At 48.2% G+C, this 246332-nt stretch overlaps 82 protein-coding genes and 2 non-coding genes across 84 annotated transcripts; 50 read left to right on the top strand and 34 right to left on the bottom strand.

Moving 5' to 3' along the window:
* Window positions 1–1133: 1133 nt before the first annotated feature.
* On the bottom strand, window positions 1134–2290 carry DFJ58DRAFT_724236 (uncharacterized protein; the record flags this gene model as incomplete). Its single annotated transcript, XM_041385092.1, has 2 exons — window positions 1134–1646; window positions 1856–2290. 2 exons carry the CDS (start codon window positions 2288–2290, stop codon window positions 1134–1136), a joined length of 948 nt encoding a protein of 315 aa, XP_041247587.1.
* A 2417-nt stretch (window positions 2291–4707) lies between these two features.
* Window positions 4708–4932, top strand: DFJ58DRAFT_634050 (uncharacterized protein; the record flags this gene model as incomplete). Its single annotated transcript, XM_041381248.1, has 1 exon — window positions 4708–4932. A coding segment is annotated over one exon (225 nt), but the record flags the coding sequence as incomplete, so codon positions are not given.
* An 8587-nt stretch (window positions 4933–13519) lies between these two features.
* DFJ58DRAFT_863494 (uncharacterized protein) lies at window positions 13520–14761 on the bottom strand (the record flags this gene model as incomplete). The annotated part of the gene is made up of 3 exons (XM_041394101.1): window positions 14209–14761; window positions 13847–14145; window positions 13520–13804 (listed from the first exon to the last, which is right to left on the bottom strand). Exons 1-3 carry the CDS (start codon window positions 14507–14509, stop codon window positions 13520–13522), a joined length of 885 nt encoding a protein of 294 aa, XP_041247585.1. The 5' UTR covers window positions 14510–14761.
* Window positions 14762–15175: 414 nt separating this feature from the next.
* DFJ58DRAFT_770498 (uncharacterized protein) lies at window positions 15176–16282 on the top strand. The gene is made up of 4 exons (XM_041389090.1): window positions 15176–15219; window positions 15277–15704; window positions 15821–15898; window positions 15949–16282. The coding sequence occupies exons 1-4, from the start codon at window positions 15195–15197 to the stop codon at window positions 16273–16275; spliced, it is 858 nt and encodes a 285-aa protein (XP_041247584.1). The 5' UTR covers window positions 15176–15194; the 3' UTR covers window positions 16276–16282.
* Window positions 16283–16642: 360 nt separating this feature from the next.
* On the top strand, window positions 16643–18158 carry DFJ58DRAFT_679739 (NAD(P)-binding protein). Its single transcript, XM_041383186.1, has 6 exons — window positions 16643–16764; window positions 16832–17042; window positions 17093–17537; window positions 17584–17591; window positions 17641–17699; window positions 17750–18158. Exons 2-6 carry the CDS (start codon window positions 17012–17014, stop codon window positions 18089–18091), a joined length of 885 nt encoding a protein of 294 aa, XP_041247583.1. The 5' UTR covers window positions 16643–16764; window positions 16832–17011; the 3' UTR covers window positions 18092–18158.
* A 445-nt stretch (window positions 18159–18603) lies between these two features.
* Window positions 18604–19711, top strand: DFJ58DRAFT_770489 (uncharacterized protein; the record flags this gene model as incomplete). The annotated part of the gene is made up of 5 exons (XM_041389089.1): window positions 18604–18645; window positions 18866–19072; window positions 19125–19133; window positions 19250–19327; window positions 19378–19711. Coding segments are annotated over 4 exons (621 nt in total), but the record flags the coding sequence as incomplete, so codon positions are not given.
* On the bottom strand, window positions 19608–21664 carry DFJ58DRAFT_770487 (uncharacterized protein). Its single transcript, XM_041389088.1, is given in 9 exon segments — window positions 19608–20105; window positions 20140–20562; window positions 20582–20644; window positions 20731–20828; window positions 20884–21037; window positions 21095–21203; window positions 21257–21278; window positions 21363–21411; window positions 21461–21664. 9 exon segments carry the CDS (start codon window positions 21509–21511, stop codon window positions 19818–19820), a joined length of 1257 nt encoding a protein of 418 aa, XP_041247581.1. The 5' UTR covers window positions 21512–21664; the 3' UTR covers window positions 19608–19817.
* Window positions 21665–21724: 60 nt separating this feature from the next.
* Window positions 21725–22181, top strand: DFJ58DRAFT_770484 (uncharacterized protein). The gene is made up of 3 exons (XM_041389087.1): window positions 21725–21776; window positions 21837–21863; window positions 21917–22181. The coding sequence occupies exons 2-3, from the start codon at window positions 21848–21850 to the stop codon at window positions 22105–22107; spliced, it is 207 nt and encodes a 68-aa protein (XP_041247580.1). The 5' UTR covers window positions 21725–21776; window positions 21837–21847; the 3' UTR covers window positions 22108–22181.
* Window positions 22182–22222: 41 nt separating this feature from the next.
* Window positions 22223–23731, top strand: DFJ58DRAFT_153171 (uncharacterized protein). Its single transcript, XM_041378911.1, has 2 exons — window positions 22223–23582; window positions 23639–23731. Exon 1 carries the CDS (start codon window positions 22341–22343, stop codon window positions 23250–23252), a length of 912 nt encoding a protein of 303 aa, XP_041247579.1. The 5' UTR covers window positions 22223–22340; the 3' UTR covers window positions 23253–23582; window positions 23639–23731.
* On the top strand, window positions 23732–25359 carry DFJ58DRAFT_153184 (uncharacterized protein). Its single transcript, XM_041378912.1, has 2 exons — window positions 23732–24900; window positions 24980–25359. The coding sequence occupies exon 1, from the start codon at window positions 24154–24156 to the stop codon at window positions 24883–24885; it is 732 nt and encodes a 243-aa protein (XP_041247578.1). The 5' UTR covers window positions 23732–24153; the 3' UTR covers window positions 24886–24900; window positions 24980–25359.
* A 363-nt stretch (window positions 25360–25722) lies between these two features.
* On the top strand, window positions 25723–26310 carry DFJ58DRAFT_655132 (uncharacterized protein; the record flags this gene model as incomplete). Its single annotated transcript, XM_041381834.1, has 2 exons — window positions 25723–25830; window positions 25882–26310. Coding segments are annotated over 2 exons (537 nt in total), but the record flags the coding sequence as incomplete, so codon positions are not given.
* Window positions 26311–29087: 2777 nt separating this feature from the next.
* Window positions 29088–31013, bottom strand: DFJ58DRAFT_770477 (uncharacterized protein). The gene is made up of 8 exons (XM_041389086.1): window positions 30454–31013; window positions 30320–30389; window positions 30126–30264; window positions 30031–30075; window positions 29925–29982; window positions 29831–29876; window positions 29460–29773; window positions 29088–29409 (listed from the first exon to the last, which is right to left on the bottom strand). Exons 1-8 carry the CDS (start codon window positions 30571–30573, stop codon window positions 29281–29283), a joined length of 921 nt encoding a protein of 306 aa, XP_041247576.1. The 5' UTR covers window positions 30574–31013; the 3' UTR covers window positions 29088–29280.
* A 5382-nt stretch (window positions 31014–36395) lies between these two features.
* Window positions 36396–37826, bottom strand: DFJ58DRAFT_770461 (uncharacterized protein; the record flags this gene model as incomplete). The annotated part of the gene is made up of 8 exons (XM_041389085.1): window positions 36396–36672; window positions 36729–36794; window positions 36820–36970; window positions 37067–37068; window positions 37142–37246; window positions 37298–37360; window positions 37395–37533; window positions 37682–37826. 8 exons carry the CDS (start codon window positions 37824–37826, stop codon window positions 36543–36545), a joined length of 801 nt encoding a protein of 266 aa, XP_041247575.1. The 3' UTR covers window positions 36396–36542.
* A 534-nt stretch (window positions 37827–38360) lies between these two features.
* DFJ58DRAFT_770457 (Golgi transport complex subunit 5-domain-containing protein) lies at window positions 38361–41763 on the top strand. Its single transcript, XM_041389084.1, has 15 exons — window positions 38361–38384; window positions 38470–38643; window positions 38697–38809; window positions 38861–39135; window positions 39189–39397; window positions 39451–39610; window positions 39661–39803; window positions 39859–39927; window positions 39989–40070; window positions 40124–40244; window positions 40294–40397; window positions 40433–40557; window positions 40838–41064; window positions 41118–41318; window positions 41370–41763. The coding sequence occupies exons 2-15, from the start codon at window positions 38470–38472 to the stop codon at window positions 41638–41640; spliced, it is 2274 nt and encodes a 757-aa protein (XP_041247574.1). The 5' UTR covers window positions 38361–38384; the 3' UTR covers window positions 41641–41763.
* A 1925-nt stretch (window positions 41764–43688) lies between these two features.
* On the top strand, window positions 43689–43925 carry DFJ58DRAFT_654962 (uncharacterized protein; the record flags this gene model as incomplete). The annotated part of the gene is made up of 1 exon (XM_041381827.1): window positions 43689–43925. A coding segment is annotated over one exon (237 nt), but the record flags the coding sequence as incomplete, so codon positions are not given.
* Window positions 43926–44311: 386 nt separating this feature from the next.
* On the top strand, window positions 44312–45301 carry DFJ58DRAFT_724217 (uncharacterized protein; the record flags this gene model as incomplete). Its single annotated transcript, XM_041385091.1, has 4 exons — window positions 44312–44370; window positions 44427–44629; window positions 44687–44837; window positions 44890–45301. 4 exons carry the CDS (start codon window positions 44312–44314, stop codon window positions 45299–45301), a joined length of 825 nt encoding a protein of 274 aa, XP_041247572.1.
* A 1093-nt stretch (window positions 45302–46394) lies between these two features.
* DFJ58DRAFT_743184 (uncharacterized protein) lies at window positions 46395–47443 on the top strand (the record flags this gene model as incomplete). Its single annotated transcript, XM_041387245.1, has 4 exons — window positions 46395–46515; window positions 46572–46774; window positions 46832–46982; window positions 47032–47443. Exons 1-4 carry the CDS (start codon window positions 46457–46459, stop codon window positions 47441–47443), a joined length of 825 nt encoding a protein of 274 aa, XP_041247571.1. The 5' UTR covers window positions 46395–46456.
* A 981-nt stretch (window positions 47444–48424) lies between these two features.
* On the bottom strand, window positions 48425–51185 carry DFJ58DRAFT_863465 (uncharacterized protein; the record flags this gene model as incomplete). Its single annotated transcript, XM_041394100.1, has 15 exons — window positions 48425–48696; window positions 48744–48790; window positions 48845–48991; window positions 49042–49203; window positions 49256–49272; window positions 49330–49402; window positions 49477–49600; window positions 49651–49898; window positions 49952–49988; window positions 50039–50372; window positions 50420–50557; window positions 50607–50839; window positions 50892–50936; window positions 50986–51095; window positions 51144–51185. Coding segments are annotated over 15 exons (1821 nt in total), but the record flags the coding sequence as incomplete, so codon positions are not given.
* Window positions 51186–52652: 1467 nt separating this feature from the next.
* Window positions 52653–53452, bottom strand: DFJ58DRAFT_770438 (F1 complex, delta/epsilon subunit of ATPase). The gene is made up of 4 exons (XM_041389083.1): window positions 53304–53452; window positions 53093–53246; window positions 52952–53040; window positions 52653–52900 (listed from the first exon to the last, which is right to left on the bottom strand). Exons 1-4 carry the CDS (start codon window positions 53424–53426, stop codon window positions 52772–52774), a joined length of 495 nt encoding a protein of 164 aa, XP_041247569.1. The 5' UTR covers window positions 53427–53452; the 3' UTR covers window positions 52653–52771.
* Window positions 53453–54464: 1012 nt separating this feature from the next.
* Window positions 54465–57230, bottom strand: DFJ58DRAFT_770429 (glutamate-cysteine ligase-domain-containing protein; the record flags this gene model as incomplete). Its single annotated transcript, XM_041389082.1, has 14 exons — window positions 57055–57230; window positions 56870–56997; window positions 56701–56820; window positions 56462–56638; window positions 56262–56401; window positions 56053–56207; window positions 55883–55999; window positions 55688–55832; window positions 55524–55636; window positions 55278–55475; window positions 54954–55226; window positions 54781–54901; window positions 54608–54728; window positions 54465–54552 (listed from the first exon to the last, which is right to left on the bottom strand). Exons 1-14 carry the CDS (start codon window positions 57202–57204, stop codon window positions 54465–54467), a joined length of 2046 nt encoding a protein of 681 aa, XP_041247568.1. The 5' UTR covers window positions 57205–57230.
* Window positions 57231–57538: 308 nt separating this feature from the next.
* Window positions 57539–59537, bottom strand: DFJ58DRAFT_152787 (APG6-domain-containing protein). Its single transcript, XM_041378910.1, has 6 exons — window positions 59403–59537; window positions 58560–59350; window positions 58303–58510; window positions 58168–58256; window positions 57905–58117; window positions 57539–57850 (listed from the first exon to the last, which is right to left on the bottom strand). The coding sequence occupies exons 1-6, from the start codon at window positions 59439–59441 to the stop codon at window positions 57712–57714; spliced, it is 1479 nt and encodes a 492-aa protein (XP_041247567.1). The 5' UTR covers window positions 59442–59537; the 3' UTR covers window positions 57539–57711.
* Window positions 59538–59708: 171 nt separating this feature from the next.
* DFJ58DRAFT_838474 (uncharacterized protein) lies at window positions 59709–62219 on the top strand (the record flags this gene model as incomplete). The annotated part of the gene is made up of 4 exons (XM_041392458.1): window positions 59709–59752; window positions 59863–59986; window positions 60187–60219; window positions 60270–62219. 4 exons carry the CDS (start codon window positions 59709–59711, stop codon window positions 62217–62219), a joined length of 2151 nt encoding a protein of 716 aa, XP_041247566.1.
* Window positions 62220–62398: 179 nt separating this feature from the next.
* DFJ58DRAFT_152678 (IMS-domain-containing protein) lies at window positions 62399–65637 on the top strand. The gene is made up of 16 exons (XM_041378909.1): window positions 62399–62662; window positions 62716–62785; window positions 62838–62925; window positions 62983–63011; window positions 63063–63182; window positions 63234–63303; window positions 63358–63505; window positions 63561–63678; window positions 63734–63745; window positions 63803–63817; window positions 63867–64001; window positions 64048–64199; window positions 64249–64388; window positions 64445–64506; window positions 64561–64674; window positions 64735–65637. Exons 1-16 carry the CDS (start codon window positions 62577–62579, stop codon window positions 65257–65259), a joined length of 1884 nt encoding a protein of 627 aa, XP_041247565.1. The 5' UTR covers window positions 62399–62576; the 3' UTR covers window positions 65260–65637.
* A 2572-nt stretch (window positions 65638–68209) lies between these two features.
* DFJ58DRAFT_838472 (uncharacterized protein) lies at window positions 68210–70454 on the top strand (the record flags this gene model as incomplete). The annotated part of the gene is made up of 7 exons (XM_041392457.1): window positions 68210–68265; window positions 68306–68586; window positions 68645–68780; window positions 68846–69635; window positions 69657–69683; window positions 69738–70229; window positions 70284–70454. The coding sequence occupies 7 exons, from the start codon at window positions 68210–68212 to the stop codon at window positions 70452–70454; spliced, it is 1953 nt and encodes a 650-aa protein (XP_041247564.1).
* A 187-nt stretch (window positions 70455–70641) lies between these two features.
* DFJ58DRAFT_770410 (uncharacterized protein) lies at window positions 70642–71852 on the bottom strand. The gene is made up of 6 exons (XM_041389081.1): window positions 71700–71852; window positions 71483–71637; window positions 71316–71424; window positions 71233–71262; window positions 71108–71182; window positions 70642–71050 (listed from the first exon to the last, which is right to left on the bottom strand). Exons 1-6 carry the CDS (start codon window positions 71826–71828, stop codon window positions 70751–70753), a joined length of 798 nt encoding a protein of 265 aa, XP_041247563.1. The 5' UTR covers window positions 71829–71852; the 3' UTR covers window positions 70642–70750.
* Window positions 71853–72184: 332 nt separating this feature from the next.
* On the top strand, window positions 72185–75225 carry DFJ58DRAFT_152570 (uncharacterized protein). Its single transcript, XM_041378908.1, has 8 exons — window positions 72185–72631; window positions 72679–72818; window positions 72869–73039; window positions 73090–73114; window positions 73173–73787; window positions 73846–74212; window positions 74269–74389; window positions 74441–75225. Exons 1-8 carry the CDS (start codon window positions 72201–72203, stop codon window positions 75094–75096), a joined length of 2526 nt encoding a protein of 841 aa, XP_041247562.1. The 5' UTR covers window positions 72185–72200; the 3' UTR covers window positions 75097–75225.
* Window positions 75226–78266: 3041 nt separating this feature from the next.
* Window positions 78267–79230, top strand: DFJ58DRAFT_152538 (ribonuclease E inhibitor RraA/Dimethylmenaquinone methyltransferase). The gene is made up of 3 exons (XM_041378907.1): window positions 78267–78298; window positions 78421–78701; window positions 78763–79230. The coding sequence occupies exons 2-3, from the start codon at window positions 78434–78436 to the stop codon at window positions 79188–79190; spliced, it is 696 nt and encodes a 231-aa protein (XP_041247561.1). The 5' UTR covers window positions 78267–78298; window positions 78421–78433; the 3' UTR covers window positions 79191–79230.
* DFJ58DRAFT_152528 (uncharacterized protein) lies at window positions 79115–83272 on the bottom strand. The gene is made up of 8 exons (XM_041378906.1): window positions 82945–83272; window positions 82617–82880; window positions 82361–82563; window positions 82212–82312; window positions 81035–82158; window positions 79611–80980; window positions 79512–79553; window positions 79115–79459 (listed from the first exon to the last, which is right to left on the bottom strand). The coding sequence occupies exons 1-8, from the start codon at window positions 83199–83201 to the stop codon at window positions 79368–79370; spliced, it is 3453 nt and encodes a 1150-aa protein (XP_041247560.1). The 5' UTR covers window positions 83202–83272; the 3' UTR covers window positions 79115–79367.
* A 57-nt stretch (window positions 83273–83329) lies between these two features.
* Window positions 83330–85646, top strand: DFJ58DRAFT_743171 (uncharacterized protein; the record flags this gene model as incomplete). The annotated part of the gene is made up of 6 exons (XM_041387244.1): window positions 83330–83444; window positions 83495–83556; window positions 83606–83696; window positions 83748–85278; window positions 85331–85413; window positions 85470–85646. Exons 1-6 carry the CDS (start codon window positions 83391–83393, stop codon window positions 85644–85646), a joined length of 1998 nt encoding a protein of 665 aa, XP_041247559.1. The 5' UTR covers window positions 83330–83390.
* A 247-nt stretch (window positions 85647–85893) lies between these two features.
* Window positions 85894–87971, bottom strand: DFJ58DRAFT_699002 (rab-GTPase-TBC domain-containing protein; the record flags this gene model as incomplete). The annotated part of the gene is made up of 9 exons (XM_041383542.1): window positions 87389–87971; window positions 87165–87341; window positions 87041–87111; window positions 86798–86992; window positions 86630–86744; window positions 86397–86579; window positions 86222–86349; window positions 86074–86169; window positions 85894–86025 (listed from the first exon to the last, which is right to left on the bottom strand). The coding sequence occupies exons 1-9, from the start codon at window positions 87930–87932 to the stop codon at window positions 85894–85896; spliced, it is 1641 nt and encodes a 546-aa protein (XP_041247558.1). The 5' UTR covers window positions 87933–87971.
* Window positions 87972–88034: 63 nt separating this feature from the next.
* DFJ58DRAFT_770394 (uncharacterized protein) lies at window positions 88035–89448 on the top strand. The gene is made up of 5 exons (XM_041389080.1): window positions 88035–88180; window positions 88251–88475; window positions 88527–88584; window positions 88631–88901; window positions 88948–89448. The coding sequence occupies exons 1-5, from the start codon at window positions 88089–88091 to the stop codon at window positions 89010–89012; spliced, it is 711 nt and encodes a 236-aa protein (XP_041247557.1). The 5' UTR covers window positions 88035–88088; the 3' UTR covers window positions 89013–89448.
* DFJ58DRAFT_714645 (uncharacterized protein) lies at window positions 89186–92544 on the bottom strand (the record flags this gene model as incomplete). Its single annotated transcript, XM_041384046.1, has 11 exons — window positions 89186–89301; window positions 89422–89509; window positions 89565–90172; window positions 90207–90431; window positions 90487–91027; window positions 91085–91315; window positions 91377–91627; window positions 91681–91892; window positions 91951–92104; window positions 92153–92242; window positions 92301–92544. The coding sequence occupies 11 exons, from the start codon at window positions 92542–92544 to the stop codon at window positions 89186–89188; spliced, it is 2760 nt and encodes a 919-aa protein (XP_041247556.1).
* Window positions 92545–93365: 821 nt separating this feature from the next.
* Window positions 93366–94510, top strand: DFJ58DRAFT_679708 (uncharacterized protein). The gene is made up of 4 exons (XM_041383185.1): window positions 93366–93765; window positions 93817–93907; window positions 93961–94162; window positions 94213–94510. The coding sequence occupies exons 1-4, from the start codon at window positions 93708–93710 to the stop codon at window positions 94327–94329; spliced, it is 468 nt and encodes a 155-aa protein (XP_041247555.1). The 5' UTR covers window positions 93366–93707; the 3' UTR covers window positions 94330–94510.
* A 2383-nt stretch (window positions 94511–96893) lies between these two features.
* Window positions 96894–98382, top strand: DFJ58DRAFT_770379 (ATP adenylyltransferase). The gene is made up of 6 exons (XM_041389079.1): window positions 96894–97106; window positions 97167–97352; window positions 97402–97450; window positions 97507–97614; window positions 97675–97788; window positions 97846–98382. The coding sequence occupies exons 1-6, from the start codon at window positions 96975–96977 to the stop codon at window positions 98286–98288; spliced, it is 1032 nt and encodes a 343-aa protein (XP_041247554.1). The 5' UTR covers window positions 96894–96974; the 3' UTR covers window positions 98289–98382.
* Window positions 98338–99959, bottom strand: DFJ58DRAFT_152364 (uncharacterized protein). The gene is made up of 4 exons (XM_041378904.1): window positions 99490–99959; window positions 99277–99432; window positions 98510–99229; window positions 98338–98437 (listed from the first exon to the last, which is right to left on the bottom strand). Exons 1-4 carry the CDS (start codon window positions 99742–99744, stop codon window positions 98387–98389), a joined length of 1182 nt encoding a protein of 393 aa, XP_041247553.1. The 5' UTR covers window positions 99745–99959; the 3' UTR covers window positions 98338–98386.
* A 1112-nt stretch (window positions 99960–101071) lies between these two features.
* Window positions 101072–103148, top strand: DFJ58DRAFT_152405 (uncharacterized protein). The gene is made up of 7 exons (XM_041378905.1): window positions 101072–101293; window positions 101339–101427; window positions 101482–101585; window positions 101641–102374; window positions 102422–102624; window positions 102676–102909; window positions 102970–103148. Exons 1-7 carry the CDS (start codon window positions 101195–101197, stop codon window positions 103019–103021), a joined length of 1515 nt encoding a protein of 504 aa, XP_041247552.1. The 5' UTR covers window positions 101072–101194; the 3' UTR covers window positions 103022–103148.
* A 2516-nt stretch (window positions 103149–105664) lies between these two features.
* On the top strand, window positions 105665–108568 carry DFJ58DRAFT_743164 (uncharacterized protein; the record flags this gene model as incomplete). The annotated part of the gene is made up of 11 exons (XM_041387243.1): window positions 105665–106038; window positions 106098–106240; window positions 106357–106500; window positions 106553–106629; window positions 106680–106759; window positions 106809–106972; window positions 107018–107106; window positions 107161–107264; window positions 107318–108024; window positions 108072–108274; window positions 108325–108568. The coding sequence occupies exons 1-11, from the start codon at window positions 105906–105908 to the stop codon at window positions 108566–108568; spliced, it is 2088 nt and encodes a 695-aa protein (XP_041247551.1). The 5' UTR covers window positions 105665–105905.
* A 447-nt stretch (window positions 108569–109015) lies between these two features.
* On the bottom strand, window positions 109016–110738 carry DFJ58DRAFT_770352 (uncharacterized protein). Its single transcript, XM_041389078.1, has 10 exons — window positions 110693–110738; window positions 110424–110640; window positions 110361–110367; window positions 110254–110310; window positions 110019–110202; window positions 109944–109967; window positions 109838–109891; window positions 109759–109783; window positions 109382–109698; window positions 109016–109333 (listed from the first exon to the last, which is right to left on the bottom strand). The coding sequence occupies exons 2-10, from the start codon at window positions 110488–110490 to the stop codon at window positions 109115–109117; spliced, it is 954 nt and encodes a 317-aa protein (XP_041247550.1). The 5' UTR covers window positions 110491–110640; window positions 110693–110738; the 3' UTR covers window positions 109016–109114.
* A 94-nt stretch (window positions 110739–110832) lies between these two features.
* On the top strand, window positions 110833–111558 carry DFJ58DRAFT_152178 (uncharacterized protein). The gene is made up of 3 exons (XM_041378903.1): window positions 110833–111110; window positions 111169–111486; window positions 111541–111558. Exons 1-2 carry the CDS (start codon window positions 111028–111030, stop codon window positions 111392–111394), a joined length of 309 nt encoding a protein of 102 aa, XP_041247549.1. The 5' UTR covers window positions 110833–111027; the 3' UTR covers window positions 111395–111486; window positions 111541–111558.
* A 1674-nt stretch (window positions 111559–113232) lies between these two features.
* Window positions 113233–116354, bottom strand: DFJ58DRAFT_770333 (dihydroxy-acid and 6-phosphogluconate dehydratase). Its single transcript, XM_041389077.1, has 22 exons — window positions 116226–116354; window positions 116088–116166; window positions 116008–116032; window positions 115908–115951; window positions 115830–115857; window positions 115755–115777; window positions 115624–115703; window positions 115552–115577; window positions 115487–115499; window positions 115395–115434; window positions 115334–115342; window positions 115071–115275; window positions 114927–115020; window positions 114800–114879; window positions 114504–114747; window positions 114161–114455; window positions 114076–114098; window positions 113917–114019; window positions 113859–113865; window positions 113709–113804; window positions 113445–113653; window positions 113233–113392 (listed from the first exon to the last, which is right to left on the bottom strand). The coding sequence occupies exons 1-22, from the start codon at window positions 116240–116242 to the stop codon at window positions 113363–113365; spliced, it is 1770 nt and encodes a 589-aa protein (XP_041247548.1). The 5' UTR covers window positions 116243–116354; the 3' UTR covers window positions 113233–113362.
* Window positions 116355–118027: 1673 nt separating this feature from the next.
* Window positions 118028–120822, bottom strand: DFJ58DRAFT_770330 (uncharacterized protein; the record flags this gene model as incomplete). Its single annotated transcript, XM_041389076.1, has 12 exons — window positions 118028–118192; window positions 118244–118374; window positions 118427–118562; window positions 118615–118923; window positions 118981–119255; window positions 119303–119532; window positions 119587–119899; window positions 119952–120110; window positions 120136–120280; window positions 120331–120360; window positions 120413–120502; window positions 120781–120822. 12 exons carry the CDS (start codon window positions 120820–120822, stop codon window positions 118109–118111), a joined length of 1944 nt encoding a protein of 647 aa, XP_041247547.1. The 3' UTR covers window positions 118028–118108.
* Window positions 120707–122637, top strand: DFJ58DRAFT_770327 (uncharacterized protein). Its single transcript, XM_041389075.1, has 5 exons — window positions 120707–120796; window positions 120859–120924; window positions 120977–121632; window positions 121704–122226; window positions 122285–122637. Exons 3-5 carry the CDS (start codon window positions 120993–120995, stop codon window positions 122361–122363), a joined length of 1242 nt encoding a protein of 413 aa, XP_041247546.1. The 5' UTR covers window positions 120707–120796; window positions 120859–120924; window positions 120977–120992; the 3' UTR covers window positions 122364–122637.
* Window positions 122638–122819: 182 nt separating this feature from the next.
* On the bottom strand, window positions 122820–131348 carry DFJ58DRAFT_698979 (uncharacterized protein). Its single transcript, XM_041383541.1, has 26 exons — window positions 130758–131348; window positions 130479–130592; window positions 130381–130430; window positions 130168–130332; window positions 129601–130119; window positions 128697–129548; window positions 128628–128646; window positions 127459–128577; window positions 127357–127408; window positions 127270–127298; window positions 127079–127220; window positions 126886–127027; window positions 126658–126840; window positions 126343–126547; window positions 126246–126290; window positions 126095–126196; window positions 126018–126036; window positions 125760–125966; window positions 125649–125707; window positions 125427–125599; window positions 124963–125373; window positions 124868–124907; window positions 124742–124811; window positions 123268–124692; window positions 123163–123218; window positions 122820–123111 (listed from the first exon to the last, which is right to left on the bottom strand). Exons 1-26 carry the CDS (start codon window positions 131028–131030, stop codon window positions 122947–122949), a joined length of 6636 nt encoding a protein of 2211 aa, XP_041247545.1. The 5' UTR covers window positions 131031–131348; the 3' UTR covers window positions 122820–122946.
* A 573-nt stretch (window positions 131349–131921) lies between these two features.
* On the top strand, window positions 131922–132965 carry DFJ58DRAFT_770321 (uncharacterized protein). Its single transcript, XM_041389074.1, has 2 exons — window positions 131922–132731; window positions 132783–132965. Exon 1 carries the CDS (start codon window positions 132366–132368, stop codon window positions 132588–132590), a length of 225 nt encoding a protein of 74 aa, XP_041247544.1. The 5' UTR covers window positions 131922–132365; the 3' UTR covers window positions 132591–132731; window positions 132783–132965.
* Window positions 132966–133077: 112 nt separating this feature from the next.
* Window positions 133078–134886, bottom strand: DFJ58DRAFT_770315 (Gtr1/RagA G protein conserved region-domain-containing protein). The gene is made up of 8 exons (XM_041389073.1): window positions 134771–134886; window positions 134623–134724; window positions 134459–134567; window positions 134281–134407; window positions 134037–134230; window positions 133842–133984; window positions 133160–133792; window positions 133078–133109 (listed from the first exon to the last, which is right to left on the bottom strand). The coding sequence occupies exons 1-7, from the start codon at window positions 134845–134847 to the stop codon at window positions 133420–133422; spliced, it is 1125 nt and encodes a 374-aa protein (XP_041247543.1). The 5' UTR covers window positions 134848–134886; the 3' UTR covers window positions 133078–133109; window positions 133160–133419.
* Window positions 134887–136788: 1902 nt separating this feature from the next.
* Window positions 136789–138860, top strand: DFJ58DRAFT_654966 (cytochrome P450; the record flags this gene model as incomplete). Its single annotated transcript, XM_041381828.1, has 11 exons — window positions 136789–136990; window positions 137043–137172; window positions 137225–137269; window positions 137317–137460; window positions 137511–137662; window positions 137716–137831; window positions 137882–138001; window positions 138114–138303; window positions 138353–138413; window positions 138534–138662; window positions 138713–138860. The coding sequence occupies 11 exons, from the start codon at window positions 136789–136791 to the stop codon at window positions 138858–138860; spliced, it is 1437 nt and encodes a 478-aa protein (XP_041247542.1).
* Window positions 138861–139783: 923 nt separating this feature from the next.
* Window positions 139784–141614, bottom strand: DFJ58DRAFT_770290 (quinon protein alcohol dehydrogenase-like superfamily). Its single transcript, XM_041389072.1, has 6 exons — window positions 141052–141614; window positions 140905–141000; window positions 140783–140851; window positions 140544–140716; window positions 140254–140512; window positions 139784–140176 (listed from the first exon to the last, which is right to left on the bottom strand). Exons 1-6 carry the CDS (start codon window positions 141538–141540, stop codon window positions 139811–139813), a joined length of 1452 nt encoding a protein of 483 aa, XP_041247541.1. The 5' UTR covers window positions 141541–141614; the 3' UTR covers window positions 139784–139810.
* An 897-nt stretch (window positions 141615–142511) lies between these two features.
* Window positions 142512–143270, top strand: DFJ58DRAFT_607984 (uncharacterized protein; the record flags this gene model as incomplete). The annotated part of the gene is made up of 1 exon (XM_041380837.1): window positions 142512–143270. A coding segment is annotated over one exon (759 nt), but the record flags the coding sequence as incomplete, so codon positions are not given.
* Window positions 143271–144048: 778 nt separating this feature from the next.
* Window positions 144049–144135, bottom strand: DFJ58DRAFT_t51. Its single transcript has one exon. It is a non-coding gene; the product is annotated as a tRNA-Asp (tRNA).
* Window positions 144136–145529: 1394 nt separating this feature from the next.
* Window positions 145530–146636, top strand: DFJ58DRAFT_698968 (proteasome assembly chaperone 2; the record flags this gene model as incomplete). The annotated part of the gene is made up of 5 exons (XM_041383540.1): window positions 145530–145698; window positions 145757–145913; window positions 145964–146022; window positions 146080–146195; window positions 146255–146636. The coding sequence occupies exons 1-5, from the start codon at window positions 145642–145644 to the stop codon at window positions 146634–146636; spliced, it is 771 nt and encodes a 256-aa protein (XP_041247539.1). The 5' UTR covers window positions 145530–145641.
* A 101-nt stretch (window positions 146637–146737) lies between these two features.
* On the bottom strand, window positions 146738–150854 carry DFJ58DRAFT_724182 (armadillo-type protein; the record flags this gene model as incomplete). Its single annotated transcript, XM_041385090.1, has 9 exons — window positions 146738–146851; window positions 146902–147254; window positions 147303–147938; window positions 147987–148103; window positions 148154–148493; window positions 148528–149019; window positions 149071–149305; window positions 149358–150097; window positions 150150–150854. 9 exons carry the CDS (start codon window positions 150852–150854, stop codon window positions 146738–146740), a joined length of 3732 nt encoding a protein of 1243 aa, XP_041247538.1.
* A 44-nt stretch (window positions 150855–150898) lies between these two features.
* DFJ58DRAFT_770279 (uncharacterized protein) lies at window positions 150899–153239 on the top strand. The gene is made up of 10 exons (XM_041389071.1): window positions 150899–151096; window positions 151153–151239; window positions 151292–151333; window positions 151389–151416; window positions 151471–151632; window positions 151690–151774; window positions 151825–151912; window positions 151966–152032; window positions 152086–152403; window positions 152453–153239. Exons 1-10 carry the CDS (start codon window positions 151053–151055, stop codon window positions 153131–153133), a joined length of 1602 nt encoding a protein of 533 aa, XP_041247537.1. The 5' UTR covers window positions 150899–151052; the 3' UTR covers window positions 153134–153239.
* DFJ58DRAFT_770272 (uncharacterized protein) lies at window positions 153207–154330 on the bottom strand. The gene is made up of 5 exons (XM_041389070.1): window positions 154200–154330; window positions 154119–154147; window positions 153723–154060; window positions 153588–153671; window positions 153207–153535 (listed from the first exon to the last, which is right to left on the bottom strand). Exons 1-5 carry the CDS (start codon window positions 154254–154256, stop codon window positions 153342–153344), a joined length of 702 nt encoding a protein of 233 aa, XP_041247536.1. The 5' UTR covers window positions 154257–154330; the 3' UTR covers window positions 153207–153341.
* A 1400-nt stretch (window positions 154331–155730) lies between these two features.
* On the top strand, window positions 155731–155812 carry DFJ58DRAFT_t54. The gene has a single exon. It is a non-coding gene; the product is annotated as a tRNA-His (tRNA).
* Window positions 155813–157210: 1398 nt separating this feature from the next.
* DFJ58DRAFT_838447 (uncharacterized protein) lies at window positions 157211–157880 on the top strand (the record flags this gene model as incomplete). The annotated part of the gene is made up of 5 exons (XM_041392456.1): window positions 157211–157323; window positions 157383–157496; window positions 157558–157579; window positions 157653–157689; window positions 157744–157880. The coding sequence occupies 5 exons, from the start codon at window positions 157211–157213 to the stop codon at window positions 157878–157880; spliced, it is 423 nt and encodes a 140-aa protein (XP_041247535.1).
* Window positions 157881–159984: 2104 nt separating this feature from the next.
* On the bottom strand, window positions 159985–162450 carry DFJ58DRAFT_654940 (plasma-membrane choline transporter-domain-containing protein; the record flags this gene model as incomplete). The annotated part of the gene is made up of 18 exons (XM_041381826.1): window positions 159985–160035; window positions 160084–160144; window positions 160198–160240; window positions 160298–160378; window positions 160431–160496; window positions 160545–160583; window positions 160643–160705; window positions 160759–160854; window positions 160911–161058; window positions 161109–161146; window positions 161201–161335; window positions 161385–161413; window positions 161465–161491; window positions 161549–161726; window positions 161775–161812; window positions 161865–161996; window positions 162051–162166; window positions 162214–162450. The coding sequence occupies 18 exons, from the start codon at window positions 162448–162450 to the stop codon at window positions 159985–159987; spliced, it is 1578 nt and encodes a 525-aa protein (XP_041247534.1).
* Window positions 162451–163938: 1488 nt separating this feature from the next.
* Window positions 163939–167334, top strand: DFJ58DRAFT_770229 (uncharacterized protein). The gene is made up of 3 exons (XM_041389069.1): window positions 163939–164360; window positions 164501–165013; window positions 165063–167334. Exons 1-3 carry the CDS (start codon window positions 164222–164224, stop codon window positions 167147–167149), a joined length of 2739 nt encoding a protein of 912 aa, XP_041247533.1. The 5' UTR covers window positions 163939–164221; the 3' UTR covers window positions 167150–167334.
* DFJ58DRAFT_679667 (uncharacterized protein) lies at window positions 167329–169527 on the bottom strand. The gene is made up of 4 exons (XM_041383184.1): window positions 169390–169527; window positions 168976–169337; window positions 168575–168916; window positions 167329–168523 (listed from the first exon to the last, which is right to left on the bottom strand). Exons 1-4 carry the CDS (start codon window positions 169493–169495, stop codon window positions 167672–167674), a joined length of 1662 nt encoding a protein of 553 aa, XP_041247532.1. The 5' UTR covers window positions 169496–169527; the 3' UTR covers window positions 167329–167671.
* A 53-nt stretch (window positions 169528–169580) lies between these two features.
* Window positions 169581–172213, top strand: DFJ58DRAFT_770224 (Rec8 like protein-domain-containing protein). Its single transcript, XM_041389068.1, has 6 exons — window positions 169581–169679; window positions 169732–169852; window positions 169911–170050; window positions 170099–170214; window positions 170272–170765; window positions 170819–172213. The coding sequence occupies exons 1-6, from the start codon at window positions 169677–169679 to the stop codon at window positions 171961–171963; spliced, it is 2019 nt and encodes a 672-aa protein (XP_041247531.1). The 5' UTR covers window positions 169581–169676; the 3' UTR covers window positions 171964–172213.
* A 230-nt stretch (window positions 172214–172443) lies between these two features.
* DFJ58DRAFT_743145 (uncharacterized protein) lies at window positions 172444–175407 on the top strand. Its single transcript, XM_041387242.1, has 6 exons — window positions 172444–172722; window positions 172775–172993; window positions 173052–173659; window positions 173713–173943; window positions 173997–174629; window positions 174680–175407. The coding sequence occupies exons 1-6, from the start codon at window positions 172580–172582 to the stop codon at window positions 175294–175296; spliced, it is 2451 nt and encodes an 816-aa protein (XP_041247530.1). The 5' UTR covers window positions 172444–172579; the 3' UTR covers window positions 175297–175407.
* A 3482-nt stretch (window positions 175408–178889) lies between these two features.
* Window positions 178890–179489, bottom strand: DFJ58DRAFT_770211 (uncharacterized protein). The gene is made up of 3 exons (XM_041389067.1): window positions 179304–179489; window positions 179045–179234; window positions 178890–178995 (listed from the first exon to the last, which is right to left on the bottom strand). Exons 1-3 carry the CDS (start codon window positions 179324–179326, stop codon window positions 178954–178956), a joined length of 255 nt encoding a protein of 84 aa, XP_041247529.1. The 5' UTR covers window positions 179327–179489; the 3' UTR covers window positions 178890–178953.
* A 963-nt stretch (window positions 179490–180452) lies between these two features.
* DFJ58DRAFT_743144 (uncharacterized protein) lies at window positions 180453–184718 on the bottom strand (the record flags this gene model as incomplete). Its single annotated transcript, XM_041387241.1, has 3 exons — window positions 180453–181746; window positions 181794–182687; window positions 182735–184718. 3 exons carry the CDS (start codon window positions 184716–184718, stop codon window positions 180572–180574), a joined length of 4053 nt encoding a protein of 1350 aa, XP_041247528.1. The 3' UTR covers window positions 180453–180571.
* A 73-nt stretch (window positions 184719–184791) lies between these two features.
* DFJ58DRAFT_743143 (uncharacterized protein) lies at window positions 184792–186107 on the bottom strand (the record flags this gene model as incomplete). The annotated part of the gene is made up of 6 exons (XM_041387240.1): window positions 184792–184875; window positions 184927–184998; window positions 185051–185155; window positions 185206–185421; window positions 185479–186055; window positions 186091–186107. 6 exons carry the CDS (start codon window positions 186105–186107, stop codon window positions 184792–184794), a joined length of 1071 nt encoding a protein of 356 aa, XP_041247527.1.
* A 2200-nt stretch (window positions 186108–188307) lies between these two features.
* DFJ58DRAFT_863341 (glycoside hydrolase family 16 protein) lies at window positions 188308–190168 on the top strand. The gene is made up of 5 exons (XM_041394099.1): window positions 188308–188854; window positions 188902–189208; window positions 189261–189573; window positions 189631–189703; window positions 189759–190168. The coding sequence occupies exons 1-5, from the start codon at window positions 188638–188640 to the stop codon at window positions 189845–189847; spliced, it is 999 nt and encodes a 332-aa protein (XP_041247526.1). The 5' UTR covers window positions 188308–188637; the 3' UTR covers window positions 189848–190168.
* Window positions 190169–190230: 62 nt separating this feature from the next.
* Window positions 190231–192452, top strand: DFJ58DRAFT_770200 (uncharacterized protein). The gene is made up of 3 exons (XM_041389066.1): window positions 190231–191008; window positions 191040–191432; window positions 191488–192452. The coding sequence occupies exons 1-3, from the start codon at window positions 190289–190291 to the stop codon at window positions 192262–192264; spliced, it is 1890 nt and encodes a 629-aa protein (XP_041247525.1). The 5' UTR covers window positions 190231–190288; the 3' UTR covers window positions 192265–192452.
* A 941-nt stretch (window positions 192453–193393) lies between these two features.
* DFJ58DRAFT_151441 (uncharacterized protein) lies at window positions 193394–194081 on the top strand. The gene has a single exon (XM_041378902.1). It carries the CDS (start codon window positions 193636–193638, stop codon window positions 194005–194007), a length of 372 nt encoding a protein of 123 aa, XP_041247524.1. The 5' UTR covers window positions 193394–193635; the 3' UTR covers window positions 194008–194081.
* A 78-nt stretch (window positions 194082–194159) lies between these two features.
* DFJ58DRAFT_770194 (uncharacterized protein) lies at window positions 194160–195762 on the top strand. Its single transcript, XM_041389065.1, has 6 exons — window positions 194160–194369; window positions 194419–194841; window positions 194897–194997; window positions 195059–195159; window positions 195221–195267; window positions 195326–195762. The coding sequence occupies exons 1-6, from the start codon at window positions 194235–194237 to the stop codon at window positions 195677–195679; spliced, it is 1161 nt and encodes a 386-aa protein (XP_041247523.1). The 5' UTR covers window positions 194160–194234; the 3' UTR covers window positions 195680–195762.
* A 784-nt stretch (window positions 195763–196546) lies between these two features.
* DFJ58DRAFT_770189 (Alpha/Beta hydrolase protein) lies at window positions 196547–199803 on the top strand. Its single transcript, XM_041389064.1, has 11 exons — window positions 196547–196614; window positions 196666–196762; window positions 196814–196900; window positions 196961–196983; window positions 197036–197191; window positions 197250–197321; window positions 197374–197647; window positions 197699–197819; window positions 197868–198257; window positions 198292–198628; window positions 198683–199803. Exons 1-11 carry the CDS (start codon window positions 196564–196566, stop codon window positions 199640–199642), a joined length of 2568 nt encoding a protein of 855 aa, XP_041247522.1. The 5' UTR covers window positions 196547–196563; the 3' UTR covers window positions 199643–199803.
* DFJ58DRAFT_770180 (uncharacterized protein) lies at window positions 199804–201595 on the top strand. The gene is made up of 6 exons (XM_041389063.1): window positions 199804–199872; window positions 199922–200700; window positions 200752–200839; window positions 200991–201035; window positions 201061–201151; window positions 201209–201595. Exons 2-6 carry the CDS (start codon window positions 200139–200141, stop codon window positions 201245–201247), a joined length of 825 nt encoding a protein of 274 aa, XP_041247521.1. The 5' UTR covers window positions 199804–199872; window positions 199922–200138; the 3' UTR covers window positions 201248–201595.
* A 63-nt stretch (window positions 201596–201658) lies between these two features.
* DFJ58DRAFT_770165 (uncharacterized protein) lies at window positions 201659–204541 on the top strand. The gene is made up of 12 exons (XM_041389062.1): window positions 201659–201814; window positions 201871–201909; window positions 201960–202011; window positions 202055–202273; window positions 202324–202431; window positions 202485–203185; window positions 203246–203662; window positions 203744–203797; window positions 203853–203968; window positions 204033–204066; window positions 204128–204320; window positions 204382–204541. The coding sequence occupies exons 1-12, from the start codon at window positions 201716–201718 to the stop codon at window positions 204411–204413; spliced, it is 2064 nt and encodes a 687-aa protein (XP_041247520.1). The 5' UTR covers window positions 201659–201715; the 3' UTR covers window positions 204414–204541.
* On the bottom strand, window positions 204299–205002 carry DFJ58DRAFT_770163 (uncharacterized protein). Its single transcript, XM_041389061.1, has 2 exons — window positions 204582–205002; window positions 204299–204527 (listed from the first exon to the last, which is right to left on the bottom strand). Exons 1-2 carry the CDS (start codon window positions 204847–204849, stop codon window positions 204517–204519), a joined length of 279 nt encoding a protein of 92 aa, XP_041247519.1. The 5' UTR covers window positions 204850–205002; the 3' UTR covers window positions 204299–204516.
* On the top strand, window positions 205003–206102 carry DFJ58DRAFT_770162 (prenylated rab acceptor PRA1). The gene is made up of 5 exons (XM_041389060.1): window positions 205003–205199; window positions 205261–205350; window positions 205408–205481; window positions 205537–205607; window positions 205662–206102. Exons 1-5 carry the CDS (start codon window positions 205155–205157, stop codon window positions 205862–205864), a joined length of 483 nt encoding a protein of 160 aa, XP_041247518.1. The 5' UTR covers window positions 205003–205154; the 3' UTR covers window positions 205865–206102.
* On the bottom strand, window positions 206103–208626 carry DFJ58DRAFT_770153 (uncharacterized protein; the record flags this gene model as incomplete). Its single annotated transcript, XM_041389059.1, has 11 exons — window positions 206103–206299; window positions 206351–206531; window positions 206586–206732; window positions 206785–206917; window positions 207022–207092; window positions 207141–207739; window positions 207795–207863; window positions 207922–208020; window positions 208084–208193; window positions 208214–208373; window positions 208617–208626. The coding sequence occupies 11 exons, from the start codon at window positions 208624–208626 to the stop codon at window positions 206277–206279; spliced, it is 1602 nt and encodes a 533-aa protein (XP_041247517.1). The 3' UTR covers window positions 206103–206276.
* Window positions 208627–208656: 30 nt separating this feature from the next.
* On the top strand, window positions 208657–209871 carry DFJ58DRAFT_151116 (S-adenosyl-L-methionine-dependent methyltransferase). The gene is made up of 2 exons (XM_041378901.1): window positions 208657–208923; window positions 208979–209871. Exons 1-2 carry the CDS (start codon window positions 208743–208745, stop codon window positions 209683–209685), a joined length of 888 nt encoding a protein of 295 aa, XP_041247516.1. The 5' UTR covers window positions 208657–208742; the 3' UTR covers window positions 209686–209871.
* A 1917-nt stretch (window positions 209872–211788) lies between these two features.
* DFJ58DRAFT_150997 (galactose-binding domain-like protein) lies at window positions 211789–214531 on the top strand. The gene is made up of 11 exons (XM_041378900.1): window positions 211789–212095; window positions 212153–212238; window positions 212294–212382; window positions 212441–212508; window positions 212570–212646; window positions 212701–212817; window positions 212871–213024; window positions 213077–213152; window positions 213210–214051; window positions 214102–214127; window positions 214184–214531. The coding sequence occupies exons 1-11, from the start codon at window positions 212038–212040 to the stop codon at window positions 214295–214297; spliced, it is 1707 nt and encodes a 568-aa protein (XP_041247515.1). The 5' UTR covers window positions 211789–212037; the 3' UTR covers window positions 214298–214531.
* On the bottom strand, window positions 214255–217443 carry DFJ58DRAFT_150993 (P-loop containing nucleoside triphosphate hydrolase protein). The gene is made up of 12 exons (XM_041378899.1): window positions 217081–217443; window positions 216825–216987; window positions 216685–216773; window positions 216558–216634; window positions 216350–216505; window positions 215776–216298; window positions 215625–215723; window positions 215426–215569; window positions 215076–215375; window positions 214803–215022; window positions 214582–214751; window positions 214255–214531 (listed from the first exon to the last, which is right to left on the bottom strand). Exons 1-12 carry the CDS (start codon window positions 217393–217395, stop codon window positions 214451–214453), a joined length of 2337 nt encoding a protein of 778 aa, XP_041247514.1. The 5' UTR covers window positions 217396–217443; the 3' UTR covers window positions 214255–214450.
* A 118-nt stretch (window positions 217444–217561) lies between these two features.
* On the top strand, window positions 217562–220705 carry DFJ58DRAFT_838431 (BRE1 E3 ubiquitin ligase-domain-containing protein; the record flags this gene model as incomplete). Its single annotated transcript, XM_041392455.1, has 15 exons — window positions 217562–217714; window positions 217771–217914; window positions 217971–218037; window positions 218089–218252; window positions 218300–218533; window positions 218585–218731; window positions 218757–218957; window positions 219008–219187; window positions 219240–219385; window positions 219437–219809; window positions 219864–220013; window positions 220068–220199; window positions 220250–220438; window positions 220459–220557; window positions 220616–220705. The coding sequence occupies 15 exons, from the start codon at window positions 217562–217564 to the stop codon at window positions 220703–220705; spliced, it is 2469 nt and encodes an 822-aa protein (XP_041247513.1).
* Window positions 220706–221080: 375 nt separating this feature from the next.
* Window positions 221081–222584, bottom strand: DFJ58DRAFT_679630 (ribosomal protein S9/S16-domain-containing protein). Its single transcript, XM_041383183.1, has 3 exons — window positions 221630–222584; window positions 221506–221576; window positions 221081–221452 (listed from the first exon to the last, which is right to left on the bottom strand). The coding sequence occupies exons 1-3, from the start codon at window positions 222564–222566 to the stop codon at window positions 221432–221434; spliced, it is 1029 nt and encodes a 342-aa protein (XP_041247512.1). The 5' UTR covers window positions 222567–222584; the 3' UTR covers window positions 221081–221431.
* A 6261-nt stretch (window positions 222585–228845) lies between these two features.
* DFJ58DRAFT_724156 (ribonuclease H-like domain-containing protein) lies at window positions 228846–231420 on the top strand (the record flags this gene model as incomplete). The annotated part of the gene is made up of 7 exons (XM_041385089.1): window positions 228846–229520; window positions 229588–229735; window positions 229796–229803; window positions 229858–230213; window positions 230273–230705; window positions 230767–230884; window positions 231008–231420. The coding sequence occupies 7 exons, from the start codon at window positions 228846–228848 to the stop codon at window positions 231418–231420; spliced, it is 2151 nt and encodes a 716-aa protein (XP_041247511.1).
* A 1420-nt stretch (window positions 231421–232840) lies between these two features.
* DFJ58DRAFT_150772 (uncharacterized protein) lies at window positions 232841–234082 on the top strand. The gene is made up of 3 exons (XM_041378897.1): window positions 232841–233396; window positions 233454–233809; window positions 233858–234082. The coding sequence occupies exons 1-3, from the start codon at window positions 233187–233189 to the stop codon at window positions 233913–233915; spliced, it is 624 nt and encodes a 207-aa protein (XP_041247510.1). The 5' UTR covers window positions 232841–233186; the 3' UTR covers window positions 233916–234082.
* Window positions 234076–235130, top strand: DFJ58DRAFT_150785 (uncharacterized protein). Its single transcript, XM_041378898.1, has 2 exons — window positions 234076–234293; window positions 234346–235130. Exons 1-2 carry the CDS (start codon window positions 234235–234237, stop codon window positions 235034–235036), a joined length of 750 nt encoding a protein of 249 aa, XP_041247509.1. The 5' UTR covers window positions 234076–234234; the 3' UTR covers window positions 235037–235130.
* Window positions 235131–239290: 4160 nt separating this feature from the next.
* DFJ58DRAFT_770116 (uncharacterized protein) lies at window positions 239291–239610 on the top strand. Its single transcript, XM_041389058.1, has one exon. It carries the CDS (start codon window positions 239388–239390, stop codon window positions 239601–239603), a length of 216 nt encoding a protein of 71 aa, XP_041247508.1. The 5' UTR covers window positions 239291–239387; the 3' UTR covers window positions 239604–239610.
* A 548-nt stretch (window positions 239611–240158) lies between these two features.
* Window positions 240159–241339, bottom strand: DFJ58DRAFT_630961 (uncharacterized protein; the record flags this gene model as incomplete). Its single annotated transcript, XM_041381204.1, has 4 exons — window positions 240159–240407; window positions 240446–240586; window positions 240658–240915; window positions 240968–241339. Coding segments are annotated over 4 exons (1020 nt in total), but the record flags the coding sequence as incomplete, so codon positions are not given.
* An 818-nt stretch (window positions 241340–242157) lies between these two features.
* Window positions 242158–245296, bottom strand: DFJ58DRAFT_863274 (uncharacterized protein; the record flags this gene model as incomplete). The annotated part of the gene is made up of 12 exons (XM_041394098.1): window positions 242158–242683; window positions 242733–243068; window positions 243124–243299; window positions 243349–243550; window positions 243601–243697; window positions 243750–243910; window positions 243963–244170; window positions 244219–244415; window positions 244473–244655; window positions 244712–244744; window positions 244808–244930; window positions 244991–245296. Coding segments are annotated over 12 exons (2472 nt in total), but the record flags the coding sequence as incomplete, so codon positions are not given.
* Between the last annotated feature and the right edge of the window lie 1036 nt (window positions 245297–246332).

Below are 246332 nucleotides of genomic sequence, written 5' to 3'. Positions count from 1 at the left end.
GTCTCAGTATATATCTTTTACACCTGTGCACTGCTTGCACTACCTTCCCGCGCTCCGCGCACTTTCGCACTTCGCTTTCCCGCGCGCGCTTTCTCGCGCTTTCACACCGCCATTCACCAGGGTTGTTCAGCATCATTCCGTGGATCCTTGCTTTCCTTGCTTCCCCTTTAGGGTCGAAACGTTCTTGCATTCTGCGAGTATAGCAGCTAGGCAGAGCTGAGACTCACTTATACTGGCTGAGCACTTTTCTTATATGTGCCTGCCAGGTTGTGATACCCACAGCGAGTCTCTACATCGCGTTCTCCTGTTGTTTTCTGGACTTGCTTCCATATCTGGTGTAGTCTCTGTTGTTCTCGTTGTTTCGGGCTCGCGATGTTCGGTTTCCATTGTCCCATGGGTGTGTATGATGAGTGCCTCATAAGTCTTGTCATGTCGTTACGAGCTTCTTGTTGCTTAACGTCTTGGGTCAGGCCGATTCCATGTTCTGCTTGTTGTAGTGCTCGAGGGTGTGCTACTTGGTTGTAAATGGTTATCGATTGGGAGCTGTTGAATATCTTGATTGAATCTGACTTGTAGTCGTGCTCTGCTTTGAATGATTGTAGTAGGGGTTTTCTGAATAGAAATGCCCATCCGCCTCCACTATTGAAGACTTCGAAGTTTCCCTTTGCTCGTACTCCGTCGATCTCTATTGTCCCTGACCACTTTCGCATCCGCGTTAACAATGCTCCCATTTGCCATTCTCAGCTTCCTTTCCGATGGTCCCCAGTTGGTGAGATAGTGTTTGACTTTGTTGAATATTGACGTGCACATGGCCACTACCATGGCACCATCGTCAAACAGTGCTCGCACCCTAACTGCTTCTCCTTTTGGTCCTTCGAGTGTGATTTGATGGATGAATGGTACTGCCTCCTTCGCTTCCAGTTGTTCCTTAGTTATTTCGGTGTGTCCCACTGAGTACAAGTCAACGATGTCGATTGCGTCAAATGGTGTTGGTACACAGGTAACTATTGGGGTAGCTGGGAACTCGGGGCATATAGATGGGTCTACATCCTTGCGTGTTGCCTCCTTACACGCGAGGACCGTTTCTGTAGTGTGAGTCTTTGCATTATCCCAGGTCAGCGTAGTATTGTTCCTTACGCTGACCCTTCCGCTTTTCCCTCATCTTGTTCCTTGAGTTCTTCGATCCATGCAGCATTGTATTGTGGGGTGTGATTGACGACGAGTGAGATTGGCGTGGTTAAGTTGCGGTTGAATGCTCCTAACACTTTGCTTGTGATTGCTCTCCACGCTGCTTCCTTGCATGATAACCTTTCTGCATGGTCTCCTGGTAGGGGACAGTTGCGTCCGTTGTGTCCGTGAGTTCTGCAACCGAAGCATTCTCCTGAGCTGATGGCTGCTGTACCTGGTTTGAGTGGATATCCCATCTCGTGTGTGACACGTTTACTCTCGCCCCACTTCGCGTTCCATTGTGCTAATTGGTTCGCGTATGCTGCTTTGCCGCTTGGGCTGTCTGGCTGCTGGGGTATAGCGTTGACAAATTGTCTAACAATTGTCTTTACGTCTTCCGTAATGATGAACTGCTGCTGGGATGTGGCTGGTTGGCGAACTACATGTGTTCTGTGGGTTTTGGCTGGTGGGTGTTGTTGCTACTCGTGAGTATGAGCTGTTGCTCAGAGATGCTGTTGGGCTAAGCGTCAACTTATTAAGTTGGCTTTGGAGAGCAGTGATTGGGTTCTGTTGTGGTGTTTGCAGTTGGACTCTGGCTAAGTCTGCAGTGTAGCGCCTTGAGCTCCTGGGTTTGTTTGAGTTGTTGTTCCTGTTTTTCTGCGAGCCTGCTCCCTTTCAGCTCCGTTACTGCCTTCATAAAGTCAGCCCACGCTTTATACTCTTCGTCCTTGAGTAGATCCTTCACTACGTCTGGCAGCTTGCTGCGGACTTGCCAGATCATTGATGTACCTTGGTCTATGCCTGCATTGGTAGCGAGCTGTAGTGCCTTTACAGCCCAGGCGATGTGAGTCCAGCATTCTCTGTCATAGAGCATCGTCTTCTTTCCTACATCTCCCTCTCGTAGCGCATGGTCTAATAACTCTCTCTCATACTCTGCTTTCGTCTTCTCCGCAATCATAACTGGTGGCCAGTGTTTTTCAAATGCTGTTACAAACGTGGACCATGTGGCTTTGTCTATGGAGGTAAGGGCCTTGAACCATCTTTCCACTTGAGAACCAGTTCCTATGTAATCTCCGAATGTGTCTAGCTTGTCTCCGCTAACTGTTACTGCTGGTTGGTGCATTGCCCAGTTGATGGACTTTAAGAAGTCGGCTGGTGTCCTGCATGATTTGGGAATCATGCATGGACATGACTACTAGGTATCCCCCTAAAAAGACAAAGTCTGTTAGCTTAGTCCTCAGACTAGTCAACCCATACCTTGGTATCAAACCTTGGTCCAATAGTTTCAGTTTTCCCTCAGTGATTCATGAATCCACCATGTTTTGAAGAAAAGTCATATGTGAGATGGGAATCACATAATGACCTAGTTGATATGAGAAGCAAAATGAAGGTTAAGGTATTGCCTTTCCTTTGGCTTATTCACTTTGGCTAGAGAAATCCATAGAGAAAAGTTCAAAGCCTAACAAAAACCTATCTAAAAGCCCGCATATTGTGTACTATTATTTGTTCCATTATTTCTGAGTTGTTTTCTCTAGTGTTTCTTTACTTTACTTTTCTATTAGGATGCTCTGACTAATCAGATGCTTCATAAAATTGTACCTACAGGGTATGATGTCATAATGATGTCATAGGACTTCACCTACACTCCTGCAGGTATTTTGTTGAAAGATATGATATCATAGTGATGTCATAATGATGTCATGTTCCATGGAATTTGCTAGAACATTCCAATGACTCATAATGACTCAGAGTGACTCAGAATGATGTCATTATCCCACCATGAATATTCTGGAATGTTCTTTTGCAGCTGCTAGAACATTCTGCTCCAGTTTTTGGAATATTCTTCTCACATTCTGAAGTCATTACATCACCTTTTTACTTACATAATATTCCCACACAAAATGTATATAAGGAGAGCCCATTCTCCCCCAAAAAAATAGATCTCCCACTTGTTGCATTCAAGAACTCCCACTTGAGCAAATTGAACTCTCACCTAAGAAGCTTCAGTCTGAACAAATTGCTGCTTACAAAGCCCATTTCCTTTGTAAGAACTGTCCAGACAAGTGCAGGGAAAGTGTTTCCCTTGAGATTACGTAAGTTTCTCGCGATAGAAACCCAGTTTTGTGAGACCAGTGTTCTCACCATGTAGTGTTTACTGACCAACACGAGCTTTGGTCACCGTTGTTATTTGTGAGACCAGCGTTCTCACCAGGTATTTGTATACTGACCAACACGAGCTTTGGTCATTGTTGTTATTTGTCATTGTTTTTTTTTTCTATTTGTCATTTGATTGTTATTTGTGAGACCAGTGTTCTCACCAGGTATTTGTATATTGACCAACACGAGCTTTGGTCAACGTAGTCACATTTGAGACCAGCTTCTCAACAGTTATTCATATCTTCAGGAAACCAGTTCAAGTGTCTAGACGGTATATCCTAGACAATCCCATAGTTTCAATCAGAGATAATAAAGCTCCAGCTAAGTTAATCTAACCTGATTGGTTTAGCGAGCCTCCCAAGAACTCACATGTTATCTACCACGAAAGAAGAAAAGTCGTAGACCGTGTTAATCGAGGACTGGCAAGAAGTCTTATCCAGTGTAATTGTGGTGTCATTACATTCTTACATGTATTTATATAAGACCCTTGGTTATTAAGACACTGGATTTTCTGATGCACGACCATCACCATGGAAGATCTGTGGGGTCTCTGTGGGCATGATAGCTCTGATTTGTGCCAGTTCGAAGAATTCGGCTAGTTCATAGTCAGGTATTGCAGAAGCTGCTGTGAGTGGTTCTGTCTTTGTGCGACATCGTGCTGGTTGGAATTTGATTGGTGGTAGGTAGAGGTCTAACTCTGGGACGTCTAGTTCCGGGAATGGGAAGTGTTCGTCTTGTTCTTCACTTTCTGCAAGGCTACTAAGTGATGAGGTGCTAGAGCGGTTTGGTGTGTTATGCGAAGACGGTTCTGGTGTGTCGAGTGGGGAGGAAGTGGTGGATGTTCCTTCTGACCAGATTGACCAGTTCGTCTTTAAATGGACGTTAGTTACTGCTTGCCCTGTTTTTGTTCTGGGTCTGAGGCTGTTAGTATTCGACATTCAGTGTTTCACGTAAAAAGATAGGAAGGACACAGCTCTTTTTTGTAATATGTGCAGGCCTTTTAAGACGTGGTGCGACGTAATAGGCTGCGGGTTTTTTGTAATTGGTTTGTCATTCTGAATCGAGGGTTTTCTAAGTTCTGTTTGGGTAGCTAACCAAGACTGCGAGCTGAAACTATAAGCAAAGGCTAAGTGCTGAATGCAAAGTTGAATTGGATCGAATTCGCTCTGTTCACCACGATGGAGTAGTGCTGGGTGTCTCGACCGTGACTCTAGTGTATAGTGTGGTCTATGTACTCGTATGCTGTGCTATATGCTTCGTTCTGGCTGACTAAGCCTTCGGAATCGCCCCTTGGGGAACCTTCTGCTCCTTCCTGACCCTATGACCCCCTACTCCACCGACGAGACCAGCCTCTATGCTGTTCCCTCTGAGATTGCTACGTTTGCATGCGTTGCCCTGACTTGGGACCTGTGGCATGCCCGGCTGGGGCACATTGGTGGTAAAGCTGTTAAGCAAGCTCCACTCATTGCCACTGGTGTCCAGGTCAACAAAGATGCACCTCTACGACACTGTGAACCTTGCATCATTGCAAAACACCCAAGGAAGCCTTTTCACCCTTCTGAAGAACCATGCGCAGCTCACCCACTTGACATCATCCACTCTGACCTATGTGGACCTTTCCCTATCATCACTCCTCACAGCAAGCTCCATTTTGTCATTTTTCTGGACAACCATTCACACCTCCTGAACCTTCAACTGCTTGCTACAAAGGACCAAGCTCTTGAGGCCTGGTGTACTGTGAAGAATCACTGGGAAAACCATCTTGAGCGCAAAGTGAAGATATTTAGGTCAGACAACAGAGGTGAATTTGTCAATGCGGCATTCAGCAGAGCTCTCCAGGATGCTGGAATTGAGCATCAGCTATCTGTGCCCTATGCCCATCAACAGAATGGGAAGGCCAAGCAGGCCATGCATACCATCAAAGGCCGTTTGTTCACCTTGCTAGAAACGGCTCAACTCCCGGCCAATCTTTGGGGCGAGGCAGCACTCACCATTTGCTACCTGTGGAACAGGAGCGAATCACAGGCATTGCCGTCTGGTACAACCCCCTATGAAATCATCAATGGGAAGCAACCAGATCTCTCACATCTCCGAGTCTTCAGCTCGCACTGCTTTGCACAGATACCCATTGAACTTCAGTCCAAACTGGGGCCACACTCTCGCGAAGCCATTTTCATGGGATATCCAGAAGGCACTAAGGGTTATTGCCTATGCGACAGGCACACTGGTGCATTTTTTGTGGCCCAAGATGTCATCTTTGACGAGAACCTACCCTCCATCACATTCTCTGATTCTGAAGACTCCAATGACAAGGAAACCACACCTCCCCCTACTCCTTCCATTACTGCACCTTCTGTTACTCTCCCTGTGTCTCTCCCTCCGTCTGCTGCCCGTCCTGCACCTTCCATCCAACAGGCCATCCCTTGTAGGTCTACTCGCACACGCGTTCCAACAGAGGGTGGGAAGGCATATGTGGAGGATGTCACAATTGCAAAGGCACAACTTTTGGAGCTGCAGGAGGCACGAGCAGAGTGCGTCACTCTGCCTGTACTCACTAAAGGGGTGTCTGAGGCCATCAACTCACCCATAGAATGACACCATGGAGAGTTTGGAAGAGATCAAGCCCAATGTTGATGTTCCAGAGGCATTTGCCAACCTGGTAATCGAGGAGCATGCCCACATTGCAATTTGGAGTGACCGCAAATGAGACCCATCCAGTGTTGACTACGACATGAGAGTACCCCCAGCTACTTACGCAGAGGCTGTACTGTGCCCCAATCGTGATGAATGGCTGCTGGCGATGCATTGAGAACTGGGCATCATGGAGGAAATGAAAGTCTTCACCTTGATGACCCTTCCTGCTGGTCACAAAGCCATTGGAAATCGGTGGGTTCTTGAATTCAAAGAGGACAATAAAGGAGGTCCTGTCCACAATGCCCGCTTGGTAGCTCAAGGCTTCTCCCAAATTCCTGGAATCGACTATGGAGCGACTTTTGCACCTGTTCTCAAGACTGCTTCTCTTCACATCATCACCGCTATTGCCTGCAAGAATAATTGGGACCTTGACACCTTCGATGTGACACATGTGTTTCTTTGGGGGGTGCTGAAGGAAGAGATCTATATGCGACAACCAATGGGCTTCGAAGAGGGTGATTGGAGGGTTATGGTGTGGAAGATGTAGCACACAATTTACGGGGTGTGGAAGATGTTGCACACAATTTATGGCCTTAAACAGTCTGTGATGGAATGGTATGAGGAGGTGAAAGCTATAATGGAGGAGTTAGGCTTCACGCGCTGTGGTGTGGACTATGTGGTTTTCATTTTTGACCGTCTCAATAATGCTGGAAACCGTATGTTCTGCATCATTGGGTGGCACATTGACAACAGCTTAGGCACCTCAAATTCCTCTCATTTTCTTGCGCATGTCAAAGCCAAGATCAACACACGCTTTGGAATCAAAGACCTGAGCCCAGTCGAGAAGTTTCTTGGCATCCCAGTTTGAGTGTGATCGTGCCTCACGTCGTCTATGGATGCACCAAGCAGAGTACATTACTTACCTGCTGGAAGAATATGGCCTACTTGAATGCAATCCCGTTCTTCTCCCTCTCAATGCCAATCATCCCTTTGGACGTCCCTCTGACACTCATCCCATCATCCCAAATCTTACCACCAACTATCACAAGCTTGTCAGCGAGCTTCTTTACCTTGCCATTTGCACCAGGCCCGACATCTCCTACACCGTCAACTCACTTGCACAGCATAATGCCAATCCCACGCTGTCTCATTTTGCAGCGGCCAAGCATCTCTTGCACTATCTTGCTGGTACCATCAATCTTCGACTGCATTATGGCAGCGAGTGTGTCAATGAAGCATTACATGGGTATTGTGATGCTGACTGGGCTAGTTCTCCAGAGGACCGCTGTCATGAATGGTATGTGATCCATACCATGACATATACACAACAGCAGTGACAGGGAAGGTAGAAGACACCTGACTGATTCCCATCACCAAGTTACCTTATCATTTTTCATTCATTTCTTAGCTAGTATTTTCACTTTCAAACTTCACTCCTATTTTTTCTATGTATTTCTATTTTGTTCCATGAGATTCTATCTCTTTCTATTTTTATAGGCACATTTAGCCACCAGACTTTTCCTCAAGCCACCAAACATGTTAGTAATCATGTCATGTGACTGGGAAATACTCTGATTTGTAAGGATTCAACTTGACTCATCATGTTTGGTCATGATTCGTCATGCTTTGTAAAACTTGCAACTGTATTTGTAATCCACTTTGTCATAAGGCTGATTCAGCACACCTAAGGACTTGGTTTGTAAGCACATTCTTACCAATCCATGTGATGACTCATGCTTTTCATTTTTCATTCTTTGTAATACTACACTTCATTTTGTATGTACATTAGTAAACAAGCTGACTCAATACAAGTTTGTAAGCACATTCTTACCAATCTATGTGATGAATCATGCTTAGTAAGATGGCCTCCCAAAAGGTATATAAGGAGCCCATTTTCACCCATGCAATTTAAGCTTCCCACTTTAACTCTTTTCTCAAACCATGTGAGAACCAGTAAGATCTAAGTGCAGGCCATTCAGCAGCCTTGAAGTTAAGAATAAGAAACATATATTCAAGTTATATACTACCTTACAGGGGTTGACTATATAACAAAGTACAGCTACCTAGCTAAAGTTCATCAGCACTACTTTCCTCTCTCTTTTTCAGGAAAAGAGACACGAATCACAAGACACACTTCACGAATCCACAGGCACACACTTGCCAAAACACATACAAACTCCACACTCAGAATTTCGAGACTACGAGGTTTAAACTAACCAAGGAACAGGAAGGAGAATATTGAAAGACATTCCTCCCAAGAACTCAGCACATTATCTACCATGAAAACTAGAAAAGTCGTAGACCGTGTACTTAAGGACTGGCAAGAAGTCTTATCCTGTATAGTTGTGTTGTCACTATATACGCATCGTATATAAGACCCTTAAGTAACAAGACACCGTATGTCCATATCTGGATATGCCTGGTTCTATGCAGGTGGCATAATTGCGCACGTCTCGAAGAAACAGGCCACTGTTGCATTGTTGTCCACCGAGGCTGAATACATGGCCATCATGCATGTTATTCAAGAGGGCCTTTGGCTGAAATCGTTATTCATTGCCCTTCATATCTCATCTCCCTTGCCTCTAGTCATTCACATGGACAACACTGGCGCTATAGCATTGTCCAAAGAAGCACGAAACCACATATGTTCGAAGCATATCGATGTATGGTATCATTTCATTCACAGTCACATCGCATAGGGCACGTTTGTCCTCACTTGGCTCCCCTCCCACAGTAATACCGCCGACATCTTTACAAAGGCACTCACACGGCCGTTGTTCTTGAAGCACCTCACAGGCCTGCACCTGGTGTCTCAGTGAGGGGGTGTATTGGTGTATTGGTAGTTCTACTACCCATCTTGTCACTTCTTGCTTCTCTTGCTTCCTGGTACTATACAGTGATTCACCTTCAACACTCAGCCACATGCTTACATAACAACCCCGTATGGTATTAGTAGTGATGCACCTGTGTTTGTTTTCCCTCAGCGTTTGTTCTACTCTTGCTGAGGTATGTTATTATCTTGTAGTTCATTTACACTCGTACTTACAGAGCATTAGTCTGACTTGCTCTAGGTACTGCAATATAGTGTTTGTTCTACTCTCACTGAGTCTGACTTGCTCTAGCCTTTATTCAGCACCAGACGTCACTACCTAATATAGTAGGGAATATTGAGCTCAAAAATCCCCCAAGTCAGTGCCGATGTGCTGATATTATTGCTGGTATAGGGTGTGGTATGTAGGTGTTACTAACAAGTAACAGGAATAGGTACCTCATCTAATTACTAATTAGTAATATTAATCAGTCTACACTTAGGATAGGTCTCATGTTTGTAGGCAAGCGGAGTCCCCCAGTTCCATACTTGGAGGACTCGGTCACATTTTATTGCAATCAGAGAGTCACAGAATACAATAGTGAGAGCTGTGAATAATCGGGGACTCAGGAAAGAGATAGAAGAAACTAATATGAGAGATGGAGGCTCGAGAGATTGAAGACCAGAGATGGAGACTCGAACAGAATGCTAAAGGGCTATTTTTCCTTTTTCTTTTCTTTTTTCTTTTTTTTGGGATTGGTAGTCTTTATCTTGTTTTTTTTTAATGGTGTGGAGATTAATTTGTGAGTCCGAGAGTGTGTGATACAAGTACATTTGCATGAATCGAGTGACATATGCCAACAAGTTGAATGAGAGACCGAAGGAAAACATGATGTGATGCTAAGATGGCGCGTGTGCTGTGCTGTGCATGAGTGCATGTAGCAAGAAAGGATGTTGATGAATATACTTGTTAAATTCGTCAGAAGACCAACGCCCTGTGGCGCGAATGAGATCCAAAGACATCCCCGCTGTTGTGAGAGCAGTGGCACCACCTGCCCTCATGGAATGTCCTGAAAACTCTGCCCCACAGAAATGATGGAGATGTCGAAGGAACCAGCAGTGTGTGGGAACACAGCCTGTACTAGTCACCCAAAGGGCTGGGTAATGTAGGAATTGAGCATCACAAATGCTGATGTATTTCTGCATATGCTGCCATGGGTCAATATGAGATGCTGGATCAGCAATTAGCAGGATGGTAGATCCGGTTCCGAGACTGTTGTTCTTTTGGTGAGGCAGGAGATAAGACACTGTGGTTGTGTTAAAGGTCAATGTGTGTTGAAGGGAGACTTTCCTGTAAGATTGGAGTTTTGTAGCATCAGGCCACATGAGCTCACCTAAGCGCTGTAGGCTTGTAAAGCTGGTGATGAGCATAGCGAGGAAGAGAGAGTCGTCATAGTGTGGGTGTGCACCAATTTCATGCATAATTTGTACAAGGTCATCCTGGCACAGCGGCAACTTCCTCCAAACTGGCTTTGATAGATGATGCTTGCACCCTTTCAAGGTGCAAGTGATGAGTGGTGAACGGCGTGCTGCACACACATTCGGAAACATGAATTCAAGTCGATTTGCGATTCCTGGGAGGTAGTTATTGATGGAGCGAGGTTCTATATGGTGTGATAGCCAGACAACATAGTATGATAAGGTGTCCTCCGTGGGGTTGACTGTATGATGGTGCAATTGGCAGAAGGAAATATAAGAATTCAGATGCAAGTTGTAAGCAGAGGACATGGATGGTTCAATAGCAAATCCGAGTGCGATAGAGCATTCATGAAAGAGCCGCTCTTCAGACCAGGCCTCCCGAGTGGGTTGCCTGGACTGTTGGGAAAGTGGGATCATTTTTGCTACCCCCAGCACATCCTGAGGGGGCTCAAAGTCATAAATCTGCGCATTGGGTGCAAATTGCAAGGCACGCTCGTTGTTAAAATGAGATAGTGCATCAGCCACAATGTTATCACAGCCACTCACGTGCTCCACACGTAGGTCAACATGATGCTCAAGCAGAACATTCACAGCCGAGACCAAGATGGAGTTATAAGGAGGATGGGCTCAAAGAGAGTTAAACATTGCCACCGTGTTTGTGTTGTCGGTGTAAATCAACATTTTGTCAGGCACCTCGGGCATATTCTGTATCGCATGAATCACTGAACAGACTGCCAAGGCTTCCGCAAAAAAGATTGTGTCTTTAGGCCTGTTCTCGGGAAGGTAACATTGGCATGCAAAGTCTTCATCAGGGAACCAAAGGCCTAAACCAATGCCTGAAGCATCGGTATATGCAACCACGACATCCTCGGAGCTGGGATTAAAGTCAAGTGACTTGTAGAACAAAAGCCCAGGAGAACATTCTATATGATCTGCCAACCAATGTAACTCATGGATTATGGTGTTGTTGACATGGAGACTGTTAAGAATGTGCTCAAAGGTATCATATCCAAAGGGCTTGGCCTCAGCTTGTACGCTATGCCCCTTACCTGAGTACTGCCCTTGATTTCGGAAGGCTAAAGTACCGTGTTTGGAAGAGCGGACGAGTACTGTAGAGTCAATCCGGATGACTTCCGGATATCGGATGAGTAGCATAAAGGCTAGTCCAGACGAAGTCTGAGACTAGAAGCGGAACAGGGAAAGACTACCCTAAGGTAGAGTCAGAGATAAGTCAAAGGAATCAATCCTAAGACCGGAGGTGAACAAGAGAGAACTCAGGTTTGGACGGAGGCAAGAATGAGCAGAATCTAAGATGATATTCAAACTGAGGTTCTACAGAGTTTGTACACGAGTTTATATACTGCAGGTAGCATAATGGAATGGTCAGTCAGCATGGAACAAAGCTATGTATGAAGCATGTGGAAAGTCTAATGGTAAGTCTAATGGATCAAAGGAAATGAAGTTCAGACATGAATGCACAGGGTAGATCAATAAGCAAAGCGGAAGGGAAGATAGCTGGTGTACTGGAGAAGGTAACACCCAAAAGGAGATAGACGCTGAGTTAAGGTTCTGGGCTCGGGAATGAGTTGTGGACTGGTAAACCGTGTTGTGGACTGGATAGCGAATTAGTGGTCTGGATTGGACTAGTAGACCGGATCTGATCAGCGGACTGGATCTATGGACCAGATATCGGATCGGTGGATCAGATCTGGATCTGATCTAAGATCCGAATGCATGGATATGACAGAGACGTGCAAAAGGCTGTGACTTCTCGCTGATCTTGTCATAGACCGCAGATAGACCGGGCTTAAGCAGGGGGAAGACATTAAAACTCCACTCGCACCATCCAGTGAGCTGTTGGAATTCCCATAGCAACTATCTGTAACCCTTCCTTGTGAATTTGCGCAAATGCACCACCAGCTCATTTTTCTTGTGAGTAGGGAGTGTCGTGGACATTTCATTAGGATCAACATCAAATCCTATGACCGTTAATGGGCTACCAAACAGTTGTTTGGGTTTGTCGTGAGGCAAGCCTATATCGTCCCAAAGTTGTAGCAGGCATGTTTGCTTCACAGGAAAATAACACTGATATGGAGCATAATAGAGTTGCCGTTTTGCAAGCTCGAAGGAGAAGGAATCATCCATGTAAGTTTTGAGTGCATCAACAAGGATCTGATGGATCGTGATCCAAGCCACTAAAGACATGAATGATATCCATACCTTGGGTGATCCTCGTCCACCGAAGTTATTGTTTCGATCAACATGACACTGGCCATTAACAGTCAGAATCTGTTTGGTTTGCCAGAGTGGGTGCATTGGAAGCCTTCAAAAGGCTTGTGAGACATCTGATTTCCACATGACGAGTTCATCATGTGGATGTTCCTTTCAGAACTCAAGAAGCGAGGCCCTGAGGGAATGCAGTCCATCAAGCTTTGTACCTTTGATGGAGTCAGAGTCAATCATAGAGTTGAGGGAAAAATCACCAGCAGTATAGTCGACAACGAGTTGTAACTTGTCAGTGTTGGGCTTCAGCACAGTGTGCACGGGAACACTGTACATTCCCAGCAAAAGTTTTTGTCCAAAACTTCCTGAAACTCAACTGAGTCGTATTTCTTCCTCAAGTTGCTCTTGAATAAAAGTCAATTGTTCATCTGACTTTTTGCAAGTGCGCATAGAATTGTCATTAACAGAGGGATAAGAGTCTCCAGGCACTTCCGCTCAGGGCCAGAACCCTTCGCGTAGTGCTCGGCATACTGAGTTAACAAACAACTGATTAGGGTGATCCGCTAACAGTGCTTCAAAATGGTCAACATTGATGGGTGTGATAATCTTGAACAGGTCTGGTCTGCTGGCCACTGTTCAAGCTGAGTCTGAGTGTAAGAGGGGTTCTGGGGCATTAGGTACCGGTTCAGCATATTCCATAGAACATGCAGTGGGACTGAATGAAACGTCCAATGGTGACCATATAAGGCCACAGTGGTAACGAGGACACTTTAGCTCAGACTCAGACTGATTTGGACTTAGTGTCTTTGATATGCTTCGTTTTAACGTGCTTGCGCCCACAGAAATGTCCATCTTGATCAAAGGAGCAGATGTGTGCATAGCGGCATGAGGATGCACTGCGGGAACACTCCCCACTGTTCCACTTGTGACAGGGGTCGCATTTATTGGATGTGTTGGAATCTCGTGCAGCTACCACTGGGCTTTGAATCTCCATTATCATTCCACTGTCTTCTGTCTGAGTTGAAATGTGTGAAGACAAGGTCTTCAAATTCATGATGGTCGGTGAGCTTCAAGTCTGTGTGAAGTGCCGACTCTGTTCCTGACAGCTTTATCGAAGCATATGACTCTTCTGTGGGCAGAAGGATTGGCTTGTGAGAAGTAGGTGGAAATGTAGGTGAAGTAGCTGTTGAGCTCAGCCTCCCAATGAGGGAATGCAAATTTGATGGCATCTGCTGCTTTGTTCCATGCCGAAAACCAATTGGAGTCTGTGGAAATTTTCTTAGAAGCTGACTCTGATGCTCCATACCTGATCTCAACTTCCCCGAGGGTTTCCATCTGCTTGTCAACCGTTCAAGAAGAGGAGATGATGGTATGGACAACGTCGAGGTTGATATATTTGCCTGCGAAGATTTCAGCCCATCTGGACTCATGGAATTCTGGGCCATATTTGTGGTACATGAGGTATCGTCGAACCTCCTTCTGATCTTGCAACCAGTTGGCAAGAATCTCATTGGTCCTTTCAAGGTTTGCGGAGAGAGGTTTGTACTGTCTGGTTCTAACCGAGTGAGCAATGGAGGAATAGTTGAGCTTGGGACGTTTACGAGCAGGTTCTCCTGGCTCATTACTGCCTTCTCTGCTCCTAATCTCTGTATTAGGGGTCTTCTCAGGTTGAGGTGCTGGTTCAACCGAGCGCTCTCTGCATTCCCTGGATGAGTTGTTTCCAGCTCAAGTGAGTTCACTCTCGATTTGAGCGAGCATGGAAATATATGGTCCTGCGACAGTGATGACCTTTGAGGATGTGTTGAAACACTCTGCGCTGATAATTTCGATGAGTATGATGTTGGCTTCAAGTTTGGTGATCTGAGAGCATCTGTAGTCCTCAATGTAGTCAAAGCATTTCTTCGCCAGACTTTGTTGGGATGCAGCCAGTCCATTAGCGTCAGTCTGGGACATATTCCCTGGCCCTCCTGACCCTGTAATCGATCCAGAAGACTGGGCTTGTGACGATGTACTGGCATTGTTATTGATTTCAGTAGTCATATAGATGAAGGATGATTAATTGTAGATTTATTGTAGTTCAAATTGAGGTGCAGATGTGCATGGAGCAGAAGTGCTCTGTGAGGGCAAGTGAATAGAGACGGAAGAACGACTTTTGTCTGTAACCCCCGTATATACCTAAACAAAGAGGGGCCTCGCATGCGTAAGCCCATGACTCAAGAGCTGAGTCACGAATGATTTGACTGGCGTCGCGAACTGATTCAACTCGGTCAAACAAGTTAAACCACGATTAATATTGGTGTCACTCGGCCGCAGCCTGCGAGGTTAGCGAATCCCGACTAAAAAAGGTAATTGATCGAAGTCACGTGCCATCGCGTGGCCTTTTGGCTGAGCGCCACCGTAAATTTCTCGACATAAGTTGCGAAAGTAAGTTCAAGTTAAATTTGCAAAATGTGCGTATCTGACAAGACTCTAAAAGTGTGTATCTCTACAGTACCGTGACAAATGGAATTCCGTAGCTAGCGCAGGGGCGTTCCTTACATCGTGGTTGACGTCGTGACCGATATCCACTAGAGCTCTATCAGTGATAGCCAGTTTATCCCTTCTTCATAAGGCTCAGTTTTTGTTATCACCGTGAGTATCTACTATGATATCCATCTTCCGCAGATTAATCCCAAGCCCAGAATGGGCCAAAGCTTGGGGATACGCCGTCAGACAATACTCAACAATGACCTCCCCGAAAGTTTGGTTTAGTTAATTTGTTTCTACTGCTAACTAGGAACGAAGCTAACAAATTTCTCTGCATTCAGTCACCGGCGCATCGACTGGTCTAGGGCGAGAGGTTGCTGAATATGCTTTGAGCAAAGGAGACAACGTACTTGCCGCTCTGCGCAAGCCCTCGATGTTGGAAGACCTCACTGCTAGATATCCTTCCTCCCGCCTCGTTACTTTCCTGCTCGACGTAACAGATACACCCTCGATTGCCGCGGCATTCAATGAGGCCATCTCGCACTTTAATCGTATCGACGTCGTGCTGAACAATGCAGGATACTATATAGTATCAGAAGCTGAAGGCATGCCTCACAAGGCAGCACGAGAGATGTTCGATGTGCTGCTCTGGGGTGCAGAAAATGTCATGCGTGAGGCCATACGATGCTTCAGGGACGTGAATCGTCCAGTAGGCGGGCGATTATTAAATGTTTCTTCCCGGACAGCCATTATTCCACAGCCTGGAGCTGTACATTATGCTTCGGCGTGAGTTCGCATATTCTGCACAGTTTACCTTGTAAACTGACATTCGAATGGTAGTAAAGCTGGTAGGCAGGCTCTTAATTTCATTTTGTGGTTTTGAAGTCTAACTGGGCATCGTTAGCTTTGGAGTGTTTGTCAGAAGGGTATATCAGCGAACTTGACCCAGAGTGGAACATCAAAGTAGGTCGCTTGTATTTTCCGGTATTGGAAAGTAATTCATCTCGACAAAGATCACTCTCGTTGAGCCTGGTCTGTTCCGTACATCGGCAATCCAAAACTGTGTGACAGAACCTGTTCACCCTGCTTATGCATCCAATGCATCCCTCCCTACGCGCACGTACCGAGCTCTCTACCCTGATATCGAGCAGACGCATTTTGACGGCGATCCGGCCAAGTTTGCAGAAATGGTCTACAAGTTGTCTCGTTTGGATGAACCCCCAGTGCGCCTCCCTTTGCATAGGGTTGCCTTGGAATCTACAAGACAGAAGGGGGAATTGTTGCTCGAAACTGCCGAGAAGTGGTCCAGTTGGTCGGACGATGTGTACTTTCGTAAATGAACGAAAACCAGATATTGCAGTTAAGTGCCATATGTCGGGATACATTGATTCCAAGTATATATACACTATTGAGAATGTTATAGGATGTAACATATCAGTCTGAAGTGCGTTAGTATCGATATATGCTTTTTTGTCCTGGGTAACCGTAGCCCTTGTTAGGACCACCATAGAAACCACCCACACCGCCCCCCATAGGACTAGACGCGCCGATTGAGGCGCCTCCCATAACTCCTCTTGCGAAACCGCCCATCGTACCTCGTGCCAGACCTCCTACTGCCTTAACATGGTTGGAGGTAGGACCACCCATCGCGTCAGTGTATACAATTACCAGCCTGGCTTATATAACCACGGACAAGTCGAGTGGCGTAGCCACTCGACTTTCAAGATTTCCCACTCTCAAAGGACGTACATCAGACTGGTCACGAGTCTACAAAGACGCGCCGTAAATGGATGGCGCATGTATCTCTTGCTGCTTTGGTGGCTTCTGAGGTGAGCATTATTCCCAGATGACAGCACGGACTCCCGCAGACTCCCGCGCGTTCCTCCATCATACAAGCCCCAGGTCTTTGAATATTCCCACCTCATGATTCCCAGAATTGACATTCCTACGACCCACGGGTCGAGATTAAATTGGTCGCAGTCTAAGTCAAAGCCTTGATAGTGTGTTCAGTAGTAATCAACTTCAGAGAATCACAAGCTGGCCTACTGTTCCTTCTCAAGACGGTTGATTTCCACTATGGCATCTTCAAATTCAAAGGTGTGGTTTGGTAAGCGAGGAATACCTTGATGGCCTAAAAATGCTAATCGTTGTTGCTAGTGACTGGAGCGTCTTCGGGTTTTGGTCGAGCAGTTACCGAAGTCATGCTCCAAAAAGGAGACAATGTTGTTGCGACTCTGCGGAAACCTGCTATGCTAGATGACCTCGCGAATCTGTACTCAAAGAATCGGCTTCTCGTCTTGCCTCTGGACGTCACAGTTCCTTCTGATATCACTACCGCTTTTCTCAAAGCACGTGAGGCCTTTGGCCGCATCGACGTTGTTTTCAACAATGCGGGACTATGCACAATCGGTGAAGCGGAAGGAATGCCTGATGACGACGCAAAGCTCCTGTTCGATACATTGTTTTGGGGTGCCGCAAACGTCACGAAAGAAGCTGTGGCAACGTTTAGAGATTTCAACCAACCCCGTGGGGGGCGTCTCTTGCAAATGTCATCTCGTGCAGTCCTGCGAGTTGCTCCAGGAGTAGCGCACTATGCCGCAGCGTACGTGACACCATTTCGCTCATCGTTTTAACTGACATTTGCATAGTAAAGCAGGTATATATAGTTCACCTATCTTTGATTTCAAATAATTAATCGCAAACAGCTCTTGAATCTCTTTCGGAAGGGTATGCTACTGAATTGGATCAAGCATGGAATATTAAGGTGAGTCCTACGCACGATACTGATCTCAAACTCGAATTCATCATCTACAGATCACTGTTCTTCAACCTGCTCGTTTCCGTACTGCCGCACCCTGGACCAATACTCTCGTGCCAATCCATCCTGCGTACTCTGATCCAAATTTGCCTTCTAGACAGTTACGCAGCATGTATCCAGGAGCTGAGCGTTTTTCAGACGGAGACATCTACAAATTTTCACTGCAGATGTATAGGCTCGTGCAACTAGATGATCCTCCGTTTTATCTCCCGTTGCACAGAACGGCCTTGGAAGCGGCAAAGATCAAAGGCCAGAAGTTGTTACAAGCTGTCGAAGATTACGGTAGTTGGTCAGATGATGTATATCTTGACGAGGAAAATAGTCAGGGGCGAGCATAATTGTGCAAACTTCTTCAATGCGCTAATTTCCGACATGTAGAGTTCGCATGTGCCCTTGAGGGAAGCTCAATTCTAAAATATCGTTATCGTTTGAGTGAGGGTCAGCGCTGCTCGGGTCCATAGTGTTGCCGTCGAAGTGAAGTGACTGAGGTAACTTCACTTCGTTTCGTCCACAACAAAGTCTACCCAAACTGCATCCAATTTCCAATTCAATTTCGGCTTCAGTTTGCTTCACGGCAACACTAGAGCAGACTAGAGCCTCGGGTCCCAGGCGGCCCGGGCCCACGACAACGATATTTTAGAATTGAGCATCCGGGCCTTTGTCCAATTTTACCACCTGAAGTTGATATTCTCATGGTTGACGTCGTGACCGATATCCACTAGAGCTCTATCAGCTCTATCAGTGATAGCCAGTTTATCCCTTCTTCATAAGGCTCAGCTTTTGTGATCACCGTGAGTGTCCACATATCCATGTTCCGCAGATTGATCCCAAGCAGAACTTGGGGATACGCCGTCAGACAATACTCAACAATGACCTCCCCGAAAGTTTGGTTTAGTTAATTTGTTTCTACTGCTAACTAGGAAACGAAGCTAACAAATTTCTCTGCATTCAGTCACCGGCGCATCGACTGGTCTAGGGCGAGAGGTTGCTGAATATGCTTTGAGCAAAGGAGACAACGTACTTGCCGCTCTGCGCAAGCCCTCGATGTTGGAAGACCTCACTGCTAATATCCCTCCTCCCGCCTCGTTACTTTCCTGCTCGATGTAACAGATACACCCTCGATTGCCGCGGCATTCAATGAGGCCATCTCGCACTTTAATCGCATCGACGTCGTGCTGAATAATGCAGGATACTGTGTTGTATCAGAAGCCGAAGGCATGTCTCACAAGGCAGCACGAGAGATGTTCGATGTGCTGCTCTGGGGTGCAGAAAATGTCATGCGTGAAGCCATACGATGCTTCAGGGACGTGAATCGTCCAGTAGGCGGGCGATTATTAAACTGTTTCTTCCCGGACAGCCATTATTCCACAGCCCGGAACTGTACATTATGCTTCGGCGTGAGTTCGCATATTCTGCACAGTTTACCTTGTAGGCTGACATTCGAATGATAGTAAAGCTGGTAAGTAGGCTCTTGATTTCATTTTGTGGTTTTGAAGTTCGACTGGGCCTCATTAGCTTTGGAGTGTTTATCGGAAGGATATATCAGCGAACTTGACCCAGAGTGGAACATCAAAGTAGGTCGCTTGTATTTTCCGGTATTGGAAAGCAATTCATTTCGACAAAGATCACTCTCGTTGAGCCTGGCCTGTTCCGTACATCGGTAATCCAAAACTGTGTGACAGAACCTGTTCACCCTGCTTATGCATCCAATGCATCCCTCCCTACGCGCACGTACCGAGCTCTCTACCCTGGTATCGAGCAGACGCACTTTGACGGCGATCCGGCCAAGTTTGCAGAAATGGTCTATAACTTGTCTCGTTTGGATGAACCCCCGGTGCGCCTCCCTCTGCATAGGGTCGCCTTGGAATCTGCAAGACAGAAGGGGGAATTATTGCTCGAAGCCGCCGAGAAGTGGTCCAGTTGGTCGGACGATGTGTACTTTCGTAAATGAACGAAAACCAGATACGTATTGCGGTTAAGTGCCATGTGTCGGGATACATTGATTCCTAAGTATATATACACTATTGAGAATGTTAAAGGTAACATATCACAGTCTGAAGCGCGTTAGTATCGATATATGCTTTTGTGTCCCGGGTAACCGTAGCCCTTGTTAGGACCACCATAGAAACCACCCACACCGCCCCCCATAGGACTAGACGCACCGATTGAGGCGCCTCCCATAGCTCCTCTTGTGAAACCGCCCACTGCACCTCGTGTCAGTCCTCCTACTGCCATAGCATGGTTGGAGGTAGGACCACCCATCGCGTCAGTGTATGCAATCATACCGGGCTCGGCACTCCGCGCACGCCTGTTATAGTGTGTGCTAGATGACCTGTGGCGTCTTCGGGGCAACTGGATGACAGTCGTCGTGCCTGGATAGGCGGACACCGTTGTGATGTTTGGGGGTGCCGGTGTAAGGCGAAGACGCGCCGTAAATGGGTGGCGCATGTACCGGAGATGCTCCTCCATACACAGAGGACCCAGCACCATAAGCAGGGTAAACACCTCCATGCGTTCCTGTAATTCCCATTCCATTTCCGCCCACCAGGGGGCTCCCACCACCATAAATTGTAGGGTTCGCCCCCATGCCCATGCTAGGTGCAGTGCCCAAGTAAGGCGAGCTCCCAATCCCACCCATAACCGATCTCGCTCTAGGGCTATATGCTCCTGCAGCGCTATGTGGGGCTGACATCGAGAGCCGCCTGTGTCTCCCAGTCTTCTGGCGTAAATATGGTGCATCATAGTCAATGGCATGTGGGTCAATCACGCCAGCCATGCCAGAACCTGTCCATCCCGGGCGTTCCGAATCCTGAATCATATGCGCCAACGTCCATTCCGGTATCGTACCCCATCCCAGCACCTATATCACCTCTGGAGGAACCCGACGAATTCTATGATAGCATTGCATTAGTATTGGTGCGATGAGTCAACAGCCCATAGAATAGCTGTCCAGATGATCAAATATACGAATACTAACTTCGTCGAATATATGCAATGCAGTCGCTGCAGCAGCTTCGCACGCTGGTATATAATAGTCCGTATCAGCCGGGTTTGAGATCATATACATCTTGATGGCTGAATGTCAAATATTGTGAGTCGCGAGGAAGTAAATAGTAGCTAGAGTTGGTACCTTCTGCAATGGCAAGTCCTGTGAATGCTTCTTTCTGGCGCTCAATTTCTGCGCCGAAAGGCTCATAGAGCGCGATATTATGGATCCAGAACCGGTATGCTTCGTAGGCCGAGGCATATCCAATTTCCTGAGGAGACAACGCACTAATCGCACACTAGTGATGCATTTATCTCGTTCAATGTTACCGGACTCGATAGAAAATATGCCTTACAAGACCACCATATCCCCGTCGGTGCCATACACGAGCCTCATTGATACCTACACCCACGGGGGCCACATCTGCATTAAACATTCTGCCATAGACCTGATTGAAGATCGTACTGAGACACAGTGTAAATGACCATGCTATGGAGCGAGATGTGGTTGCTCTTACGGGTCTATATGTGGTGCGTGGGCTCTGAAATAATCATTATCCACCCCCTACGCTCGACCAGTGAGTTCCTACGAAAAAGATATCGGTACACGCCGTAGCTACTTACATGAAGGCTGTGGTTGAAACTGAATCGGGGGAGGACGGCCAAATTGTAACTGTTCTCTCTGGTCGATAGGATCCCCAGTGCTCAGGCAGTCGACTTACTTGGTTGCTTCCCCATCCATTTAGAGTTGACTGGTAATAAGGGTAGGACATTGGTGAAAAGCGCGAAGTGATTGCAAGGCAAGGGGCGTGCAGCTCCGCAGCATACTCGCAGCTATTAAGGTGCATCACGAGTATGACATCATATTGGTGGCCGTGGAGTGTGCACCACAGTACTTGATCTTGTGGAGTACTTGGAGGTTCGACCTCTGATAAAGGTATTAGTAAGCGGAACAGTGAATAACGTAACACTGGTACTGCCTTCGAGTTTATCCACAGCATGTTCTATAGATATCCAGCTTGCAGGGTACTACGATTGGTGAGTGAATGATTTCCATATATAAAGTCTACCAAAAAAAAGGTTTAGTTTCTGACCCAGACGGTGCGCTCATGCTAGTGTCAGTATGTTTCTAACTTAGTTGTCACACATTTGATTGCTGATCTTCATTGGTACATAAGGTCAACGTTACCCCAACCGTGCTGATGAGAATCCACGCGAGCCTGTTAGATCACAATGGGCCAGTCCAGAGACGAAAAGTCGTTTTTGGGCGACGTACATGCATGAAGCAGCTGAGCATGATGGTCAAATTCTCGATAAGTACAAAAGCGACATGGATATCGTTCTAATATTCGTGCGTCTTTTACCTTAGCATCACCTCTTTTCTTATTCATTCACTCGGTCCGCATACCTATTGTTATAGGCTGGTCTTTTTTCCGCTGTTACCACATCCTTCATTGTCAATATGCACAAAACTTAGCTCCCGATCCGACCACAGAGACCAACATGCTTATCAAGAAGCTGATTCACATATTCGACAATTCAACATTTCCGGGCGACTATTTCGACACGTCACCCCTGGACTGGTCCTAGCTCCACCGAAATATGGGTTCAGTCGCTCATATATGCAAGTCTATCCGCGAGCCTTCTAGCAGCACTTGGAGCAATGCTGGGCAAGCAATGGCTCAACCATTTCAAACACTTTGGTCACGGAACGGTTTGATGGTCGTGGAAGGCAACGGCAACGGAAGCTTGATGCTTTATATGCCTGGCATTTCAACGCTGTTCTGGAAGGTCTCCCCGTCCTGTTGCAGTTGTCCTTGCTGTTGTTTGGGGTTGCGCTCGGTGCAAATCTATGGACAGAACAAACACATTGTCGCCTGCATTGTCATTGGCACAACGACATTTGGGGCCGTTTTCTATGCGCTAATTGTTGTTGCCGCATTGATATCTGATGTGTGTCCATTCCAAACACCGGCATCTAATCGACTTCGCAGCATCGGTCAGTGCGTTGTCCGCTTCCACAACCTTCTTCAGAAGGGAAATCAGACCATCTTTTCATCACTCTTGCGCTTCGTCAGCTATATCCCTTATATCACAATAACTTTACTCCACTCATTCGCATCATGCATTTCTCGCCGGCTTTCTTCACAATACGCCATCGAAAATACGGATGCCCCTTGTATCCGATGGTTGCTTGAGACCTCCGATGACCCAAATGTGATTACCACTGCTGCCAGCTGGTTCCTGAGGTCGAGTGGCCACCAGATTTGGATGTATCTTGCGCCTTGCTCAGGCTGCGAGACACTTTCCTGGATTGCTTCGAGAACACACAGTATGGTCAACCGAAACTTTCTGACTTTGGCCGAGATTGTGCGATTGCATGTGGAAAGGCCTTCTTGCATCTCTACATCGAAAGACGGTCATTGGATGCCAGACCCGTCTTTCTGCGTGCCACTCATGATCCAGAATTCGCACTTACCAGCTCCTCTCGTCTGCATGATGCCCATTGGCTAATGTGGACTCGTCAAAATGACCCCGAACTCTCTTTCATCTGCGACCTTATTCTCGAGATAGTACTGGATGTTGGCGTCAGCATACCCATTTCGCTTGGAAACCCGAAAATTCCGAATACCCTTCTGATGTGGATGTCTCATCCCCTACTTCACTGTCTCAGCGCAAACCAGTATGCAAGGTTTTGGAGGCGGCGTGCGTTGGATGTAGTAGAGAGGCTGCTTGTGTCGCCCTTACCTCCGACGAATGTCTTAGCGAACTGCCTTATGGCGGGCAGGTTTGCTTTTGGATCAATCCGTTGATCCAAATCAACTGACCAGCACAAAACAAGGGGTAAGGAAACCTTTTGACGTCATGTGGAGCTTGAAAAGTAACCCATGATTGTACAGGTCATCGATCAAAACACTGCTTGTAATCTGTCCTCGAGAGCATGCAGCAAGCCATCGGTATCGACATCCATCTAGAGCTACGCGACCGGCTCGTCTCTTTATGCCCTGAAACTTCTACAACCTTTGGCGGTTGTTTTAGAAGTTGAGCAGTTTCGCCAGGTGGCGTACGATTTGGGAATGTCCGACTGGGGTGTTCGACTATGCCAAAGCCTTGTCAACATAGTACTTCATCATCCGGAACTCTGTAGACCAGAAGCACGTGAGAAGGCCTGGGTGGCCGCTCGCGATGCGCTGCATTTCAGCGTGATCACTGCTGGGAGTGGTGATAGCGGCCCAACTGATGATCGAATCGCTTGTAAGGAAGAGATTTCTCGTCTCCGCACGACCAGGAACGTTGGTTGCGGCTGGCTCCTCGATTATATCATGCATCATCATTCGATCTCTCATCAGTCAGCGCTCACTGATGCATTCCTCACGATTAGCGAAATGATATCGACGTTGCATGCAGAGAGAAGATGCCGACCTATATTAATGCGATGATTTCTGCAATGGCAACGGACAAGCCTCCACGGCTTCGCAAGGCTGCGTTTTGCGCTGCGTATTCATCAAGGAACTATCTTGCCTCGTTGGACACCGATTCTCTCTCCCCAGATCTCTGCACTCAATTTTCAGCAGCGCTTTCTGGCGTTGTTGCTGACAGTCTATCCTTTGGTCAGGGCGAGGATGGTATCCTTTCTGAACACTCCAGTATGTGCGGCAAGCAAAACCTTCGTTATTTGCACATATTGTTCTCGTGGACTCAAAGTGAACTATGGTCCCGTCACCTCTATGATGGTGGACACCTCGAGGCATGCCTATTCATCGCGAACAACCTTCGTTACTTCGAAATCTACCCTCTCACAGAACATCTTGCCTTATACATCATTGCAATTATGGCACGACTGAAGGGAGAACACAACAACCTCATCCCGAACGATCTTTGTGGCCTTCTTGTACACAAGGCTTGGGCATTCGCCGCCCTTCGTTCTCTTAAACCACTCGAGATCTCGGAGTGCGTCATACATGAAGTTCTCGAACCATTTGCAAAGTTCACAATCCAGCTACTGAAACGTGATGCGGAGCTTGTCGATGTCACCAACGAATTCAAGTCATGTGTAATGCAGACACTGTACCACTTGGAGCAAGGTTCCGCGGACAATGTAGTGATATCGCTGGTCAAGGATGTTGTCTCATTGGTCACTACATGAGCCACCTGTGGCCGAGTGGGTGTTTTAGTGCCTGTTCCCCTTGGCTTAATTGTTGATGGATGTTGTTTACCGGTGTAACTGTATGTAATCTCAGTGCGAGAACAGATAGTATAAGGCAGTTCTATTGCTTCGTACAGCTCCGCTTAGAGCCCCAAAGATAGTCACCCAGGCACATCAGTGGCCAATTGGTAGTGACACATCTTTATTTCAACAAGGACATCCACGAACGTCACGGTTGTTCCTGGTGTCTTCTGTGCAAGAGTTTCCCTCAAATATTTGGGTACACGATGCCTTTTTCGTGTTCAAGATGTTCACCGCAGCTTACTTCTCTAGCATTGGCTGTGGCACAACGACTAGTGACTCAGGCGTGTCATCCTGATTCCTGACTGTTAATGTGCAGTTGATGATATTTGGGGCGCTTTCATCAAGGTCCCACAGTGGCGTCCGCGACCGTTATTCGGGACTGATATGGCACAGCTCATTCATATGAGGATCTTTCCAGTCAGTATTGACCGCCGCCCTTTGTTGTAACTGGTTAACGTTCACACACTGAGCGCTTCTGGTATTTCTATAAGAGCAATGATCCCATAATCCCCATTCCAACCAAGACGGTCAACCTATAGCCTCACTTGCCACCGTGACAAGATGCCGAGTCCAAAATGTGGTATCCAATTACCAGAAAATGGCAATGGCGCAAAGTATGTACCCTCCGAAATAGTTCTGCTTGTCGACTCAATAAAATTCGATCCTTCAGGCCTCCAAAGCTTCCTCAGAACTTGAAATCATTCGTAGAGACTATGCAGTCCCCCCGTCCATCACAGTCCCAGGGCGACGAGAAAGACGCCAAAATCCCGCTTCTGGGCCACCTACACACGGGAAGCTACGGATTATGACGGAGAGTTTCTTGAAAAGTATCAGTCAGACATGGATATCGTCCTCATATTCGTCAGAACCTTTTCTTTGCTCCTCGCTCTGTCATCTGACCTTGAATCACAGGCCGGTCTGTTTTCAGCCGTCAATACGTCGTTTATTGTAAACATGCAGGCGAACCTCAACCCTGATCCAATGGGCACTACGAATGCATTGCTTGGAATGCTGCTCCAGACTGCCAACTCCTCCTTTATCTCACAGTCTGGTCTACCCTACGCGCAGTGGCAGGGACCTAGTGCCACAGTAATCTGGGTCCAGTCGTTGACTTACGCCAGTCTTTGCGCAAGCCTACTTGCCGCCCTTGGAGCCGTGCTAGGGAAGCAATGGTTGAGCAACTTCAAACGCTCTAGCCGTGGTACCGTTGACGATCGGGGCCGACAAAGGCAGATGAAACTCGATGGTCTTCGGACTTGGCATTTCGATGCTGTGTTGCAGTTCTTGCCCTCGCTCTTGCAGATCTCTCTCCTCCTTTTTTGGGGTCGCACTGTCCGCTAGCATGCGGACAATGTCACACACAATTTCTATCATCATCATCACATCCACAATGCTTGGCTTCACATTCTATCTAACGATCATCCTGGCATCACTCATGGCTGCAGATTGCCCTTTCCAGACACCAGGATCAATCACCCTTCGTGCTTTGGGCCGGTCTGTCCTCCGCTACTATCCATCGTTGGAAAAACATCGTCGGAATTTCAGTACAGTCTGTTTAAGTTTCGTGCTTTACATCCCATTCAAGATCATTTACACCCTGAACACTATCTCGCAACAACTTACACCTTCCGTCTCTGCTGTACCGCAAACAGATGCTCCGTGTATCAGGTGGATCATCGAATCATCCAGCGACCCCGATATCGTCACAACTGCGGCGAGCTTTGTTCCTGAGGTGGAATGGCCACCCGAGCTTGACATATCCACTCTTCTTCTGCAACTTTTCGACACATTTCTCGGTTGTTTCGAAAACACACACCACGAGCAACTGATGCTAGTTCCACCTAGACGGGAACGTGCAATCGCTTGCGGAAAGGCGTTCTTGCACCTGTACATAGAGAGAAAGTCTTTCCTGAATTCTGAAGAGACTCCATTCCAGGTCGCTGTCTGCGAAAAGGACATCCGCAAGCTCATATGGGTACATCACAGCGACCAAGAGATAGCATTCATTTGCTATCTTGTTTTCGAGGTGGTCTTGGATGGGGATTCTCCAGCGCGCCTTTCTCAACCCAACATACCGGACGCTTTTCTTTCCTGGATGTCACATCCACTCCTTCATCGCCTCAACGATTCGCGCTACTCGTCCTTCTGGCACGAGCGAGCCCTGGATGCCATCGCAAGAATTCTCGTAAACCCACTTCCTCCAAAAATGTTCTCGCCAATTGCTTTATAGCTGGCAGAATGCTCCTTGGTCAATTTACCGCGCGGGATGCGATTTTGAAGGTCACCAAAAGGTCCGTCCAGTTCTTTTCAAGTCTATGCATGTACTAACAACCCGTGATACAAAGCTCCACCGCTGCACTTGACATCTTGCTAGAGCATATGATGAAACAAGAGTCTCCTGAACAGTCCGCAATCGTGCGGAGACTGCTAGAACCATTAGGTGTGGTCCTTGAATTAGAAGAGTACCGTCAAATCGCACAACAACGCGGTGTCGCGGAGTGGGGACTCGAAGCATGCAAAACCTTGGTTCTGACCAGCAGTCAGAACCAAGATGATCAGGACGCAATTTGGAACGACGCTCGTACCATACTACACTTCACCGTCATCGTGGCCGGTGATGGTCACATCAACCAGAGCGATACAGGATCAGCGTGGCAGCAGGGGCCATCTCGGTTATCGATTCAAGAGCCCGCTAATTGCGGTTGGCTCATCGACTACATCATCCATTATCACAATTCTGATCACATCGCTGTCACTGATGCTATGATGGCACTGAGCCGGTTATTTCATGTCAAGTTCAACTCAGCCAGGGCCCCAGCGCTGGTGGAAGTTATAGTGTCTTCCCTAGCTTCAGAACAGCAGCCCGCCCTTCGACATGCCGCTCTCGGTGCTGCTTATACCTGCAGGAAAATCGTCTTTAGTGACATTTATATGCCGGCCCATCTGTTTCCAGATTTTTCCGCCGCTCTTCATTCCACTCTCACCAACAGCGACTCACCACGGCAACACCTGCTTTGTCTGAAAATCTTGTATTCTTGTGCCAAAAGTGAAGCGTGGAAGGCTCACATATTCGGGCACGAACATCATAGCAGCCATCTTCATATCGCCAACACTTTCCCTTACCCCGGTGCTGATCCTCTGTCATCCGAACACCTTGCGCTCTACATCATTGCAAATCTGCAAGTCATGCAAGAATTATCTGACCATCCACTTGACCTCCCGGACGCCAATTCTTGCCGAATGCTTGTCCAAAAAGCTTGGCATTCTCTGGCTGTTCGACAACCCGGAATCTTAAAGGAGACCATCGAGCACCTTAGTGCCTTTACTAAGGATTGCTTAAACGAAGGCACGATCCTTGGCACCGAGGTTTTGATTTCTTCCATAGGGCAGACTCTCGGTCAATTAAGACAGGGTGGTTCTGACATTCGATTGACAAGTGCGGTGAATGATCTGTTGCTAAATATTACGGGTTCCAATAGTTGACGCTTGTTAGTGGACTGATCCGATATATTTATGTAGCTGTGTAATAGTTTCTTTGTATGTATGTAAGTCACGGGCGGACTGTGAGCTCTGGGAAGGGAAATTGATGCTGTATCATCTACTATGCATGTGGTTTTGTAAGCCACAATGGTGTTTGAATGAGGTGACCGGTGACGGGGAAGCCCTGCGGTTATTAGAAGAGCTGACACAGCTTCACTTGCGTGCGGTATAAAACTTGTCGAGATCGGTAACGACGACCGTGTTGCGCTGCTTTTACGGCGCAGGATTGATAGACTTGGAAAGTCAAGTTAGGTGAAAAGGGCCAAAATCGGTTGGGCGCTGGCAGGCGAAGTTTAACGCCTGTGATAACACCACCTCACACAACTCAGTTGATGCCAACTCGAAGATGCTTATATATGCATCTGATGCGGTGAACATTCTGGGGCCACTGTAACAGATGGTCATAGATACGGTACACGGTGGTCGTGCAGGCGACAAATGGGGTGGGAGGTGCTGTGAATTAGCCTGAGGTATGCACCGTGCATGTGGAGCAGGCTTCATGCAATTCTGCATTTTAATTTTAGAGAAAGACACTCACGAAGCAGCCTTCGTCGCATTTACAGAGTCGTTCTAAGTATCTATTTTGCCCGGTAAAATCCCAGGTCAGGTATCCTCTAGTACATTTCATCTGCATCAGTGGAACCGCTGCATAAGGCTCATTACAAACCCACGTCGTCTGCAGCCGAACTCCCTGCCAATCTGTCGTATGGTATAATGTGTTGTCCAATTCTATGAGGGAGTAGCATCAAAAGATCAACTTTACGGGCTATTTTAGACCTCCGGAACACCATTATACTGCCCAGGACGCGACTGCTGTGAAAAGTTTTGGTTGACCGACGATGTGTTGGTTTGTATGGTAGAGGACAATGGCAGCGGGAAAGTGCTCGGGTCGGCGGGATCCTGCGCAAGATGATGAGTATGATGCGTCACAAACGTTGTGGGAAACATACATAGAAACGCGGAGGCTGCGTCATTTGGGGTTGGCTGAAAGTGGGTAAGGGTGCTCTGCGAGAGCGACGACGCCTGATGAAGAACCATGCTGCAAGACCTGCGATGGCTCCAACTCCAACAATTCCTCCGACAACACCCCCAGCTGTAGCCCCAACGTCCGAGCTCTTGGAAGTAGGCGTTGAAGATCCTGTGCTCGTGGTCGAAGCGGGTAAGCTAGCGGATATCAATATAGTCGAAGTGACGCTAGCCAATGGCGACACGATCACGGTCGAAATAATGGATAGTGACGAGGTCGCTTTGGATTCCGGCAAATCTACAAGAAAGTGAGTGACGCGTTTGTACCACTGAAAAGTTATGCGTGTGAGCTGACCTCCATCCAGCTGCGCTGCGGTGGCATTGAAAATATTACTAGTTACCTTCAAAGAAATTTAGGATATGACAGTCGTGATGTTTCATGTACTTACGACATCCAAGTAAGCCCAATTCGGAACTGCAGTGCCAGTCGGAATGTTCATTGGATATCTGCAAATCAAGTAAAAGAAGTTCAAGAACACAACCTCGCAGACTGACGATTGTGTAAAAGCCGTTGTGCAATAGGTTTTCCAGGAACTCCAGCTGTGAGGGAATAAGTACTTCGTCCGTCGAGCATACTTGATGCAACTTACGTCACAGGAATGAGGCCCTGGCAAACACCACACGCGCTCGTCAGTGAGTAGATTACTGAATTGCATTGGCAAGGGTTTGCTCCACTGAGCGGGGGACCTGAATATTGAGTACCCGCAGGGATAGCAACGATCTCAGCGCCTGCCAAAAATGAGTCATGCAAGATCAAAGCCTGCCGAGAAACGAAAAGCCATACTTCCACCAGCGCAGGGGCTCCCGAGGTAGGCAGTAACTAAGCAAGGGGTCTGGCCAAGACTGTTGTTCATCTGATATCACCCAATCATACCATCAGAACTTGCAAGTTTAAGGTAAAGCAAAGAAATGATGTACCCAGCCAAAGGAGGAGAGGCACGTTATATTTGCCACTATCTGCGCAAATGCACCTTGGGGTGCAGTGGCTGCCACCAAGGCCACTATCGACGGCCATACCTTCAAGTTGAGTAGCGACATGACGGATAAAAGAGAGAAGGAACAAAGCCGGTGCCTAGCAGACCCTGCCAGTTATATACTGTTAGGTAGTCCCTGGTAGCTCTGCATCAAAAAGTTCTCCGTAACAACCACTGTGCAGTCGCCAGTGGAAGCAGCGGGGCTTGACTCGTTGTGCCATCACTGATCAAAGAGCTGGACAACTGCACAGCATGTACATCAGATCCGGGACAATCAACATGTTTGTCTCATAGCCCATGATGCTGCCAAGCAAGAAACACAGCAGGCGCACAAAAAAAATTGTCGCGCGCTCATCAATGTGATTTGTCTTGGGCTACTAGTTGATTTGTTAGTTCTATCATCAGATTCATCACAGCCTTCTATACTTGCCCGTTGGCCTCCGTTGGCTTACCTGAGCTCACATAATTAATCTCCGCGATAATATCTCCGAGTCTCATCTGAAGACGTAATAGTTAGTAGTACAGCATGCACAGCAGCTTCTGCAATCAGACAAGTACCAGTACTCGTCCCAGATAAATATCTCCCAGATGATTCCTAACCGCACCCAGCTAGTACTTTCAATTTGTCCATTCCATCACACATATCATGACCTTCGTGAATGAGTGAGGAACAATGTCGGTTTTTCTCGATCTTGTCCCTCTCTCGGTTTCTGACCTTTTTGACAGTTCTTCCATCGTTTGAAGGAACTTGGGCGAGGCCATCCCAAGTTGCTGTCAACGGTGCTGAATACAATTCCCGAGAACGTCAGCCCCACCCGAAATGTTTGGAAGGGACCCGGGTGGATCTCCTCACTTATATATACGAATTGCTAGACGACCCAGAGAAGAATCGACTTATTTGGCTGCATGGCACGGCAGGCGTCGGAAAGTCTGCCGTTGCGTTTACTGTAGCTGAGAGGATGAGAGGTCTAAAAGTGACAAAGCAGACTAATGTCGAAAAGCGGCTCGGAGGAACATTCTTTTTCGCGCACAAGCACACCAAACGTTGCATGGCTGGATATTTTTTCGTGACTCTTGTCTATCAGCTTGCCACTGATTTTCCCAGCATCCGGAAGGATGTGGATAGAGCTATCCGTGACAATCCCGCTCTATTAAACCCAGACAAGTCTCTCTGCGACCAGATGGAGGCTCTCTTTCTCCAACCTCTCCGAAATCTTCAACTCATATTGCGCGGGTGTCCGCCTTTGACGTTTATCATCGATGCCCTTGATGAATGCACATCCGAACCCGAGCTTACCGATCTTATCCTTGGGGGTGAATTAGGGGTTTGCCAATCAGGCGTCTCCATGATGGTGAATCTGTGAATCTCGCAAAATATCTACACTGGCTAAAATCTCCCCGAAACCATTCCTTATGCGGACCCTTCGATCACGCAGTACGGCTTCGACTTCTTTGCCTTCCTAGTACTTGTCCTTCAACTGCATTCCATCCAGCGATTTTTCCATAGATATTTTAGCGAAGTAGATTGAAATATCCATCACATCTTCGTCACGCTTCGCACTCTCCATCAATCGACAGCTTGATCGTTCTGCGACCCAAGTCTTGTCACAACAAACAAGCTTCAATTCAGATCTTCGTACGTCGTCCCTCCAGATAACTACAGCCCAGATTATTTCTAAACACACCCTCGAACCCAGCCAGTACTTTCAGTTGGTTCATTGCATCTCGCCACATAACACAACTTTCGTCAATGAGTGACGATCAATGTCAGTACTTCCATTTCTTATCTTTCGCATGCTCTCTAACCTCTTTGACAGTTCTTGAAGGAACCTGGACGAAGCTGGCCCAGGTCGCTGTCAAGGGTGCTCAATATAACTCCCGTGAACGTCAGCCCCACCCGAAATGTTTGGATGGGACTCGGGTTGATCTCCTTAAATACATCCACGAATTACTGGACGACCCAAAGAAAAATCAACTCATTTGGCTGCATGGCACTGCTGGTGTCGGAAAGTCTGCCGTCGCGTTTACAGTTGCTGAAAAGATGAGGGGTCTAAAAGTGACAGAAGAGACGACCGTCGAAATGCGGCTAGCGGGAACATTCTTTTTCTCGCGCAAGCACACAACGCTGCACAGCTGGATATTTCTTTGCGACGCTTGCTTACCAGCTTATTACCAATTTTCCAAGTATCCATAAGGATGTGAACAGAGCGATCCGCAAAAATCCTGCCCTACTAGACCCAGACACACCTCTCCGTGACCAGGTGGAGGCTCTCTTTGTCCAACCCCTCCGGAAACTTCGACTCAGATTGCGCGGATGTCCGCCTTTGTCGTTTGTTGTCGATGCGCTTGATGAATGCACGTCTGAACCCGAGCTTACCGATCTTATCCTTTCCCTTGCACGGGCCCTTCGTGAGCCTGACCTACCCGTGACCCACATTCTACTCACGAGTCGCTCGGAATCGCACATCTGCAAAGCCTTTCAGAACAAGGAGGTGCAGCCGTTGTTGTGCGAAATACCCGTCAAAACTTCTGGGGAGGGTGTTTGCTGCTATCATCTCGCTCGATGGCGCCGATGTTGACAAGGACATCTATATTTTCTTGCAGCATTCCTTCGCAGAGCTGGCAAGTCGCCATACCGATTTCCCTCAGCCATCGAAGGATGATCTTGCGAAGCTGGCGAGCCGAGCGGGCAGACGTTTTATCGTGGCGTCCACAATGATGAAGTTCATTATCGACAACGAAGACGATGATCCCCGCGATCGGTTACAGCTGATGCTCAAGCTAACGAGCGAGCTGCTGCCAGGAACGGAGGTGTATAAGTTATACGATTGTATCCTCTCCACATGTGCAAACCCTAAGCGGGCTTACATGCACTTGTCCATCGTCGCCGCCCTCGCAGACCCTCTTTCCATCTCGCAAATCTCGTCACTTCTTGGCCCTGGTTTGGGCCGGGATATACAGACAACGCTGATACAGCTACGGTCTGTCATGGATATCCCTACAGACAGCACTCTCCCCGTGAATATCTATCACTCATCTGTTCGCGACTACGTTTCTGACCCCTCAAACTGTGGCCTCCCTCAAGTATGCGATATCGCATCACCCCACTCCCTACTCGCACATTCGTCTCTCCGCTTGATGACGGAGATTACGGAAAGCACGGCTCTCTTGGATGCACTCTCAGAACTGGGGAAACAGAGCCAAGTTATGCAACCTGAGGAGCACCATCGATTAAAAGCTTCGCTATCCTTCCTTGTTCGTCCACCAGAGCCACTGTCTGTTCTCATCTGTATGCTATGGCTTCGGGGAGATCGTACTTCAGATTTACAATATTGGCTGGAAACGATGGACGGGTGTACCTGGGTGCAGACCACGAATGGGCGGGACTGGCTGCAGACCAAGGGAGGACGAGACTGGGTGCGGGCCCAGGGAGGACGAGAGTGGCTGCGGACCGAGGGAGGACGAGACTGGGTGCAGACCGAGGGAGGACGAGACTGGGTGCAGACCGAGGAAGGACGAGACTGGCTGCAGACAGATGGTGGACGAGACTGGCTGCAGGCCGAGAGGAGGACGAGAGTGGCTGCAGACCTGGAGAGGAGAAAACTGGCTGCATACCGAGAGAGGACGAGAGTGGCTGCAGAGCTGGAGAGGAGAAAACTGGCTGGAGACCTGGGGAGGACAAGACTGGCTGGAGACCGAGGGAGGACGAGACTGGCTGGAGACCTGGGGAGGACGAAGCTGGTTAAAGACCAGGAGAGGACGGAACAGACTGGAGACCTGGAGAGGACGAGAGTTGCTGCAGAGCGCTGAGGAGCAGTTGCTGGAGATCAAAGAAGGACGAGAATGGCTGCATACCGAGGAAGGACGAAAGTGGCTGAAGACCGAGGAAGGACTAAGTGGCTGAAGACCCAGGGAGGGCGGAGAGTGGCTGCATACCTGGGGAGGACGAGAGTGGCTGCAGACTAATCAAGGACGAAAGTGGCTGCAGATCCAGGGAGGACGAGACTGGCTGCAGATAGAGGAAGGACGAGACTGGGTGCAGACCGAGGGTGGACGAGATTGGCTGCAGACCGAGGTTGGACAAGAGTGGCTGCAGACCGAAGGTGCACGAGAGTGGCTGCAGACCTGGAGAGGAGGAAACTGGCTGAAGACCTGGGAAGGACTAGAGTGGCTGGAGACCGAGGGAGGACGAGACTGGCTGCAGTCCTGGAGAGGGCAAAACTGGCTGCAGTCCTGGGGAGGACGAAACTGGCTGCAGACCGGGAGAGGACGAGAGTGGCTGCAGAACTGGGGAGGACGAAACTGGCTCCAGACCGAGGAAGAACGAAACTGGCTCCAGACCCCGGCGGGTGGGCGACACTGGCTTCAGACCGTGGGCAGGCGAAACTGGCTTCAGACCCTGGATGGGCGAAATTGGCTCCAGACGCCTCATGGTCAAGCGTGGCAATCCACTCCTGCGGGGTCTGTATGGGCGACTATGGAAGAATTCTCGAGTACATTGGAAACAATCAGCAACTATATCATTTTCCCAGAATTGGCTTTACTGCCAACCTTCAAAGTAGTCCAGCAGCTCAAAAGCTTACCGGATTTCTTGATGTTTCCAATGTTCCTGGCGTTGATACCCGAGACCATTCACTTCTGTATCACCAGAAGTTCCTGACAGGAAGATCATCCGTGCTATGAATCTCTTTGTAGCTTTCGCAAACGAGGCGCAGGAGCGAAGTCAATTCATCTTCCGACGCTCTCAAGTATGCATCTCAAAACTGGGTTGTTCACCTGTCGCGTGCTCCAAATCTATGGGACGACACTCTCAACCATATATTCCAGGTTTTCTGGAATCGTCATCTCTCTCCTGGCTCGAACGGCAGTGGTTGTTTGAAGGGACTGCGGTCTTGTCTTGATATTTTATCCGAGGGGCAGAAACTTGCAAAGTTTATTGCGTTGCTTCAGGTTTGACGGTTTCTGTTTTGATTTTGTGAAACCTCTTCAATTCTCTCTCGTTTTCAGTTGGAACCTTCAACGCACAGCCTAATGAACGGTTGTCAGCCATCGGTCCCAATTCCCGGCACTCAACAACGGAAGCTTCGGCCGCCCTTGCCCTCCCTGAGGTCCAACACCGCTGTAGGAGGGATAGAGGATGCAGGCGCAGGTTTCTTGGACTTTGAGGAAGGAAAAGCAGAGAACCTGCGTGGAGAGGCGAGACGGTTTGTTGTAGGAAGGGAACCGTGAAGACGGACGATTGAGGGCGCCTGGAGGAGCGAAAACTGCGCAGTTGATTTTATTTGGTCTTGTACTGGTCTCCTCAGTAGATTCTTGTCATCTTTGCCATCACTCTTGTCTCCGTCAGACCCAGCATGGCTCAGCACGTTCACTGTCCAAATCTGCCAGGCGACAAGCGAATTAGTTCCTCCAAAGGTCCTTGATACCATTCTCGATTTACTAGATAATTCCGTCGTCCTCGGCAGACATATCCAACTTGAAGGGTAGTCGCCAAGTGGTGGATAAATCCCTTTTACCAGTCGTCAGACATGCGTGCTGTAGGCGCCACCATGCCGCGGGGTGTTTGAGCAAGAGGTGACCGGTGATGAGGAAGCCCTGCAGTTATAGATGGCATAGCTTCACTTGCGTGCGATATAAACCTGTCGAGATCAGTACCGCGACGACCGTGTTGTGCTGGGGGCCTCTGTAACAAACAGGGTAGGGCTGTGAATTAGCCTGAGCCCTGCGCAATGCATGTGGAGCAGGCCTCGTGCACTTCAGCATCTTAATCTTAGAGCAAGACACTCACGAAGTAAACCTGCGGCCTTTGTCGCATTCATAGAGTTGTTCTAAGTATTTTATTTTTCTCGGTAACATCCTAGGTCAGATATCCTCTAGTACAATTAAATCTGCATCAATGAAACCGCTTACATAAAGCTCATTACCAAACCCACACCGTTTGCAGCCGAACTCCCTGCCAATCTGTCGTATGGTATAATGTGTTGTCCAATTCTATAGGGAATGGCCATCCAGAGATCATCTTTGCGAGCTATTTTAGAACTCCGGAACACCATTATACTGCCCGGGACGCGACCTGCTGTGAAAAGTTTGGTTGAAGGACGATGTGGTGGTTTGTAACGTAGAGAACAATGGCGGCGGGAAAAGTGCTCGGGTCGGCGGGATCCTGCGCAACATGAGTATGGATGCTTCACAAACGTCGTGGGAAACATACATAGAAACGTGGAGGCTGCGTCATTTGGGGTTGGCTGAAAGCGGCTGAGGACGCCTCTGCGAAAACGACGGCGCCTGATGAAGAACCATGCTGCAAGACCTGCGATGGCTCCAAACTCCGACAATTCCTCCGACAACGCCCCCAGCTGTAGCCCCAATGTCCCGAGCTCTTCGAAGTGGGCGTTGAAGACCCTGTACTCGTGGCCGAGGCGGGTGAGCCACGGATAGCGGTGTAGTCGAAGTGTTGTGCGCTAGTGGAATAGCGACGCGGTCGTGCTAATGGATAGTGGGCGAAGGTTGCATTAGATTCCGGTAAATCTACAAGAAAGTGAGTGATGCGTTTGCACCACTGAAAAGTTATGCATGTGAGCTGACCTCCATCCCAGCTGCGCTGCGGTAGCATTGAAAATATTACCGGTTACCTTCCAAGGAATTTAGGGTATGACAGTTGTGATACTTCGTGTACTACGACATCCAAATAAGCCCAATTCGGAACCGCAGTGCCAGTCGGAATGGTCGTTGGATATCTGCAAATCAAGTAAAAGAAGTTCAAGAACATGATAACCTCGCAGACTGACAATTGTGTAAAAGCCGTTGTGCAATAGGTTTTTCCAGGAACTCCAGCTGTGAGGGAATAAGTACTTTCGTCAGTCGAGCATACTCGATGTAACTTACGTCACCAGGAATAGGCCCTGGCAAACACCACACGCGCTCGTCAGTGAGTAGATTACTGAATTGGCATTGGCAAGGGTTTGCTCCATTGAGCGGGGGACCTGAATATTGAGTACCCGCGGGATAGCAACAATCTCATAGCCTGCCAAAAATGAGTCATTCAAGATCAAAGCCTGCCGAGAAAACGAAAAGCCATACTTCCATCACGCGCAGGGGGCTCCCGAGGTAGGCAGTAACTAAGCACGGGTTCTGGCCAAGACTATTGTTCATCTGATATCACCCAATCATACCATCAGAACTTGCAAGTTTAAGGTAAAGCAAAGAAACGATGTACCCAACCAAAGGAGGAGAGGGCACGTTATATTGGCCACTATCTGCGCCAAATGCAACCTTGGAGTGCAGCGGCCTGCTACTAGGGCCACTATCGACGGCCATGCCTTCAAGGTGAGAAGTGACATGACAGATAAAGAGAAGGAACAAAGCCTGTGCTTAGCAGAACCTGGTTATGTATAAGGTAGTCCCTGGTAGCCCTGCATCAAAAAAGTTCTCAAGAAGTGTGACAACCACTGCAGCCGCCAGCGGAAGGAGTGGAGCTTGACTTGTGGAGCGCATCATTGATCAAAGAGCTGGACAACTGTACGGGCATGTACAGCACATCCGAGACAATCGATTGAAATATGCCAGGCGAACGAGCGAATTAGCTCCTCCAAAGGTCCTTAAGGATGCCATTCTAGACAAATTCCGGTCGTCCTCGGCAGACATATCCAACTTGAAGGGCAGTCGTCAAGTGGTGGCATAAATCCCTTTTACCAGTCGTCAGATATGCGTGCTGTCACGGTGGGCGCCACCGATTGAAACTTAAAGATTCTGAGGATGTAATTGATGGGAAGTTTGATCTGCGCTAAGCTTACACGCGTTCTTGCACGTGACATTCGACAATCAAGAAATTCCGGACCAGTGCCGAGCTCGTCTTGATCCATGTCTCGATGACGGGTAAGTACTTTCCTCTTACATCTTGTGTCACTTAACCCTAAATCATTAGACTACTCATTATTCACTATCCCCGACTTTGATGCTAATGACTACGCCAAACGCCATTCTTGCTGGCGAGCCGTATCCACAAGTTCACCAAACGCAGTACGCAAAGCCTCGAACGGGTACAGCTTTAGAATCGGCCAAGGAGGATATATCAGTCGCAATATCCAAGCTGGACTTGAGCATTGAGGACGTGAGCAAGCAAATCAAAAGTCTGGTACAAAGATATATCATCACATTGAGATGCTATTGATGACGCAATGTCTGCAGGTTACCGCCCACCATGAAGAGCTACTCCAGCGAGCAGCGGGCGTCAATAACCTCTCTGGATCACTGACCTCAGTTCGACGTGGCTTGAACGACGTTGATGCCTCCTTGGAGAAGTACGTAGCTAGTTCCTGTCGTTACGTCGTAACTTGACGTGACCTAATCAGACTTCGCCAGAAAATTCGTGTTCCATACCAAACTTTGGAAACGAGCGCCATCAGACTTCAGCGTATTCGTCAAGCCTCAGATGCGTTGCGACGTATTTCACGTTTCGTTGTGCTCTCGCGGCGTCTGGAAACTCAGATGTCCGAGCTTGCTACGTTTGACAAGCCGGGCACTACTGAAAAGAAAAAACCTAACAATTCAGAAGGCTTGTCTGCGGATCAGCAAGATGACAAGGAGCGCACCATTGCTAAGGCAGCATTGACAATTGCAGAGCTAGGTTCGCTTGTACATTACTTCGCAAGTAGCTCCTAATTGTTCATTCGTATCAAGGCGCCTTATTGGATGGACCTGAAGAGACCGAAGATACCCCAGGAAAAGACTCACCAGAAACTGACGATGGGACTGCCCCAGCAATGGATACCCTGGTCCCCCTCCGATCTGTGAAGGCGGCAGCAGCACACATACCATTTATCGAAGAAGCGCAATCCAAGGTCACGCATGAGATGGAATCAATGATCATGACTGGTCTTTCTACTTTGGTTTGTTATTCTGCATTCCAGCGTAAACCATTAACTTAAACTTCAATGTTGAGGATCAATCACTGTTGGCATCCTCGTTACAAACAGCGTACAACTTACGTGCACTCCCGAAGCTCATACAGGGCCTATCAAGAGACCTTTGTGACGCCGTTGAGGAACGAATACGAACTGCATTTGATCTCTCACGTATTTCCAAGGAAGTTATTTCGAAGGGTATGTCGCACAGATATTATTCTTCCTTTACTGATGTTCTTGTTCTTAAGAAAGCGTGCCTTCTTCTCAAGGTCTCTTATATAAGTCGCGTGTGCGAACAGAACCAACGAACATCACGGCACCGCAATGGACAGCTGCGCTTTGGGCCCGCCTTGAGTCTCTTATCGAGGAGATGGCTGCATGCTGTATCAAGGTGGCAACTTAATAAATTGTTCTACATTGTGTCTACTTACTGCCAGTCGTCCTAGGTGTATACCCTCGAGAAGGTCCTGAAATTGAAGAAGGATCCGATAACCCAAAGATCATTCCTTGATGATGTAATGAGGTGCCTTCCTTGCACATCAATGCATCGAATCCATGACTAATAAGTACTTGAAGGTTCTAGAGAACAAACCTAGTTCGACGTTCTGGACTTCGCTGGGACGCTCGCTTGAGAAGTATGCTCGTGACGCTGCCAAAGGTTTGTTTAAGTCATTAGTGCCATGTACATCACCACTGAAGTGTCATGATTAGGATCGACCTTCCTTCAACAGACTCTTAGCTCTGGTTACCCGAGGCTCTTACGTCTTTTCCACGAATTCTTCGCCAAAATTGCAGTACATACCGACACAGTCTACACACAATCCCAGCAATCGTAGGTCTTCCCCTGCTCATCAAATAGAACACCATACATAATTTTTTAGACCAGAAACTGTCCTCGTCCTCCGCGCTCTTTCTACGTTTGAGGCTCTTTACCTCTCTCGTTCGACAACCCGCTTGAATGAAGCCGTTTCCCAGGCTTTCGCTGGTGGCTCTCGCGCACCTCCAGGCGCTAACGAAGAGTTGCAATTGCGCGGGCGGTGATGAATGAGCTTGATTCCGCTAGGTTTGATCCTTTGTTAATGCTTGCGGTGGCGAGAAACGTTGGCGCAGCTCTCGATGGTGCGACGATGAGGGCCGAGGGTCTAGTGAGTATTTTTGGGGCTCTGAATAGGTACCACGTAGCTCATGCGTTGAACCCAGATCTCTTCAGATCGCTCAGTGGTTACGCTTCTTGGGCCGATGGCGACTCCACAACAAATTTTGAACGGCCAGGTTGCGACGTGCCTTTATTATTGCTGGACGAATTTGGAGAAGATAGCTGAAGAACACACCGAGAGCGCTGCTTCGCTTGTAAGACCTGGTGTAAAGGTATTGATTTTCCCAAGTATAGAGAGTACCAAATCTTGAAGTTACTCCACTGCACAGAAATTGCATGTCACTTACGATAGCATTGTTGACCCGCTCCTGACGGCAATACGAAGGGAGCTCGCTTCCATCGTCTCGAAGCTTCATAGGGTTGACCTGCAGAAGGTCATGGACCCGATGGCAGGCATGGCAGGGCCAAGCCTGTACATGAAAGATCTCGCTGATAAACTCAACTACGTGAAGACGCAGATCTTTACTAATTTTTCGAGTGATGTGACGCAGTCCTGGTATGCCCTTCACGCACTCGCTATTGACCTGACGTGCTAAAGAGAACAACCAGGGTACTCTCTATTGTGAAGTACGTCATCCGAATCTTTGTGCTCCATTCCAGTATCGCGAAACCGTTAGGGGAGGGGGGGAAGCTGCAGCTCACAACGGATATGACGGAGCTCGAATTTGCGCTGGGTGCATTCCTTGGGCCTTCAAGCAAGCGTGGTCTTGAAGTAGCTGGGGAAGAGTACAAAATGCTCAGAGCAATGCGGTCTGTTCTATTCCTCACACTAACTGATACCCGCTTACTCGCTTATGATAGACCCCTCCTCTTCCTCGACACAGCTTCACTTGCAAGTCCAACGCACGCCGCGAACCTGCCTCCGCTCGTGGTGCTGCACCATATTCTTGTACGGTCCCCGCTGCCGCTGCCGCATATAATCCATGGATGGCAGGAGGCGGAGTATGTGCGATGGGTGGAAGAGCATAGAAATGAGGATGCGTGGAGTCTGGTTGAGGCTGCGCTGGTTGGGAAGGAGGGAGAGTTTGTAGAACTTGCGAGGAGGGTGCTGAGGCAGGCGAGGGGTGAGTGAGTGAGGCAAAAATTAACATGCTCGCGACAGGGTATTCAGCTCTTGCTCACGGTTATTTATATGTGGACTTTGATAGTGTAGTATCTTTCTACATCGACTCAATGACTGTATTTTTGTTGTCAATTTGGTCCTTGTTTGCGAGTGTTATAAACGCAAGGTCTTGCCAAACAATATTACGCCTAATTTGGTTTTCACCCTGTTTCCAACTCAGCATAGGAAATCGACCTACTGACAGGAATCAAGCGACATACGGATAAGTGGTAACGGATGCCACCACTTCCAGAACCCGCTACGGTGATGATGCTGGACTGCATTACTGATGACGATGTGGGGCGGAAACTCCGTGTTGCAGGACGGTAAGTCCATTGTCTCCTCTTCCTCGTTCTCAATTATTCACGCGTGAAAATGTACTCATATTCACTGTAGGATGCTCACGTACGACCCTTCCACCGCACTTGTGCTTCTCTCATTTTCCTTCCCATGGACTTCTGGTAGACGTTTCTCTCGTAATCGATCCCGATGCGGTGCTTTCTACTGTAAAATGGGGCGGAACACTTGATCCAAATGTGGACTATAACTGGATGCACGAACGTAAAGCATGGGTGTGGGTTATGGGATGGTTGGAAAGGTCTGAGGTGGGTCACGTCAGTGCACATTCCTTTAGCTGATTCGTGAGACGCTACATCGACGTGTTCATGGAAAACGCTGTTGTTGTACATGCTAACATATCATACCAGGACCTCCAAATACCAGAGCCCCCACCCTACACATCACCACCAGTCGTTGACCCGTCGATCGTGCTTAAGGCGCTGAACGTCACTCCTGCACGAGATCTGGATATTGTCGGGCTACGGTCGGCGCTTGCGGGGATAGGAGAGATACCACCTACGACGTATCCAGTGTGAAGGATGTATAGGCGCCATGTCATGTCACCGATGTTGTGACGTGAGTGGTTAATGATATAATGCTCTACTGCAGGCTGATTTTCCTTTTCGCAGCTATATTGGGTCGTCGATTCAGCTGGGCGATTGCAGTGCCTTTTTTGGGCTACGTGTCTGTGCCCGCGCATCTTGCAGGGCATCTGTGCATATTCATTTGGTCAGATGGGCATATACGCACAGGGGAACCGTCCCGATGAAACTTGTGGATTTGTGAGCTGAAATCTACTCTAATATCAACGATTTTACATATTTGAGCTGTTTATTTCACATTGGAGCTTCCGAGATAAATCGGAATTATACTGGAATGATACGTACGGAGGAACAGACTTCTCATTACATGTACTATACTTACAAAGACCTATAGGAAATGAATATGCTATCGTCCTGCCTTGGCACCCAACACTCCATCCCATCAGTGAATTGGTGAGTCCGTGATATCATTGGTAGCCGTGAGAAATATAGGATGATTCCTGCCTATGTACAGTGTTGTTACTAACCCGTTAAATCAGTTATAACCCGGTTATAACCGGTTAAGAGGTTAGTTAAATGGATCTGTGATTTTGGGAGGGTTAGTAGGGTTAATGTACTAGGAGTTAATTGGGTTAATACTAGGAGTTAATTGGGTTAATTGGGGGTCACCAAACTTTAATCGTTATCATCAATCTCTCCGATTCTTTCTGTGCCAGCGTCCTGGGACTGTATTACCTCTCCAAGCCGCTCCGATGGGTAGGGAGAAGTCCTGGCTGTGGGATCATTTTCATCAGGGGACTGCGAAGGTTGACAAAGTGCACTGGCAAGCACGCTGTAAATATTGTGTCAATGTGAAGGCTAAAGATCTCGCAAATGCTGATCAACAGGCTGTCAGAACTTTCACAATTTTGACGCAGGAAGGTGAGTTTTTGTCAATTGATGCCATGTAACATAAATGATTAATGTATACCGTATAACGGACTCAAACAGCATGCGATAATGTCCCTTATATTGCCGGAAAGGTCGAAATCATGGCAAAAGGAATACATATCGGGGTTAGGACAAGTAGTTGAGGTTGAGGATGACATCTCAGGCATTTCGGATTTGGAAAGTAGCAGGCAGTGACAAATTCGTTGCTTCTTCAGTCAGAAGAGAATGTTTCGCATCCGCGACATGTTCAATTGGTCTGTTGAGGTTGGATGGGACGAGTTTTGGTTCCAGGGTGTGAAAAACATGGAGAGTGAGGCTTTATTCTACGAGCTAATGTCACGCCTGCCCGAGGATGAAAAAAGTACTAGTAGGAATGTCCCAGGGGAGTCACCAGGCATGGGAAATAGTCCATCGAGTTCAATCGTTATTGACGACTCAGAGTAGCTAGCACTTTGAAGTAATTAACTGTTTTTAACCCCATTAACCCCAGCTATTTCGCGGTTAATTCAAATCAAGACGCACCAGTTATAACCTATTCAGTTATAACCCGGGTTAATAACAACACTGCCTATGTATACTGCGAGGAATTTGCAACCGGAGTCCTTCCTTGACCCTCGCAGCATCGGTCTGCATTTAATTTCATGAACATGTTCATTTTTTCTTAAGTCCATCTAAACGACAAAGGTCAGACTGGTGTGCTTGTAACGTCATTCCTCGACAATGCCAAATATTCCCATGTCAAAGCGAAGATTGTTGCGATGCTCTACAATATATTGCTTTAAGTTTAAACAACTTTCTGCATCTGTTCACCGGTTCACATCACTGATGTCATGTCGCAAAAAGTCGTTCTAGTAACTGGCTGTTCAAAAGGCGGGATTGGCTTCCATTTGTAAGTCTGCTGTCTTCAACGATCTCCCTTCAAGCTGCTTCAACTTATGATAACAGATGTGAGCGATTTGCGGAGCAGGGATGCACTGTGTATGCCACATCTCGTAGGCTGGAGACAATGGACGGCTTCAAGCATTCAGTAGAAAAGCGTGCCATGGATGTGACCCGCGATGACAATGTGAAACTCGTCGTACAATCCATTCTGGAAGAGCAGGGAAAAATCGACATCGTTGTGAATAATGCTGGTGCTCTAGCCATCGGTTCGTTAAAACCTTTCAAGCTACTGTGAAACGATTGTCATGTTCGTTTTCTTGCAGGGCCATTGCTCGATGTATCTTTAGATCAGGCTAGAAAGGCTTTTGAGACCAACACGTTCTCGGTTTTGCGAGTTGCACAGGCAGTCGCACCCTCCATGGTGGAACGCAAGCAAGGACTTATCGTCAATATTGGGTCAATTGCAGGAAACATGTGAGTACGGTGCTATGATGCCATCTTTCAGCTAACCCCGTCTTCATACTAGCCCTGGCCCATGGGTTGGATTATACTGCGCATCTAAGGCGGCAGTTCACGCGCTCAGTGATACTCTGGCGATGGAATGTAAACCCTTCGGCGTTAAAGTGATGCTAGTAGCACCAGGCGGCATTCGGTCAAATATCAGTACCAACCAGGCGGCCACCCTTGAATTATCCCCCACGTCCATCTACAAACCTTACTTCGATCGGGTGTACGAAAGCGTGCATGCCAGTCAAGCCAAAGGGAGCATGCCTACTGATGAATTTGCGCGGCATGTGGTTGCAAAGGTGCTGAGTCCCAACCCTCCAACTTATATGTCACTTGGGAGCAACTCGCGTATTGTCGCATTCCTCCACTGGCTCCCTCATTGGCTTGTCCTCTGGATCGTTGGATCGAACACGGTGTGGAGGAAGACCTGAACTATCTACGTAGCCACCACCCAACACCTCATGCCATGGACAGGAAGGAATGATGGGGACGACTCAGGTGACTAGTAATGAAGGGACGTTCTGTAGGAAGAACCGATCATGTGACAATTGCTAGTCTGTGCTTTCTCTCTATTTCCCCTATCTTCTTTCTTCCAGCTCGTCCTCTGTATAAGCAGCTTCTCTGATTGTTTTTGTTGGCATGTTTGTTTGTTGTTAATTCGAGACTGGTTTCGTCGAAAATCTCCCCTGGGGATCACAGAGGGCTGATCGAAGCAGTGCTAAAGTTGGGTTGGGAGATGATCGAGGTGAAATTTCACGTCATCACACATGCCCTCCCCTTCATCCTTCGTCAACTGTGCGGGAGGCGCTGCCTGAGTAGCTTTCGGAGGACCGGAACAACCAATTTGAGTTCTAATAGGACGGCTCAATAGGTTTTGCTGTCCTTACTGTTGGTGAGAATTTTTTTTGAAGTAGCTCTACGTGCACCTACGTGACGATTTGGGCACAGGAAGTGAAAATGTCGCGGAGATTGTTGAGGGTCGTCGGCAGGAGACCAATCGCATCGTAAGGCTCGACAAGGACTCGGAGGCGTTGCGTTGAGGTTATGCAATTCACGGAGAAGTAGAGTTGATGACGAGCGAAGTGTGCATATTAGTACGTGCTGTTTAAATCGTAGACCTGAGTAGCGGCAATTGACAACGTTCGCCGCGTTCGTCAATCCTCGAATATATGCCTACCCTATTATCGACTGATAGACGCGTTGGTTCGTGAAGCACGCGATATGGTCGCACACTGCAGGACCTCCCAATACCAGAGCCTCCACGCTACACATCACCACCAGACGTTGACCCGTCGATCGTGCTTATTAATAAGGCGCTGGCCCCGGCTGAACTTCACTCCTGCACGAGATCTGGATGTTGTTGGGCTATGGTCGGCGTTGGCAGAGATACCACCTACGACGTATCCAGCGTGAAGATTGTATAGGCGCCAAGTTATGTCACTGATGTTGTGATGTAAGTGGTTATGTAATAGGGAGGCTCAAAGTATTAGCCGCCTAACTTCGAGTTCTCATTACATGTACTAAATTAGGTGTATCCATAAGCTATAGGAAGCAATCATGCTATCGCCCTGCCTCACCTAACACTCATGTCGCGAAAAGTCGTTCTAGTAACTGGCTGTTCAACAGGCGGGATTGGCTTCCATTTGTAAGTTCGCTGTCTTCAATGATCTCCCTTCAAGCTATTTCAACTTATGATCACAGATGTGAACGTTTTGCGGAGCAAGGATGCACTGTGTATGCCACATCTCGTAGACTGGAGACAATGGACGGCTTCAAGCATTCCGTGGAAAAGCGCGCCATGGATGTGACCAGCGATGAAGATGTCAAACTCGTCGTACAGTCCATTCTGGAAGAGCAGGGAAAAATCGACATCGTTGTGAATAATGCTGGTGCCATAGCCATCGGTTCGTTAAAACCTTTCAAGCCACCCTGAAACAATTATCATGTTCGTTTTCTTGCAGGGCCATTGCTCGATGTATCTTTAGATCAGGCTAGAAAGGCTTTTGAGACCAACACGTTCTCGGTTTTGCGGGTTGCACAGGCAGTCGCACCCTCCATGGTGGAACGCAAGCAAGGGCTTATCGTCAATATTGGGTCAATTGCGGGAAACATGTGAGCACGGTGCTATAATACCATCCTTCAACTGACCCCGTCTTCATAGCTCTACTGCATGGAATGGATTATACTGCGCAGCTAAGGCGGCCGTTCACGCGCTCAGTGATGCTCTGGCCATGGAATGTAAACCATTCGGCGTTAAAGTGATGCTAGTAGCACCAGGCGGCATTCGGTCAAATATCAGTACCAACCAGGCGGCCACCCTTGAATTATCACCCACGTCCATCTACAAGCCTTACTTCGATCGGGTGTACGAACGCATGCATAGCAGTCAAGGCGAAGGGAGCATGCTTACTGATGAATTTGCACGACGTGTGGTTGCAAAGGTGCTGAGTCCCAACCCTCCGACATATATGTCACTTGGGAGCAACTCGGGTCTTTTCGCATTCCTCCACTGGCTCCCTCATTGGCTTGTCCTCTGGATCATTGGATCGAAAATGGTGTGGAGGAAGACTTGAGCTATCTACGTAGCCACCACCTACCATCTCATGCCGTGAACAGGAAGGAATGATGGGCGGTCGCGGATGACTCAGGTGGCCGATAATGAAGGGACATTCTGTAGGAAGAACCGATCATGTAGCAATTGCTTGTACCAGCTTTCTCTCTAGTTCCCCCATCTTCATTCTTCCAGCTCGCCCTCTGTATAAGCAGCTTCTCTGATTGTTTTTGTTGATATGTTCATTTGCTATTGATTCGAGACTGTTTTCGTTACATCAGCTTCTTGCTTCCTTGGGGATTACGGAGGGCTAAAGTCGGGTTGGGAGATGATCGAGGTGAAATTTACGACAATTTCACGTCGTCACGCATACCCTCCCTTCCATCCTCGGTCTACTGTGCGGGAGGCGCTACCTGAGTAGCTTTCGGAGGACCGGAACAACTTCAACCTGGGTTCTAATAGGGTTTGCTGTCAGGTTTCCACTAGGAAGCAGAGCACCTTACTGTTGGTGAAAATGTTTTTTGAAGTAGCTTTATGTGCACCTCCGCGCACGCAAGATGAGCGATTTGGGCACAGCCGACGCGTTGTGAATTAGATTTTGAGCCGGGTCTGGCAGCGTGAGTCTGGAAGGAAGTCCGACCAAAAACACGAGAAACAAACTATATCTAGTGATACTAGGCTTAGAAATCCGCGACATCCTTGGGTCCTCTGTATAGTCCACCTCAGAAGTAACTCCAGCAACTCCGCTACTCACAACAATGCCTGTGAGCGGTGAAGGAAGATCGTACATGATGCAAGCAAGTGGAAATGTCGCGGAGGTTGTTGCTGGTCGGTGAGGGTCATTGGCAGGAGACCAACCGCATCGTAAGGAGGCGTTTGCGTTAAGATTATGCAATCCACGGAGAAGTAGAGTTAATGACGAGCGAAGTGTGTATATTACGTGCTGTTTAGCTTGTTGACCTGAGTAGTAGCGATCGACGACGTTCGCCGCGTTCGTCAATCCTTTGAAGATATATCATATTATCAATTGATATATGCGTTGGCTCGTGAAGCGCACGATATGGTTGTACACTGGATGAAATGCGACTCAGTATATTAAATGGAATTATCGAGAACGACAAAGGAGAGCGGGTAGCAAAGCACTATTGTAGAACGAAAACATAGCATTTCACATCGAGGAAGTAAATTTCGCTTGTTACATGCGGCACTGATCATGCAGTTCCAATGCAACGAGCGGTAGCAGCAATGCGAAAATTCATGGGTATGACAGTGTGCCTGAAACACTTTCAGATACAATCGCTCCCATGTAACTTGGGACTTACTCATAATGCTGTTGGACACCATCGCCTTCCATGATCAGTACGTCTCCCTGACAATTTTCAGGTCTACGTAGTACAATTGCACTTTTGTGAAAACGACTTACGTGTCGGAGGATCAAAGTCAGCACGTTTGACGATGAGTGTTTTGGCTCCTTTGGTGTAGCACGGGCACGAAAATGCATGAATGCCGCAGATCCTAGTGAAAGGGAAGCTACGACAGGACCTAGCCCGTGCTCACTATCACTGTGGAACTAAGACACGTCAATGCAAGACTACGGGGAAATTATGTCCTCAAACTTACAGACATCTTTTGTTTTTCCATATATGCAGCGCTGAGGATCTCGTTAAATGGTATATCTTTGTGAAGAGCGAGGCGAGATCTCTCTTTAATCAAGGCGAGGGCACCACACACGGATGATGGTGCCTTGTCGAAAGGCACGGTATTTCCTGTTCCACCAACATACTGTTTCATCCCTGAGCATTTCGTCATTAAAGTAGATGCAGAATGTAATGACCTGGTAGGGTTCACCCGCTGCATGCCAAAATGCTCAGCACGAGAATCTTTAGCCAACAAAAAATATACACTCACAATTTTGAGAAAAATAATTAGTAAGGAAAGTTCCACGAACTGCAACATAGTTTAAGTGATCACTAGCATAGTTCTAAAATCTTCATTACGCACGTTTTTGCTAGACGGATTTCAGAAAGACCTTGTAATCAAAAGGAAGCTGCTCACAAGCCTGAGTGGGTATCTTCTAAGAAGCAATTCTCCTTCATTGGCTTGCTCCTGATACTGTCGAAATATCTCGTCCGCCCGTTTGTTTGCCAATGGAGTGCCCAATATGAGATGGATCCTTCCTCTGCATGACTTCGTCATCAAGATGATGCAGCGTACTAGTGTGACCCTTACCTCTCATGAGGGAGAATGAAGGTGAGATAGTGTGTGAATCCTCCGCCATCGCCCAATTCGAGTGGCTCTGGTCGACGAGCGATGACCCCTGCAAGCGGCGCATGCAGGTGAGGGAGAAGTGCCAATGAATGACAATGGCGCTGCAAACCTGATTGTTTTCCAACATGTGAGTGTAGATAATCTACTGGTGGTCGCTGGTGCCAAAATTCTTTTGCTGTCCGCAGTCTCCCGGGAACTTTGTGAATCAACTATGGGAAACACCTCAAGGGACGCCGCATAATAGGAGGGGAACGACACGTACACGACAATTAGAACATTCCCAATGTTCCCATTTGAAACTTCAAACTTGCGTGAGGACGGCACTGTATATCTGCGAAGCGACGCTTACCGACTCGAAAGGCGCCCGCACTTTTCGCAGTGCCAGCCCTTGCTAAATGCATACGAAGTAGTGACGGAATCCATCGTTTCAATGAGCTTCGCAGGGCGAAGCTCTGGAAGATTGGTAAATACCATTGCAATTGGACGTAAAAATGTTGTGTCATAATCAAGTTGTTGTTGTTCCAGCTCTCGTCCTCCTAGACTCCAAAAGGAAGTGCAGGAAGGGTTCAGACACATCCATCCCTGTGAATAAACAACAGGGCTCTTCTGAGAACACTTGTTGCATGTTACATCGGCGACGGCATTTGACGGCGACGGATCTTGTCCGGGAGCAGACGGATAATCTGCTCAAGGTTGAGAAATATTGAATGGGAGAATCTCAGTCACCCACCTCTCATCGGATCGGGAAGCATATCCACATCATCGCTCTTGGATGATGTCCACCACGGATCGCCTTGTCCTTCGCACCACTGGAAAGCAAACTTCCAGCGGACAACCCTCCCGCCATTGGATGCGGGTTGATACTCGGCTGCAGCGAGAGCTCAGCAACTCAGAAATGCAAATTGGATGTGTCATACCCCATGCATGAGATATCCAATATAATCCAAGGACGACATACGTACAGCCCGACGCACCAAGATCAAAAGGGAATAGAGCGTACTTCTCATCAGCTAGAAGAACTAAAGGTCGTTTGTCTGTATAGCTCTTTAGTAGAGCACGGACAGATTTGTCTGTGGCTTCTTGATCCTGAGCCTGTTGAAACCGAGCAGGACCAACCCGGTAATCAAGGATGCTCTCAGCTTTACCGCCACTGCATGGCAACAAATCAGACAACTTATGGAAGCGATGTGACATGGACTAACCCATGGGAAATAATCAATCTTCCCCCGCAATGAAAGATATCACGGCTGACCTCATTCAGTTAGCGACATCTTGCCTTTTAATGGAAGAACATACCTTGCGGGTGATCCGCCCAAAAGATAGCCTTTGACAATATCCTTTAAAGAATAAACACCACTCTGGTAGCTTCGAAAGTAGTCGAATGATTCACAGACTTCTTGGCGAGACTACATGCCAGTTAAGAGTACTGAACGTTTGCACAGTGTTATGCATACCTCGGCCCAAATTGGCGGCTTTGCCGTCAAAGGAAGCTTTTGTTGTTCAATTGTTGGCGCACTGACATTCGCCATCTCCTTACAGCTGGACAGCTGGGGTAAAGCATCGTTAGTTGAAGGGGTATCAAATTCGTTCGCAATCTCATCGACATCCGCGACGTCATCTTGATCGTCATCGCGAGCCCAGTCCTCCATATGCACTGAAACTGTCTGGGAGTGCATTAACGAGGCGTTCCTACCAATATCCGTCAGTAGGCGATCGACGCCTTCCTGATCAAGGACTTGTCTCGACGGTTGGGCATAGGTGATATGTTGTCCATGCTTTGGTGGAATATACTTGGACGACACTTTGCGTGGCAAAGGACGAAGAGGCCGTGTAGATGGCGGATGAGCATTCGCAACCATCAATTTGGAAGTTTGCGCCTCTGAATCGTTAAATTGTAGGCTGCCGTCCTCCCGACCGTGGTTTTGGGACAGAATACCATCAGCAAGGACTTGTGTATCTTGTCCTGCATAGATAGTGCTGTCAACATCGCTAAGCGGGCTACTAGCCAATCTTGCACCTGGTAATTGACAGACGGGCGATGAAGGTGCATCATCTGGATCATCCTCCTGACTGGGTGATTGCGAGAAAATCGGCAGAACAGTCGAAGAAATACCGCCCGAACTGTCGCGCATGCGTTCATCATCGGGAGCCTCATTGAACTCAAGCTCCTTAGATGTGTGGGAATGATCTTGTGGTGCCTCGGTGATTGACAAAGGTGTCGGGCTTGAACACTCCTGACCACTGCTGCGGCCGCGACTAGTACGACCCCGACCACGGCGGCCTCGACCATGGTCCTGACCCTGACGCTGACCGCGACCGCGACCACTACCACGGCCGCGGCTGCCATTAACCACACATCCTTGCGTCCTTGTGCTGTGCCCGCCGCGGCCTGATCGTGCGCCTTGTGTGGCGCGACTGTTCAGGAGTTCATGTTTCTTCCGTGTAAGGTACTCCGCTGGGTGGTTCTCTGCTTGTAACAGACGATAAAATTCAAAGAAGATTGCCAGCATTTTTGGATCATTGGCAGAGAGTGGGCCTAGGGTTTCTATCTGGTCACAAAATGCCAGTTGGAGCCACACTTGAGCTGCGGCAAGGGCTCGTGACTGGTATATCCAAGTTGTGAGGTTTAGCATGTTATATTTGTACTGGTGCACACGACATACGTTGCCTCGCATCTCCTGCACAAAGTTATTGATGATGGTTTTACTTTCACCACGAGTCGAAGGTTGGGAATATAGAAAGCAGTAAGATAGCAAAGGTTCATGGTCAAGCAAGGACGCGTCATCCCAGCTAACTGGCAGCTCCATGGGGCACGTCTTGCGCTGCCTTCAATAAGTCCACTGCACCTAGTTTCCGATTTATGCCTCGCAGAAGAGAATCCTTGAAGGGAAAGCGGCACGCATACTCCCCAGGCGCACTCATGCGTTACGCAAGGTTACGGCGTACGCTCTCACTAGAAGGGTCGCGGAGATACCCGGACTTTCAGGCGTGAAGAAGCCGCAACGCAGTGCAACTCAAAGATAAGCACAAGGCTGGAATAAGTAATACTCTAACGATACTGTTGGCGACTGGAATCACGAATTTACTTCGACCCCAAAGCATGCTGCAAGGCCTCATACACATCAGCCTCTATCCGTGCTTCCATTTTATCCTCCTCGGATCCGTTCCCTGCAGCGACCTTCAATGCCTCCTGTAGGTTTGCACGAACAGCCTGAGAAGACAAATTTAAGAACACAGTGACGCGTGTAAGAACGGAACTTACTTCGGAGGAGAATGACTCCAGTGGCGCAGCCTCAACGACGTTAATGGTAAGTTTGTTACCGGGGTGTACATTTGCGAAGCCACCGGACGCTAACGCTGCATTAATATCATTTGTGGAATAATATCAAATTTTTCAACACACCGAACCACTTCTTGGAAGTGTTTCCCGACTCAATGACTTCGATCATACCAGGACGTAGAGCCTCGATGGAGGGAACGTGGTTCGCAAGGATACCCATGTCACCTGTTGCAGCAGCAAGGTTCACCTGGACAACATCTGTAGAGGTGAAGATAGCCTTCGCAATATTCTGTGTTCAATTCCGAGTAAATGGGAGGAGTTACAGCGGACGCACCTGGTGAGGAAGGACCAAGGAAAGGCTAATTTTGTCAGCTACTTCAGCATATCCTCGTCGCTGCTGTGCGAGTGTTGATGGGGCACGTCGGGCGGCAGAGGAGAGCAGACGCAAAGCAGACATGATCAAAGTATTTTGTGGACGTGACCGAAAGATGAAGTGAGGAACGATACGTTCTTTGGTCGGATAAAGCCGCTTCACGGCCACGTGATCTGATGTCACATGATTTCAGTTGGCCTCTGGGCATACCTGTAGTATGTACCTTTGTAAAATTTACTAATGTCTTCTCAATCTATGCTAGTCCTCGCTCAAGAGTATTTTTGTTCACCAAGCCAAGCTACTATCTTTGTTCGTTTTCAATCTGGTTTTATATCACGCCACAACCAAAATATAACTCAATGCCTCCCTGTCACTTCTCTGCTGGCATTCGCGACCTCCAAGGGACAATACCATGATCGGCATGTCCGCTCAAGCCACCGTCGCCGTCCTTAAGGTCATCCCCGTGTTAACAATCTAATGGAACATCCGATCATGCACTGCTGTCTGCATAGCACGCGGAAAATGTGTGCTCGTCTTGTACTCATGCCGCCCAAATTTGAAAGGGTCTGCATATGATCTGAACCCGCGCTCCGTGCTTCCCTTTCTCCCACAAGTACTTCCATTCGGGATTCATGCTGACGATGCCTTCTGCTGTGGTGTAATTCATGACGTCCGTGGAATGAAATTGTAAAATTAGAGCTATCACGCAATTCCAATGGATCATGATGATATCCATCCGCCTGCCCCATTCACCAGATTGTAGATTTTACCTATCGCACAGCTGTCGTACTCTGTCTTGTGACAGATCTTCCCAGCGACACTACACCCCTCCTCCACGGGATGCAGCATGATTTCGCACAAGCGACGAACCAGGAGCCGTAACGATGAAGACAACAAGGAGAAGAACGAGAAAAACAAGGGAGCACATGCCACCAAGGAGACGAAGAGCCCAATTCATGGTGACAAATACTATCCGAGTTTGTGGCTGACAACCATCGGGATGGCAGAGATTTTCTTGCCAGACCTGTATGCACCCTGTTCTACAGAAATGACAGTAACAATAATTTCTAGATCTACAATTGTCAAAAACACATCAAGAGAAACAATGCAGGTCGTCACATGTCAACGACTGTTAGGCTTGGAATGGTAGCCGTTGGCGGGCGTGTAATCCTCTGGTAACAGCTCTGGGACGCGTCGCACCCCACGCTCACTGTCGTAAAAAGATTTGAGAGCCTTACAATATATCCATCATGTAAATCACTTACATCTCATCTACAGCGACCATGAGGTCGTAATTTATTTCCTGGCTCACAACAGAATCACGGTTGTAGCTTGGGTGAGAGCGCACGAAATTACGAATCCAAGTCGCGGGCGTCTGTAAAGAGCCTAAGACTGATGTAAGAACACGTCTGAAAAGAATAAGAAAAGATATCCGTGCCTATTGCGCGTCTGCGAACAAGGTCGAGGTATTTGCTTATTTGCAGCCTGTCTCCCTCATCAACGTCTAAGGTGTCGATGTAAGCCTCGACGACGCCAAGCAAACCGGGGAACTTGGATCCCTGAGACAAGCTGTCAACTTTTGAAGGCCGCAAGCAAAAAATACATAACCACCTTTCCAGTAAAAATCTCTTCCACAGTCATCTCCTCATACTCATCTTCAATCGGTCCATCTTCCACATACGACGGTCGAGGAACAGCGGGGAAACAATTGCGAAGTAGTTTCTCCTTCGCTGGAGCACCTTCCGCAGGTGAAGATGATACAGAGCACGAAGGTGGACTAATGGTAAGAGCGGTATGCCCTGGGGGGAGAACATCCTTCCGGAAATAAAACTTGCCGGAACGAGCTGCATCTCTTCTCTGCGCGCGGGCCATATTCTGGTCAACCTACTACAATATTAGTCAAAATGACATCGACGAGAAATATCCGATTTGAACCTTGGAAATAGGAATATAGAAATTAAGGTTGAATGCTAGGATGGCGCGGGAAAGGAGGACAATGAAGACAGCAAATGCTGCGTTCTCAAAGTCTGTCATTTGCACTTCCATGCTACGAAACTCTACACGCCAGCCGATGGGAGAGTTTGGTGGGGGCGGTTTGAATCTAAGAGTCTGCCAGTTTGTGGATTGGATATTCTGCCAAGACGTTCAGAGCAACGAAAGTAGGACGAAGAGCGATATCACCTCGAAGTGGTCATTGCTAGTAGTGTCATCTTGATTGATGGTTTCAGAAAAAATAACGAGAGGATCTCGAATAAACAAATGCGCTACATGCTTGGCAAGCACCTCATCTAAGCCTAAGTCCAAGGGAGTCAGTCGTAACGAAGTTACAAAGGCTTCGTGCTCACCGTGATTACGAAGACGTTGAAAGATGCCTTCATTATAGGGTACAGGTGCGTCGTTATATTCGGGTTTGTTGGTCCAATCGTCCGCGATATAGAGGTCAACGCTGTCGTAACGGGACTTTGGAATTATATAGTTGTCTTTCGAAGGCTAGGATACTCGTTTCAGAAACCCTAATAAGGAACTGAAATGATACTAACTTTCAAACCGCGCTCTTCTGGTGTGCGATCATCGACGCTGCCAGCAATGACATTCCAACGGCAATCTACATCAGCGAGGTAACCTCTCCATGCGGGACTAGCTGCTGTCAAGGCAAGCTGCAAAACGTCTTGATACACCCAATGATTACCTCGCTAAAGCACCTACGCACCATAATTGGCCCAACGGGGACAAGAGCGTCATACATACGCCTTGCTTCATCTACATTGCAACTCTGGAAAGTGAGTTGTAAACAGCAACATCCCATTCCGAAGCCCATAGCGTCCATGTAAATATGATCGATCAATGCCGCACCGTTCTTCGCCTCTGTTCACCGATAGTTTAAATCCGTTTTAATAAATGGGATAGGGTTGCACTTACCCGGGTCTTCTGGGTATATCGAACGTTGCCATGGTATAGTGGGGTCGACAAATGGTCGAGGTGTTCTTTCGTCAATGAATATGGGAAGGTTGATTGCGACCTTAGAGCCCCGTCTACTACGGATATTGGCTGTTAGGGTACTAAATAATTTGGATAGTAAGTTCTGCGCCCATATACAACCAAGATGGTCAAGCACTGACGGGAAGCGTGCGTGAGGGTTCGTAATCTCCTCCGGTAAAAAGAGGCTGTGGCTAGATTTGGCATCGTCTGGCGAAAAATAAGGTTCAGTGAAGACGCCATGCGTTCCCAGGCGAGGGAAAGATGTGAAGGTGAATGGGATTTCATTTGCTTTCAGGTGCTTTCTTGCGAGTGTACGTCTTGTTAAAGCCAAGGTTCAATATCAGGCAGAATACCCGCAGACATTGAAGGGCGACATTACCTGTAGTGCATGTTTGTCTCGACGGATAGCAAGTCCGGGATAGAGCCTGTGTATGGAGAGCCAGGAGTCGACTCCAGCATGTATCTTCCATACTCTGGGTGGAAAGTCGGAACAGTCATGCTGAGGACAATTCTATTACGGCGCCTCCCCTGAGGATCCAAATACTCACAAGGCGGGTGTATCGTCGTCGGTGAGGTCCCCTACGACCTGACTAAGCTTTGCAAGGATCTCGGTCTGGCGGAGGGAAAGCTTTGCATTTTTTTCCTCGTCGTCAAATGCAACAACCAGGTATTCCACCTTTCATTATATATGCCAGTGTAAGCAGGAAAAACTGGGACTGTCAATCATATTTACCTCGTCTCCCCAGAGCAACTCATCGCCCCATCTGTCCTTGACTCGATCCCAAGTATGGAGAAACTGCGCGATACCATGTTCTCGAACATGGTCTGCATACAGCTTTGCCTCATCCCATGTTAAGGGTGTTCCGAGGTAGAGGAGGCCCATGGCGTATTGTAGGCACAAGCTTGTGCCAAGCTGCTTCAAGCTTGCGTGATATATGGGAGATACACAGGATACACCGGGATGACTCCGGAGTCCAATTACAATTACAAAGATTTGGAATCCGGGATGGTCGCAAGGCTACCTTACCAATTGGATCACATGTACGATAACGATTTGTAAGATAGGGATGAGTTCAAATCGTGTAATCGTTATGGCATATAAGTATCACGCAAGACTCCAAAGCTTGGAAGTTTCAGGTACTACTACCTTGAGCCGGGATGTCCGAATGTCACAACAGCCTGGTTCAAGTTCATCCTCCGATCGTCCTTTTAGGAAAAGGAAAGGCATAGAAGCCAGCGAATAGACGCCCACACCTCACGCGCACGTGTACATTGTCGTGCGAAGCATCGTATTCTGGTCACCGCTCCAAAAAAAGAATAATCACACATCCCCGCCAACTGGACGAGCACGTTCTACAGTTACAGGGAAATGATGTAAAATGGACTCTCTTTAGCCGTTGCCGCCATTGGTTGTCCACTTCAAGACAATCTTCAGCGCAAGCAGAACATGCCTCAGCGCTCGAGTCCATGCCTCTTCCTGACTGAACTGAAGTTTTACAGACGCTTCCCCTATCTTATCTTTGGCAATTCTGCCCTCAAAGGGTCAGCTTGGCGTGGGATTAATATAGAAGGCGCTCACGCACTGATGGGGGAATTCAACCGTAGGATCCTGAGACTTGACGAAATCTATGAGTTGCTTCAAGCACTCTAGGAATGCTACCATAGCAAAATCAAAACGACGGTTATGTAGTAGGCGACCGAGGTGGAGATCCCCTGACCCATACAGTTCGTATGTCGCTTTGTCTCCTACAGTTCTTTCAATACGCGAGAACGAGCCCATTGGGATCAAACGGTAGCTGTAAAAGATCCTCAGTATGTATAAACGGCAATATAAATTCTGACTTGCCTCTCGAATGTGTAGTCAAGCTTCCGCGCAATCGTATATAGCAGCAGAAGGGTCTGACCCCATGCTGCATTAATTTCGGGCCATTCAACCTGCACGTTGTCAGCAATCGGGTCATCATGAGAAAGGCTAACATACTGGGACTCCGGGAACCCGCCCAAGCCGGAGGCCATTGATTGTTCCAAAGACGCCATCATGACCAATGCAAAACGCGTCATTGTAAACATTTGTGCGCTCCAGCTTTTCGAGCGTGGCGTAATCTGCAGCATATGCAGCACGCAGTGACGCTAAACGTGAGGCTTGTTCAGCCAAGACTAGGAGGTGCTCGTTGTGCGATCGCCAAAATCTACAACGGAGATTAATTTGCGATCACAGTAGCCCAATAACCAACTTACTCAGCTTCTTCTTCTTCCAGCGCTTTTTCTTCCGCCTCCAACAACTTGAGCTCCTCATCAAGCTGCTCCCTCTCCCTGTCAGCAAGGCGTAATTGTTCAATGGCAGCCCGTTCGTCGTATTTGAGCCTTTCGATCTTTTTCTCTGCATCCTGTCTACTGAGATCCAAGCTCTCCCGCTCTCTTTCCTTCCGAACCTCCTTTTCGAATGCGATATAACCGTCACGCTCTTTCTTTGTCTCATCAAGCTGCCTTTGAAGTGATGAAAGAAGGATTTGTGTGCATTCCGCGCACAGAGGGTGATCAATGTCAGACCGGGTAGAAAGCACATTAAAAAGTCTCATAGTGGAGCGCAGGTGGTGTGAGATAGGTGTTGGATTCGAATGGTCTGGCTCAGGTTGCTGGTGGGCAGGTAGTGGACTAGTGTTTTTAGCTGTGACGTTCTTTTGGTTACCGAGAGCAGCCTTCTTAGGCATTGCGGCTCCTGGAACTGGAGAAGGTATACTGCGTATCATGCTCTCCTGCAGGAGCACAAATGACTCATTCGGAGCTGGGAAGTTGCGCTGGGGTTGTTTCCCCTGAGCTCGAGTAGAAAGGGGTGGTGAGGCCCTCAAGTTTTCTGAGGGTGTGGCCTGCTGCCATGCTGCTTTGCTTGCGGATGGAGATGGAAGTTGAGCTACTTTCTCAGCTTCCGAGTCTGTCACATAGCGCCCGCGCGAGGCTGGCACAGAAGGCAAAGAGGCTACGATCATGTCATACGCAGAGGGTGCGAGATCTACCAATGATGCGTCAAGCTAGTATTCTCATCAGTCAGGCCTTGCATTTCAATGAACGATAAATTGTCACCTGGAGTGGCTCTTTACACTGTTGGCACACGTAGCTCATCGTGATGATGGATCGGTTCCAAAGCGATTGATCCTATTGGTTTATGGCAGTCCAGGCAAACTCCAGCTGTTAATGAAAACTTGGGAAGCGTAAAGCTTATCAACGACAAGACGTCACTGCGCAAAGGTGTAGCTGAATTGTACGGACTCGTGGACTAATGCATTACATAATTATGTGGTCCATGGCTTTCTGTAGACCAATCGACAATTCGCAGTGCGCACCTGTGCGCACAAACGATCGTGCTTTAATGCTCTCTCCCTTTCCTACATGAATCTCACCTACAAATTTACGCCCTCGAACCAGCTGCGGTAGTCAGTTCAATGAAAAAACGCGTTATGAATGACGAAGAGTTTACGTCAAACACGCGTCTCTCCACCTCATCTTCACAAACATGACAAGATAGACGTTCCTAACGCCGTAGTCATTTTATCTTGCCAGACATTTGTCAGGAGCCGATCCGATCCAGTGGCACTTTCTCCTTCTACTCAGATTGCTCCAGCACATGGAAAAGAACAAATGTTTGTTCTCAGCTAGGCAAGGCTCAGGTATGTTCCGTTTCACACTGATCATATCCGAAGCTGATGCGACTCCGCATGCTACTGTATTTGATGCCCGTCCTTTGGTTTAGCGGTACCTCTGCCGCGTCAATGAACGCGTGTTTTACGCGCTGCCAAAGATACATTAGCGTGGTGTACTTTGAGTAAAAGTACTTAAGCTATCGTTTCCTGCTACATATTGTCTATAGTTCGGCTCCTCTCCGTCGTCAAATCTTCAAGAGGTGAGTGACCCCCTCATTTTAGATGTTACTCACCTCCTAATCGTGCCTAGATGGCTTCTCGTGTATTCGCTTTGTTAATTGGTATCGACGATTACAAATCCGGAAGAATCTGGAACCTCGAGGCGTGCGCCCATGATGCGCAGCGCATGAAACAATGGCTCATGCAAGACCTCCAAGTACCCAAAGAAAACATCGCACTTCTTATCAACCAAGAAGCCACGAAACACCGTATTGAAGATACGTTTATGAGCCATCTTGTTAACAATCCTGCCATTGCAAAAGGCGACGCGTTGATTGTATATTTCGCTGGTCATGGAAGCACCTTGCGCGCACCACCAGACTGGTGCGAGGGCAAGCCTGCTAGCGTCCAGGTCTTGTGTCCTTACGACCATGATTCGAAAGGACCAGAAGGACGTGTAGCAGGCATATCTGACCGCTCACTCTTCGCGATGCTAGCAGAGCTCAGCCTCATCAAGGGTGATAACATCACCCTCATTCTCGACTGCTGTTTTCTGAAGGCACAGCTTGGCTCAAATGCTAGAGACCGCCGCTTCATCCGCTATACGCCCACATCAAAAGCCACACCCGAAGACCTATTCTTGGGCTTGTGGCCAGGCGCCATCGGGCGGAAGTTTAGAGGAGAATTCGGCTTCTTCCAGGATGACTGCCGGAGCCACGTCCTCCTTGCCGCCTGCCGGTCAGGCGAGAAGGCACTGGAATGGAAGGAAGGAGGGAAATTCACCTCAGAGCTTCTGACCGTGAAAGACGCACTTCCTCTTCATCAGATGAAATCTTCTGATTTATCAGAGCACCTTGCAAAAGGCTTAACTCATATCCAGCAGCATCCAGTCTGTGTTGGCCAACGCAAGGACAGAGTTTTCTTGAATGGTGTCCCCTTCGTTGCCGATGCCTCCCTTGTTCCCGTCAACGACGAAAAGGAACGTATTCGTCTGGAAATGGGGGCCATACATGGCGTTGTTGAGGGCACCGAATTCAGCGTTCACGAGCACAATCGCTTTGGCTCTATCAATCCGTCACTCGACAGCTTCCGCGTTTATGAAGTTCACCCTACGTGGTCACTCGCCAGGCGCAAGAGTATGAGCAAACCTGGGGGTCGTGGTTCATGGGCACGCATTACTCGATGGAACAGCCGCACTCCTTTCCGGGTTTACGTCAAGAGAACGTGCTCCTTTCTTCTCAGGCGCCTCTTCGGCTGCAGCAAGAATTCAGAAGCAGAATTGGACGGCATTCCTGTGAAGGAGGGGTTGAATATTGTGCAAGTCGACACTTCTGCTAAGGCGGACATGTCGGTTGGCGTTCACACTCGAGACGTACGGGTCCAAAATCTTGATCACCTCGTTCCTTCCACTGCCCACCCGCTTATACGCATCGAGAAAGATAGGTCCAGATCTGGTGTCATCCTCAGCGAAGCCGCACGCTTCCATATGCACCTCCACCGAACCAATCCCGCCAAGCCGTTCCATGAATCACTAGGCATGGAAATCTTCCGGGTCGACCCTCACACCCAGCGACGGGTTGGCCCAAACATGTTGGTTGATGGAACAGCTGCAATATCGCATAGTGAGGGTGCACGCTACGCCGTAATCCTCCACAATCACTCAGATACAGATCTCTGGCCGTATTTGGCCTATATGGATTCCAACGGAGTTGACATCCAGTTACTCTACCACCCTCGGCCGTCGTACCCTATGCCCCCACTGCGGAAGCGCAGCTATCTTGACATAGGCTGTACGGGCAGTGGTATCCCCCCTCTGAATTTCCCTTTCCCTGATAACCAGCAGCAAGAATCTGCATTCTTGAAGCTCTTCGTCTCTACTTCGTACACCTCGATGGGTTTATTAGAGCAGAGCTCTTCGGCATATAGCCGTCCGTCCACACCCGTCCCGCCTCCTACACCCACAGTGGAATCGAATCAACCACAAAACTGGGACACTGCACTCGCGTGCATCGTCATGAAAAGGGCGAGGGCAAAGAGCTGAGTATGAATCGTAACTGCTTTTGTTGTAGATCACGAGTGGAAAAGTTATCGGAGTGGGCTTCAAGTTGGCATGCACTATTTAGGTCGTTTATTGATTTTTTATGGTGCTACAAACGGGCTATCTATGGTTTCATGTCGTAATAAGTAGCAGGTAGGAAGTTCCCAAGGAACTAGCACTGAGCGCTGCAACAGCCGATTACTTACATGTGATGTTTGTTGAACGCTTCTCAGGAGCTACACAGCCACTGCAGCAAAGTCACGAAGTTCACGATTCGAATATTGAATATTGAACATAGGCGGCATATACCAGAACCACACGGCGAACGCGAGGTTGTCTGTTCCCCTGACTCAACGTGTTATGGAGCCAGAAAAACCACCTGAACCCTCTCAAGACTCCGCTAGTTTACTCAAACGATTGGCTGGTCCCTCCTCCACGAAAGCCGGGTTTGTCACCTCCTATTAATACTTGCACCTTGAACACGTTTGACACCTTGCAGCCTTTCTCATGACCAGACTGCGATCAATCGCATCATTGCCGAGGCTTCCAAGGGCTCCAAGTTCTATGAGGCAAGCCCATCATTCGAGCCACCCACTGCACATCACTCAGAAAGATATATAGAATGAGAAACGCAAAGACAAGGAATTATCGGAACGCATTGCCAAAATCCTGAAGCAACGTGACGAAGCCCTGCGAGGCGTTGATATACGTGCGTCAATCAGTTTGCCTCAAGTCAAAGTTGGATTCGATCATGATACTTTACCAGGTCAAATTGAGAGAAACATCGATCACCTCGTGAGCAGCAATTACAACTCAGGGAGCGCATTAAGACAAGCCAGATTATAGCTTGAAGAACTCGAGTCACGACGCGATTTGAGTCAAACCGTGGTACATGTTGACATGGATGCATTCTACTGCAGCGTCGAGCTACTTGATGACCCATCGCTGCAGGGGAAGCCATTTGCCGTGAGCTTGCAATGTTATATTAGTGCTGTATCGTGAACTACGTTTCCTTAGGTTGGAGGTGGGGTAATCTCCACTGCTTCCTACGAGGCACGTAAATTCGGCGTGCGCTCCGGGATGGCGAGTCCGTCTACGTTTTCTGTATTTCATTGTATCATTCTCACTGCAGTCCTTTTAGCATTCGTCGCCAAGAAGCTTTGCCCCGACCTCATTCTCCTGAAATCTAATTTCGAACGTTATTCAGAAATGTCTGATAAAGTCATGGACATTTTCGAGAGATACGATCCTACTATGCTCGCGGCCGGATGCGATGAAGGGTACTTGAAGTGTGTCATGGTAGCTATATTTGAGCATGTCGGCACTAATCGTCTGTTTACTCAGCATCACGAAATATTGCGAGGAACACATGGTAGATGCGGATACCTGTGTACAAGAGATTCGTGACACTGTCTTCAGGGAGACATCATTGACAGTAAGCGCTGGGATTGCTCCGAACAAGGTGCGCGTTTGTCTTTTCTTTTCTTTTCAACAAAGCCGTAGCTTACGGTTCTCAGATGCTAGCAAAGGTCGTTTAATAAAATTTACTTTGGTTTTGTCCCTGATTGAACTTTTGCGCTGTCTAGATATGCTCAGACAAGGTTCTAAGAACGTCGCAAAATTAAGTGTCAGCGCTGACTTCTGCTACAGAACAAACCGAATGGTCAATACCATCTGCCGTTCGACTGCACTTCTATCAAAGCTTTCATGCACGATCTCTCAATCCGCAAGGTGCCAGGGGTAGGACGTGTCAACGAACGCCTTATTGAGGCTCTAGGCATTAAGGTCAGTGCTCATAATGCTGCATTGAATATGCACTGATTTCGCATAGACATGTGGTGATATCTTCAAGCATAGAGCGACACTGCAATTAATGGACAAGCAGTTTGGCCTGGTATTCCTACTGAGAACGTATCTCGGCATCGCATCCAATGTTGTACAGCCCATTCAACGAGAGGAAAGGAAAAGCATTGGTGCGGAAAGGCAAGTGTCGTGTCGCTCTCGTCAGCATCGTGCTCCAACAACCGCTCAGGACTTTTCACGCATTAAGTAACAAGACGCGGATCCTGGGAAAATTGGAGGAGGTGGCGGGGGAACTTGAAGACGACATGGTCAGAGGGGGCTGGACTGGGAAAACAGTGACGCTCAAGTTTAAGTTGGACACATTCCAAGGTAAGCCATAGTTTGCACAACTTCTGGGCATATCATTTCTTGCTCACGTCTCGCAGTTTTTACACGAGCAAAGTCATTTGACCGTTGGGTCAGTTCGAAGAAGGAAGACCTTTTTACAGTGAGTGAAGGACCAAGAACTCCCATCTACAAGTCTCACGTCGAGGTACACCAGATCGGGAAAGAATTATTACTCCCTGAGCTGCCCCTCACACTCCGACTGATTGGCTTGCGAGTCACCAAGCTGAAAGACCTGCATGCACCAGAGCCGGCGGGAGGCATTAAGCGGGTATGCTTTGTTATATTACATCGTCAACAATGTTAACAGAAAGGTTCTTGACTGTTCTAGTTCTTTGAACCTGCAAATTCGTCGCCAAGAAAGAGACCGAGACTTGCTAACAATGCGGAAGATTGCAACGACGAAGACGACGCTGGAGAAGATCATGAATCAATGCCGGGGTTCCATGAAGAAGAAGAAGACGCAGAAGGGCGAGGTTTCGATGCTCTCGATGATGAGGAGCAGACTGATATCTCTCATGATTTAAACTCTCCACACCATGAACGACGAACACGACCGCCGGTGTCAGCCCCAGGGCCCTCACGGACTAGGCTAAGTGATTCATCGTTCCCGGCAACTACGTCAAAGCCAATGAGCGCCAGACAAGCGGATCGTGTTCGGCATCAGGACTGCCCTATATGCGGGAAGCTGTTGGAGACGGACAACAAAGGGCTGAATGCACATATTGATTTCTGTCTGAGCAGAAATGTCATCATGGAAGCTCAAACTGAGGCACAAAGCAGTACGAAGAAGCCGAAGGATCTCGCGCTTTCTTGGCCAAGTAGTGCGAAGGGGAAACGGAAGCGGAAACGTTAACCCGTTCCGCGTTCGACAGAGTGTTCTCGGTCTCATATATATGTACTAACATGCAGAACAAACGATATTGATCGGCAAAACTGGAGACCTTGCAGTTGTAGTATATCATAATCCGCCGCGTTAGGATGTTTGGCCCGACGTTCTGTGGGGTTTATACTTATAGATGTGAAGGGGCGAGTGCCAAAGAACGGCCGTGTCTTCCTAACTTGAGCTAGGGTTGAGCAGAGCAATGTATGCCTTCAGCCTCACGACTCATACGTGGTTATCAGTTTGAGGTGATCAAAAAAACGACTATATCTTTTGTTTGGTCTACAGGAGACTAATAATACTTACAAGTACCACCAAAGTACCACAATGAAACTTCGAACTGAAAACACATTTTACCGCTCCCTAGAGTATCCGGCGAGTATGAATCACACCGAGCATCTCTTGCTACACAGTACTGCTACTGGTAGTTTGACACATGCAGGCGCTTCTGGAAAGCAATTGAGCTGCTGCATTAAGCGTGGCTGCCGACATCTCTGGGGTGCCGATTGCGCCGGAGGGAATAACACCACTTAGTGCAAGCGTGGATGAGCGCTGAGCAGTAATACAACAAATATTGGTTTCTCCAGACCTACTTCTCTTTCAAATATACTTTAGAACACAGAATCACATATATAAATACCCAAATGAAACATCGAACAAAAACAAATTCTCCCACTCCCTGCAGAGTATCTGGCGAGTGTTGGTCACATCGAGCATCTCCCGCTACACACTACTGCTAGTTGACACATGCACCCGCTCCTGGAAAGCAATTGAAGTCATACTGGTTGCTGCATCGGAGTCGGCCACGAGCTTGGCATGATATTCTCGAACGCTAAGGATCAGGCGCGGTCCTAGTACAAACATCTGCACAGATCGGAAAATTGCAAGAAGCCCAGTATAAATCTGGGTTCTCAAGGAATATGGATTCTATATAAATGATGAATCGTGGTCGCATGCAGAGGTCAGTGTCAAATCGGCATACCGCTGAAATTGTCGAAAAACAAGAACCGAGACCAAGGGACGAAAGACCAGCAACGCTAACACGTCCAGGACGTCAACAGACAAAGGGACCCGCATTCACCTATGAGCTTACCTCGCAAAGTAAACCACGTGAGTTTTCATCAACACCGTGAAGCAGTCACCGATAATAGAGTGTTGTCGCAGTTGACGGAAGTGTTTTACGGCAATCCAGACTGCGAGAAACAGTGCGAGGACCTCCCATACGGTGCCGAGTATCCAAGTTATGAAATCCAGAAGAAAATAATCTCCCTCATAATTATTCATACACTGATAAGTGCCGGAGACAATGACCTCCTCTGGTATTTGTTCGTGAGCCTGATCACTGAATTCTTTGAGCCACATTTGAACATACCCGCTAAAATATCCCACGTTGTTATTACGACGGCCACTCCCATGAAAATGGCGGCAGCAATGAAGATGACAACGAGAGCTATCAGCACCCGTTTGGATCGCTGATACATGGCGTGTAACCGAACGATCATGATCACTTGCATGATGTTTCAGTTAACTCCAGATCACCGAGGTATTCACTCACCGCCCACCATTATAGTTACGACAACAGCAATCAAACTCATCGTGATGTACAGAATAAAGCCTGACAAATTCAGTAATGTTAGTAGTCAGCTTCAGGGGATCAAACACTCGAAACCAACTCACAGCTGTGGCACTTATTTATATTGAATCAGCAAGACGGTAAAGGATCTCACTCACCCCTACATGGGAGTGCAGGTGATTAGACTGGAATAGCACGCATTGTTGCAGAATACTCACACCACCTGTCATTGAGATCGTCGGAACAGACACTGCATGCAGCCGGTCAGAAGAAACAAACATGATGTATGAGGTGACATACACAGCACCGTGAGACTGATTGTGAGACATGGTTGATGAGCACAGCACCAGTAACTTGGTCGACCAAACTTACACAGCATATGAAATTCCAAGGTAGCGCACCTAGGATACCCTCATGTCAGTACGACCTTGCCAACAAACAATTATAAAAAAAGCTACATACACTGAGAAACAAAACGGTTATAAGGGACCAGCGTTGCCTCTGTCGCAAATTAATTATATTTTCAAGTTGTTTTTCTAGTGTGGCACTCTGCGCACCCAGATCAGTTCAACCTATGGACCCAAGATTAGTGAGATTCTTGTTCTGGTCATGATATGAACATACCTCTCGTCCAAAAGTCAGTACTAAAAATATCGTAAGAGTATCTCCGATTTTTCATACTACGTTGCTTACCCCAATCGTACACCACTCCAGCAGAGGCGGCGACTACGAAACCATAGTTCAGGTTAGATCGCGACATGAGCTGACTAGACATCCACGAACCTATAAAATAGCTACCAAGACGATACGAACTGATGAAGGACCACAAACTGATACCATTTAAGATTAGAGTCATGGTATTCGAAGATGGATGTGAGGGAGCTTGCGAACCTGGTAGACAGGCATTCCTGCAAGATATAGCTCCATCCAGCGTCTATACGGCCTAAAGGGATGATATTCGTTGTTGTTTTTAGTTGATTGAAAATGATGAAACTTGACTTTGCACTGGAAGGTGCTGTAGCTGTCACTGAAGTACCGACCCGCTGCTCATAGTTAAACCACCGTGACAAGGTTCAACATATATATATCCTGAATTCTAGATGCGATACAGACAGGTCATGATCGCTGCAGCGGTCGGCAACTTGACAATGTGGTATATCTGAAAGTGAATCTCGTACCAAGTATGTGATAGCGAGAGTGGAGAGAAACAGATGCAGCATTAATTAGTACCACCAGCCCGTTACTGGCAGAAGATTTGCGCGTGCCTACACGAGTCACGTGCACTCGACATCAACGCGGTAGCACGACCCGGGCCTGTAGCACTAGCAGAAGGTCCCACTCAATGCCATCATGTCTAGCCGCTCGCCACCATGTTTGTCGTACAACCCTTTCGCTAAGGAATCTCAGTATTGAGCTCTCTGTCTTGCATGACGCAAAACAATCCAGGTCATTTGTTACTGGCCGGTGGCGGAACGCCAGCAGCTGCACCCGAACATACAGCAGTAACGCTCAAACCTCCAACGATTCTCTAGCGAAGAAGGCATCTTCAAGTAAACACGAGATTTCAGCTCTCTTGCACAGAATCTCAGCATTTTTACCTCGTGCACTACCGGGATCTACCACCGACAGAGGAATACAGTCTTCCCAACTCTGGAGTGAACTCTTGAGCGAGGTCGACGCAGACTTATGTTCCACGTCAGAAGTGCATCCGAGTGCTCGCGTAGTTGGTGAGTGCTCCGTCCGTTTTTTCATGTTCATGTATCCGACGAAGTTACCTCTTTACAGTATGCGGAGCTGACCAGTGGGCCGGCTCTCATGAGCTCATCACAGCCCTCCTCGAAAACCCGTTTACGACTGATGAAGCTTACAGCGACATCCTACGAAACCGGTGGAAAAACCAGTCTGCCTACCTTACAATTGAGTGTGTCCATGTTTTATGTTCGATGTCGATGCAGGATGCTTAACAGATATTCTGAACAGTTATAGATCATCAACCTCCTTCATCAACGGCACCCTTACCATCCCTGCATCTTGGCTCCAACAATACCCCTTCCCCGTCCAACTCACCGAAATCCCATCTCTTTCCTCCGATCCTTCCCTCCCCAAAATACTCCTCAAAGGAGATGTGCTAATCTTCCTCTGCAATCCACTAACAACCCCACTACCCACGCTCATCTCCAACGCCCAATACATTCTTCAAAGACCGAACACAATACTCGTCCTCACCGCTTCTAGCGTATCCGGACATGCGATAGATTACATTTCCAAGGAACTGGCAGCTGCAAATTGCACCCCCGGAAAAATTCTTGCTGTGGACCCTATTCGTGCACTGGAAGCCGTCTCTGCTCTCAAGTCGGATCCTTCATCTCCTACTGCTATTCAGAGATACCAGGACGATTTTATGGGGTCGAGGATATCGCTTCTTGGTGATGTCTTGGCGGGGATGCTTGGGTTGAAGGACTCGAGTCGCACGGTATCGTCGTCATCGTTGTTGTTAGCTATCCGCACTCGGAGTGCTGTGATACAAATGCAGGGCGCGTTATATGCTAGCGCTCGGTCGGTATCCCAAGCACGTGTAGCGATAGACCGCGTCTTTACAGGCGCAAGCGAGCTGCAATCGCAAGTCGAGGAAGTCCGCGCGAGAACAGACAGGGAGGTGCTTGTAGAGTCTGGAATAGATGAAGCTCTGCTTCGCGGCTCGAAAGAGATGAAAGCCTTATTAGAGTCGTTGTCATGGCTGAAGATGATATGGCGCATTGATGAGATAGATTCTTTGGTGAGTTCCGCGCTGGATAAGCACTGGTGTAGGGAACTTGAAAACCAGGTATGCACGCATCGCATAAATGTTTTTTGTTGTTGTTAAACTGATAACCTATAGCTCATCCTGCAAACGGGTCGTCTCGCCTCTACCCAAGCATCCCTGACATCATCCACCTTTTCCCAACTTGCCAAACTCGCGTCTCCATCCTCGTCCCCCGCTTTCCAATCCTCTATCCTCGACAACCACCTCCGTCAATTGACACACTCCCCGACATACGCACTCACCCCAGATGCCCTCACTCGCCCCATCCAAGCACGACGTTCCCAGCTGACAAAACACACCACCACGCGTTTACACCGTGATGGCCAGAACGCAGTGTTGGGCGCGTTTGGTGGTATGTTTGGCGGTGCTGGTGTAGGATGGTGGCTTGCATTTGGAGAGAGCGCTTTGAGCGTTGGCGCTGGTTCTGAAGCAGGTACTGCGCTAGGTGCTGGTGCGCTCGTTGCTGTTGCTAGTATAAGATGGGCGGTGGGGAAATGGGAGCGAGCAAAGAGGAAATGGGTGGAGGATGCTGATAGGGTTGGGGAGGGACTGAAGAGGGATCTGAAGGTGAGTATTGAGAGGGTTTTTTGCGTGGATTGGACTTATGAGCTTGTTTGATAGGTGACTCTGGATCGAGGCATCGAGAAAAATGTCGCAGTTGTTCCTATAGCGGCGTATGAAGGACTGCGAGAGCTTGCCGGGAAACAGCAGGAAGAGATCGATGTTGTTAGGAGCGATCTTATTTCGATGCAAGCTGACGTCGAAGTGCTTGAAACTCCTCGACCTTCATAGTATGTAGCATTGGATAGACTACATCACATCCGTCATAGATGATTTTGATCCAAATAGATGCTATGCTAAATGATGGTGTATGTGATGCCATTAAAATTCCTTTGCATTCATGAACCGTTTGTCTAGGAGCGAGTCAAAGACCTTATTTTGAGACAAGCGGACGTTGAAGCTCTTGCTGGACCTTCATAGGGTGTAACACGATCGCAATTGTCCTCTGAGTTAGATCTATTGAGATGCAAATGCATGCTACGCTACTAAATGATGGTGTACATAATGTCATAAAAATCCCGTAGCGTTCATGAACTCGTTATAATTATCTTTGGAGGGGGGGAGGGGACGTCTTGAGAACTTTGGCGCTGCGGTCGTGGTGTGCCTGCGCCATCCTCTTCGCCGCTGTCATCGCCAATATCAAACAACTCTTCTCTTTCGTCCCAGACGTCATTTAAGCGTGCGACTTTAACAGGCTTTGACTTGGATGAGGCTGAGGGATGAGAGTACAAGGGCAGGAGCTGTGTTCCAGAGCCTCCTTCATTATCTGACACATCGTCTACATCGGAGATATCGTCCGTCTCTAAGGGTCGGTATAGGCGTGCGATCTGAGAAATTGGGGTTCACGTGAGATCGCTACGTAGACGATGTCAGAAGCGGCTCACCTCTCTCCGCGCACGGTAATATTTCTCAATATAATACGCGAGATAGAGTCCGACAGTGGAACCCAGCCAATTTGCCTGTCAAGTATGATTACTGAATGAGAAACGTAAGAGTCAAGAGCACATACCACCACATCACCAGATTGAAATTCCTTGTTCTAGTTCCGCATGGTCTCGTCGTACTCGCTCAGACAAGGAAAGGGGGACGTACTGGAAGCATGGACTGCACAATCTCGCTCACGAACCCTCCAAAGAAGAAACATATGACAGTGGTAAATATCAGCCCTGAATGGCGCCAGAACCAAATTCTACGAGCTTCTCTGCAATTAAACCCAAATATTCAGTAAAGCGTCAGTAAGCCAAAACGTCAAAACTCACTCCTCGACGTCGAATATGAAATAAAATACACCCGTTGCGACACACAAGCAAGTAAAGTGTAGGAACTTATCGTTCAGGGGTAGGGTCCTGGAAAAGTTTGTGAAACCTAAGAAAGCAAGTATTACCATTATCACGCAGGTGAATACGAGGAACCACTGATGAATTTAGTGATCGTGAGTGACTAGGACTTCGTGTGATAGTCCCAAGGAAAGCCTACCGGGCGCAGTCGAATGGGTAAGTTGTATTTTGGAAGTTGGACTCGGTAAGATTTCATTATGGCTTTTGACAGTTTCTTGAGATGCTTGCGCATTGGCCTTGATGGCGAGCTTGGAGAATTTGGTGCCATGGTGGTCGGATGTGCCGAGGGCGGGTGAGCAAGTTAATTAGCCTCCGCAGCCGGGAAGTTATTTCCTCATATATCCGGGGCTTCGCTTGAATAATTATTAAGATCTTTGTTCCGAGGTTACAATATTCTGACTGGCACCAGGCAGACAGATTCCGTCCTGCCTCAGATAGACCTTGCTCCGCAATGCAATGGCGCAGTATTGCCAACAATACTAAGTTCCACATATGGATGTATCATTGATTCTTATCGATCATCATCAGTACTATGCACCATGGTCCCAACATATTGCAAATGAACTAATAGGCGCCTTTCCTTAATTTAAAGTCATGGCGCTGCCTGGGTGCTGTCAGTCTTACGTTTTCCGCTATCCAGATGGATCCCATCACCAGCGGTCTCACTATTCTTCAGGTCATTGAAACTATAGCACAAGCTTCAGCTCTTTTGTTAGGATATGTTGCTTCTGTCCGCAACGCTGACTCGTCCTGTCAGAGTCTGCTCAATCAGTTCAGTTCAATCAGTGGCGTCCTAACCACAGTCACAAAGATCGACTCGAAGAACGATAGCTCTCTTCCACACAATCTCCGCCATGCACTTTCAACATTGATGGCCGAAGACGGACCAGTCGCACATTTACTGGTGGAACTGAAGAACATTCTGCCAAATGAGCAGGCCAGGGAGAGCGGCAAGATGAAGACAATATCCAGATTGACATGGCCGTTCAAGGAAAAGGAAGCAGGCGCAATCGTCGAGAGATTGAAACACTACTGTGGCGAGATTACAAAAATTTTAGCAATCGACACATGGTGAGCTGACTTGCTTGTGATGATCGCTAATATCAATACCATCCAAGGAGCACGCTCAAGGAAGTCAAGCTTGAACTCCAGCAAGTCAGTCGGACACTCCAGGAAGTCGATCTAGGAGTTCAGAAAGGTAATCGAGGAGTCGAGGAATTGACAAAGCATTCTACTGCACAAAAGGTGCGCGAACAAAGTGAGTCGCTGACTGTCAGTTTCCTCCTCAGCCTGTTTAAACATGCAAAGCCGAGGAACGTCGAAAGTTATTTGAATGGATGAATCTTGTGTCTTGTGCTGAAAAGCACGCTACGTCGCGTGGTCAGCGCAACCCAAGGACCGGTCGTTGGATTTTCCAAAACGATCAGTATGTGGCTTGGAACAACTCAGATCGCTCATTCCTATGGTTGACCGGTCAGGGTTAGTTCTATCATTTGCCATTGATTGCATGTGGCTGACACCCGCAACAGCTGGCCACGGAAAGACTATCCTTGTGTAAGTTTAGACTTGTCTGGAGAGCTTTCAGAGCCTACGTTGACTTGTGATATTTCAGCTCAGCCATCGTGGACGAAATTCAGGGTAGCGATAAAGCAGAGCCACAAACGCTCGCCTACTTTTATTGCAATTTTCGAGACGACAGGACGACAAACGCGGCTGTTGTATTGCGGCCCTTGATTGTTCAGCTGCTTCAACAATCTAAGGACGACTGGATCACAAGGATAGGCGGGGAGCAAGAATCAAACACAGAAGGGAACCTTGACTCTCTGCGAAGCCTCTGGCGGCAACAACGTGATGCAAAACCGCATCCCACAGATCTGGGGTTTCTACGTAAGCTTCTTGTTGAAGCGTCTGCGCTAGTTCACCGACCAATCCTCGTGATTGATGCCTTGGACGAATGCAAGGACTACCCCGACCTGGTCAGACACCTTGTAAACCTTGCCGAAGATGCTCGACTACGACTTTTCGTCACTGGTAGAAGCGAGGCAGACATCCAAGAAGCCTTTCATGATCTCCCCACCGTGTCGCTGAAAGACAGCGCAGAACAGATGAAAGCAGATATATGTGCGCACATTACTGAGCAGCTTAAGACTCAGAAGAAATTATCACGCCTATCCGAACCACTTAGAACGATTATTTTAGAGAAATTATTAGAAAAGGCCGAGGGCATGTAAGTAAAGCACTTTGCATTCGTTCTTTGGAAATTCACGTCATATTATCACACGCAGGTTTCGCTGGGTTCAGTGTCAATTGGACGTCATCGTGACGTGCAAAAGACCCGACAGTATTCGGAAAGCCCTCGATGACCTTCCAGCAGGACTATATGAAACGTATGATAGGATCATTCACTCCATCGAAGAAAGAGGAAAAGACGATGGCCCGATTGCCCAGCGTTGCCTGCTTTTTCTGGTCGGCGCATTCACCCCTTTGACGCTTGAACAGCTGAATGAAACGATGATGATCGAAGTTGGGCGGTCGAGTCTCAATGAGGACCTTGGCGTTATGGACACCATGGATATCGTGGTCGCGTGCGGAAGCCTTGTGACCTACAACGAAAAAACTGGCATCGTCGCCCTGTCTCATTATAGTGTCAAAGTATGATACATTAACCTCCTTCGTCCTGCTCATCCGCTGATGCGCTATGTGACCAGGAATACTTGATTAGTCGCCCTAATAAGATCTTCAAATCGATCTCGGACATGCATGCACGGATCTGCAAGATCTTGATTACGTATGTATTATGCGACTTTGTGGATGAGATCTGCGCAGACGGTGCGATACTATCTTTCACGCATATAAGCTCAGAAACCGATGTTTGTATAGATGAACATCCAGCTATGCGACCATATTTTCGGCTACGTTGTGCTGATGTTGCCAATGTCAGCAATGACCATCCATTAATGAGCTATGCAATTCTAGGATACAAGCACCTTGGACATATTTCGGATGAGGATCCTGACGTTATGGATGCCCTGTCACAGCTAAACTCGGAGTTTCTTCGAAACACCAAGAAACATCGCGTGCTTGCAACTGAAAAACTTTGCCCGAAAGAGGATGAACTTAGGTGGTTGAGGGCCGCTGGTACTTCGCCCTCACTTCTATTCGTCCCGCTTGAACACGGAAAGCCGTGGATGGTCGAATCCCTCATTAAGCAGCACCCCCATCTCCTGGACGTGAATATTGCCCCTGGTTGGGGTTCTCCCTTGATTTTCGCTATAGACAAGAGCCCTGACTTCCTCATTGTTCTCAGCAAGTTTGGTGTCGATCTCAACAAGCTTTATTCCATCGGACCCCGCTCATCCGACACATATGTCATTCGTGACGGTTCCTATGCTCCAATTTCGTGGGCAGCTGCGATTGGAATGGATGGCGCTGTGGATTTCTTGCTGTCACAAGAGGTCAATCTACCTAACGACATTCTGCACATGGCCGTTGTGGCGAGGAAGCCGTTACCCGAATTTATCCGCAAATTTCGTTAACGTGGCGCAGATGTCAATTTCACCATCGACGGTTCTACCCCTATCCATACTTTCCTCTTCCAGTCGGTATTTTGGGGCAGAAGGCAATTGCTTCCTGTCCTAAAAGCCCTCGTTGAACCGTCTTGTAATCTTTTCTTGTGGGACTGGACTGCCAGAACAGTACTACAAATCGCTCTTGATGGACAACTGAAAGATATTGTCACGTACCTCCTCGAGAAACACGCAGGGTTGTCAGCGACGGCGACTCTGCTTCCAAACATGTGGAGCTGGGCTGAAAATGAGATGTGGTTTCCCAAGATTCAAGCAGCGGTTCTTGCTGCTGATCAGCCGTACAGGGGAATTAAGGGGAAGGTTACTGATGCTACAATCGTCGAGTTTTCAGTGGCAATTACTGCCGACCGTGACCCTAATCCAATTTGTGCTGTTGTTGTTTCAGCGATAGTCAATGACGAGGTGACAAGTGAGTAACCGCTTTCACCCAGCCATACAATCAACCGATCGGTGAAGTCCTCGAGCACATTCGCGCCGACCTTTCATATTGTAATCAGTCACTTCAAAAGGTCATCCAAGACTCCCAAAAAGACGATTCCACCGGACTTGAGTTCTACTTTTCATGGCGACCTCAGCAGCGTGTCTCTAGTCGCTTGTTCGACTATCATCAAGGAGACAAAGTTACCAGGCTGCTACAGCAGTTAACCGAAGATACAGACTCAACTGGCACCTCCGTTTTTCTTCAGATGTCCAAAGACGAGTGGAACAATAAAGTCTCTAAATATGGAGTCGAGTTCGTACTCGACATCTACAGAGGTCCTTTACCTCAGTCTTGAGGCATGTGATAATTCTTCTCAATCGTCCAGTGTTCTCATATTTACGAGCAGGATACTATACGGTTACTAGTGGTCATCGTCATGAGGATGTATGCTAGCGGAATTATTCATCTATAATGTTGGCGCATTCTTTGGCCTTCTTCAAGGTGATAGACACACGTAACACGCTGGCTTTGCAATCCCCGTCTATAACAAATTAGATCGATGTGCGCAGACACGATAATTAGAAACAGCCCTTCAGAACCTTGCGAACCGAACACCACGAACAGACGTGTTTGAGGCCGGAATGGATTTTTCACCAAAAAGTTGGTCGATGAGGTCCAAACGGCCATGGCACGGAAAACCCACTACTGCCGTAGCGAGAATGCATTACATACCCACGAAGCACCTTGACATTCACTCATGGACGGTTTCGTCGGAGGTTCATCTTAACTGCTCTGAGCTAAGCGGTTACCACAACAGAATCGAAATCTGACTGCGCAGGTTCGAAACCTGTCGACAAGTGATTTTTCCATCTTATCACATCTTGCCATTCGTTCATGGACAGTTCGTCGGAGAATCATCTCAACTTCCTCCTGGCGAAAGTGGCTGGTAACCACAACAGAATCGAAATCTGTTACTCCTCGGCTGTGCGGGTTCGAAACCTGCCGACAGACGACTCTTTTCTATTAGAACACGCCTTGAAGATTCACTCATTGATGAGTTCCTCGGAGGTCCATCTTAACTGGTCTTAGCCAGGTGGTTACTGCAACAGAGTTAAAATCTGTTCCTCTTCAAGTGGGACTTCACAGGTTCGAAACCTACTAGTACCGACGAGCAGGTTGTTTTTACTCCAAAGCACAAGTTTCAGGAACATGAAGAGGATATATGGATTTTTGTTTTCTTGCACAACAACGCCCATATCGTGAGTGCTTCAAGGGACGGCATGATGCAGAAGTGGAACAGTACCGTGACACAGGAGGTGTCGGACAATAACGGAAAGGCGGTTGGAACACCCCCTGCTATGACAGAGATAGGAACACCTTGACATTGACTCATGACTGGTTTCCTCATAGGTCTTTCTCAATACTTCTAACGAAGTAGTTACCACAACAGATTCGAAATTTGTTTCTCTTGGATTGGGAAGGGTCGAAACCTGCCGATTATTGTTTTTTTTCTTTTCGAAACACACCTTGATGACATTCACTCAGAGATGGTTTCGCCGGAGATTAATCTTGACTGGTCTAAGCCAAGTGGTTACCACAACAGAATCGAAATCTGACTGTGCAGGTTCGAAACCTGCCGAGGACAAGGTTTTTTCTATCGGAACACTATCACACCTTGACATTCACTCATGGAGGGTTTTCTCGGAGGTTCATCCCAACTTCGTCCTGACCAAAGTGGTTGCCACAACAGAATCTAAATCTGTCTCTTGGACTGTGCCAGTGTAGGTTCGAAACCTGCCGACGACAAGGTATTTTTCTATCGGAAAATGCCTTGAAAATTCACTCGTGGATGGTTTCCTTGAAGGTCCATCTTAACTGGTCTTAGCCAGGTCACCGTGATACACTAGTACTGACATTTCCTGGACCTGAATGTTATCTTTTTCTTTGTATTTTCCCTTTGTGTGCTTGCAATCTCCTCTACCTCTGTATAGATTCTCTTGGCAGGTCTGGCGGTGGAGGGGTATGATGAGTGGAAGTCTTTACAAGACCTGCACCTGGACCATTCAATGTCGACATTGTGGAAAGTAAGTATGTGTGGACTTCAGCGACGGTGTTGCACAATGCTTTGTTGACATTTGTAGGTTCGACGAATTTCAATTATCTTTGTCGTAAACACGGAGAGGCACAGCTTTGTAAAAAGTTCTGATATCAGCTATGTCGTTGTTGGACTATACATTGTGTGCTGTGATGGAAGGTGACTGTATATTATTTATGTAATGCAAAGTCACATTCCATCACAGTAGCAAGTTCCTTTGACGCTCGTCCAGTGAGAAGCCCGACTTGACATTATCATCTTGCACGGTCTCGCCCAGGAGAAGAGATAGAATATGCCCTGCCACTGTTTTAGGAGCTGCAGTACTTTGCCATGACAAGCTGAACATACGCAGACACAAGAATCGTGCTCGATATCTGCTGGCTTCATAACATGATGGATTATGACGTGTTGACGTTCGCCTGATGTTGGTGAGTAGGAGAAACGAGAGCGACTCAGATCTGTGGATGATGGGAGACTGATGATTTATTGATATTTATTATTGCTTATTATTGCTTATTATTGGCACATATAGTCCGTCCGAGCCAGATCTTCAGATTTCGTCGCATGCCATATGACCTTGCAAGCAAGGTGATTGTTCTCTATCGTCGGTCGTTCCGGTATTATACGGTCCTCCGGTAAGGTCCAGTTTTCACTGGGAAGTTACGGCCTTATATGTACCTATTGAACGGACATGCTAGCGGGCACCCATACCTACTACTTGATTCATGATTGCGAGGACCCGTCTGCTCGCTACTAGTATCAGCCGTGCAATGTCGACGTCAACGCGCTCCTCCACATGCCCACTATCACAGTTCTCTGCTTGTGAGATCTCAGATGCCCTCATAAAGCTCGGATCTCCAAACGGAGGACACATCCCAGACGTTCATATGCTCTCCCCAACCTCCCAAGTCAAGATATGCGCACCAGCATACACCGTCCAAATGGTACTCACATCAGACAAATCAGCTCCAAAGCTCTCCTCCCATTTCGTAGACACCGCAACCCCAGGTTCCGTAGTCGTCGTCGACGCCCCACCTCGTTCAGTTTGTTCCCCTCCCCGTTCTATGTCCGAACTTTCACACTCATGTCTATCGCGCAGAAGCAAAGAATGCAGTTTGGGGTGGTCTGATGACTGCGGGTGCACAAGCTCGGGGAGCTGTCGCCGTCGTTATCTCTGGACGTTGCAGAGACCTTGCTGAACATCGTGCAGCGGATTTCCCGGTCTTTGCGCGTGGTCATTCGACAGTCGGGCAGTCCCCTTTCGTACGACCATCCGGTGTAAACGTTACCCTCACCATTCATCCCAAAGACGCGGGCGACGGCCCAGACGCATTCGCCCCTGTCACAGTGACACCAGGGGACTGGATCGTCGCGGATGAAGACGGTGTCGTTTGCGTGCCACTAGATATGGTAGACAAAGTCGTGGAGCTTGCTAAGAAGGGACAAGACATCGATGCTAAGTGTATGGCTGATATTAAAGCTGGCAAGGGTATCCAGGCATCTTTCAAGGAGCACAGGGGAAAATAGAAACACGATATTTAAACTCGCTGTCGATATGCATCAATATACTGGATGTGCATACATACGTCATTAAATACGTCAAGTAGTCAGACCGGGTTGTGTACTGTACAAGCGTGGTCCTCGACAATCTCGGTCAGTTTTTTTTTTCGTTGAGAGTGTGCATATATGTAATTTCTAGGATAGTCATGCACGAAGACCGGTTTTGAGAGAAAGCGTCGTCTTGAAAGCGTGAAGAACGAAACGAACACCGTGGTGCAGAGCCCACATAAGAGAGACTGCAAGGAAAAATATCAGTCACACGTTTCATAAAAATTGAAGTGCACATACTCAATAAAATAGGAAGCCAGAACAGGACGAGCATCCGGTCGCCTGAAAAGAGGCAACAATCAGACTCTTCGTCATTTAGAATACCGGTACAACACTTACGCCCATGTTGCGCTTTCTGCGCATCATTCACAGGCCTATAACCATATGACTCCACTTCCTGAGCTGGCACAGAAGCTGTAGCATAACCAACGCGCCTGCTTCCTGCAGGACGCGCAGGTGCCTCCGCGTCGAGAGCAGAGGGCTCCTCGACGCGCGACGTACTAGTCACAGGCTCCCCCAGCTGCTCCTCGTGCGTCTCTCGTGGTGTATACATCGGAGGCGCTTCTTCAACAGGCGCCGGACGGAGCGTCGCAGTGGCCATAGCGAGCGTCATCCATTTCTCCAAAGTCGCCTTTAGTTCCTGCGCTGCCCGTGCCGCTAGATGAGCAGCATCCCTCACTTCCCCATCGACTTGATGTTCCTCCCGCTTGTCACCGAGGAACGGCCACCCCGTTATCGGGACGAAGATGGGGAACACCATCGGGATCTGCGGAAGAGCGCCCCAAAGGACAGCAGGCATCCCAGGAAGATGTGGAAGAGGAAGCTGAGGTATGTTTGGTATGATGCCTTGAGGTTGCAGCTGCGCAAGCGTTCGCTGGATCATATCCACAAAAGACGCTGTCTGTTTCTCGTCCCTTGCATTAGGAGGTATCCTGGTATCTGTGTCTTTGCTGGGCAATTCCGGGGTTTGTTCCGCGTGGGATTCAGGGCTTGTTTGTTCCGTTGTATCTTGTGTGCGCCGACGGAAAGTACGTGCCGGTCGGCGTTTGATGATGACGAGTTCTCCCTCGTCACTATCTACGTCACCCCACTGACTCTCACCATCAGCGTCATCTTGGCTTTCTGTTTCGACACTAGGCGAGCGCCACGGGGTGACATCATCAAATAAGCCTTCAGGGGCAATATCCTCTGGGGTTTTCCCAAGTCCGTTCACGATCTCCAAGTCCGCTCCAGCCGCTACCAGCAACTCCAAACAAGGTTTGGATAGAGACAACACAGCAAAATGAAGAGCCGTATAACCATTCCTATCACGTGCGTCCAGATCAATATCGTGTGCGATCAGGAATTTCGTGAGCTCCGCAAAGCCCAAGAACGACGCGAGGTGCAAGAGCGTCTGCCCATCAGATGTAGAGTGCGAAACTGCAGAACTCATGGTGATAGTGGATTGGTTGTCGACGGATACATCTATCATGGAAAGGAACTTGACGATCGTGGTCTCGAAATTTTCTCCTTCGTCCGACCGTACGAAGAGAAGTGGTCGTATTTCGCGATAAGACGAGGATGCAACGATGTGCATCATGTCGTTAGCGTCTGAGGATGTTGGAGAGTCTTCGTTTCCTGCGTTTCCGACGATACGGCGAGCGACGTTCTTTGCGTCTTCGATCTTGCCTGTCATTTTGAGTCCGACGACCTGTAGGGCCAGCTCCATCCTGGAAATGAAATACTTAAGCGAAAAAAGGTAAAATGCTATCGGTGTGACGTACAGGGCTCTGTCTGACTCGTCAGTGTATGTGAACAGAGAAGGGAACGAGGGATCGTTTGTCTTCTCGAAGCCCTCGAACCAAACAGCGACAACACCCGGGGAGGCTCGAGGGGGTAGGACACAGACCAAGGTGTTGTCGCTCCAACGTTGAGTAGAGCTTGCGGGGACGTCTCCAAAGACGCAATTAAGTTGAAGAACATGGTGGAAATTCTCACCAAGGATAGTCACTTCAATACCGCCATGTGTAGGACCAGAAGCGGGTATAAGACGGTGGATCTTAGGGAGAGTGAGTGGGGCAACGAGGGCAGGTGATATAGAGTTGAAGAAAAGGAATGACGTCGGTTGTGGAACAAGTTGTGGGATGGGCGGCGATACAGGAGAAATGAGAGGCGATGATATGGAGCTTGATACTGGCGATATTACTGGATTTGAGACGAATGAATTAGCTTGTGCATCTTCTGGCTGTTGAAACCCATTGACACCAAACATAGCTGCGGAAGGAATGGTGCCATTTTCAATCTGAGATAATGAGCAAGATGGCGTGGGCACTAGAAGGCGAGGGGGTGTAGGAGACCGGGAACTAGGCACTGTTGAAGGCTGAGACGTGAAGCTGGCCTCTCTCACAAATTTCACCAGGCCGTTTCTACTAGTAGCGTCATATGGTTTTGCTCGCTTCTTTGGCTGGCCTTTCACGTTTGTTGCCTTGCGTTTCGAGGGTGCACGCTTGTCCGCCAATTCCCTGCTTGGTGTGATCTGGGACAAGTCGATTTCGGTTTCAGTGAGGAGATTGAACACAGAATTCGACTTGGTCGTCGACTTGTGGTCATCCGTAATCATAATCGGAGGAGTCGTTCCCGAACCGACGATGCGTCCAGTATGATCCATCATCGTGAAATGGATATGAAACCCGACCTTTTCGCGGTGATGTCTGCAGTAGCATGTGATGCGGACGGGAAGCACAACCGACCCTGTTTCGAAGTCAAGGACTTCGGGGCAGTTGAACTGAATGATGCTAGTCGTGTCTTCCTTGTTGCCTCTTGGTCGTTCATTACCGTCCTCTGGGGTATCTGAGCCAGACCTGGCGGGTCTGACACGAGCTGCGATTTTCCTAGCCACGCGCTTTGCCTAAAAGGGAAAACAAAGTTAGCATGGAACTCTGATGATAGAGAGGTACCAACCTCTCGGTTTCTACAGCTTCCGCAGCTTAGCACGCGATTGTGTGGTGATGTAGCGCATGTCACGGTCGTGGTAAGGTGTAACATATCCAAGGGAGAAGGGTCTGATTAATGGTGAGTTTGTGCAAGGGACAGAAAAGTATCATCAGTACCTATCTTCCCTTCCCGACGAGTGCGCTTCTTGGTGAAAGTCCCTGGTGGAAGTTTTAGCCATTTCCACGAACCGACCCTATCGTACAAGTACGGTTCCCCTGACGATGAGCTAGCATGCGCCAAGTCCAACGTGACGCGCACTTGAGTCTCTACACGAGACTTTGTGCCGTGTTCGGGGATATTAGGGGTCAGGATAGGAAGGCTTCACAGATTAAAATATGAAAAACTGGATACTCGAACAAAAGACAGACGCACTTGTAGCAAGATTCTCGTGGAGGAAAAACGACTCGATGCTGAGCGGTAGATGAATCCCTTTTGGGTGAACGCACAGCAGGGGGAGGGATTACAGGTGAACAATGCATCTGCATTTGGGAGGGAACAAGATAGTCGGACTCAGTTAAAGGAGCTTGCGCAGTAGATACACAGCTGTCGCCTGTCGGGTGGATTGCATCCGGTTTCAAACAATCTGGAATGACTTGAGGCAGAATAGGAGAGGATTCTGGTGCAGAACAGGCCGAGCTAAACCAGGGTATATGACACGTCAACGACAGCGATCGGACAAGAGAACCTTTTCAAGACATACTCTTCATAGGCATGCTCATCTATTAGGTCATCAAGTTGGAGCATCCTCTCGTTGTCAGGTTTGTTCATGACACTACGCATAGGCTCATTGTCCCAAACGCCAATTTCGGGAAAGGTCTTCCTTGGACGAATTGAGTTATACCAGGCTGATAGGTTATGGTCATGGTGTAGGGTAACAGGATGATGACCGTCGGAAGATTCAGGTGTTGTTGGTGATGAAGAGCGAGAGTCCATGGCCGTTACGGTTGTCGTTGACATCACTGACGAGCGAAAAGCGGGTTCACGGAGCAGCCGCAGTGAGGTCGATAGAAAGGGATAGCGTATCTTTGAGTTAAGCACTATGACCCCAACAACTCCGACAATCTGTCTGATTACCTAATATTTCACTTTGAACAGTAATAATTAATCTGAAGGGCCTTGGGTCAGTCTGTTCGTGCTTTGTCCACCATGAAGAGAGGCGCAGAGAGACAAATCAGCAAGGACGACGGGGACGACATAGAGGTATGATGACAATTCTTCCCGTTGTCTTGACTGGTCATTGACGCGAGTAGGAAGTCGAAGACCCTGGCAAGGGTTTCCAAAAGGCAGACGAGTCTGTCCTCGTAAAGCGACAGTGAGTGTCCAGGAACTGTAGTGAGCAACGCTTATCATGTAACACCCAGAATACGTAGTTTGCCCAAGCGAACCGTGACTTCAAATAAAGCTTTGTCTTTCGCCGGACTTCCCAGCGCACCTCTTGTATCCGCGGATTCGGTGAGTACTTAGTCAATGCCTCGCAAATCTTTCCAATAAAAGTCCATTCAGGAACCCCCCGCTTCTCCGAAATTTGGTGGTTTCTCAGGATTTGGCTCAGGAGCTGGACCAAGTCCTTTCTCATTCACCCCTCCAGCTGCCACTGCATTCGCGACCTCAAACGTTACGCCTTCTGCGTCTGCTGCTACAAAAGGCTTTGCATCGGTCGTACAAGCCGCTAGTACTACCAATGCATCACCGAGTACTGTCACTGCATCCTCGAGTACTTCAGATGAAGATTACAACGCAGAACTGAATTATTACAAGTCTATTCGTGGTCTTAACGTCTCCTTTTTGTCAGCGATCCAAAAAGCTGTAGACCAGGATCCCTTTATTGACATTGCAGGCCTTCTTGAGAGTTATAAGAATCTGCGGACTACCGTCCAAACAGATCTTGATAACTCGTCCAAAGCCACTAGCCAGAAGGCACCAGCTTCTGGCCCTCCTGTGCTCGAGAAGGCTGCACCTTCAACGACTGGATTTCCAGTACCAAAGGGCTTCTCTGGATTCGGTAGCCTTGCCTCCTCATCATTACCTACTTCATCCACGAATGGAACGGATAAGAGCTTGGCACCCAAAAGTGCCTTCCCCTTCTCTACATCATCTTCCAGCACGAACTCGACTCCAACTTTCAGTATGGGTGCCAAAACGAGTGAAGATACTCCTGCAACGCCGTCTCCCTTTGGCACTTCGGAAGCCCCGAAATCCGCCTTTTCATTCGGGCCTAAATCCGATGATCCCAGCTCGTCAGGTCCGAGTCCATTTTCATTCGCCCCATCAGCCGCACCTGCACCCGGCAAAGACAAAGATGATTCAAAATCCTCCTCATCCGCATTTGGATCTAGTTCAGGCATTCCCAACTTCTTCGCGTCATCCAAGGCAGTATCATCCACGTTCTCCGACTTAAAGCCAACATCAGCATTCGGCACCACAACCTCAATATTTGGTAACAATACTGACTCAAAGACGCCCTCCTTCTTCACCCCAGGGTCCTCAGACCTATTCAATAAAGTATCCGCTAAAACCGATACAGGAAACGAAGAATCCAAAACCGGAAGTACCACCGGTCTGTTTGGTAGCTCCTCCTTCACACCACCTACCAACGCTTTCGCATCTGCCGCCGCCGACAAACCCACCAGTGCTTTCGGCACGTTTGGCGGAGGCTCGCCACCGAAAGGAAACGGATTTACGTTTGGGAAGGCGGGAGGGGGGAGTATTGGCAACCCAGTAGGGTTTGGATTCGGCGTCGCGAAGCCTGCAGATGGGGCTTCTGCGTCTTCATCCGGCGCCCCCACGGAATTCAGTTTTGGTGCTCCACCAACTAAGTCTGTCTCTCCGTCAATGGACACCGCCAGTCGATCAGGGTCTCAACCTGCTGCCGGCGACGAGGGCACGCAAGACGATGCAAAGTTGCTGCCGACTAGCAATCACGATGGTGAAGGCGAGGGTGAAGAAGATGAAGAGACGACGTATACTGTAAAGGCTAAAGTCTTCAAGCTTTTGAAGACTTCTGACAAGTCCGAGTGGAAGGACCTGGGTGTTGGTCAGGGTTTCTTTGTTTTGGGGTCATCCACAATCTTGCTGACTTTTGATAGGTATGTTCCGTTTGAAGAAACATAAGGAGACAGGCGCACGACGCGCACTGATGCGAAACAGTGCCACCGGGAGGATTATCATTGTTAGTCTCTACCATTTTGTATTCAACTCCAGTTGCTTACCTACGCGTGCCGTCAGAACTTCAGGTTGTTTGTGTCATTAACCCCAACACTGATGAAGACGATGATATCCTTTGTCGGACACGATGAAGGTGCTCCGGCATCGTTCCGAATCCGTGTAAAAACGCCTGAGCAAGCTCAGGAACTCAAGAATGCTTTGGATCGCGAGGTAGCAGCTATCAAGGAGTCGAATTGAGGGGTTGGTAATTTCATGTCTCTAATGTTGCTCATGTCTAATTTTACACACTCCCTCGTATACCTCCGTTTCTACATTGCACATTTCCGTATTCTTTGCTCATAGCATCATCTAGCATAGTTGCATTTCTGAGAAGGGCTCTCTCCGAGTTGTTGAAGACTCGGGAAGCTTTACCCTTTGCATCATAGATCGTACTTCAGACCATATCTTACACGTACGCTGCGCCGTTGGAGTATGGATAAGATAGCTATTTAGCATTAAAATGACTTTGAGCGTTGTGCCATATGGAATTGAGCACGAAAGCTTCACTGAGAAGCATCTCAATCTCGTGGTCTCCCCAGTCCTGCGTCGGGAGGGATTGCAGGAACATGATGATACCCTAGCACACGTAAGACACGCAATCCTAAGAAGACAAAGGTGGATGTACCTGGAAGTCCATTTGCCGGAGCTTTTCGCTCCATTTGACGAGGAATGCAGAGCATACATAAAGGTGGAATTGAGAGAATGCATCCGCTCCTTCAGCCTGGGAGCATACGATTAATAAAGGATATCCTACGAAGGTGTGACCAGCTCACCAGGTACGTGTCCCACATGCGGATCGTGTTTTTCACACTGATTTCTCGCATCAGAAGACAGTTCATCCAACGGAAAGCGAACTGCATGAATTCAACATTTTGGGACTCGAGGTGTGCATATAAGGGGGCTGCTCGATCATCAGCAGGCATTGCGTGCAGGTGGAAAGGAACTTACCATCAATACGTGCAACCAGCTCTGCCATGCGCTTGACACTTCGTTGAATGCCAGGTTGTGCTGAGATGTAGTTATCCTGAATGCCGTCTAACAAACGTGACAAGCACCAAAACGAATCTGCCTCGACAGCACTCAGGACAGCTGTCGGGAGCAGAGAGGTATCAAATTCTTCGGGGTCCGAATCTGCAAGTAGTCTTAACGTTACAAGTAGTCATGAAATGATATTTTCATACCAATGTAAGCGGAGAGAAAAACCTGGAAGAATGGGGTAACAAGGTCATTGATGCCTTGAACGTATCCACTTGCTGGGTGTCGTATTGCCCAGACATAGAGAATTCTTTCGAGACTCTACTTGCGGCAGAGATATTAGCATCTGCTGGAATAGCATCGCAATGACTTACACGCTGAGTGGATGCCTGCATCCATAAACGTACACCAGGTCTCGTCCGTGGTACGTCGATCTCGATCTGATGCCATATTTGTTGGTCGAGCCCTTGGCGATCCCGAGCGAACGCTAGTTCGACCAATGATGAGTATTCTCCTCTCTTTCTTGCAAGAGTGGAAGCCCGAAGATTTGATGGCAAGGGGAGGTAACCCTAAGCATCGACATTAGAAGGTAAGGATATACAGGAAATATGACTTACGAGAAGAATTGGCCATACAGCGGCTCTTAGGTCGTTGGGAGTACCCGCCCAAGCTAATTTACGGAGTTCGCCTATTTATGAAACCTCAGGTGCATGATCAGTGAAAGCCTACAAGAGCGCGCACTAATATTGACATCATCTTTGCTAAGACAATCGATGAATTTAATTCGTCGATTTGTGCGAATTGAGCTCTCCCGCAGGAGCTTCTCAGCATCACTCGAACGTGGGGAATGGCCCATTCTATGATTAAATCTTGGTTGGGGTGGTGGTTGAGGAGAACGGAGAAACCTGTAAAATGGATCTAGATGTCTGATTAGATGTGGAAATGAACTTAATAGAAGTCAATACCGTTCATAAGCTCGATAGCATCAGATTTGATAGAGCCTTGGTCTAGTTTAGCTTTAGCGCCAGTGCCAGCAGTCTGCTCCACTTCTGGCTCGAAATCCCCTACGACCATGTCACTGTCGACGTCCGCATCGCCATTTGGATCAATATCTTTGGGTAACTTGGCACCTAAAGCATCCTGTGAAGTGCTAGATTTTCTAACCATTGTCCATCCACCCCTTGGAGGTTGAGCGGTATCGGTATTTGAAGGGTAAGAGCCTGGACTTGGCGCACTGAGATGAGTGTAGGAGAATGAGACATTGGATGAAGAAGAGTTGCTAGAGGCTCTAGGGACTGGTTTTGGTGCTGTTATCGGAGATGACTGGCGTCTATATGATGGAGAAGGAGGGAGCCGCCACGAATTCGAGATTGTGGACTGGCGAGGTGATTCAGAGTCCGATCCACTATCCCAAACATCGTCTTCTCCCCAGTCTGCGTTAGATCTTGCATTGAATGATGATGAGTGCAGGCCAATGTGCGGTCGTGCAGGCGGAGGCTTCGCCGCCATCGTTTAACGGCGAGCCAAGTTATTATCTGCCCATTCGTGGTTAAACAAGTATTACATTTAATGAAATTAGGTAATCAACACATGTCCTAATACTTAAATTCACTACGGTACTTGGCAGCTGCCGCCAGCGCTCTGCTCTTTTCTTCTGCAGCTGCAATGTCTTCAGAAGATAAAGATTTCAAAGGACGGTGTATGTACTGCAATACCGACGTCGGTCGCGACAAGGTCAAGACATGCGGTCGCTGCCGGTAAGTAGAACTCGCGGAGGAGCCGCTCCTCACTGCCTACAATATTATTAGCTAATTCTGGCCTTTGCAGACTGGTACGTTACTGCTCGAAGGAATGTCAGGTCGCGTCGTGGAAAACCCACAAGCTACGATGCAACCCAAATTTACGCGAGAGCCTTGCAAGTGACCCTGCCAGCAATGCCTTAAATACAGCCCTTTCCAAGTGGATCAATAACTGGAGGGACGAATTGCATAACTGGGCGATGTGGGCAATGAATCTTGCAAACAGTCCACCGGACCGACTTGCTACGCATTGGTCAGTTGATCATATGTCACCTCGTACTAGCAGCTAAATGCAGCGTCACAGCTTTGTGATCGAAATTGAGCGTCGATCGAATCCTCCGAGTGCTTCGCAGTTCTTCCGAGTGAGTACTGTCCGACGATATCCTCAGTACGTCTGAAATCCCACAGATGCATGGAGGAGGTGTCGAAACTCGAGCAAGTTTCATTGCACGCCTAGAAGAAATAAACGAGGCCAGCGAGGAGACCGTTTCATGCGTCAATGAGCGCCGAGGCACCGACACCGCTCAAATCATCATCCTCTGCGAGGATTTAATTCGATTCTTATGGTTCTCTCTTCGCGATGGCGGTGCATCCTTGCGGAACCGCGACCCTGCCATGTCCAAGGCACTTGCTGAGAACTGGCAACAAGGCATGATTAGCGCAATCGAAACCGGCCGCCGTGAGTATAAGAGCCTTGTGCCTGACTAGTTCTAATTGTGCTCCAGCCCGAGCATCCAAGGCTCATCTAAATAGAGCCGCAATCAAGGTCATAGGACCACCTCCCATATGAATTGATCATACCCCAAATAGCTGCTCATGAGGGGTGAGATGAACAGTTCATTTCGAATACCACACTCCTACGGACATTCTCATACATTACATCGTGTATCATAAAGGAACATATCGCTATCAGAACAATAGGCAAAGCCTGAAGATGATTTGAGCAAAACGATCAAAAAGCAATTACGCAGCAGCAGCGGCCCGCTTCAGGAAATCTTCCTCATCCCATCCATAGTATTCCTTCAACTTCTTACCGAATTCCTTGATCTTCACAGGATACAGAGTGGGATCCGGGTGAGCTATATAAACGAAGATCAGAAAGGGAGTTAATTGAGCGAGGTTGTACATACGCTTGTGGAATGTGATGGACTGTGTAAGAAGGTCAGCATCATGGTAGAATTCCTGATATACTGAATAACATACCCTATCTCCTTCGTTGGGCGGATCGAATCGCACAGATGACCCGGCGGTACTGGGATCATAAGAAAAGCCCATGTCACGCATAACCTGTGGACGTGCATGAGCATCCCCTCAATCGATACCTATGTCAAAAACGAAGCACCTTGAGGAAGTTCTCCCACTTCATTGCTCCCCGTCTCTCGTCGTCTCCAGCACGAAGCAGCTGATGCATGTATCCAGTCGTCTTCTTACCCAATTTCGAAAACCACGTGTGTTTGTTGTTTACAGTATCCTTGTTTTCCTCTTTATCCTTCGCTTTGTCTTTGCCCTTGGTCAAAAACCCGCGATTGAACATGGATGCATGATCAGGACGAGATTTGATCTTCTCCTTCTGAGAGATCTCCTGCAGGAAAGAATGACCAGAATGAGCGGTAGTCTGTTCTGTCAGCGGCAGTGAAGCAGTCGACATGTTGTTGAGAAGGGTTGTCGCCGAGCTGTTCAAGCTGGCTCTCCTAGCAGGGCTTGCCTTTGAGGGGCTAGAAGGGGGAGACGCGACGCGCGCTGCAGGTGTCACAGGAGACGCGGGGGCATCTTCGGGGAGGACAGGCAGATCTGTGTCAGTCTTCTTCTTCTTGGGCTTCTTTTTCTTCTTCTTCTTGCTAGCAGAAGCAGTGTCGGCATCGGCGTCATCCTCATCGTCGACTTCTTCGACTGTCGTGCGAGTATCTTTAGGCTGTGCAGAAGAGGCTCCTGCATAGGAATAAATCAGGTCTGGATGTACGGGGAAGCATTGACGAACACAAACCAGCAGCATGTGGCGGCTTGGCCCCGAGGGCCCTGGGCACTCGTTTCTTCCGAGGAGTCGGAAGGGGTCGCAGTGGAGGTAGCTCATCCTCTGGAATACCGGACAAATCGATCTTAAGGGCTGGAGCTGGCTTGGGCTTTGGGGCAGCCTTGGTAGCGAAAATGCCCTTGCGAGGTTCACCGCGCTTCTCAGAACTGAGCTTCGCGCTCGATGAGAACATACGTCCTGTATTCCGCAACCATTGTAAGTAGATGGTAACCATAAGAGCTGTTAAATCGACCTCTTAACGAGCCAAGGAGCTTTAAGAACGGATTGCCCTTCCTCTCCTCAGCTATGGCTTCGAACTCGGGCACTTCAGTCTTCGCATCGAAAAATTCGGGAATGGCCATCGCCGTATCCATAGCCTCTCGCAACATATTGCGATATTGCTCCTCTTCATCAGAATCATATTCAGATTCCGTCCCGTACTCATCACTGTCGTCGTCTTCATCGCCAAAGTTCTGGTCAGAGTCTATCATATCGTCGTCGCTTTCGTCAGAGTCGGAGACGGACTGGAGCTCAGGCATGGAGCCATCACTATCGTCATCTCCACGACCGTCGGTGATGGCGAGCATCTTCTTCGATGGTCGCTTGTGTCCACCGCCTTTCTTTCCGCCTTTGCTCTTGACTGGGATCAAATCCAAATTACCCGCATCGTCTGAATCTGAATCATGACCTGCAAAGAGAGGGACATAGAATGCACTCCATTGAGGTGTACGGCGAAGGGCTTCATCAAGCTGCCAAAGAGTATCTATGGACATGTTGGAAACGTTGTTGTAATTCTATAATTTATAATGTCAAGGCAACGGGACTGATGAGAAGATTACTGCAGAACGTACCACGTCGACATGTTTCCACATGTCTTTGAGGACTGTCCGGTCTTCAGTGCGGCTGAGCGGGAAAACGAGGTCCTTGAAACTGGCATAGTTATTCGATGCTTGCTGGGAAAATATTTGCGCATCAAGCCATTGCTCATACTGCTCGGGCATCTTGCGAGGTGTCTGCTTCATTTTTTCACCCTGCGGTCCTAACAAAGGACTATCAAGAAGCTCCTGGAGTTCCAACACGACCTACGGATGCCGATAGTCAGCTAGGGAGACCCCATAGAAGACCTGCAGCTCTACGACATACAGATAATTCGCCGACGGCATCCCACATAGTCTGGGGAAAACGTTTTGCTTCTCTCGGAGACTCATCAACTGCATCGTGCAGGATGTGGTACAGAATCCTCTTCGGATAGGGTTGCTTGGGAAAGCATAGCTCAATGATGATGGAGTCTAGGAATGACTTGCATGCATCCTTGAGACCAGCCCAATCAAAGGCTATCTCGGGTTCACCTGGATCGGTGTTCTCAATCGCCTTGAAGTAACGAGCATAATGGGCTGTCACATAGTTAGAGCGTGTGATGCACAAAATTGACAAGATGTTGCCGTACGCGTAGTGGTGGCAAGCACAGAGAATTTCTTTTGACCAAGATCAACTAAGTTAGAGACCAGATCACAAACGACAAGATAACGAGCTAGTAAACCCTGATCCTTTTGCAGCTGAATGTGAGCCGTTGCGTCATTGAGGCCAGACTTCTCAAGCGCTCGCAAAGAGTCAACGACGATTTTCCATGCTGAAGCGACCATGTACGTATTGTGAATCCTACATAGCCGACATGTGATGATCGAGTCATTTAAAAATGGAGCATTAGACGACGTACCTGATTGCGATGATGGACGCCACATAGGAGGGATCTGATCGTACCTCCCTGCCATTCTTCGTCGTTCCATATGGTGTACGAGCATTCAGTTCCTCGGTGATCTTCCGGTGGAAAGATTCCGGGTCTTGTAAATTAGTGATATCATCCAAATATGCTAGATCACATGAGACGCAAGGTATGGCTTAGGCATGCGATCGCATACCATTGAACTGAGAGTCTGCGATCTTGATGCATTTTGCCAGTTTCAGAGGTGACATTACAGCAGTTCGTGCATGCTCATTGACAAGGTCCTCTGCCATCGTACCTCGAATGAGCCGATTGCGTGCTAATCGACAAGATGGACGACTTGCCTGCAAGCAAATCAAGTTTTTCCCTGCCGCTCATTTTACTTGAAAGCATAACCTCCCCGGTGCCTCTTGCTCCAAATTTACCATTTCGTAAGACCAGGGCTCGAGAAGTAGTGGGTTTGAAACCATTTTCATCTCGTTTGCCTCCATGTTTTGAGGCTTGAACATGGCGTGGCCCTACTGGCACGAGGTCTCTTGAGGTAGAAAGAACAGGTGGCACTTTCGCAGGTTTTTTCTTGGACGCCATGGACGATAGAGGCTAAGGGCGCCCTGCTATATCGTGAGAATCTTTGCTTTGTCTTTGTTGACGGTAGCGTTTGAAGTGGCTCCACTCGCATTACCGGCCCATATACTAGTACAGTAACTGCCAAGTACTAGTATTCAAGCAATCGCCGTCGACAAACCTCCTAATGATGACCCTCGGGGATAGTCTTCTCTTCCTCACGGTTCAAAATACTTGACTCTCACGGATTCATTCAAGGAGCACAGCTAAAGCCTATCGTGACGAACAGATAAGTGATGGTGATGGTGGCGGGCGCCGTGCACCAATAGCACTTTGTTTATATCATTAATCTGTGTTTTTCATGTTTATCTCATGACAACTGGGGCACTCTAGCTCTATAACCGCCTTCAGGTAAGTACCTACCAAGTTGAAGTCATCCTAAAGATAGATTTTCCCTGGATACTGCCTCTGGCCGCTCAACACCGCAACTGCACGTTATCTGATACATGCGCGCGACTGGAAGAACGGAGCTTTGGCGATGTAGTGCAGTGTATCAGGTCGCCGCGTACCGGTTGTCACAGGTGGTGAGATAATTTGTTACGTAGATCATAATATTCTAGGACACAGAGAATTCACGGAGTGATTGACATACCTCAACTGACAGCCGGAATTTTTTATTCGATTCGTTAGGCAAGGACACCTCAATTGTAGTACTTGTTGAGTTTGAGCTCGTTGGTGGTTGATGTTGTCACTTTCGCTTTTATTTAATTAATTTTCGCAATACAATGAATCGCCTCGTCTGAAGAAATGTTGAGTTTCCATTTTTGCTTTATAGACAATGCACGCGGCACGCCCCTTGTAAAAATAGTCAATAGCCGGAGATTGCCTTAGAGACCCATGTGCAGTGGTCACGTAGCAGTGCCAAGTTTCGCCGTTCTCCCGAGTGTATGTGTGTCCTATAAAGTCCTCATCTTTGTATCACTAGCTTCCGAGTTCAAGTCATCTTTCCACCAACTTTCTTTCATTACATTGGTTGAGCTGGTCTCTTCCTTGTGCACTAAAGCACATTTCCATTCGCTTCCTTTCGACACACCAACAATTGTCTTTTGAGCCGACTCCGAGCAGCGCTCGACACACTCACTTCTACGGCTATCCACCCCTTTGTCGACCACCGATCTCTTAAACCAATGGGAAAGCTCATCTGGCACGAATTAAGTCGCTACATCTCCCTCACGGCGAGTGTTTGTACGTCACATCCCTTTATCTGGTGGAAACCATCTTACCTGACGTTAACAGATGCAGTATGGGCTAGTTTCTGGGGTTTCTTCTTTCGCAAGTTCTTCTGGGACTTCATTGGTGGCATCTTGCGCTCTCCCGGTGGTCTGCAGTGAGTGTCGGAAGAATTCGCGTACTAATTTATATTCATGATATCTTGCGTAGACCGTCACCCAAGTTTGCTATATTCATCACCGTTATTGTCAAATTCCCTATTGTGCAGATAGCTACAATGGCCCTCGGGTTTGTCATGGTCGCGCTGGAATATCCCCTTCCCATACTTAAGGGAACTGCCATACAAAGGAGCATCGCTCTTAGAGTGGTGTTACTGATAATGCAAGCAGCCGGAACGGTATTATTCTACCAAGTGAGTTTCCATACGTATTGTATTATCAACTTTCTCATGCAACACAATAGGGTACAAATGCGGCATTGTGGTCATTAATTGCTGCAATGTTCTATATCCGCGCATTAGCATTGAGAGAGAAAATGGAGGCTGCAATAAGAAACAAAGGGCGAGTGGGTGAGGCATAACGTGTGCGTTTATGCATGCAATTCCCAAATTTCTCAAGGTGTATACTGTCAGTCTGTGACTACGGCATACCAGTTTCCCTTTTCGATATCATTTGCTCCCTGTTGTATGTAAATCATGATTGTATCAAGAAATCAAGCATCGGGTTTCAGACGACACATGTCACATGTGAACCTACGTGCACCGCTGGTCGTGAAGATGTTATATATGGTGGGTGGGGTGGAAAAGCATATCTCGATTTGGAAAGCCTTGAGGCTCGGGCGACGGGCAGACAACAGATTGATCGGGATTCGGTCACGTTGGAAGAACTGACGACCGTAGGAGTGTCTTTTGATGAGGCTTCAGCGTTGCTGGGAGGTTACATCATTTTCCTGACTGTCAGACTCACTCTGTCCTTACATAACTTACGTGTATTCTTCTGGCCTCCGGCCCCATTAATGTTTTTGTTTTTTGTTTGGTGGTGAATCCCGACAGTTTTGGTCAGTCTGTCGAGAATCTAGGTGTACACCTTATGTTTCTGAGACGATCCTCGCGGGGCGTGAAGGTGAATTCCTTTTCATGGACAGACTATTACTATTACATAAATAAAGAGTGGGCCTAGTTAAGACCTCCGAAGACGCATGCACCGCAAAAATGTTGTCAGCAGGATTCGAACCAACTCCAAGAGAAACAGATTTTGACTCTGTTGTGTAGGCTAACCACTTGGCTTGTTACGTGACCCTTCCACGAAACCATCCGTGAGTGAATGTCATCAAAAACGTGTCGTTCGGCAAATTTTGAATGCGCAGTCGAAGAGAAACAGATCTAGATTCTGTTGTGGTAACCCTTGGCTGAAACCAGTCAAGATCAACAACCGACGAAACTATTCATGAGTGAATAGGGGGAGTCAGAGTTGGCGATCCACGCTCGATTCAAAAGCCGTTCCACATCGCGATCCATCATCGGTCTGATAGAGAAAAAAAAGCTTGTTGTCGGCTGACGGCAGGTTCAACAGATTTTGATTCTGTTGCGGTAACCACCTGGCTAACATCACAATTAAGATGGACCTCCAAGGAAACCATCCATGAGTGAATTTTCAAGGCATTTTCCGATAGAAAAAATACCTTGTCGTAAGATGGACCTCCAAGGAAACCATCCATGAGTGAATTTTAAAAGTGATTTCCGATAGAATAAACACCTTGTCGTCGGCAGGTTTCGAACCTTCACTGACACAGTCCAAGATTAGATTATGCTGTGGCAACCACTTTGGTCAGGACGAAGTTGAGATGAACCTCCAACGAAACCGTCCATTGTGAATGTCAAGGTGCACAGTGTTCCGATAGAAAAAAACCTTATCGTCGGCAGGTTTCGATTCTGTTGTGGTGACCACTTGGCTCAGACCAGTTGAGATTAATCTCCGACGAACCATCCCTGAGTGAATTCTGTCCAGGCGTGTTCCGAAAAAAAAAACAGTAAGTTGCAGGTTTCGACCCTGCGCAATCCAAGAGAAACAGATTTCGAATCTGTTGTGGTAACCACTTCATTAGAATTATTGAGAAAGACCTATGAGGAAACCAGTCATGAGTCAATGTCAAGGTGTTCCGATCCCTGTCATCGCAGGTTTCAAACCTGGGGTGTTCCAACCGCCTTTCCGTTATTGTCCGACACCTCCTGTGCCACGGTACTGTTCCACTTCTGAATGATGCGTCCCATGAAGCACTCATGATATGGGCGTTGTTGTAAAAATCCATATATCCTCTTCATGTTCCTGAAACTTGTGCTTTGGAGTAAAAACAACCTTCTCGTCGGTAGGTTTCGAACCTGTGAAGTCCAACTTGTGGAGGAACAGATTTTAACTCTGCTGCGGTGACCACCTGGCTAAGACCAGTTAAGATGGACCTCCGAGGAACTCATCAATGAGTGAATCTTCAAGGCGTGTTACAGAAAAAAGTCATCTGTCGGCAGGTTTCGAACCCGCACAGCCGAGGAGCAACAGATCTCGATTCTGTTGTGGTTACCAGCCAGTTTCGCCAGCAGGAAGTTGAGATGATTCTCCGACGAACTGTCCATGAATGAATGTCAAGATGTGACAAGAGGGAAAAATTACTTGTCGACAGGTTTCAAACCTGCACAGTCAGATTTCGATTCTGTTGTGGTAACCGCTTAGCTCAGAGCAGTTAAGATGAACCTCCGACGAAACCATCCATGAGTGAATGTCAAGGTGTGATGAAAGGGGTAGGTAATGCATCGGCGGCCTAGGTCATAGTAACTAGGACACTTCCCGAGTTGATATGAACCTCCGAATTCGAACTGTCCGTGAATGAATGTCATTGAAGTTGCGATAAGGTGTGATGAGAGGGAAAATCAAAAGTTTGTCGGCAGGTTTTGAATCCGCACCACCCAAGAAAGCATATTTCTAATCTGTTCTAGTGCCAGTTGGCTATGACTACTCGAGATAGACCTCATGAAGGATCCATCCATGAGTGAATGTTCAAGGTGTGGTAAAAGGAATTGAAGGATTGTTGAGCAGGTTTTGAACCTACAACATATTTCTATGGAGAATAAGCGAGTCGGCTGGCGCCAGCGCCGTGACCATTACTTTGTACAGTCACGGTATAGTACTACGACTTGCCGATTTGTGCTCACACGCCGGTGACCAAATATTGACATGTGCAGTTCAGTCATGAAGGCCTCTGATATCATATCTGCACTACCCAGTCGGTTTGAAACTGCGCAGTCTTCAGGGGATCTGTTTTTCTTCCCCTCGGAAGTGAGCAAGCATGAGGAGATCGGGATAGAGGTCCGTTTCCGTCTGCTTTCATCAACACAATGATAGTTCATACGAGTGATCGATTCACAGTGGGAGATTCGCCTATGTACAGCACTTCAAAAGAAACCGGTACCTGCTGGGGAAGCGGGAATCGCACCATCTAATCAGATAGACGAGACCTCCAAGAACTCTGATCCATTTGCACCTCCATATGTCCCAAATCTTCACGTTGGTGATCTGCGCGACGAATCATCCGAGGCGGAATATGGTGTACTGGTACGCTCAACTAAGTTCTCCCTCCGAGCATCAGCTCAAGTGCATCCAGCTAAACAAGTACTCGGTCGTCCCCCATCATTTCCTTCTTGTGACCAAAGGTTCCCTACCAGCTATCTAAACTCCATGATCACGCGCTGATGCATATGATCGACAGAATTTATGCCGCAAACTTCACCGTTGATGCCTCATGATCTGGTCCAAACTTATCTGCTGCTCCTTGCAGCCCGGAAAGCACATAAAAATTATTTTGCTTTCTACAATTGTGAGGATCTCTCGTGACATGACGATCCGATGGCAAGGATGTACTGAGCATTCATCAAAGGCGGATCAAACAGTGGAGCCAGTCAAAGTCACAAACATATCCAGTTCATCGAAGTTGAGGATGATGGACCTCCAATCGAAAGATTAGCCAAAGCCGCAAACCTTGAAGTCTCAGGTACTTACTCTATACTGCTACTACTCTACTAGATATCTCACCCTGAGTAATCCTCAGGCAAACCCTTCTCGCTCTCATCCGTGCCATACGCTAACCATGTATATCGGCTTCCGGCTCTGTCGAATGGTGCGTCACCGGAGCAGCTCGAACAAGTATTGTTCCTCCCATTCCTATCCCTCTTGGATCTTGTGATTTCGACCGTACGACATGCCCCGGACTACCCGCCTGGAACACCTTCCTATAATGTGATTCTAACCTTGGAACACATGCACTTGATCCCGCGACGCTGGGAAACCTATACCCTAGGAGAGTCGGGGGCGACGTTGAGCATCAACTCACTTGGGTTTGCTGGCATGCTGATGGTGAAAAGCGAGTCCGAATGCCAGGCATTAGAGCAAGAGAAGATCGGAACGGTACTTAGAGGTGTCGGTGTGGAAAGCGTTCATGACTTGCAAGTTGCTGGCACATCGATGGAAGCAATGGACGAGACAGGTACTTGACAGTAACATCCGAGACTTTATACCTGTACAAGGCAACATTTCGCAAAATTTCTACTGGAAGGATAGCAAGAAATGGATATGTTCAAGACTATCAGGCATCACTGACCAAGAAAACCCTTCACTCTCCACATGGTGTCCAAGGAAGCAAGCTGAGGGGATCCGATTAGCAGCGTCATCTGAGGTTATGGTTCCTTTCATTTGATGACTTCGAGAACACTTACCAGTTGGGCAAAACCTTCCTCTCTGATGACTTGTGCTACGATGGATTCTAGCTCTGCATGGGAGAGCTTGTGAAGGGCCGGTGTGTCATACAGTGATGCAACAAGCTGGGCCCGAGTTGAATTACGACCTTCTGATGATCGACTTTCCGATTGAAGAGATCGTGTGACGCTCGAAGGCAGTGGAGGCGGGGGCATCGTGTTTGAACTACTGCGAGTAGACGAAGACGGCTGGGAAGAATCAGGTAAAGAGCCTTTGGTAGAACTGATGGAGCCAGACGGTGCCTGGCATTGGCTAGACTTTGGGATGGTTATCCGAGGTGTTTCTGGAGGTGTAACGAAGGTACTGTCGTGAGAGGATGCAGCCACGGATGTCGTTTTCGCAGAACTGCTGCTCAGAGCCACAGGTGTGAACCTAACCGGCGTCGATGGTGTGAATACCGGTAAATCGGATTCGGATGATGGATTTTCTGAAAGGAGTGTAGTCGGCGCTGGTCTGTGGGGGGTTCCGCCTATCGATGGCCGATCTTGTGAAACAGTTGGGAGCATAGTACCTCGACGGGAAATGTCGTCAAGAAGGCCTGTCGTAGCTACAGTAGGGATGCGAGTGACCAGAGGCTGCGGCTGTGGATTCAATCGACAAGGACAAACTGGTCGGACAGCATCGATAAACTGAGCTGCGCTCGTTGCAGTGGTGAATGTGATCTGAAAGCGCCGATATACCTAAAAAAAACTTGGTAAAATGTTTGGAGCGAACGGCACATATGTACTGGTTGACAGGTCGAGTCTGCTGTTCTCGGGTGCAGATACCGAATCCCAACAACAGCATCTCGATAGACAGCTTTGAGTGGAAGACCATGGTCGGGTTGCGCAGAATTCGTCTTCGAGTTTGAGATCGACGAGAAGGAGAGTAAATCAAGATCCTCCTTGAGTGTTATGCTTTTTAGTGCGGTTCGTTGCCCCTCAGTAATTAAAGAGCCTACGAGGATAATCTCTCTTTGATCGACGTCCTTGCTATTGGTGCTGCTGTCAAAATTCCATATAATTCGAAGGCGGACAGAGACAAGATTTCCTGCGGAAGATTTCTTCGCGTCCAAGTAGAGGTTAATAACGGGGTGGACGAAATGTTGCCATTCTGGATCTATAGCAGCGTTCTGAGAGGAGGTTGAGCTCGTAGGATATGATCGCGAATATTTTGCTAGCGGATAAGTAACGGTTGTTGTAGTGAATTGAGCCATGGTGTAAAAAGTTCTATCGCGGTTCGATATGCCGCTGGTGCTTTTCAAAGTCCGTGATATAAGCCCTCGATCACGGTAACGCGAGCAACTAGGCAAATACGGCGAACCAATAGATCTCGACAGGAACCACTCAATCGACAGTCCGCCGTGTGCTGTGATCACTTCAATTTAAGCGCTCAAGCATCCACCACCGAGCTTTGAGCGCTTGACTCGGAGCGCTCGAGCACTCGCGATATGGTCAGTCTCCGCCACTCCTGGGCCAATATTACGCTACATGAGTACATTTTGTTTCCCCATCTGATCTAGCGACCTCTCGTCACCTTCGGCATCAATGACTGAACCCTTTAAATCTGAGCCAAGCCGCCAACACATCACGAAGCGCGACTTCTTCAGTTTCGCTTTACGCCGCTCTATACTACGTTCAACTCGTCATGGGCGTCATTAGTACCTACCGTCCTATCCAGCCTCTCGACGATCTTGACATGTGTTGGGATTCCGACGACTTTGCCTCGGACTCCGAATTAACGAACCTAGACACAGACTCGGTGGAAGATAGTAGTAGCCAATGTAGCGAGCACAGCAGCCTGGGCGAGGCACCCAGTGGAGACGGTGCAGGTGACTATGGCAGAGAGACATATAGTAATCACTATTCACCAACTTTTGCTTTGAAGTTCCAGATAGACAACCCGCGACAAAGCGTGCCAGGGCAGACAAAGAAACCGATACGGGAATAGCACCAGCAGCAAAAGGTTCTGGCAGAAGAAAGAAAACTCCTGGTCTCATTGTCACTGTGCCAACCGATATTCTTCTCGAAGTAAGTTCAATGAACATCGCACATGCATCTTATTTGTTCTGACTTCCACTTCCAATCAGATCTTTAGCCTTTTGGAACCGGTAGACCTTTTACATCTGTTCCGCACCAACAAGGCTTTCCGTAAGGTTCTATCATCTAACAATGCAGTCTCGGTCTGGCAAGCTGCTCGTGTCAACCGTGGCGATGTTCCTGACTGCCTACCTGGCATGTCTGAGATGGAATGGGCTAACCTATTATTTGGTGGTTTTCACTGTGAAGTATGTCTGGTGTCCGTTTACATCTTTTGTACTTTCATGACCACGAGCTCAGGAATGTGGCAGGAAGGGAATGTGGCAAATAGACTTTGGTATCAGGCGCAGAGTATGTCCCCTATGCCTCGATGAGAAGTGAGTACTACTTTATCATCATACCCTTATCTAGCCAACAATTCGGCAAGCCTAGTCTGTCTTGGTCGCTGCGTCTCTCAATCCGAATTTTCTCAATACGATCCGATCATGATGGATTTGATCCCATCCAGTGACAGTGGGTGCTGTTTTACTATGATTTATCTGTATCTGATGTTCCTGTGCAGTTGGTACAGATGATCGTATTCATGTCGCTGACTGCGAGTTTTTTTGGTTAGACGACTTACTGAAAATGGCAAAAGAGTTGGAGGTGTACCTCAAACCAGGTGCTGAGCAAGCACTAGAGGACTTCAAGCAATCACGCAAGAAATATGTTAATTACAATATCGACGTAAGATTCCTACAAGTGATTTTACTAAATCTAACAGCCTCGAAGCATATAGCGGTCTGTAGCGCTTGGGCTAATGAGGACGGTAGACGTCAATTGTCGCGTGCCCGTGGGCTCCGTATCCAAAATACAAAGCTGTAAGTAAATTACATCGACTCGTCGTCTAATTATGTCTTGATCTTCTATCCTAGGTTTGAAGCTAGACTGGTCGATCTCGGCCATAATGCTAAAGATGTGGAACGCATGTTCGAGCGTCATCACTATGGCGTGCTAGATAAGGAGCTTACCGATGCACGTCAGTGATATCTATTACATTTGAAAGTATTTGTCCTTACATCGTCGATTTCCAGGCTGGAAGCGTTTGATCCCAAAAGTCGAGCGTAAGCTTGCCGAATTGCAGGAAGAATGGTGCCGCGCGAACCAAAGAAAAGTATCGTCTGCCCGGGAGTTTTGCCTGTTGGCTATGTACCAGGAATACGTGCAGCCCTTGTCACACGCTATCATACCTCCTCCCCAAGATTTCTTGAAGCTCTGTGATGTTGCGGAATTTATCGAAAGCCCACCCACTGGGGACGAAGAAAGCGATATTCAACCTTGTTATGCTTTCGCGGAAAGATTTCCCGAGTTTTGTGCTGAATATGTGCATAAGAGGAAGCTCGAGCTGACACGACTACTTACCCTCTCCAATGATGTACTGCAGGATACTGCGATGCTACAAAACCGAAGGATCGATGCCCCTGCTGATACGTTACTGCGGCTGGCGACCTCCGTTTTCCAATGCACTCGCCTGGGCTCCTTCCCACTGATTACGTGGGACAAGGTGCAGTATCACAGACAGTCTTCTCACAATCAAGACGTGGCCCGAAATTATGCAAGATCGGCGTCGATATCATCTTGCACATTTTCGATCTCCCACCGTGGGGTTGCCGCTGCACGTTCTTTATTGGGCTTAGTCGGTCTCAATGCCCAAACTACGACTGCAACCACAATGGACAATCTCCAGTGTCGCTTTTTCTGCTCCAACTGTCCACCCAAGCCAGAGAACGGAGGATCATACCGGATGGCAATGAACTGGCGTCAGGGCGTTCGTCCTGTGTTTGTGACTTTGACGCTGTGCTTACTATCTTCTAGGTCTTTCATTACGTCGAGTACCAAGGTTCATCGCACAAAGAGCCTCGTTGGGAATTCTTGAGTGACGCACAACTTCAAGTCATGCAAAGTTGGCGTGCGCCCGAATATCCCGGAGCTACTGAGAAAGTGTGGCGTTGTAACAAGTGCGATTTATACTACGGAGATCCAACTACAAGAGTGACCATGATTAAACATATGAAATCGTAAGCCATCGCCTTTTCTGTTTCACTTTACCTTCTTTTGACGCGTAGTAGGCATAGAATCACTACTCCGACCGAAGGAATTGACTTTAGCTATGTCCAAGGCGTCGTCGAGAAACCGCCTCCAGCAACAAAGTTCTTCATTACCCCTCAGATCAATAAGCCCTCAAAGTCAGGCACAACTCAGAAGTCTAAACCTTCTACCGAGTTGGGATATCGCTGTCGACATTGCAATGGCTCAAGTCGGACTTTCATGTTGGACGGTGTCAAGCAGCACATCAAAGTCAAGTAAATAAGCATTTTTTTCAAGTGGTCCAGATGCGCTACTTATTGATTTTTTTTCTTCAGGCACAAGATCGATTCTCCAGGTGAAGGGTCAGACTTTTGTAAGATCAAGTAATTCCATCGCACTTTAATTCTTCGTAGCCTCCTCTTCATCTTTCGCTCTATATATGCGACCTTTAACGCATAACTACAGCGGTTACGTACGCCGTCTGCATCCCTAGCCCTAATGTTTAAGTATATACCGAGCTCGGTCTTTGATCTCAAAGGACGATTCCTTAAGTATGCCATCTGTAATTGATAGGTGGATATCCTGAATCCTCAAATATCTGACCGCTCATCATTGGCTCATCAGTTCTTACAAGTCTAAACTCCGCTCATTATGATCAGGTTGAATGGACCCCTATTCGTGGCTCAACGACAATGGTCAACGTTTTATCCATAGCGTCGCTCCTCTGCATCGCCCATCCAACTAAGTTGGGTCAGAAAGCGCCGGCGAACAAGCAAAACATTGTAAGTGCCTAGTTGTAAGTAACCGTGTCTCATTAATTAACCATCAATCACTTCTGATGCAGTCACAACCAATCGTATGTCTATTTTGATATATCTGATACCGCAGTATTGACAATAACTAGATGCCAGATCATAAAACACAGCACTCCAACGATACTGGCCACCCTGCCATGCGTACGGACCAGACTCGGAGCGTTGCTGCCGTCATCACTGATGACCAGCGCCTCGTTGACAAGCGGGACAAGATCATCCACTCCGTGATACACGAGGAAGTTGGACCGGCTGTCTCTCGCTTACCAGCCGAACTTTTACATGAAATTTTTATGCACACACTCCTACCATTCGATGAATTATTGCCCCCATCAAAGTCACGATCTCCCATGCTGTTGACTAGGATTTGCCGAAGATGGAGGGAAGTTGCTGTGAATTCACCAAGTTTATGGTGCAGACTGTTTAGTGGGTTCATGAGCTCCCACTGCTGGCACAGGCGGCGAGAAACCTTCTGCTACAACACATGGCTCAAGCGATCACGAGGACTTCCACTGTCGTTGGTACTCATGTGTCGCCCAAATCCTTTGACCGACCTTCTTCAGCCTTACACGAATCAAATCTCGTCTCTTCATATCGTTTACTGCGCCGCCACACGTGACCTTTTGTTAAATGGCCTTCCAGCACTTCAGGTGCTTACCATCCATGGGTGGATCAGCAATGAGTCCAGTGAGAGGAGCCTTATCGCACGATCTATCTTGAACCATTCATTCACCCTGCGCAGTCTCGAAATTAATAGACTAGTATCGTTCTCATTCTACTTGGCCGACTTCGACCCCTTCAAGAATTCCAGATGGCCCCACCTCACACATGTTGAGATCAATGTTTGCCAACAAAATATACTCCCCAGATTACTGCAGCAGGCTCCCAACCTCTCCTCAGCCAAAATTTTCATGACTTTAGATTATACCATGCCCTACCCCTTACCTGTAGAGTCATGCACGCACACGAAGCTTCAAATCTTGCACATTAATCGTCCCAGCCCGCTCTTATCAATCACTAACGGGTCCAACCTGCTTAATGTCCTATCACTCCCCAATTTACGCGAGTTTATTGCTGGTTTTGTATGGATGCAGTGGCATCACGAGGAGTTTAAAGCATTTTTAGCACGGTCAAAGTGTCCTCTTGAGTTCGTGAGTTTTGGTAGTGCACAGATAACAGCCTTGGAATTAGATGAGCAGCGAGCGGAATACTGTAGAGCTACGACACTAGGTTCGTCACAGGTCACAGCCCTTGACGAATCGAATCTATTTGGTGTGACCGTCACATGAATTTTGGCGGGACGAAGCTAATTTGTGACATTCGGAAAAAAACATAGGAAAAACATAGGTTGTGCACTAATGGGACCAAAAATCATTATACATCGAATTTGTGATGCGTCTACGCTTTCCACGCCCATAATCAACCGTCGGAACACTGTTCGAGCCACCTTCCACATCTTCAGCGGCAATGCCACCCACATCATAGACTTCGGAGTGGTTTGCACACGAAAGTCCACCATCTGCATTGATATGGCAGTCAGAACGGACCTGTTCACCCCCGGAAGCCATATGGTCAAGAAGTGCATCCATTGGCACGTCACACAATCACGAAGCAGCGGCATGTCAGATGGTTGCAAGCGGCGAAGCACCCGCGGGCGAATCTATTTGGGTGTGGTCACAGGTCACAGGTCATTCGAACCAGTGACACTGAGTGTGACATAATCACACGCTGCACGTGACGAAGCTAGTGTCGTAGCTCTACAGTACATCGCTCTCATTCGAACCTTCTCTTGAACTTCGGTAGCGGATCCGGCTCGTGGCTGCTTTATCATTTGCCTTCGCCGGTAAATCCGTGACTCTACGAAGTAGGGAGGGTTCTGTCAGCCTACTGTATGCAAATGTGCGCATTCCTTTCCTGCTACTGAGCTTCGAACAATTGATCCTGATGCACAGGTCTGCAGGGGTTACTGGTTTTGGCGTCCCTCCAGCTTTTACATACAAACCTCAGACCCCATCACAGTCTATATTCAGAATGTCAGTTAATCTACCCATGAAAACAGTTATAGCTGCGATATGCCGCCTGCGTTTTTCAAAGTCCGTGATATAAGCCCTCGATCATGCGCACAACTAACTAGGCGAGAACTCCAAATTACTATATAAATTCGACAGTCCACCAAGCCCTAGTAACTTTAAGCGTTTAAGCATCTACCACCGAGCTCGCGATCTCCGCCATTCCCGGGCCAATATATGTCACACGAGTATAATATTTTGTTTCCCCGTCTGATTTAGTACTAGTCACCTTCGGCATCAATGCATACTGAACTCTTTAAATTTGAGACAAGTTCATCATAAAGCGCGACTTTTCCAGTTTTGCTTTGCGCCGCTCTATACTACGTTCAGCCCGCATCGTGGGCGTCTCTGGTACCTACTACTGTTTGCAACCCTCTCGACGGTCTTCACATGTGTTGGGATTGCGGCGACTATGCCTCGGACTCCGATTTAACGGACCTGGACACAGACTCAGTGGAAGATAGTAGTAGCCAATGTAGCGAGCATAGCAGCCTGTGCGAGGCGCCCAGTGAAGACAGTGCAGGTGACTATGGTGGAGAGGCATATGATAGTAATCATTGTTCACTAACTTTTGCTTCGAAGTTCCAGATAGACAACCCGCGACAAAGCGTGCCAGGGCAGACAAAGGAACCGATACGGGAACGGCACCCGCAGCAAAAGGTTCTGGCAGAAGAAAGAAAACTCCTGGCCTCATTGTCACTGTGCCAACTGATATCCTTCTCGAGGTAAGTTAATGAGCATTGCACATGCATCTTACTTATTTGATTTGATTTCTGCTTCCAATCAGATTTTTGGCCTCTTGGAACCGGTAGACCTTTAACATCTGTTCCGCACCCACAAGGCTTTCCGTAAGGTTCTGTCATCTAACAATGCAGTCTCAGTCTGGAAAGCTGCTCGCGTCAACCGTGGTGGTGTTCCCGATTGCCTACCTGGCATGTCTGAGGTGGAATGGGCTGACCTATTATTTGGCAGCTCTCACTGTGAAGTGTGTCTGATCTCCATCTACATCTTTTGTACTTTCATGACCGAAAGCTCAGGAATGTGGCAAGAAGGGAATTTGGGAGATAGACTTTGGTATCAGGCGCAGAGTATGTACCCCATGCCTCAATGAGAAGTGAGTACTACTTTGTTATCATGCTCTTATCTGGCCAACGATTCGTCAAGCCTAATCTGTGACCACGCCATTCCACACGAATTTGCTGAATGCGATCCAATTATCATGGATTTGATCCCATCCAGTAGCAGTGCGTGCTGTCTTACCATGGCTTATCGGTATCTGATCTTCCTGCGCAGTTGGCAGAGATGATGATGATCATAACACTGACTGCAAGTATTTTTGGTCAGCAGACGTACTGGAAATGGCAAAACAGCTGGAGGTGTACCTCAAACCAGGTGCCGAACAAGCATTAGAAGACTTCAAGCAATCACGCAAGAAATATGCTGATTCCGATATCGATGTAAGATTCCTACAAGTGGTTTCACCAAATCTAATAGCTTCCAAGCATATAGCCGTCTGTAGCGCTTGGTCGGACGAGGACAGTAGCCGTCAATTGTCGCGTGCCCGTGAGCTTCGTAGCCAAAATACAGAGCTGTAAGTAGATTTAATTGACTCGTCATCTAATCATGTCTTGATCCTCTATCCTAGGTTCCAAGCTAGACTAGTCGATCTCGGCCACGATGCTAAAGATGTGGAGCGCATGTTCGAGCGTCATCACTATGGCGTACTTGATGAAGAGCTTACCGATGCACGTCAGTAATCAGCTACATTTGAAAAGATTCATCCTTACATTGTTGATTTCCAGGCTGGAAGCGTTTGATCCCAAAAGTCGAGCGTAAGCTTGCTGAATTGCAGGAAGAATGGCGCCTCGAGAACCAAAGAGAAGTCTCGTCTGCCCGGAAGTCTTGCCTGATGGATATGTACAAGAAATACGTGCGGCCGTTGCCACAGGCTATCATGCCTCCTCCTCAAGATTTCTTGAAGCTATGCGATGTTTCGGAATTCATCGAAAGCCCACCCACTGGAGACAAAGAAGATATTCAACCTTGTTATGCTTTTGCGGAAAGATTTCCAGAGTTTTGTGCTGAATATATGCATAAAAGGAAGCTCGAGTTGACACGACTACTTGCCCTCTCCACTGATGTCGTGCAAGATACCACGGCACTACGAAGCCAAGGAATCGATGCCCCAGATGATATGTTATTGCAGCTGGCGACTTCCGTTTTCCAATGCACTCACCCGCGCTTCTTCCCGTTGATTACATGGGACAAAGCGCAGTATCACGCTCACCGAAGTTGTGCAACATCGGCGTCGACATCATCTTGCACATTTTTGATCTCTCAGCACGGGGTTGCCGCTGCACGTTCTTTGTTAAGCTTGGTCGGTCTCGATGCCAAAACTACGGCTGCAACTACAATGGACGACCTCCAGTGTCGCTTTTTCTGCTCCAACTGTCCACCGAAGTCAGAGAATGGAGGATCCTTCCGGATGGCGATGAACTGGCGTCAGGGCGTTCGTCCTGTGTTTGTGACTTTGATACTGTACTTACTGTCTTCTAGGTCTTCCATTACGTCAACCAACGAGGTCCATCGCACAAAGAACCTCGTTGGGAGTTCTTGAGTGCCGAACAACTTCGAGTCATGCAAAGTTGGCGTGCGCCTGAATATCCCGGAGCTACTGAGAAAGTGTGGCGTTGTAACAAGTGCGATGTATACCACGAAAATCCAACTACAAAGGTCACCGTGATTAAACATATGCAATCGTAAGCCATCACCTTTTACGTTTCACTTTACCTTTTTTGACGCGTAGTAGGCATAGAATCACTACTACGACTGAAGGGATTGATTTTAGCTATGACCAAGGCGTCGTTGAGAGACCGCCTCCAGCAATGAAGTTCTTCATTACCCCTCCGAGTCAGACCAAGAAGCCCTCAAACTCGGGCACGACTCGGAAGTCTAAACCTTCTACCGAGTTGATATATATCTGCCAACATTGCAGTGGCTCAAACCGGCCCTTCATGCTGGAAGGTGTCAAGCAGCACATCAAAGTCAAGTAAATAAGCATTTTTTCAAATGGTCCAGATCCGCTACTTATTATTATTTTCTTCAGGCACAAGATCAGTTCCCCAAGTGAAGGGCCAGACTTTTGTAAGATCAAGTAATTCCGTCGCGCTTTGATTCTTCGTAGCCTGCTTTTCATCTTTCGTTCTATATATACGACCTTTAACACACAACTCCAGCTGTTACGTACGCCGCCTGCATCCCTAATGTTTAAGTATATACCGAGCTTGGTCTTTGATCCACAGTACTCTCAAAGGACGATTCCTTGAATATGCCAACTTATGCCAATCTGTAATTTCCCAAGTCCTTGAATATCTGACAGTTTATCATTTCCGTATCTCTTATGATATTGTCTTCGGAACGTGTCAATAGGACTCGGAGTTGTTATTGATCATACCGTTCTTTGTGCTGGGCCAGTGACCCCTTAAATAAAGTTCACGGTTCAAACACCGGTGCAACACCGAGCACTGCTAAATCCATGCTTATTGGCATGTCCACCCTTCGTCCCTCACTGGAAAGAAAAACCTATGAGATGATCCTAGCTAATGTTCCTTTTCAGTGTCACTATATGTCGGCAAACTCTGATTCCGCCGGATAGGTCGTGGATCCATGGTGTCGTCATGGCAGGTATGGATCTCCTCGGCAATATTGACCTGGACTGGATGAGCGAAAGTGAGTTCCACAATGTCTTGTGCCTCGTCGCGTTCTCCAAGCCTCATACCAAGGCTAAGAGTGGCGATGAGAAGAAGAGGTGTCAAGGTCTAGCAGGACGTGAGACTATGTAGAAAGAAGAAATATAAAGTGCTGACGGCAAACTGAATACCAACGTAGTCTGCCATGACACCAGCGCGGCTCCCGGAGAGGTGTAGAGCGCATACTACCACGATGCTGCTGGTATAGATTGCACCGCACTGAATGATAGTGTATACGGCAGGTTTGTACGCATTATGGCCAGTCAAACCAAACGTATCTTTTCCCGCGCGCCAAAGACGATAGGCGATCAAAGACGTAAGACAAACAGTGAGAACGATGTTGAACGCGAGATCAGCTTTCAACAAAGCCACGGAATCCCGTGTAAGGACGACACCGAACCGTATGGCCATGGCCCAGGCCCCGATGCCAGTTGCTACGCGGGGAAGCAATGTTAGCACTTAAACTGCCAGCCAACTCAAGTACACAGGCCTACAGAAGTGTGCAATTTCCAGAATTAACTAGCGATCTCGACACTCGTAAAAGGTGCGACAGGTAATGGAAAGATATCTTACCATGGCAATAGCAAGGATCAAGTTATGATCCCAAACCAAATAAAGCCTCCAGATCTGTTGGGAGTGTTAGGTTCAACACCTCCACACGGAGGTAGTTACTACTCACGAGTAGTAAATGCAGAATAACAACCTGAAAGAAGGCATAATAAAGTGCGATTCACGACAGAAATATGATACCCACATTGAAAATATACAGTCCAATCATCGTCATCGACAAGACTGTAACCCTGGCAAAGTACAAGGTACTTCCGTCGGGGACGGATATTACAGCAGGATTTGTGAGGGCCCGCAGAGCATATATAAGGGAAATGATGTTATGCACTGTCGCTATTGAAAAGTGGTAGATGCATGAAAGAGGAATAATCCTGATACAAAGGTGAGTGCCGGCGAATAATTGAACAAGTAATGACACGAACCAATGTGCCCTTTTTTTGCGAAATATGGCGTACATGCATACGCCAAATAGTACGCAGCTATCGATGAAAATGAGCCCGGTGTCAGCCTTTCTCCATTTTCAACTCACTTGACTCCTGTCGAGCGGAATATGATTCAGCATTGAATCTAAAGGCTGCATAAGGATGCATACCATAAATTATAGACTGTAACCATGCTGCGGTTATGAACATGCGGTCCAAGGCAGGAAGCTTTGGCATTTTTGCACAGAACAGATCTACAAGGTGACAGTTTTTGGCAAAGGGTTCCTAGGGGCGATCGATGGGCTTGTACTAGTATATTGGCAAATCCGGATCCTTAACATCAAATATCAAGCTTGTGACTTTAACACAGCTGTGATCATGACCAGTCTGTTGCCAACAAATAAGTATCATATAATCAACCGCGACACAGGACACGAACGAATCGACCGTCATGCGGCATCACTGTACAAAAGCAACGGCCCAAGACCATCCTGCCAAACGTGGCACCGTGAGTCCGTGAACTTACCCGTGGCACTAATGTGCCTGACGTAATGAACTTGCCAAATTTTAAATTAAACAGTCCACCGTGACGGCAGTTTGCGGAGCTCTCAGAGTCTCCGAAACTGCGACAAGACTTGCTCGTGAGTCAAGCACATGTATTCTTCACTTCCCATCCTTCGACCTTGAAGAATCGATCCTACTTAGTACAGATACGAAGACACATCTTGAAGGCTACTTGATCTGTCCTACCGCTGAACAGAAGCCGGAAGAGACATGCACTGGGAGGGACATGGCATTGCAACGAAAATTCGAGCAACTCGCGCAGAGAGCTCCTCTGAAGTTGCTTCCCTTAATGGGTACGTGTCCTTTGACCCTTCGGCTTACATTCAAATGTTCAGCTCACATCGTACTTAGACACAAGGCTCTGACACCAATAATCGCTGGCAGCGTGTGTGGAGGTGTGCTAGGCATCGCATGGATCGTTGGCCTCATCTGGTATTTACTTAAACGCCGGAAATCGAAAAATCGGAATTCTCCCGAAGAGACCAATGAGATGGAACCATACATTATACCCCCAGATCCAGCTATCTTGCAAGGAGGCAAGAAACCCAACGAGCACAGCGCACGCACATCCGTCTAACAATAATGTCATGACCGTCGATATCAGGTCTTGAACCGTATACGCGGTACACCATGACATTTCTAGTCTGCGAATGTCAGAATTATAAAATGGTGAAGAAATTTGTCGTGTTGCTACTCCACCGCGAATTCTGAAATTCTGAATAGACCGAACTACATTAGATGCAGGCTGTGCGGACATCAAGGACACGATCCACGCTTGAATATAGTGGCCCACTGGTTTGAATGGCAAGCAGAAGCTCCGTTCTGCAACCAATTCCTACCCACAGATCAAGATGACGAGGTTGTCGAGAGGGATATATAGGGGGCCTACGGACCCGCGCATTCCTGAGGTCCATATCATACAGATTATCATATACTTAATTCGCATATATGGTGTGCTGCCTCCTCCATTCTCGGCCTCCCACATGGCGACTACTTCCAACTGGGATTCACAATTGAACCCCGTTACTTTCTGGTGCATGCGTGGCGTGTTCGACTTGGATGTGTATACAGGTCCAACGGGCCGATTAGAGATTCAGCCTTCTCCGTTACATGCACACCCTAGCATCCACAAAGCCGCCATCTCCCTTTGGGCCTTGTCGTAGCATGTGCTGGATAGAGTGCCCTCGTTCTGTCCATATATGATACGAACCCGAGTAAAAGCTATTCCGGTGAGATCCTAATGTCGGAGGGGGATGTTTAATGGGCTATATTCACCTGGCTGTTGTCCAGTGACTGTTGTCTGCACTGTTCGTGGTACATCGCAAATGTCATTCGAGATGAAGGTGATCGGAGAAGCGGTACCGGACAAAAAGGTATCACTGGCAACGAACCCGCAAAGTCGGTTTTCGCTAATATGCTCTATTTTGCACTTTTCGTTGCGAAGCCTGCGCTATGTAAGTTACTCGACCTAGCATTAGATCTGAATTCTTGAACAACAATCATAACCTCATTAACATTCATGATATAGACAGAATGCCCGGGCGTTGTTTCGCGGTCAATTCCAAACGTCGACTCTAATAATAATATCTATGTTTCCAAACCAGGTCCGCATTTTTACTGAAATTAAGTACAGGCGTCACAGCATCCTCACACACTCGTGCACGGTGCAGATATGGAACTGATGCGTGCTGTTGTATGTGTTTGGCTGTGTCTTCAGTCTCGCGGGACTGTACCAACCGCGCGGGCTCCAGCCGATTGCATGCGGTCACTTCCAGGTACTGGCCAACCTCGTAGATGAGTGGTCGCCTGTGATGTGATGGGGCCACAAGGAAGACGGAATCCCGTATTGCCATGCTGGCACTGCAGAGCACTCACATGGTCACGAGGATGCTGTATTGATGCCTCAAAACAGGGACGGGCGGTCACAGGCACCCCTGCTGTGAAGATGGCGTATGATTATGCTGGAGTCGGGTGCCATCCTTCCGTCCCGTGAGAAATCCTTGGTCGGAACACTCTTTCATTGTTCCTTCACTCACTTTTCAAACGGAGGTGCTAAATTCATGTCAGGCAATGCATTGTCGACGCGCGCAGCAAGTTATATAATATGTCGTGGAGCGAGACATAGTTTTTATATTGTCCGCTGTGGTGCAGGTGCGATTTGGGACGTTGTCCTGCGGTGCATTTATTCACGGACCACATTCAGGATAATTAATTCTCAGGCTGCCTTCGGCAAATACCTGACCAAGGATGCAATGCGCTTGTAGAGGATATGTCAATCTGTTCAGCTGTTATGGTTATGACTTACAAGGCTATGTATACTTGGACTGTACGTGTCACACGTTCAGTAGTGCGGAGATATTGGGGTAATGACAACATTGTCTCTTCCAAGTCCAGACACCTGATTGTACCAACAGAGAGACCCAAAATCATGTTAAATATTTGACTTCTGTATTTACCGATGACATGTTGATTTAACGCATAATGTTTATTGACCACGTTACTCAATCGTTTCGATACCCTCTCATACACCGTAGTAAGAGAAATCTCAGTCGCAGTAGGCTCCTTCGCTAGCAGGCTATAAAGTATGGTTAGCAAGCGAGGCTGAACCATAAAACTAAACTTCTTACAGCAACATCACGGGCGTATCGGTACAAGATACCTCGGTGTTCCCTGAGGGCATTCTTGCCCGAGACTTCCCATGCTTTTCTGCGGCGTGCTTTCTCTTCTTCGCCGACTTGCCAGTCAATGGTCCTACTCTTTGCATCAATGACAATGGGATCGCCGTCTTCCACAAGAGCAATTGGACCACCGAGGGTCGCCTCAGGGACAACGTGACCTGGTGGGTTGGAAATAAGCTCTAGTCTTCAAGAGAAGTTGCGTAAAAGATGCACCAATGATGAAACCTCTGGATGCTCCAGAGAAACGACCATCCGTGATCAGCGCAGTTGAGTTGCCCAGCCCGGCACCTACAAGAGCGGCGGTGGGACCTGTGCGTAAAGGAATTAGGAGGACTGTAGGGCTTGTTCAAAATGCAACTGTACCCAGCATCTGCAGTTAATTATGAGTATGGAAGAAATGATGTCAAGGATAACATCCAACCTCTGGCATTCCTGGCGCACCCTTCGGTCCTTGATATCTGAATATCATGACCATTCCATGCTTGATGTCCCCGCGCTCGAGCGCAGGATAAAAGTCGTGCACACTTAAAGATGAAGTATATGAAACAAACTAAGCTTAAGGTTTTGCGTTACGCCGTACCTATCAAAGCATTTAGCGACACCCTGAACCACCACGGTGTCCGTTAGCCATGATGTCATGGAATCAACAAATAACCGTGAATCACCTCAAAGCGCAAACCCTCCTTCCCTGTAAGCTTGGCAACAGCGGTTCCAGGAGCCAAGCTACCTTTGAGAATAGTCAAATGACCAGAGGGTTTAATGGGGTTATCCAGCTTCCTGATGATGTCTTGGCTTTCGAAGTCGAGCTCAGGAACATCCACGAGGTTTTCAGCCAGGGTCTTTCCGGTAACAGTCATCTGGCTACCATCGATAAGATCGGTATTCTTAAGAAGATATTTGATGATTGCGGGTATGCCACCAATTTTGTGAACGTCTTCCATATAATACTTTCCAGATGGCCTGACAATACTGTGAGAAAACGCAATCGAATTATGAATTTGAAAGTACTTCAAATCGGCAAGGTATGGAGTCTTGTCCGAGATCATCTGGAAGTCGTCGATGGTTAAGGGAACATCAGCAGCACGAGCTATAGCCAGCAAGTGAAGAACGGCGTTCGTTGAGCCACCGAGGACGTTGACGATAGTGATTGCATTCAAGAAAGATTGTCGGGTGAGAATATCTCTTGGCTTCAAATCAAGCTCCAGAAGACGTTTCATATACTTGGCAACTTTGAAGCATTCCTGTGCCTTCTCTAATACGCAAATTCAAAATGTTACATGCAACAGAAGTGTTTTCTAACTCACCAGGGTACATTGCCGGTGTGCTCGAGGAGTAGGGAAGAGACATGCCCAGGACTTCAAGAGCAGAGCTCATGGTGTTGGCCCTAGGTCATATGAGGAGGTTTCTGCTTAAAAGCGACGAAACACGTACGTATACATACCACCACAGGCACCAGCGCCAGGACATGAATGTCTGACGACATCAAATCGCTCCTCGTCGTTGATGAGGCCAACGGCATAGGCACCTGACTCCAGTTCAAGGCTTAGGAGTATTTGGAGGCGGATAACCACCCACCATAAGACTCGAAGGCGTCTGAAATGTTGACAGTCCCGCCTTTCTCGTACCCCATGGAAGGGCAGTCGACATGGCGCGTCCCAACTTGAATTGTACCACCGTACACAATAATGGTCGGCCTATTGTGTCTAGCGGCGGCCATCAAGACACCAGGCATGTTCTTGTCGCAACCTGGTATTGAGATATTGCCATCGTAATGTTGCGCCTTACATAAATCAAGTAACTTGAGCATCCAGATGTTATTAAAAGATGGAACCTCTCACAAGTGTGACCTGACAAAAAACCGAATCAGCGTGGAATTAAAGCCTCAGCGAGGACATTTACAGCTTCAATGGAGTCCGCAATGAGATCACGACTTGGGAGTCTGGTATGCTATATTAACAGGATATCATGCCAGTGACTTCCATGATACGCACGAGTACCGCATTCCTGAGTAGACACAATCAGACATGCCAAAGGGAATTTATTAAAGATACCTTACCGTCTGTTCCCATTGTAATAGCATCACTACCTAGCTTTAGTACATACTCTTTGAGAAGATGACCAGACACACCTAACACCAATGGTGTTAAAGGTTAAGCCAACTAAACCTTCCTCCGTGCAGCCCTCCTTGACTTTCTTGGACAAATCGAGCTACACAGATATCAATTTACCGGACGCTCGCAAACAGGGAGCAAAACACACAAGATGAGAGTTACATGGGTTACCTGAAGAACGCACTTCAGCACCAATTTCTGCATACAGGACTGATATTATTACCTTCCCACCAGATAGGTGAAATACCGATCTAGTGAATGGTCAAGGCAATGTAAAAACCACAAGTTGTCATGAGGGTACTTGAGGCTTATTCATGTCTTCCTCTGTCATACCAACGGCATATACTATATTACACCTTTGGTTAATCGCACGATAAGTGTCATTCAGGACAAGAACTTACACATAGCCTGGGCACCTCCCCGAGCCTTCAAGCGCAGCGAACGTCAGCGAATGGAAACAAGAGGGGCGAGTAATCAATACCTTGTCTTGTGTCAACTGACAGGATATTTTGTTAAGTTTTCCCGGGGTGGGCACCCCAGTAGGACGCGGGACAGAATGACTGGATGTTGCAAGTGAGATTTATCATACTACCTATATCCCAGTGCATGGTCAACTTACATCTCTACACCAGACATAACTGACGTTGGATGAAGGTGGGTGGATGTTGCTAGAGCCGTCTATCACCACATCTCTTATATTGAAGGCATGCATCGTTATAGTCGGGCCGAATCAGCTTCGACCTTCGAGGTCCTATGACCTAGGAATGACCTGAGCCGAGCAATCAACTACGCCCATGACGGCCCGAAGCTGAGAAGTAGATCTCTTTCCTTGCACGATAATAATAAGTAGACTCATGACCAGTACTCCTGACCACTTCCTTGACAGAGAACGATTCCGACGTACGTCAGTCGTCACTCAACCTGAGTCCCGACTTCCGTGGTATTTATTTAGGCCAGCCTTGGCCATCCCGTGCTAGTGACTTACTAATATACACTGGTCTACTGGTGCGTAGGGCAGACGATAGTACAACGAGAAAGTCCTTGAACGAGTCCGAGTGTTGGTATTAGAAAGTTGAAACAATAGAAACTGAATGCGACAGTCGGCCGTCTGCAGCAAACTTCGAGCGACACTTTAAACACTGATCACGATGCTTGCTGAGGGAGGCTCGCAGTGAGAGACAGAAATTTTTGCAAGACTTTGGCACAGACAGAAGTCTGAAGGGTTGGTTGGTTGAATTGAACGTTGATTGATTGGTTGGTTTGGTTTTGGTTGGTTGGTTGGTTTGGTAGAGACTTAGTAAGCTGTCTGGCACGTGACGGTAACATTAGGATAGGGTTAGAAGCGTAGAGTCTAGAGAGCACTCGCGCATCTTCGATCTTCTCAACGAAAGCTATCGGCTGGCTGGGATGTTGCAGTCAAGCTTTACTGTCAGCTTTATCAAGACCAGAACAACTCTGGCATTTCAATACAACAGTACAAGTCACGTCAGACGGATTCAGATATGTTCATATGTTTATTATGATATACCGACGGCAAGGCAAGTGCACTTGCGCGTGGTGTTTAGTTCTTGACGCAGTTGCAGCTGCCGGACTGGCAGGCGCAGCTGTTGACAGACATTCAGAAACCGTCATTGGAATGTCGCAAGGCAAAACTCACTTGGCGACGCCGCAGCTGGTGCATTGCTCGGTGTTGGTGTTGTACATGATGATGGTGGTTAATGCGGTTAAGCTGCAAGACGGTGTCAGCTCGTCATGGTCAGATCCGAGTCAGACAACTCACCTGGTGTGTGAGGCAGATGATAATATAGCGGATTGCTGGAGGAAAAGTTAGCTAAAGAGGGGCCATTTTATATTGTTAGCCATTAGCGCCGTGGGTCGGAGTGACCAAAATGGACAGATGCAAAAGCGGAAAATCAAAGCATGCATTGTCCCCTTCAATCCCATGTCAACACAGCCCCGCAGGGCCCAGCTAACTTGAAAAGGTCACCGATCAACTTCTGCTCCAAGATAAAAACTTATGACACATGCATGCCACCATCTAGGGTTGTCAATGTCATATGAGCCAACTCAACAAGATCAACTTCTTCTCCAAACCTGATAAGATAAAAGTGCACCGGCCGGAGTCTGCCGCATCAGAATATTCAGAGTCGTGACAGAAGGGCAACGATGACGGAGGCACTGTATAGGCTACTTACTTGACCAACAGTGTGGACCCATCATAATCTCGATCTGTTCAAGGCACTCGGAGACACGCGTGTGAGTGAGCTTGGAGTGAAATAAAAAAGAGAAACATGCGCAGCCCGTGTGGGCTGACACTCAAATAGTGATTACTCCATGTTGATATCTCTGCCAGAGAGACGCAGCGAGATTTGAACGTTTGAACATTGAGCCGATGAACACAGCACCATGTGCCATCGCGGATACAAGGACCAAACAAAACTCCGATTATGGTCTATATGTGGCGTACTGCATCAATTTGTCTATACTGCATTGACCAAATTACTAGAAATCAAATCCTTGTTGGCGAAAGAGATCTAAATTTGAGCGGTTCTCAGGTTTAGCCAACTCCGCAAGATCATTGCGATCCTGGAACAAAGCTCAGCATGCCATCTAGATGATAGAAGCGAACGTAAATACCATGGCAATAAAGGCGCGCCTCAGGGTCAACCACAACTGATCACTAGTTTGACCACCGCCCGTGCTTTCCTGCATACTAAGTGCACTCAGAAAGTGTTCTGCTGCCTCTTTGTGTGCTCCTATGTTAAGACCTATGCGTGAGATCAGCTTAAGAAAGTGTGGGGGATTAATTAGAAAACATACACGCTACCCCAACGTTATAAATAACACGAGTGTAAGTAGGGCGCAAATTCAAAGCTTCCCTGTACGCCCCAAGGGCTTCCTCAGGTTTGTTCCCGTTAGAAAGAGAGGACCCTAATCGGTTCCAGAGTAGGTAATCCTGGGCGTTATTATCAGTGACAATAAGATGATAGCGGCCGGAGCTTTCCTACCCCAGGGCGCTGTGATAAGGCACTCTCAAAACAATCCTTCGCACGTTCGTAGTCTGTTGTTGCATAAAATAGTACACCAAGGGCAATCTGAGTATCAGGGTCAACGATCCCCTGATTATACTGCTGTCGTGCCAGGATAAGGAAGGTCTCTGTGAGTTTCTCATGAGAGTCCCATGTTGAGTGCAACGAGACAGCCCTCCGGGTCTCATCTGAGATCGGAAAGTCAGGAAAACGGGCTTCTAACCATCGCAATAACATAATATAAGCGGCCCGGTCGTAAGACTCATTGGTATATGAGATCGCCAAGGACTGCAGACATTCTGTCATGAGAGGGGGCTGGAAGAAGTTTCCAGATGGAATACGCACCAGCATGCCTACTCCGTTAGCATTAGCAGCTTCTGATAAGCGAACACCTTCGGTCAGTGCACGCAAGCCGAGGTCTTCGCGTTCGTCCATGTTTCTAGTTTCGCCAAGGAGTATCCATGCTTCATATCCGCCCTCACCAAGCTCTCCTTTCTGGATAGCAGCCTCAAGTAGAAGGGCAGCTTCAGATAACGATCCACCCTGCTCCAAAAAAGCCTTTGCCTCACTCAGTGGTGACCGACTAGACGAAGACGGATCAAGGTATTTGTTGTTTGACTCTGTATAGTTGAACAAACGAGGGTGTGATATGTCAAATCGGACTCACCGAACACATATTCGCTCAGGATAGGTATTCCATCATCATTATACTTGGATTCGAGGGCACTCTCATTAAAATTTCCAAATCCGTCATTCCAAGCTCCTTGCATGGCTGTAGAGTAATCCTGGTCGAGCTCCTCGCGATCACGACCCATCAGCTGGTTGAATTGTGCTTCCCATTTGCCGATATCTTCCGTGGGAGGTGGTATATCCGAATTTTGCAGGTGATTCCAGGCGCTACAGAAAACTAAGTAGGCACATGATGATGATAATAATAATAAAATGACGAACTCCTTGAAATTCTCGTTAGTCTTCAGTTCAGAATCTTCAAGTTTGACATTCTCCATGGCCTGCTCCAAAGTAGCCGCATTATCGTCCAATTCAACGATCCTAGAGGTGGATTCTTGTTGATTTTGCAACGAGGCAGCGTACTGAGCAAACGCAGCTTCATAATCAGCTTCGCGGGCTTTGCCTTTGCCTTTGCTCGCGTCTGCACTCGGGGGAGTAGCATTGAATCCCTGGAAGAACGGCTGTCCCATGTTCCCATACAAACCCATGGGTGTTCCATACATCCCATGTGAACCGATGAATTGCTGTCTCTGAGCTGTATGCCTAACGTTGATTCAAAATTCAGAAGTTTACGCAGGGAAACTCACTTTCAGGCATCTGCATCTGTGCAACTGGATGTTGCATGACGGAACTGCTAATGGGTTGTTGCTGAGCACCGCCAAATTCATTTGCCCATGAGCTTTGGGTCACATTATTCTGTATTGGAGGCTGATATCTTTCCCCAGTGGTCCATGCTTCATTGAATTCTGGAAGTCTATTCATTTCTGCCACTGCGAGCAAGTTCTGCAGGATGAAGATACGGAGGTGCAACAAGTGCAGGGCCACCTGATCTTTGCTGTCCTTCGAAGAACTGACGTGCCATCGCGACATCTTGTTCGGCGGCTTGGGCTGGAGCTGATCCTGGAAGGTGCTGGAGCTAATGGATGAAATGAATACATATGACAGCAGAATGTATTAAAAACTGACTCGGGATGATGAAGGACCAGCTACACGATCCTGTTCGCATTATTGTTAGATGAATTACGGGTTTCGGGCACTGTTGACAGACCTGCTGCAAGCTTCTGTCTCCTTCTGTGTGTTTCAGAACTTGCGACAGCGGGTTCAGCGGTACGGCACATTCAGATCCAGAAATCAAACCCTGCAGAGACATGGATCCTCAATCGACTTCAAGAATGTTTTGCGGAAATATGGAAGACAATTGTGGCTTTGATGCTTGTGTTTTGCTTGAGCTGCTACTAATCGCCGCTCTGCTCAGTACTTTAAGCAGTAGCGCTCGCGGCAACTCGGAACACCGAATTCACATGAACTGATAATATATACGTAATTACACCCAACTATATATAAACAACCACCGTGGCGCGGAGTTCAGTTCTCGATATATGGCCTCAAGGCTCTATAGCTACTTCGTAAATGAACATGATGTTTATACGGCGTACGTATCAGAGCTGTCAGAGCCATCGTGGCGCAGAGCTGCTGACTACAAAGTATCAAAAGTCCCGCAGATAAGTCTGCCTTCGCACGTCTACCCACTACAACCCACTTGCCAAATATTACTCGAGGGTGCGTTGTCTTCTATCTAACGAGTGCTTCAGATATTGACGGTAGTCCTCAGTTGACTTTACGGTGACATGTCGTCAATCCCAACCAAACACACCAGTCAACGACCACCTCGACTTGCTTACGAATGTGCAGTAGGCGAACTATTTGGTCGCGCTCCAATCTATGATGCCATCTTCTCTTGCGTCTCGCCCCACACGCTTGTACGCATTGGTCGCAGTTGTCGTATTGCGTACGCTGCATCCAAGGACTTCTCTCATCGTGCCTACAACATACACCGGCATCTTTCTCGCTATCTTTCCGAACCTCTCAATTTTCGCAGCTTACAGGCACGTACCGGGACGCTTATTGCGGGCTCGAACGCACTTCAATTTCTGGATCGGACGTTTTATCCCGAATCTGACATGGACCTTTACGTGCATCCAGGGCACGTGAGAGAAGTGTTGGACTATCTTGTCGAGAGAGAAGGATATAAGTTTAGGCCAGACTCGACTCAGCCTGGAGATTACCGTGAAATCGTGTCTGATGAATGGGATGGTACTCAAATCCGCGACGAGTCACTTGATGATGACGAGCTCTTACTATACTACCAAATCAGAGGAGTTGAATCTGTACTTTCAATCGAGAAACGTAGTCCGGATGGTCTTTTGAAGATCCAACTTATAGCCTGCAAGACGAGCCCATTCGATGCCATCATAAATTTTCATTCCAGTGAGTCCCGAAATATCATAAGATTATTCTGCTGGTTTCTGATTTCGACGGACTCGCACATGTGCATACAGCCTGCGTTATGAATTTCATAGCCTTCGACGCAGCTTATTCTCTGTATCCAGTGGGGACTTTTGAAAAGAGGGAGACTCTTTCAGTTTGGAGGGCAAGACCGCTGCATGACCTTACTGTCGTGATCAAGTACGGCCAACGCGGCTTCGCATGGATTTCCACAGTACCGACCGGCACTTCCCCACAAAATTCCCCCTTCTATCCTTTCACAGACCGCACCGTTGGAGACTGTTATACTTGGAAACTGCCTCTAGATACACGTGGGGTCGCTTTGCGTTCACAAATGAACCCCTCTTCCTCCGTTTTTCAGTGCGACCCTGTTATCTACAATGGATGGGCTTTGGAGCGAGTACAGCACGGAATGGGCACCGTCTACAAGACAATCCAATCGTCGGTTTTCCGGTACAACTACACGACTACCAACTACAAGCTGAACTTCAAGCTTTGGTTGTTTGCAATCGAACAGGGCTTTTTGAGTCGTATACTACTGGAAAGAAATTTGCTGGAGAAAGAGAGCTGGCCGTGGTATGTTGACACTATTATCACTTATGCTTTATGAAGCTTGACTTCGGTTCGTCTGAAGGTTCGACGCTGAGCTTGCCAGCTGCTGGGAAACTTTCAAACATGATTTTTTGTCCTTCATTCGCCGGGACTCTACTTAATACAAGACTTACATCATGTCACCCAACAATTCTGACTTACGATGTTATATTGTTGAAGCTAAGCATCCCGTCGTTTCCTTTTATGCAACAGTCCACTCCTGTAGCTGTTCCACTTCTATAGACTGTTCAACTCGTGTAGACTTTTCATTATGCACCTCATGTCCGACAATAGTACACCGTTTAAAATATTTTCCCGAAAGTTGATATTCTCGTCGGGATCTTCTAGAGTACAGAACGAGACTGTTCCCATTAGGAACAGCGAAATGACGATTTAGAATCATTTCAGTCGATCGTCTGATTTGGTGATTCCCTTGCTTCAACACCCTCATTTGTTGTACGCGAGCCCCTTGGCACGCCTGAACCGATGGACATGATCCAAACTTGTACCATAGTATGTTTCTCAACTCCAGTTGTGAATTTTTTATGCGTCGAAATACGAGCGCAGAAGATAATCTGGCCAGATCATCAATTTCTCTGAGTAAGTGTTGCAGTGCAGAAGTATTTTAAAAGCTATTTAGTTAGTCAATTATAGAATATCGTTTGGCACATATGCATCTGTGACAGTTGAAGTCGTAAGCGCTCTCTAATAAGGATTGGCCCAAGGGGTTCCTGCTATATTTGGGTTGGCTCGCAAAGCAAGCTCGTCGTACTGAGTTGCTCTGGTATTTGTATTGTCGAGGCGGTGGCTCTCTCCCCCTATGGGAGAGCCACACTCCGGACAAACACTGCGCTGCATGGCTCCTCCGCACTGCGGACATGAATTAGCATTGCAATAAACCAAATACTCAAATGGCATCACCTCGGTAATCACAAATGTGTGACCATTTGCACAGTTGTAGAAGTGTCCAGTGCTGCCTGTAATACTGTGAAAAAGATCTGCAGCTTCAGGAACAATAAACCTTACCGAAGTTCAAGGCTCGCACTATTTCCATCTGCTCCTTTAACGAGACTTCCTGATAAAACGTGGATCTACTGACGGCCTCCTTAATGGCCTCCCACTCATCCACGATCGTCTGCGCAGCACGAGAAAAGTTCTCTGCTACCCAGGAAGCCTCTTCCTCTCGGGACGGCGTGACCTTGTTTGCGAAATGCTCTGCGACTACATCCCTCATAAATTGCTGCGCCTCGCGGCCGCGCTGTTTCGCAGCCTCTGCTATCTCTGATCGTTGAGCCTTGATGCTCCCAAGTTTATTGGACATGTATAAGCTAAATCGGAAGTTTTCCAGCTTGACACGCATGTGGAGAAGAGAAGTCTTGGTGACCTGTCGGTGGGATTCAGAGCTCCTTGCGAGCTCAAGAGCCTTGGTCACATCAAGAGAACAACTCCGCAGCATGAACTTGACGTAGTTTGCCCATTGCTGAAAATGAGGCATCGGATAGTCAGCTTCACGCTTGCCCACCTCCTCCAGCCACGTGCGACCCAGAGTAATCAGAGTCAGGCGAATATGCAACGTGGACCAGAAAGCTTCCACGATGAACCGTCTATCAGCTAGCGGACGCGACTGGCCAACTTGCAGTCTCGCAAGCCTCATCGCATTTTCCTGCGGCCGAACAGGCATATGAGCTGGATTGTTGACGAGAGCGGCCATTTCGCGATGGTAGAGGAATGAAAATGCAGACTCCCAGGCATGTAGGTGGGCAGAGCGTGTTTCGGCAACTGCAGTCGCCGCCTTGTAGGCATCGAATAATCCGTGGGTAATCTTACCCCAAGCTCCGGCCACCGCTGAATCGATAATATGGAAGGAAGTGTTGGCAGAGTTGAGGGCGCGTTCTGAGGTGGGGCCTTCCTTCTTCGACTTCAACTCCTCAGAACGAGCCTTTGCCTGCGAAGCGGACTTTGGGGGCTTTGAGGGGCGGATTTTGATGGTAGCTGCGTCACGGATGACCGTAGCCTTCATATCATCTTCAGAAATACCGAGAATGGCAGTTTGGACCTGGTGAAGCGCTCGAGACATACGGGCGGCAACATTGTGCTCCAAGATATCTAAATCAGCTCGCTTGAAGATGCGACCATATCTGGGAGCTGTGATTGGCGAACGACATGTTGGACACGTAGGGGGTTTTCTGAATCCGATGGGGGAAAGCATACGAAGCCACTGTCCAGACTCGTTCTGGAAGTAAAAATCATTCATACTGCAGTGACCATCCAGAGTTTCCACGGTGAACGTGTGCTTGCACGAGGGAATGGTAATCAACATCTCATCCAGGGTTTGCAACTCCGGTGCGACTTCGGATAGTGTGCGCTGCATGATGAAATCAACGACATGGCGTTTCTTGTCATCGGAAGCGCACTGCGGGCAAATTTGAATATCGCAATCTTCCCCGCAGACTTTCCACGACGTGAGCACGAGGTTTCGAGGAAGTGATTTACCACTCACCAGAAGGACACTTGTGTCCACAACGCAGGATTGTGTTGCAGGGTACGTCACATGGCAACCTTGCACAAACCTGAAAATGGAGCATCAGGAAAGCACGAAACAGCTGAAGCTAGACAGAACACTGACAGAGCCACATGGTACAGGACAGGAATGGTGCGGGCAGCTCCTGAAGATGTCGATCAGCGAAAATATGGAATCCAATTTCGGGAGGTTTCACTTACCACGTGCATGACTCTTGACACGGCGCACAAGGCATCGAACACACCAATTTACACCGGGCATGAGAGCAGGCTTGCCTACATGGCTTCTTGCAGGCGATGGTGTGCTTGTGGTCATCGGAACAAGGATCCTGACACAAATGCTCGCAGAAAAGTGGTTTCTCGCAGGGGTGAGCAGCATGCTGTGCCCTTTGTGTATGTTCTCCTTCGGAAGGTGTATTTTTCTGCTGGCATTCATAGCACTTTGCGTTGCATGATCTTCCACAGCAACTCATAATCCCGTTACATGGAGCCTTGCAGAGATAAGTGGCTGGATTAGTCGAACATGCCATGCGAGCGGTATGCTCGCAACAAGGCAGTTTCTTGTCAACCATGAAATCACAGTAGACGTTTTCCAATGCGCTGATCCCGTGGCTAGAAATAAAGCATCCATATCAAGTTTTCGGCTGGAGATGATCATGACACACCATGGAACAGAGGCCTTCAAGTGTCCGCACGGAAGTTCGACATCGGCTTCCGGGAAGAAACAATCGCCACATGGGGAAGCGCATTGCTTGGTGCATGGATGGCCCCTTTTGCAAAGCCTCGTGCATGACTGCATGCACGTTACGGAAGCATGTTTCTGATCATCGCTGTGACACTAAAAGGAATGTTAACCTCATATGTCACACTGAACGGGAGAACGTTACCTTGAATGGACACATGTGACCACAGTTCAAACGGAAGTCGCAGGGTCGCATGCATCCTCCTGAAAACGTGATTCAATACATTGCTGGAGTTCAAGGAGCGATCATACATACCATCAGGCGCGATTTGAGGTAGTTGACCTGGTTTGCAGACATACTCGATAGTCTCCGGATGCTGATGACAAATGATAGGAAGTGCTGGACCAAGGGCTTCGTCCCTTTCCAGTTCCTCGATGATACGCCGCCACATTCGACTCCTGGAGGACAAATTGGTAGCATTCCCAAAAATGAAAAGGCCTTCGCGTGCACGAGACAAGGCCACTAGAGCACGATGTTCAGCGTACCACACCATTATACCACTAAACAGCTTACCATTCGTGCGGTTCTCAGACTGTACATGAAATCAGAATTTAGAGCGCGCCTCGAAGTTGTATCTCTGTTTACTTCACCTTTAGGAAACCGATACTAGGTCTGGTTCCGTGCGTGAACCCAAGCATAGCCATTTCATCGTCCAGGTCGCCGGAATTTCGAACCAATGACAAGATCACAATCTAGGAGAAAACATTCAGAGAATGAAATGAGACTGGTGTAGACACTTACTCTACCCTCTTCGCCTTGATAGTTGTCAACCGTACGCAATCTAACCTAGAAGCTGATTGAGCACACAAAGAGACTGCCTCACAACAGCAATACATACCCTTCTCGTGACTTTTACATGTTCAATAGTGATCCCACAACTCAACTCATTTTCATCATCTCCTTCTTGGTCAGCAAGAGCAGCTTGGTCGCGCTCATCAATCACAATCGCCACCTCGTTAGCGAGGGCATCTCGCAGCTTGGCAAGCTGACCAAGGTAGGCACAAAGAACCACGATATCACCTTCCTCAGAGTAGCAGCCTTGCCTGAATAAACCAGGTCAATCCTCAAACTACGAAGAGCTTTGTGTGCTCAGACCTCAACAGATACAACACCAGTTCAGCGAATCATTGCCACCTGTTATGAATCAGTGAACAGCCAAGTCATCAAAACAATAAAAACCCTTGCCTCGTATAGATTGTACTTGCTGGCAGAGTCTTCTGCACCCTCATTTTCCCTATGGTTGTGATTGACAAAGAACATATTCTTCGCAATGCCGCGGACAGAGGGATATTGGTGGACAAGTTCATGATCTTCAAGACTGGGGTAGAGCGTGTTCCTGATAGAGAGTCAGTATGCGCTTGGTATGTAAGAAGAGACCCACCTAATCAAACTCGAAATTGCAGGCCGCATTCGGCGTTGTACATCAATCCGAGACATAGCAAGTCCGGAGCTCGAAAGACGTTCCATCAGGGACATGTCAAATTTATAGAGATCTCGCCCTCTCTGGCTATCCATGGACAACGCTAGTCGGATGTTAGAGAACGCATATATTATTTTCATCATGAAGCGCTCACAGAAATTGTTGAGTGTCGGCCGGAGTTGTAAGGGGTCACCGATCATAATAAGGTGCTCAATCGAGGGCACCAAACTTCCGAGCACGTGAGCCTCCAGAACCTGTCCAGCTTCCTCAACAAGCAAGACTCGAGGACTCAGACCCTGTAAGAGCTCAGATCAAACGGATATGACGTCAATCTCATTCACTGACCCCCAAGAGCGTGGCCAACTTTGCTGCGCCTAGTGAGGATCACGTTGTAAGTGGAGAAGCATGACTAAATACTGGAAACACACATACCGGTCGTGGTACAACCAATGATATCGATGTTGCGCAGTAAATTTCGACGGACCTAGACAACCATTCGATCCAGCTGATAAATGAAGTAAAACAGCCACGCACCTCTTCTTTGCCTTCGTTACATTCCCGCAGTATACCCTCGTGAACTTCACGAAGGCGCTCAAACTCGCCTTTCTGTGTCTCAGCCAACTCTATGCGCGTATTTTCAACCCAGAAATTATGCAAGATGTGCCGCTCTGCCCTGCTCATGGTCCAAACGTCGTCGACATCATCGAGGAGTTCATTCAAGGGGCGATTAGAAGTAGGAACAACAGGCCATTGCGAGCATCCGATGGCTTCAAGAAATCCTTCAGGGTCCTTGAAGTCTGCCTGACCCAGACCATCGTCGTCAGAAGATTCAGGATCGATATACAGAATGGAGGAATCGGGAGTTTTGGTGGGAGCAACATGGACTTCCTTAGCAGTTTCGGGAGATGGCGACTCGACCTTAACTCTCATCCAAGCGTCCTCGACTGGCAGGTCTTCAGAGAGCGACTCGTCATCATCCTCCTCGGTCGTCATGTATTCATCATCCGATTCGGGCAAAGAATCCTGTTCTAAAAGATTATACTTGTTGCCTGTCGTTTCGTTAGGCGGAGGCGTGGTTTTCCAAGGTGCGTATGAGCCATCATTCAAAGCTCCGATGAATTCCAAATCAGATCCGTCCCTCCAAAATGCATAGAATGACATGTCCTTGACGAAAGTCTTGCCTCGCCGGCCCTGTTGCTGCCATTCACCTGCACCGTCGTCGTCGTCACCACCGAAAAGGGACTTGATGTTCTGAATCCATATTGGTGGAGAAGCCAGGTATTCGGAGTGCTCCGGATGCAAGACTGAGATATACTTAATGACTTCGGTGGAGTTCGATTCCAAGTCATCCTTCAGGACCTTCAACATCAAGTCCCTGATGCTTTCTTGGATCCCCTTGAGTTCCCTGCGCTTGTTGGAGAACGTTCTGTTGAGGCGAGACTCCTCGTTCACCTTTTCCAGTGTCTCGATTGAATATTGTGAAATCCTCTCATCTGCCGAGCGAGAACCCAAACGGACAACCTTTTTGGTGATGTCTGCATCCAGCACAGAGCCAAGCATGTGATCCAGTGCGTGATTCGTGAATGCGATCATCAAGATGGGGCCGACATCATTGGCTCGCAGCACACGGAGCAACTCAACACCGGTATAACTCTAGGATGTGCGAGTCAGAGCGATACAACAGGTTGGGTGAGAGTTATTACCTTTCCTGTCCCTGGAGGACTGAAGATACTGTCAGGCCATCATTCACACTCATTGGGTGCGACACTCACCCTTGAATTAAGGACACCTCTCTCGTCAGTGCATCAACAACTGCATCTGCCTGGCTCGGGTCAAGGCGGCTACTCCGCCGCAGCTCAGCACGCGCATTTTCGATAGATTGATGATCCGTCACTGAGAGCGTCAAGTCCTCCACGTCTGTCTTGTCGGGGAAGAGACATGAAAGATTGAACGCGAAACCAGGCATCGTTGAGTAACGTGGAGGGTCCACTTTGCAAGTATTAAGAAATCCTGGCGGCCGGTGAACTAGATAGCGCGGGAACGGGATTAGCTCGGGTTCGCGTTTCAGAGCTTCGAGAAATGGTCGGATGGCTTCAAACATGACGGAGGATTCGACCAACAACTTGATGTGTTGTCCGGACATCTGAGGGTTCCTGAGCTCCTGCAAAATACGCAACTCCAACTTCGTGTCGAAGAAGACGATGCGAAGCTTTACGCGATCTGGATCGCGCTTCACATACTCAGTGAGATCTCTAAGGGAGCTGGCGACCACCCCAAGGTGCACAGAGATATCATTGCCAGATTGCCACACAAGGGCGATCAAGCCGCCCTGGGAAAGGCGCTTGCCACCCTCCCAGAATGAAGTTCGCATATGGGAGTTGTTGGAGCGCGCGCGGCCCGGGGGCGTGTCGACGACGACGCTTGCAGAGATACCTCTCCAGTCAGGTACGAGCGACTCAAAACCAACGCCAGTGTAGACGTTAAACATGAGACTGTCCTGTGTGTCCGCCTGGCCACGGTACTTTCCTCCCCTGTTCTTTAGAAGCTCTGCGAGCTTGGTCTTCTTACGCGGCTGTGTTTTGAAGTCATCATGGACGAGCTGAACAGCTTGGCGCAAAGGGGCGCTGCACAAAGTTCAGTCAGCGCCTAACTAAGATTATCCAAACAGCAACATACGTCAACTCTTCTCGCAAAAGCCTGAACTGGATGTCGAGCAAGCGTTGCATGCTCTCCATAGGTGCTGGATGAGGAGCACCAAAGAAGTTGACTGGCAGAAACGGGGGAATACGGCTCATGAGTTCCTCATGAGTGGGAGCAACGCGAATGTCATGGATGTCCTCAAAGTCATTATCGTGACGAGGTCCACCTTCACGTACGGCACCCGGACCTTGATACCCGCTATGGAGAGCAGCAAGGATGCCCTCATTGGAGGGGGCGGATTGTTTTTGACGATCAGGACGTTTTTCTTTTCCTTGTTCCCGTTCAACAATGGAAACCAGCTTGTTAATCTTCTCGTTAAGAGTTTGAATGAGCAGCTCTCGTACAGTAGGCTGCAGGCCTCCAAGAAAATTATCGAACGAAGGCGGATTGGCTTGGACACCAGTTTTCCACTCTACAAACCATTTCTGCAAGTTCATGACCAAGGGTGCCAGCCGAGGATATGTCGCAACAGCGTTCTTGAAGCGAACAAGAAACCTAATGCGGATTGCAGCAATAATAATGAAGATAGTGACAGTTCCTTACTCGTGCAGAACACCAGCGATGGATGCAAACGCCTGTGCGTCAACAGGATCTTTTCCCAAAGCTCCCGGGTCACTAAAGGAACGGGAAGCAATGATGCTGTCCATAGACTTCTCGACAGCATCTGCAAAACTTGGAAGGTTCTGTAAAACCGTCATGTACAGTTGACTAGCGGCAGCTCAGTGCGTTGCGTCACGACGAATTGAAGACACATACTTCGCTTGAGTCCTTAAAGTGCTCTGAACAATGAAATCGGAAGACATATACTGCAACAACGTCAATACTAGTACGGGGCGTTTAATATGTCGACGTACTCTAAGCAGGGGGATAAGCCCTCTCTGAAATGAAAGAATTTCGCGACCCATCGTTGCTTTTGAGGAAATATGGGGCCAAGTCACTATGTCGGCGACCCGAAGTCGACCAGTGTTCTGCGAATTTCGGTTGAGTATGCATCACAAGATCCTGAATGAACGTACCGAAGTCAAGGCTTCGAGTAGTAACTGGGATTATCATCGTCAACACAACACTTGGATCGGGTAGTGGCAACATACCTGTCCTTCCTCTTGAGTCTGGGTCTAACAGTTAATCATGACGAGTTGCATGACATGTCTAAAACCCACCCATGAGCCATTTTGAAGATTGGCACTCGATAGTGGTATGAGAAAGGCGTAGATCTCAGGTGCAGTCTTGAATCGAAAGTCATCTCGTAAGAATCTCCTCAAACGGCTTTGGGCCTCTGACGGAGTCAGAGACGTTGTAGCATCCTGAGGGAAATAGCCATCGGTACCACCTCCTACGAATTTTGATAGACCTTTCTCTGTAAGGAATGGGGCGATGAACGCTTGCGCAGCCTGTGTGGGGATCATGAAAGGCTGCGGAGATCGCCTGCTATCCTGACCCTGTGGGAGGGTATGTGCACCAAGGCAGGTGAACTCTCGAAAACATCGTCCTGTCTGCCAAAAGGATCGACACACTCCTCGAGGAGGTGGGCCTGACGGTGATATTTGGCGTTGAGGGCCTTGAGCATTGCGTCGTGAAGGAGATCCATCAGAAGACGCGCCCGGTGATGACGGTCTTCCATCTCCTCCTCGATGCTGTACATTTGGAATGTGTTCAAAAGTACAAGATGTGCCACGGCGGCAGCCGCCTGGCGAGTTATAAAAACTACAACTTGGGCGTCGAGAAGATCCATCAGAAGACGCGCCCGGTGATGACGGTCTTCCATCTCCTCCTCGATTATGTGCATTTGGAATGTGTTCAAACTTACAAGACGTGCCACGGCGGCAACCGCCTGGCGAGTTGTAAAACTACAACTTGGGCGTCGAGACATGTTGGGTTACTAGGAGTAGTACCACAAGTTCAACTAGCTGTGGCGCCTTTTAAATGAAAGGATCATGAGGTGCCTGGGGGACTTACAGATGCAGCCGATGCAATGAACTAATTCAGGAGTACTGATAGAGCTCTTCTGACACGAGGCTTCACAGGATGTGTTCAATTGGTTGATTACCAGCTGATACGCGTCCTTTGAAGCCAATGTCTTGGGAAATCTGTCTCTGGCGCAACTTGGCCTTGTCTTTCTAACCTGAGATGCTAATACAATTATTTGCATGTGATCAGATTGTTGCCATACGCACGTTAGTTGTTCGAACAATAGCACTCCCCTTTTGATAGACGCTACAGTGACTGGGAGTTGGTCAACAAATATTACGAGACAACCCCAAGATTCGGCGGAGTTGTAAATCTTAATTATCCATCAGCGAGAGTCGCAAGTGAGTCGCAGCGGCGTAACCGCGGGCATCTACCTTGCCTTAACGGATGGTCTCAGTCAAGTCACTCGCCTCGTTTGCAGCCTCGAGGAGATGAATGTCAGTTGTGAAGAATGCCTAGCCAAGAGCTATTCCCAAAGAATGTGAAAGTTCAATTAAACATTAAATGGAACGACTTACAAAGTTCATTCGTCTACTAAATTTTGCCTAGGAAGAACTAATCATATCATTGCCTCGATTCTAGATTAAGTTGATTGAGCATGCTGCACATTCATGCATTACGCGTTTCCACACCACGTTGCTTGGGTAGGCTGTAGCTGCAGGGAGAACCTCTTATCTCGGAACTCGCCTTCACGTACGTCGTCTCTGGCATCCATGCCAAATCTAATGATTTTGTTCCACGTTTAGGGCATAATTTTAGGGCCTCTCTCGAATATGACGCAGCATCAGCCTGAGGCAGCACCACTTTCACTCGTCCTATCTACGCTGGTAACGTCATCTCCACTGTTGGTGCCTTCCTCAAGCTCTTCACTATGCACTCTGCGCATTTATGGCTGCGGAGTAGGAGATGCAGCGGACATCGAAGTCAAACCCTCGATCCTGTCGGGGGTTCTGATAAGCACACCCACGAAACATATGAACGCACCTGACGAAATCTGATCGATCTGAATCAATAGGCGTTGCTGGCCACATTGATGTTTCTTAGGGGCGAGGCATCAGGAATCCTAGCATGTGCTGGAAAACGTCTAAACACGTGTTTCTGGTGGTTTGTTCGCACGGTCCTTGGCCATTGTACCTGCTGTGAGTTGTAATGCTCTACGATATGCCGTTTTGTTCAGACTGCAATGTTAGGGAAACGCACGGGCACGGGTAACACCGCTGTTCTATACTGATGGGTTTGGAGGGTGCGGGTGTGGTGTAGGATAGTCGTACCCTTGAGCATATATACCGTGACCGCGGGTTAGCGGTGTTTGGGCACTCGGAACACTGCTATCATATCATATGATTAATTGATTCTCCGTGTTGCCTTTCTCTGAGAGCTTGAGGATCACAACTGAATAGTATACTGATTTTTGTCATGTCTTTCACGCCCCTGTGAATCATTCTAGCAATTTATCGAGCTTACACGCGAGTCACTACAGAGATGCTCGAGTCACTACCATAAAGCCAAGGCAGAAACTCGAGACCAGTAAGTCCACCAAGTCGTCTCTCCATGAAAACCAACTCACCAAGAAGGCATCTGATGCTTCGTCTACCCAGTCACACTCACCATCCAGCTCTATCTCGTCGTCCATCTCTAAGTCGGCCGTCGCAAAGGGTGCTAAGGCTCTGGCCCGGCCCTTGAAGGTCAAGCAGTCATTCGCGTCGGTCTGCTCGATCGAAACCCACAGACACCGTCGATCTCACACGATCCGTCGTCCATGAATCAAGGCCTACCTGAGGCTGCAGGAAATGTTACTTTCAAATGTAGGACGCTGGCCATCAACAACTACGACTCCAAAACCCCGCGCAGCCCAGATTCCCATATCTCCCTAACGCCCTCCCTAAACCACACGACATTCCACTCCACTAAACCTCTGCGCATATCATACACTGTCGTCGGAAGGAGTGCGAGCAATGCGAGGTGCGGCGTGACGAGGTGGTACGTGAGTGTAGTCCCTGGGCGTGAAGGTGAGAGTGACGTCGCTGCTGAGGGATAGAAGTGGGGCTTTGAGGGCGGAACGGGAGATGACGATGAGGAGAGTGGCGGTGTTCCGGCGGGAGTGGTGCTGGAGGTGGGAGTTGATGTCGTGGCTGTGGGTGGGGGCGTTGGTGCTGGTGTCGGGGAAACCCGACTCGTCCGTGGATCGTTAGAGTTGGACCTGATGGGATGGTTTAAGGGTGTGAGGGAAACTTACGATACGTACGTACTTGTAGAGAGGTCCAAAAGAGTTGAGCATGGATAAATAGTCACAACAGAGATTGTGCGTGGCTTGGTCTACTGGTGAGGTATCTGTTGCGACGTGAATTTTACTGGATGTGTCGAATAGGAAAGCCTTTGGGGATGCTGTGTTCTGCGAGCGATGAGAAGTACCCGTAGAGACAAGTGGTAATGAAGGCACATACAGAGCAAAAGACATTTAATAGTTCTTCGAGATATGGCAGGGAATCGATCAGTTTATGAAGCACGCGAGAGAACGCCTCTCGGAGAGAATGGTCATATATAGAGGTGAGATGGAAATTGAGAGGGAATTGCTCAAATTCGGGAGATTCGTCTACGAGGCGGTCCATGACGCGTTCGTGTATCTGGCGGAAGTTTTCTGCGTGCTGTTTCAGTCACGAGCAAAGAATGCATGCGGGACTGGCGTACCGATCTTGTCGTCCTCTTGAAGCCTTTCCGCTTTGTGCACGAATACTTCAAAATGTATGTCGGGGTTGATTTGGCATGTAGCGACTATGAACTCTACAAGCTTTGAGACAGGATGTTGGTAGAGATCCTGTGCATCTGGATGAGGACGGCAATCAGCAGATAAACGCAGCGCACGTACTCGAATGTCTATTACAAAGACTATAGTTGAGAAATCGGCGAGAGATGCGCCGAGTGTGTCGACGGTGACGTTTCCTGGACAGTCCCATATCTCCAACGGGATGACGGTGCTGAGAAACGATGTTCAGTGCTAAGCACGAGTAGAAGTCATGAACGAGTGCACACTCAATGAAATGCTTTGCAACGCGCATGGTAGGCTCGAGGTAAAAAGTCTGTTTGACTGGCAGATCATCGAAGAGGACTTGGAGCATGGAGGTCTTTCCGCTCCTGTGATAAGTTAGGATGGGCAAAAGGATAAAAGGTAGAGATTCGCCTTCTCATTCCCAGAAAGAGTATCTTTGTCCTATGTATGGTTCCATTCGAAATAGCAGCGCTTGAGGAAGAGCTCATTGTAGTACATGCGAACGTACTAATTTAAAGTAAGGTAGCAGTACGTAGATAGATTTGGCAAGAGCCTTTGAATTCAACAAGCACAAACCTTTTCGGCCGATGTTGCGGTCACAATGGCTGCTTGTGTCACGACCCTCTCAATCTACCTGTACTACTATCCGACATGCAGACGCACTCACTAGATGGTGCCAATATGACCGTTTGGACCTATGACATTGTCAACTTTTTTTGGTGGAAAACGCACTCCTGCAGACCCCTGCCCTAAACACGTCTGTTTCTGGTGATTTTGCGGTCCTTGGGACCGTATCGTTGTCTTATCAATCATAACAGTGGAGTTCACCTCTGGCCTGGTGCGCGTGGCGACCGTTGACGGTTAGTACTATTCCTAATAGACGTTCTGAATGGGTGCGATGTCGAGCTTGGCTGTGACTGGCTCGCATTCGTTCATGCGAGATTCGATGGCTCTCAATTCCGACGGCCTTCGGAAATGGATGTCGCTCAGCTTTCTGCTTGCTACAGTTGAATTTTCTAGCCTGAGGTACATGAATTCGACGTTTTTTTTACGGGGGCCACTCTGTGATTTTTGCAGAAAAAATAATTTCTTCTGCGCTTGTTATTACGGACGAAGAAGGTATCCGCGCTGCTCAATGGCGGGCCAGCTGGGATCCTTCATTCCTCTCCTTCTAGTGCGCCATGTTTACAAACCAGTTACCAGACCTCTTAACGGCGTCCCAGCGGTGCTCCGATTAACCCAGGTCAAGATACTACAGGGGTCGATCAAGACAACCAGCAGCAAATACCAGAGACGTACCGTGCTCAATTACACTCCATTCCACATTTGTCCCCAATCCATGGTGTCGGGAATAACCCACCGCAGCATGAATCATGATCTGTTCATAAGCAGGGATTTCCTACACCATCGCCAGATCTCGGTCGCCAAGGGCCTTATATGTATGGTGGTGGGCAACAGCAGATGTTGCTTGGTATGAGTTCTGGTGGCCATGGCGGTTCTCCAGACGAGTATCAGCAACACTATTTGTTTCGTCAGCAAAAAGCAGCACCACAAATGAATCAAGGTCGATACAGCATGGCTCTCACACGGCGTATGGTGAACAATTACAGAATCTTAACTCCATTGTTGCAAAACTCGTCTCCGAGGTAGCAATAGTACTGTCTGCCATAGCGCTTGAGTACTAGTTACGGACTTGGCGAAATTTTCGAAAAACTCACCAAAGACGTTTGATGTTAACTCGAGCGTCGGGTCATGTATGATTGGTCTATGAAGAGGGCGAGTTTGGCTAGAGTTATAGGCGCTAAAACGAACGTTGGTATTTGGTCTGATTGGACGTGTTTACTTCTAACCTGACGGGTCTGTAATTTATTGATCTCACAGGTCTATAACGTTGAAAATTTCGCCAGGTCGAATTTGAGTCTGGAAAAGGTAAAGCTTCATACTTTTTACGTCGGGTTATACCCGGAAAGTCGATCGAGTCAGGGTAGAGTTATTTTCTCGTTTCCGCAGTGATTAATGTTAACGTCCATGATGGCATGTACCGCCTGTCCCACACGCGCTTAGTCGTCCTCACCGCCATACCCCGCGACAGGAAAGCTCGCGCATTTTTGTTGCTGGTCTGTGAGTTCGCCGTGTTGCTCCGCATTCGTAGTTCTACCTCTTATCTCCTCACTAGCTAGTACTGGCACCACTATGACAATCTCCGTTTCATTTTACGGCATTGTTGGCCTTCAAATTTCAAAATGGAAACAGATATCAGCAGCCTGCATCACATCAGAGACTCACGAAATCTCTGATGGCCCATGCGCAGATCCACCATTTGTTTGGCTCAGTTGAGCCTAGTCCGATATATACTTCAAGTTGACCTAGACTTTAATGCATCCTCCTCCCTCGAGTACCTGGCATTGGGCAGCAAGTATTATCTAACGATGCTCAACGATGGTCCTGGAGTTTACTTGGCAATATCAGCCTTGGTAGTAGCTGTGTTAAGCTACTGTCGAAAATATAGGCTCGATCATTCTCGTCCCCCACTACCGCCTGGTCCTACCCCCCTTCCAGTACTGGGAAATATTCTCAGTCTTGATTCCGCTCGGCCCTGGCTGACCTTTAATGCCTGGAGGTCCACACATGGTTGGTGCGTTGTGACGGGTATCTGTTCATGACGACTCATTTTGTTCCTTAGGTGACATTATTTATGCTCGTCTCCTCAGCAAGCCTATCCTGGTTGTTAATTCTGAGGAGGTCGCGAAAGACCTCTTTGAACGGCGTTCCGGCATATATTCAGATAGATCCCAGTCAATTGTTTATGAAGCGTGAGTTGCATCTTGGAGTCTTGGTCCGCATCAATCGCCAAAATGTTGTCAGCTTCGCTTCAGATTTTAACACGGGGTTCATGCCATATGGAAACAGGTATAGATTATTCTATATTATGTTGATGGATGTCTGATAAAAAGCAGGTGGCGCCTTCACCGACGAATCTTTCATCAGGCATTTCATCAAACTGCTGTACCTGCTTATCACGCTGCGCAACTCCGTTCCGCCCACAAAATGTTGTTCAGTTTTCTACAGGACCCTGAAAATTATCCAAACCATTTTCAGATGTCGGTTGCGACAATTTATTTGGTCTCGCGCTGAAGCTGATTTTTACCAGGTTTACTATGACATTCATGTTGTCTATAATATATGACTGTGAAGCGAAAGTTGAGGACGATCATGTCGCTAACGCCATTACAAGGTATGGGGAACTCATAGTCGATGGTTTCGCACCAGCTGCTATGATGTTAATGGAAACATTCCCTTTCCGTATGTTTGCACATGCAGTGATTGCATGTAAAGTAACTCAGTAATTTTTCTAGTTTTGCAGCTACCTAGCTGGTTTCCCGGTGCCACATTTAAGCGAGCATCACTCAAGTGTATACAGGCAGGCCATGATGTGAAGGAGATACCCTTTCAATATGTCAAAGAGAGGATGGTGAAGCACCCCATCAATGGAGGTACATCCAACTAACGAACCACCGACAGTCTGCCAACGACATGGGGCCGTGCTTGGTGGCTGATGCTTTGAACAGGACCAGTGAAGAAGACGACGTCAATATAACTGCAATCAAGGAGACTGCTTCCGTTGCATTCGTAGGTATGCAAGTTGAAAAATTCTTTCTTCTCGATCCCCATTTTTTGTTTTCAGCGGCAACTGATACGGCGAGTTTCTCCTGGTCTTCGTTTGCCAATCATAATCAGTTTGCCCTTGACTCAGACCACTGACACATTACTTGTGTTTTTGCTTGCTATGGTGCTCGACCCTGAGGTACAAGCCAAAGCGCAGGCGGAGATCGATCGAGTTGTTGGCAAAGATAGACTCCCCAATTTCGACGATAGACCAGCGTTGCCTTACCTAGAAGCTGTTTTACGTGAAACGCTCAGGTGGCACCCAGTGGTTCCATTTGGTTTGTCCACAACACATCATTTCTAAATATCCTCTGACAATGTTTACAGGCATCCCACACGCAACAACAACCAGTGACATCTACAATGGTTATTTCATTCCTAAAGGTTTGTATCATGTTGATCTAACGACGGCCGCTGACGACCTTTGCTAGGTGTTGTTGTATTTCCAAACGCATGGAAAGCACTCATTATCCTTATCCTTAATGTATCCAAATAACGATCCTTTTAGGGCAATGACGCACGATGCAACGAAATATCCCAGTCCTGACGAATTCAAACCGGAAAGATTTTTCGAAGACGACGGGTCTCTCAACAGCGATACTATGCGTATAAGCTTCGGCTGGGGTCGCCGGATTTGGTGAGTATCTATTCGCGTTCCTTCGCCCTCCGTTGAAAGCAGCTTGTTAGTGTGGGACGGCATCTCGTGGACGCGTCACTTTGGATCGCGATGGCGAATTTCCTGGCGTTTTTCTCGGCCCACAAGGCTCTTGATGAACACGGCATGGAGATCCCGGTCGTTCCGAAGTTCACCAATGGTTTCACAGTGTTTGAATGATTCCATTTGTCCCAGAAAGTAGTCTGCTGACCTCTTATTTAGTCGTCCGGAGACATTTCCCTGTCGCATTCTCCCGCGATTCCCTGATGTGTCTTTAAAGACACTGATGCGTTCGACTAACTCAGGAGGTCCGTTCTATCCAACACCTGGCATTCTCAAATACTAACATACAGTGGTAGGTGATACTATGCAGCATGATAACGTTCCACTTTGACTTTTTTGTTCATGTAACATGAGATTGCGATCACGTTATCTTGACCGAGCCTATATCGTGATGTCTATTGGATTTGTTGATTGTAACTACAGCCTGTATGCACTTTGAACATGAACGACTGTCTTCCTTCTATTAAGTATGATCTGACTCCTTGTCTACATGACGTAAGGACGGAGCGCTTGATCTCGCGCAGCAAACCAATTCGCGTTAACACCAAAAGTATTAAGTTCAAGGCCTGCTTAGGGAAGATTAATTGTTGTCACTCCTAGATCAGTATTTGAGCACATTAATGCATCGCGCCCGCAGTACACGTTGCATGTGATAGCCTTAATCTCCGTTCTCTGAGGAGAAACTCTTATCTCAGAATTGGCCTTCACGCACGTTGGCATCTGCCTCATTCAGCTCCGCTAAATCTATGCCGCAGCATGACTGGATGCTCCGGCCGTATCTACGGTACCTCTCTCGAACTGGAAACCTTCGATAGAATCACATCACCCTTTTGACTAATTACTGCGTACTTTCAACATCATTCACGTTCCTCGCTCATTCACCGTAACCCTTTGTCCCTTTTCCTAATCATAGCGCCATTTCCTACTTGCCAGACACCTCACAGTATCCAAGTAGTTAGATATCCTGTTCGTTCTTTAGTTTGTGTGAAATCATATGCGATTCTCATCGGAACTCTATTCAGAGAACTAAATGCAATGATTAATAGCTGTATATATACCGGGCATTACTATCGATGGCCATCATCATGTGTAGGAGATACACAGCAAAGAAAAAGTACGAAACGAGCCCGTAATGGAACACGTCGTGACTGTGCATTTGCGACACCTGGCGCGTTAGTACTCGTATCAAGTGCAGTAGGCGTCCGTGTCGTGGACGTCGAAGTGGCAGGAGGCTGAGGATGCGATGACGCCTGGGCTCGGACTTGATCATGCAGTTGCTGCTGCGTTTGGTCCGCCTGTTGAGATGCACAACAGAGAAAAAGCACGAGATGAGTCCATAATGAGAGAGGTGGTGACTGCACGGTTGTTGCAGAAGTTCCAGCAAGCCGGGCGCGGGAACGATCTCGTTCCGGTCGCGGAGCAACATATAATGCCTGCATAGAATCATCAGACTCTAGCAATTGAAGCACAATGAAGAAAGACATTCCTGCTTGTCCCGCATTGCAGCTACTTCGACAACATGAGGACTACGACGAGAGGAAATGGTTTGCCTTGGGCATACTGGTGGTTCGATTTGTTCATTGGTAGCAGGCGGAGAGCGGAAGAGTGAGGATAGGCGGCCGATGTGTATATCCGAACGTGAACCAGAAGGCGTTGTGGGTTGTGGAGGTTCAGTTGCTGGGTCGGTGTTGAGCCAAGAGTGAGGTAAAAGTGAGGACAGACGACCAAGGAGCGCATGGGGACGTGACTCAGAGGGCGTGGGGGGGTTGCTGAAATTCTTTTTCTGCATCATCATCGAACGGAGAACGGTGGATGAGTGAGGACAGGCGAACGATGATCACGCGTAGATGTAACCCTGAAGGTCTTGGTGGTTGCGGAGGTTTAATCGCATCATCACTGTCAGGTAGAAAACGGTGAAGGAACGAGGAAAGGCGGCTGAATGCACTGGAAGAGGAATGAGGTTGGGCGCCATCCTTTGCGGAAGACGAGAGCACGGAGGTCTAGATAAGAGCTAATTAATAGACATGCAAATGACGCACATGAATGTCGGATTGCATGCCGTCGAAAAATGCTGGTGGGAGTTCATCGACACCCCGGGTAGCATCAACCTGGTAAGTTAATGTTATAATAAGTCAGCAATTTCACGAAATACGTCACATACGTCCAAAAATGACCTGTCGTCTATGTCCTGCGAGGGGTGGGGTGTGTGCTCCGTTCCCGGGGCGTCATTGGATGACGCCTCCAGTACGAGTCCATCCTAACAAGGAGATTGTCAACAAGAGTGAGTAGGTAACACGCTGACACCCACATTAGTATCGGATAGTGAGTCTTCAGCTTCTTTGAGGATGTCTTGAATATCACGCACGTACGCGTTGCTGTCCTCGCACCCAGTGACTAGCAGCTTTCCGTCGGCAGAAAAAGCTGCGCACTCCACAAAACTATCATGCTGGATGGGTGGTCCGAGTGAAACGTTCGTGTCGAGATTCCACAAACGTACTGTTCTATCCCATGATGCACTCGCGAGGAGACGGTTATCTGGAGACAATGTGATGAAGCGGATCAAGTGTTTGTGACCACGGAGTGCGGCAATCTGCTGCGAAGTGGCGGTGTCGAATATTATGATCAGGTCATATGACGCAGATATAATTTTCTTTCCATCCGATGTCCATGCCAAGCAGTAAACTGGCCAAGTGTGTGGGACTGTGAATATCAACTTGCCCGTCTTGCTATTCCAGATTTTTACACCAGTGTCGTCGTATCCACCTGTTGCAATTCTTTTCGAGTTGGGCGAGTACATCACGCTCCCCACCCACTGGTGCCGGGTATTGATTATCAGGACAGTTTTGCCGCTCTTGACATGCCACACTCTTGCTGTCCCGTCCGCAGATCCACTCAAAACTCGCTTACCATTTGCATTCCAGCAAACTGACCACACATCCTTAGTGTGCCCTGTCCATTTAGTGATAACCTTTCCCGTCTTAATATCCCACAGCCTTACTTTTCCATCATCGCTTCCGCTAGCGACAGTGTTGCCGTCTGGAGACAATGCTATAGTGTACACTCCTGCATTGTCCCCCTCGTCTCTCCAGTCGTCGCCAATCTGCGCGCTGCTCTTCAGATCCCATAGCCGGAGTGAGCTGTCTAACGAAGATGTGATGATGCGGTGTCCGCCTGGCAGGTGCACGACACACCGTACTCGGCTGGTATGGCCTCGCAGCGTGATCGCTGGTATACTTTGCATCTCAGCGGTGGAGGAATACGTGATCGACGCATCGGAGTCCCCCATTGGCAGAAAGGAATTTGAGATAAGTCTGCCGAGTTGAACTTTGAACTTCGACAAGCTATCCGGTAATGACAAAAGATTGCTGGTGAGGTGACGAGCCGTGTGCATATTTTTGACTGCCTTCGTCGAGAATTCGCAAGAGATCTTTTCGGAAATTGGACGTGGCTGGTAAGTCACAAGCTCTGGTAAGTCAGAAGTCAGCTTTGCCTTGTAGAGGAGCCTTAATATTCATTACTCACAAGAATCACCTGTTGTAAGCTGAGGGTGTGCGTTGGTTCAGAGTCAAGGAAGTCGAGCGCCCACCAGTCCAAGTCGTCTTTAAGGTGCGTACTACATATAGACTGCGTAAGCGCGCGCAGGCTATGCATGTGTACGAAATGCATAACGTCCCAATTGACACCGAGCTCTCGACTCTACTTGACAAAAATCTTACAGTACTTAGTATTTACAGCAGCTCCAGCCAACCTCCTTGTTCCACTATGAATAGACTGGCATCTGATCCAGGTTTAGAACCCTGTCCGGACTTTCCCTCCAACATTTATCAAGCTATCCGCGCTCGATTTGTTAATCAGAACAACGACAACGCTCAAGTTGTCGAAATTTTGCAGGCTGTGTGGGCAGTTACCAACAATACCCGTAAAGTCCAGTGGCAGCGGCAACTTCAGGAAGACCAAGCCGCCGTCACGAAACAGCAGGGCCTCTTCCACGAAGAGATCAAGTGTCAACTCCAAGCCTCGCTTCTCGAGGAAGATCGGAAGCGAAATCCTCTCAAATACATTCCCATTCCCGACCGTCCGCGCCCGTACAATATACACCACGTCCTCATTTCTGATTTTGCCTTCCAAAGGGTCGTTGAAGGCCAGTATGTGGAACTTTACTACTGGACTGGTAGGGGTCTCCGGGCAGATCCACGATTAAATTATCCCACCGCCGCCGACGAAGGGATGGGGCGTTCTGCAAGCCCTGGGAGCTTTACTACAGCGGGTGCCGCTCATGATGCTAGCGTCATTCCCGACCATAGCCTCACCATCATGGAATTCGCTCAGGCTGTCCCTCGCGCACTCGAGTTGTTCCAACAATGTGGTTGGGCAGCCCAGCGTATCCAGATGCTTACAGCTTTCTGGCAAGCGATAATGTGTCATCAGTACTGGAATTCCACCGACCCTCTTGAAGAGCGCGCATTGCTCGTTTACCAGGATAAGCAGCGGCGGGCGTGGCACAAAGCCATTCCCCTCACCGACGGGGCATGGGACATTTCTATTCTAGATCACCAAGAGATTACGATGACTTTTCGCGAGAGCTGGTGGGAAGACCGCCGCCGCCGTGATGATGAATACGACATACAGGTTTGCTTTAATATTTGCTTCGATCATCCTTCGCTGACACATTTTCCTTGACTTTGTGACTGCCCCGCGCACTCTGTGTTTGCGTGGTGTGTACTCCCCTTCTTCAATGTGTGGACCGTGCCTGCAGCGCCTTCAATCTTTGCACTCCAGAGATAAGTCGGATGATCATTCATCCACTCATCATACCCAGCGCCCGAGACGTTCATCCGGGCGTCGTCGCCGAAGGGGCAGAGGTCGTCGACACTCAGCCTCTCCTCCCGCACATAGTAACTCAGCTTCCTGCCAGAACTAGTTGCGTCCTTTCACTTTTAATCTTTCGGAGATCACAGCTCACAGCAGCCCATTCTTTCTAAGGTGCAAAGTCGTGTTTCAGTCTAAACCTCGGCCAGTTTTGCTTGGTGTCCTTTAGACAGGCCATAGACGAATGAAGATAGCTGTTCTCTCTATATAATATTGTGATTTCTTGCTCAAACTTGCATCGATGTCACTCGGTGTTGGATTCAGCGTACTTTCTGTTCCATGTTGCTCGTAGGAGGTTCGTTAACGCTGACATGGTGAATGTGTACGTGATGTGAAAATGAGAGTGAGGTCGATGGGATCAAGAAAGAAAGATGGGTGACTCGGACAAGTCCGACAGAACCATCGTGATAGGCAAGTGAAAAATAAATAAAAATAACTCTCTGGCGGGGAGTCGAACCCCGCTCTCCCGCGGTCGTGTTTCTTACATGACAGGCGGGTGTACTATCCGATATACTACCAAAGAGATATTATGGTTTCTTCTCTTTACTATATGATTAAAGTGAAAGTGTCCTTTTTTTCCTGGATGTTTGACAATCACTCTCAGGCTCTCAAGCGACTGGTTCCAAGCTTCTAATTCAGCCAAGCACGACGGAAACGCTGAAGCGGGACTTGGCTTACCGGAGAAGGAAATTGCTGTTTAAGTCTTCTGCAGGTGCATTTTGTTTTTTCTTCCGCATAGCTGGTGAGGGCCTTTGCAGATTTTATTCCTGTAATCAACCACAACCACAACTTTCCGCGGTCTTCCAACATCTACTCTCACCTTACATCCACAGGCCACTTCATGTTGCCTTGTGCACCTGCTACAGTCTCAGCTTTCCAACAGTGTCACAAAGTGCATTATCACCACATACCGCCACCTTCAAACGCCTCCTGCTGCCTTTCCTGGCCTCTGAGTCCCATATGCATCTATCTTCAGTATCTCTTTCTCCGTTCCTCCCGCTGGCTTCCCTGAGAATAAGTAGCTCCTGTCACCTTCTGCTGTCTCCGCCGCACTCCCGGTGTATGTCCCGTACCTTCTTAGAGGCGAAATTGTGTATGTCTTGTCTTTTTATATATATCTGATTTTAGTTCCATGGCAAAGTCTACTTCGCTCGGTGTATTGACTAGTCTACATGGCTGAAATAGACGACGAGCTCCTCCCCAATACTTCTGACTGGGTATTGATCAAGATGATATCGGTCCTGCACATTTTCTGGAGGGCGTATGTTGACGGTTTGATGCATATTTGTGTTTTCCTTTTTTTATGGTGGGGTTTTTCTCGTTGGGATTAGCGTGTTCAGGCCCTTGGGCCTTTTTCGCTCTGAGAGGTTGTTTTATCCTCGCTGATACACATCCATCTACCTTATATCGAGTTAGCCCATTATATCATGTCTTGCTCTTGGGCAGTTCTGATTTCCCACCAGAGGTTTCTGCACTACAACCACGTAGTACGCCCACCATGGCACACACTATCCTGCACCCCCCTCATACATGATTTGCGGATGCCACTCCATCAAAATTGTTGACAGCAAGTAAGATGCTAAACTTCTACTGGATCATTGCTCATAATGTAAACCGCACCTTCAAAATATCCCACAAAGCGATACACACACCACCGCAGCGGTTGGCATTGGTTCTGTCTGAAACTGAAGCTCATGAGTGACTGATGGCAAGCAGACATAGTCTCTCCTATGCAGACTAGAAGGTAGACAGTCGTCCCTTCTTTATAGGCGGGCCGGGAGTCCCTGCATATGCATGTAGTAAATAGAGAAACGATGAAGGTAATACTACCATCAAGTTTCAACCGGTGCAAATAAGGAAATAAATTCCTGGTTGCGGAGGCGCAGGTAGTACGCGTGGCCGAGTCCAGTTTTGCAAGTCATATGTAGGTCACCAACCGTAATCGCACATAAGAACCAAATCGACGCGTACAAGTACTCAGTACTCAGCTTTTACTATTGAACTTTTTCACTGTGCAACCTCGCAGGCCATGACATTCTATAACCCGACTGCTCATTTCAGTATAAAGGGCAAAGTCCTCGTCGTTGTGCGTATGCCGATATCCGATTCAAGACAGCTCACTGAAGACAAACTCTCCAAGGCAGCCAGTTGTTTCTGTCGCGAACGTTGCACAGCTCGCGGCTGATCTCCTGATCGCTTCACTTTCCTTGCATCGCGTAGGCATATTCGACCCTAGGAGCTTAGTTCCTGTCGTCGGAGCACGTGAAGACGATCTTCCTGGCGTCACAACACCACTCGAGCGTATGTCCTAGTACATGTGTTGCCAGAGTCTGGGCTAACAAATAGGCTAGTTTTTGGCCGCGATGATGTTAATGTCGCAGTCATACAGCAACGTTCTCCCGCATTAAAGGTAGTAAAGCCGTCACTCAGACGTGATTTTCACCGTGCTTATCCTGCATTCTACCAGTCCTCTAAGCAAGATTTTGTCGACTCCTTGTTGGAATTCATCCGTACCTCAGGAGCTTCAGGTGTCCTTTTCATTGGCGGAGTAGATATGTCCAACAGGACTGATCCTCAGATGCTGTTGAGTTGCAATGATTCGATGTCTTAGCTGTGAATTGATGTTCTTCCAATGATTCTAGGACACCTACTTGTCAGATCGTCCCGCCTGGAACACCTGATCTGACTTCTGGTCCATTGGCCGCCCTCACAACTCTGCCAATACCCGTCTACACTTCACCAGTCTCCCAGTTCCTGCATACAGATGCAGAAAGGACAACTATACCTTTCATACCAGGCGGTGGGTTATCTCGTCGAATGCTCTCCTCACTTTCCGACACATGGCAAATCCCGACTGTATGTCTGTTGCAATATGTCATGGAGGGGGACAACAGAGCGGACGCCCAGCTCATGGCAGCTGTGGTATCCAAGGTGTTGCAAGTAGAGGTTCCTAACTGGAAGCAGCCTAGTAGTTGGGGTCATGGTCTTTTCGGTACTCCTCATGATCAAACATTGTACGGTTGACAAGTGTATTCTACAGCCTGGTGCAGATGTTGAAAAAAACAATCAAGCAATGATCCGAGTACAAATCTACACGCGCTTTTTGGTAATCTGCGCTGAACTTATCAACGTTTTCCAGCAATGCCAGTACGGTTTCGGCCTTTTTTCTTCGCGGCTTGAGACAACGACATGTAAGCATACGGATCCACGCCGCCTTTCTTGACGTCACCACCAGCTTTCTGCAATAGAGCATCAGATCATGTGAGCACAAACACAGCAGACCACCAACCTTTGCCTTGAACTCGTGACCCAGTTTTGGCTCTGTGGGTCGCTTGTTTTTCTTCGTAGCAGTGGCAGCACCATCAGCCATCTCAACATCTCCATCTTCGTCCTCATTTTCGCGGCGTCTCTTTTTAGTATCTTTATTGAACTTGATGCGCCCATTGGGACCGCGGGTAAAGCCATCCACTGAGGTCATACTCTCCCGATATGCACTGCCAGCAACGTCTTTGGCAGCCTTCCGAGAGCTGACTTCGATGTCAGACTCCTCGTCCTCGTTGATAACAATCTTTCCAGTGTCAGTGTCAGTTTTGAAGTGACCTGCATCTTGACCCGGCTTGCGGCGTCGGTTGGCTTGGGCGTCTGTAAAGAGGTAAACGATGTGGATGCAAGCACATGATGCACACCTACTGGTCAATCGTGATGCAACACCCTGCAAGAGGTCCATCGGTTCATCATCATCCACTCGTAGACGCACTCCCTGTTCAACTCCCTTCCGTTTCGGTCCCGCAACGGGTCGAGATACCTGCTCATCTTCGTCGCTGTCGTCCAACTCGCTTTCACTGCCATACAAGACGTCCTCAAAGGCATCGCCTGTAGGAACCTTTCCTTTAGTCGCCTGAATAAGGTCATCAGCAATAGTAAATGATAGACACCCAGGAAAACCAGCCTCTTCGTCTTCTTCGTCTTCATCCTCTCGAGCTCTCTTCCTTTTAGCTCTTTCCTTCCTTTTCTTGATGTTCACCAACACCTTCGCGGCCTGATCCTCACCTGCCGCTTGATACACGTCATTCCACCCAAACCTCCTGATCATCCGCTCGAAGATATGGCGGACCTTTGCCTTGAAGTGGTTCTTGTGATCATGAGACCAGGCGAGGAGTGCAGGGACGAGTTCTTTTAGATGTGGTCGTAGCAATTCAGTAGGCAAAGTATGAATCGCAAGCTTGATGTAGCCGAGCGTAGATTTGATGATTTCACGGTTGGCAGAGGAGAGGAAAACGAGAAGAGTCGTGAAGACCTCTGTCTGCATCTGGGTATCGATGGATTCTACCCAAATCGTTAGATAGGTTGCGGTCACGACGTCAACTTACATACCCCTGAACTCAAAAACGAGACGGGAGACGGCGGTTACGGTGGCACTGATCATGTGTGGTGAAGCTCCTGCTAAGCCTCCTGCAACCATGGTCATGTACTCGTTAATGCTTGCTTGTGCTGCAAAGAGTATGTCAATAGCTGAGATTTGCAGTACAACCATGACTCACCTTCGGCGCCATCCTCATCCATTCCATCCACCATGCTCCTCTTCACTACACCACCCTGGCTCATCTTTTGACCCATAGCAACAATGAGCTCGAAAGCTGCTGACCGGGCTTTCTCTGATGGCTCCTTCGTACCCAAGACAGCTTCTGGGATAAGCGAAGGAATGATGTGCAAGGACTCGCTAGGTACCCGAAGTATCAGTAGAGAGAGCAAGATGAACCGATCTTTCTTTGCAGCAGGTGCAAGCCCAACAGAAAGCTCATCCAGACGTTGGAAAGTCTGGAGCGCATCCTCTTCTACTTTGCCCTTCTCCAGAAGCTTCGCTAGAATCTTGTAACCACGCTTTTGTACAGCCGTTATCCTTGTGGCATAGCACCTCCTGCGCGAGGCATGTCGAGAACAGAGCGGCGACGTCTTGCGCGTCAAGGAAGGGAATGAGGAGGATTAGAAGGTCTTGCGTCATTGCAGTGGTATTCCCGTTGTCTGATTGTTGGAGGCTTTGACGGAAAAGGTCGGCGACTTTGCGATAGGCTTTTGCAATGTCTTGCTTCTCTGCGAGTCCAGCCCAAACACCGATGACGTCGCCCACCATGCCACGATTATCCCTGTCCACGCTACCGAAGACGTTGAAGAAGACAGCAAACCAGCTCTCTACTTGTGTCTTGAGGAAAACAAGGTTCTTGGAAGCTTGTTCGGGAGTAATTGCATTATCAGTTGTCGAGGACTCTCCCATGTCTGTGTCGACCTGGGATGCGATAATCTTGTTGGACTCTATCAAAGCCTTCAGGCCCCTTAGTACAGGTGGCCTAAGATCAGGTTGGCCGTAAAGTAGCTGAGAAAGGAGTTGCGAGAATGCCGGTGTAAGGGCCTAAAATGATATTCATCAATATAACAGCCTTCATACGAGCGCCGTACGTACTGTCTTGATGTCAGAAGGTGCGTGGCAATAGCCCGCAAATCCAGTCCATATCTGAGCGACAAGCACACTCCATACTTTCGCCTCTGATTGCCTTCCTTCGCTATCGGCCTTTTGCTGCAAATTGAACATCCGCTCGCTCATGGGCACGAAATATGAGACAAAATGGCCAAGGAGCGATGGGTGGGGTTGGTTGAGCATAGGCAAAAGGAACGCGCGTGGTTCCTTGCCTGCTTGACTACAAATGAATATTCAGCTCCAGTCCTTTTCCCCGTTTCAAAATGACTCACCGGTCCGAGGGCTCTAGATTCAGAGGAATAGCTGCAAGAAACACAGCGGGACCCACTACTCGCATAGCGGTTGAGAGCACAGCATCAGCGGCTTCCTTGTGCTCAAAGCCTTTTTGGACCCGCAGATCGGCGATTTTCGACACTAGAGGCATGAGTAAAGCCTCTGTAGCAGTAGTAGACTTCGCAGGGTCCACACGAACGCCCAAATTTGAGACCAGAGCTGAAATAACCGAGAGCAGCTCCTGCATAGCAGATGCAAAGGCCAGGGAGTCGAGGGCTTTCGTTATTTGCGAGATGATGCTTCGCAGGGGCGATTTGCCAGCTTCGCCGTCCGAAATGGAGTCTTTCACGATAGAAGACGTGATGCACCGTGTCAGTGAAGCCAGAGATTCCGCAACAGCTTTACGAGTTTGTGGGTGCTTCGTCTCAAAGTACGACCACACCGTTTTCCACACTTTGTTAAACTCAGCAGCACAGGCCGATGCGTCCGCAACATGATAAGCAAACATTGCATCTCCTAGAACACGAATCCAAGATGGAGAGATGGAATTATCGGCTTTTGGTGGCGGAGATTCCAGGACGGCATTCAGAACGGCCGGAATTTGTTCAATTGCACTGGCAGTGCCGGTCGTAGTAGATGCAGTAAAAAGATCGGAAAGAATCGAGTATGCAGCCTGGGAGAGGTATGGATTTCCTAATCGTGGAAGGGTCAAGAGCGTAGTGGTGATGGGTGGAATAGCCTTTGCGAATATTTGTGTTAGCATACGGTGATTCAAAGCTAATTTAACATACATCAAGAGGAAGATGCGGAAGTACTGGGCGCAAGAATGCAAGGAGATGAATAGCTGTCTCTGCAGCTGAGGTATCGGACCCTTTTCCAGATGATTTTGATTTTGGTAGGGCGCCAGAGCTTGCTTGCTGAAGCGCAATATGAGCCCATTCAGCCACCCGCTGAGCATAGGGATGCCGAATTAAAGGACTCGGTGGGAAGGAAAGAACGTCTTTCACAATGTCAGCTGCTTTCTTGCGCACTTTTGGTCGCGGATCCAAACATAATTGCAGTATAGATGCAAATGATTGGCGGACTGCAGAAACGTCCAGTTGCGATTTGTCAAGGGCTCTGAACACAGCATTGTACAGAGTCAACTGTGACCTCAGTGGAGGAGCATGTGCCATCAAGGCAGGAAAAAGTGGTGCGGTCAGAGAGAGAAGTGTATTGAGATTGGTCTGGATAACTGGCGGGGGGACGAAGGGAGCCACTAGAGCAAGAAGATACAGTTCTGCGGGTAGTACGTCTCCGTCTCCAAGTGAAGTCTCCTTCTTTTGAATGCTTCCATCGAGAGTTGTGATCAATGCAGCAAAATAAGCGGTAGGTGTCCTGTCCGTATGCTTTTCCTGAAACGTAGATTCTAAAGCCTGAAGTAGGTTTGCTGGTGCTTTCTGGTGGGCAAGATTTGAGGTAGTGTGAGGCCGTATTTTGGCCAATGCCTCCTCCATGACGATCACCTATAGATCACTTGTAAATGACTGTCCTACTACTGACATGCGGCATTGATCAAAATTTTCGATTATGTAATACTCAAGACTACTTTGACTAAACTTTAGTAAGTGCAGGGTAGACCCTTTCCGAGTCTTTCCTCCCATAAACACACGACAGTTCATGTTCACGACCTTCACGACGAGACCCGTATAAATATGCCCAAGGGTTCAACTACGCCCTGGTCTTACATCTTAGTTCGGTGAGGTCAGCGACGTACCAATCTCGACACAATTTGACTCGGAACGGTGGTGTTAGGTTGCTCTTCAAGTTTGTGCTGAAGATATTCTATGGGACCATTGTCGTTGAGAATGCTGAACTTATACCGAAGACCGGGCAACCATGGTCCGTCTCCAGTCAGGTTATTCTCCGTCAGCTAAATGGTTTTGCGACTCAGCATTGTCTGCGCCAACCATCCTAATTCCCTGACGGATGCACTGTGAGAATACATCTACCTTGACCAAGCGTCTTAACTCATGGTCTGTATACGTTAGTCTTTTGGTAACCTCTATGCCGTCCAGAGTAAGCAACCACGACCTTGAACCTGGCATCACTACTTAATTCGTTGCCGTGTAGACGCGTAATATGCTGCGGCTCACAGCAAAATCCACCCAATTCGGCCAACGGACATTTACCAGTTGGCTGATTGAATCCGCAGGCACTGTGCCCATTAAACGGCGCAAAGATCATAATAACAGCGATGTGGATAACAGTCAAGTTATGAATAAGCTAATGGACGTAAGATGCGCCCACTAGTATATATAGGGCATCTGAAAGTTCAATTAAATCTAACAGGCACTCGAACTTGGAGATGCAGTTTGTTTATTTCCGGAGGGGGCAAGTCGCTACCATCCCACTATTGCCCCCCTTAAGACAGGAGGTTTGTCGACTGATTTGTACCTGCTGATGTCTTCTTCACCTATCTTTTAGTGGCGCGTCTTGTTTCGGATGTCCTGAGTCGTAATCGTGATGATCCAGACTTTTCCATATCCATTCTAACGTGCTCAATCACTTACATGTAAGGAACTACCCTCATTTGTCTACCTGGTTACCGACCGAGTGACATTTTAGGCATCGACAACATTTCAGATCAGATGTACTGGTGACATTCAATACCCCGATGACGTTCACTCCCAAGGTGGGTGCATATACATCTGTATAAAGCACTTCATTTAGTTTCCTGTGGTCCAGGACAATCCAGAGCTCCTCGCTCCTGTACAGCAGGAGGAAATTCGGGCTCTGACTACACGGATGCAGCAACAAATTAGTTCCCGGGCGATTGACTCGCCATCTTGGGAATTTGTGAGATCCGCAAAGATGGCGACGCGTATATATGCACCTCTTGGGACACGTATGAGCCTAGGAGATTATGTGCGAATCACTAGAACGTTTGTCGAGGCGTTCAAAGCTTCCGACGACACTCAAAAGGGCAAACGTGCTGCTGAGGATCAGTCTATCGAATTCACCAAGGAGGACATTGAGCTCAACCAACTGCGGCGTGACCTCAAGGTAATACATCTTTTAACGGATGTACCAGTTTCTAAATTACCGTCTAAAGACTTATCAAGACCGGCTTGTTCACTGGGGTATCAAAGACGATCGCATTGCGCGTCCGCTGTCCTTGCGAACGATTACCATGCGGATGGTTATTCGACTGACGTGGTTCATATGTCTCTTCACGATCTCTCTTCCAGGCCTGGTGCTCTGGACCCCCGTATTTATTACCACGTTCATTGCCGTCCGCAATTTCAAGAGAACTGGACCAGTCTGGGACACCTTTGATGAAATCGCGCAATATAAGCTTGTGTATGGGCTTTTTTCAGGTCTATCCGTCTGGGCTGCTTGTATTCTCTTCACGCTTCCTTCCGCCGCAATCACAACAGTTCTCGTCCCTGCTATGATGTGGATGACACTGAGGTGGACGGAAGATGCGGTGTCTGCTTTCCGCGCATTTATGGCACTGGCGAGGCTGCTATGTGTCGGGAAGGAGACGCTGAAGGAGATACGAATGACAAGGCAAGATCTGCATTCGCGATTGATGAACTTCGCTGTGGGGACTTTGGGGTTACCGGATGATCCCGAGAAGTTCTTCGTCGAACGTGGGGGTAAGCAGAAGGGTCGCGTAAGAAGCACCTGGGACAGTGGAGCGAAGTACTTCTCTGTCAGAAGGAGGCGGAAGAGGGACTGGAATGAAACGTTGAGGCTATATGATCAGGTAGATTATCCCGAAGAGGGCTGAAGAGGGGCTATGTTATATCCGCACAACTGATGTTTGGTATTTTAGCTTGCATACATCTTGCTCAGATCAGGCCTTTATGAACAAGTGGGAGGGCGACTTCAATTAACATATTTACAAAATCCGTGCGTGTGTCAAGTGCAAAGGTATCCAAAATATGGTACAAGAAAAACCGAGACCGAGCGTGTGCTTGTAGAGAGGAAGAAGGGAACTATGCATTTGAACCATAACTTTGAACGGGTGTGTATGACCTGTAACGTTGACGATAACCCTCGATGGGTGTATATGATCTATTACCAGCAGCCCACTTATGGCCGCGGTCCGCAGCCACACCGGTTACAATGACGCCAGCCCCAACGATCAACCCTGAAACCCAAGAAACAGCATTTAAGACATAGCCAACACCTTTGAAGAACATATTAGAGCCAACAAGACGAGAAGGCACCATAAAACTGACCAGGCTTGGCGTGCTCAAAGGCCGGGAAACGGTCCTTGCGATACAGCTCGGTAACGAGGATGAACGTCACAAGTTGGAACACGGCTGCGGAATATGATGAATACTCGTGACGTCATGCGCTTCATAGAGACTGACCGTGTAATATGACTAGCCCCGCCACGGCTCTCCAGACCCTTCTCCTCCTCGAGTGCGTGCTCACACCAATGAGCAAAGCGATCAGACCCATTCCTGCAAAACCGATGGCGAGCTCGCTGAAGTATTGAGCAGAAGTCCACAGAGCACAGAACAGGCGGTTTTCGTCGTCGCATTTGTCCTTTACACGGAGCGGAAACTGGCGGCATTCGTACTCGGTGTATTCTAGATGTCCGTCTTTGCCGGGACCAGGAAAGCTAATGGTGGAACGCTCGCATCGTTTCATTAACCCATAGCGAACGGTGACTTGAGCGTTTGGGATTTCATATTTAGCAATAAGCCTTCAAAGATAATAATGTCAGGCGGGCATTTGGTGGTTAAAACGTTCTCTGGGCGAACCAGTCCGGGAGACGTGAAGATAAAATATTCTGGAAACCCCTGGATGAGTGTAGTTCATCAAATGGGACTTGAACAACCTACGATGACAAGGATAATGAGAACAGCGGCAAAGGTCGCTGCGTATGATGTTTTCCTCATTGTAGCAGAGGTTTTGAGGGAGATTGTGAGTGAGCAAAGGAATATTCCTGATGTGGTGACTCCACTGGTGGCAGTTATGTCTTGTAATGGGATTTTATTGTGAATATTATGTAACGACCATTTACGGAGTATGGAGCGATGCGATATCTGCAACCATTCGCGCAAATATCTCAAGGATGCCTGAAGCTCCGACGAGAGAGACAGCCGTGGAAGGAAGTACGCATATATCGCGATCCTCGTTTCCTAGCCGATTTTATGCAGCCTCTTGTCACATCATGATGTTATGTTAACGTTCGTGAGCCGAAATACGGGGTCACGTATTCATAGAATTGATTGGAAATCTACAGTGACGTCGACGGTCGTCTATCATACAGTACACCTTCTTTGTCTTTGCTTCTTCAAGTTCGCACACTAGTGACTAGCTATAAAGTTTGTAGTTTTGCAACTAGGTTCGACCTTACGGTCACCGTCCACCCATCACACTCTTGAGCAGCTTGGGTTTCGCAAAATCTCATACATCAATCTTTGCTCGATGCATCGCGCTTGATTGCAGATTATCAACGTTGCAACTTCGAATTCGGTCTGAGTCGCAGAGGCCCGAACGCCCTGAGCGAGGCACCCGTAACGGTTACTGACAATTTGGTGTTGTGAGCAAAATCTGCCATTCCGCCAACTAGTTGGGCAGAACCCGGGCAGCCTACCCGGTTGACGTCAAATGGGGATCACGGGCGAAGAACTTCTAATAACCTTCCAAGTTCTTCACCATATAAGTATACGACCATACAGTAACCTTTCTCAATGCTACTCATGGCAATTTGTATCACCGTACTGGTAGAGTACCATTTTCAGTTGTATATAACCTTGTACCGGTACGTAGACATTCGTAGAGAGTAATTTGCTATTACACCACGTCTACCGGCGGACCGCCTCAGACGATGATCTCGCAGATCCTAAAGCTATATCACTCAATGAAATCGATGCGGGATTTGCGCTACTGGAACAAGAGAAAAAACTGTGGAAGAACCGTCAGTTGATGGATTGAAGTTTTGGAAGGCAAGACAGTCACGGTGGATCAAGGGATTACCAACATCTGTCGATGACGAGATCATGATAGTAGATCACACCTCGCATGATGATGGACAGTGGCATGTGGATGCCCTGATGCTGGCGGCCTGGTGGCGATACTTACCCTACATTATCATACGCGTAACGCTTTGAAAAATTTGCCAAGTGGCAAAAGTGGCAGAATGATTCGCCACGTCTGCGCACGGTTATGCCGGCACAATTGCCCCCAAATAACCTGAGACTCTGCCCGTGACGCATACGACTCTCCTTGGATTTCCCCTGCTTTACTCTGGCTAGGTTCGGGACGGAGCTAGGAGTCTGAATAAATTTAAATACCCCGAGGACTCCCAAATTGGCGCTTCTTGTCGCTCCCATCCTCTTGATACATCGATGGTGGCCACTGGCCAAGGTCCTTGTCGATTAGTGGTTAAATCATCGCATTGTGGCCACTCCAATCTGCGAAGCCGGAAGTTCGAATCCTCCCTGGGACAGATGTCTTTTTGTTCCAAATCTGACTGCGGCACCAACGTGCAGCAGGCACGTTTATGCTTCTCGCGCCACAAAATACGGATCTGAACAAGATATGAATAACTTCTCACCCCGCATCTTATCATGATGCCTGCAGATGATGACGACATCGATGCTAGCTTATGATTATCATAGTTGACGTGTGAGGCGGTTGCCATGAATATAATGCACTCTCATGTCAGTGGTGCTGTGGAGCGCTGGATCCATCCCCGTTCGGTCCGGGTGTTGAAACCTTAGCGCTTAGCGCTTGCCTAAGTAGCACTGGTCCTAACAAATCATTCATTAGATTTTACTCGTTGCCTTTCATTGCCCGCTCGCATGAGCGCTTGAATTCCACAACTAACGTACACGTTAACCACCAACACAGAAACTACATCAGCACTATCTCAGTGCATCGCACCCAATCAGTTTGAGGGGGGCCTGATAGGAATGAACCCCCAGTATGATATCGCACCCGCGCCATCCTGCGTGAGTTGGACCTAATTAAGAGACAGTAAGAGGTTATTCAACAGCGCAAAATAAAGTGTCGTACCTCTGCTCCGTCATCACCATTGAGCAAGTAGGCTACATCAACAAGCCTGAATTGGCCAGGATGCTGAAGAGAAGAGCCAGGTTACTCCCTGAAGACGCGTGATATATGTCATACTCACATGCACCTGCCGACATCGCGGTACGATATATTCCATTCATAGGGTGTGGTATTGTAAACCACTTTCTCGGACTTTCGCAAGTTGTATTAAACTTCAAAATAAGGGGGAAGTGAAACCGACATCAGCACCGATGTAGTCGGAGTTGGATCAGTCTAAAGTGATCTTGCAGTTCTTCGGCCAGTCGCCTATGCTGGTAGCTTTGATTTCCCACTGCAAAGGCCATGAGAACTGAACGGTAGTGCAACGAGATATCTGTTCAACAACTTACCTCGATGCGTGGCTCAGCCGAATCCTCGTGACGGCCAATTATAAAAACGAAGTCCTGTCTTTTGCTCAGCCTCCATCCCATGGAACCACGAAACTCATGGTAGTGATTTGAAGTGAAAGGCTTTCAAGAAGGATGGGATGCACTCTGTGATGATAATCTGAACCTTTTATGCTGCACTTTGTCCGGGTTCCGGTTGGATTGCAGGCGAGTTAGCTGCCATCCATTCCTGAACCCGAGGAGTATCAGATGATCTGACAGCTTGCATGGAATAATTGCGGAAGTTGAGCGAATAATAGCCTAGGACGATGTGCTTCCATTACACTTGCTTCCGCAGGTGTAGTAAGAATTTATCGAACTTGCCCTAGAATTAGTTAAAAGTTCTAGTCAGGTGCAGGCCATTCCTGATGGAGTCTATCAGGTGAACTGACAACTTGCGTGGAACAATGAATACTTGCGTGAATCGCGCGAATAGCACCGGCGTCAATCCACCAACATCATTCGTGCTCGCTATGCCAGTGAAAGCAAAGACAAGTGAGCGCAAAACTGGGCATTGGCAGTACGACCCACTGGATTCATCCGTCGTAAGAAACTTCGTACACACTGATCATATCATAGTAACCGAAACCTGCCGGTCAGCGGTTTCAGGAAGCTGGGCAGGTCGAAGAAAAGGCTGCTTAGGGGCCTCGTGGTCCTGATCATACCAAAAGTAATGCCTGTTAACATTCCAAAGTAGATCGGCTCTCAACCGAAGACAAGTCCCTGAACACATTATATAATTCTGCTCGGTAAGCATATTTCCCGGTCAATCTTATGTAAGTTGAGCGCTGATCAGAGCCCTCGCGCATACCTATGATTCTTCTGCTGTGTTAAACTGCTGACTGGCAGGTCTCGGTTACGAAGTTTCCTACGACGAATGACTCCAGTGAGTCGTGCTACCGATGTCCAATTTTGTGCTCACCTGTCTTTACCCTCATAGCGAGCACGAATGATATTGGCGATTTGACGGCCGGTGCTATTCGCGCGATCTACGCAAGTATCTATTCTTCCATGCAAGCTGTCAGCTCACCTGATAGGCTCCTCCAGGAATGGCCTGCTCCTGACCAGCACTTCTAAGTAATCCCAGGGCAAGTTCGATAAATTCTTACTACACCTGCGGAAGCAAGTGTAATGGAAGCACATCATCCTAGGGTACTCCACGCTCAACTTCTGCAATTATTCCATGCAAGCTGTCAGATCATCTGATACTCCTTGGGCTTCAGGAATGGATGGCAGCTAACTCGCAAGCACTCTGACCGGAACTCGGATAAAGTGCAGCATAAAAGGTTCAGATTATCATCACAGAGTGCATCCCCATCCTTCTTGAAAGCCTTTCACTTCAAATCACTACCGTGAGTTTCGTGGTTCCATAGATGGAGGCTGAGCAAAAGATAGGACTTCGTTTTTATAATTGGCCGTCACGAGGAGTCGGCTGAGCCACGCATCGCGGTAAGTTCTTGAACAGATATCTCGTTGCACTACCGTTCAGTACTCAGTTCTCATGGCCTTTGCAGTGGGAAATCAAAGCTACCAGCATAGGCGACTGGCCGAAGAACTGCAAGATCACTTTAGACTGATCCAACTCCGACTACATCGGTGCTGATGTCGGTTTCACTTCCCCCTTATTTTGAAGTTTAATACAAACTTTGCGAAAGTCCGAGAAAGTGGTTTACAATACCACACCCTATGAATGGAATATATCGTACCGCGATGTCATCGCAGAGTGCATCCCCATCTTTCTCGAAAGCCTTTGACTTCAAATCACTATCATGAGCTTCGTAGTTCCATGGGATGGAGTATACCGCATCCAGAATGTCGCCTATCCCGAGCAAAAGGTCGGGCTTCGTTTTCATGATTTCATCATCGCTGGCCGTCATGAGGCTGCGGCTGAGCCACGCATCGAGGTAAGTTACTGAGCAGGTAACTCGTTGCACTACCATCCAGTTCTCATGGCCTTTACAGTGGGAAATCAAAGCCACCAGCATAGGCGACTGGCCGAAGAACTGCAAGATCACTATCCGATCCAACTCCGACTATATCGGTGTTGATGTCAGTTTCACTTCCCCCTTATTTTGAAGTTTAATACAAACTTTGCGAAAGTCTGAGAAAGTGGTTTACAATACCACACCCTATGAATGGGATATATCGTACCGCGAGGTTGGCAGGTGGATGTGAATATCACATATATCACGCGTCTACAGGGAGTAACCTGGCTCTTCTCTTCAGCATCCGGGACACTTCGGGCTTGTTGATGTACTTGCCCAATGGTGATGATGGAGCAGAGGTACTGACACTTTATTTCACGCTGTTGAATAACGTCTTACTTTGTCTCTTAATTAGGTCCAACTCACGCAGGATGGCGCGGGTGAGATGTCATACTGGAGGTTTATTCCTATCAGGCCCCCCTCAAACTGATTGGGTGCGATGCACTGAGATAGTGCTGATGTAGTTTCTGTGTTGGTGGCTAATGTGTACGTTAGTTGTGGAATTCAAGCGCTCAGGCGAGCGGGCAATGAAAGGCAACGAGTAAAATCTAGTGAATGATTTGTTGGAACCAGTGGTATTGAGACAGGCCAAGTTTTCAAGTACATTCGACTCGCGACACCATACATCGACGTTTTAACCACGTTAGAATAGGTGGGAGTAAGCCCTCCGCGAAAGGACTATGTCCTACACAGGGTCTTCGACCCCAAAGGACCATAAATTGGGGTTTTTTAAAAAAAGAAAACCCAGTTTTAACCACTGTAATATCCGGACCGAACAAGGATGGATCCAGCGCTCCTGGACAACACCACTGGCACGAGCACATCACAACAGCCTCGCACGTCAACTACGATGATAACAAGCTACCATTAATGTCATCACCTGCAGGCATGACGTGGGATGAGTCTCACCAGCCCCTGGCGGCTGAGTATACATAGATGTTAACCTTCAGGCATCGTCGATCGAAGATACGGCTGGGCAGCGTGATATAATGTCCTACTTTGGTCCAGCAATACGGTGCGAAATCATTCGGTTTGTCTACATCATTATGCAAAGCACTGTAACATGTTTTCATATCGACATACCAGAGCTCTCGTAACATCCCTTTGACATGACCCTTTGCAAAACTTATTTTGAGGCAGCGACCTAAGCCACATCCGACCACATAAAATATCCAGACAACGCCACGTAAAGTGCATCAGACCCTCGGTACCCCTTGAACGACACGAGGATAGGTAAGAGCAATGAGCTGCAAAGCTGGTCAGGCAAAGATGTGCTGCGACTTCGAAGTTCTCACCCCAAATAGGTCGGGTGCGCGTGCAGCTAATACTTGTGGATCTTCTCCCAGACCTACGAAGCTGGGTTTCGAGAAAATCAGCCAGTATCCACATATACTGAGGTCTGCACATACATAGTAGATACACCAGCCTCGATGGCAGTTGACATTGTTACCGCTGCAAGATATTAATCATCAGGTAGAATTAGCGAGGCGACCAAAAAGAAGCACGCACAACACTGTAATCCAATGAGGAATGCGAACAAGACAACCGGCGCTGTGTACTGTCCATCGGCGTTGTATGCAGGGTGTGTCACTGTGCAATAACAATGGTACCAATTCCTCAAGCACATGAATTCAGTACGCACGGCGCAGGTAGAGATACCCGAAGAGTGAGCATAGAAGCCCGATGGCATAAGCTCCCCACATCAAAGCTGCCGAACATCATCAGAAGACGTCGGCATCCCCAATTGGTGACTCACTCATGCCAATCAATGAATCGTTGACAAGCGCATCAATCCCTAAGATATTGAGCATCGTGAGAGTGCTTACGGGAAAAAACAACGACGACGGAGCGTACCACGATCCATGAACATAGTCCAAGTGTCTTTTGCTGCTTTAATGTAAGGCTTTCCATAGAGCGCTAATAACATCAAGTTACTGGTAAGTACAACCGAATTAAATGAGGTAACTCACCAATTTCGATGTAGGCATATCTATTGAAGTAGTTTACCAGTCCTTCGATACATCCAACGAAGAACTCTGCGCAGCAAGCAAGACACGCCTCTACGACTGATTAAAGGCTACTATTTAACATTAAAGTAGAGAAAATTCAGATTGATACTCACAACTCCCTTGCGCATTTGCATTGTTCCTCGCAGCGTTCAAGATAAGGCGGACGACTTCCAGAATAGTGACAATCAAGGATCCAAATGCTATTGACCCAAGAGACAGCGTTGAAGCACGTCCAAAAGCGCTGAGGGTTGGATGCTTTGGCTGAAATCAACGTATAAGCATAACTGAGGGGGCATAGAGCAGAACACTACCATCTGTCCTTGTTCTCGAGGCCCGAAGTAATACCAACCTGTGATGTGCATATAAGATAATGGAATCAATCGAGTCATCCAACTATGCTCACTTCCGTACGCTCCACCAGCAAGAGTGGCTAAGGCGACGTTACCAATGACTTGGGATGTCCAGAGGTACGAGAATACTGCATAGAATATTAGGCCTGCCACAGTGCTCCCGGAACAAGACGTTCCGTTGCCGCAACCTGTGTGGTCGTTCAAACTTGATTAAATTGACTAGTAATGCAAACTTACTTGGATTACCAGGTGTCCATTTCGTGTATCTATAAATGGTTAGAGAAGCTGAAGGTTGCGCAGCAAACTGAAACACTTACATCGCAATCAGTGTATAAGAAAACCACCTGCAATTAATAGTAGTATGTGAAAATACTTCTTCAAGCGTGGCAACGGCAACTTACACACTTAGAGCAGCTTGCGAGATCAAGGCGATGAAGGCAACAACGTAGACGCTCATGTGATGTTTGGAGACATCCATTACTACTTGCAGGAGAAGGGACGCTAGTGGAATGCGAGACCTAAAGCCCAAATAGGCAAAGATCGAGAACAAGGCAATGATGGTGAATATGATGGCACCGGCTGTAGCTTCGTGGTCAAAAGGAGGTGGTCGATGTTCGTATCACTCACAATAGTAACCAGTACTCCAGTAATAAGCGCAAATGGCACTAGAGTGACGATCAGCATAACACTCGATCTAAGGCGTTAGAGCGGGCCTACATGTTAAGTACTACGGACAGCACGAGAGTCATGTGCATCAAGGCCCGTGTAAAGATGCGTGCGAGCATCAGGTAGGCTATAGACAGGACAAGAGCTGCTGCAGTGACGAATAACAGAAGATAGGCAGTATGCCTGACGCGGTCAACATCAATCAAATATACCGACGAATATCTACAATCAACACACCGATTGAGGGTCACCGACGAGCCCACCTGAGAGCCATTGCCTACACCACCCCCAAGCCCGTTATTTGACACATATCCTGAGAGGGCAATTCCTGAAAGCGCGACAAACCCGGCAAACTACCGCAGAGTAAGAAGGAGTGCAGCAAGAAATAACGTAGACTAACCTGCAGAATGAAAAGGATCAGGAAGAAAATGTCGTTGACCCGTTTCTTCGGGTGAAACCGACCGTCTTCGAAGGGAGTTTCTTGGTTTGCAGAAGATTGTGGGTCGTACTGCGGCTGAACAACTGGTTGCGCATATGGCTGAGAGTGTCCAGGCTTCGGCTCCCCGCCAAGAGCGTAGAATGGCGAATTCCCCTGTCCCTGTTGCACTCCCCACTGATCCTTATTCCAATCGGCCATTTTCTGAAACAATGAGAAAGCGAATAAGTTACGAGAGGTAACTTCTTGTACATGCAGACCCCTCGAGGCAAAGGAGGTACCGAATTTGAAAAAAGACTGCGTCGATCATCTCCAAGTTTAGGATCTGACTGGATCGAAACTACTCTTGAAAGGCAAGTGAGGTACGCCAGACGGCAATTGTACTGGTATACGAGATGCATTAGTTGGATCGTGGGGAAGGCTAGGAACATCATACGCAGAACTGCGCAGCAACCTAACAACCCTCTCATAGTTAATTAGAGCTTCCAGTGGAGTATAAGAGAAACGAGGCTCGGATGTCACCGAGCGCTCGCAACAGAGGGTAAAAAATGGTAAAACCAACTAAGTCTGTCGAAGACATCCCCCTTATCACATGCACGAAGCACGCCCCAGTAGGGCAATTGAGCAAAGGCAGATACCCAGTGGGGTAATGGAAACTACTCACTTCCATACGGAGGTACTTGACTGTTTAAGGCTCGGGCCCCAGGAGAAGCTATTGCTACTGGCCTTCTGCTCCAACGTTGTCAAAATAAGCATGCGTTGATGCCTCTCCGCAATACTGCCGACGAGGTTCGAAGTGAATCGATTACTGATGTGATCTCCTGGATCGACTCGTGACGCAACGCAACAGATGACCGGAAATTTCATGCTCTCTGACTAATACCTAAGCAGGTATTATTACTGTGCACGAGCGAATCAAAATTTGGGATACGGCCCCGGGTGCACCATTACAAAAGAGGTCATGGGAAGTTTCTTGATCTTGGTGCAATATTTCCTTCTCAGTAGTAGTGCAGAATGCATAGTAAATATAGCATTGTGTTCTGTGGACTCGTCCATACCTCAATGAGACCAGGAAGTGACATCAATTTGGTCATGAGCTACAACCCTGACACATGCCACACAGCTGGACGAACTGGACGATATTAGGGGGATAGACGTTGTGATGGTTATGTACCAGAGAAATAATGAAAAATCGTGCAGGGTCATCGTGCGTGCGTCACGGTCTCATGTCTGCTGCAGGGTGTATGTGTGAATGAAAAACACAGTGCGACCTTAGTGGAGTCTGGACATACTTAGACCACTACAGAGCAAATTCCTGCGCGTATAAATGGTACGACACGTTGTCCAACTCGTGGCCGGCAGCATGTTTCGTCAAATATGTAAAACCAAGGTAAGTCGAAACGAGGGCAATGTTCTCCACCGTCGGGTAACGTTACTGATACGACTATCGATGGATAACAGCTTAGATCGATTTTTTTTTTAAAAAGGTGCAGAGTTTAGACAACAATTTTCGGTCCCGCTAGCACTGCCCAATTGGCTGTCAATTTTGTCAGGGAAACCATTAGGAAAAACCATTAGGAAGACTGGCAAGCTGTGTGGATGACATGATCGTGGATTAAGATTAATAGCGAATTTAGTTTTGTTGTGAAACTGTGGCACTGATTTACATACGAAAATTCCGACTCCGGTGTTTTGATTGCGGGCGCTGTTCTTCTTCTTAAACTCTCAACGTTTCTCAACGTGATCATCGTTGGCGACGTCTCTATCCCTAAAAACGACGGCGAGCTCATTATTATGAACGTCGAACTCACTAACTGAACTCACTTTTTACAGGTACAGTTCAATTCAACTACGGGGACGTCATTGTCCCTTTGCAACGGTGTCTGCCATTAATCGCACCCACCTTACTCGTAATCCTCATCCCAGCGTGCATAAGCTCGCAAAGTCATCAAGACCATCCACTATCTTGCTAATGAGCCTATCTTTCGGCGGGCTTGGCTTGATCTCCCTATGGACCCCCTTGTATTTCTGGGATGACTCCGCCCGTGTTCGCAGTGAATTCAGGTCTTTCGTCTTTGTTCTTGTATTTGTCGCTGTAGTGCTCATACTTGGTGAGCAATGTGGTTCAAGCTCTTTGATTGCACATATTGACCATTTTATTTCGGTTTCTCCCTCACTCTTGCATATTATCATTGTCCACTGCATTTGATCATCCATTGGATGCATCCTTATTGATCCTACAAACCTCCAGCGTATCTCACAAATCCCTCAGAGACATCATTCCGTGCTTATCTAACTGAACAATCCTTCCGCCAACACCTCAGCCATCTTGATGATACCACAGACGAATCTTCTGATACTGATGCCCAATACTCCTCACGTCCCGTGGACCGTAACACACTGACTGACCGTACGCCCCTTCCGTTTCACTTTGCAAACCGCGCTTCAGTATCTCTACGCACTCCCAAGCACATCTTCCATAGTGTTGGCATTTGTACGATCGCCACTACCCGCGGAGCTGCTGGGGCTCATGGACGTAGTTCAAGCACAACTAGTCCACATGGTAACGGGAATTTGTCGGGTGTTGATCATGATGGATCGGTAGTTTCAGATTCTTGGTTTATTGGAGCATTCGGTCACTGGTGGCGCGGCGGTCTCGTTGATTCGTGGTATCACGATGCCATGATCGGATCAAAGGATGCTGAAGGCTGGAGCTCTGGTATACTTGGCTTTAAGGCTCTCGACAAGCTCAATGAATTCAACAGTATGTTTTTTTCGATCTCAAATCTGTCTTTCCGTCTTAATGTAAAAAGAAGGTCGACCGTTTGCAAAGTCGGTTCCCTGTCCCAGGCTTCCTTCACGTGGCACCCCACCTAGATTGCGTAATCGTGAACGTTTCACGCCGCGCCTTGGATTAACTCCTCGCCGTAACTCGACGCCTCCGCCACTTCCCAAGTCAGCTTCACTTCCCCTGCACACAGATCACCGAACGCTTGAGCACAACCTTCCAGTATCTCAATCGGTTTCCGACCAAACCTGTATTAGCGTCTACGTACCGCCTGTTGCCCAGACCATCTCATGCGGCCCTTCGAGATCTGTATCCATCGATGATTCGCCGATGATTGCAGAAGTCTTGAGGCAGATCACTACCCAGCAAGCTTTCGTGACAGAACTAGATACCCAAATTTGCGAGGCCCAAACAGCGGCCACTGCGTCCCATGATGTGCTGGAGGCTGAATTGGCCGAGCTGCGCATACGTAAACGCGATGAAGATCAACGCAAAGCCGAAGGGAAAACTCGTGCCAAAATGCTTGAGGATGCACGACGCTCTGCTGAAACAGGGAGAAGAGATGCCGAGAGGAAGCTGAAGGCCGCCCGTAGTGTGAAGGAGGGCGCTGTGAGGCGCATTGAGGAACTGGAGAACGAAATTGGCAGGTTAATGGATCAAATTGAGGCAGACCGAGCGACTTTGCTTGAAGAAGCTGAGATCGAGGACGCCAGACTAGTACAGGAATTGGAGCAGGAGCTCGAGGCGAAGAAGAAGGAGGTTCGAGATACTGAAGACGTCGTCACCGCGCTCAGCACACGTGCGAAGGAGCTCGAGGCTAAAATCACAGAGGCTCGCGAGCGACTCGGAGCCGCTAGGGAGCGGACGGAGGTTCTGAAAAATGAGCCACTGTTCGTCCCTATGCAGGTTTTAAGCAGCGGTCATGCCTCCACGCAAGAGCAATACGGTCATACCAACGGTCACGGCAATGCAAATGATTATGACGTGGGTCAAGCAGATGTACCATCCTGGTCTTCAACTTTCAGTCCCTTTGATGAACAGTTAGACATCCATTCTTCACCAGGGTCTTCGGAACGCGCACAGAGCGGTCTTGATTCAGGAGAATTTTCACACTCTCCGAGACCTCCGCGACTGTCGTTGGGATCACTATCAAACTTCAGCCCCAATGCAAGTGAAACGGGTGCTATTTCGCGTCGCTCCAAGGGCTATGCCATCTTTGATAACGATATCGCTTCCCTCGCGCAACCATCACAATCTGGTCAAATTGCTCATGGTCACTTCTCCCCCCATACGAATTTGTCATTCTCTCCCTTTGATGTCCAAACACCGTCTTCAGCATTCATCCCAAGTAGCCTCATTAGCGTGCTAGACTCCCCTTCTGGAGACTGGCGCGGCATTGGAAGAGCCGGAAGCACGCTCAGTGCGTCACCTGTGTCCCTCACTGGACCTTCGCCCACACAGGAAATGGGCGTTGAGTATGATCCTTTCGAAGTTCGCCACCACACTCAAGCCATGTACGACAAAATGAGCACGCCTCACCGCACGAACTCTGATCCCTCCGCCGCACGGGCGCTGGACAACACGCTTGTCAATGATGCCGCTACCATAGGGTTGGATTCCGGACCACGCAGGTGGTTCTCAACGTCTGCCAAGGATAAGCAACGCAAGGGCCTCAATCCTGATGCCAAAGTTTTCAGGCTTTCAAGACGACAAGTTCCGACTACGTCTGAACGCACCAGCGCCCCTCCAACAGCTTGCTATGATGCACTGAACCCGAATGGGCTCATGAACAGCAATTCCTCGACTCCATCTGCCCTCCTTCGCGCCTTTGCTCCTTCTCGAGCGGAACGTGAAGCACTTCAACGTGCGCTTGGTGGTTCAACTAATACGAGCCTCGAGCGTCTGCCGAGCCTCAGCGATGTCGGAAGTATTCCATCTTCTCCGGCGCACACTAATGCTGAGGCGCAGCCGGTGCCAGCGTTTGGGGGGAAGGGGGCTGTGTTACCTGCGTGGCTACAGTCGCTGCCGTTGATTCGGAAGCCCAACTTCAGCCCGTGGGAGGACGAAGAACCTGACTCTGTGAGTGCAGGTGGAGAGCCCAGGAGGAAGTAGACGGTGTGTAGCAAACAGTGTGGGAGGGAATATACGAACCATGGCGTTGAGTCGTCCTGGAATGACGGAGTAGGTGTTCGCAATAGAGAAAAAGGGGTGGGTGGAGTAACTGTATCTGCTTTTCAAGTACCTGTTCGTCTGATATATATATATATATCGCAATGCACGAATCTGTTGAACCGTTTCGTAGTCACCACTGGTCAGGGCGATCAGGAATGGAACCCTCAGTCTCGAGCCTCGACAGCCGAAGGTCCTATTTCTGGGATACAAGGGCGCAATTGTTATCTTGAAATCCGACACGCCGGCTACATGGTACTTGTAGACGTCTCCTATGCAAATCACGAGGTAACGCAGTCGTACAAATGTGGAGTGATCGATATGCGGTCAACGTATTCGGAATCTCGCATACGAGGCCCATAGAAAGGTGCAAACATCAATTCTAAACCCCACATCTTAGGAAGTAAATTATGTAGATATAGCTAAGCTACCTATCGATGATGAATGTAACTTGACGCATAAACACTATGACCTTGGTTGTGACTCTCGTCCTCCAGTATCAATGAACGTCTGCAAGCTATTCGAAACGGTATATCCACACTGCTTCAGCTCGTCCAATGCTAGCGTGTACCGCGAATCACCGGCAGCAATGCAAGTACGAATGATGGCATCGTAAACGCTCCGTGGCGGTACGAACTTCTGCGCTTTCATTTCCTCGAGATAGAAGAACGCGTCTTCATATGTGGCCTGTGTTAGGCACAGGATGATGATTCGCTCGTAGGTCGTTGCATCTGGCTTGATGCCCAACTCCTTCAGTTCCAGGAGCAGTCTATCTCCGAGTTCACGGTGACTGGCAACAATACAGCCAGAAAGAAGGGTGTTGAAGGTGTCAATATCAGGGATGCATTTGTAGTCGGGGAAAGCCTTGTAGGCACCCACGGCACGCTGCAGATCTGAAAGTGATATGGCAGCGCGGATGATGACATTGATGGCGGTCCTGTCGATTGTCTTGCCTTCACTTCGCAGCTTGTCAAGCAGTTCCCAAGCGCCGTCCACCTTGTCAATATCCTGCTTCAGGAAGTCGTATATCGGCCGGGCCGTTATTGCAGTAGGGAAGATGTTGCTACTTCGCATCAAGTCGAGTGTGCCGAAGGCATCTTTTAGTTTTCCGGCCTTACACAGTGCTTCCACGAGGGGTGCAAAGTGGTGCTCTTGCCAGTCAGCGCCCAGAATTCTGAGCACACGAATGACATCTGTTGCTAGGTCAGAGAGTCCGTGACGTCCAGCAGTATGGAGAACATCGAGGCAGAGTCCTTCATTTGGAGTGATATTAAGGTCGCCTACAACATTTTCCCAGCATCGTTGAACACCTTCAGCCTTCCAATCGAATGTCAGGTGGAAACGACACAGAATAGAAATACCACACACGTAAAGAATTTCAGCAGATGATGCTAGACATCTCATCCATGTTTCCAGGCTTAATCTCCGGACGGAGGTTGCTTCGAAATTCTCTGCCAAGTCGACTGCGAGCCGGGGAAAGCCAAGTTCTGCCGCCAATCCTATCACATCTTGAGCGATCGTGAGGTCAAGGACGAGTCCCCGGTTCCCCATCTCATAAACACATTGCAGTGCGAATTCCAGATTTCTTTTCTCCACCGTTGTGTAGCGTTGGATCATTAACTGGAAAGTTTGTTCGTTCGGAGGGATATTTTCTGCATCCATCTTATCGAGGATATCCCACATAGCTGTTGACTGCAGTCGACGTGATGCCTGTGTTCAATAGTGAAACGATAAGGTAAGGTATAGGGGCCAAAGAAACACGAACGCACATGTATGAGATGATGGAAAGTGTTTCGGTCGGGTGCAATCTCCATAGAACTCATATCTTCGACAACAGCCCAAGCCTCTAGTGTCTGACAATCTTCCGCAAGACATGCCAACAAGTTATTGTAAATGATGATATCCGGTTTTACGCCCTCCTTTTTCATTTCTCTGCACATTCTAAGAGCATCTATGGATTTCTTGGAATTGGCAATCCCGGTAGACCTGAACTGGTAGCGCGCTATAGCACTACCACGTGCAGTTCCCTGAAAAGTTTGGTCGGGAATGAAGGACCATGGTTTATTCCGAATTGTAGACGAGCTCGAACGTGGTGCAGACTTTACTGCGACCTGTTGGGTGCTCTGACATCCTGCATGGGGGTTCAAAACCGCGTTTGCCAACGAGTGGTAGAATTGACTCACGGGAAAAGGTCACAGGCAGTACTCCAGTGTACTCGGACTGGGATGACCATGAAGCAGCTTTCCTGGAGACTCTTTTAAGAGAGTTTCGCGATGTGGAAGCTAGCATCTTAGACTTTGGCCAGTCCGCTTCCACAAAAATCTAAAAGGTCAATGAGCCAAACACAGTTCAATAACCTTCCACTTGTGACACAGCCACCGCCTGACCAAGTTGTTCGAAACCGCGACTGGGTGCCTGGTCAACACCTTCTCTATTCATTTCTTGTACATCTTCTAAAGCTTGGATTATCATGGTGCGTATAGTCTACTGCTGCAACTACCTGGCGATGACTCGCTCCGGAAAAGTTTTACTCAGAAGCTATTTTATCGCGCCGTGGGCCACTGGCCAAAGTATGGCTCGCCGCGCATATGGAGAGAAAACTCTCCAAAACACAGACACTACAGACGGATATTGAGCAGGCAGCGGGTGCGTCATTATCTGATATGTTTCTGACGCGTTAAATAACACTTTACGCTCATCCCAGATGCCATCATGGGACAGGAGGTTGAAGTCATGGCACTACGTTTAAGCGGACAGTTATTGCTCGGTGTTGTTCGAATCTACAGTCGTAAAGCGAAATATCTATTGGATGATTGTAACGAGGCGCTGCTCAAAATCAAGATGGTGATGTCTTGTGCTTTTGGTGTCACATAAATGTTGACCTCGTTCCAGGCATTCCGCCCAGGTGTTGTTGATATGACGGAAGATCAACTGGCTGTCAACCGCAATGCCATTACACTTCAAAGCGGCAATCTTGACCTGGACGTTTTGCTTCCAGATATCAATTGGTGAGATTCTCATACATTCTCTCGTCTCTTATCCCCCTGGCTCATGCGCTGAGCCAGGGACATCGATTTTGAGGACCGTATTGCTGAACCTCAAGGTCATCATGTCGCCCGGCAAGCAGATATTACTCTTCAAACCGCCGACGACCTGCAATTTGACCTTGATGATCCTGGCTACGGTTTTGATCTTGGCCCATCAGATGGTATCGGTTCACAGGACTTTGGGGAGCTTGATCTTGGTCTCGACTTTGGAGACGGACCGGTCAGTGTTATCGACGGGAGCGTAGAAGTTGGTCGTGATGCCCCGACTCCACGAAGTGCCAGAGAGTCGTTAGATTCTAGAATGATGGGAAAAGGTGGAGAGGGTGAAGATTTCTTCTCGAACAGAAGTAGAGAACCTTCCGAACATCCGTTTGGCGCCGACATGGATGTGGACATGGGTTTTGGTCCAGACATGGGAGGTATGGACATTGACTTGGGTATCGATTTCGGGGACCGCCCCTTGAGCGATCGTGAAAAGACTCCCGAACAAACCAGGTCTCCTTCTCGAATGTGTACGCCGTGCCTTTATATTTTCCGCTTGACTTTTTTGACGTTCAGTGAACAGCCTCTCCGCTCACCGAGCCTCCGCCAACACCGCCACCTGACCTTCTCCTCACACCAAAGGCAGCTGCACAAGAATTAGCTGACGATACAGTCGCTGCAAAGGCCAAGCGCAAGCCCAAAGAAAAGAAGCAAATCATTGATTCTGTTACTGAGCTCACCGATGGCCCCGGAGCCAGAGCTGGTCGTGGTCTAGGCGCGCCCGTTATCAAGGATGTCAGTGATATTCTTGCAGAGCATCCATCTCTCCCTCGTTCCGCGATTGTCATGCGGCTCATGGAGATCCGCGAGGATCCCCTTGCCTACTTCCTTCCCACCAAAGTTACGCCAGAAGGCACTTTCTTCCTCGCCGGGCCCCCTGGACTGGCACCTGAACTATCCGACTTGTTCATGCGTCCTCTACAGACCGGCCTCCCATCGAAAAAGAGGGGTGCATCTCCTGACAAGGCAGGGAGGAAGAAGCCTAGGGTTGAGGGGAGCATACATGAAGATGAGCAGGTCGAACAGGCTCGGCGGGATGCCAGTATTGCTCCGAGCATCGCACTTGCTAGTGAAGCTCTTGGCGGTCGTGCCAGTATGGCTCCGGACGGTGGCTTTGATTTTGGCGACATGACGGGCGGTTTGGACGAATTTCAGATGGACGTTGGTGGCGAATTCCCGGTGGCACATGACGATTTGGGATTGCAACAAGACAAAGGTGCCGCAACGGAACAAAGTCGATCGTCCACGCCAGCTGTCGACGGTGAAGAAGGTGAAGAGACCTATGCTGATCTGACGTGCCCTATCGCGTCTTTCGATGTGCGGCCCTCGCCCACTCAGGCTCAGGAGGCTGCTGGTGACGGCGAAGGCACAGGATACAGCAAAAATACAGTAAAAGCTCTCGGCATCATTCGCAAGGAGCTGAAACCCGAAGACCGCGAGGATGACGAGGAGCGCGTTATGAGCTTCCGCAGGATGACGGAGAAAGCTTCTCGGCGTGCTGCATCTGCCTTCTTCTTCGAGCTTCTTGTCCTCGGAACACGAGACTGCGTAAAATTGTCGCAGAGCGCCGCCTTTGAGAATATCGAAGTCCGCGCAAAGGACAAATTATGGGAGCGCCAGCGGCACGGGTCTGTCGCTCCATCTATTGCATCTGCCACAGTATTCTAAGTGTATTTATCTTGTTTTCCTTTTGATTTTTCAGATCTTGATTTCACGACTATCTACGATGTGATACTAGGATTTTTCATCAGTTTATTCTATCTCGTTAGCTCGTTACACCAAGCTTTCTATCTTTTGTTCTCTGTAGCTTTCCTGATTTATACTGTATCTTCCTATACATCCTAGATTTGTTTGCCTCGATTTGTATGTTTCCGTGACCTACTCACCAACAAGAAATCAAGAATACAGTCATAAACAAGTCGTAAATGAATTCACTAGAAAAATTTACAATTAGAATTTAGCTAATGTAAATGGTAACGGCGCCGGCGTTCCCCTGACTCGCTTATTCCTGACTGGTCACGAGTCACTGAAATAAGTCAGGGTCACGTGCGCGTGTTGATGGGAACGCGTCGTCGGAGTCGAACTGTAGGTCCACAACTGTCCACAACTGCCAGCATCAATCCATTGATCAGATCATTGATCGATGGTCCACCACATTTGCGCCACATTGGTCGACCGGATATAAAGCAAGTAGGAAGAAGTCGTCTTTCTTGTCATCCTAGTTTTCTCCACCCACCAGTTCTACTGACAACTCTCAGTCAAAGTAACAACAACATCTAACGTCATGTCCCCTACCGGCGAGACTGGCACATCGTCTACTCCGCCACGCGCCAATCTGCCAGCTCATGGTGCTACCACAATAGAATCCACCCCAAACAGCCGTGGAGCTTCCGTCATCAGTGAGAACATCGGCGTACTCGGTGCCAGGTGCGCACATTTCTTGTTTTTATTTAATACCTAACATTCCGTCAAGAGTTAGGAAAGTCCGCCCATGGATTCAGCGGGACATCGAGCAGGTTAAGGAGTGCAAGGTAGATGCCATGCTGCAAGCCCTCCTGCAGCGCGCTTCTTCCGCGCCCGAGACTAAACAACCCGAGCTCCTACAAAAGTGCCTCAATGCAGTTCTGCCGGTTTGCAATGGACAAGCTTCCACCGTGCTCGTAAAATCTTCAGACGTTGAGACAGCTCTCAATGACTAGTAAGTACTTGTTCCAAGTTCGCTGAACAGGCGTTTTCATGCTTATGACGATTACAAGCGTACGTCCGGGAGCGGAAAACAAGTTTTACGGCCCTTTCATAAGAGCCACTAACATCGCGCTCTCTTGTCTTGAAGAGATCAAGGTTGACGGGATGCGTGCTACTGTCCCCGCTGTGGACATGATCTGTCAGCAGAACGATATGCCCATGTACCAAACCCACCAGACCGCGAAATCAACTCGGAAGCCCGATGTCGTCATCCTTCCTTTGAACAGCGCATGCGCTCCCTTCCAGGATGAGAAGTGTGGCAAAAAGGGCGGCAAGAAGGACAAACAGAAAGGCAAACAGAACGACGAACAGAACGACAACGCGATGGATGACGACAATGACGACGAGAAGCGCAAAAAGAAGCGCAAGGCTCACATGGACGCGAATGCAATGGCAAAGCCGCAAAATCTCCCCTGGAAAGATGTTCTGGCTTGCATCGAGTTCAAGAGGAAGACGCCAGGGAGGACGAAAGGGATTAACCCACCGCCCCCTTCGTACACAGTGACAGACTATATCCCTACCAAGCCAGAATTTTTGCCGGTGGACCATCTTAAGGCTGGAGTCCCTGCGCCAGGCCCTTCGCAGACGCCAGCAACACCACCTGCGCCTGACACTGCATGTAAGTGATGATATGTAGGATTCCGAGACCAAACTTAATCGACCAAGCTGCAGTTCTATCTTCTGGTCTTACTGCTGCCAAACCTTCCCAGGGTGGGTCCAGCTCCAAGCGCAAAGCCGCGGACCCTTTGGAATCCGCCGCGAAAAAATCCAAGATGAACCCCGATGATACAGAAGAAGACACGGACGAAGATCTAGATGTGACCGTCCAGACGGGTCTGTACGCCGCCGAAATGTTTGCGTCCAATCTTGGAGTCAATTATTTGCTGAATATTATCGTCATCGGTGCGTTCGTTCGTCTGTCGAGGTTGGTCGCGCTCTTACCGAAGCTTTTTCAGACGATGTAATGTGGATCTGGTATTATGATCGGCAAGGGATCATTCAATGCTCAGGCATCAACTTCATTCAAGATCTCCCGCGGTTCATGGTGCTGTTGTATGCACTCCAACGATTCAAGCTTGAAGATTGGGGGCGAAACAAGGACTTCCTCCCAGTTCAAGTTGAGGGGAAACAGTGCCACGAGTTCAAAATCAAGGATGAAAAACTTGGAGAGGTGGATCTGCTGCTTCACACTAGCCACGACGAAAGAGTGACGCACTACGGACTACAAGGACGCGCCACCAACGTGGTCCCTGTCACTAGCGAAGCGCTCACGAAGACATACGGCAACTCCGAGGATGGGATGGTGGCCAAGATATTTTGGGGAGAGGCACATCGCACTAGCGAACCGGAGATCCTGAAAAGGGTTGAGGAGATCGCTAAGGTGCACAAGACCGTACAAGACCATATTCCTAAGTTGCTTTGGCACCACACGTTCACGAATCCCACGTCCGCAATCCGAGAAGCGCTTGGTGTTCCAGAACCCACCAAGGGCAGTCGCGTACTCTACATCCTCGTATTCCCCAAGCTCCAACCCATCACGAAGGTTCCCGACAAAGAACTTTTCAACGTTTGGTATCAATGTATCCTATGTACGTATTTTCGTCGCATTTACGAGGCTCTTCGTTGACATGGCCTGCAGGCCATCTTACTCTGTGGAAGGAAGGGGTCTATCATCGAGATGTCAGCCCTGGAAACTTGATGTGGTACTGGAAAAACGGGAAGCGCATAGGCGTTTTAAACGACTACGATCTATCCTCGTTGGCGGATGACCCAGGTCCTCGGGGCAACGAACGCACGGGCACGGTGCCTTTCATGGCGCTTGATCTTCTCACCGAAGAGGGTCAACGAGGCGAAGTCAAACACCTATATCGCCATGATCTGGAGTCGTTTATGTGGTGCTTCGCCTGGATATCATTGCGTTACGAGAACGGAGTCCTTCTACCACGGCGATTGCGCCCCTTCGATGAGTGGGCGACTTTAGACGCTGTGGCGTGCGGCGAAAGGAAGTACTTTTTCCAGGGTCATATGAAAGTTCCCGTACGCTCACACATAGACTCATCCCTATGGGCGTTCCTTGTGGGCTGTTTTCTGGTGCTTAAAAAGGATGCCGATAACCGATACTATCTTCGCTTGGAAGAACCGTCCGACTCAGGAGAGGGCCACCAGCCCAATGCCGAGGAATCAGATCCTGATGCTTTTCTATCTAAATTTACACGTTCCAAGAGTTGGCTTGCGCTCAGCAAACCTTCAAAGTGATTTTCTTTACTTATTTTCTTTACTTGTTGCCCTGCATACGGTTTCCTGTGTATCGATCATTGTAACTTTCAGTTGTATACTCACAATACAAGCAGTCGACCGTGCACTTCCCATGGAGTCGTCCTTGAATACTTCACTGGCAGGGACTAAGTACCTCAACCCAGCACAAATGTATCTTGCCACCCTCGGTCATTCATTCGTGTGTTAAATTGGTTCAGTAGGCCATCTCCGTTGACCCCAATGAGACCCCGAGGTTTCTGCCATGGCATGCTACGATAGATCTTAAGATACAGGTGTCCATTATGACTCGCACTACGAGGAGCAACTTCAACGTAGACTCGTGACCAGTCCGTCTATGCACTAGCGAGCTGGAGATCCTTTGCCAAATCACTGCCACCGTGATTAGCGGCAGCCATATAATATGCATTATATTTCATAGCTAATATTTGGCAGATTAGAAATTTGCTCTCTTGGGTAGTGCCTGGTGGTGCGGATTCGAAACCTGCCCGACAAATGAGTTCCCGTCCTATCGCATCTTGATGTTTATCTTTAGAAGCGTCCTGAGCAAAGTGGTTACCGCAACAGAATCGAAATCTTATTACCTTGGACTACGCAGGTTCGAAACCTACCGAATGATAGTTTTTGTTCCATCGGAACACACCTTGGCATTGACTCATGCATGTTTTCCTCAGAGGTCCATCTTAACTAGGCCCAGTCATTGCGAGGCCCTGAACCTCCTTTTTATGTGATACTAGTGTGTCCATGAACTGAATACCTTCACGCCCGGCGAGGGTCGTCTCAGAAACCTAAGATATATCCCCGTCGGGGGTGGGTACGTGCCAACCTAGATTCTCGCCAGACTGACCAAAACTGTCAGGATTCACCATGAAGCCAGAGGCCAGAAGTAGTAAGCTAAGGACAGAGTCTGTCAGTCTAACAGTCAGGGAAGTGATGTAACCTCCCAGCCTCGTTGGATCTTCGTCAATGGACGCTCCTTCGGTCGTTGGCTCTCCCAATGCGACCGAAGATGACTTGAAAGCTAAAGGGGGAAGAAGTGAAAGTGAGCCATCATCATCGTTCGTAGTTGGCGTGTGTATGTCGATGCTGAGGCAGAACAAAAATTTACTTACATACTTTTGATTGCTGCAGCAAGACCCAGGCATTGGGCAGAGATGCCACAGATCTAGAGGTCAACGCGAAACTCTAGAACACCCCATAACGGAAAGCTGAAGCCACCATGCAGGAGTGACCCACCGAGGCATGCATAACAGAAAGAAGGGACTCAGCGAGAACTGAATGACAACTTGACGAGCATCTGATAAATAAGGTGTCAAATGATTATCACAGAAAGGGCCGTAGCCGGTAGAGGTTTTGGGAGATATCTGATGTGTTCGACTGAACTTCGACAAGAGCCCTCCAGATTAGTAACGTTGCCGGTAAATATTCTGTAAATCGTAGCGCCGTGGACGCGCCAGTTCCCGACTCCACTGCCCGCTTCCTATTTCAACCTTGCTGTTGTTGATCACGTTTCACAAATCATTTATCTGTTTAAATTTTCAATCCGTCCACCAGGCTTGCCAACTTTGACTCCATCATGTCAACCAGCCATCAGCATTTTTGCCGATCACATTCAACCGGAAGTTACACTGACGCGAATTTACACAAGACATCGGGCACAGGCTTTGCCAAGAGCGACGCACGTAGTTCAAGGACGTGGATGCAAATCGCAGCGACGAAGTTGGATTTGGTCCGGCGGGCGACAGAAAAACCTGGAATACCTGAGACAAAGGATAGGCCAAAACAGTATCCAGGTGAGATCTGATTGTCTCTTCACTTGAATAGAACCAAGGGGGCCACTGTTCGAACGAACGCGAAAAAGAAACACCTTGGCACGAACCAACGGAGAGTCGACGGATGATGGAACAGTGGCAATGATGGGACACAAGACACTTCAGGAGCTAAACACAGAGTGTCTTAGGAGTAGCAAATATCGCGGGATGATACTGGGGATAATAAAGAGTATCATAATATTCAGGGTAATCACATATATCATGAACAGTGGATAAATAACCTCGTCCATCACACGGGGATGCGCGAAGGTGCCTTGACCAAAAATGTCCTGATGAACGAAAGGTAAGGGGGTGTTCGCAAGGGAGGAGGGGAAAAACTTACATGGAGGTGAAGACTCAGAGTCACAGGACGCAACCAAAATTTGAGCGCGAGCCGATTACGACCAAGCTCGACACCACACCTATTCAGATAGACGGGTCGAAAGGTCTGTCGGGAATTGTACCAACCATCCACGGTAGGAACGCGTGCAGGGCCAAAAGTGCATTCCGAGTCGACAGCCACCCCGTTCAAGTTATGATTGGTGACAGATCGCGGCACATTGCAATTGTGCAGAAAAGACAACGACACGGTGGAATCAGGAGACGCGAATAAGAGTAGGGATAACAGCGAAAGATCCGAGGACTTCGTAGCAATTATAGAAGACGTACTATGTTACATAGTATGTAGTTGAAGACTAACGAAGATGGTGTAGACACAATTATTAGAAACACTTCAGGACCGTGCGAATCAAACACCATGAACTGTTGGTGACAAACAGCCATGACACCACAAAACCCGCTAAGTACTGCTGTAGCGGGAATTGTCCGCCCCATAATCATATTGCGCATGAAGTTCATTCATGTCTCCTCTATTATGATCCCCCTAATATCGTGCTCCGGTCTAGGCTTTGCCCTACATTTTCTCCTCGTGGTTTCAGACTTCTTTGAATTCTCACTGTCAAGAGTAGTCACTGTCGTGGCAGTGTCGTCTTTGATGGCATCTCTTTGTGCATAGGAGTTGATGGCATATAGATGACTTTCGGTCGTACTCACTTTGAGTCTGAGAAGGTATTCTCATATACTCATCCCTCTGTCTTCAGCCGGATCTCCGACACCTGAGGGCACCTCCGAGTCTGCTGCGTCTTGTGAGGCACTATAACAAGACAATCTACGATCCCAATTGTTTCGTTACACTAATCAATGTTACCATGATAGCTTACAGCATGTCGGCCTCTGTTCCGACACTGAGTGCTCGGATTTTTGCTTGTAAGAGGTCAGAAGTTCGCACACAGTCTGATGGGCCACTTGCAATAATCCTGCCCAAGACTAGTTTGCATTTAATTCAATGGACACAAAACATGCCAGTAATAAGCGAATCAGGCGCTGGTGCCGTTACGACGCCCACGATTTAGATTTAGAATGATGTTCTAAACGCTACGGTAAGTCATCGATACATCCACTGTTACACATGGCATCATGATGACTGCGCAAGTATCGTGCATTATTTCTTCAATGGAGACTCCTTTTGGCTGACATGTGTCATGTCCGACTATCCATCCCATGATCATGTGAGACCTTTATCTAACATATATTCTGCAAGCTTGCAACGAGACGAAAAACAAGTGACGCGTTGTACGTACTTCAGTCACAGTTTATGCAGTCAAATGTTCGAGATGTTCCTCTAATTTAAGGTCTTCAATGCTCCAGCAGGGTGAAATTTGTTCACCATGACAGCCGAGCACTCAGAAACAAACTACTTGCATGTCGTGTCGTCAACCACGCTGCAGTGTGCACCAAGGCGAAAACGGAAATACGACTCACTCAGATGCTAGTAGCCCGGTGGCTGGTCACCTTTTACACATAAGAACACCTACCACGTCAGTGAGCCACGGTGTCAGATGAAAACTACTCATACTCACATCAGTGTCGCCAACTATTATAACCTGGCAATAATAGCCAAGGCAGCATTCTCCCATGGTGCAGGACTCGGGACAATCACTGTCACCACGGATAGCCATGGACGCTGTCAACTTGAAAGCAGCAACAACGGCGAGGACGAAGGAAAGACGCATTATTTGTGAGATATGATATGGGACTCCAAAAACAAATCTGAATGGGACGGTAGGAAGTCAGCTTGCATTTATGTCCTGGATAATGTTCTGTGCATAAGCTGTCCACCTGAAATACGATGACATTTGCATTGCCAGCAGACTTCAGGTTTAACTTGCTCTTTCCCCGAAATTATCTTGGCAGAAGAACGTGTAATTCCAAACCGTTGTTGCACACGGCCTACCGTAATTGGTGACGCGGCGATCCTTGGAGCTGGGCTGAGGGCCGATTCTGTGAGCATCACCCTGTTCAAAGCCGAAATCTGTCCCTCTGCCAGCTCCCGAATGTTGGTATTTATACAAAAATTCTGGGTAGGCTTTGATTTTGCTTCGGCCGTTGGCTTTGGCAACCCTATTAGAAGTAAGGACTATCACAAATTGCACCACAGGGATACACTATGCATTCATAGTATTCCTAACTTGTGCTAGCTTGAAGTTTGCTTCGGGCTTCACCAGAACAAGATGCTTAGAAAGAGGACGTCAATGCTTGAGAAAACGTCCAGAGTGCCTCTGCGCCGTCAGCGGATATCATAGTGGTCAAGTGGAACCAGCTGCAGTGGAGGCGAATCGAATCGAGGTGGAAAATTCTGGTAAATCGACACAGTTCGGACTTTGGTTGAGTATGAAAAATTGACGGTCTGATGGGTGAGGCCTAGGCCTAGGTTTGCAGTCCAAAGAGATGGCGAAAAAACGTATTGGTTGAGTATCTACAGGTAGGAGTCTACCAGATTAGAACGTTCGCCGTGGTTGCCGACAATTGCAAAGTCAAGCGGAGTTTAGACCGTCAATTTTTATGAGCGAAGCTGGAGGGCGTCAATTATCTCGCGGAGAACGGCACGAGCCCCACGCATGGCCGGTCAGCCAGTTCGGACTGGAGAATTAACGTGAGAAATTCGCAGTCCTTTGTAGTCCCGCTCGGCAACACTCAGCAGCACTCCGTACAGTGGCGTCGTCCAAAGCTCTCTGCAGCACGCTCCCACAGCTCAAAAAGCCTCGGCAGCTAATCCAACCACATTATCGACCGTTCTACCTACACCGACCATTTCCAGAATTTTCCGTCCACGTCCCGCCACACATTGGAATCTTTGACCAGCCTCGTCCTCCAGACACTCGACCGTCAATTTCGTGGTGATCAGCTCCACTTCGTATGCTTCGACACTATAGAGTCGTGTTTTTGTACTTAACCCTCAGAATTTCTCCCAATCACAACTAGGCTGATATCTGGTTAACATTATGCGAGATTGCATTCTACATTGTGCCGCCCTGCTTTACTTCCCCCATAAGCTCCCTCTTCCTGGTACACTCCGAGGTAGCATTGTTCCGAAACCAACTATGTAATTAAGTAATTTGCCCGCGCATGCCTTCGTCAAGTCCATTAGCAGCCGCCCGTTCCTCGTTCTCAGTCTGTCGCAGCTGCCTTTCGCTGTCAAGCTCCCCACGAACGCGCACAAGCTCTTCCTCCAGTTCATGAACCCTTCGTTCGCACTCTTCATACATGCGAGCGCGCTCGGCGGCAAATTCAGCACGTTCCTGCTCCTCGGATGAAAAAGACTCCCTTTCGCGAGGAGAGTGCTCGCGCTCAAGTGGAACTGTCTCCAAAATGTCATCGGCATGGTCTTGGCAATAAATTGCCTCTGCGTAAATTGATTCGATGATGGAATCATTATCCACTGATCCAGGAGGAGGGGGGTCCGGTAGAGAAGGTACACTGCGCGCGCTCTCTTCTAGTAAATGAGCAAATAGTTCATCACCGCGCTGTCTTGCCTCATCATCACGACGTTGTTCGCTCTGGAGGAAGATTTGCTGTCTGTGTTCTTCACCGTCTCGGAACTCTGCTTCACGACGGTCTTCAGCTTCATGAGCGCTTTGGATGACCTGGTTGAGTTCACGTTCTACTTCGTCCAGTCGTTCGTGCCGCCGATTAAGGGCATCATCGAATCCGGTGGCCGTTGGGTCAAAGTACACATCAGGATCATGATCTGGCGGGTGTCCATGATCAGCGGGCGGTGGGATGTGAATCATCTCACTCTCTTGGCGGCTGCCATCATCCCGTTGAATAGTGGCTGGCATACGTCCTGCTTGCGATCCTGTGCGTGATGGGACCCGCGAAGCAGCGCGACCTCCGTAGGAGTCAGCTTCGTCACCCGGAATTTGCGAAGCAGCGCGACGTCCTGGGTCAGCTTCGTCATCCGGAATTTGTGAAGCAGCGCGATGTCTGTAGGGATCAGCTTCATCATACGGAGCTCGCGAAACAGCGCGACTTGGGCCAGCTTCGTCGTCCGGAAATCGTGAAGCACCGCGACGTCCATCTTGGTCAGCTTCGTCATTCCTTGCAGGGGGGAATTGATGGCGTGGTCTTCCATCGTCATGTTCCGTTACTGAAGGTGTTCGACGGCGTAGCCGTCCATCATCGTCCCTTACAGAAGGCGTTAAATATACTGTTGGAATGTATACATCAGGGGAATGACGCAGTTGATGTCGAAGCTCACTAGTGGGGCTCCTAGAACGTCGTTCTGGAAGGTTTGTCAGAGTAAGTCCATGCCCACAGTAACCCACGTACCTAGTGAAAATGGGCGTTGTTCGCCCGGAGCTATGATCACTGGTCGACCGGTGAGTGATTCAGAATGCCCGTGCTCATGTTCAATCCTGATGACAGTTGGTGACCGTGGAGGATCCTCAAACCGCGGAGAAGCAGGGAAGCCATGAATAGGCGTGCGATGGCCATGACTAGGTGTGCGATGGCCGTGACTAGGTACATGTGCTTCTGAAATTTGAGTGCAAGTTCTGTGAGTCGGTGAACGATCGCCTTCGTCATAGCTGGAAGGTCCGCGCTGGGGGTCTTCTTCGTCACTTTGCCGTCTGTGGCTAAGTGTGCGATGGCCATGACTAGGTTCATGCGCTTCTGAAAATCGAGTGGGAATTCCGGTAGTCGGTGGGTGATCACCTTCGTCATAACTGGGACATCTGCGACTATGGGTACGATGGCTACGGTCAGATGCATCCTCTTCTGAATATTGAGTGGGAGTTCTGTGAATCGGTGGGTGATCGCCTTCGTCATGACTGGGATGTGTGCGACCAGGGTCCCTTTCAACACTTGACCGTCCGCGACGAGGGGTGTGGTGGTCATGACTAGATACATCCGCTTCTGAAATTCGAGTGGGAGTTCTGGGAGTTCGGTGAGTCACTCGCAAAGCAGCGCGACGTGAGCCAGCTTCGTCGTCCGGAAATCGTGAAGCACTGCGACGTCCACCTGGGTCAGCTTCGTCACCCCTTGCAGGGAGCAATCGATGGCGTGGTGGTTGTCCATCATCATGTTCCGTTACTGAAGGTGCTCGAGAGTGTGGCCGTCTACCACCGTCCCTTACAGAAGGCACTGGATGTAAGGAAGGTATAGTTGGAATATATCCATCGGGGGAATCACGCAGTTGCGAATGAAGATCACTAGGATGTCGTCCTGGAAGATTTGTCAGAATAAGTCCATGCCCACAGTAACCCACGTACTTGGTGAAAATGCGCGTTCTCGCGGAGCTATGATCATGGATCGGCCGGTGAGTGATTCAGGGTGCATGTGCTCTGGATGCTCAATCCTAATGACAGTTGGTGACCGCGGAGGATCCTCAAACCGCGGAGAAGCAGGGATGCCATGACTAGGTGTACGATAGCCATGACTAGGTGTACGTTGGCCATGACTAGATGTGTGACGGCTAGGACCAGGTACATCGTCTTCTGAATACTGAGTCGGTGGGTGATCGCCTTCGTGACTGAGACGAGTGGGAGTCCGTGGGCGATCACCTTCTTCATAACCGGGGCATGAAGGAGTTCGAGTCCGTGGGCCATCACATTCTTCATAACCGGGGCGTGAAGGAGTTCGAGTCCGTGGGCCATCACCTTCTTCATAATCGGAACGTGAAGGAGTTCTGTGAGTCGGTGGGCGATCGCCTTCTTCGTGACTGAGATGTGTGGGAGTTCTGTGACTCGATGGGCGATCGCCTTCCTCATAACTGGGACGTCTGGAAGTTCTGTGAGTCGGTGAGCCTCCCCTGCTTGGACCTCTTCCTTCCGAACGTGTGGGAGCTCTGTGACTCGATGAGCGACCCTCTCTCCTGCTTGGGTCTCTTTCTTCCGCACGTGTGGGAGAGGGTGAATCGGGGTGTCTACGGGGGCGGCGGGGGTCATCATCTCTATGTCTTTCGCCTCGTCGTCGTGGTGAAAGTAATCGCGAGTGATAATCACGCGGCCCTCCCCGTCGGGGAGAGTAGTCGTCATAACGGCGACGGGGGCCATATTCAGGTGAGTAATCTCGGCGTCGACGGTCATCCCAATGTCTTGGGTGATCATAATCAGGAGAGTAAGGATCGTCGTATGGAGGATATCTATCACGGTACCCTCTACGAGGTGACCGAGAGCGAGATAGTGAACAATCAAAGTCTCTAACGCTATCAGGATCAGGTAAAATCACTACTGGACCGCCTCCCGAAGGAGAAACACCAAATTCTTGGTGAGTGGGAGGTCTGGCGACCTGTTCGCCAGGCGGCAATTGTAATACGACAGGGCCAGACGGAGGGCTTTGTTGTATGACCACTGGGCGTCTCCCAGAAACACTCTCGGAACTAGATCTAGACCCGCATCTAGGCGCTGGGTGTATTATCAGGGGAGGTCCGGAACCAGGCTCTACAAATAGGGATGGCGGTGGTATCCAACCGACTCCATATGCAGGCATTGGCCCAGGCTGATCTGACATGCCTAGCCTTAGGGAACATACGGGAGCCAGTTGCGGAGGCACATTGAAATTGATAGGCTGAGGCTGAGGGCTTCCATGGCTGTGTGTGTGCTCCCCGGAATGTATCACGGCAGGGGTATCTTGTTGATGACCTGGTGCCAACATTTGATCCTCCGGTGGGTGTGGTACGTGGTGTACGTCGGGCGCATAGGTGTGTTGGGTATCCGAAATAGCATCACTCCGACCTTCAACATCACTCTGTTGAACTATGGATGGATGTTCTGGCACGAATGGCCTGAGGAGCCCAGTATCGCTAGACTGGGGAGGACTCGTGGGAAAAAATCTTTCATCTTCAGCGCCAGGGCGACGCTCGTGCTGATCGCCATGTTGTGGTTGGGGAAAACCACCGTAAGCACCGGGAATTACTGGTCCTTGCGCATCTGGAAGGTAATGTTGAGGTTCTGGCGTGTCCAGCAGCCCACGCTGGCATCGGGGTTCATCATAGGTGGGAATGAAGGGAGGCTCTGGGACCCCCTGAGGAACAAATCCAGCAGGTCTGGGACCAAAAACAGGTGGAGGGGGGATAGGTCCAACAGGGATCACTCCATGACCTGGGGGCACACCTGGTAGTTGCACGCTGGGCTGCATCCCTAATTCTAGTCGTGCAAGATCATTTCTGAGCTCATCAACACGAGCGGTCACCCCTCGTAATTCTGCTTGACGGTCCTGCACGTCCCTTTCAAGCCAATCATTCAGACCTCTCATGTACCTCATCAATTCTCGATGTTGGTCCACGGTCGCAAGTTGGGCGAGACGATGTTCCTAACGCAAAAAACAATTAGCGTCTCGACAGGATATCAATAGCGTAACTTGCCCGAAGGATGTTCATCAATGTGTCAGAGAGTGGTGATTGCACTACGGTCTAGGAGAGAGCAATCAGAACCTCGAAAATGATACCTTAAGATTTACTTACTGGTCCCGGAGGCATTGGCACGTATTGGCGACCACCTTGTTGACCAGGGATAACAGGCGGAGGAGGCATGCCCTGCAGAATTATCAAAGTTACATCTTGAAATCAAATCCGTTGAACGACGTACTAAGCCCGGTAATCTTGGGGGACGGTACCAGGTTTGAGGCTCGTGAGTGTCGTCATTGCGTCCAAGGTGCTGAGGTGCGCTTGGAGGTCTTCCATGCACGTTGATCTAAGCGAAAGGTTGGTATTTGATTAGATTCACTCAACAGTAGTACTCACTGGCACAGGAGGAATATTAATAGGCAGGGGTGGAGAAAAAACTCCGGGTGGTAGCACCGGTTGCTGAGTAGGCGGCCTGAGTGCACCAGAAAATACTGTCTCGGCCTCAGTTACGGGTCGGTTGCGCAGTCTCCGACCGCCACGGCAACCTGGAGTAGGATGGGTGATAGGTGAGTGTTGAATCTCGGGCGAGAACAGCACTGGCTCTGTGGCAATCTGGAACGTAGCAGGCGGTAATATTAGACTGGTACTCCTTGGCCTTGGAAGACGTACCGCAGGTTGGTAAGCGAAGGGGATCAATGCCGGAGGCGGCTGGACGCCTATAGGCACTTGGGGCAGGGGTGCCTGCAATAAGGCTAGCAGCTCATCGTCAAGATTTCCACGAGCTGGAAGTGGCTGGGGTGCAGCAGGAGGGACGCGGTCCCTCAGGAGCCGCGTCCAATTCTGCCAGCGCTGAAAATCCTTTGCGTCTACAACTGTCCCGACATCAGAAACAGACTCTGATGGCGGCTGGATGTGTACAGGTCGTTCAGTCTCAACCTGTCTATCGATAAGTTGACGCAAAAGGACCTCAATGGCCCAAAACCGGTTATTGAGCTCCTTGATGTCCAGAGGACCTGAGCGTGTCTCTCGCAACTCGTCCAGCATATGGTCTATTGACACCTGGCCCTCCAAAAGCGCAGTCGTCTGCTCTCTCAGTGAGATCAGCATGTCTCTCAGCGTCTCAATCGTAATGCTATCGCGCTGCCGCACAATGGCGGTCGACGCCGTCGAAGGGGTAGATGATGAGGGTGGAGGAGTCGGTGATGACGAAGACGTCGCTGACAAGTTGGGACCAGGAGATGGTTCGCTGGGAGAAATTTCAGATGGTGTGCGTCAGTGAACCCACGAGTTCTTGACATTGTACCCGTGGGCCGTGCCAACTATAGGACGATCTAATTCTGCTCCTGCTCAATATGATCATGTATACTACGAGAAATTTGACTTAGTCACACATAGCCATGGATGGTTACTCATATAGAGAGGGAGGAGGAGTTCATGACAAAGTTATGACACGCCGCCATCACAGCGAGCTACAGTCGTTTCATTAAAAAGTTCAAACGTTCCCCTACAGGGGGTATCACCTGACCTTCCCAATAAGTAAGCCTTACTAATATATCGTAACGGCGCTGGCGCTCCCCCGACTCGCTCATTCCTGGCATGTTTTGTGTTCAATCTTTTTATTTCATTTTTAATAAATGACTGCTAATCGAAATCAATAATCATGTAGTTCTACTGTCAATGCATGGTGTGTGTTCTTCGAATCGAGTCCATCTTGACCAGTCTTGCTAAGCCAAAGTGGTAAGCGTGACAGGACAAACAATCTTTTTCCTTTCACCACGCCTTGAACATTCACTCATGGATGGATTCTTCATGGCCTATCTTGAGTAGTCATAGCTAACCGTTTGGCACCAGAACAGATTAGAAATCTACTCTCTTGGACTCGAAACCTGCTGACATCGACAGTTCTTCGGAGGTTTGTCTAAACTTGGCCAGGAAGCGTCCTGGCCCAAGTGGTTATCACAACAGAATCAAATTCTGCCCCCTTTCAAGTTGTACTGCGCAGGTTCGAAACCTGTCGAACAACAGGTTTGTTTTTCTATCGGAACACGCCTTGAAGATTCACTGATGGACAGTTCCTCGGAGGTTCATCTCAACTTCGCCCTGACCAAAGTGGTTACTACAACAGAATCAAAATCTGTCTCTTGGACTGTACCAGTGCAAGTTCAAAACCTGCTGACGAGGTTTTTTTCTATCGGAACACGCCTTGAAGATTCATTCATGGATAGTTCCTCAGCGGGTCATCTCAACTTCACCCTGGCCAAAGTGGCTACTACAACAGAATCAAAATATGTGTCTTGGACTGTACCAATGCAGGTTCAAAACCTGCTGACGAGGTTTTTTTCTATCGGAACACGCCTTGAAGATTCACTGATGGACAATTCCCGGGAGGTTTAGTTCAACTTCGCCTGGCCAAAGTGGTTACTACAACAGAATCGAAATGTTTCTGTCGGACTTGCGCAGGCTCGAAACCTGCCGCCGACATAGTTTTTTTCTATCGGGATACACTTTCACATTCACTCATGGATTCCTCGGAGGCTCATCTTAACTGGACTTAACCAAGTGGTTACCACAACAGAATCGAAATCTGTTTCTCCTGCAGTCGGTTCGAAACCTGCTGACAAGATTTTTGCAATGTATAGATACTCGGAGTTCCGCCTTAACTAGGCCCAGTCATTGCGCCGAAACCTCCTTTTTATGTGATAGTCTGTCCATGAAATAGAATTCACCTTCACGCCTCATGTGGGTCATCTCAGAGACATAAGGTATATCCCCGAGATGTGTACGTGGCAACCTAGATTCTCGACAGACTAACCAAAATGTCGGGATTCACCACCAAATGAAACATTTTGATGGGGCTAGAGGCCTGAAGAATGCATGCAAGCTAAGGACAGAGTAAGTCTGACAGTCAGGACGATGATGTAACCTCCCCAGCCTTGCTGAAGCCTCAACGATGAACACTCCTTCGGTCGTCGGCTCTTCCAGAGCGACCGAGGATGATTCGAAAGCTAAATGTGGGAGAATTGAAAGTGGCAGACCGAGCCATATCATTCTGATGGCCTCCTATGTGTAGTTTGCGTGCACTCCCCGGAACAAAACGTTATTTACTTTCGATTGCCACAGCAAGACCCGGGCAACTGGACGGAGATATCAATAGATATTAGAGAGGTCAACGCGAACACCCCGCTCGAGATATCATGCCACGGTGCGCAAAGCAACACAGCCTTGCGATAGTCATCAACGGGGTACGAGAACCAGGGAGGATCACGAGCGAGGCAAGAATGTGCCTGTATGGAGATGTTTCCCAGACATGTCTCATAGCACTTGAACAAATTGCGATGAAGGTAAGTCGCGGACTCGAAGTGGGCTGGAGCAAAGGGCATGAAGGTACCGTCCAGAGCAGACCACCGATCAAATGCATAAATGGAAGTCGGGGATGAGCGAGCCGGAGAACCCCGGGTCTCAGATCTCAGCCTGAACTCTCTGCTTCGATGGGTATCAATTACACCCGACGGTCTGCACCGTAACCTGCACGATTATCATCTGCTCGAGTCGATTTTTGGCGTTAGAAGAGTCAAGCTGTCTATCAGTCGCACTTATGTTTCATGTTAGTCTCGACTCCCGACTGACGGAATGCATTTGATGATGCCGTTATTCCTCCGAAGCCGTCACGGTATCGCTTGAATACCAATAAGTTCACGTTCGGCCGTTGGCCGTGTCATTCACGTCAGGACTAGGTCAGTTTTTTAATCCTCTGACTCCCGCTCCTTTTGCGTCCTTTCCGCTCCCTATAACTCAGAACAACCTGATCCTGTCCTTTCTTTTTCAACGATGTATACTAGATGTGTCATACTCGTATTCGTTTCCTTGGTGGTGGTGGTGGTCAACGCCCAGTCACTGCTCCCATCATTCACCTACAATTTGATCGTCTCATATGTTGGTTATGACTTTCTAGGTAATTTTTCTTGGGAGACAGCGGACGATCTGACGCATGGCCGTGTCAACTATGTCGACCAAGCTACCGCTCTCAAGGATAATCTGACTTTTGGTATGTCTCTCCTTCCGCTCGTAATTTATTTGCTCAATTTTTCACAGTTTCGGACTGCAAGTTTGTCATGCGCGCTGACGACACGAAGAAAGTTGCAGAATCTGCCCGCGGGCGAGACAGCGTACGCATACATTCGCTGAATGCCTACGATGACGCCTTGTTCGTCCTCGACATATCTCACATGCCCGAGGGTTGTGCAACGTGGCCTGCGTGGTGGACATTGAGTGAGAAAGGGCCCTGGCCCTACGGTGGCGAAATTGATATCATCGAAGGCGTCAACCTCGATCAACGGAATCTTGCCTCGCTCCACACCACACCGAATTGCACCATGCCAAAGGTTCGATTACAGACAGGGTTCGATATTCTACAACCTTTATTCGTATCATTCGCTCAAGTTGGTTCGTAGGTCCACAGAGTCCACTTCGTGCGACACATCCGTAAACTACAATCAGGGTTGCGGAGTCTCTTTCTCTGAGCAAGAATCTTACGGAGCAAGCTTCAATGCAGTGGGCGGTGGCTTTTATATCATGGAAAAAAGCAGCACCAAGGGCATTTCGGTCTGGTTTATCACCCGCGACAGCTTGCTGCTTCTCGGTGGCGAGCCCCCCCTGGACTTAGTGCTTCTATCGATACCCGATGCGTACTTCCCAACGAATATAAACTGCGACTACTCCAAACACTTCAATGCACATAGAATCGTTTTTGATCTGACATTTTGTGTGAGTGTCCCTTTTATGTTCTGCGGCGTCGTTATGACCTATCCATCAATCTTGCAGGGCGACTGGGCTGGGTCCGAGTCGGTGTGGAATGCATCCACATGTGCAACAAAAGCCTCTACCTGTGACAGCTGTAAGCCTCCCTTGTAATTTTCATCGCTCGCAATTCTGATACATGATTATCGCAGTTGTTGACAACAATCCCGACGATTTCACCGAAGCCTATTGGGAAATCAACTCCCTCAAGATATATACACCTCATGGTCTTTTGCGTTAGTTTGACGCCCGCCCTCATTTTTGTCATACGTCTTCCTTATACCATACTATACCGCTAATAACGTAGTGAGTCCGGACGATCATTTCAGCATCATAGAAGTCTGTCATTTAGCCCTTGCATTGTTTAAGTTACTCGGTATTTTGCGTTAGGACTCTGGAGCTTGAATACAAGTTGTCGATGGGCCGAATATTCGGTACATCATACGTAGTTGATAATTGATTACATAGCATTGACCAGCCTGCAGAATCCCCCAGGTCATATTTAGATGATTTTATGTGCGGCTCCTTGTTTCGTGTCAGCCGCATCCTAGTCACCACTGTACTTATGGCATAGCTCTAGTTGTTCTATACTTTCTACCACCAGGCAACTACCAGGATGCGGTTCTTCAAATCGTTTCGGCTTCTGCATCGTCGTACGAGGTCTGAGGGCGACGTGTCCCACATGGTTTCCTCTCCACCATCGTCGATTGGGTCATCTTGCTCAATGGGATTCCGAAAGATCCAAGACGTCAGGCCTACATCATCTAGCATAATCAACGGTTCAGCGGCTCCAGTGTTTGTATCCCTTGAGGCTTCCCTACCTTCATTCGATCCTGCTCAGCTTTATCAACCGCGGCTAACTCGTCCCCTGGACATGCACACTGGTAGCTGCATTCACCAGCCTGAAAGCGATGCTTGCCGCCTTCGTCAGGCCAATTCCGAACTCGCAGCCGACCTTGCCGATGTCACCAACGATCTTTCGCGGACCCGCAACGAGCTCTATACTGAGATGACCAAACTTGCCCGCTTCCAGCACCAGCTTGCGCGTGGTATGGACCACATCCAGAAGCTTGAATCCAGATTTCAGCGCCTCGCTGGCCTTCTCGTCGATATTGGCATTCCGTACTTCACCGTTCAGCGGATCTCTGATGCGCTGGATTCTGATCTCGGCACCGCAGATCATATCTTGGTCGATGCTATAGGTGACGCTGTCCGCGACCCAGAAGCGCTACTCTCAAGCTTGAAGCCCGCGGTCATTAGTCACCCTGTCCTAGAACAGTATCAATCTGCGCTGCACATGACTCTCAGCGTGCGGCGCAAAGTCCGTGCGCAAAAGAAGGTCTCCAAGTTCTGGAAACGCCTCGCTCAGGAAGATGTCCGCTATACAGACACTGTCACCCCCGTCCTCGTCCAACATATCCTCTGTCCATGAGCCTCTCACTCCTGCCCGTCAACACGCTGTGGACTCCCTCATTGCTCGTAGGCGAGAGGCAAATGCAGGCTCTGCTAGATATGTATTTGGTGGGACTTCTGTGCAAGGTGGTTTGGTTATACCTGTTTCTACCTCTGACGTTGCATCTACGGCGAGCTCTGCATCTGGATCGACTGTTCAGTTGCAACATACTCCGCCCTCGAGAGCACGTTTTTCGATATATGAGCTACGTCGGCGCTCGACCCCCGTGGTTTTGGGTGACATTGATCTCAACGTTTCCCAATCATCGGATGGACCTCCAGGAGCGGAGCCTGAATCAGAGGATCCAGAACAGGATGGATCTGACGACCAGAATGCACGCCCGACGGTAACTCTCAGCCAGGACCTCATTCAGGTATGTCAAATAAAAACATTCTACATTCGAAAGATAGCGATGATGGCACCAACAGAATTTGAATCGCGTCGCTCTTGGACGCGGACACCGTCGTAATTCCTCGGCCGTTTCAAGGTCAAGTATTCCATCCCGCCTCTCCGATTCCACACCCGCGTTTCCCTCTCTTAGCGCCTCGCTGGGCATACCCACAACCGTTTCTGGCCTTAGCTCCGACGCGCCGTTCGACAATTCCGCATTCCATAGTCTGCTTTATGGTGTCAGCAGCACTCCGACGGACTCAGACAGGCGCAAAAGTTCCAATACGCTTGTAAGCGCCAGGAGGAACTCGCGCTTCCTCGAGCATATCAACGAGTACTCGACCGGATCCCTTGCTATCCTTGGTTCTGCGGATTCTTTGGGATTGATGAACTCCACTGGCTCACTTACCGTACTCAACACTACGGCTTCCACCACTACGAGGTCTCCTGGACTCTTCGGCACCAGTGGGGAAAGCAAGGACTCGCTGTTCATGTCTACTCAGACGCCCACAACAGGACCTACCACGCCGAGTAAGACACCACCTACAGGAAGTAGTACACCCTCATCTAGTGGGAGCAAGCTGCCCGTATGGAGACACTTGCATAGTCCTGATGCTAGTCCTGACGCCTTCAAGGCTGCCATACGCAACCCTGGGGGAATCATGAAGCGGTTGTCGCCGAGCCCTGAGAGCTTCGTACGAAAGCTTCGGAACTTGGGTTCTCGTGATGGGAGCGAGAATGCGAGTCCCGAGAAGCCGTCTGGGATTCCTATTATGCAGCGTAGGATGACGATCAGGGGGCGAGTGAGGAAGTGAGTGGATGTGTCAGTGGTGGAATTCATCGACTGCTACTATTTTTTCTTCTCCTTGTTTGTTGTAAAGACTTGGAGGCCATCTCATTTTTCCTTTCTTCGATACATCGAGCTCGTAAGCAATTGGTGATCTGGAATTAAGTTTGAGTTAGTGTCATGTATACCTGCTTCTAAACTGATGGAAGGTCGAGGGAGCGGCCGGCCGGCATCTGCCGCATCTTCTTCTCACTGAGTCGCAATGTCGCATCATGCCATCAGTGAGGTCGTCGTTCGGCCAGTAGGGGCTTGAGGTTTACTTTTTGATCAGGCATATGCGTGATTGGCATCACCATTTCCCCTACTCTCATTTAGCCCACAGGGCGATGTTGAAGCTTCAAAGTTGCACTTATTAGGTTGCCGGATATTATAAAAAAGGCCTTTTCAGTCCTAACTAGGACCTATCCCTCCATTGCTATGTGCCCTATATGCAGTCTCGGCGCTCGCACTCAACACTCAGTTGCGACCCTCGAGCTTTTCATCTTACCACCTGACCTATTCATTCGATCGCTTCTCCCGGGATGGATCACGACAAACATGTTTTGGCACCGGAAGGTATGTATGACTCTATCGTCCTTCCCATTGCCTACACTCCCATTTGTATACAGCCCTCATCATTCCATCTCACCGCGCTCCCGTTGGCCTTTATGTGCTGGCCTCCACCTCCTCTGGCCAGTGGAACGCAACTATCAATGTTCCAATGGCAGACTGCAGCGTTGCTTGGAACGAGACCTTTATCGTGTACCGAAGTCCTCCAGCACTTTCACAAGGGCTCATTTCGACATTTACGCTTCGCTTGAGTTCGGTCGAGGTCAGCTTGTTGGTATGGTTAAGACTACTCTAAAGAGTTACTCGAGCACGACAGACAATACCCATATCTTTTGTTGAGAACGAGACGTGTGGAGACACCGCAACTTGCTGGTAGCACTGCGGACAGCCTAGAGCATCGACCTCTTGTTGGTAGAGCGAGGTTGGTCACGTCGTCACTGATGCACACGAGGCGTACGCTTTATACTCGAAGACGAACGATCGGAACCATCTCGATCGTACTATTCAAGGCTTTCAGGATCAAACACTGTCAAGAGGCTCTCCGTTCATTGTTCTTCGGTTACCTGGATTGCTTTTTCTGCTTCGTATTGCTTCAGGAAAGCTTACACGGGCCATGGCTTGCTATGATGTTCACTGCGACACTGATGTGGGCGGAAACCATACCTTGAGCTGTTCTCATACCCCGACGCTATTCACTGTAATCATCGAGAGACGATGGAGACACATGTAGCCCCGTCTTTTGTGGTGATTGGACAAGCTCAACGAGATGGAGGGTAAGTAAAATTGCTCAATGGTACCGACAACGAACTCGATCTTGTTTGTTGACTTGTTCCATCGAAGGCCAACGCTACTATTTTGTGTGGCTCAGGTGCCCTCGAAGCTTTGCGGCAGTGAGCAACCTTACAATTCACGTTTCGCCATGGGAGACATACCCCTCATGCTACTTGACATCATGGAGAACGACACTCGGCACGCCGAGTTCACATTCTTATCGGCGTGTCATACTGCCGTCGGCGATGAGGAGACGCCCGTGCACCGTGAAAAAGAAAGTGCCGCTCGAGCAGAGGGTTGTTTTCATTCATATTGGTGTGTAGGATCCAGCTGCATTACGTTCGCCTGCATAGGACCGCAAGTTGGTTCCCTTTCGCTAACGTGTGCTTAATGTAAATTACTCTTGTACCCTATTTTTTGAGAAGAGGCGGTGCTATCATTGTGCTATCATATCCTTTCTTTGCATGCAGCGTGCCAGGACATGTGATACATAGAAGTGATTGACTAGTACTCCCCGAAAGTAAAGCCACTTATAGAAGGTCCAATTGCTTTCCTTCTGCTCAGTCAATACCAGCACCACCCACGCCTGTCTTAGGGGAGATAAAGAAAGCCGCAGCTATGCATATGCTAACGTCTATCAGGACATCGAATGGGAAGATCGAGATCATTGATCAATTGCTCTTGCCACACACGACAAAGTACGTGGAAATCACCTCTATCGAACAGGCCTATGATGCTATCAAAGACATGAAGGTCAGAAAAATGTATACATATCCAGTTCGCAGTGTCTAATGAATAATAGATTCGTGGTGCTCCGGCCATCGCATCGTTGGCATCACTAGCTTTTGCTGCTTACATTCAAACCGGTCTCGACAGTGCTCAACCACCAGCCTTCCTCCTGTCACCCGAATCACTTTCCGCCGATGTGATCCATAAACTCGACTATCTCTCCGGCGCACGTCCGACAGCCGTTAATTTAGGTGCAGCAATTCGGCGCCTGAAAGCGGTCCTTCAGTCTTCTACAGATGCCGGAAAATCCGTTGGACTGATCGCAGCAGACCTAATCAGCGAAGCGAAACTTATAGCTGATGAAGATTTCGATCGCAACAAAAGAATGGCAGAACATGGCGGTGAATGGCTTGCAGAACTTGATAGGGGATCCGGAGGCAGTGGTCAAGAACTTAATGTCCTCACCGTGTGCAACACAGGCTCCCTTGCGACATCGGTATAGCATCTCTTGGTTAATGTATCCATTTTTGACAGCGATAAATGTGTCACAGGGATACGGTACAGCACTCGGGTTGATTACATATCTGCACGAGCAAAAGAAGCTAGGCAAAGCATACTATACCCAAACCGCTCCATACCACCAAGGGTCCCGGTGAGCCGCCGATCGGTTATTGTATCGCCAACAACTTTCGCTGAGTCTTTGCATCTCACAGCCTTACTGCGCTAGAGCTCAAGACAATGCAGATCTCCTCAGTGATGATCTGTGACACAATGGTTGGTTCTTTATTCCAGCATCATAAAATCCATGCCATCGGTAGGATCCATTTGAGGTTAACATATCTTCCGATCTCCTGATCCTTCCCATTCCTTCATAGCGGTTGGTGCCGACAGGATAGCAAAGAACGGAGACACCGCGAACAAAGTACGTTATACTTGTTAGCCAAACTCAGAGTTATTAGAGGTTATTATTACCCTTGCAGATCGGGACTTATAATGCGGCCGTACTTGCGGCACGGCATAAGATTCCATTCATTGTTGTTGCCCCAATCAGCACTGTCGATCTCGATACCCCAGACGGCTCGAGCATTCCGATCGAGCACCGCAAGCCGCTCGAAGCTTGCCTCGTGCGCGGGGCTGTTCATCCCTTCGAATTCGATGTCGAAGGAAAGGTTAGGCAGGAGACTGTCATGATCACCCCGAGTGGCCTCGAGGGGATATACAATCCAAGCTTTGATGTTACCCCAGCCGAATTAATTACCGCGATTGTCACAGAGAAGGGCGTCGCGACTAGGAAAGAGGGCGAGACTAGTTTCGATCTAAGTGGGGTTGTATGATCTCACGGGATACCGACTAGAAGTAAAATGTACATGTGCTCACACAGCGGTTCAGAAATTCAGCTTAAATTAGCCAGTGCTTATTGTTTCCGAAATACTCTCAAGATCAGTATTGCGGTGTTTATTTCAAAGTGCCTCATCCAGAAAGCACGGCTAATCGTAAACTTCTCCCGTGAAACAGACTTAAGAAATGGGTAGTGCCGTAAACCAGTCTAAACTCTGTTTTCAAGTGTCCGACAGCACCTGTTGGTTGACGAAATTTATTTTTCTTTGTATCACGAGCTAATCCAGCTCATGACGTGTCACCGACTTGTCCCGCTGGGTAGGCCACTTCATGAAACCCTTTGCCCGAATATCGTGGGTAAGACCGTCTGGGATCGTCTGTCACCCATGGCACACCGTGCTTTGAAAGCCTTGCCGTAGATGTTTCTTAATTTGCTGCAGAACTTGGATGACGAGCTCTCAGCTGGCTTATTCGGCGACTACCTAGGCAATGGGCGGGTATATTCCACTGCGAAGTCCAATTTTAATCAAGTGTTCGACACAGATGGGACTTTACAGTAAGTCGTCGCTTGATAGCAATATGTATAGGTTGAGGAGTGAGTTGATGCGGAAGTCGACGAAGAGACTCAGAGGACGTAAGTGCAGTCACCGCACGTTCGATGACAATTGAAGCATACTCAGGCTACTAGTAGTAGTACCTCAAGTTTACATAGTACCAAGACAATGATGACCAGCCGAACATGACTAATAATAGTCATGACATTGACAGTAGAAATGGTCGTACACCAAATAAGGCAAGTGCTGTAATTAGAGAATCACATGTAAAAGGGGGTTTCCTGGTAGTCCATGTTTGTCCCACCCCTCCTTACTCGCAACTCATCATGATTGACTATCTTCTAGGCAGACCAAGTCCATCTTGGAAACGCACTCAGGTAGCTACAACCATAACCTGGCGCATTCCTTTGCTTATTAGTGAATACAAGGTCTTTCTCGTCATCATTTTCTGGATTTGGCGGTTGGTGTACGGTAGCCCCAATGCTCCAAGGTTTCTATGGCTTAGAAGAGCCAATAGGCGTTTGCGTGAGTGTGGTATATACATGTTTGTAGATTCCGATTTCATACTGCCTTTAGAACGTTTCTCGCCTTGGCAGATCATTGTTAGTACACTCACTGCGGTGTATGCTGCTCGAAATTTGGACAAGATCACCGGTTTTGGAGGTGAGTCTTTGGAACGTTATCAGCAGTTTATTCATCTCATCCGAGTTTGGAATCTCGTAGCGCCGGAACCTCTGGCTCGTTTGGTGAGTCTCTGCCCTTTGTTGGTGTTTGAGTGTCATAACCATCGTAATACAGTACTCGCCCTCATACTATCGTGCTACATGGATTGCGATTGGCCTTGATGCTGGATTTGCTACTGCTATGTCCATACGCCCTAAATGGCTTAAAGACTTCTGCTCTATCTTATTTTCCGTCTATTATATCATCTACGCCAATGAAGCTGACGAAAAGGTACTTCTTGTGCATGCCACTGATATCAATACTATTTACAGAACACGCATGTCCGTAGATCCGTAGGCACAGAGCTGTTCCGACCGTCGAGATGCTCAGAACTACTTGGGAGAAGACTACTAACCCATATGTAAGACGTTCCTCGCACTGCTTTGAGGCTTGTAGTATTAAAATATTTATAGCTCCGTTTAATTGCGCTGACGCCGCGAATGTCTCTATGCAAGAAATTTCTACTGCCGAGGCCTCCCACGTCGACATACGACCGTCCTTTAAAGGTGCATGTGTACTTTGCGCCACCTGCTCCTCAGCTTCGGCAAGCCACGGATCTCATACTTGACTTCCCTGGTGGCGGGTTTGTCGCAATGACTCCGGAACATCACGATGAGCGACTGCGCTCCTGGGCGCTACGCACAGGCAAGCCAGTACTCTCCGTTGACTACGGAAAGGCACCAGAATGTAATTATCAATATAATGTGCCTGTCCTGGTCTGACTAACTAACGTACTAGATCCATACCCTTTCGCGATTGATGAATGCTTCGATGTCTATCGGGCCATTGTCATGTCTACTGGACGATGCATTGGCATGTCTGGGAAGAGACTTAACATTATATTGACAGGAGATTCTGCGTACGTCATTCATGTGTGTTGCATGCGGCTCATTCACGGTGTTTTTAGCGGTGCAACACTTGTGGTGGGCGTGATGATCAAGATTTTACAACATAATGCCGCGCTCCCTGCTACCGTTCCTCTTCCCGCACCTGTCGCGCTTGTGCTGAGCTATGCAGCGCTAGACTTTAATTTTACCTCGTGGATGTCCCCTGAGAACCTCCAGGTCCTGCGCTCGGAGCAGTCCTCGGGTAATCTTCCGGGCATACATGAGTTAGCGTCACAGAAAGACCACTTGCAACACGTCAGCCCGCTGAGTATGGTGGGGGACCGTAAACACGGGTCCGGACGACGGAAATTGCATAGACGCAGGAGCTGGAAAGATACATTGTTGGATTTTACAGGGGTAGACGCTGACGCCGTTAGGTCGAAACAGGTACCAAGTCGGAATCACTCCACGTTGATAAGCCGTGTATCGTTGAACGCGCGCTAGTAAAGATAGCGCGCGAACGAACCCAATGCGACACGACGATAGTGGTTTTTGGGCAGGTTCTGAAAGCGACGAGGACGAACCTGTGAGAGAGGAGGACCGGCCACTCGAGGATCGTGTACGATATGTGTACCCTGAATGTGTTGGCAGCGGCGATGGTGCACACTTGCATCAGACGCTCGAGAAACAGCAGGAACAACTCTCTGCAGCTGTGGCGGAGGCTGATAACAAAGCGACGTCTACCAATGGCGAAGACAAGAAGCGCGAACTGATTGGCACCCGATTGACAATGACCAGCCGCACGGGGTATTTCCAGGATAGAATTATACCTCCCAGCATGGTACGTACTTTTGATTAGTCTTCAAACCCATTCGGTATTTATGAAACTCCACAGATGCGCGCGATGGCTATCCTTTATATCGGTCCCCACCACAACCCGGATTTTGCCACTGATTATTTTATCTCGCCTATCCTCACACCTGCGAAACTTCTAGCGCAGTTCCCCCCGCTTCTGATGCAATGCGGTGAAAAGGACCCATTTGTGGACGATACTGTGATTTTTGCGGGGCGTGTCCGCGAGGCCAAACGTGCACGCAAAATTGAATTGGAGCTTGCACTTTCTGGGAAGAGTGCCCGATTTGGGGAAACGCTCCAAATGAGCTCCGCGCACCTCGAAAGTGACGAGGGGCTAGAGAGGTTGAAGAAAGAGAGGGACCAACTTGCGAAGGAGACGGAGGACGACTGGGTGCAAATGGTGTTATTTTCTGATTGGAGTCACGGGTATCTTCAGATGATGTCCCTGATGAGCGAAGCGCGGGCTGTGGTGGAGGATTTGGCCGACTGGATGGAAGATGCGTTTGTGAGGTACAGCGGTAAAGAAAACGGCAGCCCTTGTGGCAGGGTTGAGGTCAAACCTGTTGATAATGCTGGAACAAAGAAGATCCGGTCACGGAGAAATTCACCGCAATCATCGACTGTTGCTCCGAAACGGGTGAATGGAGAGGCACACACCGATGGGAGCCCTAGCCCATTTACATCTGAAACGGAGACGGACGACTCGGGTATCACGTTTGTGGCTAGGAAGCGGCTTACTATGACGCAGGGAAGTTCTGTGGGCTCTACACCTCCGATGAGTTCGCGAAGGGAATCTGGGGAGCTTACTGAGACGTTGTTGCAAGCGCAGAAGCTGGGGCAGTTACGTCGTGGGGATATTGAGACGGCGACTAGTACGACGCCTCAGAGCGGTACGCCTCGTGGAGGGAACGGAAAGACAGGACAACGGATCACGGAGAGTGAATTATTGAGACGAAGGAGGTTATTGGATGCACATATATTTGAAGGACAATGTAGTTGATGAGGATCGACTGTACTGCTGTAGCTATAGTTAATATTTCGGTTGGCTGGAATCTAATTATGTTCACGGGATGGGAAATAACGTTGTGACCGGTACCATCTCGGGTAGAAATGGGAACCGGCGGCTAAGTTGATCGTGTGGCGATGAGAGCTGTGCTGAGACACAGCCACTCTTGGAGAGATCTTTGTTAATCCCGACATCGTAGAAGTCGACGGTTTACTAGTTCAAAGGTCTGCTGCACTGGATTTTTATTAATTTTTTAGTTCTAATCTTTTTAAGAAAAAAAACTTGGTTCTGGAGAGAGGCTGTGCATCTTTTTCTGTCCCTTCAAAAGGCGCCAGGGAGAGCGCTCCAGATCCAGTCATCCGTTCCCCACCCGTTGTCCTGAAAAGTCTCAGCATCCGCTTCTGTTCAGAACTTCCGTTGATCTTTACAACTTTCAAATCAAAGAAGCTCTCTATTCCCTCGCCTAAATAATAAAAAGGTCCTATCAATCATGAACCTGGATTCGACACGGGCGAACTGGTCGACATCTCCCACATCCACTCAACATCAATTTCAACCTTATAACAATCACCATTTTATTTCAACAGAACCCATGTCTCAACCACCACAGCAATCTTTTCCTCCAGGTGCAGGTCCAAATGACACTACTACTCCACCAGACCAGTATCCTCCAGGTCACGCGTACAGGAGGAGTCAGTCAAATTCTCCGTTCCGACACACCACACATCCATCACCGTATCCACAACCAAACCTTCCACCAATTCAACCTCAACCGGAGTTAAAGCAGGAGTCTTACTACACCCCAACATCAGCAGAGTTATACACCCACGCCCAAGTCCTCGCATCCGGCGCGGGAGAGGGGTCGGCTTCCTCCCATTACACTTCCCCAACCGCAATAACTCGTCTTCCCCCTATTTTACAAGTAGAGAAGAAGCAGGTCACAACATCAGCAACACAGGCTGCAAGTGCAAGCAGGCGGAGGAATGAGGCCCATTTCGCCTGTCCAGTTCCGGGTTGCGGGAGCACATTTACGCGTCGATTCAATCTCAGAGGTGCACAATTACACCATATGTCTGTATTCTGTAATAATCATCATCCACCAGGTCATCTTCGATCTCACACCGAGGAACGCCCATATGTGTGTGAGTACCCCGATTGCAAGAAAGGCTTTGCAAGACAACATGACTGCAAGTAAGTTTTACTACTCGACCCTTCCTCATAATACTCTTCTACTTCTCAAATTATATATTTGGCTTCGGCCGACCGTTGTTCCTTATCGCGTCATCGATCCTCTCCCAATTATTGACTCACCTACGACATGCTCACGTCATGATCTGCACAGGCGACATCAAGCACTACACGCCACGCGCTTCACAATCCAACATCTGTCAGGGCTGTAAAAAGACCTTCAGCCGCCTGGATGCCCTAAACGTAACTTCTCTATATCGTTATCAACACACATTCGCTAACGTCGATCTCCCTCTGCTTCCTTCCAGCGACATCGTAAGTCGAAATTTTCGGAGTTCTCGACAGTCAAATACTTACTATTCCGCGGTCTAGTTCGTTCCGAAGGTGGTTCTGAATGCAGACAGATTGTAGAAGCTCAGCAGCAGGCTGCAGCACATGCTCAAGCGATCACACAATCTCAGGGTCCTCCACTACCTAGCCACCCTCCCGGTAATCAACCAGGACCCAGTTCAAGCACTTCCAGTTAATCAACTCCAGTGGTTGACATGCATGGACTCCCAGAACATTTTTAGATATTTCTCTTTCATGTCTTCATGATTCCTCTTTACACTCAGGATGTAAGATTACCTGAGCTATAGGCTCATCATCATTCATTCCCACCGATGTACACTCTTGTATCGATCCCAGCTTTTTTTCTCCCTTTAGTGGGATTACAGTTAATATACTTTGCTCTTAATGTTACCCTCCATTATACTGCCACGATCCGTGGGAACTTGCAGAAACACGTGAGAAATGTACTCTCCTCGGCTATTACAGGGTGTTGTAGATCAAGTGCATGACTTAAGACTCATCCACCGCTTCTCTTCCTCTTCCATCACGATGTCGCTTGCAATGCTTGTCGGTGGATCTGAATGCGGCCCGTCAAACCCACTTCAGAGCCTATCCAAAAGGTTCGACCAAGACCGCGGAGTGCAGCAGGTGCGTGCGGGGTTATGGGAAGTCCTAGGGTCATCAACTATTCTACCCCACTGCAGGATTTCATCGGTGGCACACGTGCAGGCTCATCTCGAGAGGTAAGAATACAATCTCCTAATCAGATGAACCCGATAACATCCACACACAGGTGTTCCGCACCCAGCAAGCTACTTCTCCTGAACTACAACAGCATGCAGAACGTTTCTTTAATTCGACACCTGGGCCCCCCGACCCAGCTTGTAGTCCCTCAGCCTTTTAATCTGGCTGGATTAAATGATGTTCTTCCGCAAGTTCAAACATCTATTCAATCACCGCAGACCCAGAACCCATTTCCCTCGGGCTGGGCAAGCGATTTTATGGTACAGCAGGTGCAGACGCCTGCATCTGTGATCAAGCATGTCGAGGCTCAGCAAGATCGAATGCAGAGTCCTATTTCGGCGCCTATCAGTCCAGGACTGCAAGGTGCGTGCTTGTGGTGGCTACGGTGAATATATGCGGAGTTCAAGTGTTAGGTAGTATACCCTGGAACGCCCCGCATGCGGGTTACAGAATGAGTCCCATGTCGGGCATGATGGCCGCAGCGCCAATGCCGATGCAAATATCTGCTCTGCAGACTGATCGTGCGTTTTATAACTTGATCGAATGTAATCAAACGCTCATAGATCGTCTGAAGAGGTATCATGGGACAGAGAGTTTCAATCTCAAGAAATGAGGTTAAACGCGCATGTCGCCCCGGTCTCAGATTCTGCTCACGTTGCATCGAAGCCTGCTGCGAAAGATGACATGGCACAATTAGCAGCACGTGTCATTGATGCCGTCCAGGGCGAGCAGAATCCCAAATTCCGCCAGAGTCAATTCATGAGCCTCATGCGTCAGTTCCGAGACGGCGAAGTCATCGTTGAAGAAGACAAGATCGTTCCCAGCGAAAGCAGCACTGCTGCTCGTGTAAACGTCAAGGGAAAGGGGCGTGCGGTTGACATTCCTGTGCGAGAAGTCCAGGAGCCTGTCCGGGTACACTCAGTACCAGCGAGTTCCATCCAGGGCTATCAAGGTTCTTTCGAATTAAGCGAGGCGTATCGCCACCAACGCAACAACAATTATGCCGACGATGCTTATTTTCAACAAGAAAATGAAGAGTTCTCGAAGTACTGGGACGCTCATTATACAGGACCTGTGCCCCACACTATATCCGCGGGCGAGCAAGGTTCATGGCATGAACTCCAGCGCGATTGGGATGCGTTTGAAGCTACTTCCACGGGAATTAAAGCCTTGACAAATTACCAATTTCAGGAGAACAATCCTTATCTCCTGGGCGATTCGTCAAGGACGCGTCATCATGGAATGCACGTGAGTGAAGTTCAACGTGGCCAAGATGTCAGTTACCAGACAGTTTTCTTTTTCACATGTATGCTGACTTGGCTTCATCTCAAATAGAGCGTGCTCAAACTAGAGGCGGCTGTCCAGCGCGATGTGAATAACGCCGCAGCATGGTACGAGCTTGGCGTCAAACAACAGGAAAACGAACGTGAAAAGAAGGCTGTGCAGGCCCTGGAACGTTCTGTTGAACTCGATCCGACACATCTTGGCGCATGGCTTGCCCTCTCCGTTTCTTACACGAATGACAATAACCGCATGGGCGTTTACAACGCAGTCAAAGAATGGGCGATCCGCAATCCCAAGTACAACCATATGGTACAGAACGCCACATTGACAGCGGCTACCAATGTATCCCCTCCCGATTTTGAGGCGTTGATAGAGTGTCTTATCAGTATGGCACGGAGTACTGACGAGGTGGGAGGTGTGGATGCAGATGTGCAAGTGGCACTTGCTGTGTTGCTAAACACGACAGATGTACGTGCTTACGACCTCGATCGTTTACATCTGTTCCGAGAGTCATGGACTGATTACCTATGCTGTCAATTGATTTCATAGGAATACAACAAGGCGCAAGATTGTTTTTTGACGGCATTGGCGGTCCGCCCGAATGTGAGTGTTTCAAAGTTGAGTTTATGGGCGCGAGACTGAAGAATATTATTACCAGGACTGGCTTCTGTATAACAGAGTGGGTGCCACGATGGCAAATAATGGGCAGGCCGAGGAAGCACTTCAGTTCTATTATCGGGCACTGGATCTAAACCCTGCATATATACGGGCAAGGTATTGTGACCCTATCCTCATAGTTGGTTGTTATGGGTGCTGAGTGAAACGCGTTATGTGGTAGGTTCAACCTGGGTATTTCCTGCATTAATCTTCGGGTGGGTCTTGCTTGTTCCGGGAAGCTCTGATGCTGTGCTGTTGTTGACGTTAGTTTGACAGCGGTATGAGGAGGCGCAGTCACACATTCTCGATGCGCTAGTTTTGCAAGATAGCGATGGTGTGGCGGATGACAGTGGCATGAATGACAAACGTGGTGTGACAAACTCCACACTGTGGGATAGCCTCAAGACGACTTGTTTGCACCTTCAGAGGTCTGACCTTGCAGCGTTATGTGATAGGAGAAACCTTGATGGTAAGTTTGGGGATATTGTCTGACGTTTCTGATATGGGGCTGATGACACCGTGATGTACAGGATTCAGGAATGCGTTTGAAAGCGGGCCCTGACAAGCCGACTCCCGACGATCCGTGCCCTGATGTGTCATGTTATTTCGTACTTTGGTCTACTGCGTCTAGCACCGCTTCATCTGTATTTTACCTCGCGTGTATATCAACTGGATCCTATGAGGCTGTCAGTTTGGAGTAGTCTTCGAGCTAGAAGCGTTTGAGTCAAACCTGATGTGCTCGGACCGGTGCTCGGCCCATGAATAGCTGTGCTCGGGGCAGGTATACCGAGCCGTCTATTCCTCTCAGCTACCAATAGCTGGAACCACGGCAAGGTCTCTGGGTCGTTTGGCTGGATTGGATGTTCAGCCACTTTTTTCATTGCGAGGAGGGTCTTTTGCTTGGCCTCGAAGCGAGACTTTTGGTCTACCACGAGGTCTCGGATTTCTTGGACATCGGCATCTGACATTGGAATCATGGTAGGCGTGCGTCTGATCATGGTGTAGTCAATGGAAATAGCAAGCTGGATGATATGTAGTATAATGCAAGCCCAAGCGCTAGTTTGACGATGTAGACAATGATGAGCGGTGATAATGAGGTATCAAATATAAACGCCTCTCGATTTGGCGCGCTGACAACAAAGACGTGTTCACCACTGTTTGGTCACTAAAACCGACACGCGAACTTCAAGCCGGAACGCAGCAGCAGCGCAGCAGAAAAACCTTGAACAAATACCGTGCCCGCAGACCAACCACAGACCATACTCTCAACCAACTACCATCCAACCTAGACTACTAAACAGTTATGGAAGCTGCTATTCGTGTTGTTGACGCCCTCAAGTCTTTCCGGGTATGTAGTACTCTGCGTGAAAGGAAAAATTTGGCTGCTCATAGTGAAGAACTTTATTCAGGAAACCCGCTTGAGCACACTCAGAACTCCTGCAGAGTTCTTTGATATCCACCGTATTTCAAGACCTGCAGATTTTAACACGGCAGTATCGGTGCGTTTTGTGTGGTTGTTGTATGCCCCGAGGACGATGCTGAGACCGAACTCATAGCGACTCACATATAACACTCGGTATTTCTCGGGGAACTACACTCTCATCGTAGCTGCTCTTGCAGTATATTCCCTGTGCGTAGGCTGAGTCCAACCCTGAACCCACAGCTAATGTCGTCCCCTCACCTAGTATCGCAAGTCCCCTCCTTCTCTTATCCCTCATCTTCCTCTTTGGAGGCTTTGCTGTCATCAACCGTTTTGGTGCGACTCCTCCATCTCTTTCTCCCTTGATTTGGGGCTGATTTTGGGCTTTAGAGGAAGTCTATGGACAAGTCGTCACTCAAAAGACCCTCTACACAGGGCTCTTCGTGATCGGCATCCCCCTCCTGTGGTTCTCCTCTCCATTCATGACTTTATTCTGGCTCATCGGAGCATCCGCGTTTCTCATTCTCACCCACGCATGCCTGATCGAACCAGGTGTCGAGAGCGAATATGCAAATATCGAAGGAGCAGTGTAAATGCCATCGAGAAAGGGAATGAGCACTGAGTGTGTGGTTGTTGTATTCCTTCGAGATTGGACTATTTCTATTGTTTTACCGAATCCCAATTCCGGCCACTCGTTCTTATTCGTTGGTACCTTGTCTTCAGTCTAGGCGCATATTTCCGTTGCTCATAAAGGCGTGCATAGATTGTACGAATTGGAATGAGACGGACCGAAAGCTAGCTTCATTGTCTACGTTTAGAATATCAGTACTAGAATAATGATTCTATGATTGCTGTGGCAGCGCAAGCGAAATCATGTGCAATATAAGAAGTTCATAATGTAATGTACAGAGTTAAGCCATCCTCTCCAAGGAATGCAGTATCTCGATACAAATGTAGATAGATAGATAGATAAGGGAACCACAATAATCCGGGTGGGACATCGGGTCATAGGAGCGGTAACCATTGGCCTTTTGCGTGCCTGTCGTCAGTATATCGATGGGAGTCGAGATATCACTTACCGATGACTATGCTGGGAAGATCAAAGATGTCCCTTCGTATTGAGAAACAAAAGGTCGAGGGGATCGGCGCGCCGGAGGGCTTGAGGAGAACGCAATGCGAGTATACCGATTTGGTCGTATTCTCAAAGGCATGAGAGGCGAAGTTTTCCCAGTATTCGACGACGGATTGGTTTTCGAATAGCTGGCACCAACACCAGGTCAACGTGATTTCAAGAAAGAGACAAAGTATACGGACTTCGTATATGTACTTGCGTTTTCCAACGAGGTCTTCCAGACGCCACTCAGTGAGCATGCAAAACTCGGGTGCGACGAGGCAGATTTCGCCGGTTCGCCTCCAGACCACCGTCGGTGTGCCGCTGTACGATATAAGCTTTTCCAGTTCCTACATGGGAAATCAAAACTAGCGTCATGTGAGAATAAAGTAATATACGTACGAGCAGTGATCTTTGGAAACATTTCTCCACGAATACTTCGTCCTCATCCGTCATGGGCATTTGCAAAGCAATAAGCGATGGTCGGAAGATGGCGAGTGCTCGGACAATGCGCAATATGTCATTCTTTTCAAAACTGAACGTTCCAGGGTCCCAGGGGCAATCCAACCCAAGATAATATTAGGATTTGACCACACAGGCCAGAAGCTCTCTACTTCTCAGCACACAGAGTATACGCACCGACTCGGGAGATGCTTCATGAGAAAGTGGTAACCTTCAGTATAATCATAAGGCGCTGTTACGTTGATGGTCTGAATGGGAAGATAAGCCAGGCACAGTATGATAAAGTAGATACGAACAGAATGGTGATCACCGCTTTGGATCGTAGGTGATGGTGACGTCCGCGACGAAGACTCGTAGGAGTGAGAACGAGTATCCCTTGATGGCGTGCGTATTACGCTTGAGGAACCGAGACTGATAACACCACGCGAATAGTGCGGGTTATATGGAGCCGATAATTGCGGCTGTGGTTGAGCGTAGGAGTATTGCGGTGCTGGCGACGAAGTTCGACACAGTGGCGCAGGATAGCTTGCAAGGAAGGTTGGCGACGGTTGAGAAGCAGACAGGCTATCCGACTGCGGCATCGATAACTGAGGCGGATCGCCGAACGGAGACCCAAAATTGCTTGGCGCTCCCTGCATATACTGGGGTTGTGCGTGAAGTGGCTCAGGGGACCACGCCGAATTTGGGAGTGGCTGGGAAACCTGTTGCTGTTGCTGTTGCTGTTGTTGCGGCTGTTGTTGTGACGGAGATGGTGCTGGACCAGATTCCGGAGGACTTGGATTACCCAAGATCGCAGAAAGTATGGAGTACTCTAGGTTGGCGGCCTCGGAGCCGAACGTGAAATTGGGATCGAACGACACATTAAAGAGTGGATCGTGCGATTGGAAGGTTTCAGCTACAAGCAGTGTCAGAATATCACACGACTAAACAAAAGGGCCAAGACGTGTTACATGTCGGTTGGAGCGCGGGTGCGGGCTCTGAACTCGATTCAGGAACTCTGCCCTTTTTCTTCAGTTGTTCTGTCATGGGCACGTGATCAAATTAACCGGGCAAGCGGAGATACAGAACAGCACGCACGAAGTTCGTCATCGTCGAGGAGATACTTGGCTTTCTTGCGGTGACCTTCTGTACAGGTACTGGCAATTCCGCGCTTGACACAGCGTTGACAAGGACGAGCTGTTAGAAGAAATATGTAAGGTTTGACATGTGCAAGATCCGGGCAACAAACAGGTGACCTACAATCATCACATGTTAAATGTGCTTTCTGGCAATGCGCGCAGGCACGATTTGCTTTCTTTTTCTTGGGACCGTCCCTGCTTTTGCGAGGAGCTTCTGTGTCATCATCGCGTCTACGTTTCTTCACAGCGACCTTGTCTTTTGTGTGCGGTAATGAGAAGGGCCTGCCTGTGGTTCTGGAGTGACCATCTGAGAAGGATTCACGTATGCGCTAGATGGTGAAGGAGCAGCAGTAGTCACAGGGGATGGGTCGACCATAGTCATTTCTGAAGATGTAGTAGTGAGTGCGGAATCTGCTGCCATGAGAATTGTTATGAACACATATAATGATCAGCAAAGTAAACTGTTAAAGACTTGTAAGAAATAAGAGGGAGAAGGATTATGACCGTCGGTTGGAAGCAAGGGAAACTTTGACGTCGGCCGTAAACCGATGAGCGACTGATATCCTTCCTTTTACATCAATTCTAATTACTGCCAAGTACATATAATATTTTTTTAGTATTTCAGTTACATAATCAAGAAAAATAGCCGTAAACCGGTCGGCATTGCCGATAACGGTCCGTATTAATTTCGGCTTGACACTTCGTTTAACATGAGGCAAAAATTCTATAGGTTCAAGGACGACAAGCCATCAAGTTTGCTTGGGATATACTCTAACTTGGATGCCTAGTGACACGGCCGCTGTGAAACAATTATTCACTAGGCTGGTTTCTTCACTCGGTCGTGAAACCGCCACACGTGAACTCAAATGGATGAAGCAAGCTCTAACCATATCTCATTCTCCCACACTTCCCGCGATGCTCCAGCGCAGGTTGAGTGGAGAACCGCTTCAATATATCTTGGGTGTGCAGGCTAGTTGACCAATCCCATGTGCTATTAAACTCATGCAGATCTCTAGGCACTACGCCATTTGGTCCACTTGACTTGTTAACACGCCCTCCAACATTAATACCTCGTCCCGAGACTGAAGACTGGACACTTCGCCTTGCGGATATGCTAACGCCGACCCCCCTCCGTCCGCTAACCATTCTCGATCTATGCACTGGCACCGGCTGCATACCTCTTTTATTATGTCACCTCTGGCCACCAGGCAGTACTCGTGCTTATGGTGTAGACATATCTCAAGACGCGATCCGCTTAGCCGCAGATAATGCAGCACGTTGTAACATCCCATCATCCCAGCCCTTGTCCCTGACTCCATACAGTCAAAACGTATTCATGCCAGTGCTTGGTGATCTCCGTGATCCAGACGTCTTCAAAAGCCTCCTGCCGCCATTCGACATTATTACGGCGAATCCTCCTTATATTCCAAAACGAGAGTATGATGAGCTTCCTGTATCAGTCAAGAATTACGAAGATCCTGCCGCATTGCTGGGAGACCTCCCAGATTCCGAGGAACAGGATGGCCTGTCCTTCTATCGTATAATTTCCCAGCTTCTCAGACAAAAAGGGGTGCTGCGTGACGGTTCAATCGTGGCACTGGAAGTGGGCCGAGCTCAAGCAGATGCGGTCGAGGGTATACTCCAGCAGTCAGCAGGCTTGCGAAACACGCAAGTATGGAAAGACCCATGGAATGTCAAACGTGTCGTCCTTGCACGCGCTTGATGATACTCACATCCACGTGTCATGTCCTCGAGTGATCGACACTCTTCTCATTTCCAGATGCGCGTAATAATAGCAATCTTACTCCGTTTCTGCCGTGACTCATGACGTCCGAGATATGAAGTCTTTACCGCTTCAACGACGTGGTTGACCGACCCATGATCGAGAGAAGCCTAACTGCTGATTGGTTCTCCGAACGGAGACTCTTCTCCGGGTATTTCACGGTGACCACACGTGGCATTTTGCCCACATGCGGGGAATACAGACGGGAATCTCCCACTGTGAAGGGTGAGGCGCCATGACAATGACAATTATTGCACGTGGCGCTTATGTGGCAAAGCAACCGGACTTGATTGGCGATGATTGGCGTTTGATCATCCTGACGGATTTGAAGGTTCGCAATTCAATCACTCAGGACCTTTGTAATTCTGATAGATTTGATGTTAGATTCGCAGAAAGCCGAAGTGTAAATGCTATAGTAAATGTTCTCACTGTGAGCTTGATGAAAACTTTGATCAACCCCATGTAGACCCCTCGCCTTGCGTATTTCCGCCGTCTCCAGATCTCACCACATTCCCAAGCGCCACATCTTCGTTTGAAGATGTCTGTCCCATAGTTGGTGCTGAAATTTGGCATGCCCGTTGCTGTTCTGCCGATCGGTGGAGGTGGCTTTGATGGAGGTGGCGAAAATTTTCCCAGGAGGGAAGCGAGAGTGAGTCAGAATATATGTCTGATGACGGGGAGGGATGATGAATTAATACGCGGACAGCAACGTACTGTATTCTAGGCTTCAGACCATCGACTTCGACTCCAGAATGCAGAGGACGACGTTGGTTTAGGTATCCTGTAACATTTGTGTTCCGCAGCTTCGTCGATTTGAATCGTCCCAGGGCTGCGTCATCCGTGGAAGAAAGTCCAACAACGCGATACCAATATTCGCAATGCTAGACAGCTCGGGTGAGACATTTGCCGGTGTCGCCTTCTCATCTGGCGACATGAGCTCTCTGCTGTACTGACCGCCCCTTGCACCATCTCCTCCGATGCCCCCATTACCGCCATGACAGAGTGGCGGAACTGGACCTTGGAACGCAAAGGGCGATGACGACTCGTTGGTTTAAGTGGATATCCTGACGCCTTTCTGGACGAGATGATACAACAAGTATTCGTGATTGATTCGCGATACTAGGATCCTTTGGGCTAGTAGTACCAGTGGCGCAGTCTGCGGCGGTTATAGTGTCATCCATTTTCTTCAATACAATACCATCCTACTCTGACAGCCCAGTGGATGCTTCGAGATTTTCAAACCACTCAACAACGATGATCGGAATGATGCACGCGCTGCTGCTACCTCCATTCTCTGGATCCTGGATGTCGAGGTGTTGAGCAGGGATTAAGGAGGACTGGTGTATGCTGAGTGTCTTGCTGTAAGCTGCCGAGCCTGGTGCCATTTTCTTCCTGCCTTTCAGAGTGATTAAACTGTTTCATATCTAGTTTGGGCTCCAAGTCATGAAACTGTTCGCTGAGGACTCCCCGATTACGATACGCGTTCCCAACCCTCCAGCATCAAGCAAGCAACACATCTTGGTCTGAAGGATAGCATACGTGACTTCCTAGGTGATTCAAAACCTTTGGTGTCGGATATACAGCGGAGACAACCTGTTCTGGCAGTTTCACCCGTGGTCGTGGTGCATGCCAGAGATATCATTGCTTCCAATAGGGCGAGCTGGTGTATGGGCACTCTTCTAACAGTTAAGTGCACGTTGCAAGTTCACACCCCAAAGAGCATATATATTATTATTGTCAACCTGATTGCATGGTAGATTGCCTCATAATCGTGCTTTGCTTACTCCTAACTGTGAGCTACATATGCTCGGCATCAAGAGATTGAACAGTTGGACTTTACGCTGAAACTTGCATCAAGTTCTAGTATGTACTTCACGTAACCTTCCTAATCGACTCATGTGAGCGCTAGAAGCTACAGCCTACCCTGCGAGCATAAAATAGTATCGTGCTAAGTAGCGGAAGTCCCTCACCGTCACATTTTTAAGCCATGCTTACTAACGATGTGCATCGTTATCTCCTTCCGGCGGTCCAAACGAATCCAGATTTTAACTTGAAGTCCACGAGGTTGGCTCCTTCGATCACCTTGATCATAATGATTATGGACTAGTACGAGCCGGTTCTGCTATCTAGAACAGACCCCTGCCTGTGGCGCCACTGCTCGCGTGTTTGAATTAACGAAAACCCAAATTCGTCCGTGAGGGATTCCACAGCAAGATAAGATAGCGGGGGGAGCCGGCGGAGGAATTCATCTTGTCCTATATCCACCACCTTGTACGCAAAGAAGTTAATAGTATGGCATACGAGAGCATCCCGCTTGAAGCCTTCCATGAAACCTTCAAGTCCAATACTGGTGTGTATTATATATATTTGCCCTTTGTTCAATCCTCACGCGACCCGTTGAATTCAGAGCTCTCCAGCGTCGCACTAGGAGGAAAAGTTGTGAAGGTCTCAGACGAGTTCTTCGCTGAGGCATTTCACTTGCTTGAAGTCGAGGTGAGTTCCATGGTCAGTGTGAGTTTGCAAAACAATTCCAAGTCCCTCTCAATAGCCAGCTCCCAGCCTCAAAGGGCAGTTTGGCCCTAATGGCGCGCTGTATAGCGGCTGGGAGACACGGAGACATAATCCTTCCTACGACTGGTATGTTGACGAGGTATGATCCGCATAACATGTCGCGATATAAGTGTTCTCCGCACAGGTGTGTCATTAAACTTGGTACGTTGGGTACAATCGTCGGGTTCGATATCGACACAACCCATTTCAACGGTTTGTCTCAGTCTTATCTTTACACAATAAATGATATCGATAAGGTCGTCGTAATGAGTAGGTAATGAAGCCCCTGAAGTGTCCGTAGATGGTATAATTGATTCATCACTGGATGAACATGACGCGAACAATGAAAAGGTTCGTGTCTGTATCTCGCGTCCGGTTTTCCTAAATTGATATATGACACTACAGTGGACGGAAATATTACCCCGTGTCCCACTCGGCCCGACTCAGCGGCATCTTTTCAAGATACCAGAAACCGGACGAGTGAAGTTTGTCAAGTTAAACATGTATCCGGACGGTGGTATTGTAAACACTCGTGTCCAACTCCTCGAATCTGAAACTCACGTGTTTAATTATAGGCGCGTTTCCGTGTCTACGGTAACGTCGCTCCCGTCCAGCCTGACAGCACTCAAGAAGTATTCGACCTCGCTCATGTCTTCGCTGGAGGTCGCGTGACATATATGTCTGACCAACATTTTGGTGTTGGCGCGAATCTGATTCTCCCAGGACGAGGTGGGTGTCTCGCGCTTCCCGGGAGTTTGATTTCGGTACTATATCTCTGCAGGTAAAGATATGGGCGATGGTTGGGAGACTAAGCGAAGCCGGCAGAAAGGCCACAAGGATTGGGTGATTATTAAATTGTAAGTCACCGAAACCTCCCGGTGTCCCATGAATTGAGCTTATGGGTGGCTATTTAGGGGCACACCGGGTCATCTAGGAACGGTCGAAATCGACACGGCACATTTCAAGGGCAACTTCCCGGAGACCTGTGAACTCCATGCTTTGTACAGCGAAGACGAGGTGCCAGATAGCGACGCCGCCGATTGGACACAGATTTTGTCCCCAGTCAAGCTCGGACCGCATCGGAGGCACTTCTTTGCACTGGAAGCAGATGTTTGTATTGCCTATACGCACGTAAAGCTTACCATATATCCTGATGGTGGTATCAAGCGCGTACGAGTCTATGGTACGAAGGGACCTTGTCCCACTACACCAGACCTTGCGGTCAGACCCGGTGACACAGCAGAAAACGGTGCTGCTGTGCCACTTGAATCGGCCCCTATAGCAATTAAACAAGTCAAAACCATACCCGTTCTTCCTCTTACACCAGAAGCCTTTTCACCCTTTGGCCAAGTCGTTCAAGCATATAGTGATCATACCGCAGCTCCCCCAGGGATTAAGATCACGCCTGCGAATCAGGGATCTGCAACCAAATTCCATAAACTTTCACCTTTAGAATCGTCGTATCCAGCTGGTCTGGGGGCTAGCAGTGGGCTGTCTGTCTATCGCTGCAATCCGACCAAAGTTGTTAATGGTGGTGTGGAGCTCAAGGTCGTCGAGCGTCATCCATACACGAACCAGGCCTTCATTCCTATGGGTGGGGGAGGTATACAGGGTGACGAGGCGCTGAAGGAGCCAGGTAGTGCATACCTTGTGGTGGTCGCTCACAATGGAGCAGACGACAAACCCGACTTCAATACTCTTCGTGCATTCGTAGCGAGTGCAAGGCAAGGAATCATGTATAACACTGCAATTTGGCGTAAGTGACCTACCAATATTTCCCTTTCCAGTTTTTACAGCATGTTTTAGATCAACCGATGACGGTTTTGTACAAGGTAACGGGCAACTTTAATTTATTCTGGAATACACGAGCTCACCAGCTTTCTGGAAGCCAATGGACTTTACTTGCGTGGAGACGCAAATCGGGAACGGCGACAAGGCGGATTGCGAAATATTGGAGTTGGAAGCTAGCGAAGTGGTTATTTTGGCGCTTCCGCGTCACTAGGTTACCTTACCCTTCGGACGATGTATCGACAAAGCATGATATCAGATCGGAGTGATGTGTATTATTTAGGCTCTAGTGTTGTTTGAGATCAAGCCACGATCCAGGCTTGTAAGTTCTATGTAGGTCAGTGATATGTCTATTAATGTAATAAATCTACTTCTTTGCCTGTGGCATCGTCTTGCGGTAGGCCTCTTCCAGTTCCTTCTGAACGTTGGGTAGTACAGGCATGTGGTTCTACAAGGACAACATAAGCTCCTACCCTTTAGCAGACAGGCATAACATACCTTGTACTCCATGGTAAACTCGCCCTTGCCCTGTGTCGCACCGCGGAGCTGACTCGAATAGCCAAACATGTCATTCAGAGCGACTTCTGCAATGCAAACGAACTCTTCATCGCGGACCTCACTGTCAATGATGGTACCTCGCCGTTGATTTAGTCCACCGATGACAGCACCTATAGAAGAAGTTGGTGTTCATTCACGCAACCAAAAGGGTTCTGACGTACTCTGGAATTCGGATGGGGCAACAACCTCGACAGTCATGATAGGCTCGAGAATGACCGGCTTTGTATTTTTATAAGCTTCGCGGAATGCACCAATAGTGGCGTTTCGGAAAGCAAGTTCAGACGAGTCCACGGCATGGAAAGCACCATCCTTGAGCACAAAGCAGCAGCCAGTGATGGGGTTACCTGACAGTGAGCCCTTCTCAAGCGCCTCGTAAAAGCCCTGTGCAACAACATGAAGACATGGTCGATCTTCTAGTAACCGCGTCAACGTACCTTCTCCACAGCAGGAATGAAATTAGTAGGAACATTCCCTCCCATAACGACATTCACAAAGTCAACATCACGGCCAAGGTCCTCGCTGTATTCCATGGGCTCAATGTATCCGATGACACGTGCAAATTGCCCTGCGCCACCAGTTTGTTTCTTGTGCGTATGGTTGAACTCTGCACGCTGCGTGATGGTCTCGCGGAAGGCGACGCGAGGTTTACCGGTGGTGCAAGCAACATTATACTCGCGACGCATGCGCTCGACGTAGATCTCCAAGTGAAGTTCACCCATGCCAGAAATAATGGTCTGCAGTGAAACTTGAATAAAGGAGTGATATTGCATACGAGTATACATACCTCTTTGCTCTCTTTGTCAAGATGAACTCTGAACGTTGGATCTTCCTTCTGGAATCTGTTCAGGGCACGAGAAAAGTTGGGAGTCTCTTTGCCTTCAGGTTTGATTGCGAGGGAAATCACAGGTTCGGGGACGAACATCGACGTCTTCAGAATAACATGGGTGAGACCGGCACCAGCAGGAGAGTATTAACGTGCTTACCATGGAAAAACTAGTCGAACCATCGGTGAAAGTGTCACCAGAGGAGCATTCAACGCCGAAGATAGCGCAAATCTCACCGGGACCGATAGACTCGATATCCTAATTCACAAGGACATGAGGTCTGAAGTGCGTAAACCGCAAAGACGCGTACCTCCATCTCGTTACTGTGCATACGGACTAGTCGAGGAACCTTGACCTTCTTGCCAGTGCGGGCGTTATAAATGATACCGCTCTTCTTCAGAGTGCCTTGGTAAACCCGCATGTATGTCAGCTGGCCAAACCGTCCCTCTTCAAGCTTAAAAGCCAAGCCGACGAGAGGTGCATCTGAGGCAGGGACAAGTGGAACAGGTGGAGCGGATGCAGGCTGGGTTGTATCATGGGCTGTCACGGTTCCCTCAGCGGGGTTCGCGAGATAGGCACATACACCATCGAGCATGGGCTGGACGGCGGTGTTCTTGATCGCGGAGCCAAGGAAGACTGGTGAGAACTTGAGACCGACGGTGGCGCGACGAATGGCCGCAACAAGCTGGGCAGTTGTGGGAGTCTCGTCCATGATCAACAGTTCACCTATTTCGTCATCCACTTCAGCAAGTTGTTCGAGCAACTCGGTACGCTTAGCCTTGGCGAGATCGAGCACAGATTCAGGAATATCGTCAGACTCTACGACATTAATGCTGCAGCATATGGTTAACACAGCCGGGGAAGACAAGTTGTTAGAGACATACCCCTTTTCTCCTTCATTGTAGATGGCCTTCCAACGTACAAGGTCGACTACACCCTTCAGCTCGTCTTCAACGCCTATAGGCACCTGAACCGCTGCAGCTGCAATCTTGAGTTTTGACCGGATCTGGTTGATGACTCGCCATGGGTTGGCGCCAGGCCTGCGAGGGAAAATCAAAATTCGAACTTCAAAATCGACGAATGGGCACTTACCTATCCATCTTGTTAATGAAGGAAATCCGAGGAACATTATACCGTCTCATTTGTCGATCAACTGTGGTAGTTTGGCTCTATACAAATAATAAGATCTTGTTGACCAATTTGACTATGTTTTACACACCTGTACACCAGATACAGCACAGAGAACTAGGATAGCACCATCCAAGACACGGAGGGCGCGCTCAACCTCTATGGTGAAATCGACGTGGCCTGCAAAGACGCATTATTTTCAGCACGGAGAAGGTTAGACAACCAAATTACCTGGGGTATCGATGATATTAATTGCATACTTTTGTTTCTCGTTTGTCACAGGTGAAGTTGCTTCCCAATCACAAAACGTAGCAGCACTTTGAATAGTGATGCCCTTTTCGCGTTCAAGCTCCATGCTATCCATCTTGGCACCAACAGCATCCCGACCTCGAACCTTAGCCGAATAAAAAATAAGTCGCGTCCCATGTGAACAAATTTGACTGCGAAACAAATGCTATTTGGAAACCAAAAAGATTCACCAACTCACCTCGTGAATTTCCCGAATACGACCGGTATAGAACAGTACACGTTCTGTGAGAGTGGTCTTTCCGGAATCAATGTGGGCGGAAACACCAATGTTCCTCTGGAAATTGAGCCTTTGCACATCTTTCTCTGATAGCTGATATGTGGGGTAAGTTGGTGGCTCATATTCCACCGGTGGGGACTTGGCGACCGCGGCTGCTGCTGAAGCAGCGCGTCTACCTGAGCATGATACCAAGCACTTTGGAGAAGTTCTGGATGATCTAGAACTGTATAGCGCCCATTGCCATGAACTGGGCAGCCTCCGGACAAATGTCTGCATGACAGGTCAGAAGGACATGCAAAAATTAGGCGGGTTGGCGATAAACCCGACAACCCGCTACAGCCATCGGAGTTTCAAACCCAGATACTGTTCATTGCTAAGGTCCATTTTGAAGGTGTTTATTCCATTCGTCGCGTCCTACCAACGCCTCTTTTCATCCATCATCATGTTGGAATCAAGAAAGAGGCCCTTGCCAGACGATGGAGAGGTTGCTCAGGCAAAAAAGCGGGTGTTAACGAGCACGAGTGGGAGCCCGGAGGTCAACGGCTTGAGTGCTAATTACGACGCAGAAGAACCTGCAGACAACCACCAGCTAGAGGTAATTTTGGCATTTCTTGTAACTTTACGGCGTACAAAAACCTTACTCTTTACTAGCTATTTCGAAAGGAGGCCATCTTCAGGCGCATGAAGCATTACTCGAGAGAGAACGAGCGGAATCAGGCGCGCATAGCTCAACTTGAGCAGAGAAGAAGCTCGTGCGAGGCAGGTCTAGTAGCTATTGCCGCATGCTGGAAGCAGGTATGTTATATGATACTGCCATCTCAGTTGTGGGTATCAACGTTCTGGTGGGATAGTTGGTAGACACTGTTCAAACCCTGACGCCACCAGAGGAACTCCCAGCCGTCGAAGTCGATGCGAAAGGTGGGTCGAGCACTCCCTCCACGACTTGGCTTCTGTTAAACATTGTACTAGATATTTTTGACTTGTCGCAGCACATTTCAACTGACTCGAACCTCAAAGCTGCACTGGAGAAGAACATGCTTGCAACCGAAGAACTAATTACAAGTTTTATGAAGCTAAATCCGGTCACCTTCAATGATCAGGCATATCAACGCAGTCAGACATCACAGACCGAGGTCAGTATTTTCAGTGGGCCATACCATACCATATTGACTCGACCTAGTGTATTGCCCTTCGCTCTGAGATAGCACTGCTGCAGCAGAGGCTTGACGAGGTCCAGTCAGAGAAGGAACAACTACACGACGACCTTATTGCTGCGGAGATCAAGTTAGACCGTATGCAAAGTGGCACCGTTGCAGCCATGCAGACAAAGGGTGGGGCAAAGGATGAGGCAAGCCAGGACCAACCATGCCCAGCGGAAGGAAGCACCCCAAATCATGGGTCATCAACTTCACCAGTCAGTAACCACGGGTTCTTCTCACTATTGTATGGAACTCACATGTTCTAGCCGCCTCAAATAAATGGTCATAATGATTCATCCCTGTCAGATATCGAAGCTTGTCGATTGGAGCTCAAAATTTCCTCTGAACGTGCAAGTAAACTAGAGGCAGAAATTAGGACCCAGGCGGAGACCATAGCGAAGCTCGAGGTTGAGGTTTGTCAATCATTACCTTCCACAGGACAATACTTACATTAAAACATCAAAGCGCGCCGCTCCAACAGTTGAAATGGTCTCTGGGACTGTGCATTACAAGATATTATCTGAGCGTAGGGATCAACTGGAGCATACGAAAGCTGAGAACGACAGCAGAATAGGACGGTTGGACGTCACGATACGAGACCTGCAATCAAGTCGGACACAATTTGAGGAGGAGACTCGGGTAGGTTACTCCACTCTTGTCCTCTTACTTGTTCATTTCATCTTTGTCAGGCTTCTGCGCAACAAGTGAACCAAGAACTCAAAGTTGTACTTGCTAAGCGGGATGCAGATCTCACTCGCCTTCGCGACCAACGTGAGCTGCTGCATGCCGAATTAAATGAACTTAGAAGTCGTGAAAATATAAAATATCAGTCATCTCGGGAGCTCAAGGCCCTCGCCGAATCACGAGCGGTGCGCCAGTCACACACAGATTCATACCAAGTTGTTGATACATTGCGAATAGGAAAGGATAACGCAACTTGAGTCGGAGGTTAGGAGACATAAGGCGAAATTAGCTGCGCATGCCGGCAATGAAGATCTCATGAAGCATTTTTGGGAGGGAAAAGTTGATGATCTTCAATACGTAGATGGTCTTCGGAGGAAACTGCTGTACGTATCATATTCTGAAGTGTGGAGACGGGTATCATTGACATCACACAGTGAAACCGAATCAAAGCTCACCGCACTTCAGCAGTCCATGTCCACCATACGAGAAGAGCAACCCGATATTGCACGACATATTGCGTCAGAAGCAGCTACCCGAGAAGAGCTCGCTGCCGTCACAACAGAATTATCACGGTATCGATCTCTCCTTGGAGAACCCTCTTCGGACCTCGCTAGGCAATTGCAAGCGAAGGAAGATGAGCTCCAGAAAATGCGACTTCTTGCAGAGCAACATCAGCAGGCGGAGGACGCAATTTATGCAGAGGTGGAAAGGCTTTCGGGAGCATGGGAGGCTTTGGATGGGCAATTAAAGAATAAGGTGGTGAGCTTGACCGCGGCGGAGGAAAAGATCGCTAAGAGCGCACACGAGGTCCGTCGCCGTTTCTCATTCGTACGGCAGGTTAAATGAACACTTGGCATCCAGAAAGCGAAGGCGGATAACAAGTACTTTGCGGCCATGCGCGACAGGGAGTCCGTCGAGATTGAGCGGAAAAACGCCATTCGGAACCTCGAGAAACAAGCCAAGGTTGTCGAACGATTGGCTGACAGCGAGAAAAACCTACAACAACAAATAGTGCGTCCCTTTACTGCCTCTCCTTCGTCTCTTACCATCGTCATTTTGACTCAGGGTCATCTCGATGCAGCCAACCAGCGTCTGCATCGAGTGATGGATGAAGCAGAAACAAGATTCAATGTTCTTGAAACCGATGCCCTAATGTATAAGAAGCAGGCCGAATGTACCGAAGAGATGATGAAGAATGTACGATTTTGCATCATTGCCAGGTCCATATCCGTAACTTCTTTGCCTAGGTTCGAAAGGTCGCCGACGAAAAATACGCCCACATCCACCACCTCAAGGGCTGTCTATTCAAGAGAGACGACGACTTAGCTCGTACGAAAGCCGAGGTTAATAAACTCCGTGTTGAGATGAAGAAGTTGAAATCTGCTTCAGCAAGTGAAAAGGAAGCAGACCTTATGGAAGAGGCTGCGTCTGTCTGGGTATGCTACACCCTCTTCAGCGTTTGGAAGTGATTATTGAATGGGTTCACAGAGACTCATTAAATGTTCGACATGCAAAGAAAACATGCGCGGAGTCGCTCTCACCAAGTGCTCGCACAGTACGTATCATTGCTAGAAATCGATAACGCATGAGCGAACTAATTCCCTCCTATCCAGCGTTTTGCAAACAATGCGTCGAGGCGAGGATCTCGACACGTCAGCGGCGGTGTCCACATTGCAATTCAGGCTTTGCACAAAGCGAGGTAGTGAACGTCCTATTCCAATGACTTTCTCTCCCATTCCATCCATCCCTACTCAAATATAGACTTCTGGTAATCTTCGCTGCTTGGCGCCTTTCTTATTGGACCGAATCTTCAGTCATGCGGCGATGTATTGTAGCATATTTTATGCTTTTTTATGGAATACTCGTGCCAGGTAATGTAATGATATCTTTTATCTTTGGCATCTATGCCGGTGAATGAAAATCGTGAAACGGTCAAGCTGTGAAGCGAAGTGCAAGGCGTGGGGATGACTTGCTGGATGTCATTGTGGTGGAATGCAGGACGAATGGGCGCTCGTCTGTCCAACTCTTTACAGTAGGATACACGGCTGAGTGAGCGCAGACACATCCTACATGGACCACTACACAGCGAGACGGAACCGGTTTATAACGAACCAACGATTGAGGCTCAATTGGTGCGCTACTATGTCCAGAGGATGATTGAAATTTGAGAACCATCTGAGAGGTGTGTGGCTGACAGCCTGACTCGGAGGTGTCACTGAATATCTTGACCTCTCCGACTCCACGAAGAATCATCTTGGTTAGTGTCCTAAGCGATGACCTCCCGTTGTCGTATCAAGCGATGGAGGTGAAAACATCTAGACAACATTCACTTATGTACTTCATGCAGAATTGTCAAACTGATGGAGCATTGGTGACACAATAAAAGCAATGGAACGAGACATAGGCACTGCGCAACACACTGAGAATAGCTACCGCTTGACCCAAGCATACTGTAGACAAGGTGAACAAATGAGAGAAAGAACATAACGAAAAATACACATACCCGCTTGCGTGCCTTCGCAAGACCAGGTTTTTTGCGCTCGACCATACGTGGATCGCGACGCAGAAGTTTCGCTACGGACAAAAACATTAGTCGAAGTTGTTAAGTGCAGGACAAAAATACGTACCTTTCTTCAAAATCGTTGCGGCGGCTGGATCATGAGCAGCTATGCCCTTGGCGATACCATGCGCGAGCGCACCGCTCTGTCCTGATGTACCTCCGCCGCGTACGATGGCGAAGATATTATATGCGCCCAATAAACCAGCGAGTTTGATTGGGTGAATCACGCGAGCACGATCAGCAGGAATAGGGAAATAAGTCGAGAGGGGAGTGTTGTTCACGAGGATCTGAGCGACGGATACAGGCTCATTGCTCTTCGACGAGGAATTAGGGTTAAGAAGGGCCGTAAGCGCGGAGTCTGTTTCTGTTGCTGCTGGTATGGAGAGGGAGGCGGTGGATTTGTCTGCGGGAGGTTGTTGCACGGGCACGATCCACACTCGTGCGGAGCTCGTCTTCCGCTTCCCAAGCGTGTAACTTCGCCCATACTCGTCGAGCTTGACGGGTTTGGTCTTTCCCCTCGCGAGCATCGTCGCGGCGTCTGCGCGCTCGAATAGCTCTGTGATAGCTCCGATACCTTCCTGCAACTCTATAATCCCAGCCTTCTCCGAAATGGACCTATAGGTCTCGAGCTCGTTGAGCACGAGAACTACCCGTCTGTAGCGGCTCGTCGTGAGGGTGCTTCTCAGCTTCAGGGCGAGTTCTCGCTTGTCAACCCAAGCGTTGACACGCGGTGGGAGGGCCTCCCGAGCAAACTTGGGAAGGGGGAGGAGATGACATGTTGTGAGCGCTGTTTTGGCATGCTGGAGGGCCGACTCCAATGACGAGAGCTGGTCGTAGAACTCGGGACGAGCGGTATAAAACGTTGGAGTCGTAGGACGTGGCTTTTCGCGTTGACGTTGGCGAAAATCAAAATGATTTAGAGACGCAGGAGGAACAAACGACCTATTTTGTGTTGAGTAAAACTTAGATAGGCCTTGCGGACGTCGTAGGACGTTCGTTAACATTGTCGTCTTGCGAGAAAACCCGCAACGAGCAATTTGGCTGTAGACGTCACGTGACATGGTAGTACATTTTCGACACTGTATCATTACTAATTAGGCAGTGTATGCTAGTACGACGATGGAACCTAGATTGTTGTCACGATTAGCGCAGGCATGGCATGTGCGTGTTATTCGGCTCGCAGGTCACAACGTTGAACGCTGAAACGCTGACAACTCGGGCCTACTATGCCTGGAACGACGCGAGAACGATACGAGAACGATACAATGTACGATGATAACGATCATTGCAATGCAGCGCGTCTTGATCGGAAATTTCAGAGCTCATCACTTTTCGTGTTATGCAAATACAGGATCATCATATTTCACCCGACCTCATCACGTTGGGCTGTCACTGGAGCTGTCACCGGTGGTATAGCTAGCACGAACGCTAGATCGTCATACACCCCAAACATCCCCCACTCACTCACACCCATCCCTCGAATATGACCGTAGTCTCAAATGATCCCAGTTGGTGGCTGGCAATCAATTTGAACATATGTTGAAGCTATTGGATAGGTTCGTAGCATCAGTATGTCTCGATCTAACATTGACTTGCGGTTTCGCAGTTGCCGCCAGCGTCGTGGTGGTGTACGATTGGGGTGAGCGGGACAGTGTTCGGAAACTGCTGATATTCTTATAATATTTCCAGTACTGACATTCGGACAAGAGGTAAGTCGGTGCCATTGCCGGAGCACCCAACTCCTTACTACTAGTAAGAATGGTGTCATAGATTGAACTGATCTGGGTGAGTGACAGAGTCCCATATCAGCAGAAAAACAGGAGAATACAACAAATTTGCGACAGAGGCAACGCTGGTCTCTCATGACTTTGCTGTATCTCGTTGTTCGTACCTCATGTTATACTATAGCGTGGCTGGCAAGATGTGCTGACTCCAAAATGTTCTAGATACGATATATTGGAATACCATATTCTGTGTATGTTTTCGTGGCCAACAAGTTGGTGCAGTACTAATAGCCCATCTCTCATTATCAGTATCAACGTTCTGCGTAAGTCTCTTATGCGCTGTGTTCGATTCTTCTGACCGATGGCACACAGAAAATATGACATCGTTCTTGCTGTCAGATGCAGTGAGTACTCCACAACCATCTCATTCCCACTAAACGAATACAATCATATGTAGGGGTGAGTGAGATTCTGAGCATAGAACTTGGGTCAAAATAATGACTCGATAGGTGTGAACCGGAGTGTTTGATCTTAGTACGAGGTTATCACTAATCGGGTGTTTCAGGTAATATTATGGGTTACGCACTGAACGGAACAAATCTAGTCATAACTGCCATGCTGGGCGGTGAGCTGCAATATTTCAGTGATATCGACTCGACTGAAATACGATGCAAGTCATCATGATTGCTCGGTTACATGCCATGTATCAGAGATCTAGAATGATGCTTATCTTCCTTGTTATTATCTTCTTGACTGTTAACATCGCCTGCGGAGTAATCGGGGCAATAACACTCAAGGATTCTGCAGCGGGTAAGCTTTATTTGTTGACATGAAGAACACGGTTCATTGCATTGGACAAACACTAGAGGAGCTGATACTTTCTGGCACGTATATGTGCAATTATGAATATGAGGGGGACTTTCAGCTTCTGGCCTCGATGGTCTGGGTGCTCAACACTGTTTGGGAGGTCCTCGCACTGTGTCTGTCAGTCTGGATTGCTGTGAAACACTTCCGTGACCTGCGACGATTCGGCCCATCGACGGGATTGACCATCGGGGACTGTTTCGGAGTGCTGATAAAATCCCACGTGCTTTATTTTGCAAGGTGAGCCTGTAATGTGAATGCGGTCATCCCTTCTGCTCAAGTTCCGCACGTACTAGCTTTGCTTGTGTCTCTTGCCTCGAGTTGGGTTATCTCTCTCTAGGGCTCTCGGTGTGCCGACCTGTCGCTACCATCTACTTGTACTACTGCTCATCATTTCTGTAGGAGTCAAATTCTATGGAAGTTGAGATATCCTATTGTGCTCTTCAAATTTTATTGGTCGTGCAGATGTTTGTGCTGGGACCACGCCTCATTCTTAGCGTTCGAGAATATCACGCTAAACTCGTGGCCGACTCCGATGCAGAAACTAGCATGGATTCGACTGTCTTCCAGGAGCGTGTACATGTACCAACTAGCAGTATTGTGTAGGGGAATGCTTGCCGAGCGGTTTTGCATGGAGGAGATATTCACCCTCGTAGTGTGTTTTATTTCAGTTGTGGCGTTTCGAGGTATAATTAAGACGAGGTTTATGTAGACAAACTCATTTCTTGTTGTATCACTAGTGCAAGTCAGTGAACCACCCGCCCACACTTGCACCAAGTGGCATGCTGGAAGGTCTAGCAACCAACCCAGGCCTCGATGCCCGATACTGAAATACAACGAGAACCGGTATAAACTGCCCAGACAGCTGATTCTACGCGTTTGTGGAGTTCCGCTGTCTGAGTACACAGATGATGAAGTGTTCGCGAAGCATCGGAAGCCCAGGTGGCTGATAGCTTATTGGTCTGAAATACGTTTTCAACTATCTGGGCCACGGAGAAGGACAATGAATGAATCACGCGAACTCATGGCTCGACTGTAATAATTAATACAAGATTTTTGTTATTTGAGAACACAATCATCCGACTCGGATCCGGGTCAGGCGAAAGTTGTATGTGTAAACTTTTATTTGCTGGAGCTTAGCAGCATTCCGCCGAGGTTTTTTTTATCAAGGTTTCTCTGAATCGGCGAGTCGGAGAGTTCCAGCGAGCGTAACCATACCGTGACTACTTGACAATTTTTCATTCAAAGTTGGAAAGCAACTGTGCGATTTTTTCGGTGAAAAGCTGGAAGTTACCCTCGTTGTTGTATAGTTTCGGTGACAGTAGTGCTAAGCGGACCGCAGGTAAAGGCGTGTCATAAGCTGCAATCCCTATTCTCGATCTATGTCTGAGCGTCTTCTTATCCTCTTTTCTATACCTACTGATTTTCCTCTACTATTTCAGAAACGTCGTGTATATTTAGTGGTGACGACAAACATACCGAGCCCGCTGATGATGGCGATTTATCTCAATCTTCGTCCCTTGCTGGGGCAGTTTGATCGTCTTGTAGACGAAGTTCTGGGGCAAAACGGGCAACCGTCATGATCATTTTTGGCTGTCGATTTCAAAATCCAATGGTATACGAATACAGTGAAAGGCGAGAGTTCTAGGGGAGAAAACGGCACCCCTCACCTCTACATAGACTGATGAACGAATTTCAGATTAACCCATCCAAAATCGAGAAGATTGAACCGGTCAGACACTACCCCAAGTGGGAACCGGACGTCGACACGCAAATCGCAGAATCAACGCAGCAAGCCGTAGAAGACGACATACTCGCCATGGAGGACCTACGGGTATACTCGGACTGGATCTTCAGTAGACGGGGGAGTAGGAGGCGCAGCAATACTAATGAGGGGAGAGGAGGTGATGAGAAGGAAGCGATTTCATTTGGGAAGCGATGAAGAACACACCGTATACGAGGCCTGAGCTGGTAGGGATGATCCTGGCAATCCAGCTGTTGAAAGAGGAAGGAGGAAACGGGGGGGGGGACAATGGCGCTAGGAGTAGACAACCAAGCAGCGATACTCGCCACGACAGCATTCCAATCAAGACCAGGCCACCACCTAGCAGACACGTTCCACGACGACCTGCGCAACCTGCTACCCAACAAGGACGGGAGAAAACTAGTCATCCGGTGGTCGCCGGGTCACAAAGGCATACCAGGCAACGAGGCAGCGGACGAGGAAGCAAAGAAAGCCGCGTCAGGAGACTCTTCAGAAGCGCACGAACTCCCTAAGTCACTCCTGACCAGAAACGGCACAATCAGAAGCCTCCCGCAAAGCAAATCCGCACTCAAACAGCAGTTCTATGGCAGGATCAAAGACGAAGCCGCTAGCATCATGAAAGAATCACCCCGCTACACCCGACTTCAATCCATAGATCACACGGCCCCGTCCAAGAAATTCGCCAGCAAAATCGCAGACTTGCCAAGAAAACACGGAACAGCTGCTCTTTCAACTACGCACCGGCCACATAGCACTCAACAAACACCTTCACCGCGTAGCCAGAGCGCCGTCGGCAACATGCCAGGAATGCCACGCCCACGAAGAAACCGTCCACCACTTCCTATTAGTGTGCCCCAATTTCATCAGACAACTGCAATGCACTCCGCATGGAAGTAGGACCGCAGCCAGCTCCACATTAAGTATCTCCTGAACGAGAGCAAAGGAATCAGAGCCACACTCAAATACATTGCGCGCACAAGAAGGATGGAACAGGTCTTCGGAGACGTCACCCCCCCAAAGGAGAAGGAATGAGGTAGAAAGAAGGAGGAAGCAGCCAGAGGGTAGGAGAAGCGCACCCAAGATGTAACACAATATTCCAACGCCTTAAGACGGCGTCACCAGTCCCTGCTCTCGCACGGACCATTGATTAGTATCGACACACCAGAGCCACGACATATATTTAGCAAAGTACGATATTGTAGGTAGTGTCCACCATAGGGCCCCGCCCCACAGGACAATAAACAAGGATCCAAAAATAAAAAATAAAAATAAAAATCCAATGGTCTTGTACAATCATGGCTTTCCCTTCTGCCCTACTAGTTACTGAGTGCGGTAAATTATTGGCATGAACCAGATCAGACGCCTGTCTCGCACTACTTATGTGTAAAGGATGATGTCGACTTGACAGTGATCAGGCTGTCCAAATGACTGTAGGGGGAGCATGTCGGCTGGCCGAGCTGATATGCTCCTGCCTTCTCTGCTCCATCTGAGCAAGATATCAGATACAGACTACGGACAGCAACATGATTATTTAAATTGAGCGCTCGTATGGTATAGGACTGGTGTTATGCATCTGGCAAGGACAAGGGTGATTAAACCATTTGGGATTTGACTCTGATGGTGGCACGGCAATTGACGAAGCAGCTATGGTAGATAGCGGGTTTTGCCACTTTAGCTGGCGCTACCAGCTTATTATATAGGAGGATGGGAAAACCATTGAAGCTGCCATCTAGATAGAGTACACGATCGGATCTCTCGCGATCTGCTCCCTCTCTCGTGAAGCGCCAAGTGAAACCCAATTCCAGTTTTACTATCCTTTACTATCCTCTCGCGGGGAAAAATGAATGGCAGTCATGAAATGATTTTTTTCAAGGTGCGATCTTTAAAAATTAAATTCTTTGGATGGTAAATATTAATCAAGATGTGACACATGCTACCATGAAACGACGGCAGCTGGCTGTGGTATTTTTATTGATTAAAGGGAAGACCTAGTATGGGGAATAGTGAACTGAAGATATCAAAGTTTGTGGTTCAAAACAGTGTTCTGCCAGTCAGTGACCGCAGTGTTCATTCACTGAACGCAAAGTGTGGGAAAGTCGATGAACGTCAGCAACGTTCACTTGATTGTGAACGTGTCGGGTGCCATGAGTCCTTTGTATCTTCTATATTTAGAAATTGACTGATGCTTTTCGATTCATATCTCGACGGTATAGATGATAGTATCGACTCTATCGAGCGCGCAAGTGACGACGTCTAGCTACATATGTATGAAAAAACGTCACTCTCACACGACCTCGCCTTCTTCGCTGCATCTGGTAGCATTATTGATCAAGGTGAGTTTTGTGTCTTGATCATTATGTACGGCTTAACGCTGTAATAATCCACGCAGAAACCTCGTGTCCCTCACCTATATGGCATGTTGTGGCTCTCAGTCGCCTACTCATTCTTGAGCTCTCGTTCACCACCATTCCGCAACTGTTGTCTCATGGTTAGCGGAAAAAGGAAGACTCGCAGTACTAATTGGGGTTGGGGGTGGACGGAATTTACAGAACATCCTGGTTATGAGAGTTCGGACCCAGCATCGATGGTGCAGCAGAAGGCTAAGGTAATCTGCACCAGACAACTCGAGCATTATGTTGCGGCAGAACGGGCTCGTGATGAACTCGAGGTACAATTTGGATCACGGGATCATGTATGAGACGAGGACGCGATTAAAGGAGCAGGTAAGCTTAAATTGTACCATCCATCTATTTCTAACACTTTCTATTGTAGTGTGGGCTACTGGTCAACATGATCCACAACGAATTTGGCACGTCAGTCGTCCAAAAACACTCCTGACGCACATCCGAGACTGCGAGCTACATACGGAAAGTGTTCGTTCGCGTGCGCGAGCTGACCTTGCGGCTCGCTTCAATCAAGTCACACAACCCATGGCTGCAGTGCATGCTACACTGCCCATACCTCAATTATACGAAGATCCCCCTCAGATCGCAGGACCATCATCAGCTGCACATTCAATATATCCTCCATCTTCTGCTCCACCAGCTCTTGGTCTCTTCATTCCGAGTCTTTCAGTGCTGTCTCCGCATGCTAATGGCTCTTCGGACTTGTTATCTTTACCAAGCCCACTGGCATTTGATTCTCGTGCACCCAGTCCCGCAATTTCTGACATCACGCTCCTTTCGCTTCCCTCGAAGCGCCAGCGCCTGACTTCAGGTCCATATCGCTCTGTTTCGCAGCCTGTCACTACTGGGTCTGTCTTGTCACCACTCGTCGGAGCTCATTGGCCAACCAGCCAGACTTGGACTGATGCTGACCAGGCAGATTGGGAAACAGGGTTAGCGTGGGTAACTGTGAGTGCAGGATTACCGCTACGATGGGTTGAGAATCCAGAGTGGTTGAAACTTTGTGATAGATTTATTCCTCGAGCAAAAGCACCATCAGCAAAGGTTCTCACGAAACGTGTCATGCCTCAAGTTCTCCGCAGTATCAAAGCCACTGTGAAAGAAGAATGTCGTGGTGCAGTCGGAACTCTGCAATGTGATGGCTGGACTGGCGAGAATAGCCATCATTTGATTGGTTTTATGATGACTGTAAAACGAAAGGTAAGCACTGTGGATGTTTTACGAGCTTTTCCGTCTCGTGGCTGAACCAACTGCTTTGTCTTACTAGTTACATGCCGTCCGTGTTCACGATGCATCTGGTGACTCGCGCAATGCCGAAGAACTCCTCAAACAGATTATCGAATCAATAAATCAAGTCGAGAGCGAGTGGGGAGTCATTATTATTGCATGCACTACTGATGCATCTGGAGAGTCTTGTAAGGCTTGACGACTACTTCGCACCAAATTTCCGCACTTGGTAACACCTGACTGCCTAGCTCACCAGGTAGGTTGTCGATGCGAGAATAGTATGTGAGCTAACTTCATCTACTATTCACAGTTTAACCTTATTGTGGGGGATCTCTTCAAAGCCAAGGATGACTATGGGCAGTATGGTGACCTTGCACAAGAGTTAATTACATGGCTTCATAGCAAAACCTATGTTCTCGCACTCCTTCGTGAATTGCAAATGTCAACCATGGGAAAGACATTGAGCATCATTCGCGCTGTTCTCACTCGATGGTTATCACATTATTTAGCATACCGACGACTTTTGGATGTTCAGCCATCACTAGAGCTATTGATAACAAAGCATGAAGCAGAGATACGATCTACAGGTGATGCTCGTCCACGAGCAAAGACCTCAGCTGCCATTATGACAATAAAAAATCCAACATTCTGGCATGCAATGGCTCGGTAGGAACATTCTTGTTGTAACATAACATAATTTTGACTGACATTGCACTACCATTTAGATGGAAAAATCTTTTGGAACCAATTGCGCTAATGACGAATATTCACCAAGCTGCCCACTCGAAACCTGAACATATTCCAATCTCGTTTGGGTTTCTTTACTACCGTTATTCGAAAGTTGGTGACGAAACTGATCTTGTGGCTCGAAATGCGGTCCTAGAGAGTGCCGAGCGTCAATGGGCTCAAATTGATCAAGAGGTCTTCATTGCCGCCATTATCGTTGACCCACTCTACAAAGACAAACCATTCAAAAATATTCCCCTGACAACACGTGCCGGGCTGATGTCCCTTTTCAGTTGCCTCTGGACGCGTTTTTATGGTGGTGTGCCACCACTCGAACTTTTTACAGATCTCGATAATTATTTGAAAAGTTCACCCGAGTTCCAGCCACTCGATATATATACACAGATTTTAGTATCTCGCGCAAAGGAACAGGTAATATATTTACTAGACTCAGAGCTGTATTCCTCAATATCTAACCTATTTCTACCCATAGGGCACACCGGTTGATCCTCTCGATATTTGGGATGGATTTTCACACAGCAGCTCCGAAATCAAGCCCCTCCAGAAAATTGCTCAGCGAATTCTTTCAATCTGTCCAAATTCTGCTTCATGTGAGCGTCTTTTCAGTATCTTTGGCGCAATCCTGACGAAATGGCGAAATCGGCTTTCCACTTAGAATCTTATGCTACTCGCAGAGTTAAAGATGTACCTCCATGAGGTTCATGTTTGCACAGGCTCCGTCAAGAAGCGTCTCAAACGGCGCTACTGCCAGAATACCACTGAGGCTAACCCTACAGAGGGTGACACAGATGCCTTCGGCGATGATTCCCAGCAGACGAGCAATGAAGTTCGTGAGCACAGAGGGATACGGCAAATTGCTGCACACTTGATTCAAGCTGTCGAGGATGAAGAGACATTCACCATCTCCGAGATTACGGAGGCAGCTACCAATCCGTCAGACTTCCAGCAAATTCCTATCAAGGATCTCTTTGATTTTTCTCGTGCTCAAGATTGGCTAGGATCCTTCTACCAAACAGCCATACGAGGCTTAGATGCGGAGGTTGAGTTATATGAGCTGTTGGATTTGGATGCCGATGGTATTGACGACCCAGAATTTCCGCAGGCAGATGAGATTTTGGACGAGTAAAATGACTGACGAGTTTCTTGGTGATGCGGGCCTTAGCCAATCAGATACGATTATATAATATTTTCTCTCGGACTCCTGGTACCATAGCTGTTCACGTTTACCTGTCGACATAGTGACGTTCACCGGTGAACATTCACTGACTTTTGTGAACGTTCGGCGACCGGACGAACACTGGTTCAAAACAGATGCGTGGGTGATTTTGCTCACGTGGAAGACTGATGCTTGTCTGATCACTTCGACCCTGACAGAGGCGTGGGTTCCTAAACTCAGACTAGCTTAGTACAAACTGGGTATGACCCGGTGGACCGAAAGCAGTGTTCTGCCGGTCAGTGAACCAAAGTCACAGTCATTGACCAGATTTCGTGGGAAAGCTGGCGAAGTTTATCGATGTGCATCTGAACACGACTTTCAGCAGTTTCCTGGGCCTACTATAACGAACTATACTATATCTGGTCAATGCTAGAATCTTTGATTAGATGTTATCCGTGTGTCGTTTCACATATCATTACTCACATAAACGTGTGGTTTTCGTGTGTTCGGTTCAAGGGCACGCTTCAAGGCTTATAACTCGAAGATGGACTCACGACTTTCGACACGCCAACTTGATGGCGAAGACCAGCAAGAGATCAAACCAAGGATGGTGGTGGGATCATTTCGTGGAGCACCCAGGTTATGCTGTCAAAGACCCAGCTTCAATGGTCAGCGGAAAGGCAAAGGTAGTGTGTGCTAGGCTCTATGAGCAATGCATTGCACATGAGCAGGCAATAGATGAGCAGCAGGTTCACGCAGGCCAGTGAGATGCACCGAGGGATGAAATGGCAATAGCAGGCACTCATACGCAAGCCTGTTTTGTAATAGCTTTATTTTACTAACTCGGAGTACTAGTTTGGGCCAGTGGCCAGAATGATCCCCAACGCACCTGGTTAATCAGTCGGCCGACGACACTATTATGTCACTTGCGTGATTGCACATTGCACTCTGAGAATGTCCGTTCACAAGCACGGACGGAATACCACCAATCATATTCACCACGAAAAGGTGCTCGGGCCCATCAGCCAAACACAACTCCAGCATATCTCAGTGCTATATCTCCAATCATTCTCGCTGCCAGCCCACCATGCACATCAGATCTCAATTCGTCATTGACTGTGCAGTCTGCACGTCCGAGTTTGCCTACACTGTCAATTCCTGAGACTGACACGGCCTCGAGTTCTTCTAGTATCCTTTACCGCGACTCGCTGTCCGTCAGTCCAAGTCCTGCCCTCTTGGAAGTCTCATTACCATCCCATCTGAAGCGCCAACGTCTAATCCAATCTGGTCAATACTACTCTCAGGCTGTTTCTAGCTCACTTCCGCCTCTCTCTCCCATAGTACTGGGCAACCAACTTAACGGCTTCGGTGATCAAGCTTGGACTGCTGCAGATCAAGCCGATTGGGAAATCGGACTTGCAAGACTCACTGCGAGCGCTGGCTTGCCGCTCCGATGGGTTGAAAATCATGAGTGGAAAGTTTTGTGTGACCGTTTTCTCCCAAGAGCGAAAATTCCCTCTGCAAAAGTCTTAACGCAATGTGTCCTGCCCCACGCCCTTAATATACTCAAAGGTGCCGCTAAAGAGGAATGTCAAGGCGCTGATGCAACATTGCAATGCGACAGTTGGACTGGTGAAAATCACCATCATCTCCTGGGGTTTATGATGACTGCTCGCCGAAAGGTAAATCTAACTGGAGACTGTCAATCATTTTACTAATTATCTATTTAGTTGCACATGATTAAAGTTCACGATGCTTCGATGGACCCTCACACTGCCGAAGAACTTCTCAAGCAGATGTTAGACGCAATCAGCAGAATCGAGACCAAGTGGGGGGCAAGTGTTCTCGCTTGCACCACAGACACATCTGGTGAATCACGAAAGGCTCGGCGTCTGCTTCGAGAGCAGCTACCCCACATTGTTGTTCCTAATTGCTTGGCTCATCAGGTATGGTGATTTTCATAATTCGTCACAACTTGCTGATTACAAACGACACAACGATAGTGGAATCTCATTGTAGGAGACCTTTTCAAGGTCAAAGATGACTACGGGGTCTATGGAGACATGGCACAAGAGCTAATTACGTGGCTACGCAGCAAGACACGTGTGCTTGCTATTCTCCGTGAAATACAGATGGTGACAATTGGAAAAACACTTGCAGTTCTCAGAGCAGTGCTGACGCGCTGGATGTCACATTATCTTGCCTATCGCCGTCTCCTTGAGCTTCGTCCTGCACTCGAATTGCTTGTAACAATGCATGAAGCTCATTTGATATCAGGTGGAGATGTACGGTCACGCAGAAAGACTCAAATAGCCATTGCGACAATCAAAAATGTGACATTTTGGCATGCATTGGCAAGGTATGGTTCAAATCTAAATGTAAAAATCAGAACTAATGCTCTCTGTAGATGGAAAACATTGCTGGAGCCAATTTCCCTCATGACGAACGTTCATCAAGCAGCCTAAGCAAGACCCGAAAATGTTGCAATTTCATTTGGTTTCCTGCACTTTCGCCACTCCAAGATCGACAACGACACTGATCTTGCAGCTCATACAGCTGTTCTTGCGAGCATCGAGCGCCGCTGGGAACAGTGTGACCAAGAAGTCTTCATCGCTGCCATCATTGTGAATCCTTTCTACAAAGTTTCTCCATTCCAGAATGTACCTCTCACAACACGTGCGGGGCTTGCGACACTTTTTGCATGTCTTTGGCGCCGTTTTTACAACACTAACAATATACCACTCGATCTTTACACGGACTTGGACGACTATTTGAATAGTTCCCATGACTTCGCATACATGGACAACTACAAGCTTTCACTGTTATATCGCACAGAAAAGGAGGTATGCTTCATCAAACCAATTCTTTCAAGTTCAGAAGACATCGCTAACATAGTCCTCAGGGTGTTTCAGTTGATCCAATTGATATCTGGACAGGACTATTGCATCCCGGTTCAGCACGTCGACCACTTCATACTATTGCCCAGCGTCTTCTCTCAATCTGCCCAAATTCTGCCTCTTGTGAATGCCTTTTTAGCATGTTTGGTGCAATTCTCACGAAATGGCGAAATCAGCTCTCAACTGAGACACTCACCCTTCTGGCAGAACTCAAGATGTATGTTCACGAAGAGCATGTACGCAATGACGTGGTCAAGAAGCGGCTTCGATGCCGGCACTGCAACACCGAGGACACTGACAAGGCCGAGCCTACTCAAATAGTCCATGCAGTTGGTGGTGATCTATTGGGAGAAAGCAGTGAACGAGAGCCACGCAGCCTTGCTTTCGAGAGGCGAGGGATAAGTGATGTTGCAGCAGACCTTATCCGAGCTGTTCAGGAGGAGGAGGAGATTTCTGCCACAGAAACAATGCACTCAGTCCCCGTCAGCGCTGCTGGTGGTTCATTCTCTCACATTGCTATCAAAGACTTACTCGACTATTCTCATGCGGAGGAATGGCTGGGATCTTTTTATAAAGTCGCCATTCGAGGTTTAGATGCTGAGCTTGAGTTGTACGAGCTTCTTGACTTGGATGCAGAGGGAGTTGATGATCCAGACTTTCCTCAAGCTGACGATGTTCTTGACGAGTAGATTCAGAAATAAGTAGTACTACCAGATGATATGTAGAAGGGAATACTGTAGAGCTACGACACTAGCTTCGTCACGTGCAGCGTGTGATTATGTCACACTCAGTGTCACTGGTTCGAATGACCATGTGACCTGTGACCACACCCAAATAGATTCGCCCGCGGGTGCTTCGCCGCTTGCAACCATCTGACATGCCGCTGCTTTGTGATTGTGTGACGTGCCAATGGATGCACTTCTTGACCATATGGCTTCCGGGGGTGAACAGGTCCGTTCTGACTGCCATATCAATGCAGATGGTGGACTTTCGTGTGCAAACCACTCCAAAGTCTATGATGTGGGTGGCATTGCCGCTGAAGATGTGGAAGGTGGCTCGAACAGTGTTCCGACGGTTGATTATGGGCGTGGAAAGCGTAGACGCATCACAAATTCAATGTACTGTAGAGCTACGACACTAGGTTCGTCACAGGTCACAGCCCTTGACGAATCGAATCTATTTGGTGTGACCGTCACATGAATTTTGGTGGGACGAAGCTAATTTGTGACATTCGGAAAAAAACATAGGAAAACATAGGTTGTGCACTAATGGGACCAAAAATCATTATACATCGAATTTGTGATGCGTCTATGCTTTCCACGCCCATAATCAACCGTCGGAACACTGTTCGAGCCACCTTCCACATCTTCAGCGGCAATGCCACCCACATCATAGACTTTGGAGTGGTTTGCACACGAAAGTCCACCATCTGCATTGATATGGCAGTCAGAACGGACCTGTTCACCCCCGGAAGCCATATGGTCAAGAAGTGCATCCATTGGCACGTCACACAATCACAAAGCAGCGGCATGTCAGATGGTTGCAAGCGGCGAAGCACCCGCGGGCGAATCTATTTGGGTGTGGTCACAGGTCACATGGTCATTCGAACCAGTGACACTGAGTGTGACATAATCACACGCTGCACGTGACGAAGCTAGTGTCGTAGCTCTACAGTATAAGACTCCGTTCGGGAACTCGAATCTGGCTAAGTTTTGACGAGATTTTGAACTTCGAACTTAAGTAAGCTCGGAGTTTGAATTCTGCACTGTCACACTACAGACTCGAGGATCTGAGCACGTTGCACACCGCACACCACACGCTGTAGAGCTCATTGTACAATAATACCAACAGTATGCTTTCGCGTCTTTGGCACCACCAGGACGACGCTACTAATTCCGATGACACGGGTGATCAGTCAGATGATAGAGATGTGGAAGATGATAGAGATGATGAGAGGGATCCAAATGACGCAGAGAAGGGAGATCTAAAACGCCTGCAACAAATCATCAATGTGTTTTAGAACCTGATGGTATCGGCCGCTGGAGTGGTTGACATCGTAGTGGACGCCTATAACTCCTACATACAAACCCACTATGAGAAAGAACCATACCATACCTCGGTGCTATCGGGGATTGCTTGGGTCAACGAGCTCCTTACTGGCCACCCTGAACGCGTGCGATGCGAGCTTGGCGTCCGCCGCCATGTTTTCTTTGTATTATTGAATGTGCTTCGTGAAAGCGGAATAGACAACTCAAAGAATGTGCTGCTGGAGGAACAGCTTGCTATCTTCTTATATGCCTGTGTCACTGGGCTTTCTGTACGCCATCTTGGTGAGCGTTTTCAACGCTCAAACGACACTATATCAAAGTACATCCTCCCATGACTTTGAACCCGGCTGTACTAACTCAATAGCTCCTTTCTAGGTATTTTAAACGAATTTTGATCGCATTCTCATCTCAGCCGATCTATACCACGTATGTCCGTCTCCCCAGTCCACAGGCCCCCACTCCCCCCACTATCCTCAAAACCAGGAAATTTTACCCATACTTTGCCGATGTTATCGGCGCCATCGATGGCACACATATCGCGTGTCACCCCACAGCATCTGATCGTCATGCTGCCCATGACCGCAAGGGCAACTTGACACAGAATTGTCTTGCTGCCTGTGATTTTGACATGTGCTTTATGTACATGCTGAGCGGTTTCCAGGGGTCCGCAGCAGACGCTCATGTCTATCACACTGCTGCATTTGACGGACTTCACCATTCCGCCGGGGAAGTTTTATCTAGCAGACGCCGGATTCGCTGCATGCGATGAATTGCTTGTACCCTATCGAGGTGTACGCTATCACCTTGCAGAATGGGGCCGTGCAAATCTTTTGTATGTCATTTTCTAATATTTTATTCTTCTCATACTTATCTGCCTTTGAGGCCTTGCAATGCGAAGGAACTCTATAACTTGCGACACGCAATGCTTCGCAACGTTATCGAACATATTTTTGGCGTCCTCAAGAAACGCTTCCGCATCATTCTACTTCCCCCTGAGTATAACTCAGAAATCCAGTCTCACATTCCTCCAGCTCTCTGCTTGATCCACAATATAATCCGTATCCACGACCCTAACGACTTACTGGACTATCGACACGTTGAGTCAGACGAGTGGGGGCCTCAGTACACCGGTACGCTCGCTGACGGTCCTCCAACTGAAGCTGCGAGGACACGTGCACATGAACATCACGACCAACTCGCGCAATCTATGTGGTTAGATTATCTTGCAGAGAGACGTCGAAGAGGGGAACCAATGCCACCTGGAGTGCAGGACTAATTCTTAGTGTAGCGCTATTCTTCTTACTGTAGCACTTTTCTCAATGTATCAAATTTTTCGTAAGATGAGTCATTCGTGGCAGAGGAAGAAACACCATTCTGGTTGGATGCGGAGTCGGGAGACGTGATACGAATTTTTCATAAGATGAGTCATTCATGGCAGAGGAAGAAACACCATTCTGGTTGGATGCAGAGGAAGAAGCATGGTTAGCACCAGAACGATAACATGATGTATTTAGTACTACAACAAATTGTAGTGTAGTTAGAGCTCCTTCGCCTTCCTATAGTCCTCTAAATACTGTGCAAGAAAGACTTTGCGTACGATATCACGTTTAATGTTGAGATACGAATCAGCAACACAAACATCAGCTTGAAACAAATTAATCATAGTGACAATTTCATGCGCGTCGAGATCTTCTTCGTCCTGTACCTGTAGAATGGCTTTTTGTTTGCGGAGGGGGACAGGCTCAACAAAATGACTGGAGACCGTCTCCTGAAATGCTGTCGTTGCATTAGCGATACTATCAGCCATCTTTCCTCCCAAGCCTTCCAATGCTGACGGCATTGATAGACGCTGCGACTTTGACGACGACTTCCCTTTGGAGGATTGCGGTGGACGGGACTCATGACGCGAACTGTCGTCCCCTTCAGCTTTGCGTTTCACAGCTGTCGAAGATGCAGGAGTGGAGGGAGCAGGGCGACTTTGCATGATGTTGAAACTGGTTGGGGTGATGGGCGTGATGGGCGTGACAGGAGTAGAAGCTGTGGGGGGAATGGAGATGGGAATGAGGGGTGCGATGGGAGGACCGGATGTCCCTGGCTCAGCGTGCATAGTGTCGTTATTGTTGTCAGTAGTAGGATGAGCATTGAATTCCACACGGTCAAGTGCATCCTCCAGTGACGCCATCATGACGTCACTGGCACTGGATGGCCCAGGAGTGGCACTTATGCTGGGTGTTAATGCGTTGTCGGCGTTGTCAATGCCCGCATGGAAACCAACCCAGGTGCTTGGTTGCGCTGACATGATACCATGTAGCGCCTCATAATGAGGCCAGCCCTTCGTCTTGTAAGGCTTTGCTTGGGGGTTGTGCTATGTATGTAGTTAGCACACGGCATGACAGGAAATGATAAAAAAAACATACCCTAGTGTAGTCTGCCCAGATCATCTCTGATTCATGCCCGATATTTGCACCAAGCTCTGGACTGTATGAGATTCCAGAGGCGTGCGCTATCTTGTAGATGACTTGATACAACTTGCGAATCTGAAAAGTAGAGATCAGTACTGCCAGCAGCCACTCAGTAGAAATAAGTACGTACTCATGACCATTTTGTTTGACATGCCTCTGCAGTCTTTGCAGCGCCTTAGAATAAGGCAGAAGTCAGATGAATACGGTGTGATATCTGTGGCAGGACTCACCTTGCATTATGTCGGAAATTTCTGAGTTTCATTTTAATGCCTTGTAATGCATTCTAATGCCGCAATGACAACCTACCCGTGGCAATGGGAAAGTAATGTAAGCCCCGTTTTGAAATGCCGACAGGTGCCGGTGGCAATGTGGTGCCAATGACCATGCCAATGCCCATTGTAACATTAAATTTTGTATTATTACAATAGCATTAAAATAAACTTACAGTCCGTGGGAATCCCATTTATGTACCCTGCTGGCCATCGTCATTATCCTATTATGATCTCGCCATCTATTATTTATCTACTACTATGTTAACTACTGTCTACGATTTATCTATGCTATCTACTATATTATCTACCGTCCATCTATTATGTTATCTACTATCTACAATTTACCAACTATCTATGTATTTACTATTATCTAATTATCTTACTAATACACTTATTTTATTACTTGCACTTAGGTTGATTCGAACTAGGGACTTAGACTATATACTCTATGGTAACATTAGATACGGTCCGTAATCAAAACCATTAGACTACAAGGGCTTTCTTATAAGGGAACCCCAACTCTATTAGAGGACCACTCTACAGCATTGATATCAATACTTCAAGCAGTCCGTCCTCGAAGGAATCACGATGTGCTCCCCAGTAATTCCCCGTTTATCCAGCTCAAACTCAGAACACATCTCCACGCAAGCCTCCAAATTTACCTTCAGCTTCAAGTTAACCAAAGTTAACTCCATTAATGCTGTCGTCAAGTCTTTCTAGATAATCCGCTCAAGCTTGTTCTATCTGGTCTTATATTATATGTAGTCAAGCCTAAGTAGTGGTGCGAGCATTGCGGGTAGTACGGGTACTAGTGTTAGATACAGTGCGTCTGGCTGCTCTGCCTCCTCGACGGCCTCTCACAGGTGCAGGTGCTGTAACAATATTACCAACTTCGTCCTCGTCAGGCTCAGATGTAAGAGGACTGCTAGGTCTTGGTCTCTCCCTGTTAGCCTCGGCATCAGCAGCCGTCTCGTCCATGATGTCCTCTGTAAGTGGTTCAGGCTGCGCAGTGGGCACCTCGCCTTCAGTCACACCCGCTAAGGCACGATCCATAGCCGCAGTGAAATCCTCTTCATCTGACATTGAGTTAGTTGTTCTCAAACCTCTGGAGAAGACATAATTATTCAGCTTCTTCACAATGTCGCGTGTGTACTCCGTGTTCCAGTTCTTGACAAGAATCTTCTTATATGAGGTGAACATATAGCTGTACTGGATCTTCGTCATCTCGCCCTTGCCGGAATAGCGAAATTCCTTGTCGGCACTCAGTAGGAAAATGACCTGACAAAAACACATCAGCTGGGAGACTCTTTCGACACACAAAAACTTACAACTACACCCACCCACGCCAACAAACCAGGCGTTAAAGATGTCACCTCCCACCTATTACCATTTCGCGGAGGCCCTCCTGCTCGTAGCGCAGTCAAGCCGTTCTCACCCCACAGCAGTATCCGGATAGCCTGAAAACATGATGGGTAAGATATGTTATAAGATAAATATAAGTATTGAATTAAGAGACACAATCACGCACCTTGCCGAAGAGTTCCCAATTTCCAAAGACCGTTTTCAGCGATGGATCTTCGACGAGATTTGGGAAAAGGACGGGCGGGAAAGGCTTGGGCATACGCTGGGATGTAGAGGTACCGAGGAGACACTGGATCTCAGGTACACTTGCTCGGTCATACGCTATATCAGCGAAATACTGTTCAGAGAGACCAAAGATAAGACCAGCTTTGGAGCGCAGTTTCTTGATTTCGGATGCACGGCTACTGTTCATTGCATCCTCAAACTTAAGTACTATCAGCAAGAGTTAATGATTCAGAAATAAAGACGTTACTTACAACATCTGCGAAGTGATTATCCGCAACGAGAGGGTGGATGTGCGATGGGAGTAAACTGAATAGCTCTGCGAGCAAGGCTGACTCCGCTGAGGCCTGCGTTTCATAGCGTGATGGTTCGTTGAGAGGTGGAGCGAATGCAGGATTGGGACGCTGAAGAAGTTGCCTGTCTGGTGCAAACATTTCGTAGCAGGCACCATATTTGCGACCGCATAAGCGGATTTCTTCGTCGAAGGCCATGTGCTCCTCAGAGGCATTCTGACCCTTCTTCTTCCGCTTCGGCTGGTTTGCCTTGAGGATCTTGTTCTCCTCCGTCAACTCCTTATTGACATCCTTGAGTTCTTGCAACTCGAGTTGTGTTTCTCGCAATGCCTGAAATAAAAGTTTGAAGATTCAGACATAGGCAACAGTGACGGAGCCTACACATACCTGTTCGAGATCAGCGAGGGATATGGTGCTCGATGGTGGCATTGTGATTGCGGAAATGACCAGAGCAGGTTGATGAAAGGAAAGGTAATGAAAAAAAAGTCGTCCGAGGCGCCTGATATAAGGAATTAGGCGATGCCTCGTGTTGTTAACAAGGTAATTAGGCCCTGAATAGACTAAGTCAATCCAATGATAACATGTAAAATCATGCGTGGTTCACTTACATGGCACAACCGAGAGTGTAATCATTACCTTATGTTGACACCAATGAACACATGGGCTTCCTCATGGCGAGTGTGAGTAGCCAGCGGCTGAGATATCCAATCCAGAAAGTGTCTCAGCATGTTTTGAGACGGTAGCCAAGAAGGTGAGCATGATGGGGATATAAGGATTGAGTGTCGATCGAGCAAAAGGTGAGCTTGATGGGCAAGATATAAGGATTGAGTGTTGATCGAGTGAAAGGCAAATGGTGGGGGGATATAAGGATTGAGTGTCGATCGAGCAAAAGGTGAGCTTGATGGGCAAGATATAAGGATTGAGTGTTGATCGAGCGAAAGGCAAATGGTGGGGGGATATAAGGATTGAGTGTCGATTGAGTAAAAGGTGAGCTTGATGGGCGAGATATAAGGATTGAGTGTCGATTGAGCGAAAGGCAAATGGTGGGGGGATATAAGGATTGAGTGTCAATCGAGCAAAAGGTGAGCTTGATGGGCGAGATATAAGGATTGAGTGTCGATCTAGCAAAAGGTGAAGATGACAGGGATGGGGGGGATATAAGGATTGAGTGTCGATTGAGCAAAAGGCGAGCATGACAGAGATATAAGACAAGACGGGGCCAGTTCTTCATTCCACATGACCGGCAGACTTGTGCATCACCTTCATGCGCAAGAACATGTCAGTATCAATTGTGTCAATAACCAGGTAATCACCCGGGATGCTATGATCTTCCACCAGTGCTGCGCCACGGATGATTGAGTGTACTGAAAAAAATTCGGATGAGATCCTCGGTCTTTGACGAACACGCCAGAACTGAAAGTGTTTATCTTTGAGAGAGCGTTGTCCAACTGGAGCATCATATGGGTGAACGAGAGCAACTGGATGAGTTTGACCATCCACGACGCAAGTGAAAAGCATCAGTAAACGCCCAAATATCACTCCGGCTTGAGTTTGAAGGATGACGCAGTCATATCGAGGGAAGTTGTGAAATGAAGGACTACATCGAAGATAGTCTGTAGTGGTGCGCCAGTCCACAATGGACTCAAAGTTGACCTTTACGAAGCGATGCTCAGTTACCTGCATTCTATGTGTTAGTTGTGAATCAGAAAATAACAAAACAACATACAGTTTCGTCAGGCATGAACTTGATTCGTTTTCCGCCAGGTAGCGGTATTCCATGAGCAGGGAGGGAATCACTCAGAAAGTCTGCAAGCTTGATGCGAAACCGATTGAATGCATTGTCGTTTGCATGCTCTTGCTCCAAGGCCGCAAACGTTTGCTCGTTTTGCGCTGCACCCAACTTAACATGGAATGTGGTGTCCAAGTCATTGTCGAGGTGTTCATCATTGTCCGCACTGTTCGAGTACGAAGGGTCCTTTTGAGATGCAATGAGGTCATCATAGTCCTCGATATCCAAACGAATTGAATGTGCAATGAGGAAGCGATGGTCGAGGCGAAGTACCTGTGTAAGATCAATGCAATTCTGTCCTGTTTCACGAACAAATGAGAGTACACACCTGTTCAGCAATATTTTTGAAGTTCGTCCGCCGAAGATAAATCCGTCTGATTGGGCCATGACACTTCTCGTTTGGCTTGGTGTTAGTATTCCGCGTAGCACCCTTCAATTCGATATCATCAAACAAGTGGGCATATGCATGCCGTTTCGGGTATGCCCAATTCTTTCCTGAGTCGTCTTTTGCGCTATATCGCTATATAATGTAGATTGTCAGTAAAACTTTAACACAACCCAAACAAGAAACTGACATCCAATAGTTGTGTGAACTCCATTATGGCCAGACGGCCCGCAGCAATGGTTTCCGATGTGTGCACTTCAAGAGCAGCGTACATGTCGATGTTCACGTATTCACGGATGCATCGAAGGAGCAGATAAGGGAGTGCATGAGTGCCTCGGTCAATGACGTCATGTGCAGCAAATACGATAAGCTATGGAACCATCAGAATCAGTACAAGTGAGAGTCGATGAAACACCTTACCTTAGAGATATCTTCATACTTCGAGCCATCAGAGAATGATATGTCCATGACATGGTTAAAATGATTGATGTTGCGCCAACGAGGCATTGAGTCAAAGCTATTCCAGTTGTTAAGTCAATAGCTGCTGTGCCCGAAGTTGAAAAACGTACTGTACATCGATTTGAGACTGTATCTGCCGACCAACTGATTTGACGCGTTCCTGAAACTGAGTCCACAAATGGTCAGAAAAATTACCTTCGTTATTTACATGTAAGCGGTCAAATGAGACTGCAGAATGGACATCCGTGTGAGCAACATCTGAAAATGCATTCTAAAAGGAATCAATGAGAGTTGAGAATGAGAATACAGCGAAAGGAACTTACGTCTACGTCGCGGAGGCCTTGAGACTTCAATAGCTTTTCTTTGTCTTCTTGTCGACTGAAACTTCGAGCCTCTGCGATCGTCGCTTGCATAGACGCGCTTGTTCGCAGTGGATACGATGTCAGTACGTTCCCAAGCTCTTCTCTAGGAACGAGACAAACGGGACAAGGGCATTTGCACTGGGTTCCACGTATCAATGCCATAACACATCTGTAGAACAACCATTAGAAAACTATAATGACAAGGCAATACACCTACTGCTCCTCGTAGTCAGCTGATAAAATGAGAATGAGCGGGTAAAAGAGACGCTTGATGTTATCCCAACATGTGACCCAACAACCAGTTTTCGAGAGCAGCGCAATTGATTTGAGAAGACGCTTGAACGATTCATGCCAAACGACATTCTTGAAATTGACAAAGGACTGAGTCCCGGAATACTGTTTGTCTTCTTCGACCTACAAAAATTAGTAATAAGCATAGAAGCCAACAGCAAATCGAATAATATATCATACAATCGGAAGCCAGCCTACAAGGCGACCGCCGCCGAAACCTTCACCATTGCGTATTCCAACAGGTAAATTCGCGCATCGTGCAATAACGGGATATGCCTTTTGACGACCAAATGAAGAGAGCTTTGCCTTATCAGCATATAAAATGAAAGCAAAGGGCTTTCCTTCATCCTTCGGCAAGGACGACTATGCAACATGCATTTACATTGTTAGAACATTCAAACTTAGTAGCACATACATACTTGACTATTCCAAAAGGCATTAGCTGTCCATGGCTCGTCAAAGAAGCGTACAAAGTCTTGTCCGTCAAATTTGTACAACCGTTGAGCATCGAACACGAAATGTGGACCAAGGCGAGGGTCTTTCAACAAGTCACATGCCCAATCCCAGAGCGGCCTATACCAGACATCAAAGTTGTGCTCCTGGTCCTTATGCGGGACAGAAATCACTTCCTTTTTGAACTGTGCTTGAAAATTGATTGTCAATGAGGTATAATAAGTCAGTACTCGGCGGATGCTCACTTTTGCATGACGTGAAGATGCAGCGTCCCACAGCTTACAGATGCCATCATAGTCGGTGACTGAGAATCTTTCAAGCGCAGCACGATGGATGAGACTGATGAGTTCGTTCGTCTGCAGTTTCGTGAGGTTGGCTTTCAGAATGAGTTCAGCGAAGTCGAAGTTGATACGCGAGGAAAACGGTTCCCAGGGAGTGGTGTTTTCGGGTACGAGTGAGGGAGCAGCAGTGTGGCAGCGAAAATCGGCAAAGTGATCAGTCTTTGTAGGGATGCCACTACGAGGATGATACTCTGTCCTGATATCATCCTGCTGTATTGCAGGTGGAAGGACGTGATCATTTGATAGACCTATATAATGTTATGATGATTGACAAGTTTATTTACAATAAAATAATGGACATACCTCCAAGTTCGTCGAGATGTACATACTCCGAGTCGTCAAACGTAGGTTCACAAGCAGCAGGAGCGGCATGAAAGCCTACAAATTGTTAAATAAAACACGAATCTATGGAAAAAATGAATCAAACCTTGGGACAACGCCTGGTTGTTGTGATCGATGCAGGATTGGATGAGATTGAGGGTTCAACAGCTCAGTGTGTGCTCGAGAAGCTGTCAAGAGGAATTATACTCATTGTTTTTGGAACAAAGTATAGAAGACTCACCTGCTCGAGCATTCTGTCTCTCAAGATCTTCCTGCATCCGTATAGCATCCCTCCTGCAGGCCTTTTGATGGGCAGCAAGACCACGACTTTTGAATTTCTGGCTGCATGTTTCACAGATCGAGGTCCGTTCGGGTGGCATGAAGGTGTACAAAACTCAAAAGTAAGTGTGAATACAAGAATATGAAGGGAATATGGACATCAATGTTATCGATGGAGATGTTACAGTGGCGCTCGAGTCGCATTCCAATGCATTCAAACGGCGCGCACGATCGTGGGAATGATATGTCAACATCAACAAGATAATTGTCACGATTATCAGTTATTCTTATCGATTAGAATACCACGTGATATCGTGGGAGTGACATCTCAATGACAATTGCAATGTCACATCATTGCAATGCTTCTAGGAAATTTCCGACATACAGGCTGTTTCACCATCTCCACAGCAGTATCATTCCAGAACGTCTTATCGAAATTGAGGCCATCTCCCCCTTTCGATTTGTTGGCGATGACATAGTTTATCAACGCTGTCTCGTCGCTCTGCAACCACATGCAATGATCTTTCGGTTCCATCAAGGTGGCATCCTGTCGTTTTTTCGAGTTCTTCTTCGTCATTAGAGTCGTTTGGCTGCAAAGATGGTCGCAATAACGAAAGCGTCGGGTTGGGGGCATAACCGTATATGA

Source organism: Suillus subalutaceus (genome assembly GCF_016647625.1).
Source record: "Suillus subalutaceus strain FC151 chromosome Unknown DFJ58scaffold_18, whole genome shotgun sequence".
In the NCBI taxonomy this organism is placed as follows: domain Eukaryota; kingdom Fungi; phylum Basidiomycota; class Agaricomycetes; order Boletales; family Suillaceae; genus Suillus; species Suillus subalutaceus.
The sequence above is the reverse complement of the archived record's forward strand: the minus strand, read 5'-3'. Positions and strand labels throughout refer to the sequence as shown.

Coding starts and splice junctions, on each gene's coding strand:
- DFJ58DRAFT_770487 (XM_041389088.1), bottom strand. CDS start 21,511: ATGTCCTACCCTTATTACCAGTCAACTCTAAATGGATGGGGAAGCAAC. Junction 21,038..21,094: donor GACGGGGATATGGTGGTCTT/GTAAGGCATATT, acceptor ATGCATCACTAG/TGTGCGATTAGTGCGTTGTC. Junction 20,829..20,883: donor AGGACTTGCCATTGCAGAAG/GTACCAACTCTA, acceptor TTTGACATTCAG/CCATCAAGATGTATATGATC.
- DFJ58DRAFT_770180 (XM_041389063.1), top strand. CDS start 200,139: ATGAACCTGGATTCGACACGGGCGAACTGGTCGACATCTCCCACATCC. Junction 201,036..201,060: donor CGCTTCACAATCCAACATCT/GTCAGGGCTGTA, acceptor AAAGACCTTCAG/CCGCCTGGATGCCCTAAACG. Junction 201,152..201,208: donor TGCTTCCTTCCAGCGACATC/GTAAGTCGAAAT, acceptor TCCGCGGTCTAG/TTCGTTCCGAAGGTGGTTCT.
- DFJ58DRAFT_770165 (XM_041389062.1), top strand. CDS start 201,716: ATGTCGCTTGCAATGCTTGTCGGTGGATCTGAATGCGGCCCGTCAAAC. Junction 201,815..201,870: donor AAGACCGCGGAGTGCAGCAG/GTGCGTGCGGGG, acceptor ACCCCACTGCAG/GATTTCATCGGTGGCACACG. Junction 203,969..204,032: donor CCTGCATATATACGGGCAAG/GTATTGTGACCC, acceptor GTTATGTGGTAG/GTTCAACCTGGGTATTTCCT.
- DFJ58DRAFT_679739 (XM_041383186.1), top strand. CDS start 17,012: ATGGCATCTTCAAATTCAAAGGTGTGGTTTG. Junction 17,043..17,092: donor AAATTCAAAGGTGTGGTTTG/GTAAGCGAGGAA, acceptor CGTTGTTGCTAG/TGACTGGAGCGTCTTCGGGT. Junction 17,700..17,749: donor ATCAAGCATGGAATATTAAG/GTGAGTCCTACG, acceptor CATCATCTACAG/ATCACTGTTCTTCAACCTGC.
- DFJ58DRAFT_150785 (XM_041378898.1), top strand. CDS start 234,235: ATGACTTCGCATACATGGACAACTACAAGCTTTCACTGTTATATCGCA. Junction 234,294..234,345: donor TATATCGCACAGAAAAGGAG/GTATGCTTCATC, acceptor TCGCTAACATAG/TCCTCAGGGTGTTTCAGTTG.
- DFJ58DRAFT_770279 (XM_041389071.1), top strand. CDS start 151,053: ATGCCCAAGGGTTCAACTACGCCCTGGTCTTACATCTTAGTTCG. Junction 151,097..151,152: donor TGGTCTTACATCTTAGTTCG/GTGAGGTCAGCG, acceptor CGGTGGTGTTAG/GTTGCTCTTCAAGTTTGTGC. Junction 151,240..151,291: donor CCGAAGACCGGGCAACCATG/GTCCGTCTCCAG, acceptor TTTGCGACTCAG/CATTGTCTGCGCCAACCATC.
- DFJ58DRAFT_770352 (XM_041389078.1), bottom strand. CDS start 110,490: ATGCCAAAGCTTCCTGCCTTGGACCGCATGTTCATAACCGCAGCATGG. Junction 109,892..109,943: donor TTATTCTGCATTTACTACTC/GTGAGTAGTAAC, acceptor CACTCCCAACAG/ATCTGGAGGCTTTATTTGGT. Junction 109,699..109,758: donor TCTGGAAATTGCACACTTCT/GTAGGCCTGTGT, acceptor TTCCCCGCGTAG/CAACTGGCATCGGGGCCTGG.
- DFJ58DRAFT_152528 (XM_041378906.1), bottom strand. CDS start 83,201: ATGTCAACGACAACCGTAACGGCCATGGACTCTCGCTCTTCATCACCA. Junction 82,881..82,944: donor GATGAGCATGCCTATGAAGA/GTATGTCTTGAA, acceptor ACCCTGGTTTAG/CTCGGCCTGTTCTGCACCAG. Junction 79,554..79,610: donor GCAGAAAGCGCAACATGGGC/GTAAGTGTTGTA, acceptor GCCTCTTTTCAG/GCGACCGGATGCTCGTCCTG.
- DFJ58DRAFT_770394 (XM_041389080.1), top strand. CDS start 88,089: ATGTCTTCAGAAGATAAAGATTTCAAAGGACGGTGTATGTACTGCAAT. Junction 88,181..88,250: donor AAGACATGCGGTCGCTGCCG/GTAAGTAGAACT, acceptor TGGCCTTTGCAG/ACTGGTACGTTACTGCTCGA. Junction 88,902..88,947: donor CGCAATCGAAACCGGCCGCC/GTGAGTATAAGA, acceptor ATTGTGCTCCAG/CCCGAGCATCCAAGGCTCAT.
- DFJ58DRAFT_770321 (XM_041389074.1), top strand. CDS start 132,366: ATGACGCAGCATCAGCCTGAGGCAGCACCACTTTCACTCGTCCTATCT.
- DFJ58DRAFT_153171 (XM_041378911.1), top strand. CDS start 22,341: ATGGGTTCAGTCGCTCATATATGCAAGTCTATCCGCGAGCCTTCTAGC.
- DFJ58DRAFT_152364 (XM_041378904.1), bottom strand. CDS start 99,744: ATGGCTCAATTCACTACAACAACCGTTACTTATCCGCTAGCAAAATAT. Junction 99,230..99,276: donor CAGACTCGACCTGTCAACCA/GTACATATGTGC, acceptor AGTTTTTTTTAG/GTATATCGGCGCTTTCAGAT. Junction 98,438..98,509: donor AGGAAGGTTTTGCCCAACTG/GTAAGTGTTCTC, acceptor GGATCCCCTCAG/CTTGCTTCCTTGGACACCAT.
- DFJ58DRAFT_679667 (XM_041383184.1), bottom strand. CDS start 169,495: ATGCTAGCTTCCACATCGCGAAACTCTCTTAAAAGAGTCTCCAGGAAA. Junction 168,917..168,975: donor CTTTCCATCATCTCATACAT/GTGCGTTCGTGT, acceptor TATTGAACACAG/GCATCACGTCGACTGCAGTC. Junction 168,524..168,574: donor CATCTGCTGAAATTCTTTAC/GTGTGTGGTATT, acceptor TTCGATTGGAAG/GCTGAAGGTGTTCAACGATG.
- DFJ58DRAFT_151441 (XM_041378902.1), top strand. CDS start 193,636: ATGGTACCGACAACGAACTCGATCTTGTTTGTTGACTTGTTCCATCGA.
- DFJ58DRAFT_679630 (XM_041383183.1), bottom strand. CDS start 222,566: ATGTTAACGAACGTCCTACGACGTCCGCAAGGCCTATCTAAGTTTTAC. Junction 221,577..221,629: donor CGCAACGATTTTGAAGAAAG/GTACGTATTTTT, acceptor TTTTGTCCGTAG/CGAAACTTCTGCGTCGCGAT. Junction 221,453..221,505: donor TTGCGAAGGCACGCAAGCGG/GTATGTGTATTT, acceptor CCTTGTCTACAG/TATGCTTGGGTCAAGCGGTA.
- DFJ58DRAFT_770477 (XM_041389086.1), bottom strand. CDS start 30,573: ATGTCGCTACTCAACTTGAAGGTATGGCCGTCGATAGTGGCCTTGGTG. Junction 30,076..30,125: donor CAGGGCCTCATTCCTGTGAC/GTAAGTTGCATC, acceptor ATTCCCTCACAG/CTGGAGTTCCTGGAAAACCT. Junction 29,410..29,459: donor CGCAGCCTCCGCGTTTCTAT/GTATGTTTCCCA, acceptor CATCTTGCGCAG/GATCCCGCCGACCCGAGCAC.
- DFJ58DRAFT_770410 (XM_041389081.1), bottom strand. CDS start 71,828: ATGGCACCAAATTCTCCAAGCTCGCCATCAAGGCCAATGCGCAAGCAT. Junction 71,425..71,482: donor TTCATATTCGACGTCGAGGA/GTGAGTTTTGAC, acceptor GTTTAATTGCAG/AGAAGCTCGTAGAATTTGGT. Junction 71,051..71,107: donor ATTACCGTGCGCGGAGAGAG/GTGAGCCGCTTC, acceptor CCAATTTCTCAG/ATCGCACGCCTATACCGACC.
- DFJ58DRAFT_770290 (XM_041389072.1), bottom strand. CDS start 141,540: ATGTACTCGCCCAACTCGAAAAGAATTGCAACAGGTGGATACGACGAC. Junction 140,852..140,904: donor ACGACAGGTCATTTTTGGAC/GTATGTGACGTA, acceptor TTAACTTACCAG/GTTGATGCTACCCGGGGTGT. Junction 140,177..140,253: donor GTAGTCCTCATGTTGTCGAA/GTAGCTGCAATG, acceptor GATTCTATGCAG/GCATTATATGTTGCTCCGCG.
- DFJ58DRAFT_150993 (XM_041378899.1), bottom strand. CDS start 217,395: ATGCAGACATTTGTCCGGAGGCTGCCCAGTTCATGGCAATGGGCGCTA. Junction 216,635..216,684: donor GTGCTGTATCTGGTGTACAG/GTGTGTAAAACA, acceptor TTATTTGTATAG/AGCCAAACTACCACAGTTGA. Junction 214,752..214,802: donor TGCCCCATCCGAATTCCAGA/GTACGTCAGAAC, acceptor CTTCTTCTATAG/GTGCTGTCATCGGTGGACTA.
- DFJ58DRAFT_150772 (XM_041378897.1), top strand. CDS start 233,187: ATGATTAAAGTTCACGATGCTTCGATGGACCCTCACACTGCCGAAGAA. Junction 233,397..233,453: donor CTAATTGCTTGGCTCATCAG/GTATGGTGATTT, acceptor ACACAACGATAG/TGGAATCTCATTGTAGGAGA. Junction 233,810..233,857: donor TTTTGGCATGCATTGGCAAG/GTATGGTTCAAA, acceptor TGCTCTCTGTAG/ATGGAAAACATTGCTGGAGC.
- DFJ58DRAFT_770200 (XM_041389066.1), top strand. CDS start 190,289: ATGGTTTCCTCTCCACCATCGTCGATTGGGTCATCTTGCTCAATGGGA. Junction 191,009..191,039: donor ATACAGACACTGTCACCCCC/GTCCTCGTCCAA, acceptor TCTGTCCATGAG/CCTCTCACTCCTGCCCGTCA. Junction 191,433..191,487: donor TCAGCCAGGACCTCATTCAG/GTATGTCAAATA, acceptor TGGCACCAACAG/AATTTGAATCGCGTCGCTCT.
- DFJ58DRAFT_770457 (XM_041389084.1), top strand. CDS start 38,470: ATGACTACGCCAAACGCCATTCTTGCTGGCGAGCCGTATCCACAAGTT. Junction 39,611..39,660: donor CAAGGAAGTTATTTCGAAGG/GTATGTCGCACA, acceptor CTTGTTCTTAAG/AAAGCGTGCCTTCTTCTCAA. Junction 39,928..39,988: donor AAAGATCATTCCTTGATGAT/GTAATGAGGTGC, acceptor AAGTACTTGAAG/GTTCTAGAGAACAAACCTAG.
- DFJ58DRAFT_770163 (XM_041389061.1), bottom strand. CDS start 204,849: ATGATCAGACGCACGCCTACCATGATTCCAATGTCAGATGCCGATGTC.
- DFJ58DRAFT_151116 (XM_041378901.1), top strand. CDS start 208,743: ATGCCTAGTGACACGGCCGCTGTGAAACAATTATTCACTAGGCTGGTT. Junction 208,924..208,978: donor ACCGCTTCAATATATCTTGG/GTGTGCAGGCTA, acceptor GCAGATCTCTAG/GCACTACGCCATTTGGTCCA.
- DFJ58DRAFT_770315 (XM_041389073.1), bottom strand. CDS start 134,847: ATGAGCTCTTCCTCAAGCGCTGCTATTTCGAATGGAACCATACATAGG. Junction 134,725..134,770: donor CTCTTTCTGGGAATGAGAAG/GCGAATCTCTAC, acceptor AACTTATCACAG/GAGCGGAAAGACCTCCATGC. Junction 134,568..134,622: donor GTTGCAAAGCATTTCATTGA/GTGTGCACTCGT, acceptor ATCGTTTCTCAG/CACCGTCATCCCGTTGGAGA.
- DFJ58DRAFT_770379 (XM_041389079.1), top strand. CDS start 96,975: ATGTGCAGTTCAGTCATGAAGGCCTCTGATATCATATCTGCACTACCC. Junction 97,353..97,401: donor AGGCGGAATATGGTGTACTG/GTACGCTCAACT, acceptor AAGTGCATCCAG/CTAAACAAGTACTCGGTCGT. Junction 97,789..97,845: donor CGCAAACCTTGAAGTCTCAG/GTACTTACTCTA, acceptor AGTAATCCTCAG/GCAAACCCTTCTCGCTCTCA.
- DFJ58DRAFT_863341 (XM_041394099.1), top strand. CDS start 188,638: ATGTATACTAGATGTGTCATACTCGTATTCGTTTCCTTGGTGGTGGTG. Junction 188,855..188,901: donor CAAGGATAATCTGACTTTTG/GTATGTCTCTCC, acceptor AATTTTTCACAG/TTTCGGACTGCAAGTTTGTC. Junction 189,209..189,260: donor AAGGTTCGATTACAGACAGG/GTTCGATATTCT, acceptor GTTGGTTCGTAG/GTCCACAGAGTCCACTTCGT.
- DFJ58DRAFT_698979 (XM_041383541.1), bottom strand. CDS start 131,030: ATGATCCCCACACAGGCTGCGCAAGCGTTCATCGCCCCATTCCTTACA. Junction 127,028..127,078: donor GCCGACACTCAACAATTTCT/GTGAGCGCTTCA, acceptor ACATCCGACTAG/CGTTGTCCATGGATAGCCAG. Junction 126,548..126,657: donor ATTGTTTTGATGACTTGGCT/GTTCACTGATTC, acceptor TGGTTTATTCAG/GCAAGGCTGCTACTCTGAGG.
- DFJ58DRAFT_152405 (XM_041378905.1), top strand. CDS start 101,195: ATGGCAAAAGAGTTGGAGGTGTACCTCAAACCAGGTGCTGAGCAAGCA. Junction 101,428..101,481: donor CGTATCCAAAATACAAAGCT/GTAAGTAAATTA, acceptor CTTCTATCCTAG/GTTTGAAGCTAGACTGGTCG. Junction 101,586..101,640: donor TAAGGAGCTTACCGATGCAC/GTCAGTGATATC, acceptor GTCGATTTCCAG/GCTGGAAGCGTTTGATCCCA.
- DFJ58DRAFT_152570 (XM_041378908.1), top strand. CDS start 72,201: ATGGATCCCATCACCAGCGGTCTCACTATTCTTCAGGTCATTGAAACT. Junction 73,115..73,172: donor CACGGAAAGACTATCCTTGT/GTAAGTTTAGAC, acceptor GTGATATTTCAG/CTCAGCCATCGTGGACGAAA. Junction 74,213..74,268: donor TGTCTCATTATAGTGTCAAA/GTATGATACATT, acceptor CTATGTGACCAG/GAATACTTGATTAGTCGCCC.
- DFJ58DRAFT_770438 (XM_041389083.1), bottom strand. CDS start 53,426: ATGTCTGCTTTGCGTCTGCTCTCCTCTGCCGCCCGACGTGCCCCATCA. Junction 53,247..53,303: donor CCTTGGTCCTTCCTCACCAG/GTGCGTCCGCTG, acceptor AATATTGCGAAG/GCTATCTTCACCTCTACAGA. Junction 53,041..53,092: donor CACTTCCAAGAAGTGGTTCG/GTGTGTTGAAAA, acceptor ATGCAGCGTTAG/CGTCCGGTGGCTTCGCAAAT.
- DFJ58DRAFT_770272 (XM_041389070.1), bottom strand. CDS start 154,256: ATGAGGAAAACATCATACGCAGCGACCTTTGCCGCTGTTCTCATTATC. Junction 153,672..153,722: donor GGGGCTAGTCATATTACACG/GTCAGTCTCTAT, acceptor CATATTCCGCAG/CCGTGTTCCAACTTGTGACG. Junction 153,536..153,587: donor CTTTGAGCACGCCAAGCCTG/GTCAGTTTTATG, acceptor TGTTCTTCAAAG/GTGTTGGCTATGTCTTAAAT.
- DFJ58DRAFT_152178 (XM_041378903.1), top strand. CDS start 111,028: ATGCACTGGGAGGGACATGGCATTGCAACGAAAATTCGAGCAACTCGC. Junction 111,111..111,168: donor GAAGTTGCTTCCCTTAATGG/GTACGTGTCCTT, acceptor CATCGTACTTAG/ACACAAGGCTCTGACACCAA.
- DFJ58DRAFT_153184 (XM_041378912.1), top strand. CDS start 24,154: ATGCCGACCTATATTAATGCGATGATTTCTGCAATGGCAACGGACAAG.
- DFJ58DRAFT_152678 (XM_041378909.1), top strand. CDS start 62,577: ATGGAGCCAGAAAAACCACCTGAACCCTCTCAAGACTCCGCTAGTTTA. Junction 63,304..63,357: donor CGTGCGCTCCGGGATGGCGA/GTCCGTCTACGT, acceptor CAGTCCTTTTAG/CATTCGTCGCCAAGAAGCTT. Junction 64,675..64,734: donor CGGCGGGAGGCATTAAGCGG/GTATGCTTTGTT, acceptor TGACTGTTCTAG/TTCTTTGAACCTGCAAATTC.
- DFJ58DRAFT_150997 (XM_041378900.1), top strand. CDS start 212,038: ATGGCATACGAGAGCATCCCGCTTGAAGCCTTCCATGAAACCTTCAAG. Junction 213,025..213,076: donor TCTGATTCTCCCAGGACGAG/GTGGGTGTCTCG, acceptor ATATCTCTGCAG/GTAAAGATATGGGCGATGGT. Junction 214,128..214,183: donor CGATGACGGTTTTGTACAAG/GTAACGGGCAAC, acceptor GCTTTCTGGAAG/CCAATGGACTTTACTTGCGT.
- DFJ58DRAFT_770189 (XM_041389064.1), top strand. CDS start 196,564: ATGATTGACTATCTTCTAGGCAGACCAAGTCCATCTTGGAAACGCACT. Junction 197,192..197,249: donor CCAATGAAGCTGACGAAAAG/GTACTTCTTGTG, acceptor GCATGTCCGTAG/ATCCGTAGGCACAGAGCTGT. Junction 197,648..197,698: donor CTACGGAAAGGCACCAGAAT/GTAATTATCAAT, acceptor CTAACGTACTAG/ATCCATACCCTTTCGCGATT.
- DFJ58DRAFT_770498 (XM_041389090.1), top strand. CDS start 15,195: ATGACCTCCCCGAAAGTTTGGTTTA. Junction 15,220..15,276: donor CTCCCCGAAAGTTTGGTTTA/GTTAATTTGTTT, acceptor CTCTGCATTCAG/TCACCGGCGCATCGACTGGT. Junction 15,899..15,948: donor ACCCAGAGTGGAACATCAAA/GTAGGTCGCTTG, acceptor ATCTCGACAAAG/ATCACTCTCGTTGAGCCTGG.
- DFJ58DRAFT_679708 (XM_041383185.1), top strand. CDS start 93,708: ATGGGAAAGCTCATCTGGCACGAATTAAGTCGCTACATCTCCCTCACG. Junction 93,766..93,816: donor CTCCCTCACGGCGAGTGTTT/GTACGTCACATC, acceptor TGACGTTAACAG/ATGCAGTATGGGCTAGTTTC. Junction 93,908..93,960: donor CGCTCTCCCGGTGGTCTGCA/GTGAGTGTCGGA, acceptor TATCTTGCGTAG/ACCGTCACCCAAGTTTGCTA.
- DFJ58DRAFT_770162 (XM_041389060.1), top strand. CDS start 205,155: ATGGAAGCTGCTATTCGTGTTGTTGACGCCCTCAAGTCTTTCCGG. Junction 205,200..205,260: donor ACGCCCTCAAGTCTTTCCGG/GTATGTAGTACT, acceptor AACTTTATTCAG/GAAACCCGCTTGAGCACACT. Junction 205,482..205,536: donor GCTCTTGCAGTATATTCCCT/GTGCGTAGGCTG, acceptor CCCCTCACCTAG/TATCGCAAGTCCCCTCCTTC.
- DFJ58DRAFT_770211 (XM_041389067.1), bottom strand. CDS start 179,326: ATGCAAATGTCATCGTATTTCAG. Junction 179,235..179,303: donor CAAATGTCATCGTATTTCAG/GTGGACAGCTTA, acceptor CGTCCCATTCAG/ATTTGTTTTTGGAGTCCCAT. Junction 178,996..179,044: donor TAATAGTTGGCGACACTGAT/GTGAGTATGAGT, acceptor CTGACGTGGTAG/GTGTTCTTATGTGTAAAAGG.
- DFJ58DRAFT_770224 (XM_041389068.1), top strand. Junction 169,853..169,910: donor GGATATTGAGCAGGCAGCGG/GTGCGTCATTAT, acceptor CGCTCATCCCAG/ATGCCATCATGGGACAGGAG. Junction 170,215..170,271: donor TTGCTTCCAGATATCAATTG/GTGAGATTCTCA, acceptor GCGCTGAGCCAG/GGACATCGATTTTGAGGACC.
- DFJ58DRAFT_152538 (XM_041378907.1), top strand. CDS start 78,434: ATGTCGACGTCAACGCGCTCCTCCACATGCCCACTATCACAGTTCTCT. Junction 78,702..78,762: donor CGTCGTCGACGCCCCACCTC/GTTCAGTTTGTT, acceptor TCTATCGCGCAG/AAGCAAAGAATGCAGTTTGG.
- DFJ58DRAFT_770194 (XM_041389065.1), top strand. CDS start 194,235: ATGCATATGCTAACGTCTATCAGGACATCGAATGGGAAGATCGAGATC. Junction 194,370..194,418: donor ATGCTATCAAAGACATGAAG/GTCAGAAAAATG, acceptor AATGAATAATAG/ATTCGTGGTGCTCCGGCCAT. Junction 194,998..195,058: donor CCATACCACCAAGGGTCCCG/GTGAGCCGCCGA, acceptor TGCATCTCACAG/CCTTACTGCGCTAGAGCTCA.
- DFJ58DRAFT_770229 (XM_041389069.1), top strand. CDS start 164,222: ATGAGCCTATCTTTCGGCGGGCTTGGCTTGATCTCCCTATGGACCCCC. Junction 164,361..164,500: donor CGCTGTAGTGCTCATACTTG/GTGAGCAATGTG, acceptor ACAAACCTCCAG/CGTATCTCACAAATCCCTCA. Junction 165,014..165,062: donor CAAGCTCAATGAATTCAACA/GTATGTTTTTTT, acceptor TAATGTAAAAAG/AAGGTCGACCGTTTGCAAAG.
- DFJ58DRAFT_743145 (XM_041387242.1), top strand. CDS start 172,580: ATGTCCCCTACCGGCGAGACTGGCACATCGTCTACTCCGCCACGCGCC. Junction 172,994..173,051: donor GAGACAGCTCTCAATGACTA/GTAAGTACTTGT, acceptor GACGATTACAAG/CGTACGTCCGGGAGCGGAAA. Junction 174,630..174,679: donor TTGGTATCAATGTATCCTAT/GTACGTATTTTC, acceptor CATGGCCTGCAG/GCCATCTTACTCTGTGGAAG.
- DFJ58DRAFT_770333 (XM_041389077.1), bottom strand. Junction 115,858..115,907: donor AAGACATGAATAAGCCTCAA/GTACCCTCATGA, acceptor ACCATTCACTAG/ATCGGTATTTCACCTATCTG. Junction 115,578..115,623: donor TTTAACACCATTGGTGTTAG/GTGTGTCTGGTC, acceptor AAAGCTAGGTAG/TGATGCTATTACAATGGGAA.
- DFJ58DRAFT_770327 (XM_041389075.1), top strand. CDS start 120,993: ATGTCGTCAATCCCAACCAAACACACCAGTCAACGACCACCTCGACTT. Junction 121,633..121,703: donor CATCATAAATTTTCATTCCA/GTGAGTCCCGAA, acceptor ATGTGCATACAG/CCTGCGTTATGAATTTCATA. Junction 122,227..122,284: donor GAGAAAGAGAGCTGGCCGTG/GTATGTTGACAC, acceptor GTTCGTCTGAAG/GTTCGACGCTGAGCTTGCCA.
- DFJ58DRAFT_152787 (XM_041378910.1), bottom strand. CDS start 59,441: ATGAGCTACGTGTGCCAACAGTGTAAAGAGCCACTCCAG. Junction 59,351..59,402: donor AGTGTAAAGAGCCACTCCAG/GTGACAATTTAT, acceptor TGAGAATACTAG/CTTGACGCATCATTGGTAGA. Junction 58,511..58,559: donor CTGGAAGAAGAAGAAGCTGA/GTAAGTTGGTTA, acceptor TCTCCGTTGTAG/ATTTTGGCGATCGCACAACG.
- DFJ58DRAFT_770116 (XM_041389058.1), top strand. CDS start 239,388: ATGTTAACTACTGTCTACGATTTATCTATGCTATCTACTATATTATCT.